Source organism: Sapajus apella, unplaced genomic scaffold, assembly GCF_009761245.1.
Source record: "Sapajus apella isolate SASKATOON/1434 unplaced genomic scaffold, GSC_monkey_1.0 scaffold22, whole genome shotgun sequence".
Taxonomy (NCBI): Eukaryota; Metazoa; Chordata; class Mammalia; order Primates; family Cebidae; genus Sapajus; species Sapajus apella.
Window position 1 is genome coordinate 27,283,558 of NW_022436962.1, and position 288,358 is coordinate 27,571,915.

Here is a 288,358-nt window from a genome sequence, read left to right on the forward strand (position 1 = left end):
TGGTGGCACATGTCTGTAATTCCAGTTCAGGAAGCTGAGGCATGAAAATCACTTGAGCCTGGGATGCAGAGGTTGCTGTGACCCGAGACTGCACCACTACCCTCCAGTCTAGGTGACAGAGCAAGACTGTCTCAAAAAAATGAAAAAAATTTTTTTTTTAATTGCAGTCTAGCTGGGTTCAGTGGCTCATGCTTATAATCCCAGCACTTTGGGAGGCCAAGGCAAGAGGATCACTTGAGGCCAGGAGTTCAAGACCAGCCTTGAAAACATAACAAGATCCTGTCTTTACAAAAAAAGTGTTTAAAAACTTAGCCAGACATGATGAGGCACCTGTAGTCCCAGCTACTCAGGAGTCTGAGACAGAAAGATGGCCTGAGCCCCGGAGGTTGAGGCTGCACTGAGCTATGATCGTGCCACTGCACTCCAGCCTGGGTGACAGAAAAAGACCCATCTCTGGGGGAAAAAAAAAGCAATATGGTTCTGACTTCACTAGACCTCTTTGCCTACTAAAAACCAAATCCTGAGAATTCAGTAAATTAAATGTTTCTGTAGGGAGAATTTTATTACTTACTAAAAATGGCTATCATGACTCAGCACCATGTTGAGCACTAATGATCCCTGAATCATCCTCAGGCCCCTCTACACCTCTATACTATGTGGACACATCAGCCAGATTTTATACATGAGGAAACCAGTGCTCAGAGATTGCCCAATCGCACACTGCTGAGAGCAGAGCTAGCTTTTGAAGCCACATCTGACTGTCACTTTATTGTGGCAATGGTCCATGGGCAGAAAGCATAACCCACGTGTACACAAATGACGATGCAACAGTCCCTTCTCTCTACAGTAAGGGGCGTAGAAAAGGTGGGACTTGTACCCAGCACTAAACTTTAACAGCCATGAATAAAACACGTTATTTGTGTCTAGGAAACTGTACCATCTATATGCAAGTAAACTGCACCTAGAAACATTCCACCTTGTATCTTTTGTTAAAATCCAATACTTCATCATTTGCTCCAAACAGTGCAAAACTAAAGACAAAAATATACATCATATACTTGGTATTGGTGCATCTTCTGACACATCTACCTTTTGCAATGTAATGTCCCAGCAGGACAAATTGAGAGGTGAAGCTGTCTGATCTCATCTCACAACTCAGGCTTAGAGTCAACTGGAAATCCAAATGAGCACTAAAGCATGGTCAGCAGGCACAGAAATGTCTCTCACACATGTGCTTTCTTTCAAATGCATAGATGCTTCTGTGATTCATACAAATTCATTTGAAAGTATGACTGAATCTACAATAGTTTTAGCATTTCTGTATTTTCTCAAACAGCAAACACTAAATACATGACCATTTTCTGGGAGTTAAGACTCCCAACTAACCTCTTTGAGCTCCAACATTCTGATAGTCTTGAAATAAACAGCAGTTGTCCAGGGGTCCCAAACAGATGATCCTAGGAAAAGAGGAGGCTAGGTGGGGGTGGGAATCTCAGGGCTCCTGTCTTGGTCCCAAAAATCCCAGAGTTTCAAGCAAAAAAGGGGGTAAAAGAAGCTCCAAAGTGATCAAAATGTTGCTACATTTTATTTCCAACTTAAAACTTCATTATAAAATTTGCCAAATAAACATGTCAAAAACAAAATTAAAAACAAATTGTAGCTGACATCCAGAAATTGCAGCACTGCATTGGTAATGGGCTCTTTTCATTACTGGGGAGAGAATTTAATGTCCTTCCTCCCTCCCCAAAAGCTTCCTTGGTGTAATCTAGTACAGAAAATGCTGGGAACCACTTTCTGATGCCAGGAGAAAAGCAAAATTTAAAAACTGCTTGCACACATCAGCACTGATAAAGCAATGACAATTTCACTAAAAGAATGTTTAAAGACTACAAGATGCTAGAGCAAACCAACTTCATGACTGCATTAACATAAGCTAAGTTACATACACTTCAAATGCAGTGTAGAATGAACACTGCATATCTAAATGGCTCATATATAAAATGTATCATTAAAACCCAAACATACACACTATATTTATCACATTCCTCTATATTTAAAGTACTGAGAACAATTTAACTTTGAACACAAACCTTTAGTGAATTTGCTACTGTTCTATTACAGGACAATTAAAAATGAAACTATATCAATTTCGCTAGAATGTAATTGCTAAAGCTACCTTATACTCGTCTAGTAAACTAAAAGAAACGACTTTAACCCCTTAAGTTGTTTTTAGATAGCACTCCTTTACAGGGAGTAAAGTTTTGTAAATATAAAGGATATATAAAAAATACAGTATAAACTGTGTGAGCTTAACAGTAACAAAAACACTGATGAACTTTTAAAAAGTCAAAAATATATAAAAATATTAGCCTGGAATGGCAAATTTTCAAACACCAATCTGTGTAAAAATGTTTAAATATTGATGTTACTCAAAAAATATATATTTATTCTATTTTTTTTCTATTTGCAACAGTTTATAAAGGCAAACAAACACCTGCAATTGAGGTAGCAAAGCCAAATTCACTAACTTTGGATCAAAAAATACCCTTCCTATGTTTTAACAGTATCTTCTATACGATAGTAAATGAATTCTAATTGTTTCAAAATTTTTAATTCACATCACTTTACAAAACTTTAAAATACTGAAAATGTTTTGTTAAAAAGACAGTTAGTCCTGACAATCATCTCACATTCAAAATACTATACAGAAAAATCTGATATATTACATAAAACTAAGCTATGTATTTACATTTTCAAATAGTTTTAGAAGTTGAGGTTAAGCCAACTGCTACAAATGGTCTCCCTTAAACAGTGTCTGCTAATAATCTCATCACTCTTCACTTTCAGCATTTAATATAGGCCCTTCTTTTTGCTTTCAAATGATATAACTAGTAAATGACTTAAAGAAAAAATTCTATTCTCTTACTGAATAAAACATAAATGTACTTTAAATGTAAGAGTGTTTTAAGAAAAACCAATGGGCAAAAAAAAAATCAAAATTTGAAAAGTAATCAAAAACCATAAACATCAATAGTATTCTTCATAGTATATTAAGACTTTTGTTTTCAGATTTTTAAGGGCTGAAAATTTCCCATAAAAATGCAAAATCTCACATCCTTACTTGTATTTTTCCTGTGTTAATTATAATTTAATAAGAGTAAACAGCTATAATAAAAGACTACTTGGCTCTATAGTCCTGACTCAAAAAGAAAAAAAAAATTTACAGATCCTGTCAGTGCAACAAAAGAAAGTTTTGGATATTTTTCCTTGTTTTCGCAAATGGCAGCCAGAATTGCAGGAGTATTTTGTAGATGTGCCAGAAGAGCATTAGTAGATATATGGAAATATACGGTAGGGCACACGCTGACAGTACTTTTCCCAAGCCACACCGTATTTCTTCTTACACTGGTACTCGTCACGAGCTTCTCGGTGGACAAGCAACATGGTGAAATAAACCACGTAGAAATAAGGCAGAATGTGATTAAAACCTGTGGATAATCCCAGTAACAGTATTAGATATTTTTATTATCACTACAACATATTTTTTCCTGCTTTCCTCCAAATTCTCTAAAAATGAACCACAAGGTTACTTCATTTTCTCTAATAAGGAAAACAAATCAGTCTGTAAAATCCCACTGGGAAGTGGCAGGTCTTATCTAAATTAGAAGCTACTCAAAAGTGATGAATCCATTCTAACAATCCATCACAATCAAAACATCTGTCCTCATAGTTAGTGTAAAGGGAGACATTATGCAAATGTCTCCATTTCTCACCCTTCTTCCCCCAGTGAAGAAGTAAAACTGCCAAGGGCCACCGGGCCACTGCACACAGGAGGTAGCAGGCACAAGCCAGTTCCCCCTACCCCCATAGCTCCCCCAGCTTTCCGGAATCCCTCTGCTTCCCCAGCTCCCACAGCTCCCTCAGGTCCCACAGCCCCCGCCGCCCCCCCCTCTCCCAGCTTCCCCTCCTCCCTCAGCTCCCCCAGCTCCCCAGCCCTCCACCCCCGCACCCTGCTCCCCCAGCTATCCCACCTCCCCTGGATTCCCCAGTGCCCCTGCTCCCCCAGCTCCCATAGTTCCCCATGCTCCCCCTACTCCCCTGCTCCCCCTGCTCCCCACGAGGCCAGACTCGCACAAAGAAAAACAGAATCTCTTTCCCTTCTTAAGAACCAAAGTTTTTCCCAATCTGTGTGCAATGAGTCATGAATTAAGAAGCTGAATTAATTTCTATATATTCTACTTAGAAAAAAGCTATCAGGCACAGTTTAAAACTTAAAATTTTGCTTTTAGGCTTCCTTCAGGCACCAATTACCCTCAAATGCAACAGGAGCTTCTACAGAGACCAACCTCACAGTAGAAAAGGGCAACCAAAGACTCACACCCACCTTGCCCACACTGTCTCAAACAAAGGACACACACACCTTTCAGGCGGCTGAAAGAGTCAAACTAACACTCTTCTGAAATGCTTACCACATGGGAGGGACCACGCCAGGGCCATGATGAGATCACCCAAGTAATTGGGGTGGCGAACAAAGCCCCACCATCCAGAAACTAGAAGATTTTTTCCTGTTGAAGTATGAATGGTTTTTAAATCTAAATAAAAATAATAAAAATATATTTTTAATGATGTCAAGATAAAAAGCAGCATAAAAATCTTCATGTAATATATATATGTAAATAGAAATCAATACTTACGTGAAAGTTTTGGATCACTGGGATTTTTCCGGAATGCATTTTTCTGAGAATTTGCACCTCGGAAGATTATATAACCACAAACTGCAATTTTAAAGTATTTTCCCATGTTAATAACTTAGTTATAATCTAATGCCTAATAGCATCTGTAATTTCATTTAAAAATAATTTCTATGCTCTGAGGAAATTTCCAAAGCAGACTCCTAGGCTCCAGAGATCCTCCTGCCTCAGCCTCCCAAAGTGCTGGGATTACAGGCATGAGCCACCACACCTGGCTTGATTCTTATGAACAACTCAGAAAACTCTAAATGCCACTATGTAAAACGATGGTAACCCTTCCAAAATCTATCACACTACTTCCATCATCCACCTAAGGAACACTCTGAAGGCAAAATATAGTTATAACCATCCATGAAAGAGATAAAATCTAAGACAACTTAGATAAAATCAAATGCTAGGTTAGAATCAGCACCAGAACATCCTGCACTTTAAATACATGCTGAATACCACTGTAAGTCCACAAGTTTCTATTATTCAAATTTCAAAATGTCAAAAATCAATGTATCACTGATATTTAACTATTATATAGTCGATTATCAATAAACTAGTAAAAAATAACTATGCCAGGCATGGTGGCTCACACCTGTAATCCCAGCACTTTGGGAGGCTGAGTCAGGCGGGGATCACCTGAGATCAGGAGTTTGAGACCAGCTTGACCAACATGGAGAAACCCTGTCTCTTCTAAAACCACAAAATTAGCTGGGCATGGTGGCACATGCCTGTAATCCCAGCTACTCAACAGGCTGAGGAATGAAAATCACTTGAACCCAGGAGACGGAGGTTGCAATAACCCAAGATTGCACCATTGCACTCCAGCCTGGGCAATAAGAGCGAAACTCCATCTCAAAAAAAAAAAAAGAGAGCGACAGACAGACATTATGCCGGACGTGGTGGTTCACACCTGTAATCCCAGCACTTTGGGAGACCAAGTCAGGCAGATCCCAAGGTCAGGAGTTTGAGACCAGCCTGGCCAACATGGTGAAATCCTGTCTCTACTAAAAATACAAAAAATATGCTGGGCGTGGTGGCGGGTGCCTATAATCTCAACTACTCGGAAGGCTGAGGTAGGAGAATCACTTGAACCCAGGAGGCAGAGGTGAGCGGAGATCACGCCATTGCACTCCACCCTGGGTGAGAGAGCAAGACTCCGTCTCAAAAAAAAAAAAAAAGAAAAAGAAATAACTTTACTTCCTGCTTTGATTTGAATGTGTCCTCCAAAGTTTATGTGTTACAAACTTAATCCTCAGTGCAACAGCATTGAGAGGTAGCACATTTAAGAGATAATTACGTCATGAGGGTTCTGCCCTCATGGACAGATTAATGTCACTAATACAGGAGTGGGCTCAGTATCTTGAATGGGTTTGTTATAAAAGCACGTTCAGCCCCTCTTGCCCTCCCTCCCTGTCTCTCATCCTTCCACCTTCCACCATGGGATGCTGCAACAGGAGGCCCTTGCCAGATTCCAGCACCATGCTCTTTGATTTCCTGGCCTCCGGAACCATGAGCCAAGTAAATTTCATGACAAATTACCCAGTCTCAGCTAGTCTGTTTGTGCAGCACAAAACAGATTAAGACACTCCCCATTTTTAGCTGAACTATAAAATATACTGTCTTGAATAATAAAATGGATGATATGGACAACCAAACCACTGGCGAAACTAAATCTTAATTTTAACCAATGGTTTGAATTTCTTTTTTTTTTTTTTTTTTTGAGACGGAGTTTCGCTCGTTACCTAGGCTGGAGTGCTATGGCGCGATCTCAGCTCACCGCAACCTCCGCCTCCTGGGTTCAGGCAATTCTCCTGCCTCAGCCTCCTGAGTAGTTGGAATTACAGGCATGTGCCACCATGCCCAGCTAATTTTTTGTAGTTTTAGTAGAGACGGGGTTTCACCGTGTTGACCAGGATGGTCTCGATCTTTTGACCTCGTGATCCACCCGCCTCGGCCTCCCAAAGTGCTGGGATTACAGGCGTGAGCCACCGCACCCGGCTTGAATTTCTTCTTCTACCACAGATACTAACTAGTGTAGCAAAACTATCTATATTTGAAGTTCACTGCCAATTTTCCCTGCCCAACCTCTAGTAAAGTGTTTAATGAACAGTGTTAAGAACAAAGAAATTTCAACCTGGAGTAAAATTTTGACTGACCCTGGTGGACCTCAGCTGCAGCCAAACTGGACTTCTCAGTCTTTCCCAATTTCATCCCATGCCTCCCCACCACACACCTTTGCTGAAGTGTTCCCAGTGCCTGACTTTTGAATCTTCCCGTCCCATTTTACCCTCTCAAACTCAGATCAAACACCATATCCTCCAATAAGTTCACATTGACATTCCCTAGAGAGAAGTTCTCTCTCTCTACCTTAAACACCCATCACCTAAGTCCCTCTTAGTGCTCACTCACACACTTTACAGCAAGGTAGGAATGTCTTATTTCTCCTGTTAGAATATGAGCTCTATGAAGGCAAGACGAATTTTCCTACTTTATAAGATGCCTACCAGAAAAAGCAGGCACTCAATGGAAAAGATGTATGATTACTCTAACAAATTCAATCAACTTAAATTTATTAAATTTAAAAACAAGATGGTTCGTTAAAATAATGTTTTGAGTACTACTGGGAACCCAAGTGTGAACCACCATTCTCTTTGCAAAATGCAGACCTTTTATTATTCATCATAAATTACTTCAAATTGAGCTAATGCTGACCACTCAAGATGGCATGTTACAAGTATGTAGACATCAAAGCATAAAAGAGTCAGTACATAATATTTAATTAAACTGAGACCGAAATTAATACTCACGTTTCAGAACAATCATTAGAGAAGCCATTGGCCAAGATACTTCATTTGGATGACTGACTAAGTAAAAGGCTTGGAAGCTGTAAATAAATGGGACCCACACTAAGTCTCCAAAAGCCAGCATGAATCCAAAGCCATCGTGGATGATGTCCATGGTCGTCAACACTGCTTCCTATAAGGATACAGAAAGTGAAAAGGAAGAAAGAGCTTCTATGTTTAAAGTATTCAAATAAAGTACTAGTTTAAAGGCAAATGTATGAAGTGCTATGGGTGGATCTGTACCAACATTTTTTTTTAAAGGGGAGAGAGATCTGGTTCCCCTGGCCTGCTAGGTCTTTCTGCCATCACATCCTCCTATCACATCAGCCTCTCACTTGTGCTCCTGAGATAACAGATCTCTAGTGTTTCCCATGCCCCCATGCCCAGACCCTTTCCTCTTCTGGTAACCCTTCCTCCAACCTCCACATAGGCCCTGAACCCTGTGTTGCCCTCCTGACCTGCCACTCAAACCTGGGCACTTCTCAGATGTCACCATCTACCAGTAAGCTATAGCAATTGGGTTACTGTACTTGTCATTCTCCAATACACTAAAAGCCTCTAAAAGACAGAGACCATCTGTTTTCACCTTTGCCACCCCAGTACCTAGCACAGTGCCCACCATGGAGAGAAGTGTTCAAAATATGTTTGCTGAAGGAATGGTCAGATCACCAACTCTTTTTGTTTCAATTCCACATGCACCAATCTCATTTCTGATCATAATCTGGCTTTTCATATAGATTTTCCACAGAAGAAATTAAGCTGCCTGGCAACATGGTGAACTGACAGCTTCACTTCTCATATAAATTAATAAAAGTGCGTTGCTCCCTGGTGATTTGGTTAGCATGAGCCAGACTACCTCTGGACGTGGATACTTTTAGGCCAGACTCCAGAATATGGAGACACTGCCAAGGTCAACACTCTGAAGGTCTGGCCTAAGGGAATCTCTAAACTACCTGGAACCTCAGTGCATACCACTAATGCAGAAAAATTAGCTAGTATAAGCTCTGTAGAATAATCAAAGTTCTAGGTTAAAGAAAAAGAGTAGTACCTACAAATAGCAATTTTTTTCTAGAGAGAAAGCAAATAGGCCATAGAACAGAAAAACAGATGTCACATGGAACAAAAACATCAATCTCACAAAATCTAGCTCTTTGGGCTTATACTCTTTAGAGTTCTTTACTCTCTTAAAAAAAAAAATACATGTAATAATTGTACATATTTACAGGTACACAGTGATGTTGCAATACATGTAACATATAGTGATTTAATCAAGGTAATTAGCATATCCATCATCTCAAATACATTATTTCTTTATGTTGGGAATATTCAATATCCCTCTAGCTATTTGAAACTATGTATCACTGTTAACTGTAATCTACCAGCAGTGGTATAGAATACTAGAAATTAGAACTTACTCCTATCTAGCTGTACTTCTGTATCCTTTAACAAACCTCTTCCTATCCCTCCCTTCCCACCCTTCCATATCCTCTGTTCTACTTTTTACTTCTATGACATCAACTTTTTTTTTTAGCTTTCACATATAAGTGAAAACAAGTGGTCAACTTTCTGTTCCCGAGAGTGTCTTACTCTTATATATAAACTCTCAAGGCCTGTGATCTGATTCCTAGTCCAAAAGAGGATAAAGGTGACAAAAAGGTGGGAGCAAATAAAAGCAGGTGCAATAAGTGGCAGTGAGAGGGGAAAGGGTAAACAACCAGTGCCAGGTCAGGGGAAGACCTTAGCCCCACCAGCTCCTGAGCCCCAAGGCTTTCGAAGGATGTGCTCAGAGGAGCACATATTTAAACTGGTAGTCTCAGTTTTCTTAAGGTAGAGCCCATTTTTTAATACGGAGGGATTTCTATCAAGTGACCTAACAAAAAAGTTATTAAGCATCTGCTGATTGCCCAGTGACATGCCAGAATGCTAAATAAATCATAAAATCCAATCCTTCCTCAAGAACTTTATTATAATCTGGCTGAGACACTGAGAATAGACGGAAAACAATTTCTTAACTCTAGTTCGCTACCCCTGGGGATATGTTAATATTGCCCTAAGAGTTTTGCCTTAGGATGCAAAAAGTTTTCATTTAACAGAAGTCAATGTTTGGCTAAATCTATACAAAATATGAACTTCTACGCCAATTAAAAAGTGATGAACACAACATGGCAGAAAGCTATTAATGGAAGAAACCAGAAGAAATGATCACTGCAATGGAAAGCTACTGGAAAGGAAGGTTTAAAGAGGCCACTGAGGTGATCAAAATGGTAAAATATCATTTGATTTGCAAACTGTAATCTATATGCTCTTTCAGTGATTCATTCTGTAACAGCAAACAAATCTACACTGGTAATAGTAAGTGCATTTATAAAAGAGTTGTTTTTTAATTTCAAAAACATATTTAATTTTGGGTCAAGCTGGAATTTTTAAAGAACTTCAGTGTGAAGTGCTATCACTACATTCATAGCTTCCCAAGCTCAGAGCCAGGGTCCATGAAGTGGCAGGAGCATAACAGGAACCTATAATTAGGGGAAAGCACTAATCCCAACACTTGCAATTGAGGTTTACCTCAAAGTGATCCTAATCTTCCTAAATAACAGGAAGATCACTGAAACACCAATATCAAACTTTCAAAGTTGTTCCGACTAAATATGCTCTGTGATTTTGCATAGAAGGCCAAAATTAAAGACTAGCTGGCAGAGGTAGGGGAGATATATAGTACTGATGGCCAAATAATACAATATTTTTAAATGTCCCAGACTCAAAGGAAAGAGGTCTTCTCTTGAAATGTCAGCAGATTGTCTCAACAGACTGTCATAAAAACTTGTTTATGATGTACAGCTGCCAAAACTTTTTTTTAACATGGAAAGAAATTGGAGATGATTACAAAGATAACAGTAAATATGACAAAATACTTGTAAAATAAGCCTGAGGAAGAAATAATTTTTAAAAGGAATATGCTGGTTGAGACAGAGAAAAGAAACATTTACCAGTCTTCAACTAGTAGAAAGACTAATCAATATATGAAAAAAGACAGGAGATGGAAATGCATCTTGATTTTCTGATTTTACATTCATCTGATTAGAGCTAGTCTTTGTATTTTAAAATACTAACAATAAAACATCTCCCCCATTATTTAAAAACTAGGTGACTCTCAACAATCCAAGAAACACCATTCTAATTTGGTAATAATCCATCCATTTTCATGTGATACCATAATTAACACCACCCACAAAAACAAAACCAAGATCCACCAATCTTAAACATTTAATATTAAACACAAGAGCATCTAATAAATACCAAAGCACTCCAAAATGCCTAGAAGCTTCCCACCTGTCAGCGCTCCCTCATCAGTTCAGCACTTTGCATGGCCGGCCTCATGTCTCTTTACAAGCAGCCTCGGAGGTAGGCTGTGCTCCCCTCACTTTGTGTGCAAGAAGCCGAGGCTCTGACAGGTCACTCACCCACTCAAAGCCATCTGACAACAAGGCTTTGGCTCTTAAAATTAATTACCTCGTTCCAGAGAGCATCCACCACATAGAGAAGCTGGAAACTGTTAACCAAAATCATGGCCAAGGATGGAACAGCGCGGCTCTGTATTTTCATTTCAGCCAAAAGCATCACCAAGTTAATAACCACCTGAAACAAAAGGGGAAAGTATATAGCCTCAAAGCACCTCCCCAGAGACCTTAGCACTACAAAGGCAAGAGTGAGCTTCACAACTGAGACACCTGGCAGACACCACCTTAACACCTACCCGCCACCAGTAATAAGACATCTCAGCACCACGGGTCCCTGGGCCCAATGCACTGAGAAGGACGCAGTTATCATTTCTGTGTTCTGTCACAGTGCATAACTTCACCCCAATCAAAGAGAACACTGGAATGACCCAAACTAAGAGACACTCTTACAAAATAACCAACCAGTACTTTCCCAAAAGTATCAAGGTCATGAGAGACAAGGAAAGCCTAAACAACTATTATAGACTAGAGAAGAAGAAGAAATAACAGCTAAATGCATCATGGAGTCCTGTCGAGGTTCCTGGAACAGAAAAAGGACAACAACAGAAAAACTGGTGAACTCTACTGAGGCCGGTGGACTTGGTGACTAATGCTGTAGCTATGTTAATCCCCTGTTCTTCATCATTACACTGATGGTTTCCTCTGAAGGTAACACTGTGACAACTAGGGTGAAGGTTAGAAGGGAACTCTTTGCTCTCTATCTGCAACTCCAAGCCTAAAACTAGGTAAAAATAAGGCTTTAAAAAGGAAGAAAATGCATTTTTTTTTACCTGAATTCATCCACACTATCACTTTCCTACACAAATATAAACTGATATAATAAAAATAAAGCAAAGAAACGTTATTTGTTATAAACTGTCACAGGGTATCTTAAACCTGGAAAATATTTACAATAAGAAAATATTTTGATAGATTTATGGAAAGCCATGATTATCCCTAAAAATATACCACCCAATGCTTATTTTTAAATGGTTTACATATCCTTCTAGCAATTAATTAGACCTATTGAATTGAAATTTATAAAGAAAAAAGGACATACCCATCCAATCAATCCGGGGCGCAATTCACAAAAGTATTTGAGATCAAAAGTACCAATTCGAGGGTTTAATTCACGGCCAATGAAGAAATCATAGACAGCATTTCCTGAAAAGGGAAAAGTGTTTACCCAAAGTGTTCCAAACCCAGTCATAAGGCTTTAAAACGGCACTGCTGCCCACTATCTAGGCTCACAGTTCAACTGCCTGCAAGAGCCTGGGCAGAGCTCTGGTTGTGAGGTAGACAGGACGGCACAGACTAAGGTAGCCAGGAGATGCCTGCCCAACTGAAAGGGCAGTTGCTACAGCCTTTGGGGAGCCGGGGCCCCAGATCTCCCAGGTTTTTTAAAAAAGTTAACCAAAATCAAGAGGGCCCCCCAAAGGACTTTACACTCAGAAATTTTTTTAGATAAGTGACATATTTTTACATTTAAATACTTTAGGTCAGAATCAACCAATTTGTAACCTCTCTTGTTTCTTTTGTTTTTTTTTTAAGAGGGAACCTCACTCTGTCACCCAGGCTGAACCTCCCAACCTCCACCTCCCGTATTCAAGCAATTCTCCCGCCTCAGCCTCCCAGGTAGCTGGGATTACAGGTTTGCCGCACCACGCCCAAGTTGATTTTTGTGTTTTTAGTAGAGTCGGGGTTTTGTCACATTGGCAGGCTGGTCTTGAACTCCTGACCTCAGGTGAGCCACCCGCCTCAGCCTCTCAAAATGATGGGATTACAGGCATGAACCACCTCACCTAGCCAGTAACCTGTTGTTTTATTTTTGTTTTTTAAAGAGTGTTTACTACTTTGGACAAAAAAATATTTGTCATAAGTCAAAATGCCTGTAAGTTTACTAAACGTCTTACTGTCATCAAGCAACTGCAAAAAAAGAAATGAATTAAAGTGTAAAAGAAAAACAAAAACATTTTCTTCCTTTAAATTCATTTCTCTTTAACTTTTTTCTTCATCCTTTCATTTTTTCTTATTTCTCATTTCCCATAAAATGAACTAAGAAAAAAAGCCATCTACTCAAATCTGGAAATGGTTGCTGGAGGGCTCTGGGGAGCATTCATCCAACACGCGATTTATCACTGCTCACCAGAGCTGGCAGGCGACAGGTCTTTCCGGGGCGCTTTCAAAGAGCGCATGTAGAGATACACACTCAAGACCACACAAAACACAGTGGCCGCAAGTGCAAATTGAAGAAAATGTCTGTACACATAATGAAACTCTACGCCCTGGAAGAGACATGTTCCGATGACCGCAAATGTCAGGATAAAAGCATAGAATCCTTTAAAAAAAAAAAAAAGGAAGGGGAAAATTAATGTTAACCCAAGGCTCACAGGACTTAACACCACTATGAAACAATGCAATGTTCATTTTTAAAGTCTTAATTTCATTATTCAGACTAAATACACACAAATATGCAAATAAGCCACGTACTAAGTTGTAATCGTCAATATATACACCATTATCTCTTGTAGAACTTTCCAACTAGTTTAATATATTGATTCTTTGTCAGTTCACATGGTCTTTATTTGCTTTTAATTAAGGGAAAACTGACAAGAAGTACAACCTGAAAATTCCCAATCCAAACTCTCAGGCACAAAGTCAAATGGCTATTAACAGAGCTAGGCCAAACACACATTACGTAAGGGGAGGGTATTATGTACCCACCAAGGGTCAGGCAGTGAGCTGGGTTGATAGTTACAATATTATAAATATTTATACTTGAACCAACTTGTTAATAATGATTTCAAAAGATTCTAGTAATACTCTATCATCCAGAACAGAGATCTTAAGATGCCACCCCCGCAGAGAAGAGGCCACAACACACATGCCAGAGGCCAGGCAGGGAACTTTGAGTTCCGTGGGGCAGGGACAGCAAGTGGGAATATTCACGTGCAATGCCAAGTTAAAAAGTGCCCACCCTGTCAGGCTCCACAGAACTCTCACTCCGGACTAGTCCTGCTGCCACACAGAGAGGCTCATTGGACAATCCAATTTTTTCTTTTGGCTAAAGAAACAGTTTTGCTTTCAAGGGAGCTGAGTGCCTAAAAGAGCTGTGCTCCTAAAAAGTCATCAAATCACATCTGGATAAGTGGTCAAACGCAAAAAAGAGGTAGCTGTTATTTATATAAGAATTCTAAAACCAAATCTTTTATAAAGTAAAATAGTTGTCTCAAATCTACTATCTGATCCACATGTTCCACAAATACTGCAAACAGTAACTGTCCATTTTAAATTTTGACTTTTAAAAATATTCATTTACTTTTCATAAAATGGATAATTAAAAAAAAAAAAAAGAATGCTTAGATAAACCAGTCTTTTCCTCTCTAGCCTATGTGGATTAAAAATAATCATCCAAAATGTCTTAGGAATCTCCTTGTTAATAATGGTAAAATCTCATGAAGCGAAATCTCAATACTTGAACCAGAGTAATTAGATGAGGAAATTTTTAAAAAGGATCAAGCAACTTGGCCAGCCACTCCCCCACTGGCTCCAAGAGCTCCACGTCCAAGTACTGTACTCAGTCTCTGAATGTACCACAACCCTCAGAGCGAAGTGCAACTATAACACAAGACTACTTAGAAAAGAATCAGTGTGGCAGGGCGAGGTGGCTCACAGCTTTAATCCCAGCCCTTTGGGAGGCTGAGGCAAGCGGTCAGAAGTTCAAGACCAGCCAGACCAACATGGAGAAACCCTGTCTCTACTAAAATACAAAAACTAGCCGGGTGTGGTGGCTCATGCCTGTAATCCCAGTAGGCTGAGGCACTCCAGCCGGCGCAACAAGAGCAACATTCTGCCTCAAAAAAAAAGAAAGAGAAAAGAAGGGAAAGGAAAAGCAAAAGGAAGGGAAAAGAATCGGTGCCTACGGAGAAACACACAAAACACTGAAATCAAAAGGGCAAGACGGCAAAGTCAACAACCCACCTCGCCCCAGACTCACCTTCACCAGTGTGGCAAAGTGAACCACCAGAGGGAGAGAGGGTGCCAAAGGTTTTCTAAAACTTGCTCCATCAGCAAAGAATTTGGTAAAAGCAACAAAAAGTCTGACAGTACCAATGACAAATATTAAGCACCCACCAGAGGTCAGGCACTGGAGCTAGGTGAGATGCCTCAACACACGACCAGCACTAAAAGGCAGAAGGTGTTTAAATTATCTTTGGCTTCCCTTTTGGAACCCAGCAGAGTGATTGCAGACAGAGTAGATGCTGGATAAGTCTCTAAACAAAGTATCCAAAGTTAGAAAATGAAAGACTGAAAGGATAAAAAGTTCAAGCATTAAAATATATAATGTAATTCTCAAGAAAAGTAAAACACTCTACTCCATCTCGTCAAATAGAAAATCATTCAAAGATGACTACAAAATAGATCTGTACTTTGCCAAAAATCTTCAGATGGCAAAACTGGACTGATGCACTCAGCACATACTCTTATAGTGAGAGGTGCTGGACCCAGAGGAGGCAAGGTCTACCCACTTCTTGAGCTGCCCAGCTAGCCCACAACTCATCTATCCAGCACTCACATGTGAATAAGCACCCACTCTATGCCCATTTTCCAGGCATGAAGGGCATCACAATGAACACAGCCAAGTCCAGCCCACGAAGTTACATTCTAGTGGAGAGACCCAAATGAAGAAACAAATACACTGATATTGGGAGGCACAAATATCAGACAGAAAAATAAAAAAAGAGCAGGGGAAAGGAAGGGACCTGAAGGCTTCTCTCAGCAGAGATGAGACAGAGGTGAAGATGCAACTGTCAGACATTTGAGGGTAAGTTTTCCAGGCAAAGGCCCAGGAAAAGTGTGTGACGAATACTCAAGGGACAGCCCCGAGGACATGAGCAAGGACAGGAGCAGCTCACACAGCAGAGTAGCCTGGATGCCTGCATCTGTGTAACACCTCAGGGTGATAAAATCCAAGACAAGTGCAATGATTTCTAACAGTGACGAATACTATTAAGAAAATAAAACTGGAGAGTGGACAAGAGTGACCAAGAGGCTATGTTACTTTACATGTCATAATTTATACATGTTATCTACAGGTAAAAACAGTTGCCCTTCCGACTACTAAGAGATAATTTACTACTTACTGCTCTGGTCTAATCAGCTTTAACAAAGAGTGCAACACTTAGAAGTTTAAGCTATCAAATCATCAATTTGAGTCTTAAAAAAAGAAAATCACCATTTAATCTATACTTGAGTCTTCTTCCATCAATAAGAGGCATTCCTTCTACAACCTTAAAAGAAAAAAAAAATTTACAAATTTACAAAGCACATCACAATCATATATAAACACACACACACACACACACACACACATATATATATATATATATATATATATCCTAATAGTACTTAATTTTCAACATGCCCAAGAAGGAAAGCATCTTGTAATAAGGAAATTTAGTAATGTTTCAAAAACCTTAATGGCAAGCCATTTGAGGAAGCAATTCCACCTTCAGGAATTTATCTTAAATACAAATCCAGTAATGACTTCCTAGGGTAGGACCAAGCAACTGCAACAGCCACTCTCCCCCCAACACTCCCATGTACCACCTCAAGACTATATGTGCTTAAATACCTTTATATCTAGTGGATCCCTAGCTCAAACATCTACCAATGGCTGCACACTGCTTACAAAAGACTTATCCAGCATCTACTCTGTCTGCAATCACTCTGCTGGGTTCCAAAAGGGAAGCCAAAGATAATTTAAACTATTCAGAAACGTAGCAATTCATTTCAAACTGCAAAACATAAACTAGTATCATTTGTTCTAGGCTAAACTACTTTATCCTATCATTAGCTACAGATTTCATTAGCTAGCATTCCTCTTCTCCCAGGAGAAGTGTAAAAGCTGTTTGAGATCACAGGATTAGTAAAATCCCACATGCTAATTTCAGATGATCCTTATCTGTTAAAGGTGTCTAGCAAATGCTGTGTTGGGCTTTAATCTGTGAATATATAGATACAAATATACAGTCAGCCCTCCGTATCTGTGGGATCTACATCCATGGATTCAACTAACCACAGATCCAAAATATTTGGGAAAAAAATGCATCTGTGCTGAACATGTCATTATTCCATAAGTAATATAGTTTAACATGTCTTATCATGTCATTATTCCCTAATTAACACAGTTTAACATGGCACTTACATTGTATTAGGTATTATAAGTAACCTAGAGGTAACAAAGTATACAAGGAGTATGTACACAGGTTATATGCAAATACTACACTATTTCATATCAGGGACTTGAGCATCCCCAGATTTTGGTACCTACAGGAGGTCCTGGAAACACTCCCCAAGTATATCAAGGGATGACTGTATAATATTAATATATATTTATATGTATATGCTTTTAGTCACTTTAGCCTGTGAGTATATACATATACCACTTTAAACATAAAAACTGCTTTCCTTAATACTCTGGAATCACCTTACCCTAAACGAATCTGAATTTAACTGTAGAGCCTTACCATAAAAATGACTGAAGGTCTTTATCACAAAAATCCTTGCTAGAGCCACTAGTTATGGTCTCACTCCACAGTATTAAGCCTGCAGCTCTAGGCTTCTATTACTGGCATTCACCACTCCTAGTAAAACTGATCCTTTGGTTTACAGACAGTTGGCAAACTTGCAAAGCCCTAAGAATAAGATCTTTAAATAAATTATTACTTAGGGAATCTCATGTTTCTTTAAATATATCCAAGTAAAGGATTCTACTGAAAGAAGAAAAAACTACACTTAGCTAGCAATGGAGGGCTTATCAAAATTTTTAAGATATTGCAAGAATCTGAAAACAACATTCAATGTTCTTGATAACTAGCTTCTGGAAGAGATGAAAATTAGAAACTTTTCATACTTTTTTAAAAGATATAAAGTCCACTGAGCCCAGTAGTCTATCAATTAATCATTTAAAATGCTGCATCTGAAATGACACATACTGAGGGTGAATTTTTTTTCCACAGCAATTACCACTGACAGGCTACTTTGCAAAACAGCCTATTCTTTTAACATTTGGTTTGAAAAGTTACACAAGAAATCTCAGATTTTTTAAAGGTTCCTCTTAATAAGCAAATGTTATACAGACAGCACAAGTATAATGGCTTCACGAAGTAAGTTTTGGGAATTACGACCAACAACGGTCTCTAATCTTTAAACTACTGTTAAGGCTGGGCAACATGGCACACGCCTGTGGTCCCAGCGACTCAGGAGACTGCAGCAAGAGGATCACTTGAGCCCAGAAGGTGGAGACCTGCCTGGGCAATACAGCGAAACCTCATCTGATTAAAACAAAACAGAACTACCATAAACATACCTTTCCAACTGGCAGTAGGTAGAACAGGGCTTGAATCAGAAACCACAGGAGGTAGACCCCAAATACTCTCGTTTCCCATAACTCATATAAAGCTGGCAAAGGAGGAGGGAAATTCAGAAGACTGGGATCTTTTTGTTTACACATCAACAGCAACAGGAAGAGGAACACAGGCAGGCCAAACATGATGAGAAACACACCTGCGAACGATTCATGAACAGTTGAGGCTCAAATTTCAATCTGGTATATTTATTTAGGAATCATGCTAGCTTTTTAAAGATCAGAACTCATATCTGGCTAGCTGTCTGAAACCAATTTCTAATGTACTGTCAAAAATTCCCATCTCTACCTGTCACCTCTGGTGGCCGGGCAACCATGGGCATTAAAGTAGTAAAAAAACAGAGGTCCAACACTGAATAGCTACACCCACCTCAGAAACCAAGCTCTAAAACATTTGACCTCCAACCACTGAGAAGCAAAAGTGTACAAACTCCAGCAAACTGAAGAGCAGAACAGCTAAAAATTATCAGCCTAATCTAAACAAAAAACTTTATATTCCTAAGTTTCTAACAATTAAAATAATGTCACACTCATGTAATATGCACAGATTTTCAGTGATGCTGGACAGCCTCTGTAACAGACCAGCTAGCCAAAGGTTAGAACTAACAAAATACAAAGCAATTAAGCCATGCAGGATTTTGAGCCATTTAGACAAGAAATATTTTCTTTTACTAGCTCATAAAATTTCATCAGTTCCACCCACTTAATAAAATAAATCTAAGGCTCTGCACACTTCAGATCTTTGACCCTCACAACCAGCCAGCCTGTCTAGCAGGTAGGGCAGACTCTGGGATCCTACTTTATGCATGCAGCTGACTCCCACTGCTAGGCCTGCCACCTCAAGCGTGATTATTAGCAGAGCCCCCTGGCCCTGACAGGTAACCATCCATGCTACGTACAACTCCCAGATCGACCTTCCTTTACCACTTCTTTGTACTTCTCTGCTCAAAACCTCTGAAGAGACTGCTAAAAGTTTTCAACACAGCAACAGTGGCAACCTTTCTACTCCATAATCCCCCAAAAAGCTCCCACCTCAGGCCTTTGTACCTACTGTTCCTTCTCTGGAAGGCTCTTCCACTGGTTCCCACCAGGCTCATTACCCTGCCTGCCTCAGGTATCTTCAAAGAGGCCTTTCCAATTCACCTTGTGGTGACCTCCACTAGCCCACCCCACCTGCTCTCTCCAGGCCCAGCTCTGAGGCCTACCAGGTACTCCTCCAAACTCCAAGTCCTTTGCTTGGATAGGGGTCACTTCAAAGGTTCTCACTGCCAGTTCTTTCGTAACAAATTTTTCTTCCTTAGAATCCATTTCTTTTAATCTGATCTCTTCTCTTCTTGGACGAAGCCTATACTGTGTAGATATGTAACTGCTTTCTTGTGACAAATTGAATTTTTCCTAAATGAAAAATTTTTAAATTAAATATCTATAGTAAGCAATTTACCACTAATGCTATTTCATTAACTATTTCAGCATCTCAATAGAGCTGTATATTAATAATAAATTTGTGAAATTACATTGTCTTAATTTAAGAACAGAATTTTAGAACAGGTTATAAAATACTGTAATTTTCAATGTGTTTCTTGAGGGAGAGTCACTTTAAAAAAAAAAAACCCACATGAAAGTGAACACTTTCCCACCTGTGTATTTTTACGAGGTACGTCATTCCTCTCAATGTGCTCGGGCTCCCCATTATATCTGCTGATGCTATTTCCAAATGGCTTCTAAATTGAATATGAACATTTAATCAAAAGAACTGTAACTTATTAAAAAGAAACATATGGTAAAAACTTACTATTCTGAAACCAAGTAATGAAACAGATTTTTCACAGCCTTAATTTCTAAGAATTTAAGCCTTGTTTTGTTAAAAATGAAAAAGAATAAAACTGACTAGAATTGCTCGGTCTCGGAAATATTGTATCTCATAATGTAGATTTCTACATAAAATCTTTCATCTGGCTAGGCATGGTGGCTCACGCCTATAATCCCAGCACCATGGGAGGCCGGGGGGTGCAGATCACCTGAGGTCAGGAATTCAAGACCAGCCTGGCCAACATGGTGAAACCCTCTCTCTACTAAAAATACAAAAAAAATTAGCTGGGCGTGGTGGCAGGTGCCTGTAATTCCAGCTACTTGGGTGGCTAAAGCAGGAGAATCGCTTGAACCTGGAGATGGTGTTTGCAGTGCACCAAGACCACACCATTGCACTCCAGCTTGGGCAACAAGAAACTCCACCTCAAAAACAAACAAAAAAAAACTTTCACCTTTCACGTAATTAGACTAAATGTTATAATTTCATTGATAAGACTATGGATATTTGCTATGAAAGGCATAGAAAGTAAAAATTGGTAAATTAGTTCATTAACTAGATAAAAAACAAAAGAAAAGACATCGCTGCCCCAAAATAGCCAATAATGGAAAATTAAGAAATAGTGGGTACTTATGCAATACACAGTGTGCCCAAGGCTCTGCTAGTAAGAAGCAAAGCCAGTCTGTGGTTCTTGTGACACCAGGACTATAAGATTACACTGTAAAAATATAGCAGTCTCTAAATATCAAAAATGAAAAAATAACTAAGTATCATACAGCATATGTTCCCTGAGTCCCTGGCTGGTAAAGAGAGCCACTAATAGTTAAAATGTTCAAACTCAAAGTGTAAGTTAGAACAGTAAGTTGAAAATGTCTGACAACCACATTGGCCAAAAAAAAAAAAAAAAAAAAAATTATAATACTCAGAATGAGAAACTAGGCATTCATACACCGATACTACTATAAACTTTCTTGATGCAATCTGGCATTATGTATTAAAAGCCTCAAATCTGCACCATATAGCAGACCTAGCAGTTCCACTTGTCAGAATCTAACCTGAGGAAATAATAAGATATTATATAAAAATACTTGTTTGTAATAGTGAAAATATAGAAGAAAAACATTAAATGTCTATCGATGAGTGAGCTGACTTTAATGATTAAGTTACATCTGTATAATTCATCATATATCCATACTATAGAATACAAAAAAATTATGTAGAAAAATATGCCCTGAAAGATTATCCAGAATATTTAAAATATCTTAAAGCTGACTACAGAACAGTATGTATATAATCTAGTTTTCAAAGATTATTAAAAGTCTGCGTACATTCTATCCAGAAAAGAGCTTAACATTAAGTGAATAAATAGCAGATGACTTTTATTCTAATTATTATTACTTAAAATACCTTTTCTTTAGAATACTATCTAAAATACTCTTTGTATAAGGTCTACAGGCTCCATGCATCCTGGTATTTCAAAGCTTACACCTTCAAAGTGTAAGATGATTCCATTAAAATCATCATCTTTGAATAGGTAAAGTGATCAAGTATAATGATGCTAAGAGTAAGAATGTTTCTATAATACAGGTTTCTCTTATTTCATACATGATATGAACTTTCATACACTGTAAAAACTTAGTTCAACCTACAAGCTACATCTATTTCACATGTGAACACTGCTTTTTTAAAAACTAAAATATTGCCAGGCACAGTGGCTCACGCCTGTAATCCCAGCACTTTGGGAGGCCAAGGTGGGTGGATCACCTGAGGTTGGGAGTTCAAGACCAGGCTGCCCAACATGGAGAAACCCCATCTCTACTAAAAATACAAAATTAGCTGGGTGTGGTGGCGCATGCCTGTAATCCCAGCTACTCAGGAGGCTGAGGCAGGAGAACTGCTTGAACCCAGGAGGCGGAGGTTGCGGTGAGCCGATTGCACCACTGCACTCCAACCTGGGCAAGAAGAGCGAAATTTCATCTGAAAAAATAAAATAAAATAATATTAAATAGCATTTCTGGTAACTGAAGGACATTCTTTTCCATTGATATTTAAAACTTTCTATTCCAAACATTTGTTTCTGATGAAATTTTCAGAAGTCCTCACCTTACATTTGATGTTTCACTGGTATTTTAATATTATTAACTGCAAGTAATTTGAGTAAATACATACATAAAGGGGAAGACAAAAGGTTGTACAAGGATAAACACAAGTACCAGAACCAGCGGAGTCAATTTAACTTCCACTTCCCTCCTTGCTTCCTTAATGTCAGCCTGGTGGGAAGCAGAAGCAGATCGGCGGGCACCTTTAGGTAGTCGACCAGGGGATCTGGAGCGTGACCTTGATCGACTCCCTCGGCGTCTGGAAGGGGAACTGGAAGTTGAGCCACCTTTCCTTTGCCTAAATGAAGTTAAAGGCTAGAAAGGGGGAAGAAAGCAAATAGCTTTACCACAAATCATAACACAAACAGACAGACCCAAACCAGAAGAGGATAACAAAGGCAGGAACTGCTACCGTTAACCCTAAAGTCATCACGGGAAATCTTAGGATCTGAGAATGGATCAGATGAAGCCAACAGAAAATGCATTCACAATGATCCATCTTGCATGAGACAGATACAGCCTTTCCATTCCTGTTCTTTGAAGGTATTTCCATGAAATGAATATGTCTAAACCAATTAGCTGTACTAATTAACACTGATTAAAACTGAGACAATAAGACAAAAATTAGCACACAGACCAAAAAAAAAATAGTACCAGTTTCACTGAACAAAACACATAAGCAGATCTTGAAAATAAAACATGAGCTTGGATGACTGGGAACTGTTTCACCGTGTCCACGCCTGCTCCAAATCTCCTTATGTTGCTTCTAAGGATGTAGACAAATTATGCCCCAGGCCAAGTCCCCCACCCCAATTTTTGTGTGGCCTTCCTGCTAAAAATGGCTTTTACATTCTTAAATGATTACAAATAAAAGAAAATATTTCCTGATGTGTGAAAACTATGCAAAATTCAAATTTCAGTGTCCATAAAGTTTTATTGGAATACTGCTATGTCTACTCCCTTCCATACTGCCTGGAGCTGCTCCCATAAAGCCTAAAATATTTACTACGGCTTTATTCCTGGTCTAGAGCACTCAAAATGTCATCCTAGGCTATGGGTCCTAGAAATGCTTGTTACTAATTTGCCCAAGTACCAAAATTGAGAAATAGGTGTACAGAAATGTTAACAGCATTTTGACAAAGTAATCGCATATCTATCAAATCTGATAGTAAAACTGTGAGACTTTTATTTTGTATGCCTTTATTTTTCTAACGATTCATTTTTATGGCATTTTACAAAAATGTTTGTATACTATGGATCAGATATCTTAAAACCCAGACCCTCACCAGACAGGTTGAAAAGCCCTGGGCTAGATGCAAATCTAATTAATGTCACTCTCCTGATTAAATCCTTGGTGTTCAGGATGAAGCCCAAACCCTTGGGCATGGAATATAAAAGCCCCTCCTGCTTAGCCCTCCCCCACCACCCGCTTCCAGCACTTGGCTGACTGAGTGCCCCAGCCCCAGACTTTGGCATACTGCCCTCTCTGCAGAAGCAGCCCCATCATCAACTGAGTTTTTCCTGTTTGTTCTCAGCACTTGGCTCAGGTGTCACTGCCTCTGAAAGCCTCCCCTGAAGCCCAGGGCTCTTCTCTACTCTTGATATACTCAATACCACCCACGGCAAACTCCAGGCACAGACTGTAGTAAACCCAGGGGACCAGCAGATGCAAATGTCTGTCTTTCCCAGTAAGTGTGAGCTTCTTGGGAACAAGGCACTATGCCTCATTCATACATTCCCAGAGCCAAAAACACTATGTAACCCAAAGCAAGAAAGAGCTCAACCCTCTGCCTCCAAACAGAGCTGAACTGACTATCCTGAGCTTAGAAACCATAGAGTTATTTTCCACTTATTATAAACATACTCTGATAAACCAAAGGAACTTACCTTAATATCATTCTCTTTCAATTCAAGTTCTGTTCCATCTTTATACTTCACAGTGTAAAGCTGGGAATTGCTGTCATGGCTCAGAATTTCTACTTCATAATATAGAGAACTCCCAGGCCATCGGCCTCTTACCACTTCACCATCGGCAAATTTCCTACTTGGCATTTTCTAAATTTAGCCTGAATAGTTTTAAAGAAAAAAATTTGAGTCAATACATACACATTTATGTATGCCTTTTTCCACAGTCTGATCACTAAAATACAACTTTCCAGAACTGAATGGTCAGGATTTTGGGGCCAGAAAGGCTACATCAGGTCTCATTTGGAATCAAGAGAGACTTTATAAAAGACCAGAAAAAATCAAAGATGTACAATTGACATGACTATAACCCACCAACAGATAGAAAAATAATTCCAAGTCTATAATGAACAGCAAATTTGGGGGTTATTTCACTAAGCTTTCAACTCTTACAGCTGAAGTACAAATGCATACCAAGTAACTCTGTCAACCACCCACCTAAGCCAGGGTATACCTTGCCTTCATCCAAGCTCACCTCTCTCAAGCCTACAGCAGACATCTACCCCCAATTATAACATTCTTTTCCTGATTCAAAACATGGCCCACACAGCCCCACAACCCTCCAAGAATCCACAAGCAATCCGAAAGAACTGCCATTTATGTGAGGCCTCTTTGCCACCCTTTTTGAAGTATCAATTGATAGCTGGGTGCTTTCAGCTGCCAGATAGTAATGCTGCTCCGTCCGCTCACCAGCAGATTCACATTTCCACACAACAAAACCAGAGCTGCCGACCTTCCCCAGTATCACATGAGCTAGCTGGGGCCAAGTCCAAGAGGCAGGCAGTAGGACAGATGTCAGCTCTCCCCCAAATCACCTTCATTTAACTAAGTACTTCCTGATGTATTGTCCACGCATATTTATGTACATCCCTCACTGGCTCCTGTTAAGAGCTGATGATATAATAAAAGCAACATTTGGCCGGGCGCGGTGGCTCAAGCCTGTAATCCCAGCACTGTGGGAGGCCGAGGCGGGTGGAACACGAGGTCAAGAGATCGAGACCATCCTGGTCAACATGGTGAAACCCCGTCTCTACTAAAAATACAAAAAAAAATTAGCTGGGCATGGTGGCGTGTGCCTGTAATCCCAGCGACTCAGGAGGCTGGGGCAGGAGAATTGCCTGAACCCGGGAGGCGGAGGTTGCGGTGAGCCGAGATCGCGCCATTGCACTCCAGCCTGGGTAACAAGAGCGAAGCTCCTTCCCAAAAAAAAAAAAAAAAAAAAGCAATATTTAGTAACCTTGAAGACTCTGGAATTAAGGAGAAAGTTGAATTATCTACCCCAGGGGAGTAGTGGGAGGGTGAGGGAGAGGCGAGGGGATGGGGGTGGGGGGGACCTTTCCTAAGCACTACATTTTTTCACTGCTAATCCCCTGAGGAAAAAACCTAACAAGCTCTACTAGTTTACATAGATGGCAGCTAGGTTGGTAGATAAAACACAAGTACTTATCTGGTGATTAGAGGATGTCAGTCAATTAACACAATAAGTAAGAGAGCCAGCTTTCTTCCCTACACCTACCTGAGATGGCATCACTGGGGTAATGAATGGGTTTGGGCTTGGAGTAGTGGGGAGGAGCCCACAAGTTTTCAGGATGAAGTCAGGCCTGGCTGAGTCACCTGAGGGGCATTCAGAAAGGGGGGAGGCAGTGGACACCTCCGAATGAGGAGGGGCACAAAAAGGGAAGGTGACAACATCCAACTTTGCCTATTTCAACATTTAGCTCAGAGCCTCCATGTAGAAAGAAAGAGGAAGGAAGTGTGTCCTCCTCCTCTCTTCTCTTGAACCACCTCCTCCTCCCTATACCCCCCCAAAATCAAACCACTCTTACTAGTACTAGCTCTCCTACACTGGTCAGCCAGGGTTTAAATAAGGCAATTATGTCTTCCTACGGGAAGATGCTCAAGTTGCAAATAATTCTTTATAAACTTTTGAAATACAAGCCCTTCAGGATGCAGGGGCTACCTGCGGTTTTAAAACACCCTTGAACAGTTTCTTCATGTTCTTTAAAAATTTATTTACTGGCATCTTACTAGTGCACTATTACACAGGACATACACAGTATCTGTAAAATATAAACACAAGCCAGTGCCAAAAAGATTATTGTTATCAATTAAATATCCTGAGTTAAACAAATTAACGCATATGATGGATATGTTAGGTCTCTAAAGCTTAATTTAAAAAAAAAAAAAAAAAAAAAAAAAAGATTTGCTTGAAAAACAAAATAAACCAGCATTCTTCTTAGAAGACCATTATCTTATACACAAATGTTCCAAAAGATGAAGCCCCAACATGATGTGCACCCCACTTTAAACAAATCCACACACAATTGTCAAACCTGAGGATACACAATCCTAACAATCACATCCTAACATACTCTCCCACGAGTGAAATAGCCAGGATAGCACACAAAAGCCCCACAACATCTGTGCCTGTCACTATGCCCTCACCTACAAGAGTCAAGATACACACAGGCTTTTCCTATAAGAGACGTTTTAACCAAGTGTGTTTGTAAAGAACAATGTTGTTCACTGAACACAATGTCCTCATTCCCCAGAAACAGGAAAAAACACAGAGACCCTGAGGCTTTTCTCTATGAAGCTAGATGCCTGCTAACTTCAGAGTCAACTGGCACTGCAATCCTCACATATTTCAGCTCCAGTAGGTTACTATTTATCAACATGACAATTCTCTGCTCATTAGCGTTACACTGGTCTCTAGCTATCTTTCCTTTACTTCTCCAAATTAATCTAAATGTGGCACTGAGCAAAACGCTCGAATTAAGCTGGACAGCTTCCTTTTCACACCTGAGCCCTCGGTAGGCCTACTAGGCAAAATGCAAACAGGAACCCCGGGCCTTGCTCCGCGCCCTTTGCTTGGTGAAGCAACAGAAAGGCCCCTTCCCGGCTATAAAGGCAGAAGGGCCTTCTTCCCTATACACACCCTTGGGCAGCTCATCACTCCCCTCCTGCTCGTTCTTCTCCTTCTTCCCAGACAGCCCTGAGAAACTAAACTTATACTGGACTTGTTGCCTAGTCTAAATTAGGATCCCTCTGCTCTTCTCCGTAGCTCCATCCTCTCCTAGAGAGCAGTTACTACACTGCGTAACTACAGATCTACACATGTTTCTGTGCAAGGTCCCCGGGGGCCTGGGTCTACCCTGGCTCTGCCCAGGCACCGCGCCTCGCGCTGCAGGTGTCCACGCGCGTGCCACGGCCTCTGCCACTCCGGCAGGGCCCGGTAATCACTCGGGGAAAGCGCCTGCAACAAAGCCCTCCGCAAACAAGCGCTCACCAGGCGCCCCGTAAAGCTGCTGGAAGTGCTAGGCTGGCTGTCATTAGGAGAACATTTTTCTGAATCCTCAAGAAGGTGAAAAAGCAGGACCGCGCTTTAGCAGGAGCACCCACACCCGCCTAAATACCAGTTGAGACTGTCTGGACGAGAGATTTCAAAGCATCGGAGCGAGCAGCCCTGCAGTACGCCTGGAGTCACCAAACTGCGCCGACCAACACCCTCAAAGCCAGGGACAAGCAGCGCGAATCTAAGCCCGCCTCGGCCGCGGCCCCGTCCCCGTCCCCGTCCCGCCAGGCCGCCACGCCCCGCCCGCCTCCAACTGCGGGGCCGCCCGCTCATCTGTCAGACTGGCGCTCTGAGGGGCCGGGAGCCGGGCCGCGGCGGGGCGGGACAAAGGCGCCCACGAACCCTCCCCACCGCCGCAGCGCCGCCAACATGGAGGGAAACGTCCGCAGTTTAAAACCCATAGCTTTATTTCCGCAGCGGGCCCGGCTCGGGCCGGCTCTAGCCTCGTCCACCGCCTCCCCGACCGCTCTACCGGACCAGGAGAGGCGAGGGAGCGAGGAGGGAAGGAGGGAAGGAGGGGAGGAGGAGAGGAGGCGAGGGGAAGGCCGCCGCGCCAGGCCCCGCGCCCAGGAACCCCGGCCCTTTCGCGGCGCCCGCTTTGGGCCTCCTTCCCCGGCTGCCCCTCTGAGGCCGCGGCGCGGGGAGCTCGGAGCCGGGCGGAGGTGGAAGCGCTCACCTGCTCCAGGCTCCGGCGGGAACACCGACGGCTCAGGGAAAACAGTCGGCTGCAGTTCCCGCGCGCGACGCTCCCTGGTCGCGCTCTCGCGTCCCCGCGGTCCCGCAAGCCGGGCGCGCGCCTGCTAGGCCCCGCCCCGCCCCGCCCCGCCGCGCCCCTCCTTCCCCTCCGACGAGGCTGCCCGGGGCTTCCATTGGCTCCTCGGCCTTTTGAATCGTCCCCGGCGCTGTCGATTGGTCGCGCTCCGTGGCGCGTCCGCCCCGCCCCGGCCCCCGGCGAGGCCTGCGAGCCAGGAAAACCCTACCTGACGGGTTCGCGCCGGGCGCGACCCTGAGGCTGACGTTTGCCAGCTGCGTTATCTCAGACCTCCAGGCGCCCTCGCAGCCCACGGAGCCCGTGCGCTCCCGCCCTTTCCCTCCCAGCGCTCGCTGCAGTGTTTGGGATGCCAGGTGGCTTGGCGAACGAGATTTTCTTAAGCTACAAAGAAAACTAATAAATTCTGAAAGTGTTCACCAAAGATCCGAGCTCGAAAGCGTTTCTTGGTAAAATACTGTGAGTGCCCTCAGCGTGTTAAAATTCTGCAGAAGCCCCTGGACCAAGCAGCGGCTTCGAAGGCGAGCAGGGGCGCTTTTGTCTCGGAGGCCGCTGAGCCTGCGTAGTAGCGGACCCGGACGGAGGCTGGGCCCGGCGGCGGGAGGGGGAGGGAAGGAGAGGGAGGAACGTTCCAGGGCTCCTACGACCCACGGTGTGAGGAGGGGCTCAGTTGTTACTCGAGATGCTGTCGAGATGCAGTAGAAAATCCCCAGCACCGCGGAGGGTGGAACAAGAAGTTCTATGCGTTACGCACTTAAACACCACTTTACCTACAACTGGCAAGCCTGATTTTAATCGAACCCCAAAATGCTGAATCATATCATTGTTGACTTCGAATCTGTTACAGATCCTGAACTTTTTTTTTCTTCTGCTAGTTTCCATTATCTGTTAGTTTATTTCCTTTCTTTGAGGTTGAGAGTTTAAAGCAGTCCATTGAAGTTCCCTATTTTGCAGTGTGGTTTTAAAGTATTTCTTAACACCCTAACTAGGTATATGTAAGTGAATTACTATTTTGGAAGCACTATCTGTTAAATTGTAGTCATGCATAGAACTCTTCATCTACAGCCTAGCTTCAGGTGCAGAGTGCTTTCATTTCCTCATAGTCACAACTACAAAACACCCAGGTTTACTTCTTAAAAAAAAAAAAAGATACATTGAGTTTTCTCAGTCATTCACGTGCAGTGAATGAATTCATCAGAGCCTTTCCTGAGAACAAGTTCTGGCATCAGATTGTTGTCCTTGTCTTCGAATTTGCCTTGGTGGAGATCTGTGCAACAGAAATGCACATTGCACTGCAAAGTCAGAAAATCTTTGATTTTTGACCAGCCCCAAAGCCTCAGTTTTCTTAAACCTTAACGTAAGATAATATTAGTCCTACCTCATACAGTTTTGCAGTAATGACAGAGAAATGAAAGCGCTTATGGGGACTTAAGACAGATCCCATCCCAAATAGCCAAGCAGTGCTACACTATTCTTTTCTCATATGTTCAACCCAGAATCAAGATTTCATTAGATTTCCCTTGAGGTACACATTTACTGGATGATTTTCACTTGTGAAATAAAAGAAGATTCATTTAAAAAACAAAAAAATACCTGGCCGGTCGCGGTGGCTCACACTTGTAATCCCAACACTTTGGGAGGCCAAGGCAGGTGGATCACCTGAGGTCAGGAGTTCAAGACCAGCCTGGCCAACATTGTGAAACCCCATCTCTACTAAAAATACAAAAATTAGCCTGGTTTGGTGGCAAGCACTTGTAGTCCCAGCTACTCAGGACTCTGAGGCAAGAGAATCACTTGAACCCGGGAGGTGAAGGTTGCAATGAGCTGAGATCGCACCACTGCAGTCCAGTCTGGGCAAGAAGAGCAAAACTCCGTCTCAAAAAAATAAATTAATTAAATTTTCAAAAATAAAAAAACCAACTGGGCACGGTGGCTCACACCTGTAATCCCAGCCCTTTGGGAGGCCGAGGCCAGCGAATCACGAGGTCAAGAGATCAAGACCATCCTGGCCAACATAGTGAAATCCCGTCTCTACTAAAATACAAAAATTAGCTGGGCGTGGTGGGGCATGTCTGTAGTCCCAGCTTCTTGGGAGGCTGAGGCAGGAGAATCACTTGAACCAGGGAGCCAGAGGTTGCAGTGAGCCGAGATCACGCCACTGCACTCCAGCCTTGCAACAGAATGAAACTGTCTCAAAAAAAATTTTTTTTTTTAATTTCAAAAACCTTAATTTAAAGATCAGGTTTTTAAAGTCTCATCATAACAAAATGAAGTCAAAACTTGGTAAATTAACTAGAGTCAGTTTGGTTAACATCTTACCTAATAAATTACTAAAGAAAAAAACTGATTCGACACCAGGGAAACTAAGCAATAATTTTTGTTCTTTTCTACTTCGTGGACTCAAACATAAGATGAAAAATAGATCTATATGTAGGCTGCTTTCTCAACAAAGGAACTGTTGGTGTTTTCTTTTTTAGGACTACTAAAGGCTGTGTAAACTTGGAAGTGGGGAATTTTCAGAAAGTTCTTGGTTCTCAGAAAGGTGCTTGTCAATCACAATTAGCAAGTTGTGGGTTTTCAGAATCTGTAAAGTAAAAGTCACTTAAAGGTCCACATCTTGGCACCATTGTTGTTAATGAAACTTTGAGTGTCAAAGTCCCTTTCCCCATTTACATGACAAAAGCAAAGCAAAACCCTTCAGTACTGCCACTAAAACCAACCAAAAACACACAAGGGGCCACAAAGCCTTTATATATGAAATACAGGAACCCCCAGTGGAATGCATTCCAATATGGCAATTATTTGGCTGTGGTCCCCAGAGGATCTTGGCTCTCAGGATTGAAACGTCTCTTTTAGGAAAGAGGTCTAGGTAAAATTTCACATGGCATGAGATCTGGTTGGATTCCTTTGGTACTGTTACATAAGGAACAAACTTCTGTATGCTGCAAACTACAGAAAACCTTTATTCGTAAAGTAGAGGTACCTCAAAAGCTGACAAAAACACATTTATACTGATGATGTTTGGTATGGTTTCTATTCACACAGAAATGGAGCTCACAATTAACATGATGCATTAATTATGTCCATCTCAATAGCGATTTTTAAATTTTCATTTCGAACCTCTACATACTATATGCATATTTGCAGCGCTTACTTATCCTCTCTCTTTTTTTTTATTTTCTTGGAGATGGTGTCTCACTCTGTTGCCCAGGCTGGAGTGCAATGGTGAGATCTTGGCCCACCGCAGCCTCTGCCTCCTGGCTTCAAGCAATTCTCTCACCTCAGCCTCCTGAGCAGCTGGGATTACAGGCACACGCCACCATACCTGGCTAATTTTTGTATTTTTAGTGAAGACAGGGTTTGGCCACGTTGGCCAGGCTGGTTTCCAACTCTGACCTCAAGTGATCTCCCACTTCAGCCCCCCAAAGTGCTGGGATTACAGGCATGAGCCACCACACCCAGCCTATTTAAGCATTTTCAATATTAAATATTTATTTTCAATATTAAATATTTATTTATTAATAAATAACCTTTATTTATTCAGTTTTTACCTCGCCCAGCTGCTGCTCAAAGTGCTCCGTTTTCTAACTGATTACACCTCACGAAAGCTGTCCCAGGTAGGGGACCTTATAGTTGAAGAAACCAAGGAGGTATGGGAAGGTTAATATTTCCCCAGACTTGCCCAAGGCAGTCTGGTTCCAGAGTTTACACCCAGCTACGATGCATTGCCTCCCAAACCGATTCCCAAAGTGCAGGGGTTCTCAAAGTGTGGTCCCTGCTCAGCAGAGGAGCTTTCCCTGAGAGCTTATTAGACATGCAGCTTCTGGCTGGGTGCAGTGGTTTAGGCCTGTAATCCCAACACTTTGGGAGGCTGAGGAGGGCAGATCACCTGAGGTGAGGAGTTCAAGACCAGCCTGGCCAACATGACAAAACCCCTTCTCTAATAAAAATACAAAAATTAGCCAGGCATGATAGTGCACACCTGTAATCCCAGCTACTCAGGAGGCTGAAGCAGAAGAATTACCTAAACCCAGGAGGGGGAGGTTGTAGTAAGCTGAGATTGTGCCACTGCACTCCAGCCTAGATGATAGAGCAAGACTCCATCAAGAAAGAGAAGGGAAGGGGAAGGAAGGGAAGCAGAGGGGAGGGAGGAGAGGGGAGCGGAGGGAAAGGGAAGGGAGGGGAGGGAGAGAGGGGGAGGGGGAAAGAGAAAGGGAGGGTGTAGGGGAGAGGGAGAGGGAAGGGAGGGGATGGGGAGGAGAGGGGAGGGGGAGAAGGAAGGGAGGAGAAAGGAGGGGAAGAGAGGGGTAGGGAGAGAGGGAAGGGAAGGGAGGGGGAGGGGGAGAAGGAAGGGGAGGGGAAGAGGGAGGGGGAGAGGAAGAGGGAAGGGAGGGTAGGGAAAGAGAGGGGGAGGGGAGGGGAAGAGGGAGGGGGAGGGGAAGAGGGTGGGGAGAGGAAGAGGGAAGGGAGAGGAAGAGAGGGGGAGGGGAAGAGAGGGGGAGGGGAGAGGAGGGAGGGGAGGGGAAGAGAGAGGGAGGGAGAGAGGGAAGGGAGGGGAGGAGGAGAGAGGAGGAAGAGAGGGAAGGGAGGGGAGGAGGAGAGAGGAGGAAGAGAGGGAAGGGAGGGGAGGAGGAGAGAGGGGGAGAGGGAAAGGAGGGGAGAGGAAGAGAGGGAGAGAGGGAGAGGGAAGGGAGAGGAGGGGAGGGGAATATAGCTTCTCAGGCCCACTCCAGACCTGCTGAACCTGACGCTTGGGGTGGACTCAGCCATGTGAGCTCTACCAAGCTATCCAAAGGATTCTGATAGAAGCAGGCTCCAGCTGGAGAACCTCTAGCAAAAAGATAGGTCATGGTGACCTTAATGATTTCCTTCACAGTTTCCTATCTGAGACTTTAAACCACTCACTTGATTTATAGAGAGAAACCCTAGAAAGCTGCTCTGAAGCTTGTGCGGCACCCCAGTGTCTTCCCAAAGGACTGACGATACGTTGAGCCTTAGATTAAGGGTCCAGACCTGCTGGCCAGGCTAAAGAGAATGGCCAAGAGGTAGGGAGGTAGGGAGAGGGGGCTGTCAGGGATGGGGGTGCTGTTACCATGCAGCCCTCTCCTCCAGTCTGGCCAGAGCATCGCCCGATGAACTGTTCTGGCAAAGTGCCCTTTCTTGTTTTGGAAAACTATTCTTTTACTGGCTGTAGAATTAATGTATTCTGAAAACTTCTAAGGAAATTTACTTTTTACATTATTTATTGCCAGGCTGGAAAGAGGAATAGAATTAAGTACCAGAATTTACTAGATTGTAATTCTAATGAAAGCAGGTCTATGTTACTTTTGTTGATAGTTCTTGGCACATAATAGGTGACTATTTGTTGAATTGATTGATTTGCTGATCGACTGATTGATTAGGTTGAGAGAAATGAGAGATAATTCTAAGATTGTTCCATCACTCAGTACAAGGAGAAATTAGTGACCAGATCAGCCTGGCTGGGGTGGAGTAACAGCTCATAGTAGGAAAAAACTATTAGAATGTTAATATCATTCAATGTAGCAGAAGATTTTCCTGCTTTAACTAAAGGGCACAGAATGACTGTGAAAATGACACTGGGCCAGAAATGCAGAGTCTGAAGCTCCAGTGCTGGCACTCGGCCCTTATCTAGAAAGTTCTCTAGATCCTGATTTCCTCAACTGTAAAATGGAGATTAAAAAGTACCCATTCTGGCCAGGCATGGTGGCTCATGCCTGTAATCCCAGCACTTTGGGAGGCCAAGGTGGGCAGATCACTTTAGGTCAGGAGTTTGGCTGACTGGCTAACATGGTGCAACCCCATCTCTACTAAAAATACAAAAATTACCCGGGCATGGTGGCATGAGCCTGTAATCCCAGCTACTCTGGAGACTGAGGCAAGAGAATTGCTTGAACCTGGGAGGCAGAGATTGCAGTGAGCCCAGATCCCGCCACTGCACTCCAGCCTGGATGACAAGAGTGAAACTCTCTCAAAAAAAAAAAAAAAAAGTGCGCCCATTCTGCACAAGGTACACTAGGTAATTGTGAGAATTAAACACAATATACATGTTAGAAGGTATATCAAGCAATCATAACACTTACTATAATCATTTTATTTCAAGTTCATTAAGTCACCATTTTTAGTCAATTATAAACAGATGAGTGTTTTCAATAGATGTATCAATAATTTTTAATGTATTTGTTGTTTTTTCTCTAATCACCTAAATCCTTTGAATTTAGTGTACATATAAAATAAAAGACATATCTTCAGTTTTTTCATCCATGCTATTCTACCTGAAAAATCAAACCTGCTGGATTAATCTTAAAACTTAAAGGTCCTTGGATTGTTCAGGAAGTGATTATTCACAGTTATTTTAATGTTTGCTAATTAATAACTTTTTTTTAAAAATAGCCTAAAATGTGTGGGGAGTCCTGAAACATGTATCTGCAGGAAAAAAATCAAACTTAGTAACATGACAGACAAGGCCTTCAAAAACTTGCCCTAATTGATTTCCGGCAGGCTCAGCACCCTGTTCTCTTTCCTACGCCTGCCTTCTCTTTCCCACCCCCTCCACCCTCAGTTCTACTAAATTCCTGATGGGTCCTCAGACAAGCTTTTTCCTCTCTTGTTGCTTGAAATGCCTCCCCCTTCTTTTGAGAGTGACCTGTTCTTGCTCATCCCCAGCAAAAGTTCTAGGGCAGTCCCCACATACATCTGCCACTGCGTTCCCATGTTCCCGGCAACCACACTCCTGGAAGGCAGAAAGTATATTTAATTTCTCCTTGTATCTCTCCTTATTACATAAATGAGTGTGTTAATCATGAAACTGTGTCATATGTTTTCTCCTAAAGGTCAGGAGGTAGTAAACTCTCTTGTTCTAGTTACCGAGCTGCCGAAAGGCCCAACTGAGGCAAGAAGCGAGAAAGCCTCTGCTGGCACTGACTGTTCCCACCAGCCGGAGGGGTGCAGAAGCCTGCCTTCAGTGTCTCTGTTGCTGTCTGCCGCAGGCTCACAGCCCCATGGTGGGGACTCTGCTGCGCTTGAATACCCTTCTCTCCACCTGGGTTACCACTATCTCTCTTAATTCAGAATATGTAACTCAATGTTTTTAAAAAAAAAAAAAACCTACAGGGAACACAGGTGCATGGCTTGTTTGGACATGGTTGCTAAAACTGCCAGTCCCGGGGGCAGCTTTCTTCCCCACCTCCCACCCAAAGTCTATGCTCAGAGGCAGACGGGGGCTCAGTTATGGAACAGAAAGTACCATCTAGGTAATATGTAATTGCCATATTGCTTCCCTTCTGGACGAGATAAGTCTGAGCCCATTAGTGTTAATGTTTATTTAGCAATTGCTCCCACTCTATCAACAAAACTACACCCTACCCTTTAGGAAAAGTGTGTAGCAGCCGCAATTGGCATCAGAGCGGTGGAGAAGGAGGATAGGGAAGGGGACTCATTTCTAATGAGGACCTGTTGTGTGTCACTTACCAGTCTTTACCTTATTTATGACTCAAATCAACTCGACGAAATAGGCATCACCCCCTCTTTCAGGATAAGGAAACCGAGACTCAGGTCAGCAAACTTGCACTAGGGCACACCCACCAAATAGGGGCTGGAGCAGAAATTCTAACCCAGGACTATGGATTCAAAAGCATATGTTATTTCCACCCTCCAAACCCATTAGGGTCCCCAAGCAGCCTCTTAGTTCCCTTAGCCATTGACTTCTGGTTGCCACACACAATTCATATTACATGATCCCACTGTCATTGTCAGCTGGAGACGTCCCAGACTAATGAGAAATACAGCTCGCGGACAATTTGTCTACATTTCGGGGGCAAAGAACACCCATCCCTGCTCTCCCTAATCACACCATGCCTGTGAACTTACCCTTGTCTCTCACCCTTTGATTCTTTCTTCCATGGCTGGTCTATTTTAATTCTGATACCTATTCTGGATTCTGTAGAACTGTCTGTATAGCTTCCTTTCCAGGAACTGTCTTAGAATATTCGCCAGTAGGCCAGGCACATTGGCTCATGCCTGTAATCCCAGCACTTTGGGAGGCTGAGGTCGATGGACCACGAGGTCAGGAGTTTAAGACCAGCCTGGCCAACACAGTGAAAACCTGTCTCTACTAAAAATACAAAAAATTAGCCAGGCATGGTGGTGGGCACCTGTAATCCCAGCTACTCAGGACACTGAGGCAGAGAATTGCTTGAACTAGGGAGGCAGAGGTTGCAGTGAGCTGAGATCGCACCACTGCACTCCAGGCTGGGCAACAAAGTGAGATTCCATCTCAAAAAAAAAAAAAAAGAATATTTGCTTGTAGGTGTTATATCAAGGGCAGGATTGCTGTAATCTTTGTAGTACACTTAATACACTACCCAATGCGATTAAGTCTGTTTAAAACACATTTAAGAAGATAAAATATAAAATATTTGAGATGAATATTTAAAAACAAATTTGCGTAACTGCTTTAAATTTTTCATTTTATTTGAGCAAGAGCATCCTAATTGATGGTACAACATAAAACCTGTTTGGAGCACAGTAGTTAGTATATTGAATCATTTTAGTCATAACACACACCTACATAAATGACTAAAAATATATATCAATATTATATCCTTTTAAAGAGATGACATGTAATTGCAATGTAGATTTATTTGAAAGTTGTACAGAGTTGGCTTGATAGTTATTCAACAACTCTAAGTATTAATTGGCAGGAGTATTTCAGCAGAAAAAAACTACATATTCATACTAAGTTGAGGAAGATATTTGCTTGCTTACTTTAGATACAAGAGGCTAGGATCCCAGAAATTTCACTGCTATAGCAAAGCAAGTCATGTTACTCTGAATTGGCAGTTCCCAGTCATTCTCCAGGGTTAGTCATATTGCCAAACACGATGTCATTTTTAGATCTACTTTAATCTTATTTGACTATACTGGTAAGGTTTTTATATGTTTAGTCTTATGGTTTGAATGCTTGTCTTTGCCAAAATTCATTTGAAATTTAGTTGGCATTGTAACAGTGTTCAGAGGTGGGATCTTTAAGAGGCGATTGGGCCATGAGGGCTCCACCCTGATGGGTGCCAGTACTGCCATTATAAAAGGGCAATTCGGCCCCCTTTTATCTCTTGGCCCTTCTACCTTCTGCCCTTGGAGTGACACAGCAAGAAGGCCCTCACCAGATAGAGGAACCTAGATACTGAATGTCCCAGTCTCCAGAACTGTGAGCCAGTATAATGCTGTTCATTATAGATTACCTGGTCAGTGTTATTCTGTTATTCAAAAATGTCATTTCTGCAAATATATAGTTTCTCCCCTTTTAAAAAAAGTTCTACTTATTTTTTCTATTTTACTTTTTCTAATGTTCTGTGTGTTCATCTTCCTGGTCCTATAGAGAACGCCTATTGCTCCATAAATCAAGGCCAGGTCTCCCATCCCGACCAGAATAAAGATGCCCAGTTCTCACATCTCCTTTGCTAGGCCTGCTAGAAAAGGGCTCCTCCCCCTGGCCAAGGCAACTACTCATATCCCCTTGTGTTCATTTTTAAAAAGTGGCATATCCTTAAACACACTTTGGCCGTCATTATGCCTCTGGATAATGCATGAGCTTGTGGAAAAATTCTGCAGCACTGCCCATGAATTTAACAGGATATCGCTCCCTTCTTAATGTTTTCAAATCATAAAGTCAGATTAGGGAGTCAGACCATTCATAATTAGTTTTCTTTATTACATTCAAAAGGACAACATAAATTCCTGTCAGTTTGAAAATACTTTGCTCATTAATACCTACTCAACCCAATGATAAATACTACTGACAAAAATTCTCTCCTTGACCAAACTCCAGCCAGGCTCCTCTTAGCCCTCTTCTCAACTAAGTGCTATCCCTGGTCTATAAAGACTTGAACAGGCTGGGGGTGGTGGCTCACGCTTGTAATCCCAGCACTTTGGGAAGCCAAGGCAGGCAGATCACCTGAGGTCAGGAGTTCGAGACCAGCCTGGCCAACATGGCAAAACCCTGTCTCTACTAAAAATACAAAAATTAGCTGGGCATGGTGGCACGCATCTGTAGTCCCAACTATTCAGGAGGCTGAGGCAGAAAATCTTTTGAACTTGGGAGGGGGAGGTTGCCTTGAGCAGAGATTGTGCTATTGCATTCCAGCCTGGGTGAAAAGATAGAAACTCTGTCTCAAAAAAAAAAGTCTAACTCTACTTTTGATCAAATTGTATCCTTGCAAACACTCTTCTGATTGTCTCATTTTGATGCCATGATTACATTTTGGGAAATGTTTCCAAATTGTTATAGTTTTACTAGCTGTCAGGACCTGGGTTCTTCCTGTGGCAAAGGGTGACTCTCCTCTTAGGGTGCCAACAGGAGGGCTCCATTCCGTTCTGAACTTTTACATATCAGCCTCCTGCAAGATAAGCTTCCTGGTTTTCATATTACAACACAAACCAAACCACAGAGGTTATGACTCCTCTGTTTCTTCTTTCATGAACCACCAGGCAGTGCAGCAAGCCTCGCCCACTTCCTGCTCACGTGCCCAGTCTGCAACAACCATTTACTTCAGGATGTGAAATCAAAAGCAAAGCCCAAACAATAGTGAAGCGGCTCCCTGAGCCAAGCTCGTCAGCCCTCCTCACCCACTCAGAATTGCCCCATCTGCAACACGAACAAGTGCTTCTGGAACACATGCCAGCCAATTTCAACACTCCAGGCCTTTGACGTTAAATATGGATCAACTCTACATTTATGCACAACAATGTTCATTTGTTATCTGTTGGAGTTATTGTCTTAGTTATTGTGTTTCTTTGGTGGTAGAGCTGAGGTTCCCAGGGAAGCTGTTAAGAAAAAACTTTTCTGGGCCAGGCACAGTGGCTCATGCCTGTAATTCCAGTACTTTGGGAGGCCAAGGTGGGCAGATCACCTGAGGTCAGGAGTTTGAGACCATCCTGGCCAACATGGTGAAACCCCATCTCTACTAAAAATACAAAAATTAGCTGGGCGTGGTGGCATGCGCCTGTAGTCCCAGCTACTTGGGAGGCTGAGGCAGGAGAATCACTTGAACCTGGGAAGCGGAGGTTGCAGTCAGCTGAGATTGTGCCACCGCACTCCAGCCTGGTGACAGAGCCAGACTCCTCAAAAGCAACCAGCCAACCAACCAAAGAAAAAGCAAACAAACAAACAAATAAACAAAGAAAAGCTTTTCTGGCTGGGTGTGGTGGCTCACGCCTATACTCTTAGCTACTTGGGAGGCTGAGGTAGGAGGATTGCTTGAGCTGGGGAGTTTGAGGCTACAGTGAGCTGAGATCACACCACTGCACTCCAGCATGGGTGACAGAGCAAGACCCTGTCTCAGAAAAATTAAAAAATGCAAATGCTTTTCTGATAGAACTAAGAGTTTGGAACTAGGTTTTTATAAAGTCAGCCCTGGAATGGGACTCTGTTATTACAAAGAGTACAAAAAGTTTCCTAAAAGAATAGCTGGCTGGCCAGGCGCAGTGGCTCACACCTGTAATCCCAGCACTTTAGGAGGCCGAGGCAGGTGGATCACCTGAGGTCAGGAGTTCGAGACCAGCCTGGTCAATATGGTAAAACCCTGTCTCTACTCAAAATACAAAATTAGCCTGGTATGGTGGTGCCTGCCTGTAATCCCAGCTACTTGGGAAGCTGAGGCAGAAGAATTGCCTGAACCTGGGAGGTGGAGGTTGCAGTGAGCCGAGATCGCATCGCTGCACTCCAGCCTGGGCAACAAGAGTGAAACTCTGTCTCAAAAAAAAAAAAAAAAGATAGCTGGCCAAACAGCAATAGGTTGATCATGTGTATTTAGCGCACCATGGGCATAGCCCATGGCACCAAGGGGAACATCAAGGTCACATATAACAAGACTCGCTCTCGTAGTACTTACAGTTTATGAGCCAACAGCCACGGTAAGCAACCACCATCACTGGGTATATAATTAGGGGTAGGGTAGACACTTTCCACACCAAAGACAACTCTCTGGGCTCCAGATGGGATTCTGGCTGGCTACTCCTGGCTGGTCTCTCTTAGTCCTTCATACATCACACACTGTGGCTCTGAGTTACATGCCCTTGGTATCTCTTCCCAGCTCAGCCACACACTCCCTGTGTCAACTGGAGCAGGTCATTCAACCATTCTTTCAGTTTCTTCACCTGCAGAATGGGGATAAATGGACCTACCTCACAGGGGCATTGGAAGGATTAATAGAGAGATTGCATACAAAATGCTGGCACCCAGTGGAGTTGTAACCAGTGTAGAAAGGCACTATCGTGCGTCTCTGTATTCCCAGATCCTGGCTGGCCTGCAGCGAGCCGCAGCGTTACCATGGGCAGGGGCAAGCATTAACCTAACTCCTTAACATTTCCTTATTTTGCTCTCCTCTCCGTTATATCCTTTCTAAATAGTCACTCCAGGATATACAACTCCCCGCCCCTGAACACATCTGTGGGGTGGCCTGGCTGAGGACCCAACTTCCCAGGGGAGCCCTGCGCTCAGCCAGCTCTCTGTCACCTCCCCCTCAGGAGAGGCTGGCGGGCAGACCCTGAAACCTGACAGTGCTGAAACATGCTGAGCACGTCCACGTTACCATAGCAGCCAGGTCACCTCTCCAGGGTGGCATCTCTTCTGCTTCCATTCTTCTCCTTCTTTCTTACCTTTTATTTTTGTCCCCCCATGTGTTTGTTTTATGCATCCAACACATCACAAGGACAAAAAGACCACTAAGGTGGGGAAATAGTGCCTGTCTTCAGTTAGCAGTGAGATGCCAGCAGGTAGGTCACACAGACATGTGGCACTAATTTTAAAGGGGGACCTGCCACACAGGTCTTTGTTAGCCAGGTTAAGTCCTTCTGCTGGCTGCGCCAGGCCTCACCTGCACTGGGAAGCCCTCACAGGGCTCTGGCATCCTGGCAGGGCACTTGTGTGGGTGTCCGGAGAGCATCTGGTGGAAGGCATGCCTCCTTCTCCAGAGGCGCCTCAGGATGAAGGTAGCATCTCCTGACCCTGTCGCGCCTGGAGTGATTCCCATGCAAATCAGTTTTTTGTTGTTCTTTCTGTTTAGAAACTTGAAACAAACAAACAAAAATGGCCCAGATATTGTTGTATTCTCTCAGAACTCCTTCAGGTGAAGAACAAACGGAGAGCGTTCCAGCCTCTTTGCTTTCGGTTTTATTTGCACACAGTGATGACATTCTAGAAGGGCTCCTGAGCTGTGCACCATCTGCCCAGGCCAAGAGCAGGACAGGCAACGCAGACTTCCACCTTGGAAGTATAAAGCCTGCCCGGGAGTGTCCACCAACTTCCAGCTGCTTAAAAAAAAAAAATCCTTTGTTCTTTAAGTCTTTGCCTCATCATCTCTGCTTGTGGATTATAAATTAGTCTTTTCTTGAAAGAAATACAAACAGAAATACTCCCTACGGTAGCCAGCTGAGGCACAGCCAGTAGAGGGAGCTCAGGGATGTCATCAATTATTAATTCATGGTATTCAGAGTTTCTAATGTTTGCAAACATTCAAAAATGACCCAGGTCTTACCAACAGGGAGCAAAATTGTCATGAAACATGCCTGAGCCCATGGCCTGACAAAACAAGTTGATTGCAACATGGGCGTGGGTGGCAATGGGACCTTCAGGAGCCATAAGTCCAATTCCTGAACGTGGATGCACCCATCCCCATCCCCTCGCTATATGAGGTGGGCACTTACTTCCTATAGCCTTAGACCCATCATCAGTTGATACCGACTTGTGGGTGAGGTCTTAAGGGCCCTGGTGTGAATTCGGCGGGTTCTTAGTGCAAGCTGTATTTAAAAGGTGGGACAGAGAGGAGGCCAGGGTGTGTATGGAAGGGTAAAGAGCATGTTTAAGTAGTCTGAGAGACTTCCTGCCAATCGGTCCCTTATATTTTACAATAACACGTGGTCAAGCACTACAAATAGATTTAGGGGAAATGGTAGTTTTGGTTCTGAGCTATTTCCAAACTCTAGGAAAGACATTTTTCCAATCTAGGGATGTCAAAGAACTCATCTAGCTATAAAGTACTTGGTCCATTGACCCTGGGATCAGGCATAGGGTGTCATTTTCCAGCCAAAGTATTAATTCCGAGAACTGGGAAATGGTCTCTTGCTGTGGGAGGCCGTGTTCTGAGCAACACGCCGAGCTGGCTTACTGGCATTTCCAGGCATTTAAATGTCCTACAGCCATTTGGATCCTCTTGGAAAAGCCTTTTAAATAATTCCTCAAAAACAGTGTACTTCATTTTTTCCTTCTCCCTCATTAACCTGAATGCCACTTGATAAACATAAAAATCTCAGCCACTCCTGGAATTTATTTTAAATTTTCACTATATGAGTTTGATACATATTTGCCGAATGAATGAATGGTTAAAGCAATGAATCAGAATGATTTATTGATTGCTTATCATTAAATTTAAGCCCCACAATAGCCCTGTGAAAGGCAGGTATTATTATTTTTCCCATTTTACAGATAAGGAAACAATCTGAAAATAAAATGTAAGTACCTTGCCTAAGATCTCAAGTGCAGGCGCAGAAGCCAGGATTCAAAGACAGGTGTTTCTGACTCCAAAGTCCATGTGCTTTCTATTACTCAGTTCTGCTAGTTAGGATTCCTCCACGTCTTTCAATCATGGGCTCTCCAAATTGGAAAACCACCATCCTCCACCTGAGTTATTTTCCTGCAGATGTAGCATTATATACTTTTTTTTTTTTGAGATGGAGTCTCGCTCTGTCACCAGGCTGGAGTGCAAGTGGCACGGTCTCTGCTCACTGCAACCTCCACCTCCTGGGTTCAAGTGATTTTCCTGCCTCAGCCTCCAGAGTAGCAGGGACTACAGGCTGTCAGAAACAATGCTAGCATTTGATCAAGTCTTTTTTTTTTTTTTTTTTTTTTGAGACAGTCTCTCTCTGGCAGTCAGCCTTAGGCTCCAAGTAGCTGGGAATACAGGCATGCACCACCACACCTGGCTAATTTTTGTATTTTTAGTAGAGACGGGGTTTCACCATGTTGGCCAGGCTGGTCTTGAACTCCTGACCTCAGGTAATCCAACAACCTCAGCCTCCCAAAGTGTTGGGATTACAGGTGTGAGTCACCACACCATCCTTTCTCTGGGCCTCAGGGCATTCCAGCAGGTAGAGAGCTTTGCCCTCCTACCTGCCTGTTAGTCTGCTTGATCTTGAAAGTCTGCTGCACAGAGTGGGTAGTGGCCATCTGAATCAGTGCTAACACAAAAGCTAGACAGTAATGCTTACAGGCTAGCCAGGAAAATGTTTTTACCAGAAAATTGCTTGAGAAGAGACCACAGTTTCAGTAGGGACACGGCGATTGAGGACAGAAATACTTGTGAAGCAGAACATTCTGATGTAGCCACGAGAAGACACAATCACCTTAAGACAATTACATCGAAGGCGTCCTGGGGGCCAGGCAGGGACAACTTCACTGCACTCAAGGCGTCTGGGGCCATCAAGTGGGAGAAAACTGAAGCCTAAAGTGCCTGCTACTACAGCTCTCCGAGCTCCCAGAGCCCTGCACCTGCCACCTGCCACCTGCCACACCTAGCTCAGCAGGTAACTAAGACTGGAAGAGCAAGATGAGGAGTGTCTCTGTCACACTGATTTGAGAAAATGTCTGACTAATGTCTGTCCAACCAGGTCCTCCGGAGTTTCTCATGGCTCTTAAAGATTAGACATCGTTAACTGAGTTTCCCAGCAGCACACCTGCCGGAGGTAGATGACAGTGTGGATTATTTCCTGTGAGAAGCTTCCTGCAGCCTAGCACCAGGAAGGGCTAACAAAGATTGTGTCTTTGCAAAACACCTTTTCAGACTGCAGCACCCCCAGGGTGAACTTCAGAGTCCCTTTGATCTCAATTAGCATTCTTGGATATTAAAAATAAACACCTACACTCCCAGAGCAGGGGAAATCAGTACCCCAGGAAAATCACAGGAGTTGGAGTTCTCAGGGATTTATCACAGGCTGGTCATCAAAAGCCACAGGGAGCTAACCAGGGTTACATCTCATCTCTGCCCAGCCGCCCAGGTGTTTCCTAGAAGCCCCCTACCCTGTCCCCGCTTTGGCCTGCCTGGCTCTTTTTGGCTTCTGAAAACAGAGAGAGGAGCTGTGTGCAGTCAGCCTGAGACACGTCGGAAGGTGGTCGCTGCCCCTTCGGGTCCTAAATCTCTGGGAAGACAATGCCATCATGCACATGGTGAGAGCACATTCTGATATGGGAGGAGGAGAAGGTGTCCGCAGACCCCCAGTTCCTAACTTTGGGTCAAGGTCAAGGGACTTCCTGGGGAAAACTGCCTGCTGGCGAGTAGTGAGCATATCCTAAGTCAGGCCCAAAGGGGAGTGGGCGGGTTTCTTCCTCCAGGGCCCCTGCTCTTCCCAAGAGGGGTCCCCCTTCCTTCCCTGAGCTCCCCCTTCCCAGGCTCCTGTTTTGACGGGATGCCGGGGTCTGATCGCAGCCACAGGCCAGTTTTGGGATGAGTTCCCCCTGGAGTGTATCCAGCTAAAGAATTCCCAGAGCATTTGGGAAAAGGCCCCTTCCCAGGGGCGGTATTCCTCCTGTAATTAAAAGGTTGCATTTCAAAGACACTTTTAATGACCCCAAAATTTGTTGCCAGAAAGAAAAGGCTGCAGGAGCTGTGACTGAGAGATCGCAGAGAGAGCTTTGAGCCCAAACGCTGGCGCAGATCCCCATGAGGACACAGGAACAGAGGTTTTGTCATCTTGAGGAGCCATGGCTGAGCGATGTTCATGCATTCAGGAGCATGTCTATCAGGCACCGGTCTAGTGGGAGAGTCAGAGGAGGTTGCAGCAGGCACAGAGTGGGCGTGCTGTGACGGAGGCCAAGGGCCTGCAGGGAGGATGTCCTTATCTGTGCGTCCTGGCAGGTAGACGGGAGGGAAAGGCACTCCCTAGGGAAGGGCCAGAACAGACCCGGAGGGATGTATACTCGTATTTACACAAGGGAGAAACCGCCTTTCCTCTCTCCCCTCTCTCTTTGTTCTTCCCTCCCCAAGGGCCCCTCCTAACCCACTCCGCTGTGCTGCCTTCAGCTTGGCCAGAGTCCCTTCTCTCCCAGGACTCACTGTCTCCCTGGGGCCTTGAACCCTATCCCCTCCAAATTAGGTGCTGGTCCAGAACTGAACACACACCACAGTGACCGGTTATGGTCAGTCTGTCTCTGTTTCTTCTCATCCAAGGATTGGGAACGCATTCACTGTCACCGGGCTGTGGTCCCAGAATAGCCGCTATTCAAAACATCTTTATAAGGTCTGATTCTGTCTCTGCCTCACCCCAGCCCAGCAGAATTCGACTTGGCTCTGAAAACATGATGAATTTTTATTCAGCGTTTTATTGGCCAAACACATATCTTCAGGACAAGGTCTTTGGAAACCCACAGGGTTTGATGGAAATGCTCAGCCTTCTTCCACACACGTCTCTGTGATCGCTGGCTTCTAGACGTTTGTTACTTTAGCCTGGGATAATGTTCTTCCTTCCCTTCATTTGACTGAGATGCAAGGAATGTTTATACCTCAAACTACGCAACAAGCAGGCGAGGCTAACTTTGAGGGATTTTTGTGAGGCTGTCCTGGTTAAGGGTCCTGTGAGTCTCTCTAAAGTTTGTCCCCACAGAGTAAATTCAACCTGGGGACTTCTCACAGCTCTGCGGCCTCAAAAGCCTCTCACGCCCAGGCACCCTGACGGAACACTGGGCTGTCATGTGACAGGGCTAGCTAGCATGTGGACAGCTCTCGCCTGGCATCAGACAGAAGTTTGCAGGCAGACCCAAGGTTTTAGAATCACAGAAATCTTCACGTCTCTTCCCTTCCCAGGACCCTCCATCCTGGCCCGTGGCTGAGATTTCAGGAGAAAGATGCTCAGTCCAGTTGGTTTTCCTGTTGTGTCGACTCCGGTGAGAAAACAAGAGTCAGGCTTCGTGGGGGCGAGCAAGGGTTAGCCCTCCTCTCAGGGTCTGAACTTTGGGGTGGCCTCTGGGGTCCAGCACCTCTCTCTAAGTGAGTCCTGGGCTGCCAACTCCCTTGTCTGGATGTCCTCATGGTGCCTGGGGTATCATGCCTTGCGTGCCCACTGTTTCTGCACCCCAAGGGCAAATTCTGTGTCTTATTCTCTCAGTGACCCAGGTGCCACCTTCAGAGTCTAAAAAACACTTTCCTGTAAAGCTGAATGAGGGAAGGATCCAGCAAAGGGTGGAAAGCTGAGATTGACGGGCTGTGCCTGGGGAAAACCCCATGCAACTTTGTTCTTTTCAGCCTCTCTATTTGCTTGGATCTCCGCTTAACTCAACACAATTTATTTTTTCTTTTTCATTGGCCTTTTTTTTGAGACAGAGTCTCACTCTGTTGCCCAGGCTGGAGTGCGCTGGCGTGATCTCAGCTCACTGAAACCTCCACCTCCTGGGTTCAAGCAGTTCTCTGCCTCAGCCTCCCGAGTAGCTGGGATTACAGGCACCCGCCACCATGCCCAGCTAATTTCTAGTAGAGATAGGTTTTCACCATCTTGGCAAGGCTGGTCTTGAACTCCTGACCTCATGATCCACCTGCCTTGGCCTCCCAAAGTGCTAGGATTACAGGCGTGAGCCACATGCCTGGCCTGTTTTTTTGTTTTTTTGAGATGGAGCCTTGCTCTGTGGCCCAGGCTGAAGTGCAGTGGCGCCATCTCAGCTCACTATAACCTCCGCCTTCTGAGTTCAAGCAATTCTCCTGCCTCAGCCTCCCAAGTAGCTGGGACTACAGACATGCACCACCACACCTGGCTAATTTTTTGTGTTTTTTTCCTGAGACAGGGTCTTGTTGTCGTAGGCCAAGCTGGAGTGCAGTGGTGCAATCTCGGCTCACTGCAACTTCCGCCTTCTGGCTTCAGGCAATTCTCCTGCCTCAGCTTCCTGAACAGGTGGGACTGCAGGCACCTGCCACATGCCCAGCTAATTTTTGTATTTTTAGTAGAGATGGGGTTTCACCATGTTGAACAGGCTGGTCTCAAACTCCTGACCTCAGTGATCCGCCTGCCTCAGCCTCTCAAAGCGCTGGGATTACAGGTGTGAGCCACTACGTCCGGCTGCAACCATTTCTTCTGATGAACGCAGCCGTGCCAGTTTCCAGGCAGCCTGTGCAAAGCTCTGCCAGCTCATGGTCCTGCCGTGGGAGCCCTGGGGCTTCCTGTCAAGGGGAAGGTCACAGTGGCCCATGTAAACCCTTACTCTGCTCATGCAGTTATGAGCAGGGGCACTCTCCCAACTGCAATGTATATAATGATAAGCAAACTGCAAAGAGAAGAGGGAAAAAGGAAATTGCTCTACTGGTGCATAACCAAAAAGTCTAGATCTGGTGCTTCCGGCTCAGCTTGACCCAGAGACTCATGCTGTCACCAGAGCCAGCGTCGCCCTGCCCTTGCCTCCACTGCTGTGGAAGATTGGTTTCAAGACGCTCTGCATCCTTCCTGCTGCCAGGCCCAGGAAATCCTCAGACCCAGCGAACCTTCAGAGTCTCATCTCACTGCGCTACTCTGGCTAGGACATTTGCCCCTTGTCCCAGCCAGGGACGAAGGACAAGAGTGAAGCCTGTGACTCATGTGCCCAACTGTTGCTGAGCTGGATTCGACCACCCCAGACGTTCAGGAGCTAGGAGCAGGGGGAGGGGTGCTTCCCCTCCAGGTAAAGTGGAAGGCTTCGCAGATGTGGGAGGGCCACAAACAGGCTTGTCCCACACCCAACTCAGGGTTGAACCCACTGTACCAAAGCTGGCTGTCACCTGGCTTGGGAAATGCGGGGGAGGGATGATGACCTTGGAAATGTGCAGCCCTCTTATTGTAGTCTGAGGCCAGTGGGGGTGGCCTGCGGCCAGAACCAGGTTACCAGGCCCACCTGCCAGCCTCTGAGCAAGCCAGGGGGTGGGCACAGACTACATGCCACCACCGAAGGAGAGTCAGGGGACAGGTGAAACCATAGGTGCCACCTGAGACCTGTGGGGTCAGGAGATGAGACACCAAAGGGTCAGGAAGGAGCTGGGCAACGCAGGAAGAAGGCAGGTATTCAGGACAAGGTGGAAGCCAGCTCTTGGCCCCCTCTGCCTCCTCCTGGGTGGAACCCAGTGTGACACCTCAGCCCAAAACACCTCTCCCTGAAGTGCTGCTGCTTCCAAAGGGGCTGGGGGAGGGGCACTCGGCTGCCCATTTCAGTGCCTTCTCTAGCATCAAATGGTCCTGGGGCCCCAGCTTTGCATTTCCCACTCACATCCTTCCAGGTTGAAAAGATCTCTCTAGAGACTGTTTTTCCCTGTTAAACTATGGCCAGGGGAAACACTCAAGGGAATGAGATGTGCTTGACACACCATTCCCCACCGACACCTCTCCTCCTCTTCCCAAATTGCTGGGGCTACCGAAGCCTCTGTATTCTGCAATTTAGGGGAAAAAAACAAAATCAAACAAAACCAAACCCTTCCTGGGGCAGAGGCAGCCCACACTGGGCACGAGGCCTGAAGCAGGGCACGTGGCTGAATTACAGCATCCCATGTCCTCTCACCCAGGCGCCCTTGCGAGCACACAGTCATTCCCAGTGCCTGTGGCAGGACTATGGGGAAGCAGGAGGGGAGTCCCCACCCCAGCACACCAGCACCCTGTAGGACAGGCAGAAAGAAAGGTGCCAATATTCCCGGCACCCATTCCCCAAGGTAAGAGACTCCACTGGTAGGTAAAAATACAGCTGTCACTGAACCAAAGCATCTGGATTTTTCTTTTCTTTTTTTTTAGATGGAGTCTCGCTCTATTGCTCAGGCTGGAGTGCAGTGGTACAGTCTCAGCTGACTGCAATCTCCACCTCCCAGGTTCAAGCACTTCTCCTGCCTCAGCCTCCTCAGTAGCCAGGATTATGGTGTCCACCACCACATCCAGCTAATTTTTGTATTTTTAGGGAAGACAGGGTTGCACCATGTTGGCCAGGCTGGTCTTGAACTCCTGATCTCAAGTGATCTGCCTGCCTTGACCTACCAGAGTGCTGGGATTACAAGCGTGAGCCACTGCGCCCAGCCTTATCTGGTTTCTTTATTTGATTGAAGCTCAGCTGTGAGTGAATGGATAATCCCTATTTTCATGGCACTCTGTGGCTTTCAATGAGCATTCCCCTGCAGGTTTTCCTTTGAGCCTCACAAATTACCTGTGGGGTAAAGGAGCAGATGTTTTCACCTCCTTTTTACAAATAAGGAAAGCAGGCTCTGAGAGGCTGATTTGCTTATTCGTGTCTCAGGGCTAGTAGGAGGCAGAGCCAGAGCCAGAGCTAGGCTTGCTGACACCTGATCCAGTTTTTATTCTTCCACACTCTGTGTTAGAAAACTATCAGGAAATTGTGTTGGCTGCACCTCCAAAATGCTGCAAATGCAGAATGCGACCACTTTTCAATCTCACGGCCACTATCCCTTGCCTGAATTATTGCAACAGTTCTCTACTGGTACCCTGGTCTGCCCTTGCCCTGCGAGGCAAAGCCCACCAAATGGGGTCTTGAACTCCTGGCTCCAAGCGATCCTCATGCCTGGCCCTCCCAAATTCCTGGGATTACAGGTGTGAGCCACCATGCCTGGCTGAGACTAATTTGTAAAGGAAAGTGGTTTAATTGATTCACAGTTTCACATGGCTGGGAAGGCCTCACAATCATGGCAGAAGACAAGGAGGAGCAAGTCACATCTTAGATGGCAGCAGGCAAGAGAGAGCTTGTGCCGGGGAACTCCCATTTATAAAACCTCACGAGACTTATTCACTACAACAAAAACAGTATGGGGGAAGCTGCCCCGTGATTCAATTATCTCCACCTGGCCCCACCCTTGACACATGGGGATTATTACAAGTCAAGGTGAGATTTGGGGGCGGGACACGGCCAAGCCACATCACCATCTTTTACCAAGGCCCACAAGGCCCTTCGGAATCCTCCTCCTCTTCACCAGCTTCCTCCTCTGACCCTCTCCCTTCTGCTCTCTCAGCTCCAGCCACAGTGGCCTCCATGCTGTTGGACTCCACCTCAGGGCCTTTGCACATGCTGCCCTCATGGCAGGAACACTTCCCCAACACTCCTGAGGCTCTCTCCCTCTCTTCTTCAGGTATTGCCTTTTCAGTGAGGCCTTTCCTGACCGCTCTGCTGAACATTACAACCCATTACCAGACCCAGTCCCTTTCCTTGCCCACAGAGCACTCCCCACCACACACAGTCTATCACTCCTTACACCCGTCAGAGGGTGTGAGCTGGAAGAACAGCTCCCCAGGGCAGGGCTTTGTGTCTGTTTTGTTCCCTGCTGCATTCCCAGTCCTCTGGGGCCCAGCAGGCGCTCCCTCGGTGCTCGTGGGCTGGCTGAAAGCTGAGTTGACTCCATAGGTTATGCCACAGGGTGGCCCTGGGCAGCTTGCCGTCCTTCCCCGACAGAGACGGCTGCGGCGCAGTAAGATACCCTCTGAACAGCAAATGTGGAAAAAGAAACGTCTCCCTGTGTAGTGGTAGCCACCTGCAGGCCCCTGTGGTTCAGCTCCCTGCTCTGGAGGGCTGAGCCACTGACCTGGTGGCCTTTTGGAGATACACTTTGAGAGATTCCTTTGTTAGGACAGAAGACTATCTTCTGGAAGATTTATTTAAATTAAAAAAAAAAAAAAGGTTTCTAAGAACCAGGCCTTCAGAAACCTTCAGAGTGCCCCTCACTTTGTCCCCACTTGTCAGAGATGGTTTGGGAAGAAGACAGAAAAAGACGCCAGGAAAGGAAACGGGCAGGCTGCAGGAGCAGAGGGGCCTACCTTGGTTCCTGTGTGTTCGCTCCGTAGCGCCGTCTGAGAGTGGCACCAGCTGGGTTATAAATGCTCAATCCAGCCATTCTGGCGTCCAAGAGCTGCAGCGGCCCCTACAGCAGCCTGGGAGCAGGTGCTTCCCAGGGCCACGCGGGCTGCAAGTGTCTGCGTGCTGCCCGCGCCCACCTCCGGGTCCCCGCTTCGGGTGCTCTCCCAAATCTTGGTGCTGCGTACCTGTGCCGGGCTCCGTTCCACGGTGGTGCCAAGGCCCCTCTCCTGGGGAACCTGTACACCGCAAGAACTGGAGCTTACAGGGGCCAGCGGCGGGGGCAGTGAAGCAGCAACAAATAAAACCCAGTCTCTGTCCTCGGGGCCTCGCTGTCTGGTGGGAAAGCAGCAATGTAGCTCTGGTTAAGGATGGTGGTGGGTGAGGAGGGCGTAGGACATGAAAATTATGGTGCCTTCTTCCCCCAACTCCAGGGTCACTGGCAGGCAGGTCACCCTCAAAACCCCAGCTGCCCTTTGAGCCCCAGGACACATCTTGAGTGAGGCCTTGATTTCCTTAATCAATACAGAGAAACATGCTTCTTACACCCACGTTCATAGCAAAATTATTTACAATAGCCGAAAGGTGAAAGCCAGCCACGTGTCCATCAGTGGATGAATGGATGAACAAAGCGTGGCATTTACATACAATAGAGTATCACTCAGCCATCAAAGGAAGACCGTCCTCCACCGGCCACAACACACATGAACTGTGAGCGCATAATTAAGTAAAAGAAACTAGACATAAAAGACAAATGCTGTAGAATTCCACTTACACGAGGTTCCTAGAATGGTCAAAATTATCAAGACAAAGTAAAATGGGGGTTGCCAGGGCCTGGGGGAAGGGAATGGGGCGTGACTGTTTAACAGATACAGAGTTCTATTTGTGAAGATGAAAACGTTCTGGAGAGGGTTGGTGGTGATGGTTACACAACAGTGTGAATGTACTTAATGCCACTGAACTGTACACTTAAAATTTATCAAAATGGGCTGGGCACAGTGGCCCACGCCTGTAATCCCAGCACTTTGGGAGGCCGAGGCGGGTGGGTTACCTGAGGTCGGGAGTTCAAGACCAGCCTGACCAACATGGAGAAACCCCATCTCTACTAAAAATACAAAATTAACTGGGCGTGGTGCTGCACACCTGTAATCCCAGCTACTCAGGAGGCAGGAGAATGACTTGAACCTGGGAGGCAGAGGTTACGGACTTCTTGCCATTGTACTCTAGCCTGGGCAACAAGAGTGAAACTCCATCTTAAAACAGAAAAAAATTGTTAAAATGATAAATTTTGTGTATATTTCCCACAATAAAAATGAAAAAAATTAATTTCAGGTGCTTAGGAGAATATGTGTTTGGGTGCATTTCTTTCTTTCTAAAAAAAGAATTTTTTAGTGGAGATGGGGTTTCATTATGTTGGCCAACCTGGTCTTGAACCCCTGACCTCAACTGATTCACCCGCCTCAGCCTCCCAAAGTGCTGGGATTATAGGCGTGAGCCACCCTGCCCGGCTTGGGTGCATTTCATCTGCAGAATAATCCACTGGGCTGGACACTTCTAGATATTCATTTGGAGGAAGGGACATAACATCATGGTCAAGAGCATCAGTTTCGGAGACTGTATTAATCTTTTCTCGTGCTACTAATAAAGACATACTCGAAACTGTCAGATCTCATGAGGCTTATTCACTATCACGAGAACAGTATGGGGGAAATTGCCCCCATGATTCAATTATCTCCACCTGGCCCTGCCCTTGACACGTGGGGATTGTTACAATCTAAGGTGAGATTTGGGTAGGGACGCAGCCAAACTGTATGTCAGAGACATATTTCCTGGATTGAGAATCCCAGATTTTCATCTGGCAGCACTGCGACCTTGGGCAAGTGAGTGCCTCTAGCTGCCACAGTTTCCTCATCCATAAAATGGGAATAATGATAGCACCTTCATGAACATGACTTGTTAGAGGTAAATAGGAATAATGCATTAAGCACTGGGCATGGCTTCTGACTTGTAGCAAATCTCACAACAAATGTTAATGCTCACTAACTATTACATATTATGCACAAAAGAACACAGCACTCTACGGGAAAAGCATTTACTAAAACCTACACCTTGCAAATGCACCTCACAGTCTAACATTTAGATTAAACAGAACACCCATCAGAAGTTGGCAACGCTCCATCACACACAATTGTGTTTATTTGTTATAACAGGTGCCAGGAATCAGTCAGTAGCTAAATTTGGTAGCAGTTGATGCTGTGCCATCAGTTGATTCAACGTATATTAACTGATAACCTGTGCTGGGCATGAGAACACAGATGGAGCAAGACAGAGCACCCCTGCCCTCTGCAAACGTGTGTCCTAGCACGAGAGAATAGAGAGATCAAACAAAAAGTGAACAACCTCTCACCCCCCTCCATTAGTGAGTCATAAGAAAACAAGGTTGTATCACAAAATATCCACAAGCAGGAGAGAACGCGACAAGAACACAACTGAAACATAAAGATGGTCATTCCTGGAAGAGAATGTGGCTCCAGTCAGCTTGGCACAGATACACGTAGCTGCAGGCCAACCTGAGGTTGGCTGGGCAGGGGACTCTCATGGCCACAAAAGCCTTCTCGGTGGAAGCTCCCTCTGGTCATTCAGATCTGAACTGAAATGTCATCTCCTAAGAGATGTTTCCTTGGCACCTGACCTGAATCAGCCCTCCCAATACTCTCTGGACATTACCGTTGTTTTCTGCTATTAATATTGGTATCTGATGCTTGCCTGTGTCTTACTGGCATTTTTCCCACCAGAGTGAAAACTCCGCAGAGAGCATCTCATAGGAGCTCAAGGTGCCTGAATGATGAGCTCCAGGAATCTGCATTTAATAAGTGCCCACAGAGATTCAGAAAGGCACTTGCATTTAGGCTCCATTGACTTCAAAGACCAGTCTGTCAACTACCTGACATTTCCCCACTTGTGATTCACACACTGGTGACTCAGCCTCACAGTCAGCCAGGGTGATGGAGAAGGCAAAGAAATGGCAGGACTGTTTTCAACACAGGCTGGCTTCTCCTGTCACCTCTCCCACACCACCCACCCCTTATGTCTAGTCTCAGAAAACCAGAACCAGGGTGAAAATTGCCCCCAGAGTCCACAGGGAATCAGAAGGGCTCTTTAAACAAAAGAATGACTCAGAATGATGGTTAATTTTAGAGTGTTGTTCTAAAACACAGTGGGAAGACGTGCGTTACCCCACTAAAGGTAATCAATCCATTTGTAGATATCCAACAGTGAAACGGAGGAGGAGTTAAAGTATCTTACAAGGGCCAGGAGCAGTGGCTCACACCTGTAATCCCAGCACTTTGGGAGGCTGAGACGGGACAATGGCTTGAGCCTAGGAGTTCAAGACCAGCCTGAGCATCATAGTGAGACCTCATACGTATGAAAATGTAAAAAAAGAAAAATTAGCACTTCTATAGTCCTAGCCACTTAGAAGGCTGAGGTGGGAGGGTCACTTGAGCCTGGGAGGTTGAGGCGACAGTGAGCCATGGTCACACCACTGCACTCCAGCCTAGGTGACAGAGCAAGACTCTATCTCAAAAATAAATAAATAAAGCATGTTAAAAGGAATTACCCATTTATGTAGATGTTCAAGGGGTGCAGGATAGCCAGAACAATCCTGAAAAAGAACAAAGTTGGAGAACTCACACTTTCTGATTTCAAAACTTACTACAAAGCTACAGTAATCAAGACTGTGGTACTAGCATTAGGATAGAGACATAGATGAATGGAATGCAACTGAGAGTTCAGAAGCACATTCTCATGTTTACAGCCAATTAATTTTTGAGAAGGATGCCAAGACAATTTTCAATAAGTGGCACTGGGACAACTTAGATCTCTATGTGCAAAAGAATGAAGTTGGAACACTGCCTCACTCCATACCCAAAAATTACCTTAAAATGGATCAAAGACTTAATGTAAGAGGTAAAATTGTATACTTCTGTGATGGTTAATACTGAGTGTCAACTTGATTGGATTGAAGAATGGAAAGTATTGATCCTGGGTGTGTCTGTGAGGGTACTGCCAAAGGAGATTAACATTTGAATCAGTGGGCTGGGAGAGGCAGTCCCACCCTCAATCTGGGTGGGCACCATCTAATCACCTGCCAGTGTGGCCAGAATATAAAGCAGGCAGAAAAACGTGTAAAGGTGAGACTGGCCTAGCCTCCTCACCTACATCTTCCTCCCATGCTGGATGCTTCCTGCCCTCCAACATCGGACTCCAAGTTCTTCAGTTTGGGGACTTGGACCAGCTCTCCTTGCTCCTCAGTTTGTAGACAGCCTATTGTGGGACCTTGTGATTGTATGAGTTAATACTTAAAAAACTCCGATATTGTACTTAATAAACTCCCATACATATGTGTGTGTATGTGTGTGTGTCTGTGTGTGTGTGTGTGTGTATATGCATATCCTATTAGTTCTGTCCCTCTGGAGAACCCCAACTAATACAACTTCTTTGAAAAAATAGCACAGCCACTTTGAAAAACAGTTTGCCGGTTCCTCCAAAAGTGACACAGAATTCCCATATGACTGATGTGACTGGTGGGTATATACAGCAGCAGAAACATATGTCGACACAGAACCCTGAGCAGGAGTTTCACAGCAGCATTTTGTACGGACTATGTAACAGTCAGGAGATGAAAACAATCCATGTGTTACTCAGTCGACCAGCTGGTGACTGGATACACAAAACGTGGTCTAGTACAGCCACACAATGGAATATTATCTGGCCACAAGTAGGAACGCTACTTGTTACAACAAGGAGGAGCCTTGAAACACGCTATGTGAAAGAAGCCAGTCACAAAAGACCAAATAGTGTAGGGCTCCCTTAATGGGAAATGTCCAGAACAGTCAGGTCTATAGAGACAGACAGATTAGTGGTTGCCCAGGGCTGGGAGGGGGTCAGGAGGAAGGAATAGGGAGAGAGCCCTCATGTGCACCGGGTTTCTTTCAGAGCGATGAAAATGTGCTATAAAATCGGTTGTGGAGGTGGCCACATAACTCAATGAATGTGCTAAAAGTCATTGGATTCTACATTTTAAATGAGTGAATTGTACGGTATGGGAATTACATCTCAATAAAGCTTTGTTGTTGTTGTTAAAAAGGAATTATTCTCCTAGATGGGAGTAGGGAGACCATGGAGGATGAAACACCAGTAAGGAGGTGACTGCAGCCGCTGAGGCTGGGAATGGGGAGGGTCCGAGCCACCACTGTGGCAGGGAATGGCGACCTGGATCTGGAGATGAGGCAGAACCCACAGGACTCAGTCACTGGCTGAGTGTGTGTCTGTGTGTGTGTGTGTGTGTGTGTGTGTGTGTGCACGTGTATGAGTAATAACAGCTCATTTTTACTGAGCACTATCAGTACGGCCACTTCTAATGGAGTATCTCATTGTTTCCTCACTAGAACTCTATAAGAGGATCACTGATGTTACCTGGGAAACTGAGGCATAAAGAGGCTCAGGAACTTGATAGGATCACACAGGAGGCAATAGATCCAGGATTTGAGTCTGGTGGTTGACTCCAAAACCTGCATTTCTCTGACCCCAGGGCTTCTGGGCTGGGTGTTGAGTAGGTGACATTACTCTCCTCCGAGTAGAGAACCCCAAAGGAGGGGCAAGGAAGTGGGGAAAGGGGACAAGTTCAGTTTGGGACATGATGGAGTCGAGATGCCTCTGGACGTCCAGTCACAATTCCTACAATGAATTAGATGAATCAGGAGCTTTACAGAGAGGAAGCTAGAAAGAACAGGTTTGTGAGGCCTGGGTACATGCCTGTTCTCAGGAGTGGACAAGCTCGTGTGCAAGGGTCTGCCTGGGAGAGAAGAGGCTGGAGGCGGAAGACCTGAAGTGAAGAGTGGAGCCGGAGGAGAGGACCCAGCCGCAGAGGCGGAGAGCATTCCCCGGGTAAAGACAAGGCACAAGGCAGGAGGGAGCCCCAGAGCTGAGCATGGCAAAGGGAAGGGTGCAGGACCTCGGCGATCTGATCGATCGTAGGATGACTGACAGGAGCCACTGGAAGCTACAGAGCCAAACAGGCATAGTCAGATAATCCCGGAGGGAGGAACGAATGAAGGTGAGAAAGAGGCAACAGGGAGGCAGACCTGGGTTTTCCCACAGTGGTGGTGAAAGGAGGAGCAGAGGAAGCGTCTCCAAAGTCCTGGGCAGCTGTTTCTGGTACCGTCCACCCACCCCCGACTCTGTGGGTGTCTGTGGTCTGGGGTTCCGGGGCCATCCTCCCTGTAGCCACCGCCTGCCACCCAGAGCAGCAGCCATGCCGAGGGCTTCTGTTGAACTAGTTTAGGAGCATAAAGTATATATAGTTGGCTGAGGTCTGGGGATTTTTTGAGCTGCAGAGTCTTTTTCGGGGTTTTGTCAAAGGTTGGATTCTGTTCAGAAACCTAGACTATCCCAGCCATTCTTTCTTGCCATGCTTCAGGAAATTCTCATCCACCATAAAAGCAGCAACTACAGCGATGAGAAGGTAGCCAGGTGCCAGCGGGGGTTAAGGTCCCTCAACTGCCTTAACCCCTGCGAGCTCCTCTCCTTTGCAGCCAACTCCCGATACCTCATATGGCACCGCCCACCCTGCAGGACTTTTGCCCATCATTTCCTCTAGATAAATAGCTGCTGAATGAATGAACCATCCACCAGCCAGCTCCCCCTGCCAAGAGCAAGGAAGAAGCAAGGCCCCTCCCCTCTGTCACCCACACCTCTCACAGTTGCCCCAACAAAGGCACCACCCACGGTTTCTAGTTCAAGAAACAAAACCTCCCAGACCCATGTTGCTAATCACACCTACTGAGCATAAGTAAAAGCAAGTGTGGCTCTTCCCCACCAGCGGCATGGAGGTGGGGGGGTTCTTTCCTGCACGGCTGGCAGACAGGCACCCCAGCTGCTGCCTTGCCCGGGCTGTGGCGGTGCTTTTACTTCTCCTGCAGCCTCTTCTCTCTGCATCCAGCTGTCCTTGCCTGTTTGATGCAGGACAGCACAGGCAGCTCGCTGCTCCTCCCTGGATCTAGCTGGAAGGATGAGGTTGCTTTGGGAGGACTTGGAGGACCTACTCTCCACTTCACCCTCATCCACGGTTCCTCTCCATCCAGGTTTGCTGATGTTTACTGGAGTCTGGAAGGCAGGCAAGGGGCAGAGCAGCAGCTGGCAAAGCCCAGAGGGGTTGCAAGATCACATAGAGGACCTTGGGCTTCAATGCACACTTCAAACATATTACAACTCTGAAGGCTCGAAGACATATGAAACAATCCCCTAGAAATGAAACTGCCCAGGGAAGCCGTCTTTGCAGCTCACCTGCTCCTGCCGCCTTTCTTGTATCTCGAGGCTGTGTGCTGCTCTCTGGGAACGGATGGCCTGTTGGAGGCTCTGGCAAACGCCCCGGCTCCTCTGGCAGACGATGCAGCAATCTCGGCTCCCTGCCCGCCCACGGCCAGGCCAGGTTGCAGTGTCTCGCCCCTGCTGGGCTCTCAGACCAGGCTGGAAGAGGCCACCAGGTAAATTGTCTTGTCCTGAAGCCAGAGATGTCAGGAGGAGTCTGTGCCCCCTCTGCCCTGCCCCATTGCCTAGAGGAGCAGCACAGCTTTGTTTCATAAAACCAGGATACAGAATGGCCTGGCCCCAAGCCACCCGGGACCCAGCAGACCAGTCCTGCCCCTCTGCCTTCCACCACTTTGTCAGGACTCAGGGGGCCCAGCAGGGGGGTGGCAGCTCTTCAGGAGTAGCCAAGGAGCACAGCTGCTGGGATGTAGGGGTCCAGCCACCCAAAGCATGACAGAACGTCTGGTGACTTGGAGACCCGCCTACTTGTCAGGAGCAGCAGCTCAAGGGCACGAGAGGGTATTGATGGAAGGAGGGTCACGGTGGTTGGGGCTGGAAAGCCCAGATGCCTGGACATGGGACCATGTCACTCATCTCCCAGGACCTCCTTCAACGGACGTCTGGACAACAGGAGCCTGCCCCTGCCCTGACACCCCACCGCCTGCCTCAGGGGGCCTGGAGCCAGGGCCCACCTCCCTCTTCTGACCCTGCCTGCACAGCTGACCTTTCCCGCTCTCTCCAACCCACAGCCGCTGCTGCCCCAGGCCCTGTGGTGGTGGGAACCGCCTCTCCCATATCCCCCTCATGCAATAAAAGCCCATTTACCTACAGACCAGCTCAATCCAGCTCCAGATTCCCAGGGAAGAGACTGAACAGTCCACCCTGGCGAGGCTCCTGCTCATCTGGGTGGAGGGTCTCATTGAACCTGGAGCAGTGGCTGAGACCCAGGAGGGAGGGCTCGCTGGGCGGTGGGGAGGACTGCCGTGGCTAAGGGGCTTGCTGTGGACTGGAAAGATGCTCCCAAAATGTGTTCACCTCAGATGCTGCAACCATCCCCACAAGCTCTATCAAATGAATCGGGGAAGTAGGGAGGGGGGAGGAACATAAACCCAGCGGGCAGCACATCCAGCGCTCAGCATGAGACCAGCCCCCTCCGGAGCCCTTCCTCAGAGGTGTTTGTCTATTGCCCTAGAATCATGTAGACCCTGTGACAAGATTAAAGTTCCTGGTCACTGTTCTGTAGATAACAACTTGAACATTATAAAATGGTAAGTTTTCCATTTAAGATATTCTTCTAGGTCCTTGCATACCAGTGACACTACTGATGTCAGCTGGTCTCAAGGACCCCACGGGAACAGATTCACAAAGGATGGGGTTTCCACCTCCTGGTGGTTTCATACCCCTCACTCCAACCGATCAAAGACCCAGTCTCCCAACCCCTCACCCTCCATGATCCTCTTAAAAATCCCAGCCCGGACCTCCCCGAGGAGAGGAACTCCAGGGCTTCCTCCCATCTCCTGACTTGGTGCCCTGCTATGATTTCTCGGCTGTCTCGATGTAATTGGCCTGTTTCTGTGCAGTGGGTGTGCAAGCCGGTGGGTCCCAGAGCAATGCCATCTTACAGAGAGGGCCTCCGGTAGGGAAGGCCTCCTCCTGCCAAGGTGACCAGATTGCCCAAGGGCGGTGGCACAGGCCCTGGAAGAGCCACAGACCTCCCCAGTCTCAAGAGCCCTGAGGGCATGGTCTGGCCACCCAGTCTGTCCCCAGTCTGTGGGGACATCTCTGAGGCCCCAGAGGTGGGGACACTGTTTAGGGAACAGAGGGGCTGCAGTGAGTGCCCACGACTATGCCCAGGCCTGCGCTGTGTTCCTGTCCCGCAAAAGCCTCGGGATTCCCACATGAGCCCATGTGTTACTGGAAAGGGGTCTGGATCCATACCCCAAAAGAGGGTTCTAGGATCTCACCCAAGAAAGAATTCAGGGCGAGTCCGTAAATGAAAGCAAGTTTACTAGGAAAGTGAAGGAAGAAAAGAATGGCTACTCCATAGACAGAGCAGCCCTGAGGGCGGCCAGTCGCCTATTTTTACAGTTATTTCTTGATGATATGCTAAATGAGGGGTGGATTATTCATGCCTCTCCTTTTTAGACCATGTAGAGTAACTTCCCAGAGTTGCCATGGCATTTGTAAACTGTCCTGGCGCTGGTGGGAGTGTAGCAGTGAGGATGACCAGAGGTCACTCTCGTGGCCATCTTGGTGTTGGTGGGTATTAGTGGCTTCTTTACTGCAACTGTTTTATCAGCAAGGTCTTTATGGCCTATACCTTGTGCCGACCTCCTGTCTCATCCTGTGACTGAGAATGCCTTAACCCTCTGGGAATGCAGCCCAGTAGGTCTCAGCCTCATTTCCCCAGCCCCTGTGCAAGGTGGAGCTGTTCTGGTTCACAAGCCTCTGACCCATCTAGTAAGGACCCCTCCCCGCCAGGAACCCAGTGGATGATTCCCCTCAGGAGGTTCAGCTGGGATTTAATTTAATTTAGGGAAAAATGTTTGTTTCATGTTGAAACGCTATGGAGCGGTTCTCCAGTGACAGAGACCCTCTGAACTTACACACACAAAAGGCAATTCATTAGCAAGAAGATGAGAAAGCAGAAAGAGCCTCAAGATAGGCAGCTCGCTGGTGTCACCCAAAGTTGTCTCCCCTTGACAAGTCACCTCCCAAGATCTGCGGTCACAGGGGAGGACAGGCAAGAAGCAGTGATGGGCTGTCAATACGCATCTGGGCATGTGACAGCTTACAGGCACCTTCGTAGGTTTCCTCTCTGCAACTTGATTGCCACCCCCTCAGAAACTGAGACCCATCATCGGCTGGTCTGAGGCCCCACAGCTGCAGAGAGCCGAGCACATCCAGGGACTTAGGTGTGTCTCTCCTCCACCGTGGTGGAGGCTCCCCTCCATTGTGCCAAGCCTGGGGTGGGGGGACTGGCAGGCCCTGGGGGTGTGGCACAGAAAGACTGGCAGTGTCTGTCCCAGACCTCAGGGCCACAGACACCAGATAAACACCCACTGCACTCAAGGCCTTTCTGATCAAGTCCTGTGCCCAGGCTGTCCATGTCCTGACACTGCAGAGTTGCTGGAACTCAGGAGGCAGAGGTGGCCGTAAGCCGAGATCACGCCATTACACTCCAGCCGGGGCCACAACAGCGAGACTCAGTCTCAAAAAAAACAGAGGAGGGTGGGGCCGGGAGCAAGGCCCTCTGCTCAGGGGACTCACCCAGCTGCAGAGGCAGGCGAGCCACCCTTTCTGTGGCCCGGGCAATTGAAGTCACTTCCTGTCTCGCTTCCTTCTCTTTCTGGGCCGATGTGTCCTTCAGAAAGGGGGTGGATGGCTGCAGGGCCACACCAGGCAAGGCTGCGGGGAAGCTGGCACTACCCGGGTCTAGGACGAAGAACAGAGCAGGAGGCTCCTTGGCAGTGCCCCTTCACCTCTCTTCCTGCTCCTCGATTCTCCCCACCCCCACCACTGGCCCAGGTGGAGGCTCTCCTGCGGGAATCCTCGTTTCCACAGCTCACGGGGCTCTCAGAGGCCACTGGGGGCTGGAGAGGGAGGAGGTCAGAGGCTTGCAATTGGTTGTCTTGCTTGGAGAAGGAACGGGTAAGGAGCTTTCTAGGGCTGCGGTTCCATAAATAGCTCACCGTCCCTTCTCTCTCTTTCATATTCTTTCAAACATGAAGAAAGAAACGAGCTCTTGCAAAGGGGTCAAGTTAGACCTACAAGTATTTGCCAAAGATTAAGGGGCCAGAAAGCCAGAAGGTGAACACAAGCTTGGGGACCCTGGCCCATGAGCTGTGAGAACTCTAGGATCAGCAGTCCCAGACAGGGCCAAACATGAAGTCCTGGCTGCAAAGCCACAGGCACCGGGGAGTGGGTGGGAGCCCCCCAAAACCACACACTGATCCCCAAACTCCTTTTAGGAGCATCCCGGAAGACTGGCACCTGGCTGTGCACAAAAGCACCATGCTCTCCGCTGACCAGCAACCTTGGACGAGGTCTTTAGAGACCCCCAGGAGCTCAGTTTCCTCATCAGTAACTGGAGATGTTTGCACCTGGTGATCCTGGAGGGGCTCCCCAGCTCTGAGCCCGCAATGATGCATTTCACCCCCTGGAATGTGTGCAGAAGACTTGAGAAGGAGTAGGGAATAGGACAGAAGCTAACTGAGCTTCTTGACGGGCTCCCACACCTGCCCCATCTCTACTGCACTAGAACCAGGGCCCGGAATCCACACTTCAACGAGCTCACACTAAAATGCAAGCCCGTACCACGCTGGCCTTTGTGGGAGTCCACAGACATGCTTTTGCACCTGCTGTTCTCTCTGTCTCTGTTATTTCCCCTAGATCTGCACTGCTGGGTCCCTGATTTCACTCAGGTCACTGCCCAATGTCCTCTTCAGAGAGGTCTTTCCTGACTGCCTCCTCTAACAGATAAACAAGTAATCTTTTAATGTAGGTAAGTCCCATGTAATGTTTGGAAAATGTTTACAATACTAAAAAACTATTAGTAATTGCTTTGAAATTGAAATGTAACTGGACATCCGATATTTTTATTTGCTAAATCCAGCAACTTTAAGCAACGAGGACTCTGTACACTGGCCCCCAGGCCGTAGGCCATTTGTGAGTTTGAGTCTCCAGGGGTGGCAGACAGGGCTGCAGCTTCTACCCCTGTCCAACCCTGCCCCTCTGCTCTCCTCCCAGAAAGATTACTTAAATGCCCAGGGTGGCCTAGGCAATTAAGGCAAATTGTCTTCTGGGCAGTCCCGCATACCTGCAGAGAAGTGCACCTTCAGAGGTGTGCACAGCAGTTTCTGGGCCAAAAACAAGACCTAAGGGCTTTCTCCTCCCATTCTCCTCTTCCCTCCCCACCTCCTACCCTACATGTTTAAGGTGTCTTGAGTCCCCAAATGATCACCCAGTCTAGTCAGCTGTACATAACTTTTTTTTTGATCCAGAGTCTTGAACTGTCGCCCTGGCTGGAGTGCAATGACTCCATCTCTGCTCGCTGCAACCTCTGCCTTCTGGGCTCACGCAATTCTCCTGCCTCAGCCTCCTGAGTAGCTGGGATTAAAGGTGCACACCACCACACTTGGCTAATTTTTTGTATTTTTAGTAGACACAGGGTTTCACTTTGTTGGCCAGACTGGTCTCAAACTCCTGACCTTGTGATCAGCCCACTTCAGCCTCGCAAAGTGCTAGGATTACAGGCATGAGCCACCGTGCCCAGCCAGCTGTACATATCAGTACGGATACACTACAATCAAGCAACCACTGCATTTGAGACATGGACCCTGCCATAGGTGACAGGCACCATGGGGCAGACAAAGAAATAGAAGGCGAGGTTCCTGCCAGTAAGCATGGCAACCTGGAATTGGGGTGTGTTATAGGTTAAATAGTATGTCCCCCAACATCCATATGCTGAAGTCTTAACCCCCACGACCTCAGAATGTAACCCTATTGGGAGATAGGGTCTTTACAAAGGTAAATCAAGAGGGCCTGAGGTCATTAGAGTGGGCCCTAATCCAATGACTGCTTATAAAAAAAGAAACTTGGGGCCGGGCGTGGTGGCTCACACCTATAATCCCAGCTCTTTGGGAGGCCAAGGTGAGCAGATCACCTAAGGTCAGGAGGTCAAGACCAGCCTAGTCAATATGGTGAAAACCTGTCTCCACTAAATACAAAAAATTCACTGAGCATTTTTTGCTGTGGCAGGTGCCTGTAATTTCAGCTACTTGGGAGGCTGAGGCAGGAGAATCAAGTGAACCTGAGAGGCAGAGGTTGCAGTGAGCTGAGATCGTGACATTGTACTCCAGCTTGGCAACAAGAGGGAAACTCCATCTCAAATAATAATAATAATAATAATAAAAAAGAAAGAAACTTGGAGACAAATGCATCCAGTGGGAAGACCGTCAGAAGGCAGAAGGTGGCCATCTCCAAGCCGGACGGGGCCTCAGAAGGAGGCAGCCCCGCCAACGCTTTGGTCTTGCACTCCAGCCTCCGGAGCTTCGAGATCATACATGCGGGCTGTTGAAGCTGCCCAGTCTGGGGAGCTTTGTGACAGCTAATCCACTCTACCTGGCCTCAGGGCTTGGGCAGGCTCTACCCTCTCTCCCGGCACCTCTGGTCAGGTGGGGCCTGAAGCCCATTCCCAGGTGAGGTCTCCACATGGACAGGTTTGTAATGAAGCCTCAGGTCACCTGCTTCCTGGATCTATGAACTCTCGTCTAGGCAACAGGCTTGGCTCAGGAAAGCCGCTCGCTGCCAACCAGCTTGAGAGCACAGCTCCTGGGGACAAGCCACCCTGCAGAGAACACGCACACTTTCGTAATAGCCTTGCTGGGGAAATTTGTCCACCGGCTGCCAAAAGCTCACTGGAAGCCAAGAATAAGATTGTCAGATCTTGTGGCTGAATGAAAGAAACCGGGACCAGCCAGGGTTAAGGAAGACAGACGTTCTGCTCTCCAGCCTGCCTGTGCTCTCAGGACTGGCCTTGGTGGGCAGCACGTGAGCCAGGGGCAGGCTGTTTTTCTTTCTTTCCACGTTTCCAGCACCTGGCACACAGTAGGTGCTCAGTAAGTGCTAAGGACTTCCTAAATTCAAACACATACATCCTAGCCCAAGCAGCAGGGAACGGAGGTCACTGGGCACTCGGGAGCCATCCACTTGATGGTGGGCGATTTGATCCACTGTCTTCGGGACTGACCTCGGACGGACCTCGTCCCGTGCTCTGCATCTCATGTCCTCTGTGAAATGGAAGAGCCCCCATCCCTAAGGGGGCAGAATCCTTCCCCGTTTCAGGTTCAGTGAATGGAGTCTGGTGCAAAGCAGGAAGCAAGCCCCTTGACTTCTACCTGCCAGCAGCTCCAGGCACTCCCCTGAGACCTTCTAGCTGTCTCCATTGCTCAGAGTCCCACAGTGGGAGGTCAGAGCTCTCAGAGGCTGCAGTGAAGAGTGGCAGGAATGACGCCCCACCAACCCCATCAGGGTTCCTGGGGGTGCGGATCACACGCGGGCTGCCGGGGCTTGTCTTTAGCGTTTCCAGGAGATGAATAGTTTGAGTGACTGCCTGGCTCGCTTCTGCCTCAGGACAGAGTAGTGAGGGGTAGGAGGAGGGTGTGGAGGGGAAGGAGGCTCCAGAGGTAACCTCTGACTGAACTGAGGGGACACAGGTGGACATCCCACACCCAGTCCTCTTGTTAACAACAGTAAGTGGCCGCCGTCCCGGGGCTGGGCAAGACCCCCGGGCCAGAGGAAGGTGAGAACAAGAGCAGGTGTCGGTGGGGAGGAGGGAGGTTAAACATCTCTGCAAGTGTCTGGGGGGGGGGGGGGGGGGGGGTGGTTGAACATCTCTGCAGGTGGCAGAGCCAGTGAGCCAGCGCCTCCGGTCCGCCCCTACTGCTGAGTGTAATGTATGAAGGAAGACGTGTGGACCAGCACCAGCAGGGAAGAGACCTTGGAACCCACAGGCGACCAGCACACTGGGCCCAGGCAGGGGCCAAGGACCGGGTCTGGAGGCGAGCAAGAAGCTCAGGTGTGACACTGTCAGTCGCCCTGAAAAATGGTTTGTTCCGGCCACTTCCACTCTGAGCGTTGCTGCCCATCACACCAAACTGCAGGTGGCAACCCTGGCTGTGTGCTGCCGCTACCTGAGCACCGTCTCCAAGCCATCCCTCATAGAGCTGAGCCTTGAGGGGCAGGACTCTCCTAAAAAATCCCCTGTCTTCATCAGGGGTCCAGGGGCCGAGACAGTTGGGGGACCACCCCTCATCACAGAGTAGCCAGGAGGGCCACCCAAGGAGAGCCACACAGGGGACCACCCTCCCAGCATGGGCAGACCTAGCAGGGCAGCCCCGGCCTTGGGGCATGAGATCCGGCTTCCTGCAACTCCACCCCTGGCTGGGGGCAGGCCAGACCACCATGGCGCTCCAAGGAAGGCACACTGCCCAGTGGCAGGAGGGCAGTTGGCCTCCAGCTGCTGGCTTCCTTAGGGTCGGCATCCTGTCCACCTCTCCAGGAGAATGAGCGAGGTGAGGATACAAGGGCCTGATTTTCCGCCCCACAGGGTCTCCTCTATGGGCAGCACTGGCTCTGTGTGCCCACAGGGCCGCCAGAGATGAGCGTGGCAGGTCCACGTGGCAGCCTCCCCACCCCCTGCACCTCCTGCAGTCTCTTTTTTTCATGGGTGTTTCTACCTCATAAATCTCTCTCTCTCTCTTTTTTTTTTTTTTTGAGGCAGGGTTTTGCTGTCACCCAGGCTGGAGTTCAGTGGTACAATCACAGCTCACTGCAGCCTCTACCTCCCAGGTTCAGGTGATCCTCCTGCTTTAGCCTCCCAAGTAACTGGACAATGGGCGCGTGCCACCACACCTGGCTACTTTTTGTATTTTTTGTAGAGACAAGGTCTGCTACATTGCCCAGGCTGGTCTCAAACTCCTGGGCTTAAGCCATCCACTCACCTTGGCCTCCCCAAGTGTTGGGATTACAGGCATGAGTCACCATGCCCGGCTCCTAATAAATCTTTTGCTCCCCTAACTCTGACTCAGGGTTGGCTTCCTGAGGAACCAGCCTGCCTGCGGCACCCTTTCTATGCTCCTAAGCCTCGGTTTCTACCTCACAGGTGGTATCCATGCCTCTGACCCAACACTGCAGCAGGACCGAGCCAGAACCCTGTGCCACGCCCCTCCCCGAAGCACTCTGACCTCGTGATTCCCATGCTGCCCCATGAGACAGCCTGGTGCCCACCCCACAGCCAGGCATCCGCCTGCGGCGTTCCTAATGAATTAGCACCTGTGTCTGCTAAAGAGGCTGTGAGCACCTTAGAGGGCTTCCCATATTTATTCTATTCTTCCAGACCAGTCAGTGAGTGGCCAGCCTGGCACTCTCTAGGCCCCTGTCGAGTAGGATGTCCACTTCATGAGGCTGCTCCTTCCCCTGGAGGACAGCCCTGCCCAGTGGAATGTTCTGGATTGCAGAAAATTGCTACCCCATTCTTTCCATTATCCCTCACACGCCTGGATTTGGAGTCCCCATCACTCTGCCCAAGCAGCCTGAACATGTTGTAGTTCGCTGATGAACTTTAAAAGTGGGGTACCCAGGGGTCCACACAGCTCCCTAAAACCAGCTGATCAGCTGAGCAGAGGAAAAATGGTCACCACATTTGTTGACATAACTAAAGGTCATATTCGTTACCTCGGACTTCATCCAGACTCTTCAGTCAGAATATCTGCATTCATATATTTTCTCAGTCAGCTTCGCCTCTGATGCATTACTTCACTTCTGTGTCTCGCCTCTCAGCTGTGAAACAGGATCTCATCAGCACCCTCCAACACCAAACAGGCGCTGGGGAAAGGCAAGGACGGCCATCGGACGGTAGAGGGCGCTGCGCACCCGTGTTGGACGGGGCGCGCAGCCAAGCATGACCGCCAGGGGCCGCCCGAACGCCGCCGCCCAGGCCCCGGGCCCCGGCAGAGCCGGGCCGGTCTTGGCGCCCAGCGGACCTGCACCCCTGGGGCCTTGGGATGTGCCGCCCTTCCCTGCTTCTCGCTCACCTCGCTCTCCTGGGAGGCTCTGAGTGGTGTTCTGCAAATCCCCACACCGGCGCAGCTGTGGTGGCCGAGGGCAGGCAGGCAAGCTGGGTGGGAGTGGCAGAATGGTGTAGGCAGTGATGCCAGCCTTGGAAAGGATGGAAATGACACCGTACAGAGCACAGCAGAGCAGTCCTCCAAGGACGCGATGAGGTGGAGGCCAGCTCCTCTCCCCAGCAGCTTCTTCTGGTCACCTGCTCCTGAGGCCTGTCCTGACCCCAGGTCTTCATGTGCTCCTCCCGGCCAGACGCGGGCACCCTCTTTCTGGCCATGGGAATTCAAGCGATCCTCCTGCCTCAGCCTCCCGAGTAGTTGGGATTACAGGTGCGTGCCATTATGCCCAGCTAATTTTTGTATTTTTAGTAGAGACGGGTTTCGCCATTTTGGCCAGGCTGGTCTCGAACTTCTGAAACCCTGTCTCCTCCAAAATACAAAAAATTAGCTGGCTGTGCTGGCACATGCCTGTTATCCCAGCTACTCTGGAGCTTGCTGACTCACACTGCAGCCTCCATCATCAAGTGAGTCAATTCCTTATCACGTGTGTGTGTGTGTGTGTGTGTGTGTGTGTGTGTGTGGTGTGTCTGAATATACATGTATGTGTTTGTCTGAATGTTTATGTGCCCCCAAAGTTCACATGTTGAAATCCTAAGTCTGAAAGTGATGGGAAGAGGAACTGGGGCCTGCAGGAGGTGGTTGGGTGGCAACGGTGAGCCCTCATGAATGGGATTAGCACTGTAATGAAGACATACAAATGTCACATCCTCTTGGCTCTGCTTCTCTGGAAAGCCCAGACTAAACATCCAAACCAAAAGAGGAACACGAGGGCCCAGGCTCGGTGGCTCACACCTGTAATCCCAACATTTTGGGAGGCCGAGGTGGATGGGTCACTTGAGCCTAGGAGTTCAAGACCAGCCTAGGAAACATAATGAAACCTGGTCTCTACCAAAATTAAAAAATTAGCTGGGCATGGTGGCACATGCCTATTATCCCAGCTACTCTGGAGGCTGAGGCAGGAGAATCACTTGAACCTGAGAGCCAGAGGTTGCCGTGAGCTGAGATTGCACCATTGCACTCCAGCCTGGGCAACGAAGTGACACCCTGTCCAGCAAAAAAAAAAAAAAGGAGGGGGCTACTTAAAATTGTCCCTGAGGTTGAAATAACCATGTCAGAGTGTTCATGGTGAAATGTCTTGTATTCCTCTCTATCCCTCCCATGTTCCAACTAAACAGAATTTTCCATTCCCATTCCCTAATTTCTGTGCTCCTACAGTACACTCTGCCAGGAGCACCCTTCACCGTTCACCCCCAAGGTTGCACTCAGATGCCACCTCCCGCATGAAGTCTTCCTCTGCACTCCCACACACCCTGCTTGTGTCTATCAGGAATCCTTTCGGCTGCAAGTAACAGATCCTCTGACCAGCAGTGACCTAAACAAAGCGTGGTTTGTTTTTCCTTAAATAAGCATGGGGGTAGGTGTTGCCGACATGAGTGTGGTGGCTCAGAGCTGCTGGGTCTGCTGTCTCTGAGGTTCTTGACCTTCCCCTCATGATTACAAGATGGCTGCAGCTGCTCAGAGCATCATACACTTGCATCAAGTTCAAGGAAGAGAAGTGAGTGGGGGAGCAGTGGAGCACTTTCTCATTTGCTTTCCTCTTATCTGGGAGAAAAAAACCTTCCCAGGAGCTTCCAACAGATGTGCCCAGATCTAGGCCACCAGGCCCCCCTCACAGACCAAGGATGGACCTATATTCCTGAGATCAAGGGAGCTCCACTGAGGCCGCAGCGAAATGGGGTTATGGCAGCAGGGAAGAAGGGTAGGGGAGGATTCTGAGGAGTAGCTTCTCCCACATTACCAGCTGTCCCCTTCCTACCTCCTGCTGTAGATCACAGGGCTGACCATGGAAGGCGCTTAAAAAATTCAGACTTCATTTTGATTACAGTCAGGGCGCCTGGAAAGGCTTTGAGCAGGAAGAGGTGCGTTCTGACATGCCGTTCATACGGCTCCCTCTGGCCACAGTGAGGAAGCGGAGGGAGGCTGTGTAGAGTCCAGTGGGAGTGCAGGGAGGGTGACAGGACTTGGCAGCAGGGCTGGAAACAAGTGGGGCTCTGGGAGGACCCCGCAGGAGGCAGATCCGCGGGGCTCACTGGCTTATAAGCAGGGAGCCCAGGAGAGAGTCAGCAACACCTGGGGACCCATGCGGGGGAGGAGTGCCAAGAGTTTGGTTTGGGTCCTCTTGGATTTGAGCTGCTGCAGGGCTGTCCTGGGGTCTCGTCCAGTGGGCGGGACAGTGGCTCTGGTGCTCAGGAGAGAGGACAGAGCTGAGACACCTCCTTGGAGACACTAGTGTGTTGATGGGGTAAAGGCAAAAGAAGACATGGGAGAGGATGAGCTCTCCCAGGGAAGCTGAGAGGTGGGTGAGGAACAAAGCCTTCAAAAGCACAAATAGTGGCTGGGTAGGGTGGCCCACACCTGTAATCCCCACACTTTGGGAGGCTGAGGAGGGCAGATCACTTGAGGTCAGGAGTTCGAGACCAGCCTGGCCAACACGGCAAAACCCCGGCTCTACAAATGCAAAAATTAGCTGAGCATGGTGGTGCACGCCTGTAATCCCAGCTACTCAGGAGGCCGAGGCAGAAGAATCACTTAAACCCAGGAGGTAGAGGTTGTAGTAAAGCCGAGATCACACCACAGCACTCCAACCGTGGTGACAGAGAGAGACTATGTCTCAAAAAAAAAAAAAAAAGTATAAATATGGCTATCACTGCCTACCCGACCATGGATCCAAGTTTTAGTGAAGAGGTGTGATACACATCCGTGTGGCTTTCCAGAACTCAACTTTCCTTAGCTTTGCTTTGGGCTGAAGATGAGGCCCTTGGGTGCCTGCCTCATAGCCACGTCCACTGCTCTTTGCTGGGCAACAGGGAGCTCAGGAAAGCAGGCTGGGTCCTGAGAGGTGCATGGTGATTCTCTGAACCAATTAAGGGAAGCTCTTTCCTCTCTGCAGATGAAGAACAGTGGGATGGGGCCAGCTCTGCCTGAGATCTGAAAGTCGGCAGGGACCACAGACATAGTTTCCTGCCTGAGAAAAATGAGAAAACCTCCTCCCGGGAGCCGAGGCAGTGACAGCCATCCTGAGGAGAGGCAGGAACCTAGCGGTGGCATCCAGAACGGTGGAATTAAGCAACCCCGGGCCCTCCTACCTCAGGGCTGATTGGCACGTGTGCTAATAAACCTGTAGGGTGAGACCTAAAATTGAGACCCAACATCATGTGCTGCCTGGTCTCTGCTCCCATCGGAGGGGCCGGGTGTGATGGAGCTGCAAGTTCCCTCCTCACTGTGTTCTCACAGAGAAGGCGCCCCAGCCAAACATCCCTCCTTACCCAGGGCACCAGGCAGGGCTCCTGCTCACCCATGAGCTGTGGGTTTCACTTCCTTTCCAGCCTGCGCAATTACTTAAGCCAATCTTTTCTCTGGTGGGAACCAGGGGTCACCACACCCTCTTGCTACTGCAAAGCCTGCCTCCTACAGCCGCTGCTGGTTCCCTTGGCTCCTGAGTGCAGTTCCCATGGGGCCCTGCGTGGGGCAGTGTCCTCCTCCCCGGGGCTGTGAGTTTAGGGTATAATAAACTGCTGTCAATGGCACCTGTCCAGTATCAGGTGCTGTGTGTTTGGCTATTGCTACAATCCCAGGGCAGGAATCCCTCCCTCATTAGCAGGTGAATAGGAGGAAATTAAAACTGCTACTTAAATAAGCTGCTTTAAAACTGGTGGTTGCAACCTGTCTTCGAAGCCCACGTGCTCCTATAATACCAACGGCCCCTAATCTGAATGTCTCCCACTTGCTCTCATTTGACACGGACACAGGAAGCACCAAGTCAATAGGTTTATTTCCTGTACCCGCAGCATGACAGATGACAACCTGATCACCGTGTGGCACATCCACAAATCCAGGTAGCACCAGCACGGCTGCTCTCAGCCACTGTCCAGAAAATGAGAGGCCGTTCTGTTTCCTAAAGGGGCCAATATATATATTTTAATTTTCCCTCTGAAATACTTAAAAACAATTTGTATCAGTGGTTTTTTAAAGGGTTCTATTTTCTACATACATTCTAAATGTGCAGAAGAATGTTAACCAGATACCACTGTGCTTTCTGGCAGATAGGGAGTATGTCACACATTTTTATACCTTCTGTGCCAGAACCTTAAAATCTTTCTTTTTAAAATCAGACTAAAACTCTCATTAGGACCCCTGAAGCTCCCTAGAAACCATGCTGTCTAATGTGGCACGTGCCGGGATTTCAGAGGACAGAGCAAAATGTTCCCAATTCTTTCCCAGCCTCTCCCGCCTGCCTCCCACCTTGCCTCCACCCCACGTTCATCGCCGACCTCGCCCATTTACGGGGTCTGTTGCAGAGCAGCCCATGTACTCTCACACCTGCAGGTGCTGCTGGTTGCTCTGCCAGAAACACCCCTGCCCCTTTGATGCCCAAGGACACCTACCTGCTCATTCTTGAAGCCCAGGTCTTCTGTCAGTTCCAGATGAATTCACTTCTCCATCACCACCAAGCAGTTGACATTCTTCCTGTATCATTCTGTATAATGTATCACATTCACATTGTAATTTTTGTTTTGTAAATTAATTTATGCCAAATCGTTCACTTATCTCCTACTTGTCCGCCTCCCCCTAAACACACATGGACTTAGGGACACCAGGGCTCTATTTTAGAAGCAAGTAACTGCTTCTCCCCCTCCCTTACCTTACAATTCTAGGGAAGGACTTGTATCATTCCATTCTTATCTGGGTGTTGAGGCCCTTGTATATTTGTGATGGGGGTTATTACGGGAAGAGAACGTTAAGCTGAGCTACCACCTTGGGTAAAATCATCTTTTCAAGCTCATTCACATAATTTACAAATTACTTGGAACTGGTTCCTGTCTGAATTCCAGTTACCCTCCATCCGCGCCACACTTAGAGCCTCCTCCGTCTGAGGCAGTGAGATCTGGCGGGGCGGGGGGAGGAGGCTCCAGCTCTGACGAGCTCCCTCTTCGAGCCGTCGCAGTCTGGCAGGGCTGGAGCTGATGATTTCCGTGGCCACCACAGATTCTGAACTCTGATCGTCCTCCAGTCCTTGCCCTTTGACATACCCCTTTTAAAATAAAGCTTTTCGAGTTTACAGTTCCAGCCCCATCCTTGCTGTTCAGTACACACTCCTGCCATGTTAATTCACAAGGATTCCTGAAAGCATCTCTGAAATGTGGAATTCCAACAGTGCCTGCCATTTGCTCATTTGGAGGCATTTCAAGCAGCTATTTTTATTCTTTGTTCACATCACCAGGTTTCAAGAAAGCACCCGAGACACTGTACCATTAAGTCCTGAGTGAGGACAGGAGAACAAACCCCACTTCCAGTTCCTCCCGCTGCGAACACTCACAGCTGCTGGAGCCGTGCTGACCAACACGTCTCAACGTTCACAAGAGAATCTCACTCTCACACATGGGATTTATATTATGTGGAAAAAGTCTTTTCCCTTTTTTTTTGGAAAACTTAGGAGAGCTAAAGGGCTTTGGGACTTGAACAGCTCCCAGTTAAAAAATAATAATAAATAATCTTTGGCTGGTCACAGTGGCTAATGGCTGTAATCCCAACACTTTGGGAAGCCAGAACAGGACAATTGCTTGAGATCAGCCTGGGCAACAGCAAATTCGTCTCTAATTAGATTTTTAAAAAGAAAAACACCTTTTTTTCTGAGATGGAGTCTCAGTCTGTTACCCAGGCTGGAGTGCAGTGGCACAATCTCAGCTCATTGCAACCTTCGCCTCCCAGGTTCAAGCAATTCTCTTGCCTCAACCTCCAGAGTAGCTGGGATTACAGGAACCCACCACTACGCCTGGCTACTTTTTTGTATTTTTAGCAGAGACGGGGTTTCACCATGTTGGTCAGGCTGGCCTTGAACTCCTGACATCAGGTGAGCTGCCCTCCTCGGCCTTCCGAAGTGCTGGGATTACAGGTGTGAGCCACCACGTCCGGCCACTTTTTTATACTACCAAAAATTATTGGCAGTTAACACTGGAGATTTGTATCTAACCATCCATCTCATGCTCTAGATTACTAGACAGAGAGTGGAATTGTCTCCTTAAATCCAGCAAATTCCATCTCATAATGGGGCTGTGGGAATTTTTCTAAAGGGCATCTTTTTTTTCTTTTCTTTTTTTTTTAATGAAATAGACCATGATAGACCAGGGAGGACATCTTTTATGGAAAAATTAAAAAGGCAGTGACTTCCTTGGCCTCTGGGTATGTGCTGTCACTGAGAGTGAGATCATTTTATAATCTGTAGGTCAGGAAGAAATGTCTGATCCATAAATCTGCAACCTGTTGGTAGCAATTTTAAATAACAACAAAAAATTAATTTCACTGAATATAAACTCACCTTATTGGCGGAAAATAGGCCTTATCGTCTAAGTAAATGCTTACAATGAATGTAGACATGAATAGTATTCTTAAGAGGGAAAGAAAGTTGTACTGGAAACTGAATTCCATGTTGCAGGGACACAGAATGAGACCGCAGTGATTTAGCGTCCAAGGCCGGTTTGGTTCTTTCATTGGATTCTTCCCTGTGCTGCCAGCGAGGCCATTCACAGAAGGGAGCTACGATGGAGGGAGGCTGGCAGCCCCGCAGCTGACATGCCCATAAATGGCTCCCAGCACTGCGAGGCGAGTGTTGAGAAGTGGGTCAGGATCCACTGAAGCTGAACGCAGGCATACGCTGTGACCCACCAACGCTATTCCTAGTCACACACCCAGAAGAAACACGTCCATATGTTCCCCAAAGACACACGCGAGAATATTCATAGCAGGACTACTCGTAATAGCCCTAAGCTGGGAACTACGATATCACGAGGATAGACAATCCACCACTACACACGCTAGGGATGATCTCACAGGCGATCCTGGGAGAAAGGAGCCGAGCACAAAACAGCACGATTCTGTTACATGAAGCACATACGCAGCGACCCGTGGGGTCAGAAGTCTGGAGAGGGGGGACGCTGGGAGGGAGTGGCTGGAAGGAAACACAAGGGGGCTTCTGGGGTCCTGACAATGTTGTTTCTCGCTTTGGGTGCTGGGCAATGGGTGGTTTGCCAAGACAGTGAGCTGTATGCATATGTACACTTTTCTGTCCATATGTTTTACTTCAATAAAGCTTTTTTTAAGGTATGAGCATGGTGGCTCATACCTGTAATCCCTGCATTTTGGGAGGCTGAGGTGGGAGGACTGAGCCCAGGAGTTTGAGACCAGCCTGGGCAACATGGCCAGATCCCATCTCTAAAATTTTAAAAAATGTTAAAAAGGGCTGGGCGCGGTGGCTCAAGCCTGTAATCCCAGCATTTTGGGAGGCCGAGCCGGGTGGATCACAAGGTCAAGAGATCTAGACCATCCTGGTCAACGTGGTGAAACCCCGTCTCTACTAAAAATACAAAAGTTAGCTGGGCATGGTGGTGCATGCCTGTAATCCCAGCTACTCAGGAGGCTGAGGCAGGAGAATTGCCTGAACCCAGGAGGCGGAGGTTGCGGTGAGCCAAGATCGCGCCATTGCACTCCAGCCTGGGTAACAAGAGCGAAACCTTGTTCCAAAAAAAAAAAAAAAAAAAGGCAGTATGTGGTGGGCAGTCCCAGCTGTGGAGACTCCCAACAGCAGCCCTTTCGTGGGGTTTGAGTGCCCTCAGCAGCGGGACCCCATCTGTCCCAGGAGGCCTGCTCACCTCGGCTTCCCAGCTGGCTGCGACAGGACCTGTGGGCAGGGTTCCAGCACTTCACCCAGCCGCAGGAGCCGTGGCAGGAAAGGCCCAACTCAACACAACACACTGAACAGCAGCTCTCGGCTTCTCAGACCCGTGTTTCTCTTGGGGGTCAGGAGGGATGACTTAGAGCTATAATCATCCAAGAAGAACAGACATCACTGTCATATCCCAGGCTACTTTTAAAAAGAATGTATCTTCAATTTTTGCAGTATTAAAATCGGTTTTGCAGTATTAAAATCGGTTTTGCAGTATTAAAATCTGTTCAACGCTGTGTTACTCCTCAGCCAGAGGCCTTTGCCATGAAAGCCTGTGGCCAAGGAAAAATGACAAATTAGTGGTTTTTAGCTTGTTCACAGAAAGAAGCCTTGAACTTTACCCACGTAACCCCTCCATACTAGTGTCTGCAGCTGTCAGTGCGGTGACAGAGTATCTCATGTTCTATGATACTGCTGCTGTCAGCCGGGCCACCTGTGGCACGGAGCCTCAGCAAGGTACCCCCAGCATACTGAAACCACAGAAGCTGGAGCTGGAATGACCTTTGAAGACCCAAACACCTCACTTTACAGCTGAGAGAAGGCGAATATACAACCCCCAGACTCAGTGCCCAGGCGCCGCAGTGTCCTTGCCCATGCTGCCCAGGCCTAGGGTAGCAATCTCGTGACAATAAGCTGCAAACATAACTGGGAACTGAGGGGCTTTACAGATCTTTTCAGCACATAGTCTCTTAGGGTCTGGCCTCTTTGCTGTAACATAATGGGATTCAGCCTGGAATGAAAACATCCAAGAATACAGACGGCTGGGTCAGCCCATGACCGCAGTGGCATGCATTCTCCCACAGCCCCGTTCCTCTGTATGTCAAGGGCTTCTCAGTTGAAAAGGAGAGGAGCAGTAATAGACATTCAGCCTGTTTAGAAACGAGGCTGGCAAAAAAGGAAGTGACAAGTTACTCTGGGTCAGTTGAGAAAGTGCCTGAGCGTTCTTTTCACCTCCCTGACATCAGAGAAGGAAACCAAAGACATTATACAGAAAAGCGTGGCCATTAAAAAAATCACACCCTTTACATGAATGTGGCAGCAAGCTCCTCACCAACCACAGACTCTCAGATGTTCTCAGTGGTACCAGTACTGGTTCCTGCCTCTAGGGAGCTCCAGTGAGGAGCAGGTAGGTCATAAAGTGAGAACAAGTCCTTTGTCTTCTTTTTGAGACAGAGTCTTGCTCTGTCACCCAGGCTGGAGTACAATGGCACTGTCTTGGCTAATGCAACCTCCACCTCTGGTTCAAGCAATTCTCCTGCCTCAGCCTCCTGAGTAGCTGAGATTACAGATATGCACCACCACACCCAGCTAATTTTGTATTTTTAGTAGAGACGGGGTTTCACTATGTTGGCCAGGCTGGTCTCGAACTCCTGACTTCACGATCTGCTCACCTTGGCCTCCCAAAGTGTTGGGATTACAAGGGTGAGCCACTGCACCTGGCCCTTTTTTTTTTTTTTTTTTAAAGAGATGGGATTTTACCATGTCACTCAGGCTGGTCTTGAACTCCTGGACTCTAGTAATCTGCTCACCTCAGCCTCCCAAATGCTGGGAGTACAGATGTGAGCCACCACGCCCAGCCTGAGAACACCAAGTCTTATGTGTGCCTTTAGCTCTTCAAAACTCCAAAGCACTCGCACCACTGTGTAACTTTGCAGGGGTACCAGTACTGGTTCCTGCAGTAAGTACACTTGATACTAAAATGCACAGGGCATTTGGTCCTGGAGGAAAATAGCACATGCATGCAGCTCGTTCGTTTACAAACAGGCTGTTCATTGGCCTTGGATGTCTCCAGTGAAGAGGTCACTAAGCTTTCCATCGTAGACAGAGGAGCAGCATTCAGGACAGCAGATTGTGTAACACTCCCCTTAGCGACAAACTGAAATGCAGAAGGACCAGTAGAGAATGCTCCTCAAGCTTTTAGAACTGAGAGTATTTTAAGGCCAGAATCACTTACTGCATTATGGAATGCAACTCTTTTCATGTCGTATACCTTCGGTAAATTAAGAGCAACTGGTAAAATAAATACAAGTCTCCTTTGAATGAAGTCTTTCATCTTTTTATTGCAAAAGAAAGGATACCAAGAAGCAGAAGAATGAAGCAGTTAAAACCAGCAAAGCTGCAAAGTAGGAATGAAAGCTGAGAGGGAGAGATGGATCCGATTTCAACGACATGGCCGCTTAATGCAACACAGGGGTCTGATGCTGCAAACCTAAGTTACATTAAGTCCAATGACGTCAGCAGGTCTACTGATCCGCCACAGTGACAGGGCCAGGCCCCTTCCTGCTGAGTCCTAACTTTACACATCTAGACACATGTCATGCACATACAGGTTACACTTTATGGTTACACGGAATTGCATGCATCTCACACAGAGGACCATTTTGAAGGCACTGTAATCTGCAGCAGGAGCTGCTACTTTCTGGCAAGCCTTTCCTAGGTTGGCTCACAAGCGGTGCTCGTTTTTATTTATTCCTATTTAAAACTTTGGTGCAAAAATCAGGTGCCGTCTGATCCTGACCTGCCAGCTATTTTGGTTTCATGTCTCGCCCTCTCTTCCACGTTCCCTTCTTAAACGTACATGTCAAGCTTTCCTGACAAGGAGATCCTGTTTTATTCAGATTTTCAAACAACTTGAGTCAAGCAAGCAAGAGCTCACAGTGTATTGATTTAAAACAAGTTACCAGGTACCCTTACTCTTGAATTCAGCAAGGCCCATAATTCACAAATTCCACGATGCGTGAGGTTCTGTATGCATATTAAATGATTTCTAGTTAAAATTAAAACACAGCCTTGTATATGCTTAAGTCAACCTTAATTTTTAAAACATGATTTCAGTATATGCCGCCTTAGGCTCACTTCCAGATGATAAAAGTTCCATTTGGGGGTGCAAATGTTTACATCTTTAGCAAAGAAAATAGCTCTGTATAATCTTTTGACATACAGGCACATGTCTAGCTCTAAAATTCAGAGCAAAGCAAGATAACAAGAGATTCCAATTCCAGTCTATACTATGAAAGGTTATGGACTGTGACTATCCATCCATTTGGACCATAAGAAATTCACCTTTACATTTTTTTTTACTGTGCTATTCTACTAATATGCTTTTGGTCTATCAACTAGGTAGGCCTGAAAAAGAAAATGTATTTAACCTTCTAAATCTCGTAATAGAAATTATGTACGTTGTTCTTTAACCAGAAAGGTTCACTGTTGACTCCCCCATCTCTCAAAAAACAAAACAAACCACCACCAGAACTTTTCCCTATTCATGCACATGCTTATTCTGACCCTACCCCACCCTACCCCACCCCTACAAAGGGGCAGCGGAAAGCACAGTGGTCAAGGAAAAGGTGTTGTTTTTAAGGAGACAGGCCTCGCTTTGTTGCCCAGGCTGGCCCCCAACTTTGGGCTCAAGTGATCCTCCCACCTCAGCTCCCGCCTGAGTAGCTGGGTCTAGGAGCACACACCACCACACCTGGCTAGAAGGTTCTGAAATCTCCCAGAGGCTGGACAACAGAAAGTTTCCAACGAGGAGGGTTCACTCCTCCTGAAGTTCTGCTCTGCTCACAGCACAGGTGTGGCTGTCCCTCTCCCTCTCCCCACCAGCTACATAATAGGGACTTTCAGGGTGTTCCTATACAGACTCCGGAGAGGCTTCCTCAAAAATGAAAAAAAAAAAAATTTTTATGCAAATATGTAAGTACTGTAACTGAGGATTACAGAAATACTTTGCATCAACTACAGATGTCTCAAAATAGAATTCTTTCTAGCTCATTCACTTGTTAGAAACACTTCATTTTCTCCAAGAAAGAAAAGCACCTAACGAAAAGCATGTCCTATTCATACTAACAAGAAATGAATCCCAAAACACACTCGCCAAGAACCAAAGCAAAAGAATGTCAGCAAAACAGGGCCCATCTTGTATCATCCCAAGCCTTCTATTTCCATCACTGACTTTCTGACACATTGTCTTCATCTTCCTAAGATGAAGCAAGGACTCAGAGCCCTCAAATGGCATGAGAGAGGCACCAGGTCTGCCAAGACATTGCTGTAACAGTCTTCTGGATTAAAAATAGGGAACTTACGAGGGCGTGGTGGCTCAAGCCTGTAATCCCAGCACTTTGGGAGGCCGAGGCGGGTGGATCACGAGGTCAAGAGATCGAGACCATCCTGGTCAACATGGTGAAACCCCGTCTCTACTAAAAATACAAAACATTAGCTGGGCATGGTGGCGCATCCTGTAATCTCAGCTACTCAGGAGGTTGAGGCAGGAGAATTGCCTGAACCCGGGAGCGGAGGTTGCGGTGAGCCGAGATCACGCCATTGCACTCCAGCCTGGGTAACAAGAGAGAAACTCCGTCTCAAAAAACAAACAAACAAACAAAAAAAAAACAAAAACAGGGAACTTGGAAGGAATGACTACAGGATATAGATGGATAAGTTCGAGGATGTAAGAAGGGCAGGAGGGTAAGATTATTCCCCCCTTTTCCCCTCAAGGATGACAGTGATAGAATAGACAACAGTGCAGTGGGTTCAGATGACATGAAAACCATTGAATTCTGCCCAGGAATTCAAAGAACGGCTCCTTCACTTCATCGAGCTCTGGAAAGTCTGTTTATTTAGAAACAGCTCTTGAACTAGAAGAGTCAAATAGACTTTGTTATTCATATAATTGGAGCATGGATCTCGTGTAGTCCCATTACATGAATGGAATCAGTCTTTCTGAATGCCAGAATGTGTTTCCAGGTTGAAGCACAGTGGAGAATGCATTGAAGCCACCACACAGATGCCCGTAATTCAAACTGAAAGCACATGAGTGACGCAGAGGAAACTGGTGCAGAACAGCACACCACTTATGCTTTATGCAACACCAATGACCTCAAAAGTGTGACTCCATCGATTGTCCGCATTGTTCACATCCAGGATGCATGCTGTCCAGCGCAACAGCATCTATGATCATAAAACAACTAAATGCCGCACTTAAGATGCGAGAGCCAAACTCACCTTGTTTCTTCTTCGCTTCAAAGATCAAAAGATGAATATACCAAAAAAAGATCAATAAATAATAACACAACCAGTAGCTGCAAGCCGGGCACAGTGGCTCATGCCTGTAATCCCAGCACTTTGGGAGGCTGAGACAGGTGGATCATGAGGTCAAGAGATCGAGAACATCCTGACCAACATGGTGAAACCCCATCTCTACTAAAAATACAAAAAAATTAGCTGGGCGTGGTGGCACGCGCCTGTGGTCCCAGGTACTCGGGAGGCTGAGGCGGAAGAATCACTTGAACCCAGGATGCAGAGGTTGCAGTGAGCTGAGACTGCACCACTGCACTCCAGCCTGGCGACAGAGCAAGACTCCATCTCAAAAAAAAAAAAAAAAAAAGAAAAAAGAAAGAAAGAAAGAAAAAAAAAGCAGTAGCTGCCGAGGATACACTGAAGGAATAAATTTAGCACTAAACTTTATTGGGACCAGGCACCGTTGCTCATGCCTGTAATCCCAGCACTTTGGGAGGCCAAGGTGGGCAGATCATCTGAGGTCAGGAGTTCGAGACCAGCCTGGCCAACATGGTGAAACCCCCATCTCTACTGAAAATTCAAATTAGCCGGGTGTGGTGGCACACGCCTTTAGTCCCAGGTACTCAGGAGACTGAGGCAGGAGAATCGCTTGAACCCAGGAGGCAGAGGTTGCAGTGAGCTGAGATCTCGCCACTGCATTCCAGCCTGGGCAACAGTGCGAGACTCCATCTCAAAACAATAATAATAATAAAAGCTTTATCCTCGCTTGTACAGTGGTGAGGAAAAAATAAAAACAAAAAGAATTTTTAAAAAGAACTAAATTTTAGAGGTAGAAGGCTCAGAGAGAATGACCAACTAGCCCTGCAGCCTGACAACTGGTGAAGTCAGCCAGTCCCAGTCCAATGACCTGCCCACAATTCCACACGCAAAAAAGAGACTGAGGGCAGGAGGAACACAGAGAAAGGGAAATCAAGCCCAAGAAAGTGGCAAAGACGTGGACTCAATGACAATCTTTTTACGTTTTCTTTCAGAAACAAGGACATTTTATGTGAGGATCAAATATTCTCCCTTCAAAAATTTCTGCAATTGAAGGCCAGGTGCTGTGGCTCACACCTGTAATCCCAGCACTTTGGGAGGCCGAGGTGGGTGGATCACTTGAGCTCGGAGTTCGAGACCAGCTTGGCCAACGTGGTGAAACCCTGTCTCTACTAAAAATACAAAAATTAGCCAAGTGTGGTGGCGGGTGCCTGTAATCCCAGCTACTCGGGAGGCTGAGGCAGGAGAATCGCTTGAACCTGAGGATGCGGTGAGCCGAGATTGCACCACTGCACTCCAACCTGAGTGAGAGCAAGACTCTGTCAAAAAATTTTTTTCTTTTTGCAATTGAAACTTAAAATGATGAGGCTTGGAGTACCTCTGGGAAGGACACCAAATTGTAAAGTCCCGCCTCAGGCCTGAACCTCTCATCTTTTTTAGTAATAAATAAGCAGAAAGGAAATGCTACCTACCCTAAAAGGGCTTTCTTCTCAGTTTCTAAGCCTTCCCATTACTTTCCTCAGATAAACTATAAGCTATTCTTCTTCCTGGAAATTTAAGTGGCAGTCAACATCTATTACCAACCATCCATGGCCTGCTGCTGAGGTGCAGAACTGCAGCTAACTCAAATTCATCACCCCAGACTCACTGTGATGCCCAACCACTGGTACTGGGGTGGCCTCATGACTTAGGACAGTCAAATGGCTTTGTGAATCCATGGTTAAGTTAGTCCACTACCAAGATGGACAAACCTCAGACTTGATAAAAAGGTGGAGGGAAAGTCTGTATATAAACATTTATATAAAATAAATAAATAAAACATTTATTTTTAAAATGCCGAGTGATATGGTCAGCAGAACCAGCCAAGTGACACCTGAGATCAACTGGTAGTAACAATGAAATCTGATATTTCTCACATAAAATAGCTGAAAAACATTCATTAATTCATTCATTTACAGAATCTCGTTCTGTCACCCAGGCTGGAGTACAGTGGTGCGATCTCAGCTCATCGCAACCTCCACCTCCCAGGTTCAAGCTATTCTTCTGCCTCAGCCTCCCGAATACCTAGAATTACAGGTGAGAGCACCACGCCTTGCCAATGTTTTTGTATTTTTAGTAAAGATGGTGTTTCACCGTGTTGGCCAGACTGGTCTCGAACTCCTGACCTCAGGTGATCCACCCATCTCAGCCTTCCAAAGTGCTGGGATTACAGGCATGAGCCACCATCCCTGGCCATAAAACATTTATTTTTAAAATGCCTTTACTCTAAAAAAAAAAAAAAAAAAAAAAAAAAGAGGTTCCACAGATGTGACTAAAGCATGGAATGTTAGGCACTTAAGAGATCAAATTTTAAAAAGCTTTCTATAATCTATTTCTTTTGTATGGTAACAACAATGCATATTTTAAGTGTAAGACAAGAAGCTTTTTTGTCAGTTTCTGTAGAGCTGAATGGAAACTTTTGGACTTGATGGGAGAATTAAATCTCAATCTAAACACCAATCAATGTAGACTTCTTTTCTTCTGAGTGCAATTTCCTGTGGAATTCAAAGTACCAACTGTGCAATCTTTTCTATTTTCTAAGCCTTCTTAGAATAACTATTTACTAAAATCTAAGCAAACAAACCTATAACATTATCCAGCTCCTTTATGAGTGATTTATGTTTTTAGAATTGTCACCTCCTGCTGAAGAAATCTTTCTTGGAATTGAGGGAACAGTTTAATCAGGCTGAACTATGAGGCTATCATTTTCATACAGATCTTTTATGGAATATATGTAGTCTGGGCTCTCTAATGAAGTATGTAAGCTTTCTAATCATTTCAATTAAAATAAAAAGCTGTATTCTCTTAGAATTTTTTTTTTTTTCAAGTGACAGGGTCTTGCTCTGTCACCCAGGCTGGAGTGCAGTGGCATGATCACAGCTCACTGCAGCCTCAGCCTCCCTGGGCTCAGGTGATCCTCCCACCTCAGTCTCCTGGGTAGCTGGGATTACAGGTGTGCACCACCATGCCTGGCCCAAATTTAAAAAAATTTTTGTAGAGATGAGGTCTCCCTATGTTGCCTGGGCTGATCTCAAACTTTTGGCCTCAAGCAATCCTCCTGCCTCGGCCTCTCAAAGTGCTGGGATTATAGGTACCAGCCACTGTGCCTGGCCAGAACTTATTTTTTGTTGAGAAGACTGAATTTAGGGACCAGTTCACTGAGTTATTTAGATGTCCTAATTTCTAGGAACTGTATGCCTTTAAAAAGTGAGGAAGAAGAATAGCACTACTCAAATGCTACATTCTTTTTGCTCTCAAGTCACCGACCAGGGCCCCAATTTTCTCCCTCTGTCTAGGAGTCCTGTGTCCTGCACCAGAAGCGTCTACAGGCCCTGCTCTCTGCTCTTTAGGAGTATTTAACATGCTTCACAGAACCAGGGTGCAGCTCAGTGACTGTGATTCTTTGGTTTAAACACTTGGGGCTTCATCTTTGATTTATTCGACATGTTAAACTAATGTCTGTGCTTTAAATAACATTTCTGTTTAGAAAGTAATGTGCATCACAGATTATGTGTAGCTGAAAGAAAGTCATTTTTTCCCTTTCTCAATCTTGACATGTTTTGATTCCTTCAGATTTCAACAGAAATAACCAATAACTGTGGCAGACATTCTTACAACATCCTAAGTCTTTATGATGGTCATTTATTTACCCTTTTACAATGTTTCTGTTACTTTATAAACTACTTAGACAAATTTACAGTTAATTCCTTAGCAGTTTTCAAATGTACCTCTCCACCAAAAGATTTAATTTTCCTCTTATGTGACTTGACCATTAGTATTCCACAGAGAATTTATCCTATAATTCCATTTATTTGATGCTGAGTATCTGTAACCATCCTAAATTTACTGCAATATTTTACTTTCCTTTCTAATCAATTTTAGTCTTTTTAAATTTAAAGGTTTCATCTTTCCAGTATTAAGATATTTTTAAAAATCTTGATGTCTCAAAAATATCCAGAGATAACACAAAGGGGAACAAATCTAATAATCCACAGCTTTTGGTGTTGGGAACAGAAAAAACCTGCATTACAGACCTCCAACAGTTCTTGACTCCTATAAATGGCCTTTCTTGAGGGGTTACTGACTTCAGCTGCTTAGTCAAATCTACACATCCTCAGAAAACTATTCTTATAAGTCAATGTCCTCTACTGTGTCTTTATGTAGCCAAAGACACCTAGATCAATTTTATTCCCTCAGAGTCATGGAGATTCCTTATAAATACCTGTATGTCAAGTTTTGACTTTAAAAGGCATCTAACGTACAAATATTAAATGGTTTTCAGTGAAAAGGCAGAGGTATTAAACATCAGCAATTTCAATATACTAGGATCCTTTTCTCATTCCTTAGAGCTTTGGAGAGATGTACAGATACGAACTCATCTTTCTATTAAAAACAAGAGTGGTGCTACCAGAAACAGGTTTGGAGTTTGGAAGTGTGAATGGTAGAGTAAATGTCTTCGGGAAAGTGATTTTTGTAACAGCTACATCAGGAATTAAGAGCTCCTAGAGCATTCCTTTGCAATGTCTGCTTTACTTTTATGCTGCTTATAATCGGTAGCATTTAAAGGGTGATGGTGTTATAAAGTTATAATGGCCACACAGCAATTAAAGAGACCCTGTGGCATACCTCTACACAATGTGCTTCACAGGGTAACACTACTTAGAATTTAAAGGCCAATTCTTCACAATGGCACTCAAAGTATATATAAATTTAAGAGACATAAACGTTGTAGCTAGGCAAATTTAAAAGGTTAGCATGTTACTTAATTCATTTTTGAATGAGAAGTGACTTTCAATTTGTAGATGAAAATTTTTACAGATGAATAGAAGCAAGAATATGAGACAGGATAGAGAAAAAAAAAATCAGCTGAAAATTTTAAAACTGTGAACTCTGTAATGGCTGCAGATGTTAATGAATGTCGGGAACACGTGGTCCATGAGAAGTGGAGAGGAGAATGGAGGGGGAAAGGGGGAAAATTTGGGTCTGATAAAAGAAAAAAAAATACAAGGATTGTATTTTTGTATTTCTAATGAAGACATCAGAATTATAAAATGGAACTCAAAATTAATACTTTACAATAGATAAAAAGTACTACTGCTTATATGTAGGTTTTAAGAAATCAGTGTCATGTAGAAACACTATACAGATTTTGCTACACTTAAAATTCATTACTTGATAATGCCCTTTACCACACAATGTCTTTTACCATGCAAACTATATAAAGGAAAATTCTAACTGCAGGAACGAGTTTTAGGTATCTGAACGTGTTATAGAAAAAAATGGAATAAAAATTAAACACTTATCATCATCTTGACTATAGAGTAAGTTACTGTATCAAGGTGGGCAGAGAGAAAATAACAAACAGGGAACACCCAACAGTTATTTCAAACAAAAAGTAGAGAATCATCACAGATTTCCTTTGCATACATTACTTAGTATTCATGACTTCTATGAAATCTTTAAAGAATAGTGACGTGACATGTAAACTTTTAAGCAGTGAAGTCTTGGACTTTAAAAGGTGTTTTTCACATCCAATATAACTAACAAATTATTTCAGAAGATTATCTAAGTGTCACAAACAAGCAATGTATATATACTGCAATTTTATTTCAATCGCACAAACGAAGTTAGCGTGTAGGAAATTTAAGTGAAACAAATTTAAATGAAATAGTTACGGTAAAAATAGCAGAAAACTGAAAATTCTAAAAAGGAAGTATACCTAAAAGCATGAGAATTCAACATTCATTAGTGTTTCATCTTCAGTTTTGATTGACACTTGATGCTTTCAAATTTATAAACAAACTTTTAAATCATAACTATTCTGAAGAGATTTCAGCACCAGCACTAAGATTTGTACATTCAGTTTGTTTGCAATTGACTTGTTAGCCATTTACATAGTGTATAGTACAGATTTGTCACAGGTCAGATCACAGTGTTGAGGAAAGCAGTACCTTCCTGTAATTAATTAGAAAGGATCCCCTAAACTGTACTTAGCTTAAGACATCCAATGTACAAGAGCACAAAAACCATCATACTAATGTGGTTCCAAGGAACATAGTTTTGATAAGGAAAATAACTTAAGCTTCTGTTTCCCATTTTAATCACTGAAATCTCTAACAATGACACAACTGTCATGTGTACATGACAGAAAATGTATATAATAATTCGTTCAGACTTCTTGGAAAGAACACATTTAGCAATCTGGGATGATGGAAAATATAGCGTGATTCAACACTGGTTCTTTTTGTCATTTTACACAGACGTCATGTTAATATTAGACCAAGGCACAAAACGTTTAGTGCATAAACCCAGTTTAAGATTTAGCATTTTATTTTAGTCTCTTATCTTAGTTTGGACCACTTGTACCCAGTACTCTACCTACTATAGACTAGTTAACGTACCCAACAAAATCAAAAGAGGTTTCTGACCAGATTTATAGGGGATATAACTTTCTATTATCAAAGTGTTTGCATAACCAAAAGTATAATAATAAAGATGAAAATGCCTCCTATTTCTTTTAGAAAACAGAACTTCATAAGCTTGCTGTGCCTCTGATGTTTTTACTGCTACTGCATGACAATGCCTATCTGATAGAAAAAAGAAATGTATACTTGAATTATGACAGCTCATCCATCACAGTTTAATCTAAAAATGAAATTTCTACAGAAACAGGAACTATTTTAACAAAGAAAAAAAAAACCCCTCATCCAAACGTCTTTGTAGCGGTAATGGCTGCAGATCTGCAGCATTTAGAAAACTACATTATCAACGACCTTTGCTTTATGAACTGAGATGTACAAAATCTGGAAAGCAGATGAAAGTGAATTATTTCTTCAAAATTTTAGTAAAACTTCTGATAATCAGAGTTCAAAGCAAATATGGCACATGACGACTCAGGCATAAATCAGGATGGAGAGCCTGGAGACTTTGATTTCTTAAATTTTCCAGAAAGCTATCATTGCAATATATAGGATTTCTCCCCTATTTTAACCTCATCAGTTTCAAAGGAAAGAAAAGGGAGTGGCTTACATATAGACAGCATGTGCGCGAGTGCACACACACGCAGGATGGCGGGTAGAGTGTCTAATTCCTTCTTCCCACCACCCAAGTCCCACTTTACTTATTAAAAGAAAACTGCAGAACTCCTCATTGGTTTTCCTTTACCTAACGATTTCTGTGACCTTAATTGCTGCCGTCATTGTTATTTCTTGTATTTCAACATAACAAAATTCAAAAGCAGCTTCATTCAGGAACATGTATGTAAACACCTGTGTTAACAGCAGGGGTACCTAGGTAATAATAACTGCCAAATTCAGTGATCAAACTTTTGAGTTCCACAGTAAGATATTATGTGAAGCTCAGGATCATGTTTCAGACCATTGAAATTACTGGTTAAAATACAAATAGCTGAAGACATGATGTAAAAGATTAAGTACTTGGTTTTGTAACATATTTACCAATTAAAGTCACAAAATATTCCTCATTATTATTATTCATGCAGGTAATTGAGAAAAAGATAGTGCAGAAATCAACTTTAAATAAAAAATTATTCCTCCCCTTCCTCCCACTCCCCTATACTCTACAAAACGTTTTCCCTGGGACTAGGCCTTGAAAAGGCCACTACATATTAGTGTGACATGCATTACTGTCTGCAATTAAAAAAGCTAACTTTGTGGTGATTGTAATTACATTATAAAAATGTCCACATGCATAAATCTAAAAAAGGTTGAAAACCTACAGTAAATCTACAATATATTGTTTACATTTGACCACTGGTTTGTGTTATGTAGAAGTCATAGATTTGGTAAAGCATTGTAACAATTTAGGAAGGCATCTAAATCTTTAAATCCTGGACAAATTTTATGTTTTAATCTACAAAATTGCATGAAGGCTAACTCGAGAGACTTCCTATCATTCTAAAATTCCTCAAACTGAAGAAATCATTTTTAGGACACTTTCTTATAAATATTAACCTTTGAAAGCACTTACAATTCCATTTGTTCTGCGTATTATGATCTTAACTTACATAGGGCTGATCTCAATTATTCATGGAATATCAAACATGATAGGAAGAACAAACCTGAGAGAAACATTACAATACAATAGCAAACGTGCTCAATTCTTCATCAGCACTCTCTGCAAAAAAACTTCCTAAGCCTTTCTCCTCTTTATTTTAGCAACGAATTGTGGAAAATGTGCGATTTTATCTTGACATGAAAATATTTCAATGCGCGATGATCTTGCCTGATGGGTTTTAGTATTTTCTGCATAACTGTTACAGGAACTCTTATATGATTCTCTTCCATTCTGTTGTAAAGGCCAGAAAAAAGCAGCAAACTGAGAGGGAAAGAGCTTATCGCCAGAGTCATAATGTCTGAAGGCTTTCAGAGTAGGTTGGTTTTCCCCTCCTCCTGTTTGTCTCCATTTTCTTCTTACAGCTCATAAAATGTAGGGGTTTGCTGTTGTGAACAGTTGTTGTTTGTAGGATTTTTTTTTTTTTCCTCCAAATTATAGTCCTATCTCTCCTTAGTCTGTTTCTTTATGCAGTATTTGACTTGCTCAGTTCCTGCCTGATTGCTGGATAGAAAAGAACAAGTGTTGAAAATAAATATAATGATAAATTAAATAAATGAGTGATTCATTCTTAAGAAACTTTAAGGATGGTGCTCAAACTCACAGTAATAAAAAGATAGATTAACTTTGCATCTTTCATTGCATACTTCTTTAATATTAGAAAGATGATTCTAATTTCTATATATTTATTCTCTCTTTTTGTATACAAAATGAAAACACTGATTATGTGGGCTCAAAAACAAGGTGGCACTGGGATAGGTGAGTAGAGGTAACCTAGAGGGAAGATCTGTTCATATGGTTTTCCATCTAAGAAAAGACAACACCTGATATGTAGGGATACTGTTTAATCCCTATTTATACAAGTAATTTCCATTATATGAAGGAGAGACCTCCTCCCCAAAACCCTAATCTTAAAAGGGCAGGACTATAGAAGTAGTAGTCAAATGGCTATTTCCTCATTTGTATTTTCTTAAAAATGGTGAATCTTAAACACTGTTTAACAGGGATAGTAAACTTGCCCAGACACTTACCATCAATGAGCTCTTCTTTTAGCTTTGCTAATTCCTTTCTCATTTCATCTAAAATGTCCTAAAATATTAGAGAAAAATATCAGAAATACAGAAAAAAATTACTGCTAAAAAGATTCTTATTCATATAAAATTTTAAGAATGTCATGATATATGATGTGTAGGGTTGTTTTCTATTTCCAGAGCCACAGTTCTATTTCTTGGAAGACTAGCCTTGGTAAATTTTTTTTTAATATTCTTTCCTTCCCAATCCTGGCTTGTTCTAGGCTACCAATATGTGAAATAGAATGCTTTCTAAAATTAAGATAACGACTCTGTCATCCAACAGAAGGTATTCAGATAGTTTCTAGAAATGGTAACGCTGTGCTTTTCATCTAGTCCTCTGGGAACAGTCAGAGAGGTGATGCAAAGGAAGTTTAGAGGAAGAGATTACAGTAAACTGGACAATCGGCTCTTGGCAAATCTGTCCTTTAGTTTGAAGTATAATTTCTTGGAAACCACCAAAACTGCCAAACCATATTTCAAGGAGTCTAGGATTTCCCTGAAGGGACCTCAGGGATTACCCTAATGGGCAGACAGGAAGGTGGATGAGGCCCCGACTGACTCATGCTGTCCAATACAGCAGGCACCAGCCACATGCAGCGGCTGAGCCCTTGAAATGGGGCTAATCTGAAATGAGGTGTGCTGTAATTATAAAACACACATCATATTTCAAAGATTTAGTATGATGAAAATAATGTAAAATAACTCAATAATTTATAAAAATTGACTACATATTAAAACATACTATAAATACATTGTTAGTAAAGTTTTAAAATTAATTTTGTCCTTTTCTTTGTTTTGTATTTTTAAAATGTGGCTACCAGGAAAATTTTAAAATATATGTAGCCCACATTATATTTCTATTTAACTGTGGTGCTCTGGGCCCTTTTTAAGAACTGCAGATTTGGCTGGGTGTCGTGGCTCATGCCTATAATCCCAGCAGTTTGGGAGGCCAAGGTGGGCAGATCACTTGAGGTCAGGAGTTTGAGACCACTCTGGCCAACATGGTGAAACCCCCTCTCTACTAAAATTACAAAAGTTAGCAGTGCGGTGGTGTATACCTGTAATTCCAACTACTCAGGAGGCTGAGGCAGGAGAACCACTTCAACCCGGGAGGCGGAGGCTACAGTGAGCCGAGATTGCACCACTGCACTCCAGCCTGGGGGGCAGAGTGAAACTCTGTCTCCAAAAAACAAAACAAAACAAAACAAAAATGCAGAGTGTGGTAGCTTAAGCCTGTAATCCCAGAACTTTGGGAGGCCTAAGCAGCGGATCACGAGGTCAGGAGTTTGGAGTTTGAGACCAGGCTGGCCAACATAGTGAAACCCTGTATCTACTAAAAATACAAAAAATTAGCCAGGTGTGGTGGAAGGCGCCTGTAATCCCAGCTACTCAGGAGGCTGAGGCCGGAGAATTGCTTGAATCCAAAAGGTGGAGGTTGCAGTGAGCTGAGATCACTCCACTGTACTCCAGCCTGGCGACAGAACAAAACACCATCTTAAAAAAAAAAAAAAAAAAAAAAAACTACAGATTCAAGGTTAGAGGTCCTATGACAAAGTGACACAATTTTAATGGGTGAAAAATAACAGCTGTACTTTGGAAGGATTAGTTTTTGAATTGTGTGGCTTTCTTTAATACTGAATACCCCAGGAAAAATTAAATTGCTCTGTTAGAGTTTATCTTTTGAAAAGCTTTTCACATTTAAAATAAAACTATGAATTAGTTTAATGTCTTCATTTTAGCAAAGGAAGAGACTGAGACCCAGAAGTTATTAAACAGACTCACAGACATCCTGATCCAAATTCATCTTTAAATCACCCCCCAAATTAAATCTATTCCTCTGTTCTCCACCAATACTTCAGATAACCAAGAACTGACCATGTTTTCAAGTGTGTGAAAGTGCTTTATTTTAAAACATTTTTGAGAAAGCCATATTCAATGTACAGCAAAACAAGGGCTTGATTTTCAATGACCACACGCTCCCCTTTAAAATTATATAACTCAATTTAACTTTTCAAATAGCTTTGCAGTATAAACATTTGGGGTATCTAAAAAATGTACTTCACCTCTTCTGTGAATAAAATATTTCAAATCACAATCTTATCACTTATTTCTTTTTCCTGAATACACAGGTATTAAATATAAATATAATGCATATGTATCCAAATGTGGACAGTATCTTTTTCTTTTTTGTAAAATCAAGATAACTGTACACATTTGTTTGTTACCTGTTACACCTAACACAGGCAAGTGTTCGCAATTTACTAGTAAGCATACTAAATTATGATCCCTTGAAGCCTACAGAGCCCCTACTCCACCCACTATCTATTCAGGTACTTTTACAATATATTCTTTGAATAAATTCCTGGAATTCAAATCACTGAGTTCAAGGTAAGACACTTATTTTTCAGGCTTTTGATTCTGTTTTCCCAAACTGCTTTTTAGAAAGCAGAAGTATACAAAAGAGTGCCTATTTCCTTGCAACCTTGCCAAAATCAGATTTGTTGGGTCCAATTTTGCCAATATAGTAAGTGAAAAGGAAGAAGCCCATTATTTTCTTCACAACTGCATACCATACACTTACATTTACACTTTATACTGTTAACACTGAACCACAGCCCCACCCTCCACTACCTCCGCAGCTTCATACAAACTCATGGAAGTGAAAAGTGTAGATTTGAAAAAATAATACAGTACCAACTAATACCACTGTTTTATATAATAATATTCTAGCTCTACGCTCTTTTCAAGTATATTCAGGATACATATTTTTCGTTTTTTGTTTTTGACACAGAGTCTCGCTCTGTTGCCCAGGCTGAAGTGCACTGGCGGGTCTCGGCTCACTGCAACCTCCGCCTCCCGGTTCAAGTGATCCCCCTGCTTCAGCCTCCCGAGTAGCTGGGACTAAAGGCGTGTGCCACCACGCCTGGCTAATTTTTTGTGTTTTTAGTAGAGACGGGGTTTCACCATGTTGGTCAGGCTGATCTCAAACTCCTGACCTTGTGATCTGTCCACCTTGGGCTCCCAAAGTGCTGGGATTACAGGCATGAGCTACCCTGCCTGGACAGGATTTTTTTTTTTTTTTTTTTTTGAGACGGAGTTTCGCTCTTGTTGCCCAGGCTGGAGTGCAATGGCGCAATCTCGGCTCACCACAACCTCCGCCTCCTGGGTTCAGGCAAGTCTCCTGCCTCAGCCTCCTGAGTAGCTGGGATTACAGGCATGCGCCACCATGCCCAGCTGATTTTTTGTATTTTTAGTAGAGACAGGGTTTCACTATGTTGACCAGGATGGTCTCGATCTCTTGACCTCGTGATCCACCCGCCTCGACCTCCCAAAGTGTTGGGATTACAGGCGTGAGCCACTGCGCCCGGCGTAGGATATTTTTTAAAAAGAAACAAATACAAATAAAAGAAAGCTGCCACTGCGCGCCCACCTGCTTCAGCCTGTCGTAGTCAAGTCCTTCCGTCTGGACTCCATTGGCACTGGGCTGTGATAAGGGTGTGGATTTTGGTCTGTATAAATGAAATTTCCAGGACAGGTAAACAACATTCTTAATACTTAATGGGTTCATAAATAATTGCAAATTTACCAACCCAACACCAGATTTAAATACATTTCTTTAAAAAAGCCATTTTGTTAAAAAATTACCAAAATTGTACGGTTGATTAGAACAGAAAACAAAATATTTGTCACTTTTCTCAGTATTTTCTTATTTATAAAGGAACTAGAAAAAGGTGACAAGATGGTGAGGCTTCTTCAGAAAAGAGTAGAAGACGGTATTCTTTGGGCATGAGGTAACCAGATATCGTGGCACGTTGACCAAGACAGTGATGAAGAAGCCAGCTGAAACATCTGAGGCTCAAATAACACAATCTTGTTTTGCCTTTCTTTTGAATTTTTACATTATCTATTTAAATACCTGGGCAAACTAGTGAAACGAGAAACATAAAGACTTGCATGTTTTACACTGACATAAATCAGCTTACAAAGTTGATGCCTTGGATTGCAGGAAGAAAACATTTTTAGTGAGCATGATTTGCTTTATACATTTATTCCATTTCAAGCATCAAAACAAAAAATTTTTTAAAAATGATTATTAGGGTAGACTATATGACTATTTCCTCGTGAAATTTTTATGGAGACGTCATTTGAATGGTGTTTCAGGCTAACTACTTCCATAAATTTATTTTATTAAATAAAAAAGAAATGCCAGACAGAAGTAGACTGTCAATTATCATTGCACTTTCAAAAGTTTAGTTTCTATTAAAAGTCTTAATAAGTCAATGATTGAGTATATTTTGAACAAAAGTTTCAATACCAAATAAACCAGTCATGGCGCCCTCTCCAATTCTGGCAATAAAAGAGAATCCTCAGTGGAAAACCTACAGTTTTAATTAGGCACTCCTTTGGGTTCTGGTTTAGTACAGTAAGTGCCCTCTCTTCTTTATGAGCCACAAATCAATGCAATTTAAAACCATCAGGCAAATCATATATTTCTAATTTTGCAGAGTATCAACATTAGAAATCTGAACCAAGATCCAAGAGACATAATAAATTTTTCAAAATCATAATTTCATAATTCTTGCAAGACACAAAATACTTCAAACCCATAAGCATGGTTCCTGAAGATTAAACTCTGAGTTAATCTGCTTTTTTTCCTGTTGTTGTTGTTGTTTCTGAGACGCAGTCTTGCTCTGTTGTCCAGGCTGGAGTGCAGTGGTGCAATCTTGGCTCACTGCAACCTCCACCTCCTGGGTTCAAGCAATTCTCCTGCCTCAGCCTCCGGAGTAGCTGTGATTGCAGGTTTGCTACCAAACCTGGCTAATTTTTTTTTGTATTTTTAGTAGAGACAGGGTTTCACCATGTTGGCCAGGCTGGTCTCGAACTCCTGACTTCATGATCTGCCCGCTTCAGCCTCCCAAACTGCTGGGATTACAGGTGTGAGCCACTGCGCCTTCACTGTTAATCTGCTTTACTATCAAAACATATTACTGCTTAAAAGACTGTTATGAAGCAAGCCATCCAATTTTACTTTATTAGGTTATCTGTTTATATGAATGGAGGAAATAATAACTTTCAGAAAATTTCATTCAATAAACACTGAGCTAGACACTGTAGGGAATAAGATTTACATGAAACATTTCCTTTCCTCTTGTGAGGATACACCTTCTTACTTTGCTAGGGAAGACTACTAAATTCCAAGGTCATTTACTGAGATCCATAAAACACAAGTCATGGTGCCCTATGCAGAATCATGTCTAGTAAATGTTGTTAAAGGTTCGGACACCATTATTTCATATACCCACTCATGCTGCCTATTCCTGTTCTCAAGAATTAAACTGTAATTCATAATTACTCTGCTTTTCTCTTACGATTTCCATTTAAGTGGCCCATTTAACTAATTATTTTCTCAAGTTATATAATGAATACCTCTGAAATTCACATGAACAACTACAGTCTGGTATTTAATTGGGCAAGTATGTTATTAATATATCCATATTTATTAGGCAATGCAAAAAATTGTTATATAATAAACAATTGTGGAAACATGCAATTTTTTAAAAATTTAATTCATGCTAACATGCAATCCATCACCACCACCACCATGATAATTAACTAAAGGGGGGAACTTTTCATACTGAAGGAAAGATGTAATCACCACTTTTTTTCTTAACTTTTACCAAAAACATTTATCAATAACACCCCAGTGGGCACTATGTGTGAAAGCAGTAAGATAACTGAGCAGATTTTACTACATTAAAAAAAATACATATATTTTTGGACACAGGGTCTCACTCTGTCACCCAGGTTGGAGTGTGGTGACATGATCTCAGCTCACTGCAGCCTTGACCTCCTGGGCTCAAGCCATCTTCCCACCTCAGCCTCCCACAGGCACATACAACTATGCCTGGCTAATTTTTGTATGTTTTGTAGAGACGGGTTTAACAACATTGCCTAGGCTAGTCTCAAACTCCTGGACTCGAGTGATCCTCCCTCTCTGGCCTCCCGAAGAGCTGGGATTACAATCATGAGCCATGGCACCCAGCCTTAAAAATCTCATTGTTAAATGCTATTTTTCTATGTATTAACAAATTTTCTAAAGAAATTTTTTAGCCAAAACAATTAAACCACCTCAAAGGAAAGAAAAAGCAGAAAAAGCTATTTCACCATTGAAATTTAAAAGTTTTGCAAAGATTTAACTGGCTGACAATATTAACTTGTCAAGTATTTTGATCATTGATGGCATAAAATAATTTTAGCAAGTAAGAATTTGGCCAAAGTCTGCTTACAGAACTCCCAACTCACTGTGATAGACATCCACTACGAACACCATTTAATTCATATTCACAGTGGATGTGATGTATAAAAAATAGATGCGTATAACAAAGACATATTTCAGTTATTTCTTATCTATGGATTTTCATCATAATTGATCACCAAATGAGGGTTTCTCAGGTTTTTATTATTTTCTTTTTAGAGAGAGTCTTGCTGTCACCCAGCCCAGGGTGCAGTGGTGTGATCATGGCTCACTGCAGCCTGTAACTCCCATGCACAAAATATCTTTCTGTCCTAGCCTCCTGACTAGGTGGGATTATAGACACAAGCCACCAGATCCAGCTTATTTTTAAATTTTTCGTAAAGACGGGGTCTCGCTATGTTTCCCAGGCTGGTCTTGAACTTCTGACCCCAAATGATCCTCTAGCCTTGGCCTCCCAAGGTGCCAAGATTATAGGTGTGAACCACCATGCTGGGCCGGTTTTTTTTATGATGAGTGTTGCCTTTAAACATCTGCCTATAAAACAACTGCACTACTGTATTTAAGTCCCTATTCTGCCAAATTAATTGTGTAAGTAACTGGAAAGCATGAAGATTTTTTTTTAGCTGTCAAATTTTTAATTAAGAAAAACCTAGTTCATATCTTAAGTCTTCTTAATTAAAAAATGGGGCTCATCCTAGAAAACAATCTACTCAGGATGCTGGGTATTAAATTGTCAAAGATAATTTACTACAAAGTATCTAGGAAACAGAGATTTTCCTCAAAGAATTAATTATCCACAACCGTGGCTATAATATCAGCCCGTGTTCCAGTAACAGATGGAAAAGGATCTTCTATTCCAGTTTTTTGAAGCCTTGTCTTATAATCATAAAGAGAACAGCTTTTAAAAGAAAATGCTTAAGCTACAAATGGCCTAGATAATATATGTGGCCTTAGAGTCCCAGTCTAGTATTTCTACTATGTTTATCATTTGTATTTATCCTAATCCATCTGTAAAGTGATGGCAGAATTTTTAAAAGGTATTCAAAATAAAGTTTAAAAAAAAAAAAAAAAAAAACAACTTTGTGGTGATTACCAATCCAGGTAGAAAAAGCTCAGCCCTATCCTGAACATGTTATTTAAAAGTCTCAAATCACAACGTCACAGCAGGATGATACCTGTGTAATGAATCATAGGACCTGTTGTCAAAAACAATCTGATTTTTCCTTGGAGAATCCCGTCTATGAAGGGGAAAACCATTGAAAGGGATACACAATAGAACTTTAAAAAATAATTCTCATCATGTTACTGTTTTATAGGTTGTTAATAGCAAACAAAACAAGAATTGAGTCTATTAACCTTAAGATAACCGATTTTCCCCAACAGAAAAGATATTTTGAGACTACTAGTTACAGAAAATTTTAAAAATCACTATACAATGGCTATTTTTTATAGGTTGTAGGCACAGTAAGTATACAAAAGTATATAAAATTAACTCTTCTCAGGAGGCATGTAAAGGACTATTTTTCCTCATCCTGAATATAAGATCTGTAAGGTCTTAAAACCACAGATGAATTCACAAATCTTCCAAATGTTATAATCCAGTCATAGTTTAAAGCATTTTTAACCACAACATTCTTGCTTTTACTCTGACATCATCAATTAACAAATACAGCATATGCAGTATCTCACATATGAGACATTAATCCATCTTACCACTAACATAATTTTGACAAAGATATTCCAAAGAGAAATGGGCATCTTCACTACAATGCAAGGATGAGGCATACTTAAAGCGGCTAATATACCTGTTTTCTGAAGTGACAGGGGAGATAAATTAGGAAGGAAAGTAGTATTGTTGTTATTCTTTTAAACATATTTTTAAAGTATTCTATGGTTTAAAACAGGTTTTGGTGAAATTTTAAAACCTATATATCAGTAGTTGGATGAAATCTATCAAAAATATATGAGTGGTCAGGAAATAATCAGGAGTTTCAGACTTTCTATTCTGGGAAAGGAAACCACCTAACAGAATTGGAACATGATTATAGTGCACTACTGAATATTAAGACTCAAGATTCAACTAATCTGTAAAAAAATTATTTTCAAAATGGTGACCTTTAGAGCACTTACTAAATTTCCTTTAGAAGTCTGGAAAAAAAAAAAAATCCCTACCTCCTGGAATTAGGAAAAATAAAAAAATCTTTCAAATAATGACTTTTCCTTTACTAAATGGACCAAATACATAGAAGAATGTATTCCACTTGGAGAACGTCTTCCATGTCCGTTTCTAAGACATGACTTCTGCCATCAACGCAGGCTTGGCTTTAGCTTACTGTGGAACACAGATCAATGAAGCAGGGATAGAGAGAAAGGACAAATGACACATGACAGGTCTGCAGACTGGAGTGCGACAGCGTGATTATTAGTTTACTGCAATCCTCATCTCTGAGGCACAAGTGATTCTCATGTCTCAGTCTCCCAAGCAGCTGGGACTATAGGTATGTGCCACCACGCTCAGCTAATTTTTGTATTTTTAGTAGAGATGGGGTTTCATCATGTTGGTCACGCTGGTCTTCAATTCCTGACCTCAAGTGATCTACCCACCTTGGCCTCCCAAAGTGCTGGGATTACAGGCATGAGCCACTACACCTGGCCAGCTCCTTGTTATGGGCTTGATAAATCAGCACTTCATAATGTGCCGCTAAAGAAAGTCCCTAACTTTTTTAGTAGAGATGTGTTAGAAGGCCATCTCAGTTAAGAGTCTGAGAAACATAAATGTGCAATTTTTCTACTCTACTGAAAACACATGTCCGCCAAAAGCAATTCCCCTCTTTCTTCTAAAGTCAAATATGATCATCTTTCAATCACTTAAAAACTAAAAGCTTTTATACATTCCAAAAGGCCTAGTTTCTTTGTGGAGCTTAAATAATTGTGTCGTCTTCTTTCCTATTAGCAGAAAGAACCACACAGAAAGCCAAATCCAAATTTAGACTTAGACTAACAGAGCAGGTCTGCGATAATATAAAGTCTATCCTTGTACTTTATTAGGTTTCTATAATTAGAGTCAAGTTGCTTTTTATATAGAGACAAAAACAAGGCAAATAGCTCAGAAAGAAAAGACAAAATACCTTTTCGTTTCTAAATACATACTTTTTTTTCCGGGAAAAATACAAGCCCTTTGTTTAAACTGTCTCTTAAACCAAGAAAAGGTTTCATTTATGTTCAAGAGCTGTGATATAAATTTAGTTATGAAAATAAAGTATGCTTAGCTAAAGGAAGAACAAATTTGCCTAAACTATGCCCACAAGCACTTGTAGAAACAAGTATTGAGTAGCTTCATTTCTGGATACTATCTTTTCTAACTTGATTACACTTACAAGTTTCAAATGAGATAGGGAAATAACATGTTTCTACTTTACAAATTCAAAATTTTAGGTTTCATTTTGCTCTCTTTTCTTTCCAGCTGATTTTCAGGTTTTAAGAAGGTTCCAAAAATTACATTTATGATAATACTATTGTTCAGTGTTAAATTTCTTTTTTTTTTTTTTTATTTTTTTATTTTTCAGCTGCATTGTTATCTTTTTTTTTTTTCCCATTTATTTATTTTATTGCATTTTAGGTTTTGGGGTACATGTGAAGAACATGCAAGATTGTTGCATAGGTACACACGTGGCCGTGTGATTTGCTGCCTTCCTCCCCATCACCTACACAGTGTTAAATTTCTTAAGAGTAATAATGGTATTCTGGTTACATAGCAGATGTCCTGGTTCTTCCAAAAAACACTGACGTATTTAGGGTGAAGCAGTCCTTATTTGAGAACCACTTTCAAACTAATCAGAGGGGAATGAAAGAGTAGATCTGTAGACAGTTAAGACAAGTGGGGCAAAATGTTGACAACTGTTTAACCTAGGAAACGAGTACACGTGTATTCGCTATACTATCCTTTTTTCTGTAGTTTCAAATTTTTCAGAATACAAATTGGGAAAGATAAAGCTATCTTAAAATCTCAGATAATATGGCTAATGTAGGCTAGAATTTATCAACCACTAGTAACATAGATGAGTAAGATATAATGAAGCTCAGTGGGCTGTCAAATAGAATCATGAGAGTTTTATGGGCTCCTCTGTATAATTTCTAACTTACCATTCAATCTTTTTCTACAATAAGAATGTATTAATTTCTTTTTTTATACAAATAAAATATAAAACTTAGAGAAAAAAATTGATACCTGGAGATAACAGGTGACTTGCTGCCATTCATTGTATTTGTTCTTTCCCAAGGTTTTCTTGTTGGTTCTTTAAAAATGAAGAACAAAAGTTATTAAATATATGCTTCCAGAGTTATTATAAAACAAATAACAAAATACTAAATATCATTATACCTGTTTACATAGTAGTAATATAAATAAAAATTTAAATTCTAAACTTTAATTGAAATCTGTAAGGATTCTAATTTGCACAATCCCAGACCTTAAAATGAGAAGAAATTATTAAGCTAGTATGGTAAGTTTCCTAGGAAAAACTTACATTGTTAAGTCTAAAATATTATAATTCTATAAACTGGATGGTAAGGAGTTTCCCTAAGAAAGAAAGAATAGTAAGAATAAAGTAGGATAATTTTAAAATTAGGACTGTTCGATTAAAATGGGAGAGTATTACTGACACTATTTTAAACTGTTTTTAGTACCAACGATAAAAACAGTAAGTGTAATTTATAATATGTTCATGTATTTCAACATTTAATCTAAATTCAAATAGTGCCTCTTGGGAAAAAAAAAAGAAACAACTCAAAATAAATTTCAGAATCCTGAAATTCTATTGCACTTCCTTGACAATCGATTCTTGGGACTTAGCAGATAATTCCAGTTAAATATAAACAAGTCTGCTCTAAGCTCTTATTACAAAAGACACTATGTAGTGAGTGACTCACTAGTTGACTGTCTATTGTGTTTGAATTGTTTTTCTAATCTGGGCTGACTCACTGATGCTGACACTGACCTCACTAATTGGGTAAAATCAGAAGCGGAATCTTGTCATGGAGGAAAGGATTTGGGCCACATGAGAATGAAGTCTATTTATGAGTTGTGGTCTCACTGTATAGTTTTAACTTAAACTGCTCTGAGTTCCAGTGCAGCTCCTCGAACTGGCTTTTGCACATTCTCACTTAGATAGTTTATGATCTCTTCAAAGTACACTTATGCAAAAATAAACTCACACTCTTCCATGAAGCCCTGCTTTTGATTCTGGATTTCTGTTGCATGCAGGCATTAGGTGTGATATCTTAAAGTTATTATTGATCTTGCTTTACTCCTTATCAACCAGTCAAATTCCTTCCTTTTTATATTCCTTCTTTTGTATTCTAACAGCTAACACAATCTCTCAATGACCGCCACAGTGGTGGCAAGTTCCACACTTGGCTGGGAAGATCAAATAATCGGATGGGATTTGGGACAGACGGAATCAGAAACATCCAACTGACACCAGCCCAAGCAGGTGAAAAGAGGAAAGTCCTGACTCAAACTGAGGGACACCTGGACAGGGAGGGGGAATGGTCATCAGGGCACTGTCACTAAAGAGGAAGCAGGTGGAAGGATAAGGGAGTAATTCCAAAGTGGAGAAGATGTAGCAAGTGCCACCTTTTAACAGCTGACTGAGGTGCTTTCTCAATCAGCAAACCAGAACTATCTTTTAGTCTTAAAAGCGCTCATCTGGTTGTGAGGAAGAGCTGTTCAGCTGGCTTTCTGGATGCTGAGAAGCATGGCCCTCTGCTCTCTAAGGAGCTCAGGTGTGTTTCAGGAAGGGCAGGGGCTGGGTTCCCTTCAGAGGATCTTTACTGGCACGTGTACAGAGCTTCCTAATGGTCTGCCTGTCTCAGTCCTCCCTAGTTTCAATGGGAAAATCACAAGTGCTATTTTAATGTGCCTCAAACAGTTTCAGTGAATCAAACGTCAACTCAATACTTGCAGGATAAAGTCTAAACACTTGATCATTTTATAAAAGGCTCTCAACATTTTTGTTTCTAACTTATATTTCCAACCTTTCCCCCCCCAATACTCCTGAAAAAGAATTCCCCATTCTAGTCTATTCACTATTTCCTAATGTCTTCTTGCTTATCTCTAACTCTATACCTTTGCTCATGCTATACTTACAATCTGAAATATCAAACCTTCCCTCACTTTCAGTCAAACTAAATACTCTTCAAGCCATACTAAGATGTCACTTTTCTCTACAAAGATGACTCAGGTGACTACTATGTGTCATCTCCTCCATCTTTGACAAACTACTGAGTATTCAACATGTGGCTGTAAAAGGTAAACTTTACACCTGTGTGTCTCATCTTCCCAGTCGGACGATGAGTTTTTTGCGTTCAGGACTTTACCTTTCACTTCAGGTATCTGACACGATGTCAATTTAAAAACAGAATGAAACAAGTGACAAAAGAGGCCTTGCCCTTTCAAATGAATACTTGATTTTATATATATAGCACACATAAAAATGCTGTGCTTTAGTTTTTCATATTTTATATAAGGGATTATATATTAGATAAGAAATTTTTAATTTGGAGTCCATGGATAACCTTTAAGAAATTCGTGAATATTCTGAAATTATGAGCAAACTTGTATAAAAATACAATTTTCCTCCCTGGAAAGAGATCTATAGTTTTTTCTAAACGTTCTGTAACCCTGAAGTACAGTTTGGATTTACAATATCTATGTGTTACTAATGACAGCATATATAACTAATTCTGGCTTATACAAAGGAGGATAGAGCTAAAATAAATGACTCACAAACCCCTGAACTTTTAATGAAAATAACATAAACTGAGTCCCTTCAGAAGGAAAACAAAGTCATGATGTTAATTATGATACAGTAATCAGACTACTGAAGAGTCACTGTTCAATAATGAGAATGACGAATTAAGGGGGTGGGAAGATAGATTACAATCACAAAAACAAAAACAGAAGTACAGCTACTTGGGGGCTGGTGAGGGTAAGGTGGGAGGATCACTTTAGCCTAGGAGGTGGAGGTTGCAGTGAGCCAAGATTGTGCCATGGTACTCCAGCCTGGGCAACATAGTGAGACTCCATCTCAAAAATAAATAAATAAAAATTAAAAAGGGAATTGTAGTTGCAGCTGGTTGTCTTTAAATCAAAACTATAGGAATATGAGCATTTCTCAATAATGGTTTCCTATGGACCATTCTAGATATAAATTTATCAAGTTTATTTGTCGCATCATTCCAGAACAGATAAGGAGCTGAATAGATAGTCCAGCCCTTAGTCTTTAATCAAATATGAAGAAATGACGTGACTGTGTAATGAGTTCGTATTCTCATCTTGGATACAGTACTCATCAAGTATCTCTAGTGAAATACACTTTGTTAATATTCTAGGTAATTTACCAGATGCTCAAGAATACTCAACGTCAGACATTTCAATGAATTCAAGAACACTTGCTAAAAAATTTAAGGAGATTCTTTTAAGCTTACAAATCAGAAATTTTATTCCCTTAATTATCAATATAACCCCAATGAATGGCTAGAATGACACCCTTCTCAATTTGAGAATGTTTGGAAAGAAACTGCAGTACTAGCTAAAACGTTCACTTAATTTTTACCTTTAGGAATCAATTATGAAAATTACTTCCCTGTAATCTAATAGTATATTAATATTTTCCTTGTTTTAATAAGTAACCTCAAGAAAGTAACAGCAGCTTCCAGGAGTAAAGAAGTTAATGCCTTTGGGTGTAAACAAAATACTCTGGTATTTTAGTGTCTAGTCATTTGGTTCAAATATGGACAAAGGGGGAATTTTTAACTGGGGAGTATTAATATTTAGAGAAACTTTATAAAGGTTAACATATTTATCTTGAACTTACCAGGCGTACTTGTTGAAGAGACTTTAGAAGTTACAGGCTCTGAATCTTCCTAAATATACAGATATATATTAATGTCACATCTACTGTTAACTTGCTCTATATACATCTACTGCGTTACACATCCACTTCTAACGTTCTTTCTGCCACTCCCCACTTTCTCTTTCATTGGTCTTCTCTCCCTTTCTTTTCATCGTAGACCTCTTTCTTCTCCTGCCTTCAACCACTTCCCCATCGGCCCTCCCCACAGCTCCTTTCCTCGTGTGTTCTCACTAAGAACTTGCAGTAGGCCAAGACTACAAGGCCAGACACAAGAGACAGATTTGAGGAATGGCAACAAAGGTGGCCAAATGGAGCAGGGGAAACATATTTGCTGCACACCAATATACAGCACAGACAAAGCAGAGTTTGCCCAGCTCAATCAGGGAGGAAGGCATGAAGGTCACACTCTTAAGGGGCACAGCCAATAACCACTGAACTCCTAAGGGAAACATACAAATTTAGGCTAATTCCTTCATTTTAAATTAATGCAAGGGAACTGAGATTCTAAGAGATTTTTTTTAAAAAGTAGTGAAATGTTATTCACTCATTTAAGGAACAGAATTAAACTCTACAGGTTTGAACTTCAGTGCTTTTCCCACAACTCCACATATTCAATTTATTTTACTAAAACTGCCATTAAAAATCTATAAATAACAGTCAAAACAAGCCACTTTACATGCATAAAGATTAGCAAATGTAAGTTCAAACTAATTAAGTCCAAATTAAATAAACACTGACACCATTTCCTGAATGAGCTGTGCTTGAATTCCACATTTTAAGGTATGGTAGACTGTATTAACTTACACCTTTGTCCTCTTTTTGTTCTGTTTCTATTGTTGATCCCTTTTCAGCAATTCTTCTCCTACAAAGAAGGCAAATCCAATTTTTAAAAATATCATCTGACGCAGTATAAAAATGACTTCACTACGAGGGAAGAACAGCATCTAGTCAGTTGTATTGGGAATAAAATTAAAATCCTCTCAATCCTGGGCATGTCCACTATAATGAAATTCCTTACCTCCTGGCCAGCAGGGCGCTCATTTCTTCCATTAAACCACTACCCCCTAAAGGAAGGGGTCCATTTCCACGGCCGGTATCTGTTTTAGATGAGGCTGAGTTCACACCAATAGCATTCCCTCCACTTGGGAAAGAGGCATCCTCCATCTTAATGAGAATATACAGACATAATCAACTCCTATGTTAGACCACCATATTTTTATTAATATATTACATTTAAAACAGAAGGAAACATCAGCATTAATTTTAAAGCCTAAATATTATTTTTTAAGCCTTAAGAATCAATAGATTCTTTATATATCATTGACTTTATATATTAACAAGAGTTTATCAAAACTAGTATCACCGAGAATTCGATTAAACAATATCATGTGTCTCTTCCTGTGTTGCCCTAAAAAGGGCAGAACTTTACTTTGATAATATTCCTGCTAAAACAATCCCTGCATAACTTGAATCTAATCTTGAAGAAAAATCAGACAAACCAACTGAAGAATAACAGGCAAAATAACTGTACTATAGTCTTCAAAAATGCCAGTATTACGGAAGATTGAGAAATTGTCATAAAGCATATCCAAGAGACATTATAACTAAATGCAATAAATGATCTTGCACTAGGAAAATATTTGTCACTAAAGACATCATTGGACTATAGGTGAAATTTGAATATGATATATTTGTAGATTACAGTATTTTACCAATGTTAATTCACACTGAAGTACTTAGAAAATAGAAGCCATGGCTCATGCCTTTAATCCCAGTACTTTGCGAGGCTGAGGTGAGCGGATCACAAGGTCAGGAGTTTGAGCGCAGCCTGGCCAATATGGTGAAACCCCATATCTACTAAAAAAAATACAAAAAATTAGCTGGGTGTGATGGTGTGCGCCTGCAGTCCCGGCTGCTTGGGAGGCTGAGGCAGGAGAATTGCTTGAACCCAGGAGGTGGAGGTTGCGCCACTGCACTACAGCCTGGGCGACAAAGCAAGACTCCATCTCAAAAAAAAAGAAAGAAAGAAAATAGAAGCCTGATGTCTCTGAGTTACTCTAAAATCATTCAGACAAAATTACATGTGTAGACAGGACGCAGTGGCTCACACCTGTAATCCCAGCACTTTGGGAGGCTGAGGCAGGAGGATCACCTGAGGTCAGGATTTCAAGACCAGCCTGGTCAACACTGTGGAAACCTGTCTCTACTAAAACTACAAAAATTAGCCGGGCATGGTAGTAGGTGCCTGTAATCCCAGCTATTAAGGGGGCTGAGGCAGAATCACTGGAACCTAGGAGGTAGAGGTTTCAGTGAGCTGAGATAGTGCCATTGCACTCCAGCCTGGGCAACAAGAGTGAAACTGCATCTCAAAAATAAACAAACAAAGAAACAAATAAAGTGCATGTATAATGAAGGAAGCATAGCCAAAGAAGGAATAATAAAGCAAATACTGGTAAAATGTTAACGGGTACATCTAGGTGATGAAATTATAGAAATTATTTATACTATTCTTGCAACTTTACTATAAATTTAAATTATTTCAGTTTTTAATTTATTTTTTGAGACGGTGTCTCATTCTGTTATCCAGACTGGAGTGCAATGGCAGGATCTCAGCTCACTGCAACCTCTACCTCCCGGGTTCAAGTGATTCTCCTGCCTCAGTCTCCAGAGCAAATGGGATTTATAGGTGTGCACCACCATACCTGGCTAATTTTTGTATTTTTAGTGAGACAGAGTTTCACCATGTTGGCCAGCCTGGTCTCGAACTCCTGACCTCAGGTGATCTGCTCACCTCAGCCTCCCAAAATTCAGGGATTATACAGCTGTGAGACACCGCACCCAGGTAAATTATTTCCATTTTTTAAATAAATGAAGTTCCTAACAGTTCACAAAATTAGAATACAATAAAGTCAATATTTTAGATATTTAGAAAGAATAAGACATTTAAAAAAAAAAAACAACCTCAGAAATGTATTTACCCGCGACACTTTCCTAAGTTTTGCTCCGGCAATTGCAGCTGCAAGTCCAGTTAATGGGCGATTGTCTTCTGACATGGATCCCGAAAAGAATCCAGATGCAGGGAGGGGAGGGGCAGGAGGCGGTGGAGGTGGAGGGGGTACTTGATTAGGGAGAGGAGGGGGAGGAGGAGGTGGTGGAGGCCCAGAGGATGGGAGTGGAGGAGGTGGAGGGGGTCCTGGGGGAGGAGGGAGTACTACTGAAGCCTGTGCAGGCCCTGGTGGGAGTGGTGGAGGAGGTGGAGGTGCAAGTGGTCCCAAGACAAGGCCTGAGAGAGAAAAATGCAAAGTCAGACCATCAAAAATAAAGCTGGGTAAAATTATTTTATGTGGGAAGGTACAGAGAGTCCCATGCTAAATTAAATTGACACATGTATTTACTTAATGAGTTCAATTTATCATAGTTGTAAAAGTCTAGATCAGTTTTTGAAAGATACTGAAATGTAAAGAAGGTCCAAGTGTACATAATTACTTTGATATTAGAGCTTTAGTAATAGAATGATGCAACAGATATCTAACTAAGATTTTTTTTTCATGGGGTTGTGGTATATAAACAAAATAAATAGTTATAAAATTTGGGAGAGAGGTAAGCAATCCTGAAAAAACAAACTAGTATATATGATGGCAGTTAGTACTACTTGAAACAACAGACCCAAAATAATCCGCATTAACCTTAAGTGTTGAGACAGTAAATTCAGTAATAGTGAAAACATATATTTAGTTGTTTACAGTTAAAGTGGCTGGATTAAAGACATGAAGGAGGAGTAAATCCCAGGCTGCAGTATTTTTTTTAAAACTTCACATTTAAATTTAATGCATAGGCGAGGTTGAGAAACACTGAAGTAAAGGAGTTTACTAGTACAAAGTAAAACCTCAAAATAATACTCAGAAATAATTAAATACCATAGAACTTGAAGTACAGAGTTGTTTTAACCCACAAGATGGGGAGCAAGAAGAGAAATGTTCAATTCTTATAAAATCACAGAGTGAACAAGAATTTATTTAAGAACAGAATACTGAAATAGTAGGTGCTCCTTTTGTTAAGGTCTAAAAAGGGTGTTTTCAGAACGAATAAAATGCTATTTTGCATACTGGGTGGTAAATGCTAACTTTTTCAGCTTGAGCCCTTACACAAGCAGAAAACATCAATTGTTCAAAGAAGCATCTAGAAATAGGATGTCCCTTCTGTAGGGGTTGTTAGAGTTCTGAGGGTACAGCAGATCACTTTGTCAGCTGGCTGTGCCCATTTTTTGTCACAGTGAAACCAAATTGGACATTTTAGAATTCTGACTCACCTTTTAAGCAAATTTGATAAGTCAACAACAACAACAAAAATATATATACAGCAATAACAAGACTTGCGATGTTTCTTTAAGTACAAATTTGTTTTCAGCTTTCTTTCTGCAATCCTCCTTAAATCATATTTTTAAAAACTAGGGTTGCCAAGCATCTTATTTACTTACAGAACCAGGTCCTTTTCTACTTACAAATAATCCACTTAGAGATTACATCCTCCCTTCCCTGTTACCATAACAACAGGTAGGGGTGGGGAGAATAATTGCAGAGGATGCTATTCTGTCCCCATTACCCCTCAGGCCGCTTCTTATTGTAATTTTGGACCTTGGAACCCTGTAGGACATACATGAAGCCTGCCATCCTCTCTGCTCCTCCTGCAAAGTCATAATGCTCCAAGGATTAGGGTGACACCTATCCTGAAAAAGTCCAACATGGGGAATCTAATATAGGAAAGGCAAGAATGAACTAGGGCCCAAGATCAGAACTGCTCCAAAGGAAACTCTGGGATGATGTATCTAATGACTACAGTTGGGCACTAAATATATCTAAGTCTCCCAGAAAATAAAAGAAGACAATTTAGATCATGTATGTATTATGTGGTAGATTACTGCATCAAGCAAAGTTTTCTCAGTGAAAGAAACATATTGGCTGGGTGCGGTGGCTCACACCTATAAACCCAGCACTTTGGGAGGCCAACTGGGGCAGATCACATGAGGTCAGGAGTTCAAGACCAGCCTAGCCAACATGGCAAAACCCCATCTGTACTAAAAATACAAAAATTAGCCGGGTGTGGTGGCATGTGCCTGTAATCCCAGCTACTTGGTTGGCTGAGGCAGGAGAATTGCTGGAAACCGGGAGGCGGAGGTTGCAGTAAGCTAAGATTAAGCCCCTGTACTCCAGCCTGGGCAACACAGCAAGACTCTGTCTCAAAATAAAGAAAGAAAGAAACGTATTATGAGGGCTCTTAAATACTAGAAAACATTTTTAACTGTAATACTACAAAAGATATCAAAACCTAGTTCAATATGAAAATTCCTCCAAATGCAATTACTGTAATCCAACAGGAAAAAAATTTTTCTACTTTAATTTTTTAAATTAAAAAAAAAAAAACAAAAACCCATGGCATTATGGCATATAAATGTTCAAGGATCAAAAACATCCTACTCATCCATTCAGGCAATTAAAGTTGCTGCTATATAACATTTTCAAGTGATTTGCTGTTAGTAGCAATAATGAAAGCCTTACCCTGTTGGGCTGGAGTCTCGGCCGGCTGAGAGGCTGCCTGCAAGCCTGGCTCAGAAGCAGAAGAGTCTCCCAGCACAGAGTTTAGAGGAGTCTCAACAGAGGCAGGGGCAGCTGCAGAGGGAGAAGGGAGAACACTAGGCTTGGATGAGGGAGTTGAGGCAATAGGGGTGCTTGGAGGAGGAGAAGCTTGAGATCCACAGTGTGACAGTGATGCGAGGGAAGGCAGTGGAGGCGGCGGCGGAGGAGCTGCTGGCCCTGAGGTAGGCGGTGGAGACACTGGATATGTTACAGAGTCAACCAGCCCATTGGGTGCTGTCGGTGATGGAGGCATTTGGGGCACAGGAGAAGAAACACAAACAGGGAGGACAGGCCTTGGACCAGTAGCTTTGCCTGGGGGGCTGCTAATCATTATTGGAGGAGATGGAGGGAGGGGCGAAAAATTGGAAGTAGACCAGGCACAGGGCTTCGTAGCTGGAGGCTGAGAAGAGGGTGTGTTCACAGGAGAAGAAGGTCGAGAGTTTTTGTTCAGAGGACGAGGAACTGTAGCGTAATGGGGAAGAACAGGGTGGAAGGCTGAACCTAAAGATGTTGCAAAACGTGTCGCTGAGTGTCGCAGTGGTGGTGTAGGGGGTGTGGAAGTAGGTGGCAAAGCAGTCACTACAGCATAATCAGGAGTGGCATCTGACACTGGAGCTGAGATGACTTTAGCGTATGATGGAGGAGGTGCTGAAGGAGGCTGGCAACTGGAATACTCAGGAAGTGGAGCATTATACAGGGAGCTGTCTGAAGATGGAGCTGGACAGAAGGTGGAAAGCAGCAGCAAAAGACAGGATAAAAAAGGAGAGAGAAAAAGGGAGCTAGTGAAGCCACAAAACCAGCATTCAGACACAATGTATAAATGTAGACTACAGTTAGTACCAGAGAATTAGGCACAAATGCAAATAACTATCTTCACCCAAGAATATTTTAACTTGTAAATACATTTTGAGATTCAGAAGAGTATAAGTTTCCTTTTTATCTAATAAGTGGATTAATAAATTTAACTGACTAATTTATCCTTTACAAGAAAAAGCTAGTATTAATCTTAATTTTTAATATTTAGTCCACAAGAAAAAGGACATTAAAATCACATGAATAGGACCATAAACAGAAGAATAAATTTAGTTGTTTTTTTAAAACAACAAATAGCAAAACTAGTAAAACTGGCAAAACATTTAATACAAAGTGTGAGAAACTTCCTATTTGATGCTTATTTGTGGGAAAGTTTTGTTTTGTTGGCCATAACTCCAGAAAATAATTAGGTAGCTAAAAATATATAAATTAACTTAAACAATAAACCAACCAACCACTATTTAATCAACCCACATTGAGACTTTTTATATAGGCCATAAGGAATATTCTTAAATCCTATAATGAATGTTAATTTTAATAAATGTTAAAATATCTCAAACTTTCAGCCATATCTTAAACCTTTTGTCTTTCAGTAACATCAGATTTCATAATTTTCACTAATTTTTCGTAATACTAGAAAGCATACTTAAATAACTGGTCAGTTTTAGCGAATATTTTTCACCTACTAATTCTTCCTTCAAAAACTTTCGAATGCAATCAAGCAAATTTCTTGCTGAATGGTACTATAGCCTATAGTATTTGAGACAATTTATGTGATCTCATGTGGGAAATATATTTGAAGTTCATCCAGTATAAAAAATTTCCCATAAAAACACACTTACACTTTATAGCCAATTTATAGGGAGTTAGAATTAGAATGGCAGAATAAAAATTTCCAAGAGCTTTAAGTCTCCAAGCAATAAAAGCAATATAGAAACAAAAAGAAATTGTTAAAGTAGTAATTGCTGCATATTTTTCATAATTTCAAATTGTATGGCTTCATCCCAAGCATCTCAAATGTGAAATATTTTAACACATGACTGCACAAGAGACATCATCCAAGCTCAGATACAAGAACACAGAAGGGTTTGTAAACTTCTTACCAGCATTTGATATTCTGCGCTCTCTCTCCCATTCCAGCTGTTCCCTTTCTAACTGTTCTTGTCGCTCCCTTTCTTGCCTCTCCCGTTCCAGTCTCTCCAGCCTCTCTCGTTCTTGTCTTTCTTGCCTCTCCCGATCCAGGCGTTCCTGCCGCTCCAGGCGTTCCTGCCGTTCCCGTTCTTGTCTCTCTCTCTCTAGCTGTTCTTGTTCCAGTCGCTCCCTCTCCAGCCTTTCCCTTTCTAACCTCTCTCTCTCCAACCTCTCCCTTTCCATTCTTTCTCTCTCCAGCCTTTCCCGCTCCAGCTCCTTTTGTCGTTGCTGTTCTTGTAGTTGTCTGAAAAAAAAAAAAAAAAAAGGTAAAAACATGCATCTATAGATAATCATCATGAAAAGTAATTCTTTTCAGCTATGTAAATTATTTTTGAGTCAAATAAAAGCAATGTAGAGCATCCAATCAACATCTCTCTTCCACATAACGGCCACCTTGGATAGAGATGACTTATGTTTCATACAAATAAAAAACATTTCTCCTATTGGCATCATAGGAGCTGAATGCTTCAGCATATTACACTAACATTTCATTTTATTCTGTACTTTTCGTGAGTACTGTTGCAAGTAAATGAATTTTCCAAATAACTCAACATACCACTTTAATGACCAAGTCATTATTTTAATCATTTAATGAAAAAAATTTGTAAAGTTGTAATATCCTTCCTAACATCAAATTTAATTGTACAAATAATAATTATCATTTCAGAAAAAACAATGGCTGGCTACAGCAATAGTTCAATAAATGTTTACTGAACAGGCCAGGTGTGGTGGCTCACACCTGTAATCCCAGTACTTTGGGAGGCTGAGGCGGGTGGATCTCTTGAGGTTAGGAGTTCAAGACCAGCCTGGCCAACATAGTGAAACCCCATCTGTACCAAAAATATAAAAAATTAGCCAGGTGTGGTAGCGTGCACCTGTAATCCCAGCTACTTGGGAGGCTGAGGCAGGAGAATCTCTTGAACCTAGGAGGCAGAGGCTGCAGTGAGCCGAGATCACGCCACTGCACTCCAGGCTGAGTGACACAGCAAGACTCCGTCTCAAAAGCAACAACAACAAAAATGTACTGAATGAAAAAGAGACAAGAAAGAAGAAATAAACTTTAAATGATTTGAAATCTCATACCCAGAGGCAACTACCACCAACATTTTGGGTGTGTATGTCTCTCTCTCTCTATATGTGTGTGTATACATACATATACATCTATATAACATATAGATGATATAAAAACATGTATGTATATATGTATATAATGTGTATACATAGGCATATACGTATACATAACATACATACGTGTTATGTATACATACACATAAATAACATACACATATATACATGTCATATAGGTATGTATACACATATATAGACACACATCTATACACATATACCTATATAGACACACACACACACCTATATACCTTTAGGCTTTCCCTCATGTAAAAATACACACATAAACTTTAAAAACCAAATAAAATATAATCATTTCCTGCTACTGTGAAATCCGCTTTTTTTCCTCCTACTTAATATATTGTGAAAGTTGGTCTGGGTGAGGTGGCTCAGGCCTGTTATCCTAGCACTTTGGGAGGCTGAGGTAGGAGGAGTGCTTGAAACCAAGAGGTCAAGATGGGCCTGGGCAATGAAGTAAGACCTATCTCTACAATAAATTTTAAAATCAGCCAGGCATGGTGGTATGCACCTATATTCCCAGTTACTTGGGAGGCTGAGGGAGAAGGATTCCTTAGGCCCAAGAGTCTGAGGCTACAGTAAGCTAAGATTACATCATCACACATCAGCCCAGGCAACAGAACGAGACTTTATCTCCAAAAACAGTGAGAGAAGAAAGGAGGAAGGGAAGAAGGAAGAAAAAGAAGGGAAGGAAGGGAGAAAGGAAGGAGACATAAGCTAGTGAAATTGAGGATATCTAGGATGAGAACCTGCCTGTGTGTACAACTCTGGCTGGCCACACACACACACACACACACACACACACACACACACACTCTTATCCTAAGGCGTTTAGTTCAGTATCTGTATTTTCCATGAATGCATAATAGTCAATTGTTTAGCTGTTCACAGTCTAAGCAGTCTCCTATAGTAGGATATTAAGTTATCCTAATACTGTTACGAATACTGTCATAACATTTATCTTCATCTTTGAATCTTTCTCTGTTTCTATAGGATCAATAAAGGCACAAATTTTGCTAGGTGAAAAGGTATGAATTTCTTAAGATTTTTGACACCTGGTTCCAAATTGTCATTAGGAAAAGTTGCATCAATTAACTTTCCCTAAAAAAAGTTATCTTTGCCAGGCACGGTGGCTCATGCCTGTTAACCCAGCATTTTGGGAGGCTGAGGCAGGTGGATCACCCGAGGTCAGGAGTTTGAGACTAGCCTGGCCAACATGGTAAAACCCTGTCTCTACTAAAAATACAAAAATTAGCCGGGCATGGTGGTAAGTGCCTGTAATCCCAGCTACTTGGGAGGCCGAGGTGGGAGAATCACTTAAACATGGGGGATGGAGATGGCACTGAGGTGAGATCCTGCCCCTGTACCCCAGCCTGGGTGACAAGAGTGAGACCCTGTCTCAAAAAAAAAAAGTTATCTTTATCTTGTACACATACATATTTACACGTATATATTTCATAGCACTGTGGGGAAGATTAAATGAAGTTATACCTAAAAAGCTCTTTAAGAAGTACTTGAAACATAAGAACACTCAGTGTGGGCTGTAACAATTATTATTATTTGGAAATTTCAAATTGGGACTTTTTCTGGACTGGCTAACTGGGCGAGTTCTGGTTAGAGACAAAGCTAAATGACAGCACATGCATGCCATCCTTTGTTCATTCCAGCGGTATCAACACACCAGTAAGATCTTTCCAAAAAGCTCTCTCCTTCATGTTTCCTAAGCTGGCTATACAACAAAGGAAAAGGCCCACTGACAAATACATCAACCCCACTCCTCTCACAAAACACACAGCCTCTCCTGGATATTATCACCACACTTAACAAGGACTGCAAGAGAAAAACGTAAGAAACTGAGTTTACTTATGAGTATTTACTTATGAGTAGTTGTTTGAGTACTGACTACTAATAAAATCAGATTTTCAGGATCTATAACTGACCTCATTATGTTATTTGGTAAATCACCAGCTGCCAAAGTTTTTGAGGGATAACGATATCCCTGCAGGGATGAGGGGAAGAAATTAGATGTTTTCAAAAGAATGTTTTTAATAATAAACAGAGAAAAGTCAGGGTTGGTGGTGGTGGTTGTTTTTCTAATAATCTGCAGCTAATAAACTCAGCTGGAGCTTGTATTAAATTTCAAATGTTCGACACATATCAAAAAATATGGGCCATTTTAAATATAATGCTCTAAGCAATCTGTTGGGACCAAACTGCAGAAGATACACCCATATTATTCTAATTAGAATATATTTAAATATAGAAGCTATATTTGAGTAAAATATTAAAAGTAAAATATTTAACTCAAAAGCACGGGAGCTGTCCCAAGAAATCTATGACGAAAAGATTCAAGTTTTTAGATCTTTGTACATTTCTGTGTTACTTCTTCTATTTTTATCAAAATAACATAAATAGTTTTTAAAGTTTATAACAAAACTAGTCATACACTGCCCCAACTCTCCCACCTGTTTCCTACTCTTGTAACTGGTTTCTTACATTTTAGCTTTCATTATTTACTTTCTAAGAGGAAGATGCCTTCCACCACTCCCTCACCACTCATGCTTCTCCCAATATAGAAAACAGTGATCTGGGGTTTAAATCAATATCCAGGATTTACATTATTAACATGATAATGTAAATACTGCTCACAGCCGAATCACATAGTATTCTTTGACCACATTTCATTTATCATTCAAGTTCTTAGTCGTGGGTTTTTTTTTAACCACCAAGTTAATGGTTGTTTCTCTAGGCAATACAATTATTTTGATGCATACAAAAAGCTTAAATCACAAGGAGAAGGCCAGGCATGGGTGAGGTAAATCTGAAATAATTACTGAATAACAGCATTTACAACTAGGGTGTACTGACTTAAGAAATTTGTTCCACATGTCATCATGTTCCAGGGTTTTCAGGCTATAAAATATAAGGAGTGTCTACTGACATAGGGAAAGAGCACAATGCTGGAGAATACTTCTAAGTTCACAGACAGATGATTCAAGCAGGCAATTCATATAGCTGTAGGAGATTCTATTTTCTTGTTCTGAAGGTACGAAAAGAAAGTGTTGAACACTTTAAGCTAATTTTTAGCCTGCCTGCTGAAAAGATGCCCATCTAAATGTATTTCCCAAAATAGTGATTCAAGCAGAAAATCTCTGGCTTCTGAATCTTGTATGGCATGAATAATTCCCACCTAAATTGGATGCTTTATAAATTTGACTCTCATGTTTTGACCTCTAAAGCAAGACATTTATGTAGCTTTCTAGGAGGAGTTTCCAAATTTATAAACTTTGCTTTGGCTCAAAATTATCACTGCCAATTCACATACTGGAAATGCGCGTGGCTCCTCTTCCTAGAGTTCTCTCTCCAACTGTTTTCTTCTGTCATTAATAGAATCATCTCAGGATGGTATCCAAGATCGGATACCAAAAGAACTAGTGCCTTAATTCTGAACCATGGTAAACAGACTTTAATTTTTCTTTTAAGCTAGGATACATTCTACAATCATCTGGAAGTTTCTGAGAATATAAATTGTTTTCAGAAACAATTATGGTGCAAATAACCAGTATTAATTTTTAAGCATTAAAAAAATACCAGACACAGTTCCTCCCACCCCTGAATATCTATTTCTCTCCCAAATATCTATCCTCAAATGTAAATAGATGCACAAAGCACCAGCCAGCATTGAGATTAATAGCTTCTTAAATATATATTCAAATATCTATTTCGTTTATGTTGACTCAAAGACTTATTACCTGAAGCAAGTAAAAAGCAAATAACAACATTTCAAAATACATTTCACCCAGCTTTACCTATAATGAATAGTGATAGGCAAATAAGAGTGGTTTCAATTTTAACAAAATGAAGTAGGAGCAGTCTAGGAAAAATATTCTGAGTTGATAACATTTAATAACACTGTTATTATTGACATTTATCAGAAAATAAATCTACACACATATCTGATTGTATAACATGGGCATTTCACTTCGCTATCAGTAAATAAATTAAAAATGGATAAAATGTAATAATATAGCCAAATTTTAATATTACAAAGCCCTGAGACAAGAGCAGAAACTCACAAGAGAAGGCGGTCAACTTTTGGTCCATCCTGCCTCTGAAGGCCAATCGGAGGGCTGTACACTCTCATTGCTCCAACTGCTCAGTTCTGTGCCGTGATTATCATTCCCCTTTTATAACTTTCAGGTGGTACTGGTGATTTGTGAATTATTTATAGATATTAACCATATTAAGGTTCTATGTGGAGACTAACATAGGACTGACTCATGTTTCTTAGAATATGTTTTCTCATCATGGCCAAGGAAGCCAAATATTAATTATATGAGTAGGAACCAAAAACTATTTAATAAATGATATAATAATAAAGGGTATTGGACTAATAAAATGAACACTCAAAGTAAACATTTGGTTTATTAACTCTACATTGATTAAAAATAAAAAATTAAACAATAGTAATATGTAACTTAAAAACCCAAATTATAAGGCTTATAACAAAACAGTAATCCTCTTACTAATCCTCACCACTTATGATTTTGCTCCCCAGAAGCAATTATTTTCAATACTCTGGTACTTATCACAGTAATTCATTTAGAACTATTACTTCTTGATTTTTCATATTAAAATTTAGATGTTATCTACTGACTTCCTGTTATATAAATAATTCCTACATCTCTAACTCCCCAAAACTTTTTCTTCTCCATTTTCCCAATAAACTCCTAACACCACTTTGGATACATCAAGATTCATGTATCATGTAATTTACTGCTGATCACATTTACTTTCTAGAACAATTACTTTCTTACTCTGGTGCTAAAAAGTAGTACTTTGTTTCATTTGATTCTTTTTCTATATACCTATCCCTACTTCACCCCACACTCTCCATTAGAACTGTACTCCCTATCCACATGGTCCACATAGCAGAAGACCCATGATCAGGTTTTTCTGTTCTTTTGTTTTGCTTTTCATCCGCTGGGAGTCTTAAGCCCCACTGGGAGCTGTAAGCCCTCCTGACACCAACCGGATGGGCTGCTCCCTAGGTCTTGCTTTCACCTTAGTTGTGCTGGGAATTGCTTATTTCTTTCCTAAGTTGGATTCCTTATCTCCTCGATGCTCTCGTGGGTTCATCATTCTTGCTTTACTCCCTCATCTTAACAGAACACATCTTCCAATAGCTTCTTAGGAAGCTGTGCAGAAGAGGAGGTTTTAGATGGGAAAGAAATTCTCTCAGGATTTTGAAGCTCCCCTATCTTGTCGCTCCCACCACCCCTTACCAAGCATTTGAAATCTTATTTATTCTAGGACAGCATTCTAAAATTCCATAGTGAGAAGCGTTGGTGGGAAGTCTTTTTGTTTTTCCCACTTGGTGGGCTGGACACTTGGCGAGATTTTCTGAACTAGACGAGAAGCTAGCAAACTGTATACAGCCCTAGGGCCAAATCTGGCTACATCCATTTATTTCCATTTTGTCTATGGCAAGCTATGAAGGAAGAGTCTAGCAAATGACACAGATGGGCCACAAAGGCTAAAATGTTTCCTATCTCACCCTTCACAGAAAAAGTCTGCAGGCCTTTGATCTAGATGATCAAGTCAATGAATTCCAGTAAATTTTCTGATTTATTTGCAGATTCAATTTCTTCATGTTTTTTTTCTCCTCCCCACTCCCCCAGAACTCCTCTATTATTTGGATGCTGGATCTTCTAATCTGAACTTCTTACTTTACTTTCTTTCTCATATGCCACCTCTTTGTTTTATAACTACTTTCAGAGAATAAATCCCTCAACCTTAGTTCTCAAAACTTCTACTTCTTTTCTTTTTTCCCCAGCTTCCACGAGTGAGTGTTCGTGGAAAGGGACCCAAACATGGAGTCTTCTATTTCTTTTTTTGAGATGGAATCTCGCTCTGTCACCCAGGCAGGACTGCAATGGCCTGATCTCAGATCACTGCAACCTCCGCCTCCCCAGTTCAAGCGATTCTTCTGCCTCAGCCTCTCAAGTAGCTGGAACTACAGGTGTATACCACCATGCCTGGCTAATTTTTGTATTTTTAGTAGAGACGGTTTCACCATGTTGGCCAGGCTGGTCTCGAACTCCAGGCCGACCGTATATGATCTGATTCCCTTGGCCTCCCAAAGTGCTGGGATTACAGGTATGAGCCACCGCACCCGGCCCTATTTCTTTAAAAAAAAAAAAAAAAAAAAAAAAAAAAAATTAAGGTGGTTTTAAAAAAAAAAGTTTCCAAGTTTACTTCCTTGTTCTCTGAATGATCCCTTTAAAATAACTTGCAATTTTTATTTCATCAATGAAATGTATTCTCTTAGCTCTCTAAAGCTATTGCAGTATATGTCATCCAATTTCAACTCTTTGTTTTGATCTTTCTTTTACAGAAGTTGTCCTCAAAGGTTTGATGACCCTTGGCTGTCTGTTCATATTTATAAGTAGTAGCACCAAAGTTGATCAGAGGCCCTTAAGTAAATGAGCTTCACTGGCAAGGACCTTGAGCGTCAACACCTCTGTCTTCTCTTGACCATGGCAATTTTCCCAAAGAGGAATCTGTTTCTTTCTGGGCTCTACCCGTCTGGCTGCCAGTGTCTAGGAGCTGAGCAAGGGAAAGAAACCAAGTTGGCCAACTTTCACCTAATCCCTCTTTTCATTTGGCACCTTACCCACATCCTCACAGCTGTGAATTTATAATGCAAATTGATAATGTTTCTCATTATATGTTCCAGTAACAGCATAGAAGAAGGCCAGTTAAACAGCCAAAGTTAACAGGACAATTTCACTCAGCTTATGAAATACAAAGTTGGCCTGAAGGTATTTTATTGTGCCTCTGAAGATTAAATCAAGTTTTAAAAAATGACTTTTATATAAATAATCACATGAAATAAATTTTAGAAATAAAATTTCTACTGGGAAGCAACCTTCACACTAGACTGTGCTATACATCCTTTCCCGCTGTTTGCTAGCCTACACAACCAGATCCAGCCATGCACTACTGTCAGCTGAGAGAAAGTGAAAACCAGTACTAAGTGTCTATATAAATATTCAGATATTTTAGAGTTTTGTAGTATCTTTTTCCAAGTATGGCTTAACCATAGGCAAAAACAGATTGTATGGGATATATGTCAAAGAAAAATGACAAGTATCTTTCTCATAATTTGAAATTTACTAAAGTGATAAAAAGCAAGATGCCTCTTTTTAGCATATGACAAATGCAGGAAAAGAGTTTTAAAAAGAAATTTCTTAGCATAGTATATATAAGGCTCTTACAAGGTAGATACAACCTCATCTAACCGTACCATCGGTCCTGGAGGGGAAAAGAAGCAGCGTACTCACACTGCACGCGTGTTTGCATCTCCTTGCCTTTATACGCCTACTCTTTCTTCCTGGAATGCTCTTCCCTTCTATGACTGGAAACTCCTACTTTATTACTTCTTCAGGCACAGCTCAAAGAGCACCTCCTCCATGAACCTCCCACCAACTCCCAAAAAACACAGAAAATCCTAGGCAGCAAAAGAAGAGTGTGTTATCTTAATCAACTCAACAATCTTCCTAGGTAATGCCTTCCCTAGCACCTGGGAAGTCTCTGAAAGGCCATTTACCAGCTGAACATCAATAATTCCTCCTACAAACCATGGGTTTAGAGTAGGGAAAAAAATTAGGCAAAAGTGAAGAAAATTACTACATTAAAGGTCAAACATATATTTCTGTCTTATACCCCAAAACCTGCAGACAAATTAATTCAGTACCAGAAACTTCTTGACTTTTTATTAGAAATTTTATTGAGGTTTCTAATCTCAAAACAGCCCACAATGTTCACTGTGGAGGTAATACTCAAATGTAAAATAAACATTCAGGAAGAAAATACAAAACACTGTGTGATTAAGTTACAGGAATTCAGAAAAGAAGAACATTAGTGTGCCTGGACAAGCATCTACAGAAAATGACAATGTAGAAAGGATATGAGAAGGACATGTCAGAAGAGGTGAATGCCACACACAACACAGAGGGAAAGATGAGTATGGTATACACAGAGACAGTCATGAGTGGCGAAACAGAAACACAGGTGAGTTCCTAAATGCCAGACCAAAGAAATAAACTGGACATGAGGAGAGGTGGCCATAGGAATGCTGAGCAGGGAGATGGCAAGACAGTAGTCTCTGAACTCTTATTCAGGTTGTTAGATTGAGCAGTCCTGTAATCTTCCTCAAAATTCTACTAAAATTCCAGAAACATCATTAAAATACATATAAATAAACCATGACCAAGTAGAAAAATGAAGGTGGTGGTCATTGGTAAGGGCAAATTTATCATCAGATTTCTGGTAGACAGATAGGATAGAAAAGAGTTGAATGTTTAGAATTCTTCCCTAGTCTCCTAGAGACTCTCCTAGAGACTAGTATTCAACATCTCTACTTAGATCTCCAGTAAAAATCCTAGCCTAACAGCCTCAAAATTCATCTCTGACATTCATCCCCTAACAAGACCTGCTCTACGCAGTCTTTCCCAACTGTTAATGGCAACTCTATCCCTCCCACTACCTTAGCCTAAAAACCTCAACCCCTCTTCTTCCCTCATACCCCAGCATACAATCCACCAAGACATATAAGGATCTGACTTCTCACCACCCACTTCTATGACCTGGTGGGAGCCACCATTATCACCTGCCTACTTCACTGCAATAGCCTCTTAACTGGGGTTCTTGCTGAGCTGCTGTCCAACCCTGCACCTGCCTCGAATCGTCTCTCAATAGTCTAGGCTCAACAGAGCAGCCTGATTGATTCTGTTAAAATTTTAAGTTAGATCGTGCCTATGTTTGATACTGTACAATGGTTCTCATTTCTCTCAGAAGAAATGTTAAATTCTTCACAGCAGCCTGTAAGGCCCTGCATGATCTGACCTCCATTACCTTTGACCTTATCTCCCAATACTCTCTTCTACTCCAGCCTCCACGGCCTCCTTGTTTGCCCTTGTACACAGAAGCACCATCTTTCCTTAAGACCTCTTAATAGAATGCACTTGCACAGATATCTGCTTGGTTAATTCCTTCTTTTTATCACAATGAGATCTAACCTGCCCAATCTATTTAAACTCACAAGTGGTGAGACTCATAAGTAATGGATGGAAAAATAAAATAAAATTACAACCAGCAATTCCCTCTGCCTCTCCAAAACATATAATCCTCTTTACTCTGTTTCATTTTTTTCCCCAAAGCACTTATCATCTTCTACTATATGTCATGTTTATTGTCTGATGGGTTTAAGGCTTTTTGTTCCCTCCGCTCCCCCCACCCATCTCAATATAACTTAAGCACTTAGAATAAACAATGCCTGTGACATAAACAAATGGAGCAGCAGAGGCATCTACAACCCAGAACACATCCTGAAGATGGTCAAAGCAGACATGGGAAGAGGAACCTGGGAAGGACCTAACTTGAGGTCAGCAGGTAGAGAGAATGGGAATGAGCAGTGCCACAGTAATCAAGCTGATTAATAAGTACATACACTATCTGAAGAACAGCTGTACCAGCTCCTCCCGCTGTCCTCCCCCAAACCAGCTCAACGGATGGAATCGCATTTACCACAGAAGACTGTTCTCTCAAGAAACTGAACAAGCTGCCTCAGATGAGCTGGGGCTTCCGGTGGAACTTTAAGTAGCTCAGCATTTGTGCGGTTCTGAGGCCTGCCCGCTCCCCATGCTGGTATTCCAAAGGTTAGCCTGTCAGCCTACTTTCTCTGCCCACTTTCAGAGAACTCCCAGTCATGGAGGAATGCTGCCCAATAGAGAATAACTTTGTATTCTACCACTAAACCCCACAGTAATATTTAAAGATCAAAGTGTTATAGAATCAGTCCACATTGTTTCAACGTTTTAGTTAAATTCGTCATGTAAAAACCATAGTAGTCACATAATACTTTATAATTACCAAAGTAAGACTTCTTGAACCATAAAAATATTTGAATTGTTAAGTGTATCTACAATATTTTAAACCTACCATAACTTTTACAGAAAAACAAAAAAAGCAGTTATGAAATTTTATAACATCTCACATCCAGCATAACAAGTATCTGGTAACTTATTAACGATAGTTCCAAAACTTACTAATGTAAGAATAAAAGCTGTGACTCTTAAACAGCTGACAAGACATAATCTACTTTAAACATTAGGATGCTCAGTTTGTCTTCTGCAGCATAAAGAAAAAGTAAAAGAAATAACTTGCAAATTTACCTTCTTTGAATTTCCATTTCTTCTTGAGATGGGCCATTCTGAACTTGGGCAGGTAGCTGTGAGTTTTGTCTAGGCAATGTTGGCCCTACAGAGGGAGAAAATATTACAGATTAACATTATCTTCACATCTAGCTGGATAGAGGAGATAAAATCATGAGAATAACATAAAACCATCACATATTTACAAACGTGTCTTCTTTTTGTCTAGCAAAATAAAATATAAGCTTTATATAACACAGAGCAAATGAAAGATTGCAACATAATACTCTTGTCATCTCCAGAAGGCTTACTTGAAACAAATGGAAAACATCAACAATAAGGAAAAATAAACATTTATATATGAAGAGCTTGAGTAAAACAAGTGTTTGATGAGCATCTGAATAGGCACCTAAGCTTGACATTTTCTAAGACAATGAGACATTCTCTTTGGGGTAATTATTCATGAAGTGGAGAGGGAGAACTTAAATGAGAAATCAGAATTCAAAAACTCACCTAAATAGAACACTGGAAATGAAAAACAGGAGAGAGAGAGAGCATGAGAACCTTATTACTAGACTGAAGTATGCTAAAGCATTTATCAAATTTGCCCAATTTAAGCTGCCATTTTTGTCTAATGGCCTAGCATTTCCATCACTGGTGAAAAAACATTTGCTAAACTTCCACATAGTAATGAACCTACTGAACTGAATTTTTAATGTAACAGGTAATTTTAAGTTTTCATTTAGGGTAAGAAGAAAAACTTGCATTCATACAACATGGTTCTGTCATGAGACACTAATGACCATCCATTCCCACATACCATGTACAATGCAGACCCATTTTTTGCATCTTACATAGAATGCCACTGACTTATGGGGTATCTTAATGTCATTGGATATAAAAATTAAATCTGTCACAAAATGAGATAAATACTGGACCTAATATATAATACCTAGGGTTAAAGTAGAACAATCTTAAAGTCTAATCCAGTAAACATGAAAGTAAAGAAACAGTAGTTATCTTCCACTCTTGGAGAATATATGAGTATTGACATACTATATATATTTGTGAGTTCTAGTGTACCAGCAAATGCTCCTAACAGATATTTTGAAAGATTTGTAGACAACTAGTATTTAAAAGTTACTAAATAAATGCTTCTATGTACTAAAGTAAATTATTGTAATCTATGGGCTAATCGTGCAAAGTATTTTATACTAGTGGAGTAGATTTCACAACTCAAAGTAAAAATTTATTAGGATGTAATTAATGCAGTACTGGTGTATCCCAAGTGTGGAAAAACAGAATTTGATCTGAACTTACCTACTAACTTTTTTCCTCACCTCTTTACAAATGTTTTTAGATTAATCATTTAATTTGTCCTCTAAAGACAAACTGATGACAAGTGCAGTAATATATTTCATTTGATTTCCTAAGAGTCTGCTATTTTGAGAACCAAATAAAGGAAATATAAAAAATATTAATCCCATGTAATTAATAACATAAAACCCAAAACTTTTGAAATTAAATACACACGTAATGTTTGTATAAATGAAAATACATGATTGCTGTCTAGTAAATAGAATTCTTTCCTTGAGAAATTAAAATAATGATGTAAAAACAGACTGTCCTATTAGGCTATACACTAATGTTTAATACTTTACAGGGAAAAGACCTCTCTTCTGGGGACATACAAAGTGGGGGGATAAATCTGAGGTAGCATGAAATATTTGGGGAATGTACTTTATATATCCAAAGTTATGTTTATCCAAAGTACTAAATGTGGGCATTTAGCATGGGCAACTCACAAGACCATTATGGTTTAACTATTTTTTTTAAACAATGTTTACTTGAATATATAGTTGAAAGCCTCAGGCTGCTTAAATAATAAAACAGCTGAATGTCAGTCAGCAGATTAGACTTGGCATCTACCTCAAAGATGAATGCAATTGTACTATTCACACCTAGGATAGGTGTTACATATCAAAGGTAATTTTAATGGATTAGAGGTTTTAATTCAAATATATAAATTCAAAAAAATGTCAAAATTTCAACTCAATCCTATTTAACAGTTTTTTTTTTTTTTTTTTTTTAAAAAAAAAACCTAACAAGTTTAATATAACTCACAAAAGCTGAGAAAAAAAATTTAGCAATTTATAGAACCTGCTTTGGAATTTTTTTTTTTAAAGCTTTTTAAAAGCTTACTAAGCAAATCTATTTAGAAAGGAGATTTTTTAAAATGTGGGTAATATTTTGTGGCTGTTATCATCATTACAAAAATAATTTCTACAGTTTATTCCTGCAGCTGAGAAGAAAAGCTTCAAGGAAGATCCTTTTAAAATGGGGAGAATTTTGATTCTAAAACAATTCTTAACAATTCGTTTCTACATGGTTCTTTGTGATGATAATGGGCTTTTGGTCTCTCCAGACATCCTTTAAATGGGAGGGGTTTGTGCATGTGCAGGGAATCACTCCCCTTGTTATTTTTTCACATCTATATTTAATCTGGTTGTTCTGTTTGTTTCTTCTTCAAATCGTCAGGTTGCAGTAACTAGCACATTGAAATTTATGTGCATTTAAAAATTAATACAAACCTACTACAAATATTAAAAGTTCCAGGTAAATAGAAACTTCAGGTACACAATTACATTTTTCCTTTTTGTCAAACATTCTAATGGGCTATAAAATTGGTAAGTAATACCAAAGGCACCCCACATGACACGAAGCAGGCAAGTTTGTCAGCTGCCACTGTATGTTCTGGAATATAAATATTACTTCACACAGGTCACATTCTCAAGTAAGTATTTGTATTCTCATAAAACGCAAAACAGGTACTTTCATAACCATTTCAGTGGGCAAATGACAATATTTTATGAGCATCATGTGGTGGTGAACAGCCCTTTGGGGAGGGAAAAAGAGGGAAGAACAACCAAGGTTAAGAAACTAGTGAACCTGCTTTGCTCCTTCTATGTTATCATTAAGAACAGCAGCTGTTTGAGAGTTTGTTTTTCCTCTCACAGCCAAAGATAACGGCTGATCTTAATTTGTCCTGACTACAAGAAGAAGGTATATAGCAAAGTTTGTGAGTTACTGTTTGGAACAGAGAAATGTGGCAGTGTCACTGATATAATATCCTATAAATGATGAAAATCGGATCAGGAGACTCTCTAAAATAGGAATTGCATTTCAATCTTGCCTTCAATATTAAGTTTGGTTAAAGCACATTTCACTTAATGTCACATTTTAATTTTCACAAATCTATTTTCACAATTAGCCACAGACTATTTAAAAATACAGGTCTTTTAGTCCTGTTAAAGACAAGTAAGTGTTATTATATACACAATACGATCAAATTTAAACTTAGCAACGTTGTAATTATATTGTTTGCACACAGTTAATTAAAGGTAATAGTTAATGGGGGGAATCTGCTTTTTAACATATTATTCTACAGCTTTAAACATTCACCTTCACTTAGGTCAAATCAACATTTTTCTCTGCAATTGGGTAAAGTATCCATTATTCTACGTATAAACCTCAACATATTAAGTAGAAAGGTATACAACATTGGGTGGGCTTTCAAAATGAGCTAAAGAGAGTCCTAATAACACAAATATCAATAATCACTCACGGCTAGTTCAAAGCTAGCCGGGAAGAACCCCCAGGAGGAGGCAGAAAAATGAGGTAAAAAAGTTATTGATTACACATTTAATCTGCAGTGTTTAATTGTGGGATCTGGGAGGGAGAGGAGGGATTTATGAATAGCCACACATTAGGCTCACTGCTGTAACTGTGTCACCTGAAACAATTCTAAATATAACTTTAAGTGACTAATAAAGACATTAGCCTTTTCTTTCCTTTTTTTAAAAAGAAGTTTACAACATGTACTTCTTTGCCTAAACCAGAAAATACATACATTTTAAAATAATTATCTTCATAGGTAAAGAAACAGTATCGTTAGTATTGAGGAGTAACATTAAAAATTCTGAGTCACATAAAGTACATACACAGAGCGTTAACACTTTATGTAAAATTGGAGCTATACTGTATGTCATTTAATAACTTTCATAAAATAATCTGGCTAGCAAGGTACACATGAGTCAAAAAGGCATATATGAGGTTTCTTTTCAAAGCTCAAATAATTAAAAGTCACTCTTTGAAACTTGGGTTTTTAAAACAGAAAATTTCAGAAACAAATGGAAATAAGAATTTAGACAAGGATATGTATCTATCTGTGTTTACAGACAGATATGTATCCTTAGGTATGTATCTGATTATCTCTAATTTGGAGTGGCTAAGTGACATACCTGGTTTGTCCATGCAAACAATACATACATGTGCACACGTGTGTATGAGAGTGAGAGTGAAAGAAAACACTCAATAAGCCTAAATTCACTCTTAAGCCACAGATATCTAACCTACTGAACAAAGGAGGCTATCAATCAGAAATCAACCTATTAAAGCAAGCATTGGTTTACATCGGCCTCACAACATGCACACCTAAAATTAATTCAAGTTAAGCAAAAGTTCCCTTTGAATAAGGCACATTTACATTCCTCAAATCATATTAAGATGAGCAAAAATTTTTTCCTTAAATCTCAATCAAAAATTTGCTCCCAAACAAAATAATTAAAAACAAAAAATGTACAAACAAACAAAAACCCCTCTCATCTGTGTTGGAAGAGGTGGACAAGAATAGTTTTAAGATCCTAATTCTAACTAAATCCTCACTAACAAGCCAACTCAAAGCTGACCAAATCACCTACATGAACCACAACAAATATCACAACATAAAAACAATAGCTTGCTATATATCCCAAATATCACAAACCAGACTATGGCCTAAGAAAACAAAAGTTATGGAAATGCGCAAGTAGCATGTACCACAGCTTGAAAAAGTAATGTAAACATAATGTTGCTTACCACAGAAAATACATCGCAAATTAGTGCTGTCCTGGGTAGCAGTAACTTTGCTCTGGGCTGCAACAGACACCTTGGTGTTAGAAGCTTTGAAGGACAACGGGGCCATCTGAAGAACTTCATATAAACTAAAAGGTGCTTTGAAATGTTCAAAATGTATTTATACATACGTCCTATCTAGATCCTCATCCTGGAAGCTCTGTAATTCAATAAAACGCATCCTCTTTAACACAGGCTCTTAAAAAAAATTATGCAATCTTTTTTTGTGGAAAAACCCTATAAGCAGCCATAGATCAAATGATGCACTTACAACTTAGTTATATCCTAATTATACGGTTCAAGAGTGCAACCAGCATTTTAGGGTTATATTTTTTTAAAGTCAATGAAGATAAGGTAGAGGAAGTCAAGATCTATGGCCATTAGCATTAATTTCACAAGATCTATCCTCTCATTTAGGAGAACTGAACCTGAAAAAAATTTAGGGGAAGTGCTTAAGATTAACTCATTCCTACTAGTTGAAAAAAGACCAAAGCCATTATAAATGGGCCACTGCAATAAAGAGTTTTATATTCATTGATACAAAATAAGAATATCTACGGTTTGCTAAAAATCAGCTATTTACTACCAATCCACATTTTACTATTTTTTTCAATATATGTGCATATTTGACAAAATGTCTTATTAAAACTGTGTGGTCAGATCAAACAGCCATTTCTTTAGGCTATTTACATTAAATTTTAGCTTAAGTATCAATAAAGTAATTTTTTTTAGGAGAAAAACTCAATGAGAAGGTGATGATCTAAGAAAAGGGGAAGGGCTTATCTGAAATCAAGGTGACAGTCAAAATTGGGATGAGAAAAACAAAAGTAAATTTTTTTTAACTATTACTTTAGTGACATCCAAAACTTTACATCAATAATTTTCTATAAAATCCTAAAGAAATTCTTTTCAGCATGGGAAAGATTTTCTTTTTCCATTGGTATTAACCAAGAAACAATTAGTGGTTAAAATGTACTGGGGCTTAAGAAAGACCACATAAAGGCAAACAAGACAGTGTTTTAGATCTCCCCTAAGACTATATTATTTAAAATATACAACTCATGCTAACTAAAAGTTTAAGAAAAATCAGAAACAAACCAATTTATATTTAAATAACACAAATCTAAAAATGGTAATGTCTTATATGAGAATTTTTCATTTCTAGAAATTAGATTTAACATAATCCAATTAAGTCTTGCTTTGAAAATATTACATCCAGTAGATATTTGCAAACAAAATAAGATTGATAAATGTCACCTTTGCTAAGTATTTCCAACCACCCAATCTATTATTATTATTAAAGCTGCATGCACAATATTTATTTACAGTAATGACATAGAAAGACCACAGGCAGACATATAAAATGTCTACCAAGCTAATGAGATCATTCCATAGGAGATTTAAACAATTTAAAAAATTTTCCATAATTTTAGGTTTAAACTGTTTTTTTAAAAATCTGTCTTACCGATGTTTGCAAATGGCTACTTCTATAATACCTTTATTAAAGAAACATGCCTAGTCTTCAGGTTTTACCCTTCAGTTTCTTTATTCCATATTTAAAAAGAAAAACCATAAGGACAATTTTTAAAACTTACAAGAAAAACCTGAGAAATTATCTCTTCTCTGACAGCAAAGAAACTGCCACATCCCATTACCAATCATGTTGGCAAAAAGTCATCTGACAATTGTCAGAACGCAGGTAAACCATTATTACTGCATAAGACAAAACATTTTCAACCCAAAATTCCCAGTCTTTCTCACAGTGTCAACTATTATAAACATTCTTGCACCTGGTATCTTTAAGCATCTTCTTTCCACTGGCTTTAACTTCATACCATCATGTAAAATATTGATCTAAATTCTGATAGGTTGCTTAAATTCTACTGCAGTTTGCATTTCCTGAAGATACTAAATTATTCATTCTGTCATATGCATAAGCCTAACAGAACTTCCTGCTTAATACTGATGCCATTAACTCTTTTCATTCAGTCAGGGGAGCAAAGCAGAGTGGAGAGAACACTTATTGTACAGGCTGAGTAAATTTGGTAATACGATGTTTTCAGCATAGTTTTTAACACTAGCACTGATGTTACACAAACCTTACATTTTACCTATGAAAGGACATGTCTCTTTAAGTTAGCCATATATATGTATTATTATTATTTTTTGCATAGCTGTCCCTTGATCGCTAATGCAGTTGTCAAACAGCCATCCTTCAGGCTTACCCCTGCCTTTAACATACTTTAACATCAGGTGTTTCGTATGAGCAGGGAAATGCAGAAACACTGGGTAAGTTAGAAGGAGTGGAAAATGACAGGCTGTTTAGATTTCATTGGTATTACTATATTTTATTACTATATATAATTACTATAGTAGACTCTGTATTCATGATTTTCACAACCAGTGGTTCCTCCTGTTAGCAGTTAGTCCCCAAGGCAATTGGTAATGGGGATATGACCCATCTCAGCATTGTTTCTTAGGATTAAATGAGATAATGTTTGCTTAAAGACTGGCTTGAATCTGATCTGCATTCTCTGGAAAGCTGGTCAGTTGAGTGGGTGAGTAACCACAACATCAGCATCTGAATTAGTGGTGTTCACACTTCGGACCATCAGTAATGCCCCCAGTTACTTCTCTCTTGATTGCAAAGTTCTATGCTATACATTTTAGAGACAGAGTGAAAGCAAATGTGTTTATGTTTGCTCAAAGGTATCCAGAATGGAAGGGAAGCAGATACTGCAGCGGTACAGTTGCTGCATTAAAAAGAAGTTACCACACTGCAGGGCACTGTGCTAGGAGGCATGAGGATTACAAACAGTAAATTTTACTCAAAGCAATGCATTTTTAAAGTGGCATTTTGAAACATTTTCAAAAATATTTCAAATTTTGTTTTAAAATTTGATTTAAAAAACTTTTATATATCTCAGGAAATGGAGCATTGTGCATATATAGCCATACATGAAAATGTACCGTCATAAGTATCTTCTCTCTCTCTTTTTTTTTTTTTAAACTCAACCTTAAGACAAAGCTATGTATGATTGGGTTTTTTCCCATCCTTTATGTCTTGTAATCCTCTCCCAACTGATGACTCGAATGCATTTTATTCCCTTCTAAGCCAATGTGAAAATGGCTGCTAACAGTTGATAACTTGCTGACAAATTAATCGGCTGCACTGGCAATAGTCTTAATAACTTCCTTAGTCCACCACGTTTCGTAAGCGGTTTATTTTTAGTTGTGAAATGAATGGCCCTGCCTCTAGCTAAATACACTCCAAAAGGCAACTAGAAGTTGAGGGGCCTATCATTTACCAATACTGTCATACCCTAATGCCTCCAAAGGCAAGAGTAACCTGTGTCCTCAGGTTCACTGCTCTGCTTCCTCCTCCTGAACACAGACCAAGACTTGCCCATTAAATGCCCTCCCACCATCTGTTACTAAGGGCATTATTAAGTATATGCTCAGAGAAATCGCCACATTCTGGTAGAATGTTACTTTAACTAAAACAATTAGCTTCTATTAGAGTGTCGACCCTTTAATCAGTGCTCTTAACCAGAAATCTACTACCTTTTCTTTTACTTCAATTTAAGCAATTTTGAAGTCCTGTTAACGCAACCTCCTAATTTCTCTCTCCAAACTATTTCCATTGCTTCTGTTCTTGTTCCATGATCTATTGTTTAGCAGTGCTCAGGATGGGCAACATGTATCCCAGAAGCTTAACATATATCAGTTGGGGCAGGGAAGAAAATAGTAGCACTTGCGACCATTAATTTTTCTCATCCTTTTTACTGTTTTTTAATGTCTTACAATGTATTCAACACGTCAGCACCAAAGTGTATATATATAAATGATGAACACACATGTATCGGGGATAAGCTCTAAAACTGAGAGACCACCAACCTAGACAATTACATTAGCATCATCTAATTAAGCTGCCCATTCCAAACTTGGTATCTGTCCCTTCCCCACAGTCGCCAGTGATACTTTAATGATTAACAGATCAAATCATTGCTCTTAGTAAAAGCTCTTCAATTGCTGCCCACTGCTTTTAAATACCAAATCCAGTGCTTGCCCCTCCACGATGTGATTGTTGTGTATCTCATCCAATTCCTCCTCTGTTGCTCTCTGTGCTCTAGGTACACTGGTCTCTCAATTTCTCAAATACGCTGTAACATCTTTCCTCTGCAGGGACTTTTTGACATATGCATGTGCCTTCTACTTCCATATTTTTCTCTTGGTCAACTGGCATGCCTCTGTTCAACCAACTACAGCTTTCTGGCAGTTAACAATTAGAGTTACTATTAGCCCTCAGAAAACTAAAATAATTTATTCTTCACTAGGAATCTCACGTCCTACTTTGAGTTTTATTGTATATGCTTTTTTGCTGATTAGTCACTTCAAAAGATTTGAAAGGAGAGAAACATAAATATAAAATTAGGTAATATCAAATTTCCTAGGAAATAGGAGGAGTCAGGCTAAAGACTCAGGAGAAAAGTTTTAGAAATATGAAAGAAAGAGAGTTTGTTTTGGTTTCTTTCACTCTGGATGGGAGTGAGCAACAGAGAGAAAAAAGACCTGGAATAGCCTAAAAGCTTGACGTTTTGGGGGAAAATGATAAAGGCACCCAATTCCATAGGTAAAGGTGGGGACATTCAAGATAAGAGGATATCTCACATCATTTTAGGGAAATACAATTTTACTCTCTTATTCACATGTAAAAAACTGAATCTCCTTTAACCAAGAAGGGGGTTTTTATTCTATGAAAGTACTTTAAAATGATTTTCAAAGACCATGACTGTTTTCTCCTACTTTTATAGGAGAAAAAAAGAATTAAGAGAACTACAAAGGTATGAAGTTTCTGATAACTGCAAACTAACATACTTAGGGGTGGGGAAAAAAATGAAGGCAGTGGAGGCAGGGCTATTCTGGGTAAGAAAACTGAGCCAGAGGACCAAGAGAATAAACCTCAGAGAGTTCCACAATTTGGTCAAGAATTCATCCCTGTTTACATTCAATTTGGCACTGAAAATTGCTACACAGTTCTCCTTTACATAATTTACCAAGTTTTAAAATGTTTATTTAAAACAAAAAAAAAACGAAAGCATCTCAGGAAGGCTTCTTGTTTTGATTTTAAATCTCTTTGCTTTAAAAACTTAAGATTTAGCCATTACTTTTCACTATACACCACACTCATACAACTTTAAAATAAGAGCCAATTACTAAAACTTAGAAACTATGCCTAGATACATGAATACATGCTTTTAAACTAAGATTTGCTTTTCAAAATGCCATGCATGATAAACGCTACAAGATGTACAAGTCTTGAAAATATTACACTAATTGAAAGCCAGTCACACACAAAAAAAACCCCACATATTTTATGATTCCATTTATATGAAATGTCTAGAACTGGCAAATCTTCAGTGATATTTTATATTAATAGTTGCCAGATGCTGAAAGTATAAAGGAATTGGAGGTAAAGAAACAATGACTTAAGGGTAGAGGGTTTCTTTCTTGTGTGATTAAAAACGTTCTAAAATTGTGGCAAAGGTTCCGCAACCCTGTGAATATACTAAAACCACTGAATCGTACCCTTTAAATGGATAAACCGTATGATCTGTGAAGTAAAGCTCAATAAAGCTGTTACGGAAAATAACAAGTGCCATGCTGTGCATATGGTCTTCATCTCACAATTGTTTATAACACAGAGTTTAAAAATATCCCAATGCCTACTGCTTTTTCCATTTTGAAAAGTATTAAAAGTGATTGGTGGAATTTTCAGTATTTTTATTTTCTTCTTCAAGCTTTTCTGTACTGCTAAAATTTTTATAAATAGTACATAACTTTATGATCAGAAAAAAATGAATTTATTTTCAGTTGAAAAACAAAATGCTATGGAAATTATAGTTCTGTTAACAAGAGTGGTTCTTGTTGGACAGAGCTCTAACTCTCCAGTTTGTTTTGTGACAGGGTCTCACTTCCATTGCCCAGGCTGGAGTGCAGTGGTGAGATAATAACTCACTGTAACCTCAAACTCCCAGGCTCAATGACCCTCCCGCCTATCTCTTGAGTAGCTGCAAGCCACCACATCCAGCTAATTTTTAAATTTTTTCGTAGAGACGAGGTTTCACTATGTTGCCCAAGCTGGTCTTAAACTCTTGGCCTCAAGTGATCCTTTCACCTTAGCTTCCTCAAGTGCTGAGATTACAGGAGTGAGCCACTGCGCCTGGCCTAGCTCTAGTTTCTAACAAGAGAATTGGACATAAAGAATGAAGTGACTATGAATAACGCCAACATGACCCCAAATGTTTGGAAGGACTGCAAAGCCAGGACCTGAATACCCTTTCCAAACACCAGAACTGGTTAAGAGAAGACATACAGTGGCTATTCTGCTATCACACTACTTTCCAGGAGAAATAAAACCCAAAGGCATTTTTTAGGTCATGACTGTCTCAATACATATTCACTCAGGATGGTTCATCAAAAACCAGGATTGTCCTAGTTAAACAAAGACAGCTGTCTCCTTTTCCATGGGAACCCTATTGCCCTTGCCCTTCTCTCTCTGCACAATATTTCCGGTATTTCAAGAAGCCGCTTACCAAGAAGCAACCTTTATCTAAAACAACGCAGGACAGCTAATATTTAAATGACAAAGCTCTCCATGTTTACTTTTTGAAATTCAAAAATATGTAAAATTCGATTAAAATAGTTTTGTTGAATACATAAAAATTAAATAAGCTGGGTTTGTCTCACATGGGATTTACTACATAGAATTAAAGATGGCCAGGAGTGGTGGCTCAAGCCTGTAATCCCAACACTATGGGAGACTGAGGCAAGGCAATGAGGCCAGGAGTTAAAGAGCAGCCTGAGCAATGCAGTGAGGACTCATCTCTAGAAAAAATTTAAAAATTAGTTGGGTGTGGTGGCATGCACCTATAGACACAGCTACTTAGGAGGTTGAGGCAGGAGGATCCTTTGAGCCCAGGAATTTGAGGTTACAGTGAGTTATGATCTGCACTCCAGATTAGGCAACAGAGCAAGATTCTCTTTTTTTTAAAAAAAAAAAAAAAAATCTGTAGTTTATTCTAACATCGACAAGAAGCCATTCAGGGTTATCCGGTACACACTAAAATAGTTACCCAAAAACCTAATCTACCATCTTTCTAGCAATATAAGGACAATTCCATAAGTTATCTGCAGAAGAGACTAGAGACCCATTTCCTCGGCATCCATATCACATATCATTCATCCGGTCTTCAAAGTGGGGGCACGTGATTTCAAGGCTTGAGGAAAATTTTAAATCAATGGGAAACCAGTGATTATTTCTGAATGAGAAAAAAGTAAAGTAATTCTCTTTGTTACGATATTACCACACCAAAGAGAAAAATAGTATTTGCAAAATATACTCCTTAATAAAAAAATGTATTTCTTCCTACATGAATGACAATGTCATAGCCAAATACTCTTGAAATTTTCCAGAAAACAGAAGTCATTTGTTTTCTCATGTGAATCATTTCAGAAATTACAAAAGCTCACAGAAATAGGGCTACCTTATAAGAATTATTTTTGGTATCTTTACATGAGTAGCATTCTATGCTTGCTTCCTAACTACCATTCTGCACTATTCATGGTACTTATGCCAGCTTGCGAATATCTTTGACCATGACTTACCCTCTCTATACAATTAACAGCCCCATTAAGACCAACAATTTTGAATTATTCATTTTTGTTTCTTTCCTATCATGTAATATAGTACCTTAACAGGAGTACAAATAATTTCAGTTAACTATAGCATTTCTTCTCTTAGATTATAACAGCATCTACCTCTTAGGAATTTTTATGTATTAATGAAATAATGTCACAATATTCTTATATAAAATACCAACTGACTTCAAAGATACTGCTATTTAATATCATCTTCAAAAGACTCCTTAGAATTTTTCTATCTTGCCTAGGTTATGAAACCAGGAATGCCCATTGTTAATTCGGAGGCAATGCCCCAAAAGATGCACACGGGCAACCTGACAGGACGCCATCACGCTTCCAGATGTATGAAAGCACAGCCAAGATTAAGCTGTAAAAATTGTGGAACAAGTTTGGCTGCTGCTATGTGTTGTGAATGGTCTCATCAGAGTGAAAGTGGCTCCTGCAATTCATCTTTTATTATAAATGGAAAACAAGACAGACTGTTAAAGCCTCGCTCTGTTCTTGTTTTAAGAGGAAAACGTTCCACACAGAGGTTATCAAAATTTTTGACTGTTTAACATCCTGCAAAATGCTTCTTCAATTTATGAGCAATAAAGGGTAAAAATTCATGAATAAAGATAAAGTAATTACATGCGAATTACTATCCTCATGTAGGAAAGCATGCAAATAATCACAGATGACATCCTCAGGTCATTGTAGCACTACTGAATAAAGTTCAAGGCTATTGTAAAATTAGCCTGGAAGAACTGAAGTAACTAGCTGGACATGCATCAGACAATAGATTATAAGGTGCCTAACTGCCAGAGAATCACGGACGCAGAGAAAAGGGAATGAAAGGTAGACACAATATAGTGTCTGTATGACAACAAACTCCAGGCTAAAATAACTTTCTATAAGACATGAAACCCCTATTTATCAAAAAACAGTATCTGCCTCTTTTTAGCCATTTAGGCATTCCCACCTTGGAGGAGGACAAGATAACTTAAGTTCCACAACATAAGTAAACGCTGTGCTCATGAAAAATGAGGTTTCAGGTATGATCAAGCTAAAGCGGCTTTCCCAGTTAGTGAACAAGAACTTAAAAGTCATAGAAGTTAATGCATTTATTGTAATTTAGTATAAACAATTTATAAATCTACACATATGAATATGTAATTCATATATAATTATGAAAAATCACAAATGTACTGAGTGAGACACAGCTAGAAACAGTAACAACAGTTACTGCTATTAAATAGATGGTGGTTACAAAGCTAATTGCTGGGCAATTTTAATATATTAAGCATCCAAAAAGGCTGTCAGACCTACATTTTCCCTTTTGTTGACAGATGATGACAGGAATTAGGAATAATTTTTGCTACTTCTGTGACTTGCAAAATCCTGCTTTTTGCCAGCCCTCCATGATGTCTTCATGGGGGAGGAAAGAAGATGAAATACAGAAAGGAAAAATACAGGAAGAAAGAGCTCTGTTACAGGTAAAGCTAGGCATGTCTACCTACACTGAAGGGACAGAAAATATGAAAATAATCAAGCCCATCTGATAGACAACCTTTAAGATTTCTTTGCTTTGTTAGGCTGTCTAGAAAAGATAAATACAGAAATTCCGTTCTCAGTCAATAGCTATCTCTGCTAAGTTATGACAGTAGTTTTAAAAGGTCTTATTCCTAGGATCCACTTATACTCCTAACAATTATTAAAGACCTTAAAGAGCTTTTCTTTATGTGCATTATATCTATCATTATTTACTGTATAAATAATAAAATTACATGTTTTAATTTTTAGAAATTCAGTTTAAAAATAATAATGAAAAAGCAGTTACATTTAAAATAAATAACATTTTAATGAAGAGTATTTCTCAGGACAAAAAATGTTGATTAGAATGCTGTGGATTTACATTTTTACTAATCTCTTTGGTATTTAATACTAAAGATTAAATAATAATCCAGACAGTAGGATTATTTCATTTGCCTTTGTACTCAGTATACCGTGGCATACTGTTCTGGTTGAAGAATACTGAAGAAGGTCCCTTGAAAGAGTCCGGAGGCGGATCTTCAAGAATTGTCATGGACCATACTTTTTGAATCCCTGAATTAGAGTTTTAAATTCAAGACTCCCAATTCTTCACTGGGTTTAGCCCAAGAGAAAATTAAAACATGGAGAACCACCAAGTACATAGTAAGGTAGGCCTTATTAGCTCTAATGATTAGGACATATGTAAACTTTTTTTTTTTTTTTTTTAAAGACATGGAGCCTCACTGTAGCCCAGGCTGGAGTGCAGTAGCACAATCATAGCTCACTGTAACCTCAAACTCCCAGGCTCAAGTGATCCTCCTGCCTCATCCTCCCAAGAAGCTAGGACTATAGGTGTACACCATCATGCCCACCTAATTTATAATACATATATTTAAAGACAGGATCTCACTATGTTGCCCAGGCTGGTCTGAAACTCCTGGCCTCAAGAGATCTTCCCAAAGCACTGAGATTACAGGCTTGACTCACCATGCCTGGCCCTAATGAGAAGAGAATTAGCCCCGTCTAAGGTCTATGAATTTTAAGAGGATTAACTGCTATCAAATATTCACTCAAACTTTCCTTTTAGTGACTATGAATTATTAGATATAATTTCAAGCACTAATCAATGCAAAGAAGATAAAGCTATAGTCATTTTCTGATCCCAATTCTAGCCCAGAACTTCAAGGTTGTTCTTGTATACGAATGGGGGATCAGAAAACAGAAGCATAAAGGGAAGGCAAGGAAAGAGAACAGAAGAGAAGCATCCTTTCAAGAGAACCTGGCCCTAACATATCCACAGTAGCTAAAGAATAGCTAAATACAGTCCTTGGGAGAATCGACGTTAGTTATTCAAATAATCTTCCTTAGAGCTTAACTGTCTCACAACCTTGGTTGAGAAAGGCTAAGGATGGGCTGAAAATTGGGGCTTTGAGGTATAAGAGGTATGCCACAGGATCTGGAGCCTAATTCAGTAGCTCCCAACCTTTTCAACAGCTAGAAACCCTTTTATACGGTAATTAGCCCCCTTGAACTTGACATTTAGAGTGAATCTGCCCAAATAAACTGTATTTATCATTAATCATAAGAAATTAATGGAGTTTCTTTTGCCACACTGTGAACTATTTAAAGCCAGAATTGTGTCTACATGCCTTTCTTTCTAAAACCTGGACTGAGGCTCGCAGTAAAACTCAAACTTATGCCGAACTACACTTTCATTTTTACCTGTTTCTTCCAAAGTACTGATTTTCTTCGTATAGTGGAAATAATTTTAGGTATCGTACACATTGCATTCCAACAAATATGATACTCTCCCAGAGACGTCTATTATTAACATGTGAGAATAGATAGTCAGAATTCTTCCTTAATGAAAAAGTTACCTAAGTGAAGTACAATCAGAACCATATTGGTTTTCTACACCTGATTCTATCATTGTTTGAATTTTCTTCTCTATTTCTGCCTCCCCTCAGGAACTCAGGATATTAAGTGCTTGACTTATATCCTCCAATAGCTCCCTTTTCAAACAACAGCCAGCTTTCCGGAGTACAGCTTTGCCCACATTATCACTCTTGCTTGAAAACTTACTAAATCTCTACCACCCATAAGTCTCAAAGGCCCTTCTTGATCACCTACCTTTCTGAATGTATTCCTACCAGGCCAAACAATTCCCTGCTCTACAAACACATCTCAATCTTTCCATTTTTGTACATGTATGCTATTCCTCAGGCCTGATATGCATTTGCTCCTCATCTTCCCATGCATACATTATGTCCAAATTTCAAAATTCAGCCATGAAAGTCAGCTTGTCACTAACGTGTTCCCCATTTGCTCCAGTGAGAAGAAAGGTTCATCCCCTCCACACACCCAATACAGTATGTTATCTGTCCTCAGACAAATTTCTTTTGTTGTGTTACGGTTGTGTCTTATCTCCCCTGCAAGAGTAGAAAGAAGATCTGTGAGGACAAGACTTGTGTCTAATTTCCACTGGCATACAGATACACTCAAATGATGGATGAATTAATTTTTCTATAAAAGAAAAAAAAAAAAACCACCCAAAAGATACGTCTTTACTAGGCAGTTAAAACAGATGTTGGAGAAAACTTGAAAGTCTTTCTAATATTTTTTTTATTTCTCTAAGTTAATTCATATAGAATAATTTTCAATTTTTTTGGACATTAGCATTCAAAATAACGTTTTATAGTTTAATACTATGCCTCTGCCTTGTTTAATTCCCATGATATCCTGACATAGATATTCTCATTATTCACATTTTATAAATCAGAAAATAGCTTTAGAGAAGGCAACCTGCCACCAGAAGAAGAGACAGAATCAGAGTTAGACTCTAAATTCAAGTTATTTCTACTAAATTACAATAAAGACCTAAACATTTCACTTAAAAACACAAAACCAAAAGTAAATGCAAGTTTTCTTTTTCCTAATTTCTCATTCTGAACCGACTTCCCTCAAAGGCTTTTTTAAAAATGCTCTGAATATCTTGAATTAAAGGCCAAACAGCGGTAGAAAGAAATGGCCTAAAGGCTGGAAAACCCAATCCCCTTTGTGCCTTCCTTTCTAGTATGGACAATCTGGGGAAGTCCCATCTCTCCACATCAATCTCCCTAATTGGAAATTGGGAGTGACAACAGACACATTAACCTCACATTACCGTGAAAGCTGTAGATTCACAAAAGGGGATGACTGTAAGTATGAGAATAAAGTAGAACAGGCAGACCTATGAAAAGATTGTCCCCACCTATCCAATCCCCAAACCTATTACTCATTTAATACCTGATGAACAGATAGGTTTACAGGTTTCAAAATGTTAATTCTCCAATAAGATTAGCTGTTTTGGAAAGTCAAAATTAAAAAACATTGCCCAAGATTATCTTTGGGATTCTTTCCAGGTCCAAATTTTTAAGATTTCATGAAAGTAATAATAAAGAACCCCAAATGCAGTATGTCCAGAACCAAATGTGTTACCTTCAGTACAGTATTTCCTCTTCCACTCTGTCTGTGGTTAACAGTACCATCTTTACCAGGGACCCAAAATGACATACCTGGTCATCATTTGAAAACACTATTCTCTCCTTCCCGGCCTGTCCATTACATCTTACTAACAAAGAGAAAAGTTCTAAGATCTAGGTACAAAAGCCTCTAATGCCACTGTGTAGCTGTGGGTCCTTGGTGACCTGTAAGCACCAATCTCATTTCTAAAACAAGGATAATACCACCAACATTGTAGAGTTGTTATAAAGATGACTGGTTATGTATAAGCCAGATTAAGACCGGGCACACAGGAAGGTGATCAATAAATAAATCATTATTCCTGCCTCAGAAATATTTAATTTCTATTTGAGGACAAAGGAAGAAAGTTAGAACACTGCAGTGGCAGGTAGAGCCAGCACTAAATGAAAGCTGGTCACCTCCTCTTCATTCTGTTCCTCTCCTCTCTCTGCTTTGTCAGTTCAGACTTCATCCTTCTCACCAGTATTATCATAACAGTATCCTGAATTGATATGCATGCTTGTAACTTGCATGCTTACCAATCTATCACACTTGTTCTAAAGCACCAACCTGATCATGTCAATCCTTTATTTAGCTTCCTTCAATGACTCTTCATCACCTACATGATAAAATGCATACTCAGCACCAGGCCCTTCCCAACCTTCTCTTGCGATGCCCTGCCCCTGACCCCCACCACATAAATTCTCATGTCCAAGCCACATCATGCCATGTTTGTTATTTCCCAATTGCTCCACGCTCTCATGCTTCCAAACCTATCTAGAACGTTCTACCACTGATGAGCCCTCCCCACTCTTCAAAACATAGCTGAAACATCATCTTCTCTTCAAAGCTTTCCCTGACCCTAGAATTTTCTTTGGGAATTATTCTGAAGGCCTTTCTTCACACTACATTCACAAGCTGTATCCTAATTTTACTGGCCTTGTTTCTAGCAGTTCTAGCCCAACTGTGAAATCAGGCAAGGGACAGGCTTTATTTATCATGTTTGTATTTTCCCAGTGCCTAACACGGTTTGTAAAAAATATGTTTATTTGAAAATATTTTTGTGATATAAGCTTAATATTGTTTGCATTAATATCAGCAATCTGGAAGACTAAAAAACAAAACTGTCACTATAAAGTATTTCTAGAAACTGAGATTTTTAAAATCCAATTCATTCCAAACATATCATAGATTTTTTAATGCTGTAATAAAACTCATACAAATGCTCATATTGGAAGGTATGCCAGGCCAAATTATAATAAAAAACGGAATCTCAGTACTTATTATAAAACCTGAAGAAAATTTCAACCCGAAGGAAGGAATGACTTTTGACTATGTTCTCATGTTAAATAGATTAAAAAATAAAATCCAGCAAAAGTAGTCTTTTAGATAATGGTAAAATATTTATTTTGGGGTGTTCTTTTTAAAAAGGCATGCTTCATCTTAAGTAGAACAAAAGCAGTGGGATAATCTTACTGGTTATTTTCTTATATTTTAATGGATTTAAACAATTATTTCCTATTTTTAAATGATTTAAACCTTTTACAAAATAAAACAGTTGAGCAATTTTGCCTCCACCAATCATTGCAAAAATTAACTTTGTAGTTTATATAATCCGTAACTATTACCTACAAAAATCTATTAATGTACTGGATAAATAATAGAGAAATCAAAAATATCACTTTAGGTAATACATGCATTTAAAACTGAATCCATTTCCATGGAGAAAGGAAAAAATACACTGTAGCATTTGGTATAAAAGGAAGAGCACTAATTCAGCTCTTTTTCAAAAATGTTAGAACATGTGATTTGTGTTTTTTTAACTTCCAAATATAACTCACTGTATTTAGCACCTTCTGTACTTTCCAGTATATTAGATAATTGCATACCAAGTTAAAAACAAAATAAAGGAAAACATTTCTGCCACCCACCATTTTCATTAAAGAAATGGAAATATTACATAAACACACAGAGCACCTTGTAAAGGTTGGTACGACTAGTCCCCCCGAAAACTTGTTTTTTGTAAATTTAAATATTTGAGGATTTAGGGGACATGGAAGAAGAAAGGAAAATTATATGATTATTGGTTTTGGCACAAAATGTGAGCTAGTAATTTTCGAATTCGGCTCTAGAGAACCATGGAGGTGTCTCAGTGGTTGTGCATCCTGAACCCCACATTAATCAGAGAAGCTCCATATTTTTTTGTCCATTTTATACACTGAACTAACCAAACATCTCATTTGCACAAAAATGTTCATAACTTTTAGAAGTCTGGAAGTCACTGAGAAAGATCAGCCAATTACAACAGTGGATAATATTGATATCAGCACCTAATAAATAAAAATACAAACAGAAATGTTTAATATGAAAAAATGTTTTAAAAAGCGGTAAAACATTAAGAAACAGGCAAGACTAATATTTGTAGTTGCTTTATCAATAAGTTTGTTCTGCTTCTCATCAGTTTTATCAGGCTATAGTTTGTAAAGGGAAAAAACACGCAAGTTAAGCTTTTTAACTTAGTTTTGGAAGAAAGACAGTAGATGATTTCAGCAGCAAACTGGCTGTGAACCCAAACCAAAGATTTTTGGCAGGGTATGATCAAGCTGAGAGGCAACACTATTGGGTATGTTTGTTTAGATAAAGGGGAGGTGGCCCATATAACGTTGAGGTAGAGTACATACTTTTTCTACACTGGGAAATCTACATAAGAAATTATAACTATTCCCAAGAACACTCCTGATTCTTAACATCTTACTCTCTCCCACACTCCTACTTCCATACTAATTAAGGTCATCAAAAATAAGAAATAGTACTTAACTACAATAATTTAAGAAAACAGTCATTTTCTAAACAAATCAGGCTATTTAGAACTTTGCCATTCTATACACTTTGTTTTCCATGATGAAAAAACTACAGAACTAAAAGCTTCCCTGCCAGTGACCTGATCCACAGTACCAGGAGGCAGCTGTGATGGACCCATTTCTTCCACCATTACCTCTCTTTCCTCAGCCCCTAGTATGAGTGGTTGAGATAGTGACTGAGAAGAGAAAAAATACCAAAATCATCTAACAAGAATCCTATTTTTTTCCCATACTAAAATGCTTGTGTAGCTTGTGAAATGATTTGCCTATTTACCAAACTTTCTATAATGTGGAGCATTGTTTCTTAATGCTTATTACTTTGTAATAGAGAATGTAATTGAGTCTCTCCACATTAAGACTCATTAATTTCAAAAGATGAAAGATCAGAAAAAAGGCTGGGCACAGTGGCTCACATCTGTAATCCCAGCACTTTGGAAGGCCAAGGTGGGCAGATCACTTGAGGTCAGAAGTTTGAGACCAGTCTGGCCAATATGGTGAAACACCATCTCCACTAAAAATACAAAATTTAGCCAAGCATGGTGGTGAGCACCTGCAATCCCAGCTACTTGGGAGGCTGAGGAGGGAGAATCACTTGAACTTGGGAGGTGGAGGTTGCAGTGAACAGAGGCTGCACCACTACACTCCAGCCTGGGCAACAGAGATAGACTTCTTCTCAAACAAAAGAAAAAAACAATTTATATATATATCAGAAAAAACATTAATTAGCATTTGCATTTTGAAATCAAACTATATAACTACTCATTGATAGAAGCAATCCTTTCCATTTGGCTAAAAATAAAAAGTCAATGACAAGATGAATAATTTTAACTACTTTTAGAAAAGGAACATTTAGCTCCTAAGTTCCTAATATCAGTAACATTTAGTTCCTAATATCAATGGATACTCTTTTGAAAGTTTAGAAATAAAAATAATACTAGTTTGTTCTAAAACAGATGTATGAAGCCAAATGTCATACACATACATCTACTCTCCAAACTTTGGTCCCTTAATTATTTATCATGTAACTGACCTATTCAACAAAATATTAAGAATCACAATTCTAGCTCCTTCCCTATGGTAAAACTATGGTAAATGACAGCAATTCTTTATCTACGATAGCATGCTAATAAAACACTGATACCTGCAAAAGAAGTATAGAGACTTAGAAAAATGACCTACAAACAAGACTGTACAGGCTTTTCCATGCTATTTTCTGGACTTAGAGATAAACCAAGACAAGTTCTTGTGGTTTATTTTCAACTAGATTAAATATGCAAATTCTGTGTAAGTTATGTATTGATATTAATTTCCTCAAAAGAAGATCTGACATAAAACATCTAAAGGCATAACAACTTAAAGTTTCTGCAAGATCCCAAAATGTCTTCTTGCTCTGAAATTAATATTTGGAACAGACTAACACATGAGCTAGATGCCTCAATCCTTTTTAGTATAAGGCAAAGCATATATTTTTAACAGGTTTTGATAGTCTATACTTTCAACAAAGTGTCAAACTTTCATCTGTCTGTAACTCCTTCCTCTTAAAATATATAAATTTTATTTATAGCACATTTATATCATTAAAATGATTACTAAATGTACAATATAGGCAAGAGTAAACATAGTTGTGTTTTTATACCTGTTATTTTCTGATTATAAAATATATCTCTTCAAAGAAATAACGACACACTGGTATATTTTTCTATTTTTCAAACCAAGACAAAACTGAGCTCATCCTTGATACATACGGTTTTTTAAAATTGGAGTCTTTTTAAAAGTGATTTCTACATTCTCTTTCTAACCAATATGCACTATCAGAGAAGATGCAATTCATGACTTGTACCACCTGAGGGCACTCCTAAAATCTTTAAAAAACCAAGAATCACATTTTCATCTACTAGGAAGGTGACCTAGTCCTACTTCAAATTCATGGGCTCAGTAATGGTTTCAAAAACATCTTTCAGAAAACGTGTGCTTCTTTACACTAAGATGATAAATAAGCATAATTCCTATCCACTGCATCTTCTCTGAGCAACAAAAGAGTTTCTAAAGCAGGATGAAACACACCTAAATACTTCAAATAAAAGGGTTACAGAATTAAAGAGAAGTAAACTCACAGGATTATCTTTCTAGATTATACATTTATCATCAATAAAAAGTTGACATTTCTATAGAAAGTAAAAGATCAAGAACTACTTCAAATATATACATGATCAAAAAGTTAACAAAAAGATTTGCTTTAACATATATGTGGCACTTCAGTTCAAGAATACAAGTAAACCTTCAGTTTTGCTTTGGCTCTGGAAAAAAAAGAAGAAAGAAAATACAAGTAAACCATGGGCACCTTACCTGTTTCCTGTGAATTTAACACTTCTAAGGCATGCATCATGGCACTTGCGAAGACATTGGCATCCTCTTTGCTGCCAAAGTTGAGACCATACACCTGTCTAGCATCTCGCCACTGGTGGAAGGTCTGTGTAGCTTGATTGTACTTCAACCCTTTAGGAATGGCACAATTTATCACGACCTAGAAGACAAAAATTCTTTATAAAGTCAAACCAATAACTGGTAAAATCAAGGATGTCAACAAATCCTGATTGTGTATATTAATTCAAATGTGTTCCTAACAGACCTTGGCAAACACATTGAACAATTATCTAGGGTACAATCTACAGATATATCAGTCTGATGGAAGTTAAGCTTTCTGCTGAAACAAAGGTCTGCCATAAAACAGTAAATCGGCAAAACAAAAGAAAATCTATTTCCCTCATTAAATATATTTTAACTTGTTTGCTGAAGTATCACAACTACAAAAAGTATACACAACTTAAGAGTGTATCTCAGTGAATGTTCACATGAAGTCAATACCCTGATTAAGAAATCAAAGAGTAACACCAGAAGCCCCTCTTCTTAATTTCTCCCACCTCCCAAAAGGTACTAGCCACACTTCTAACATCATAAACTACTTTTGTAGGTTTTTGGATTTTATATAAATGGAGTTACACAATATTATAATGTATCTGCTCTTTTTTTTTTTTTTTTTTTTTCTTTTTTGAGGCAGAGTCTCACTCTGTCGCCCAGGCTGAAGAACAGTGGTGCAATCTCAGCTCACTGCAACTTCTGCCACCTGGGTTCAAGCAATTCTCCTGCCTCAGCCTCCCAAGGAGCTGGGATTACAGATGCCTGCCACCGCACAAGGCTAATTTTTGTATTTTGAGTAGAGATGGGGTTTCACCATGTTGACCAGGCTGGTCTTGAACTCTTGATTTCGTGATCCATCCAGCTTGTCGTCTCAAAGTATTGGGATTACAGGCATGAGCCACCGTGCCCAGCCATAATGTATCTGCTCTCTTATTCTCAAAATTATGTTTATAAGAGCCATCCACTTGTTACATGCAGCTGTGGTTTGTTCATTTTCACTGCTCTATGGTATTCCTTTGTACACATCATGTTTATTTAACTATTCTCCCATTAATGAACATTTGGATTATTTGCAGTTTGGGTTATTACAAATAGTGATATTATGAACTTTCTACTGAAAGTCTTTTGGTATAAACAAGCATTCATTTTTGTTGGGCATATACCTAAGAGTGAAAATATCACAGGATGTATGTATATTCAGCTTTAGTAGAAAACTCCAAGTAGCTTTCCAAATTGGTTCTAGTAATTTATACTTCCACAAGAGTATACAAGATTCTGTGCTACTTCCACATACTATGCAACATTACATAACTGTCCATCTTTATTTTAGCAATTCTGGTGGGTATGAATGCTATGTCACTGCAGTTTTTGTCTGCATTTCCCTGATTTTTATTAGCTATCTAGATATCTCCTTTTGTGAATAACTGCTTGAAGTAAGTCTCTCGCCCATTTTTCTCCTGAGTTGTCAATCTTTTTCTTCGATTTCTAAGCCCTTTATATATTCTGGATTAGATATCATTGTTGGTTATCTGTATTGCAAATACCTTATGCTATTCTATGAATTGCCTTTTCATTCTTAATGGTGTCTTGATGGATATAAGTTCTTCCCTTTTATTCTGTTCAAATTAGCAATCTTTTCCTTTATAGTTACTTCTTTAGTACCCTGTTTAAGAAATGTTTCTCAATCACAAGGTCATTAAAATATTGCCTCATATTATCTTGTAGAAACCTTATTTTACCTGTCACATTTGCATCCCCAATCCAACTGGAATTGATTTATGCCTATGGTGTGAGGTAGGGATCAAGTTTATTATTTGTTTCAATATGGTTGTCCAAATGATCCAGCACTATCACTGTGCTGCAGGTTTGCCTGCAGTACACAAATCAAGTGTCTGTGTGGCTCTATTTTCTCCTACAGATCCATATGCTTATCTTTTTGCCAACTCTATAGTGTCTTAATTATTGTAACTTTACATGAAATCTAGAAGACCATTAGAGTGTCTTCCTGTTTGATTCTTCAAAACTGCTTTGGCTCTTATTAGTCCTTTGTATGTAGCAAGTTTTACATTCTGATTATCAGTTTCTACCAAAGAAATTTTGGGGACTTTGAGGCTGCACAAAAGCTAACGTATCAATCTGGGGAGGGTCTTGAGTATCGATATAGCGGTCTTCAGTATGTTTCATTAGATTTATTATTTTATATTATTAATAGAGTTTTAAGTATTAGAATCTTTTATTATTCCTAATAATTTACATTAAGGTTTTTACCTCTACATACACAACCATGTCATCTGCAACTGACAGCTTTATTTCTTCCTTTCCAATCTGTACACAATGTATTTCTTTTTATCTTCATACGCTGGCTAGAAAGCACAATACAACACTCAAAAGAAGTGTTCATAACAAGTATCTTTATTTCCTGATTTTAGAGGGAAAGCCTTCTCAATTAAACCATTAAAAATATAATCTTTCATGTGAAGCGAGGTGGCTCATGCCTATAATTCCAGCACTTTGGGAGGCTGAGGCAGGTGGATCACTTGAGGTCAGGAGTTCAAGACCAGCCTGACCAACATGGCAAAACCTTGTCTCTACTAAAAATACAAAAATTAGCTAGGTATGGTGGCATGTGCCTGTAATCCCAGCTACTTGGGAGGCTGAGGCAGGAGAATCACTTGAATCTAAGAAGCAGAGGGTTGCAGAGCTGAGATTGCGCCACTCCCCTCCAGCCTGGGCAACAAAGTGACACTGACTCAAAAAATAAACATATACATAAATAAATGATCTTTCATGCAATAATTTTATTGATACCTTTTATCTGGGGGAAACCCCTCCTATTACTTGACAGCTCAGAGTTTTCGTCATGATTGAATACTGCATTTTATCGAGTGCTTTCCAACATCTCTTGAGGTGACTGGCTTTTCTGTTTTTATGCAGTAAATTACACTGATGATTTTCTAGTATCAAACCAATCTTACATTCCTAGGATAAACAATCTTGGACCTCACATATCAATTTTTACACATCTCTAGCTTTTTGTTTGATATTGCTCTGTTTGAAATCTTTACATGTACTTTTACGAGTGAGATTGACCTGTAATTTCCTCTCTGCTGTATTCATGCCAGGTTTTGATACCAAAGGAATGCTGGACTCAAACTGATTTAGCACTGTAGAGTTGGCAAAAAATATAGGTACCCTCTTTTGTATTCTCTGGAAAAAAGTACGTAATACTGGTGTTCTCTAGCTGTTCTTCTGTGTTTTCCTAGGAATTTCTACATTTCATCTAAATATTCAAAATTACTAAAATAAAGTAACTCAAAATGTCCCCTTAATCACTTAAATGTCTGTAAGATTCATAGTGATATCCCTTCTTTCTTTAAAACAGTTACTTAAACCATTCTCTCTTTTTTTTAAGAGCTGTACCTCACAAGGACTTTAGAGACAAACCTCTCCTTAGTGTGTTTGCCTTCTCCTGCATTAATTTCTGCTCTTCATTGTTACCCTCTTTCTATTAATATTTTATATGGCTTTAACAGCTTATTCTTTAATTTCTTGAGATACAATCTGAGGCTGGCTGAAAAGTCAACAATACTTCTTTTCTAAAATAAACATTTTAGCCTCTAAATTTCACTTTAATCACAAGTTTAGTTGCATTCTATTGGCGTTAATATATAGCATGTTCATCATTATTCGGCTCAACTAATTTTTCTCACTTCATTGTGATTTCTTCTCTGACTCATAGGCTATTCAGAAAGGTATTTCTTAACACCTACATCTATGGGATTCTCTATTATCTTATTTCTAGATTAATTCTGCTATGACCGCACACTTTGTATGATTTTAATCCTTTGAAATTTGTTGACATTTTCTTTAGGACCAAGCATATATACAATTTTGAAATTGTGACATGTGTATTTGAAAAGTATGTGTGTATATATGCCAATTAGGCTAGGGAAGTAACTCTGTTGTTCAAACCATCTATATAGTCTTACAGACTTTTTTTTTTTCTGACTACCTGTTCCATCAGTTTTTTTTTTTTTTTGAGATGGAGTTTCGCTCTTGTTACCCAGGCTGGAGTGCAATGGCACGATCTCGGCTCACCACAACCTCCGCCTCCTGGGTTCAGGCAATTCTCCTGCCTCAGCCTCCTGAGTAGCTGGGATTACAGGCACGCGCCACCATGCCCAGCTAATTTTTTTTTTTTTTTGTATTTTTAGTAGAGACGGGGTTTCACCATGTTGACCAGGATGGTTTCGATCTCTTGACCTCGTGATCCACCCGCCTCGGCCTCCCAAAGTGCTGGGATTACAGGCATGAGCCACCGCGCCCGGCCTCATCAGATATTAAGAGAAGTAAATTAAAGATTCCTGCTGTGACTCGCAAATTTGTAACCAGAACAATAGGAACTTTGAGATCTCTGGTTCCAAAACTGCAGCACAGAAGCAGGCCATAGAGAAATCTGCAATTACTTTTGCACCAACCTAATAGTTCCCTACTCTCCCTGCACCCCCAACAAAACAAAATCAAGTATATAGCACCAAAATGATCACCAGCAACATCCCACAGCTCAAATATGAGTAGGAGACAGTTCCTGGAGACACAGAGAAATGAAAAAGATCTCACCAGACAGAAAGAAAATCAGACTTCCATATCTACAATGGCCCTCCCCACAGCCTGCTGGCACCAAGCACACGGAAAATCTCCCCCAAACTCATGGCTTCTACACTGGAAAAAGTGAGATCAAGGGAAACAATGAACTTCTCCACCATCTTGGGTTCAGGGCAAAAGACCCATCTCTCGTCTCAAACCATGGGAAGCATTGGGAGTGCCAGAAGGGAGAAATACCCCTGAGGACAGCCAGATACAAAGTGGAGAAGCAGGACTAGCCCACAAAGTCTGCTGTGTAACTTGGCCAAAAGAGACACAGAGTCAAAGTGGCTGTTCAGCAGCACCATGCTGTACCCTAGCCAGCCTTCCCACACTACCAGGACATTTCCATTGGGACCTCATCAATTTGGGATGGGTAGTACTCTGATTGTTTACTAGAACCTGGGCAAATCTAGACTTTTTTTTTTTTAAGACAGGGGCTTGCTATGTCTCCTGCTGGAGGTGGCTCATTCCTGTAATTCCAGCACTTTGGGAGGCCAAGGTGGGCAGATCACCTGAGGTCAGGAGTTTGAGACTAACATGGCGAAACCCTGTCTCTACTAAAACACAAAAATTAGCCGGCTATGTGTGCCTGTAATCCAGCTACTTGGGAGGCTGAGGCAGGAGAATCACTTGAACCTGGGAGGCAGAGGTTTCAGTGAGCCAAGATCATACCACTGCACTGCAGCCTATAGGCGACAAAGTGAGACTCCATCCCAAAAAAAAAAAAAAAAAAGTTAAAATGTTATGCACATTTTACCACAATATAAGACTGGAGTGCAGTGGCCATTCACAGGCACAATCATAGGACATAACAGTCTTGAACCTCTGGCCCTAGGCAGTTATCCTGCCTCAGCCTCCTGAATAGCTGGAACTACAGGCACAAGCCACTGCACCCATCCTCCTGATGTGGTTTATATAAATATTGGGGTGGGTGTGTCACAACTCCTTAGATACTAGAAACCCAAAGCTACTGAAATTAAATATTATCAGAAATTTAGAAGACCCATTTTAAGGCAAATCAATATCCCTGTTTGGCAAATAGCTTAAAATGGCAAACAAGAGAAAAGACGTGTTACATTTACTTGTTCAATTGTTCATGACAGAATATTAGAAAAAGTTGTGGAAAATATTACTAGAATCAAAATTATATAAACTACTGTTTCTTTTTTCCTTTTTAAATCTGAATTATTTCACTCATCTAACCATTGAGGATAGACAGTACTGCAAATAATCTTTAAAAGTTTTAAAATTAAGTATTTTCACTTAATAACTACTTATTGGATATCTACTGAGCATGTTGTGAGATTTGGAATATATCATAACCCTAAATTCTGTGCTTCAGATCCAGTGAGCTTGTGTCTAGACTGGTGGTGATGTTCCATCCTACACATGCCTATCTATTTTTGGCCTGACCATAACAGAGTAAACAGTGCAGTAAACACCCACACTTCCTTGCGACCTGACTCAATATCTTATCCTGTCTATGAGGTCATCCATGACCCTTTCTCCTATCTTCTCAACAAACTAAAAATGCTTTTATGCCCTCACTGTGCTCTATTTTACACTTGTCACAATTAAAACAGTTAACTGTTGTTATTTGCTTATGTGCTTAGCATCCCCATTCTTTACTGCATCTTTCATTCAAGATCAGGAATGATATTCTATATAAAACCCAAGCATAGGCCAGGCACAGTGGCTCACACCTGATATCCCAGCACTTTGAGGGGCCGAGGAGGGTGGATCACAAGGTCAGGAGTTTGGGACCATCCTGACCAACATGGTGAGACCCCATCTCTACTAAAAATACAAAAATTAGCTGAGTGTATTGGTGCACACCTGTAATCCAGCTACTCGGGAGGCTGAAGCAGAAAAATTGCTTGAACCTGGGAGGCAAGGCTGCAGTGAGATCGTGCTACTGCACTCTAGCCTGGCGACAGAGCGAGACTCCATTGACCGCCCCCCCCCCCAAAAAAAAGGGCAAAATACCCGTAAACACTTAACAAGTGTTAGGCTGGAAAAGTATCTTAATATATAACATATTTATATAATTTGTACATACTCAACTTTTAAAGTAAATATTGGGTGGTTTCCACAGCTCTTACTATAGAAAGTTTAGATGTTTAGTAAGTTATAATAACATGTGCCCACTTAGAACAGACTGACCACCATTAAGATATGTAAGAATGATGGCCAGCCACAATGGTTCATGCCCATAATCCCAGCTACTTGGGAGACTGAGGCAGAAGGATCACTTGAGCCCAGGAAGCCAAGGTTTCAGTGAGATATGTGGTCACACCACTGCACTCAGGGCCTGGGCAACAGAGCAAGAGGCTGTCTCGAAAAAATAAAAATAAAAAAGAAGAAGAAATGCAAGAATGAAAGAAAGAAAACCAATTATTTATTAGATTTATTCTTAGGTATGGTGTTTAAGTATCATTAGAATAAAATCATACTTTTCTAATTGTTTATTGCTTAGTTATACAAAATTGCAAGTGGTTTTTATATACTGATCATGTAACCAGCAACCTCGCTGAACAATCTTGTTAGTTCCCATGGTTTATCTGCAGTTACTCCTGGCAGATTTTTATGCAGACAATTATACATCATTGGTAAGGCCAGCTGTTTCTTTCTTATCAATTCTTATAGCTTCTATTTCTTAATCTTTGTATTGGTTATCTAGTACCTCCTCTGTAACACTTGATGAATGTGATTAGAGCTGAAATGCTCAACTTTTTCACAAGTTTAACAGAAATGCTCTCGACACTATACCATCCCATAAGATACCTGCTATATGCTATTTTCCACCCATATTGGCTGAAGAATATTAACTTTATGCCTAATGTGATGAGAACTGTTATGTATTGATTCAAGTTTTATCAAATGCTTTTCCTGAACATTTGCTTTTGTAGGTTTTTCTCCTGGTAAACAACATTAGTAAGTTTAATGTTAACCATTCTCATATTACTAAGGAACAGAGATAAGCCCTATTTGATCAAGAAGTGGTTTTGTTTTTACTAATTACCATATTTGGCCTGCTGATATCTTATTGAGGACTATTATATCTAAGTATATATTCATAACTGAAGACTGGCTTATTATTTTCCTGTCCCAAACTTGTTCTCCTATGTTTTGGATATCAAAATTATATAAGCCTTATAAAATACCATTTTCATACAATGGTTGCAGAAAATATCTTGAAATTTGTAAATGCTCTCGACTCTCCTGTAGCTTTTTAAAATTTGGGGGACAGATTATTAACCATTGATTTATTTCATGATTGTAGGTCTATCATGTTTTCCTGTTCTTCAGTTTTAGAAAAGTTATGTTTTTCTACAAAATGGCCCATTTATTGGCATAAAGTTTTTCATAATATCTTATTTCCTTCAGCAACTATAGTGGTATTCTGCTTTTCATTCCTAAAATTGGTTTTTTGCACTGTTTCTTTTTTTGTTTGATTATGCAAGTTTTTTTGTTGCTGTTGTATTTTTTTGACATGGTTTCGTTCTGTCTCCCAGGTTGAAGTGCAGTGGCACAATCATGGCTCACTACAGTCTCCACCTTCCAGACTTAAGTGATCCTTCCACCTCGGCCTCTCAAGTAGTTGGGACTACAGGCACACACATTTACCTGGCTAGTTGTTAGGGTTTTATTTTATTTTAGAGAGGGAGTTTACCTCTTATTGCCCAGGCTGGAGTGCAATGGCATGATCTCAGCTCACTGCAACCTTCACCTCCCAGGTACAAGTGATTCTCCCATCTTGCTTCCCAAGTAGCTCTGATTACAGGCATGTGCCACCACACCCAGCTAATTTTTCTTTTTTTTTTTTTTTTTTTTTTATTTAGTAGAGACGGGGTTTCACCATGTGGCATGTACCACCGTGCCCAGCCTGTTTGGGTTTTAAAAAATAGTTTTGTACAGCCAGAGTATCACTATGTTGAACAGGCTGGCCTTCAACTCCTGGGCTCAAGTGATCCTCCTGCCTTGGCATCCTAAGTGCTGGGATTACAGGTATGAGCCACTGTGCAGGCTAGTTTGTCTTTTCAATGAAGCAGCTTCCGTATTAACAAATATTATTTACTTTTATTTAATATCTTTGTAATATTTTCTTCTGCTTTCTTTGGGTTAAATTCATTATTTTTTAATTTCCCTTTTTTTCCTACTACATACAGTTAAGACTTGTCCCTCTAAGGAGAGCTTTCAGATGTAATATCACTCAGGTCTCAGTGTTTTCTTATTTTCTAATATTCATAATAATTTCCTCTTAAGGTCACAAATCATTTAGAAGCACAGTTTTAAATTTTTTAATGTTTTAAGAAATATTCTATTTGTCAAGAGTTAAGAGTCATAGGATAGTTTACTTCTCCTAGAAATAAAAATTTTAGTGTTTCATATGCAAATTTCCTAGCTTAAATTTCTGATTATCTTCAAACATTCTTTTTCATTTTTGTAAATATAGGATTGTTCATCAGTACTTTCAAATAACCAGTTCACTAAATTTACCAAAAATGTAGTTACTTTACAGCTATTAAAGTTTGTAATGTTGTATTAAGAAGGTTCAACAATTTCTACAAAATTTTAATTGTCCAGTTCCCCCCCTCACCCCCACCATAATAGCATCTTGGGGACTATTTGATTTGTCTCTGGCCTAACTCGCTGCTGGAACAAAGACAAAGATGAAAGAGCACTCGGCAGAAGGGACAGAAGGGGCTCTTGGTAAAGAGCCTGTGGAGACCAGAAAAAGGCCGTGCAACACAACAAGGAAACTGGAGCATAGAGGAAAAGGCTGGAAGATAAGGAGGGAAAAGAATAGAGTATGTAATCCCAGCACTTAGGGAGGCTGAGGTGGGCGGATCATGAGGTCGAGAGATGGAGACCATCCTGGCCAACATGGTGAAATCCCATCTTTATTACAAATACAAAAATTAGCTGGGCATGGTGGCATGCGCTTGTAGTCCCAGCTACTCGGGAGGCTGAGGCAGGAGAATTGCTTGAACCCGGGAGGCGGAGGTTGCAGTGAGCCAAGATTGCGCCACTGCACTGGCGCCTCAATAAAAAAAAAAAAAAGAAGAAGAAGAAGAGAGTAAGAGGGCAGGGAATAAGGGAGAGACAGAGAGAAAGCAGCTAGAGAGCAGAAAGAGTGGCAGGCCGAAACCCACTGTATAAATGGATAAATATGGTAAATTCAGTGAACTGCTCTTTCTACAGACTGACTCAGAGCTGTGAAAGTTCCTCTCCATGCGGGCAGTGCATTTGTTTTTACCACGTGCCCCAAGAATTTCACTGCTCTACAACCAGTGTATCCTAGTTTCTTGGCTGGAGTTACTTAAGTGAAGGAGTTTCTCATTTCTCGGGGGAGCTTCTAAGCCAGCTAAGAAAGAAATAAACTCCTTTGCTTGCCTATGCTTGTAGGAGGATTTCTCTTAGTTCTCTTTCTATGGGGTGTAACCCCTCTAAAATTCCTATGTTATTTTTTAACAAAAACCAGTTTCACAGCCCAACCTCTCATAGGCCCACAGTCCCTATATGCATGCATGACAAATCCATAATCACCATCCTAAAGCCCAGGAAGAATGCAGCATCTGTTTACACCACACTACCATGCAAGGTAGGGGAAACCTAGGAACCTACACTCTTTAAAAAAGCGCAGCTGGGCAATGAAGGAGAAAATGTGTTACATTCTTTCTGCATGTGTAGCAGGATGATTTTTAAAGTAAGTTGATTCCAATATCTTTGGTAAAAATTTTTTAATTTTTTCCCAAAGTATTTTGCAAATCTATCCTCTATAAAAGCTATTACTATTAGTATACAGTTAATGCTAGTAAGACCTTATCTGCTTTTTCCTCTGTCTCCTGCTCTTGATCTGTTAAGGCCCAAGAAATCAAGTAATCAGATAATCCAGCTACTTTCTAGGAAATCCAGAGCAAGGTATTAGTAAAAGCTTAGCTGTCGCCCCAGACATGAACTGCAAAAGTCGAACTATTCCAGCAACCTCAATACCTACTATTTTTCTATCATATATGAATTTAACAATATTTTCTGAAACTATCTACACTTTTAACTCCCTCCCCTAACCCCATACCCAAAACTTTGTCAGGAAATGAATCCCATAAACATGCAATCTGCCACTTGAGTAGAGTTTCATTTCTGCTGGTCCTTAATTTGCTTTACATTTCAAAAACTAATTGAAGGCCAGAAAAATCTAATGAAGGTTCATCATAGAAGAACTCATATTTCTATTTTTGTACAATTTGTTCTAAATCTTCATTTAAGTTGAGGCTTCATAAAAGGTAGAAAAGGTAGAGAGATAATTTTATTTTCAGTTTTTCCCAGAGAGACTATTTTGATTAGAGTTTTAAAACTATTTTATTTTACTGAATATACCAAGTTCCTTTGTAATACTAGATCATCTTTAAGAAGAATTGTAGTAGAGCCTTACCTGATGGTCCTGAATCTTCCTGCCCACCACTCTGAATGTGTTGTTGCCTGTATGGTGATAGATATGAACTCTGCTGAACCCAGTTGAGCCACCAGCTGGCACCCACTTCTTATTGGCATCATCATAAACCATCACAGCAGCTCTTGCCTGACAGATACTCTGTTCACTGTAAAAAATAAAAATAAATAAAATATTCAAACTTAAGATATTTAAAATATGCTAAGTGTTCCACAGAGCCACATAAACCTGGGAGTCAGTCAACAATCCGTGCTGCTACTGGGTCTGGAAACAACAATGGACAAGACAGGGGCTTCCTGCCTTTATGCGGAGAGTCCAATAGTGAAGACAAATCAAAAAAATACATTAGGAGACCAAAAGGAGAGCAGGATCCATGAAGAACACTTAGATAAGCAACAGAAGAAACGGTTTCTTCTAAATTTGAGTATCAAATACATGCACTAAACTGAATATAACTACTGTGTTGGTTCAAAAATAATTGCACGTTTTGCTGTTTTAATGGCAAAAACTGCCATAAAAAGTCAAAAAAGTAAAAAATTACTTTTGCACCAACCTAATACAAGTGTAAATTAATCATTATTTGTGTAATTGCATACATGTTTAGTATATTGGTGATCTGTGATAACACTTTTACTAAGAAAATTATTTTTATCCTCAGGCTTTCTTCAAGGTCTGTAACAAAGTGTGATAATCAACCATCTGCCCCTTGGGACATGGAGTAGCCGCTAACAACCAATGGATGGCAGTGTAACTAAATTCCTCATTCCTCTTGGGCAAGATAACATCCTATGCTTCAAATTTCTTCATTTTAAAATGAAAATGTAAAATGAGATAATTTTTAAAGATCCCCACTAGATTTTAAATTCTAACATCCACAGATAAATATTAAAGGGGAAAAGGCCAATTCTATCATAGAATCTTTAAATATTAGACTCATCTATCTCAATTATTTGTTACCAAGTGAGACTGAGATACACAAATAAATAAAATAGAAACACTGGGCACAATGACTCAATGCCTGTAATCCCAGCATTTTGGGAAGCCAAGGTGGGAGAATAATCTGAGGCCACAAGTTCAAGACCAGCCTGGGCAACATATTAAGACCCCATCTCTATATTTCAAATATAAAGATGATATCAATTTCATCTTAAGCAATGGGTTCATCTTTCAAATATTCTAGGATATTAGAATAAGCACATCAACTCTGTGCTATTAACCCAATTAAAATAACTCAACATCAATACAGACAAACCTTCTGATACTCCTGATGACTTAACAGTCATTAATGGAAATCCTCTGAAGTAGCTCCTGCAACCACATCCTTCACAAAAGTATCATTTTTTCTACCAATTTTATCTCAAAGATTTTAAACAATAAATCATGTAGGTTCATTCCCAAAAATCCTCAGAAACAAAAAGTCACCTTCATGCTCTCCCCCCTTGCTTGTCGCTGCCCCACCTCTTAACCCATTCAAGAGGGATAATGAATGCAACTTTGCAGGACATGGCATGTGTTTTATTCTTGTCCTTGATGACAGAAGATCACTGAGGGCCTCAAGAGGTCACAACACTGAGTAATAAAATTGTTTCAGAACAACAGATGATAATTATGTATAATTTTCCATTAGAAAAATGTTTACAAAAACTAACTTGTAACAGGATTTGCGCAGCAAATCCGACAATAATGTCTACATTTTTATGCTGCACAGACATTTTTGGTAAAATACTTCTGGAAATAAAAACAAGCTGATGAGTAAAACTTGAATTATTTTTAAAAGATAGATTAAAAGGCATTTGTCAGTACAGCAGCTGAAAGATCTCTCCATCATTCACAACAGAAATCTTTTTTATGTGATGACATTTACATAACCCTATGGAAAGATTACATGAAACAAGCTAAGGCAAAGTGCCTCTTATAGCTTACAATTCAAGCAACAAATTTACTGCTAAATGTAAAGAACAATTCAATAAACAAATCTAGAATAATACAGGACACTATTTTCCAGTTTTCAAGGTACATTGTTTCCAAGACTCAAGAAATAATGTCTCTTCAAGAAGTGTCAGTAAGATCACATAATCTAAAGCTATACCTAATTTTGTAAATAGGTCACTTCAAGCCTCAAAAAAATTTTTTTTTAAGTATAAGAAATCTAAAACAAGGGCCGGGCACCATGGCTCACACCTGTAATCCCGGCACTTTGGGAGGTCAAGGCGGGCATTCACCTGAGGTTGCAAGCTCAAGACCAGCCTGACCAATATGGAGAAACTCTGTCTCTACAAAATTAGCTGGGTGTGGTGGTGCACGCCGTAATCCCAGCTGCTCGAAAGGTTGAGGCAGGAAAACCACTTGAACCTGGGAGGCGGAGGTTGTGGTAAGCCAAGATCACACCATTGTACTCCAGCCTGGGCAACAAGAGCGAAACTCCGTCTCCAAAAAAAAATCTAAAACAAGAAAAGTTAGCTTTAATGACCCCAAAGTTTTCCTCTACTTTTTTTTCTCCAAATGAACATATCCAAGTAGCCAAGAAAGGCCAAAAATGCAAAAAATTAGTTGGTTAGTTTTCTGATGGAGAATGAAAAAAACCTTCAAAATGTGTTAAGGATACAAATCCAATTCTAAACAAAACTGAAAATAGAGGAAAAAATAAGATAAGGGTAAGAGCTGAGGCAGTAACAGCCATGTGGGTATGTGACACACATATGTGAAGGGACTGGCTAAACCCAAATAACTGTGTAGTCCTAGAAGACATTAGGCACTGGTGGGGCACAGTGGCTCACACCTATAATCCCAGTACTTTGGGAGGCTGAGGCAGGTGGATCACCTGAGATTAGGAATTCAAGAGCAGCCTGGCCAACATAGTGAAACCCTGCCTCTACTAAAAATACAAAAATTAGCTGGGTGTGGTGGCACGCACCCGTAATCCCAGCTACGAGAGGCTGAAGCACGAGTATCACAATTGTGCCCCTGCACTCCAGCCTGGGTGACAGAGCAAGGCTCCATCTAACAACAACAAAAAGACATTAGGCACTCAGAGAAGCCACATCAAGGCCAAGCAAGGAAGGGATGGCACTGCCTGCTGGGGTTTAGTGACAAATGCAACTGAATCCTCTCATTCCTTTCCACAGCATCTGAGGACCTCTTCTCACTAGAGATATCCTGTCATATAATAAAAAGTACAGCTGGCCAATGAACAACATGGGAACTGTGCAGATCCACTTGTATCCACACGTATTTTTCTTCTCAGTAGTTTTTCCAGTGTTACACCCAGTGGTGCCTGCCTCTCCTTCCACCTCCTTCACCTCTCCCACCTTCTCCTCTTTAAGACAGCAAGGCCAAGCCATCCCCTTCCTGCTCAACATGAAGACAAGGATGAAGATCTTTATGATGACCCATGTCCACTTAATGAATAGTAAATATATTTTCTCCTTCTTATGATTTTCTTAATATTTTCTTTTCTCTAGATTACTTTAAGAATATGGTATAAAATACATATAACAAAGTATGTGTTGATAGACTATTTATGGATATCTATAAAGCTTCCACTCAACAGCAAGCTATTAGTAGTTAAGTTTTTGGGGAGTCAAAAGTTGCACTTGGGCCAGGCATGGTGGCTCACGCATGTAATCCCAGCACTTTGGGAGGCTGAAGTGGGCATATCACTTGAAGTCAAGAGTTTGAGACTAGCCTGGCCAACATGATGAAACCCCATCTTTACTAAAAATACAAAAATTAGCCAGGCATGGTGGTATGCACCTGTGGTCCCAGCTACTCAGGTGACTGAAGCATGAGAATTGCTTGAACCTGGGAGACAGAGGTTGCAGTAAGCTGAAACCACACAGCTGTACTTCAGCCTGCGCAACAGAGTGAGACTCCATCTAAAAAAAAAAAAAAAAAAAGTTGCACTTGAGGATGAGAATCCCTAACCTCCTCCACCCCTATACTTGCCTTTTTTACTCTACTGTTCAAGGTTCAAATGTATTTGGTCTAGGGTCCTGGGTTCCTAGCACAGGGCTCCTCAAAGTGTCTTTGGTATACTAATGAGATGATTCTTGGCTGAGTGGCTCCTAGATGGCTTCAGATGGGGCCAAGTGGCCAGAAACATCAAGGCATGATTGGAAGGCTGGAACTCTGGCCCACACTTCCTACCCCACTACTCCCCCAACGACAACTGGGGAAGGGAGGCAGGCTAGAGATGGAGTTCAATCACAATGGCCAATGATTTCATCAGTCATGCCTATGTAATGAAACTGCCATAAAAACCCTGAATGAGGGTTTTTGGGGTTGATCAACATATGAAGGTGCTGGGAGAGTTGCACTTGGAAAGGGTAGAAAAGACCCCTATACCTGTCTTCCATTTGGCTATTCCTAAACTATATCCTTTATAACAGGTAATAGTGAAACGCTTTGCTGAGTTCTGGGAATCATTCTAGCAAATTATCAAATGTGTGTTGGGTGGTTTCAGGAACCTCAGAATTTGCAGTTGGCTAGGTAGATGTGGATAGCCTGGGCACTCCATTTGCAGTGAATCTGAAGTAGGGACAGCTTTGTGGGACTGAGCCTTTAACTTATGGGGTCTATGTTAACTCTGCATAGTGTCAGAGTGAATTGAATTGTCGGACACCTAGTTGGTGAAGAAGAGACTGCTGAAGTAAGGAAAAAAGCCATTCACATACTAAATCCTATTACAGGTGTGATGCACAAAATAAATTGGTGGTAAGCAGTTTCAGACTTCATGGAGCCATGAACTTCAAAAGCAGACAAGATAAATCAATACAGAATTGGCTGCCAATATTTTGGGCTACTTGCCAGGTATGCAATGGGGCGGCAGTGGGGACCAACGTAACTTATTTAAAATGGTATTTTTGAAATCTAAAAATAGGAATATTTCAAAACAAAGATAAATCATTAAATGCAATAACTTGGGCTTCCTAGACAATTCCCTGTATTATGTGTAGATCTTTTTCCCCCATTTCTCCCTGGTCCAGTGAAATGCTTAGCCAAGGGCCTACTTTAAAATATGGCTGGCCTTACTTAGCCACAAGAGACAGTATTGCTGCATGGACACTGGTGAACAAATAATAGAGCAGTGCATCATTTTACTGCCATCCCATCTGCATCATGACAAGCCTCAAAATGAATACCCAGTCAAAGTCTTCAAGATTCTGAGTCAGTGAAGCAACTACGCAAAAGATTAAATTAGTAAATTACCAAGCTGTAGTTTTGTGAAGATCAGGCACTAAATTAGTTATAAACAAAAATTTCATTTTTACGACCCAATGTAATTGGTATATATATAGTTAATTACAATCATCTCCTCATGTTAATTTTGGTATTTTAAAATAAAATATGACATTAAAAGGCTAGAGATGGCTGGTTTAAAGGGGGGGGGGAAGGTCTAAAAACCAAAATACCAAATTACAATCTTGTGGTTTTGTCAGGTAATTCATTTCTGACTATAGTCAAGTTGACTCAGCAGGTATATGTGATGACAACACTTGCCAAGTTCTATTCTCATAGGTACCAGTGAATGAAGCAGTTCCTGGTATTTAAGCAGACTAAGGATTGCTGGGCTAGTCTTGTATATACTATTTATTGAGACTGCAGTAAAACCAAGCTGCTAACAAATATCAACCTCTTTTCAAAGATGCCGCTTATTGGCCGGGCGCAGTGGCTCACGCCTGTAATCCCAGCACTTTGGGAGGCCGAGGGGTTGGATCATGAGGTCAAGGGATTGAGACCATCCTGGCCAACATGGTGAAACCGCGACTCTAGTAAAAATACAAAAATTAGCTGGACATGTTGGCGTGCACCTGTAGAACCAGCTACTTGGGAAGCTGGGACAGAACTGCTTGAACCCAGGAGGCAAAGGTTGCAGTGAGCCAAGATCATCTCACTGCACTCTAGCCTGAAAAAGATACCACTTATTCATCATTACTTGTCAAAGAAAGCATGAATATGACAGTGCACAGCACATAGTAGGCACTCTTTAAATGCTTTTTCAGCACATACTATAATCTAACAAAATCCTACTCATCAAGACCTGGATCAAACACTATTCCTCTTATTAATTCTTTCTGGGGATTCTCAAAGCCAGAACTAATTGCCCCTTTCTCTGAGTTCTCAGAGTATTGATTAATCTCTCAACAGCCAAGACTCTCTGAGGAAGCAATATTTAAGGAACGGGAAGGGACTTGAGTTTTACTCCAAGTGTAACCTGGGAAGCCAAGGAAGGGCTTTAAGCAGAACATGACTTACATTTTAAACATAATTGTAGCTACTATGTAGAGAAAAAATTCAAGGAGGTGGCAGAGAAATCAAGAACAGAAGCACAAATACCAGACTAGAAAAAAAGGAGGGACAGGAAAGCACTGGGGATGTATGATGGAAGTACAGCAGAAAGGATATGCAGATAGAGAAGATGCAAAGGAGGGGGCAATCAAAAGGAGGAAAAAAATTATGGATGCACCTAGCATTTTAATAATATTCCCACAGTTAATATGTGATATGCTGTAAAGTATTAGAATATATCAACACTGAAAGTCATGGTCCACCTCACTTATTTAGAAACATGTCTTCACTATCTTTGAAAATGGAAAATATGTCATTCCTTCTTGAATGCCCTATGTGCAGCATAGAGCCTATTCTGTGGTGAGTTATCAACCTATGCACAATAACCTCTACGATACTATTAACCACTTAAGAGAATATATCCTAAAGAAAGAGAATTAGCATCACGTCTGTTATGATAATGAGTCATTCTATGAACTAAGATGTCATTTATTCAGAAGATAAAATATAAAGAAATGACACTATAAAGTTTGAAATTTTAAAGACAGAATTTCTACCTTATTCTCTGATGTCAATTTATTGGGTTAAGTCTACACTTTTATGGCATTTCAAACATTAAAAAGGCTCGGAGTAAACAACTGAGTTAGGTTTCAACTCAAATCCACAAATATTGTTCACATTTATAACACAGGTCCTGGCATATAATAAAAGTGAGCGAGATCATCTCAGTTATAAAAGATTGTGGGCCGGGCATGCTGGTTCTCACCTGTATTCCCAGCACACTGGGAAACCAAGGTGGGCGGATGACCTGAGATCAGGAGTTCGAGATCAGCCCGGTCAACATGGCAAAACCCTGTCTCTACTAAAAATACAAAAAATTAGCTGGGCGTGGTGGCAGACACCTGTAGTCCCAGCTACTTGGGAGGCTGAGACGTGAGATTCGCCTGAATCCAGGAGGCAGAGGTTGCAGTGAACCAACATTGTGCCTACTGCACTCCAGGCTGGGTGACAGAGTGAGACTCTGTCTCCAAAAATAAAAATAAAAAATAAAAAAATAAAGATTGTACATTCAGATAGGAATAATAAACATATTTTTCTCAAATAGGAAAGTGAACAATAAATACCACATGCCATATATTGTGTTAAAAATCAAGAACTTTTTCCTAGTCCAAAGCACCAACACCACCCCTCTGAAATCATCCTACAAATGTAGGGGTCACTCCAGAATCCTCCCTTACCCTCACTGCTCCAAACACACAGTCACCAAGGCCTGTCAATTCTATTTCCAAAAGACTCTTACAATGCATCAGTACCCTTTGTTCACAATGCTCAAAAGCTTTAATTTGGGCCTTCCCTAGTTCCTCAACTGAACTATTTCAATAGTCTCCTTAACGGTATCTCTCACTGCAATCATATTCTCCCTTCCCAATGATTTGGGAGGGATATTTTTATAAATAAAATTTGATCATGTCACTCTTCTGGTTAAGATACCTCAAAGACTCATTTCAGGATAAACGCTGGCTTCACAGCATCACGTACAGGGTCCACTATGGTTTGGCCTCTGTCTTCCTCAACATTCATTCTTACTTTAAAATACTTACTAAGCATGTAATGTAACCCAGACATTATTCTACCATCCTAGTGCTGGGAGCACATTGGTGTTCAAAACAGTCCAAAGCTATAGCAAGAACAGTTATGCTGTACATGTTCTTGTAGTCACAATTTTGTACATGCCTTCCCCTCTTCCTGACCACATTATCTGCCCCATTTTCCTCTTCCCAGATACCTTCTAGCTCTGGCCTATACTTCAGAATTTAGAAAGTCATCTCTTCTTGAAAGTTTTTATACTCCCCTCAAAACAAGAACTTATTTTCTGTGCTCTCACAATATATTGTACATATCACCTCTACCAATATCAGGTGCTAAACTCATGAAGGATTGGCAATATATCTGTCCTAATTAAAGATCTGTGAGAGACGTGGCCTGAAAAGTGGTGCGTGATACTAAGGGTGAAAAGTAAAAATCTGTAAACTTGGTGTAAGAGCTCTGAAATACGACGGTGAAAGCTTCCTTTTCGGACCTCCAACACCCAAATGGACAATCTCTCCACTCCTACCCTTCCCATCCATAAACCATACCACTAGCACTCTGAATGCTCAGAGTTTCTCAACTACTCTAATTGCTCTGCACTGTTCTGCTCCCAGAGGTTAGATGGTGCTTGAGAATCAGCTATACAGCCTGGGCAACACAGCAAGACCCCCATCTCTACAGAAATGAAAAATTAAAAAATCAGCTGGGCACGGTGGCATGTGCCTGTAGTCTTAGCTACTTGGGAGGCTCAGGTGGGAAGATCACTTGAGCCAGGAGTTCAAGGCCACAGTGAGCCATGATCATGTCACTGTACTCTAGCCTGGGTAACACAGCACGACTCTGTCTCAAAACAAACAAAGAGAATCAGCTTTGTTTGTGACCAAATGTATTCACTATAAATGTACTTGTAAGTCTGCAACCTAAGTGTTATATAAATTGATATGATGTGAGTATACAGAAATCCTATAAAAATTAAGTTAAATGTTTTGAGAAATTTTTATCAAGGTAGGCACTAAAAGGATCATACAAGTCTAGCAGAGTTCTGTATTCAGAATGCTTTGCACATGTCTAAGTGCTCTCTCGACTTATGCTGGGGCATGCTTTAGGAAGAAAAAGAATATAGAGCTTTCATCACCAGACTAACACTAAAGAAAAAGCTTTACAGCAAAAGACTGGAGAATTAACACATATAACACAGACTAGAGTATTTAAAGAGTGAGAGGCACCACAGGAGCAAATGCACAGAGGAACGGCCATATGAAGAGCAAGCGGGCGGCCATCTGCAAGCCAACAAGAGAGGCCTTAGAGGAAACCAGCCCTGCCAGCACATTGAGCTCAGACTTCCAGCCTTCAGAAATATGAGAAAATAAATTTCTGGGCCAGACGCAGTGGCTCACGACTGTAATCCCAGTACTTTGGGAGGCTGAGGCAGGTGGATTGCTTGAGCCCAGGAATTCAAGACCAGCCTGGGCAACATAGCAACACCCTATCTCTACAAAAAATGCAAAACTTAGCTGGGCAGGGTGGCGGGCACCTGTGGTCCCAGCTACTCAGGAGGCTGAGATGGGAGGATCCCTGGTACCTTGAGCCAACATCGTGCCACCGCACTCCAACCTGGGTGACAGAGTTAAGACCCTATTTCAAAAAAGAAAAAAAGAAAATCAGTTAAAGCTTCCAAAAATAAATAAATAATAAGTATTTAAAGTTATATGTCATGTTTAAGGATACCAAACTTCATTTCAATTAACCAACCACTATCACCAGTAGACCAAATTAGAAACTTACCTCCTTTGCCATTCCATAAAAAAAAGAAAGAAATATTGCTAAGAATCAGGGAAAAAATTCCGCTTGCTAGTTACAATTAGGTTCTGCCACAATGGCTGAGAGATTGAGGAATACAACAAAAACACTGTGAATGCCACTGACAAACAGCAGATGCAAATAACGTCAGCCTACAAAGTTATTTTCTGCAAGGCAAGAAAACCATCTGGAATGCAGCAGCACCAAATATGCAGAAAAGCAAAACTTCCTCTAAAGACCACATAGTTCTGTTGCATTCATCTTACCAAGAAATAGCAATAATAAATAAAAGGTAAAAATATCAATATGGCACTATTAAACTCTTTATCCTACAACATCTGCATTCATGTGCAAAGTACAAACGCAGTCTAGGATAACTGATCTGATTCACCAAAGAAAATCGTCAGTCTAAATGATCATCAAAAGCAAGATGGCATGTTTTAAAAGAAAAGAAAACATTTCAGCAAATCTGTTGGGTCATTCTAGAGGATAAAAAAAATCTCTTAAAATAGGGAAAAGCGTTAAGTTAAATACAATGATATGTAGAAAAGTACTTTAGAGAAGGTACCTACTACATGTGTGTGCTTAGGAACAGTGGAAGTAATTTTTTTTCAATAATTCTTGTGGTACTATTTGACTTTAATCATGAATGCCTCTTACTTAAACAAGTATAGAATCTGCCAAATTCAATAAATGTGACTCAGGCGATAAAAAGAACCTGTCCCTCTCTGTAACACACCTGGAGACAGAAGAATGCTAAAGACGATGAGAACGCACAATTTCGTAGTCTTAGAACCACAAGGGAGACAGAGAAACTTGTAAAACTTATAAAAGCTTGTGGAGACAGAAGAAAATACAAAGAAACATTAACAGGCTGGGTACAGTGGCTCAGGCCTATAATCCTAGCACTTCAGCAAGGGCAGGAGGATCACTTGAGCCCAGGAGTCAGAGAACAGCCTGGACAAAACAAAGTGAGACTTTGTCTCCACAAGAAATAAAAAATAAAATAAATTAGCCAGGCATAACAGTGTGCACCCATAGTTCCAGCTACTTGGGAGACTGAAGTAGAAGGATCACTTCAGCCCAGGAGTTCAAAGTTATAGTGAGCTATTATTGAGCCACTGCATTCCAGCCTGGGCAATAGAGTGAGACACTATCTCTTAAAAAAAGAAGAAAAGAAAGATTAACAAACTAGTAAGATTGAGAGTATCTAGGATAGGAACCTGCTTTGTGTGTGCAACTCCAGCTGGCCACATACTGATGAAGACTTGGCCTGCTGCTAAGCAGCACAGAAAAAAATTCAAGCAATGCTCTCTTTCTTGTAATATGAAAGGCTAATTAACAAAGATAAAGCAAATGTTACTTGAAAAAATTAAAACCAACTGTTTCAGAAGAATGCACTCTACAACTGTCTATAAATATTTGAGACCCTATATTTCAGAGTATTGTTTAACAGTAGGCACAAAAAATCCTAACAAAATCAATGAGAAAAAATGTATCAGTGGATTACTATCCAACAGACACTAACAAGTCCCCAGTTAGTCATAAAAAATCCAAATCTCTTGATTTACATTATGAAAGACCTAAACCCAAGAGACAATTAAATGACATAAGTAATTACTAAGCCAGTATTGTGATACCAATACTACTACTAATAGTAAAAATTTAGTATATGTATATAGTACTTACTAAGTGTCATATACAGTTCTATGTGCTTTGCCTTTATTAATTCACTTATCTCTTCAATAAACTTATTTGGGAGGTACCATTAATGTCCCCATTTTACAGATAGGAAATTGAGACACAAGAAGTGAATTAATTTGACTAAGAACATACTATAGGGAGAGGCAGAAATGGGACTCAAAGCAGCCAGTCTGCTTCCAGGTCTGGACTTGCAACCACTCTACTCAAAAAAGAAAGTTAGATCCTGACTATCAATGATATTAGAGTTCCACAAAATTACCTCTTCACATATTTTCTATTATTTCCACATTATACTTTATATTTAATTTAAAGCTAAGAGGAAATAATTTATTTGCTGAAATTTATATTCTTTTTAGAAATAACCAAGGTTTATTTTAAAAGATTTCATTACTGAAAATATAATGTTAACTTATAACAAAAACATGTCTACAATATCAGATTTTAAGGCAGTAGGAAGAAACTTATTCATAAAATTAATACTGCAGGAATTGTTTTCTTCAAAAAGAATCTCAACTTTCTTCAAAGAATTACATGAAAGACAAAATCTGTGGGAAACATTTTAGACATCAAACTATAGATACAGACACACACAGACATGCACACACAAGGATGAAGAATAGAACAGCAGCTACTGTTCCATTATTTTAAACTACTCCAATTTTGTTACTACACAATGTATGAGTTTAGCACATTACAAGAAGCATATGAACTTTGAAATCTATTAGCCAATTAGAAGAATAAGTCTTCCCATCTTTCAAAAAGAATAGGTAAAAAGAAATAATATAATTTCAGCCATGAATATTTTCAACCAAGTCAGTGTACAAAAATACTGACTAGAAAATTAAGATAAAACTTCAACCTAAAAGTACAGAAAAATACCCTTTCAATGTTTAAAGTTTTGTTACATTCCATTAATTCAGATGCTTTGCTGTTCTTCTCTTTTAAGACATCATATAGCTTCCTAGTGGTAAACTTTGCTTTTGAAATTTCTCACCCTGCTGTGTGATTCTGGCTCCTACTCTTAAGTATACACTGTAAGAAATAAAAATTTATACCTTCTTTTTCTTCTTCCCCATACCCTCAACTCACCAACAAAAAAACACAGCTCTATTAATGATCTCCACACCTCCTAGTACTCATTACCAGAGCCTTGCCTCTACTGAACAGAATATGGCAAAAATAATAATAATAATAAATAAATACACACACACACAAAATGTCACTTCCAAGGTTAATTTACAAAATGACTCTGGCTTCCATATAGCTTGCCACCTTATGGGGAGGTCCACATGACAAAGACAATTATCAGGAAGAAATGGAGGCCCTCAGTCCAACAGCTGGCAGGCAACTAAATCCAACCAATTAATGTGAATGAGCTTAGAAGCAGATCCTCAACCCTGCCCCCCATGACTTCAGTTGAGACTGCAGCCTTGGCCAACATCTTGACAGCATTTGTCAAAGACCCTGAATCAGAGGATCTAGCTAAGCCAAACTCAGAATCCTGACCCTCAGCAACTGTGATAAAAAAGACGTGCCATTTTAAGCCACTAAAACTTTTGGTATAATTGATTGCGTGGCTATAAATAATGTATCATCCCTTCACTCCCTCTTGCCTGACCTCAAGATCTTAAACTTCTTACAAGCCAAGATTAAGCCAAGTGCAATGGCTCAATCCCAGCACTTTGGGAGGTCAAGTAATCCCAGCACTTTGGGGGGCCAAGGTGTGTAGACCATTCGAGGTCAGGAGTTTGAGACCAGCCTGGCCAACATGGTGAAACCCTGTCTCTACTAAAAATACAAAAATTAGGCAGGCGTGGAATCACGTGCCTGTAATCCCAGCTACCTGGGAAGCTGAAGCAGGAGAATCACTTAAGCCTGGGAGGTGAAAGTAGCAATAAGCCAAGATCGCATCACTGCACTCCAGTCTGGGCAACAGAGCAAGACTCCAACTCAAAAAAAAAAATAAGCCAAGATTACCTCAGATTTCATAAGCTCCATGGCTTTAGCACACATATAGGCACACAGGGCGCAGATTCTTCATCTGGCCATCCATCTTTTTTTAAGTGGACTTGTAATTTTCAAAGATCAATTCCCACTGCACCAGCGAACCTAAACCTTCATAGCATGAGAGTTCACAAAAAGTATAGACACCTAGAAATGTTCACAGACAAAAAAAAAAGTGAGGAAACTCTTCACTTGGCAACACATAGTTCCCTTAGTAAATTCTCCCATTAATAAGAAACTTTTCTTAGCAACTGAAAAGATTATTTCACCAGTTTCCTGTAGTTCTTTTCCTCACATTATTTTCATGAAGTTATATGGCAAAGCCTCTCAAAATACTTTCCAAGCACTGTAGAGTTAAAAATACGAAGTGTGGCTAATTTTAGCTATAAAGGCACCAGACAGAGCCAAGTTAGGACACACATGGAAATAAAAATGGGTGATGAGAGATGGGGTTGGGTTGAGGGTGAACCACATTGACTTTTTATATTATCACTCTGCAAGACTATTAATTTTAATGAATCAATGGTGTCAGCAAAAGACAAGTACAATATGAGCTCAAGAAAGAAAAACTGAAGCAGAATACTATAAAATCTCAATCTGTTTTTCTCAAAATCTAAGCAGGGAGGGTTCTGCTTCTGGCCAAGTAATGGCCACCTTTCCAAATGACCCTCCCATAGATAAAACTGAAAACTCTGGATTAAAATTGAAAATATTTTTTTCAAGACAGGTTTTCACTCTGTCACCCAGGTTGGAGTACAGTGGTACGATCACAGCCCACTTCAGTCTCTACCTCCCAGGCCCAAGTGATCTTCCCACCACAGCATCTCAAGTAGCTGGGACCACAGGCACACACCACTGTACCCAGTTAATGTTTTTTTTTTTTTTAATTTTTGGTAGAGATGGGATCTCCCTATCTTGCTCAGGCTGGTTTCAAACCCCTGAGCTCAAGCAATCCTCATCTCTGGATAAAATTTATAGAACAACTATATGAAGTGATATGGTTTGGATCTGTGTCCCTGCCCAAATGTCATGTCATTGTAATCCCCAATGTTGGAGGTGGGGCCTGGTGTGAGGTGACTGGATAACAAGGGTGGTTCTTCATGAATGGTTTAGCAACTTCCCCTTGGTGCTATTCCCATGATAGTAAATTCTCATGAGATCTGATTGTTTACAAGTGTATAGCACCTTCCCCTCCTCCCTCTTGCTCCAGCCACAGTAAATGCCAGCTCCCCCTTTGCCTTCCACCATGATTGTAAGTTTTCTGAGATCTCCCCAGAAGCCAGCGTCATGCTCCCTATAAAGCCTGTGGAACCGTAAGCCAATTAAACTCCTTTATAAGTTACCCAGGTTCAGGTATTTATTTATAGCAGTGAAAGAATGGACTAATACGCGAAGGCACTGGAGAATGACAAGAAGGAGCCAACTCTTATAAGAAAGGAATAATGTGGGGAGAGTTCTCTGATGTTTACAGCTTTTAGCCTGACAACTGGTCCTGGTCTGTGCTACATGGGAGAGCTAAAACTCCAACAGAAACCCTCACAGCCTTTCTAGCTTAAAGATAAAAAGATAGAGTTCAGGGCAATCCATAGCTGCTGCAAAATGAGGATATTCCTGGAAGGAAAATAATCAAGTGGCAGGAGGGAACCCCAAATTCTGTATATAAACTCTGCTTAAATCTCTGGATGATCCCTGATCTACTCATGTTAGGGTCGTTTCCAAGTAACTAAAAGAGCTGAACCAAAATATGACCCACTGTCTAAAAGACAAAATTTGCTGTTTGAGTCCAACCAAGTTATACAGATCCGTGGGACCGTATCATTAGATCTAACATATTGATACATGTAAGAGTAGGACAACTCCTCGCTCTGCAAAGAAAAGCAAAACACAGTCAATCTAAAAACAACCACAAGTAGATAAATCCCAGTCTAAGATAAAGATACTTGAAATGGTTAGGGAAAAATGAAACTTTACATACAGAAGAACAATAAATTGGATGACCACAGACATCTTCATACTGTACTGCAGAAACAAAAGAGAGCAGAGACAGTAAAATGACGTCTTTAAAGAGCTCAAATATAAAGCTGCCAATCCAAAACTCCACATCCAGGGAAAATATTCTTTATTTATGAAGGCAAATAAAGATATTTTAAGAAAAAAAGAGGTCAGGTGCAGTGGCTCATGTCTGTAATCTCAGCACTTTGGGAGGCTGAGGCAGGCGGATCACCTAAGGTCAGGAGTTCAAGACTAGCCTGGCCAACATGCTGAAACCCAGTCTCTACAAAAATAAGCCAAGTATGATGGCGGGTGCCTGTAATCCCAGCTACTCGGGCGGCTGAGGAGGGAGAATCACTTGAACCCAGGAGGCGGAGGTTGCAGTGAGTCAAGACCGTACCATCACACTCCAGCCTGGGCGACAGAGCAAGACTCTGTCTCGGAAAAAGAAAAGAGAATTATTCAAGGTGAAAGAAAATGGTACTAGACAGACACTCGAGTAGTCTGTAAGAAATGAAGAACATAAAAAATGGTAAATATAGGCCGGGCACAGTGGCTCACACCTGTAATCCCAGCAATTTGGGAGGCCAAGGCAGGTAGATTAGTTGGGGCCAGTGCTTCAAAGCCAGTCTGGCCAAGATGGTGAAACCCCACTTCTACTAAAAATACAAAAATTAGCCAGACGTGGTGGTGCACAACTGTAATCCCAGCTATTTGGGAGGCTGAAACACAAGCGTTGGTTGAACCCGGGAGGCAGAGATTGCAGTGAGACCAGGCTGAGCCACTGCACTCCAGCATAGGCGGCAGAGCAAGACTCTTGTTTCAAAAACAAAAAAAGTAAAATACAGGGTAAATATAAATTAGATGTGTTTATTTAGGGTAAAACTTGTAACGTTATCTTAAGAAGTTTCAAACTGTGCAGATAGGATTTATCAGAGAAGTACAGCAAAATAAACTGGAGGGAACAAACCTAGAGAGTTGCAACGTTTCTACATTTTATGCAAACTGCTACAACATTAATTCTAAGTAAATGGTAAAAAGTGAAAGCAACAGCTGAGGGGGGAGAGAAAATGCAAAGAGGTATAGCAAAAAAGTCAGCAGAAAAATAACAACAGAATTCTAAAGGTATTCAGTATACCCCACAAAAGGCAGGAAAGGACTAAAAAGGAGTGAGAATAGACACACAAAAAAGAAACAGAATACAAATATTAAAACGGTAGACCGAAGTTCAACCTCTCAATAATTACATCAAATGTTAATGACTAAACATTCTCATTAAAAGGCAGACATTAAATAATAAAGACTCAATTACATGCCACCCACAATTACATCTGCACTTTAAATATACAGAAGAGGAGAGAGATCCAAGATGGCTGATCACTAGCAGCTCGGGATTGTAGCTCCCAGTGAAAGCGCAGAGAACGAGAGGACGCCACACTTTCAGATGAATTTTTGTTGCTCACGCACCAGGAGATTCCCATCGGAGGAGCCCCACGGGTCGCCAGCGCGACTCTTGTGGCCAGCAAGGCAGTTCTGCCACTGTCTTGGTGCGGCGGTTCTTGGTGCAGAGTCAGAAATGCACCATAAATCACAACACCGCTGTTTTGGCCGGCACAGTGGGTTGCTCAGATTTTAGCACTGGGAATCAACAAGTTGGATGTCCACTCAGAAACCCAATTATAAAGACGGTAATTATAAAGACCACAGATGGATAAATCCATAACAAAGGGAAGAAACCAGCCTAAAAAGGCTGAGAATACCCAAAATCAGAATGCCTCTCCCTCTACAGGGGATCACAGTTCCTCATCAGCAACAGAACAAGGCCTGATGGAGAACAAGTGTGTTCCATTAACAGAAGCAGGCTTCAAAAGGTGGATAAGAAACTTCTGTGAATTAAAAGAACTTGTTCTAACCCAATGCAAAGAAACTAAGAACTTTGAAAAAAGGTTTGACAAAATGTTAACAAGAATACACAATTTAGAGAGGAATATAAGTGAATTAATGGAGCTGAAAAACACAACACGAGAACTTCACGAACTATGCACAAGTTTTAACAGCCGAATCGATCAAGCAGAAGAAAAGATATCAGAAGTTGAAGACCAACTTAATGAAATAAAACGAGAAGACAAGATTAGAGAAAAAAGAATAAAAAGGAACGAGCAAAGTCTCCAAGAAATATGGGACTATGTGAAAAGACCTAATCTACGTTTGATAGGTGTACCTGAATGTGATGAAGAGAATCAATCCAAGCTGGAAAATACACTTCAGGATATTATTCAGGAAAACTTTCCCAACCTAGCAAGGCAGGACAATATTCAATTCCAGGTAATGCAGAGAACACCACAAAGATATTCCTCAAGAAGACCAACCTCAAGGCACATAATCGCCAGATTCACCAGGGTTGAAATAAAGGAGAAAATACTGGGGCAGCCAGAGAGAAAGGTCAGGTTACCCATAAAGGGAAGCCTATCAGACTCACAGCAGATCTCTCAGCAGAAACCCTACATGCTAGAAGAGAGTGGGGGCCAATAGTCAACATCCTTAAAGAAAAGAACTTTCAACCCAGAATTTTACATCCAGCCAAACTAAGCTTCATAAGCGAAGGAAAAATAAAATCTTTTGTGAACAAGCAAGCACTCAGAGATTTCATCACCACCAGGCCTGCTTTACAAGAGCTTCTGAAAGAACCACTACACGTAGAAAGGAACAACCAGTATCAGCCTTTCTAAAAAATACCAAAAAGTAAAGAGCATCAACATAATCAAGAATTTACATCAACTAATAGGCAAAACAGACAGCTAACATTAAATGGCAGTATTAAACTCACATATATTATTATTAATTCTAAATTTAAATTGACTAAATCCCCCAATCCAAAGACACAGACAGGCAAAAAAAAGCCAAAACCCATCAGTATGCTGCATCCAGACCCATCTCACATGCAAGGATACACAAAGACTCAAAACAAAGGGATGGAGAAAGATTTACCAACCAAATGGAGAGCAAAAATAAATAAATAAATAAAAAGCAGGAGTTGCTTTAAAGCAACAAAGATCAAAAGAAGCAAAGAAGGATATTACATAATGACAAAAGGATCAATGCAACAAGAAGAGCTAAAGATCCTAAATATATATGCACCCAATACAGGAATACCCAGATATATAAGACTTATAAAGAGACTTAGACTCCCACACAATAATAGTGGGAGACTTCAACATCAATACTAGATAGATCAATGAGACAGAAAATTAACAATGATATCCAGGATTTGAACTCAGATCCGGAACAAGTAAACTTAATTAACATTTATAAAACTCTCCACTTTAAATACACAAAATATACACTCTTATCAGTACCACATCACATCTACTTACAGGTTTCAATGAAATATTGGTTGGCTGCTTGTTTGTTATTTTCTTCCCTCATTTTTTTTTCATGTCTCTATTATTAAGCACAATTATAGGCATACCCATTTTTAGACTGCATTCTAGCCCGGACAATAAAGCAACACCCCCGTTCTTTCTCCCTCTTCCTCTTTCTCTTTCTTCCTCTCTTTTTTTTTTTTTTTTGTTTTTTTTTTTTTTTTTTTAGAAAAAAAAAATCATTTAGACGCACAATGACTTCTACCTTCTTAGCTTAATAACTTTTTCATTTTACTATTTTAAAAAAATAAAAATAAATAAATATACAGAAAACAGGTAGGTTCAAAGTAAATAAACACCAGTAAACAACAAGATCTTCAACTAATATTAAAAAAAAAGAACAAAGTAAATAAATAATTATATGCCATGAAAACAGTATGCATATATTAATATCAGAACTGATACATTATATCAAATGAAGTAGACTTTTAAGCAGAGGAACTTTTCAAAATTATAAAATGGTCAACTCATAGAAACAAATAACAATCCTGAATGTGCAAGCACCTAACCACAGTCTCTAAATACATAAAGCAAAAACTGACAGAATTAAAGGGGAAAAGGGCCGGGAGCAGTGGCTCACACATGTAATCCCAGCACTTTGAGATGCTCCGGTGGGTGGATCATATGAGGTCAGGAGTTCAAGACCAGCCTGGCCAACATGGTGAAATCACATCTCTACTAAAAATACAAAAATTAGCCAGGTGGTCATGGCATGTGCCTGTAATCCCGGCTACTCAGCAGGCTAAGGTGGGAGAATAGCTTGACCCTGGGCAGCAGAGGTTGCAGTGAGCTGAGATCACACCACTGCACTCCAGCCTGGACAACAAAGTGAGAGACCCTTTGTAAAAAAAAAATTAATTAATTAACTAAAAATCATGAGATGCAGCTAAAGCAGTGCTTAATGGGAAATTTATAGTTGTAAATGCATATGTAAGAAAAGAAAGGCCTAAAAGCAGACTTGAGCTTTGTTCTTAAGTTAGAAAAGAATGGGCATGGTGGCTCACGCCTGTAATCTCAGAACTTTGGGAGGCCAAGGTGGAAGAATTGTTTTAGCCCAGGAGTTTGTGTGACCAGCCTGGGCAACAAGGTCACACTCTACCTCTATAAAAAAAAAAAAAATGTAAAAATTGGCCAGGCATCATTGTATGCACCTGTCGTCCCAGCTACTTGGGACGATGAGGCGGGAGGATCGCTTGAGCCCAGGAGCTCAAGACTGAGGCACAAGAATCACTTGAACCCAGAAGGTGGAGGCTGCAGTGACCTGAGATCATACCACAGCACTCCAGCCTGGGAGAGAGTGAGACCCTCTCAAAAAAAAAAAAAAAAAGTGGAGAGGAGAAGGGGAGGGAAGAAGAAGGGGAAGAGGAGGGGGAAGGAAAAGGGAAAAAGAAGAAATTGATATATAGACCTCCTCACAAATAAAATTCCAGGCACATGGTTTCACTAGTGAATTGTGTCAAATAGCTCAGGAAAAAACAGTCCTGATATTATATAAACTGTCAAAAAAAATAAAGAAAACATTTCCAGCTTGATTTATGAGACTAGGATGATCCCAACACCAAAGCCACATAAAGATATTACAAATAAAGAAAATTATATTATCCTTCAATAATATACATGCAAAATTTCTTAACAAAATAGTATTAGCCTCAGCACTTTGAGAGGCCAAGGCAGATCACTTGAGCTTGGGGGTTCAAGACCAGCCTGGGCATCACAGACGAGCCTGGGAATCAAGTATTATTATTAAAATTATTAAAATAATAATACATCATGACAAAGTAGGGTTTGTTCCAGTAATGCAAGATTGGTTTGACATCTGAAAATCAAGGTAATTCACCATGACAGAATAAAGGAGAAAAACAATGTAAGGCCAAAGATACAGAAGAAGGCCAGGCGCAGTGGCTCACCCCTGTTATCCCAGCACTTTGGGAAGCCAAGGCAGGTGGACCATTTGAGATCAGGAGTTTCAGACCAGCCTGGCCAACATGATGAAATCCCGCTTCTACTAAAAATACAAAAATTAGCTAGGTGTATTGGCACACACCTGTAGACCCAGCTATTCAGGAGGCTGAGGCAGGAGAACTGCTTCAACCCGGAAGAAGGAGGTTGCAGTGAGCCAAGATCATGTCACTGCACTCTAGCCTGGGCAGCAGAGTGAGACTCTGTCTCCAAAAAAAAAAAAAAAAAAAAAAAAAAAAGGCAGAAAAAGCAAGGATAAAATGCAACATATGTCTTGACAAAAACTCTCAAAAAAGTAAAAAGAGAAGTGATTTTTCCCTAACGTGATTAAGATCACATACAAAAATATCTAGAACATCATACTTAATTTTGAAATACTGAACTCCTTTCTCCCTAAGGTCTGGTAGAAGGCAAGGATGTTCTTTTTAACCACTTCTGTTCAACACTGTATTGGTGGTCCTAGCCTTTGCACTAAGGCAAAGAAAGAAAAGAAAAAAAAAAAAAAAGAAAGGACAGAAAGATAGAAAGGAAAAATAGCCTCTACTTGCAGATGACGAATTATTGGTTATAGAAAATCCTAAGGAATCTACAAAGCAGCAAACTAGTAAGTGAATTTAGCAAGGTCACAGGATTCAAGTTTAATTTTAAAAATCAGTTGCATTATTTTATATAGTAGCAACAACAAATTGAAAAAATAAAGTTTTAAAAATTCCATTTGCAGCCAGGCACAGTGGCTCATGCCTGTAATCCCAACACTTTGGGAGGCCAAGGTGGGTAGATCACAAGATCAAGAGATCAAGACTATCCTGGCTAACATGGTGAAACCCTGTCTCTACTAAAAATACAAAAAATTAGCAGGGCATGGTAGCACGTGCCTGTAGTCCCAGCTACTAGGGAGGCTGAGGCAGGAGAATAGTTTGAACCAGGGAGGCAGACATTGCAGTGAGCCAAGATCGCACCACTGCACTCCAGCCTGGGTGACAGAGCTGGACACCATCTCAAAAAACAAAAACAAAAAAAAAAACCCTTCCATTTGCAGTAGCACCCAAAAAAGAAAATCTTAATAATATTATGCATAAAATCTCTATGCTAAAAACTAAAAAATCCTGGTAAGAGAAGTTTTTAAAACTTAAATAAAATCATATACAATGTTCATGGATTGGAAGGTTCAATGTTGTTAAGAATCAAGTCTCTCCTAAATTAATCTATAGGTTGAATGCAATCACAATGAAAATTTCATCAAGCCATTTTTGTAGACATTGACAAACTAATTCTAAAATTCATATAGAAATACAAAGATCACAGAATATTCAAAACAACTTTAAAAAAAAGAATAATGATAGAAGGCTAACAGTATCTGATTTCAAGATTACAAAGGTACAGCAATTAAGAGGGTATGGTAGTGGCCTCAAAAATAGACAAATAGACCAATGAAACAGGACAGACTCTAGAAATCAACACAAAGACAACTAATTTTTAAAAAGACATCACAGTGCATAAATGATAGTCTTTCAATAAGTGGTGCTGGAACAATGGGATATGCATGCAGAAAAAAAACTCAATGCATACCTCATACCATACAAAAAAATTATTTAAGATATGTCGATTAAAACATAAAAGCCAAACTTACAAACTTGGAGAAGGAAACCTAGGAGAATATCATAATTGGGGGTATGCAAAAGTTTTTCTCAATAATCATAGGAAAAAACAGGCAAATTAAAATTTTCTCCCATAAAAATACACAGAATATGTAAATTTTCTCTCAATAAAGCTGTTATAGGAAGAAAGAGAGGGAGGAGGGAAAAAGGAAGAGAATGCATATATAGGCAAGGCACAGGGGAGGAAAAAACCTGCAAAACATAAATCTGACATGAATCCAAGATTTCTGAAACTCTTACAACTAAATAATTAAAAGACCAACAATCAATAAAATACGCAAATAAGTTGAACAGATGTCACAAAACATGATATATAAATGCTCAGTAAATTTGTGCTAAATGATTAATCATCAGTGAAAAGCCAGTTAAAACTCACAATAAGATGTCACTACATAACCATCAGAATGGCTAAAATGTGGTTTAACCTTAACTCCCACACACCAATGGTGAGAGTATAAAATGTTTCAACAAGCTTTGAAAGAAAAGTTGGCACTTTCTTACAGAATTAAACAAACACCTACCCTCTGAAGAGTCAATTTCAATGTTAGGTATTGCCAAAAACTGGAAACAGCCCAGGTATCCGTCAGCAAGGGGATGGATAAATTGTGGCGTATTCACACAAAGATTCATCAGAAAAAAGGAAAAGCAAACAACTGATATACATGACATCATAAATTGCAAAAACATTATGCTATGAAGAAAGCCTTACACAAAAGTCTATGTTTTATTATTCCTACATGAAATTCTAGAACAGGGAAAAAAATGCTCATCTATAGTGGAAATAAAACAGTATGGACAGCAGGGGAAGCAAAGCAAGGAGTGACATGGGAAGGGGCTTCAATGAATTCTGCCATCACCCCCAGAACATTCTGTAATCTTGAAAGGAGTTTGATTTATACATGTTTGCATCTGTCAAAACTTGCCCAATAATCTGTGCATTCATACACACACACACACACACACACACACACACACATTTATTTATTTATCACAAAAGGAAAAAAATAAGCATTACTGAACCCTAGGTAATGATATAAATACTGACATACTTAGGCAATAGTGTGCTGATGACTACAACTTACTTTTTACTTAGAAATGCATCTAAATAAATAAAAAGATTACAGTCAGCCCTCGGTATTCTGGGAGGAATTGGCTGCAGACTCTCACAGATACTAAAATCTGCAAATACTCAAGTCCCTTATAAAAAATGGCATAGTATTTTCATATAACCTATACATATCCTCTGGTATACTTTAAATCTCTAGACTACTTATAATACCTAATACAATGTAAACAACTGTTATACTGCATTGTATTTTTACGTGTATTATTGTGGCATTGTTACTTAATATTTTTGATCCATGAATATGAAACCCATAGAGAGCCAAATGTATATAGAGAAGGATGGAGAGACACATGTGTGATAAAGCAAATAATAGTAAAATGTTCATATTAATAGAAGGCTCTAGATTGTGAGTATACATATGTTAATGGAAAAATTCAACCATTCCGTATTCTTGAAATTTTTCATAATAAAATGTTAAGGGGAAAATTAACCATGTGTGCACTCCTCATGCAGCTTTATCTAATAAAAGAACTAATTATGCACACACTTCTTGATTGGGGAAAAGAGAGGCCTGTTTTATTTCTCCATATTCATTCAAGCCAGAACTCTATGAATTTCAAATCAAATGGGTTGAGAAACAACATATAGATGAAAATAAAATTTGGTAGATGCTGTGGTGACTAATCTCCTCTTACCGCTCAACACACACACACACAGCACTAAGGTTTAAACACAGAGTCCATAATCACCATTTCAACTAATACCTGTTAAAAAGTGCCTTGAAATAAAACATAAATAAATATAATATTCAGGTATATGAGATTAGTCAAACTAAATCAATTATGAACTGCTGCTTCTTATGCTTAAATATAACCACTTGAGGAAAGCCTGGTTTTACTATCATCCTAAGGAAACCCTTAATTTTCCAAGACTCTTTCTTGGACATTTGTGGTTGCAGACCAGATATTTATAGTTTGGCAAATACTTACAACATTTACCAGCTGCCAACTCCTGCCTACAACTACTTTATAAGTTATAAAATTCTGTCCTGAAAAACAGCCTGTCCACTACAGCTGGGGAAACGTATTTATTTCTCTTGCTCTTTCCACATCTAGTTCCTCGACACAGATCAGGAATTCAGCCCCTAAACATGACATACCAGATCACCCCTGGCATAAATTTGCTATATCAAATGAAATTCAAAATACTTTCGTTTCAAGGACTACACTAACTATAACTACCATATAACAAAAATGCCACAAAAATACTAGACTAGCTATAACTACCATATATTAAAAATACAATATAACAAAAAACCTTGTCATAAATTTGCTATACCAAACAAAGTTCAAAATACTTTAGTTCCAAGGATTAGACTAGCTATAACTATCATATAACAAAAATGCCATAAGAGATGGCACATAGGAAACCTTCCACACACACAGACTAAAGAAGTCTAGCTGCCCCAAAAAGCAAACAATTTCTTAGGAGTTTCACAGTTTACATTAAAATTGATGAGTATTTTATAATTCAGGCTGAGAGCGGTGGCTCACACCTGTAATTCCAGCACTCTGAGAGGCTGAGGTGGGCGAATCACGAGGTCAGGAGTTCTAAACCAGCCTGATCAACATGGTGAAATCCCATCTCTACTAAAAATACAAAAATTAGCCAGCCATGGTGGCGGGCACCTGTAATTCCAGCTATTCAGGAGGCTGAGGCAGGAGAATCACTTGAACCCGGGAGGCGGAGGTTGCAGTGAGCTGAGATCATGCCACCTGGGCAACAGAGCAACACTCCAACTAAAAAAATTTTTTTTAAATTAAAAAGAAAACTAAAATAATTCACCCCATTACACTGCCTATCTTAATATAATCTTCTCTCCAAAAATCTTTCAGTAGAACGACCTTCCAGGTAGATAGGCCACTTTTGTCATCTACAGTGTGCTCCATATGCTTGCACACAGCAGCCTGCGCCTGTGAGGGACTACGAGTACCCTACTATGAGAACCCAGAAGTACCAAAGTGTTTGTGACAAGTGGAAACCTGAATTTTAAGGTAAATACCAAAACTTCATGCATGCTTTGAGAAATGAAAGAATAAGTACAGAACGCAGTGTCACGCAGTTGACACTAGCAACAGAACAAATATGATGAAAGCTAAGAGTGATTTGGGAATCACTAGCATATGATGTTTTCTTCACACACTTTGGCAGTGTGTTCACAAAGTAATTTTAGCACAGGCATAATCAAAGAGAATTACTGGCCATAATCTGAAAAACAGCGGCCCACTTTTATTATTTGTCTTCGGCTAATTACGAACTACATGACATTCAAAAGATTCTGGAATTTCTTGTCCTGTGCTTTTACAAAAGGTTAAAAGAAGGTAGAATGGTAATTATTACATTTAAGCTGCTTGACTAGAAGAAGGTCTTAATGTTGTGCTCTTCTGATAATATCAATAAAGTGTAGTTATTAACAATCAACAGTTGCTTGCAAAGACAGCTGGAACCTGCTGAAGAAGTAACCAAACTAATGTGCCTTGAAAGTACACTTAGTATTCTTACATGGTTTTCAGCTATAAAAGTTCCCTTTTCAATCTGCCTTAGGAAGAAGGTGAAATGAGTGTGCCTGCCACAAACGTTGGCGTGAGGCTAGAAATTCAGAGATGATCTTGTCATCTTGAAAACCAATCACATTGCTTCTCTGGCACCCTGCTAGATTCAAAGGTAAGGACAAACTGTTCTTAAATGGTTGTGAAAGTGACAGGCACATACAATATATTTTAGTTCTAATTTGAGTGAGGATATCTTCAAACAGTGCACAAAGTCTCAGTTTTGGGGAAATTTCAATGAAATTACATCATTACAACAATCTATTAAATCCTATCATTCCCATTGGGGCAACAAACTCTCTTCTCTCCACTTGTTTAATCATGCTATTCCTGAATGTCAAGTAAGAAAATCTTTCCTTTCCTCTACCACCTTCTTAATTGTTACTGCTCAATTGTATCTCCCAGTTCACACCCAAGTAGTCTACTCAGACTTCCCTCTTCCAAAAACATCCCTCTAGGAGGGAGGTCTCCAAGCGCCACAGAACTGCAGGGATAATCCTATCACAGCAGGATCTTCACTCTATTACAATGATTTGTTTATCAGACAATACACTTCCCAGTGTTGAGAACTGTATCACCTCTACCTACAGTATTCATACTTGAAACATACTCAAGCATTTGATGAATGTCAAATTAGCAAATGTATCACAATACCCAGCAGGATCCATGGATAACCACCATTTTCATCTTTTTAAACTTTATTAGAGATCATTTTCAATGAAAATAATACACAATTCTGTACTTGAAGTTTCTCTTTATAGATATCTTAGCTATAAGCACAAAATACGTTATAGACACTTTGCTAAGAGCACAATCAATGAAGGTTAGAAACTACATATGCTGTAAACAAATACAGAATCAATATAATCGAGAAAAAAATAGGTATACAGAAAACACATACAGTATCAGAACTATTTAACTGTAGCTTGGGAGCAATTCAATCTTAAAACTACCAAATCAACCATGGCATGAAGAATCAAACTAAGTATTTAGATAAATTTTAATCAACTGAAATACGAAAGCTGAAGTTGATGTAATGCAATTTATCTGGGCAGAAATAACTAGTCACAGTTACTCCAATGCCTATCAAAATGAGGGGAGAATACTTTCAGCTGTCCACCAGAAAACCTAAGGCCAGTCTCCTAATCATGAAATGTGTTATGTCATGACAAATAGTTAAGTGCCCATAACAAGGGCAGGCACTACCCAGAACATTTTAAAATATGATGTTCGTACCCTTTAAGAATTTTTTATTCCCATGTGTTAAGATCTCTTCATTTGTAGCAGCTGACTATCAGCTGGCATAGGACCCAAATCATGATCCTACTGCTCCAAGTAACTCAAATACATCTCCAAGCAACAGCTGTGTAATCTTTATAGTATAGCTAAAAATATAAAGTTCAAAACATTAAATGAATTTCATCTAACATTTAGGAATATGACTGAAAAAGAATACAGTTAATTCATGCTAAAGGAGTAATTTAGCAGAAGGCAACATTCAAAATGATGAGTAATCCAATTCATAAAAAATAAAAATGTTATGGGCTGTATTTTAATTTTAGAAGTGTCCTCTTTTTTCCTCAGGATACGCAATGCCTGCAACTGTGCTTAAGCATTTTTTCTTATTATTATTTCCCTACTACTAAAGAGGACACCTTTTTGGTTAAAAATTTGTAAACTATAATTTTCTCAGCATCCTGACAAAATTCTACACTCTCCCACAACTTTTTGTTATTAAGAGAGACTCTTCTGAAGCTGGCTTATTTTTTTGTTCCTTGACTGAGCTCATAAGCCACTTAGCTGCAAAAAGCTCATGGTACGTTTTAATACTCTACCCTGGAAGTCCCATTACTAGTGAGAAACTCAACTATGTCTAACACAAAGTACTCTTCATTGAAAAACCCTATTTTCAGATATTTTCCCCCCTTAGTAATAACCAAGGACTTATATTTTACTTAGGGTAAGCCTGTCAGGCAAACCTCTTCTACCAGTCAGAACTAGCACTTAATCAGAAGAGTCAGGACCCGAGTTTAGCCCTCTCTGGTCGTCAATGTCCTGATCTCTAAAACAAAAGCGTTCCTGAAATTACACCGGTCTTATTACAAAACTAGGAGGACCACATATAACCACAGTGAAACTAAACAGCTTCGGATTAAGAAGGAGGAAGGGGGGAAAAAAACTGGCTTCCAAAGCACTCTGTTCAAAAAGTTTAACAATATTCCTCAAATAGCATCTTAAATTATGTAACGACAGTAAAAGACTAGAAATATTCTTCTCCAATTAAGCCTGAAAAGAGTGATTTAGCTGATATACATTGCTCTAAATCCACTGTAATAGTTTCTATGAAGTTTTAATTATTTATTCTAGAAATACACTTTGAAAACTTGACTTTACAGATAGCCACAAAATACAAACATCATAATCAGGTAATACAGGTACAACTTGAGCAGCGAAGGGTTAAAAATTACTGTTTATGTGCAGTTGGACAGGCTACTCCTTACGCACAGCTGCCATCTTAAGACTTCAACCTTTCTTTAAATGTTCAAATGAAAATTAAAACATCTGAGCAGCGGGATAAAAATGGCAAATAAATTGAACAAGTGGCCACAGCTGTTAGGTGTACTGTTTCTCTCATTCTGATGAGATCTAGGAGAGAAGACTTCTAAATCCCCTTCTCACCTCTCCCCTTCTTTTGCCCATACTTTTTTTTTTTTTTTTTTAATTTTTTTGAGACAGAGTCTCGCTTTGTCACCAGGCTGGAGTGCAGTGGCACAATCTCGGTTCACTGCAACCTCCGCCTCCTGGGTTCAAGCGATTCTCCTGCCTCAGCTTCCCGAGTAGTTGGGATTACAGGCGCGTGCTACCACGCCCAGATAATTTTTTTATTTTTAGTAGAGACAGGATTGCACCATGTTAGCCAGATCTCTTGAACTCATGATCCACCTGCCTCAGCCTCCCAAAGCGCTAGGATTGCAGGTGTGAGCCACCATGCCCAGCCTTGCCTATACTTTTTAAAAAGACAATATAAGTCTTTCAGTCAAATAATGAACATTAATCCTACATGTAGGACATATACCCAAAATAACCGATTATTTATGTTTTCATTCTGCCATGAACCAAGTATTCTACCCGTGGTAAAATATAATTTAAACATTAGCACCATATTAAATCATGAGGCTCAGTGTTTCATAATGGTAGTGCCTTGGAACAAGGTCAATACTGAAATAAAATATAACCCAAAGTGGGAGATGTTAGACAAAATAAACAGTCTACTCATCAAAAACATCTATGTTAAGAAGGACTGAGAAACTGTTCTATATCAAAATACACTAAAGAAGGCCGTTCGTGGTGGCTTACACCTGTAATCTCAACACCTGGAGAGGTCTAGGAGAGAGGATCTCTTGAGCCAGGAGTTCAAGACCAGCTTGGGTAACACAGAAAGACTCTGTTTCTACAAATTTAAAAATTAGCTGGGCATGGTGGTGCACACCTGTAGTCCAAGCTACTCAGAAGCTTCAGACAGGAGGGTCACTTGACCCCCAGGAGGTAGAGACTGCAGTGAGCCATGACTGTGCCACTGCACTACAGCCTGGGCAACAGAGCAAGAGTATCTCAAAAAAAGAAAAAAAGGACACTAAAGAAATGTGACAATGAAACCCAATGTGCCATCTGAATTGAATCTTGGACCAGAAAAAAAAGTTTTTTTTTTTCTTTTGCTACACTGAAACTGAACAAAATATTAATAGATAATCATAAGGCCTACTGAAGGTCCATTCTAAGATCATATTCTACTGATATAATCAGTATAAGTAGTATATCAACCTGTTTAACTTTTTATTTAAATCCTTACTTGCTAATCAATGACATTTTAAGAGTTTCTCTCTGCTTAACTTTTTTTTACAAATATTAATATTCTTTTCTAGTTCTATACTTCTATATTACCTCAATCCTCACAAAACCTCCATAAAGTCAGTATTCTTCACTTCTTTTTTAAGGTAAGGAGATAGTTAAGGTAAAGAACTGAATAAACCTACCTACCTAAGAGCACCCAGCTGGACCTAAAGCCACTTCTCAGTGTTTAACACACTAATGCCTCATGCATGTGGTAGAGTTCTTCCACTTACAAGAGGATTCCTATCCTTGCATACACAAATATCAAAAATTTATTTTAATTATTACCTTAATCATTTGGAAAGAGTATCAATTATACAATATCCTACTGTCTTCTACAAGAGAATCTACCCAAGAGTAAATAGTACAAGAAAGTGAGAAAGAAAGAATGAAGGGAAAGAGAGTAAATGGGGAGGCACAAATACAGAGAGAGTGAAAGAAAAGGGAAAAAGAAAAAGCACAGGCATTATTTAAAAAACGAAAAATCCTAGATAACATCAAGTTGACTGGATGAGGAGAGACCTTGCCCAAGAACACAGAGTGAAATAAAGTACTTGTCTTATTAAAGAGAAAATACTGACATTGCTAAGTTTTTTAAATCAAGAATGAACATGTCTATGTTTTAAGGGCAAATGGCTAAGAATACACGGGAAAAAAATGTGTAACTCTTAAACCAAAGAAAGAAAATTCTCTCCATCTATTGGAAAACCGGACAAAGAGGGAGGGACAAAGAATAAAAGAATGGGAAAAGGACAACGGAAAGTCTTAACACCCAGTAAAACATAAAGAAAGACAAAATTATAGAAGCATGGCAACTAACAAAAGAATAGAAATGGAAAAATCGCCATTATAAACTACTACAATAATATTTGATTCAGGCAAAAAAAAAAAAAAAAAAAAACCAATGGTTGCTAAAACACTGAGTTACAGAGTGTTAGCTATTCATTCAGTTTCAAAGCATCACTCTGTAGTCCACTTAGTACTTAGAGAAAAAGATGTCTTTAAAGTGGAGTGATCTGGTGGACACTACCTTAACAAAATAACCAAACTTAATATCCCGGTATTAGAAAAACTGCCATCAGGGGCCTCCAGATGATAGACTGAAAAGAACACATCACTAGGTAATAAAATAAATAGTCCTGACCAAAAAATGTTTAGCCTGAATCCATTCATGCAAAAACAATGAAATAAATCCAAAATGAAACATATTAAAGATAATAGATCTTTTACAAAACAGCTGGCCTGGCCTCCTAAAAATGGCAACACCTAGAATGAAAAAGCTAGAGACTGAAGAGACATGAAAATGAAACGTATTGGTGGAATCCTGAATATAAAGGAGTAAAAGGTACCCACAAATCAATGGCAAAAACAACATATTGTTTAGTTAATGGTTCTTGGCTGTCCAAAATAGGAAAACCCAACCTTCAAACAGTCATTCTCCCTAAGAGAATTATTTAAAAATAAATAATTAAGCAAATACTTAGATATGTAACTTCTTAAAAGCTCAAAAGTTTTTTTAACCCATACAGATTGCTCTTTATTATAGAGTTTGAGATACATATTTTAAAGCTCCTAAATTATTAAAAGAATAACCCCTGAAATAAATTGATATGGAAACTTGCAGCTTCTATAAAATTACTTTTATTAATAATTACACATTAACACTCAAAAATAGTCAGTGAAAGGTAGAAAAAAAGTGTACCTGCAAATACAACTGTGCTTTTCTCTTTCTTGAAAACTATAGCTCTGTTCATCTTTAAATTTAACACTAGTATCAAACTTCCATTTCAAAAAGGATAGGAACTGCTGTTTATTCTACCATAGCCTCAAAATGTACAGAAGCACTCATTACAGGAATGTGGCTACCCAAGCGCTATGAGGCATGTTTATTCTCAAAGACAACACTTTGAAATCAATCAGAAGGACTGTGAAAAAGTACATTAAGAGAAACACTGGGCCAGGCACGGTGGTTCACACCTGTCATCTCAGCACTTTAGGAGGCTACAGTGGGCGGATCATGAGGTCAGGAGTTTGAGACCAGTCTGACCAACATGGTGAAACCCTGTCTTTACTAAAAATACAAAAATTAGCTGGGCATGGTGGTATGGTCCTGTAATCCCAGCTACTCAGGATGCTGAGGCAGAAGAATCGTTTGAACCCGAGAGGCAGAGGTTGCAGTGAGCTGAGATTGAGCCACTGCACTCCAGCCTGGGCAACAGAGTGTGACTCCATCTCAAAAAAAAGAAAAGAAAAGAAAAATAAAAACACTGGTATTTACCAAATGTAAAGTTTTCAAAATTAGAGCATCAGGCAATATACAAACTTGTAAAACTGAAATCACTATAGAGAATTTCACAAATTTAAGTAGCTAATGGCTATGGGTTAAATGATCAAAATAAACATTGCTCATCACTTAGAATCAACCACAAGGAACAAAATAAGTATGGTGAAATCACAAATGTGTTACATAAAATTAATGAAATTATTACCCAGTAGCCTTTTGCATATCAGGTTTTAGGAGTCACTCATTCTACATCTTATTTATTCAAAACTTCTTGTGAGTGCTATAATTTCAACTAGAAACTTCTAATAAGCAAAAACTTGCATGTATGCCAAAGCATCTTTAATAACAGTACACACTATGAGTAATAACACTGTCATTCTGCTAATTAAACTAAAATTTACACAAGTTACTTTCAGTGGCAGATATAAAAACCAAAATTCTTTGCCATTTTGATTTTGAAAATAACACTCTTAGGAGGTATTCTGGGCATAATTAAAGTCCAGGCTCTCTCACCATTTTTATTCGGTGAAGTTATTACTGTTTCTCCTAACTTTGGAAAATGTCAATGACTTGCTGAGGGAGAACAGGCAGGCAGAGCTAGAGGAGGAAAATGAGGGCTTAGTATAAATGGAGATAAATAAATATGTGGGAAAATATGCCCAAGCCAGCTATTAAACAAAGGAGAACTACATATTGAGTGCCTTATCCACCAGAAAAAACAATATTTTAAAATTGTACAAGTATGGCCAGCGCTCATGCCTATAATCCCAGCACTTTGGAAGGTTGAGGGGGGCGGATCACTTGAAGTCAGAAGTTTGAGACCAGCCTAGCCAACATGGTGAAACCTTGTCTCTACTAAAAATACAAAATGAGCCAGGTGTGGTGGTGGGCGCCTATAATCCCAGCTACTCAGGAGGTTATGGCAAGAGAATCGCTTGAACCCAGGAGGCGGAGGTTGCAGTGAGCTAAAATAGTGCCATTGCACTCCAGCCTGGGCAACAAGAGTGAAACTCTGTCTCAAAATAAATAAATAGATAAATAGGTAAATAAATTGTACAAGTGTTAACATAAAACATTGGAATATATCAATAACAGTATATAAAAGACTAAACAGTAGAAATCCTCCTCTTTAATTCAGTTAAATAACACCAAAAAGCAACAAATATTTTTAAATGGGAAAAAGAGAGTATTTAAAAATATGCATAATTCAGATTAAGTAAGCGCCAGGAGAAAAGATTACAAGATGGAAGATACTTTGGTCAACATTAGACATCAAAGTATGATCTATAAAGGGTTAAACATTTTATACACGAAAGGGATGATGTCAGTCTATTGAGCTGATTTCCCACAGGGCTTAGGAAAGAAAATCTGCATGACAGAAAAACAAAAACATGAACCCAGAGCAATGGAGTTACTTGCTAATCTCTGAAATGTAAATATGAAACAACAAACTAAAATCTCAAAAAAAAAAAAAGTCCTAAATAGAAAAACCTACTACTTGAAAGGACAACAAGAATGTTCAAATTAAGCTTCAAACAGATAAAAAAACAAAAGTGTGCACCTGTCCTTTTAGACACTTAGTTGTGCTACATCACAAAAAGTACTACTGATGATGGCTAACCAAGCACTGAATGTATTATAATCTAATTTAGGCTGGGTGCCACGGCTCACATCTGTAATCCCAACACTGTGGGAAGCTGAGGCGAGAGAATGACTTCAGGCCAAGTGTTCCAGACTACCCTGGGCAAGATAGCAAGACTCTGTCTCTAAAAAAAGTTTAAAAATCAGCCAGGTGTGGTGGCACATACCTGTAACCCTAGATACTTGGGAAGCTGAGACAGAATGATGGCTGGAGCCCAGGAGTTCAAGGTTGCAGTGAACTATGATCACACCACTGCACCCCAGCCTAGGTGACAGAGCAAGACCCTGTCTCTTTAAAACACACACACACACACACACACACACACACACACACACACGTGTGAGCACGCACGTCCAAAACTAACGTAAAAATAGATGGGATACACAAATCTAGCTTTTAAATTTTACTGCAGAAGGAAAAAGTCAACAATTTTCTTAGGATTTATCCAAGCAATATCTAACAGTTAAAACTAGCCTTTGGGGACTGATGCAGTGGCTCACACCGGTAATCCGAACGCTTTGGGAGACCAGGGTGGGAGGATCACTTGAGGCCAGGAGTCCAAGAGCAGCCTGGGGAACATAGTGAGATCTGGTCTCTACAAAAAAAAATTTTTTTAATTAGCCTTGCATGGTGACAGTGACACAGGCACATTCCTGTAGTCCTAGCTACTCAGAAGGGTGAGACAGAAGAATCCCTTGAGTCCAGGAGGCTGTAGTGACCTATGATCATGCCACTGCACTCCAGTCTAGGCAACAGAAAGAGATCCTATTAAAAAACGGAGGGGAAAAAAAATCCACCAAAAGTAAGTAGCCTTTTAATCCAGGTGCAGAAGCTCATGCCTGTTATCCCAGCACCTTGGAAGGCCAAGGCAGGTGGATAACATTATTCCAAAGCATGATTTTTAAAAATTAGAGCATGATTTTAAAATTTTCATATTTATCAAAGTAGTACACATGTACATAGTTTATAAAGTCAAGTAGTTCTACAAGGCTTATAGTAACAAAAGTAGGCCAGGCACAGTGGCTCACACCTGTAATCCCAGCACTTTGGGAGGCCAAGGTGGGCAGGAGGCCAGGAGTTCAAGACCAGCCTGGCCAACATACCAAAACCCATCTCTACTAAAAATACAAAAAATTAGCTAAAGCATAGTGGTACACACCTGTAATCACAGCTGCTTGGGAGGATGAGGCAAGAAAATAGTTTGAACCTGGGAGGTGGAGGCTGCAGTGAACCAAGGGCACACCATTGTCCTCCAGCCTGGGTGACAGAGAGATTCTGTCTCAAAAGAAAAAAAAAAAAAAACAAGAAGAAACTAGTCTTTTGGTCAAACAGCACTTGTAATGTACATGCTTTAATCTCCAAAAAAAATCAAGATACACTGACGAAGAGAGCAAGAGACAGAACGAGAGCAAGAGAGAAAGAGTCAGTGTGTATGTATAAGTGATTATAACATAACCAAGTACAAAACAAAACTCAAGCAATGTCATAAGCATGGGTCAGTTACTGATCTCAACTGAAAACCAACACTGATTTACAATAGAAGTTCTTCTTAAATATGGTTTATTGTATCTTGTACCATGTTTAAACTTAACACATAACTAGAAAATCAAAACCAACTACATAGGTGTATTCAAGAAATCATCTTAAGATAATTATAATTTGCTGCAAACATATACTTTATCTTGAAACAAAAATGATAATACCATTTAAATTATATTAAGTCCTGATGAAGTTTCTAGTGAAAAGGTTAGGAACGCCAAGAAACAAAGGACCCTAAATGAAGAGTTCTATTCCCACAGCCATTAACTAGTCTCATGGCTGATAGCTAACCTTCAATGTGTACTTATTAAGTGCTATGCACTGGGCTTTACAACCACTGCCTCACTTAATTCTTACAATAATCATATGAAAAGTACTATCAGCTGGGCATGGTGGCTCACGCCTACAATCCTAGCATTTTGGGAGGCCAAAGTGGGGGAACTACTTAAGGTCAGGAGTTCAAGATCAGCCTGGCAAACATGGTGAAAGTTCGTCTCTACTAAAATATAAAAATTAGCCAGGCGTGGTGGTACACGCCTGAAACCCCAGCTAGTCGGGAGGCTGAGTCAGGAAAATCGCTTAAATCCAGGAGGCAGAGGTTGCGGTGAACCGAGATTGCACGACAGCACTCCAACCTGGGCGACAGAGTGAGGCTCCGTCTCAAAAAAAAAAAAAAAAAAAAGAAAAGAAAAGAAAGAAATACTATCATTAGTTTCACTGTATAGATGAAGAAATTGAGGCTTACAGGTTAAAGAGCTTGCCTCGGGTTTTAAAGGTACTAAGCCATAAAACAAAGATTCAAATTTGAACAATCTGAGTCAAGAATCCTTTCGGTAACTACCAAGTGTGAATCCACTTCGTCTTTGTGGTTTTAACTTCTTTATGAAATGGAAGGCTCTAACCCCACTAGTTTAACTACTGGGAAAACAGCAACAGTTTTCAACTTCTAAACAGGACAGATCTAAAAGCAATGGGTAAGAGACCTTTCAAATTAATAAGAAAAACACAAACACCCCAATTTAAAAACGGACAGTTCAGGCTGGATATGGTGGATCACGCCTGTAATCCTAGCACTTTGGGAGGCCGAGGCGGGTGGATCATTTGATCTCAGGGGTTCAAGACCAGCCTGGTCAACATGGTGAAACTCCATCTCTACTAAAAATACCAAAAAAAAAATTAGCCAGGCATGGTGGTGGGCGCCTGTAGTCCCAGCTACTTGCGAGGCTGAGGCAGGAGAATCACTAAGTCCAGGCGGCAGGAGTTGCAGTGAGCCGAGATGGTGCCACTGCACTCCAGCCTGGGTGATACAGAAAGACTGTGTCTCAAAAAAAAAGGCAATTCATAAAAGATTTTAAGAGGGCTGATAAAGAAAAATATTAAAGCTAGCTAGAAAAGAAATGCAAGTTAAATAAAACAAGATATCCTTTTAGACTTTGATAATTAGGAGAAAATAGTAATGTTAGAGTAGAAAAAGGGCATCCTCATATCTTATTGATAAAAAAGAAAAGGCTCTCCTCCTTATACATCAATAGCCTTTGAAATGTATCCACTGACTCTGCGGGTTACAGTTCTGTAGGTTTCACTTAAAGTATGTTATGTAAAATGTTCAACTAAACTATTTATGATGATCAGAAATTCTGACAAGAGACTAGGTAAATACATTTGTAGATTGAATCTTTTTTTCTTCTTTATAGATTGAATCTTAAGAAAACTGCTGATAGTCAATCACTTGTGAACAGAAAGACTAAGCAATTTTAAAATGATACGTATAAATTTGAAATTGACACTTTCTGATATTAAATAAGGGGGAAAGATGCAAAGCACTACTTTGGGGGAATCGGGGAGAGAAAAGACCAATAAGAATGTAATATTTAAAAGTCAACTTGATGTCAGGCACTTTTACATTGTCTTTAATTTCTTGCCATCACCCTGTAATGTACAGTTACTCCCAGTTTACAGATTTGGAAGAAAGTCTCAGAGAAGCTACAAAAATTTAAGGAACTATTAAGAGGCAAGGCTAGAGTTCAAACCAGGCCTACGTATCTAACTACAATGTCCGAGCTATTTCCACTTCATCACCCTAATACATTCCTTTCTGAAGTGTATCAGATATGATACTCCTTTCAATGCATAAGTAAAGTATTTGTTATGGGCTGAACTGTGTCCCTCCAACACCCACCAAATTCACACGTTAAAATCCTAGCCTCCGTTACCTCAGAATGTGACTGTATTTGAAGATAGGGCCTTAAAGAGGTACCCAAGGTAAACTGAGTATACAGGTGAGCCCTAATCCAATATGAATGGTGCCCTTATAAGAAGACAAGATGGCCGGGCATGGTGGCTCATGCCTGTAATCCCAGCACTTTGGGAGACCAAGGCAGGCGGATCAACTGAGGTCAGGAGTTCAAGCCTGGCCAACATGGCAAAACCCCATCTCTACTAAAAATACAAAAATTAGCTGGGCATGGTGGCATGCACCTGTAATCCCAGCTACTCAGAAGGCTGAGGCAGGAGAATCGCTGGAACCGGGAGGCAAAGACTGCAATGAGCCGAGATTGTGCCACTGCATTCCAGCCTGGGAGACAGAGCAAGACTTCCTCTCAAAAAAAAAAAAAAAAAAAAAGACAAGATTAAGACAGACACATACAGAAGGAAGATCACTGTGGACACAGAGAAGACAGCCATCTACAAGCCAAGAAAGAGGCCTCAGGAGAAATCAATCCTGCCAACACCTTGACCTTGGATTTCTAGACTCCAGAATTATGAGGAAAGTATTGTTTAAGCCACCTAGTCCGTGGTATTTTGTAATGGCAGCCCTAGCAAACTACTACAACACTCTTAACTAAAAATACTGAACATCTTAAAAACCTAAACCTCACATTCCCCTTTTATTATGATTTTTTAATGTTGCTTTTGGATGGATTATGGTTAAAATACCAAAATGGAATTTTTCACAAATGCTTTTAATGTTATATTAGACCATTTAAAAAATACACCTGAATGTGACCTATTAGAATTACCATATTTTGGCCGGCTGCAGTGCTTCACGCCTGTAATCCTAGCACTTTGGGAGACCAACGCAGGTGGATCATCTGAGGTCAGGAGTTGGAGACCAGACTGGTCAATATGGTGAAACCCCCTCTCTACTAAAAATACAAAAACTAGCCGGACATGGTGGTGCACACCTGTAGTCCTAGCTGCTCAGGAGGCTGAGGCAGGAGCACTGATTGAACCCAGGAGGCAGAGGTGGCAGTGAGCCAACAAAGGAACACTGCACTCTATCTTGGGCGACAGAGCAAGACTCTGTCTCAAAAAAAAAAAAAAATTAAAAAGGCAATTTTCAATAACCGTAACCAATCACAAAACTAGCCCTTCTCACACTAATCCAATAAAATAACCACACCATGGCCAGACTTGATGGCTCATGCCTGTAATTCCAGCACTTTGGGAGGCCGAGGCAGGTGGACCACGAGGTCAGCAGATTGAGACCAACCTGGCCAACATGGTGAAACCCCGTCTCTACTAAAATACAAAAATTAGCTGGCCATGGTGGCGGGCACCTATAGTCCCAGCTACTAAGGAGGCTGAGTCAGGAGAACTGCTTGAAGCCGGGAGGCGGAGGTTATAGTGAGCCGAGATCGTGCCACTGCACTCCAGCCTGGCGCCTGGCAAAAGAGTGACACTCTGTCTCAAAAAAACAAACAAAAACCACACCACAAGGTCCTGAATAACACATCTGAGAGTGCCAAGCACACCAACCTGGGAAGGCCTTACCACAACAGCTTACCCTTTCCTCGGCAGACTAGAGCAGAGTGTTTCTTACAAGTCCAACACTAAATAATAAATAATTTATAAATGCAGAGACCACAAACAAACAAAGAGGATACTATAGTAGACTCTAGATCAGGAGTGTGCACTCTTTTAGCTTCCCTGGACCAGCAGTGTCTTGGGCCACACATAAAATACACTAATACTATAACAACAGCTGATAAGCTTTAAAAAAAAAAAAAAATCGCAAAACAAAAATCCAATGTTTCAAGCAAGTTTACGAATTTATGTTGGGCCACATTCAAAGCCATCCTGGGCCATATATGGCCCACGGGCCGTGGGTTGGACAAGCTTGCTCTAGATGTAAACACAATTTTGAAGGCTGGAAAGCAGATGGATTAGAGGTAACTGACTTAGCAGACTGAAGAAAACAGAAACCGTCTAGAGAATTACTGAAGGAGTATACCAAGAATAAAGGGGGACGAGGCGGGAGGTGGCTTTAAAAAAAAAAAAAACAAAAAACTGGTTGAAACGCTAGATAAGGAGCCATTCATCAAAATCCCAGATACCATAACCCAAACAATGCCATGAGACACTCAGCCCTTTACTCTGGGAAGTTTACACAGGAGGGACTGTAAACAAAGGCACTCTGAGGGAGGTATGACGGGAATTAAATGCAAGTCTGAATAATGAAAGGTAACTAACCACCCACCCACCACCCTCCCTTTCCCCTACTCACCACAGCATCCTGGCAGTCAAGCCTTAGACAGGAAAAGAAAACAGCCTAAAATAGAGAGACCTGGAGACACTGACAGCTGAGGGTCCCCACAGAAAGTCAGACTGACCAGTTCATCCCTCAGAGAGGAAGACCATGTCACAGGCCCATACCATGAAAAGACTTCCCAACTTGCTTTAAAAATGAAAATTTTTTTAAAAGCCTCATGCCTAAACAGACAGGAAAGGAATATTGAACATTTAAGAAAACCTTTAATTTGAAAGGTAGGAACCAAAACAGAGCAAGGGAAAAAAAGGAAGGGAACAGAATCATAATATCCTCAAAGGGACCAAAAAAAAAAAGATACATGTCCGTGAAATAAGAATATGATTAAAAGAAACATGCATAAAACAAAAGAAAATCTTTTGAAATTAAAGACAGTAGAAACTTTAAATCCAATAAAGGAGTTAAAATATAAAAAAACAGCAAAAAAAAAAAAAAAAAAGACAAAATTGGACAGCAAAGAGAAAATAATAAAAGAATTGATTCAGAAGACCCAAAACCCCCTATCAGGAGTTTTCCCTTTTCAGAGTCCATTACCAAAAAAAACAACTTTCTAAGCCTTGAAGGGCATATGTTTCTTGAATAAAAAGATCCATCAAGGGCACAGCACAATGGACTTTTTTTTTTTTTAACTCACATTAAGAAATATCATCATAAAATTTCAGAACACCAGGAATAAGAGAAGATCCTAAAGGTTTCCATAAAGAAAACAGGTTTCTTATAAAGGTCTTGGAAGCTGGGCATGGTGGCTCACATCTGTAATCCCAGCACTTTGGAAGGCCGAGGCGGGCGAATCACTTGAGGTCAGGAGCTCAAGATCAACTTGACCAACATGGTGAAACCCCATCTCTACTAAAAATACAAAAATTAGCCGGGCTTGGTGATGGGCACCTGTGATCCCAACTACACGGAATGCTGAGGCAGGAAAATCACTTGAACCCAGGAGGCGGAGGTTACAGTAAGCCAAGATCATGCCACTGCACTCCAACCTGGGAGACAGAGAGACTCCATATCAAAAAAAAAAAAAAAAAAGTCTTGGAATCAGAATGACATCAGATTTTTCACAGCAACTCTAGAAACATGGCACTCGAGTAATGCCTTCTTCAAATTTTGAAGAAAAATAATTTCCAACCTTGACTTGTAAATACAGCCAAGTCATCTATCAAGAGTAGGCTCTAATATATAGATATTCTTAAATATTCTAGGTCTCAAAGAATTTGCTTTCCCATGCTTCACTTCTAAGGGAACTACAATGAAAAGCAACAGAATAAGGGTGAAAGAATTCCCATGATGATGGTAAAAATCCCACTACAAGAAGCAAACCAAGAAGGCAATCAGTTCAACTGGAACAGAAAGTTAAGAGGTATCCAAAATAAAAAGAAACTGAAAGATTACCTGATGTGTTTATTACATTAAAAGGAGAGTTAAACTTTAGTAGGATACTCTGAGCTGGATGCATGGAAAACAAATGAACACAAAGATTCATTAAATCCAGCTAAAACAAAAAGCTGTTTCAAAAAAACTACAGCATATTAAATTTCAAAATATCAAAAGAGTACACAGCATGGCTCCAATGTCAATAGTTATGAAACTTTAACCAAAATTGGTTATATAACCACATATAGAAGATGGAAAGTATGCATCTTGAGGAGACAATGTAAAACAACTAAACCACTATCTTCTATCATGGCAAGTCAAGAGACAAATCTAAAATTGGAAAAGTCAATAATGATTAAGCATGTTATTTGGAAATTAAAAACTGCCAAAGAAATACGTCAATGTTGATAGTGGTTCCTCTTGAGAGCTTGATTCTAGCAGGAAAGGGAATGGATTTTTTTTTTTCCTGGAGACTGAGTCTTGCTCTGTTGCCCAGGTTGAATGCACTCTGCTCACTGCAACCTCCACCTCCCAGGTTCAAGTGGTTCTCATGCCTCAGCCTCCCAAGTATCTGAGATTATAGGCATGCGCCACTACACACAGCTAATTTTTTGTATTTTTAGTAGAGACAGGGTTTTGCTATGTTGGTCAGGCTGGTCTTAAACTCCTGGGCTCAAACGATCCCCCTTCCTTAGCCTCCCAAAGTGCTGGGATTACAGGCGTGAGCCACCGCACCTGGTCTACTTTTATTATGATTGCCCTGTAAAACTACTTGACTTTATAAACTAATAAAAAAAAAAAAAACTAAATCTTAAAATCATGCTCTAATTTTTAAAAATCATGTGAGGTGGCTCACACTTGTAATCCCAGCACCTTGGGAGGCCAAGGCAGGCGGATCACAAGGCCAGGAGTTCGAGACTAGCCTGGCCAAGACGTTCCCCATCTCTACTAAAAATACAAAAATTAGCTGGGCGTGGTGGCATGTGCCTGTATTCTGAGCTACTCGGGAGACTGAGGCAGGAGAATTGCTTGAACCCAGGAGGCAGAGGTTGCAGTGAGCTGAGATCACGCCTCTGCCCTCACCTTTTCGACAAAGATAGACTCTTTTTTAAAAAAAAAAAAAAATCATGCTTTATGATAAAATTTAATTACAGAGAAAAGTATTCATGGTATATTTAGGGGAAATCACATTATAAAACATTACGTTCAATTAAAAAAACTAGTATTGCATAAAAACAAACAGGAAGTATACATACTAAAAGTGATTTTCTCTCAAGTAGTGGCATTATTTTCATTTTCTTAAGTAATTTTCAAATTTCTATAACACGTATGAATTATTTTGTAATTTTAAAAGTAAGAAAAAATACAGAAGGTTACTGGAGCTCAAAGACAAAAGAATTAAAACAATATTGCTTTCGGTCCCAATTAGTCTCTAAAACCTACTGTGGGGTTGTAATAAATTTGTGATTTTATAATTAGTATAAAAATATTGGGAGAATACTCTTAAAATTTGGTAAGAAAAGAATGATAGGTCTCCAGTAAGAGAACATTCTCCTTCTTTTAAGTATGCTTACATTTCATTCATCTTAAACTTCTTACCAAGATTATGTGACTCAGAGAGCTGACTTCCAATTTTAAAACTCTGAATAAAGAGGTCACAATCCAAACTTAAAACTAGCCAAATAAATGAACAAAAGATGCCACTGCAAGCTCTAAGGAAAAAATAAATAAATAAATAAACAAACAAACAAACAAACAAAAGAAAACCACTTACAACTTCTCCAAGTCTAAACAGAACTAAAATTAAAAGAAAAAAAAAAGAAAACAGCCAACAAAGTAGAGGAATTATTTTACCAATGGCAACATTGTAATGCTAGTACAACCACTCCAAAAGCTGTATTTGGCCCACACACACACTCAAGAAAAAAACAAATAGCAGAATATTCATGACATTATAAGATCCAAAAACTGCAACCAATCCAAATGTCTATCAGCCTTAGAATGAATAAACTAGTATTTCACACAATTAAATAAAATGAATGATACAGGTGAACAGCACAGATCTAACGTTAGGCCAAAGAAGCCAGACACAGAATACGTACTATGTGATTCTACTGACATGAGTACAAAAACAGGCAAAACTAATCTGCACTGTTCCAGGTCAGATGGGGTTACTCTTTGGTGAAAGACTGTGACTGGAAGAGGGCATAAAGGGCTCTATTTCTTGATCTGAGTGATGGTTACATTGGTGTACTGAATTGGTGCTATGTGCACTTTTCTGTATATCCTATACACTTCAATAAAAATTTCAAATTGAGGCCAGGCGGGGTGGCTCATGCCTGTAATCCTAGCACTTTGGGAGGCCAAGGCAGGCAAACTGCCTGAACTCAGGAGTTCGAGACCAGCATAGGCAACACAGTAAAATCCCATCTCTACTAAAATACAAAACATTAGATGGGCCCATGCATCTGTAGTCCCAGCTACTTGGGAGGCTGAGGCAGGAGAATTGCTTGAACCCAGGAGGCGGAAGTTGCAATGAGCCAAGATCACGCCACTGCACTCCAGCCTGGGCAGCAAGAGCAAAACTCTGTGTCCAAAAAAAAAAAAAAATTCAAGTTGAAAAAAGACAGTAGTCCCTGTAATTCCAGCACTTTGGGAGGCAATGGTGAAAGGACTGCATGAGCCTGCGAGTTCTAGAGTAGCCTGGGCAACCCCATCTCTACAAAAAAACATTTTTTAAATTTATTTATTTTTGAGACAGAGTCTTGCTCTGTCACCCAGTCTGAGGTGCAGTGGTACGATCTCAGGTCACCGTAACCTCTGCCTCCCAGATTCAAGCTATTCTCCTGCCTCAGCCTCCCACCACACCCAGCTAATTTTTATGGATTTTGTAGAGACTGGGATTCACTATGTTGGCCAGGCTGGTCTCAAACTCCTGACCTTGGGTGATCCACCTGCCTCCAACCTCCCAAAGTGCTGGGATTACAGGCGAGAGCGACGGTGCCCCGCCAAATTTTTTTTTCTTTTCCTTTTTTTGAGACAGAGTTTCACTCTTGTTGCCTAGGCTGGAGTGCAATGGCACACGATCTCGACTCACTGCAACCCCTGCCTCCCAGGTTCAAGCGATTCTCCCGCCTCAGCCTCCCAAGTAGCTGAGATAACAGGCATGTGCTACCATGCCCAGCTAATTTTGTATTATTAGGAGAGTCAGGGTTTTACCATGTTAGTCAGGCTGGTCTCAAACCCCTGACCTCAGGTGATCCACCCGCCTCTGCCTCCCAAAGTGTCAGGATTACAGTTACGAGCCACAAAAAAAAAAGCCTGGCAAAAAAAAATTTTTTTAATTAGCCAGGTGTGGTGGCACACACCTGTGGTCCTACCTACTCGGGAGGCTGAGGTGGGAGGATCAGTTGAGCCCAGTGGTTGAGGCTGCAGTGAGCCTGCCACACCACTGCACTCCAGCATGGGCGACAGAGTGACAAAAAGGTAATACTCAATGGCCAACAAGCACATGAAGAGATGCTAAACATTTTTAGTTATTAGGGAAATGAAAATCAAAGACCACAATGAGGTACTACTTCACACTCACTAGGATGGCCATGATAAAAAACAAAACACATGAAAAATTAAAAATAACATATATTCGTGAGGATATGGAGAAATCAGAACCCTCACACACTGCTGGTGAGAATGTAAAATCATGCAGCCAAGGGGGAAACCAGTTTGGTCAGTCCTCAACGGGCTCAATGGAAAATTACCTATCATGTGACCCAGCAATTCCACTCCTAGGTATATGCCCAAAAAATCTGAAAACAGGTATTCAAATAAATACTTGTACATAAATGTTCATAATAGCTCTATTGTCCACAGACAATATTATCCATAGCAGCTCTATTGTCTACTCTAATGTCCATAGTCAAGTTGTGGAAATGACCCAATGTCCATCAAGAGATGAATAATCAAAATGTGGTATATCCAAACAATGGAATAATAGTCAGCCATAAATAGCCATAAAGACATACTGACACTGCTTGACATGGATGAACCCTGAAAACTTTATGCTTAGTCACAGAAGCCAGACACAAAAAGCCTTGTAGTGTATAATTCCATTTACATGGAATGTCCAGAATAGACAAATCCACGGAAACAGAAAGTAGATTCATGGCTGCCAGGGGTTAGTGGGGAACAGGGATTGGGAAATGACTGCTTGGTGGGTACAGGGTTTCTCACTTCGGGTGATGAAAAAGTTCTGGGAGTCAATAGTGGCACTGATTGCACAACACTGTGAATTTATTTAATGCCACAGAATTGTACACTTTTAAATGGTTACCATGGTAAATTTTATGTTATCGGCATTCTCCCACAGCAAAAAAAAAAAAAAGTTTTTTTTTTGTTTTTTTTTTCCAAAACAAAAATAATACTTAATGCTGGCCAAGATACAGTAAACACTCTCTATACTTTGGTCATTGGAACATAAACTAAACCCTTTGCCAAATATTCTGGCAAGAAATACTAAATAATTCATATCTTTGCCCCAGTTTATATTTTGCCTCCTAAAGACCAACCATAAGAAACAAAAAAGTTTTATACCCAAAAGTGCTCACTGTAATACTTATAATAGCAAAAAAAAAAAACACAAAACACCACCACCACCACCACCACCACCACAAAAACGCAGGGGGAAGGATCTAAATGCCAAACTATTGGGGAATAGATAAGTCAACCATAATACAGCTACAAAATTAATTGTGTCGACACTAAAAATATTTACTAAGGTATGAAATGAACAATGTTTATAATTGAAGCAATATTAAATAACAGAATACAAATTATATAAATACAAGCCAAACTATGCATCTACAAAGACTCAAAGTATGTTTCCTATGGTTTTGCTATGGACGCTATTTTCTTCTTACTTTCTATCCCTTGAACAAAGCAAGCTCATTTTCACTGCAAGGCCTTTGGACCTCTTCTGCCTGGGGTACTCAACTCCTCCTTCCAGTGACTGCCTCCTTACCTTTCAGATCAACTCAAATGTCCCTCCCTTCTGTGACCACCTCAACTAAGTCAGGCCTTGCCTTCACCACCCACCTTTTCTCACCATACATTTTATCTGCTTCGCACTTACTGAGAATAACTGACCTGTCGGTAAATCTTTCTCCTCCATTCAGCTCCAGAATGTAAGCCCCTGCGTATATGAACACTTGCTTAACGCTATTTCCCCAGGGCAGAGAACAGTGCCTGGCGGGAATAATAAATATTTGCAAAGATAATAAATATTTGTTAACTTGTTCCTTCTACTTTTTCATAGTTTATCAATTTTATGTAATAAGCATATATTATTTTGTTCTTTAATCCTATTTTTAAATATATAACTAGGTCAACGGACAAACACTTATTGAACCAAAGAAAATGTGTAACTTTGCTAGATTATTTTCTAAGAACAAAGTAAGGGTCTGGTTTAGCCATAACAACAAAAATAACTAATTATAAACCCTCCTAATAAGGAATAATGCTCTAGTATACCTTATAGCATATTTCATTATTAAAGATAGGGAAAAAGCTATTTTTTCTACTCTCACACAACATACTTATGACACGAGATTCTCTGACAGACACCAAGTATCTTATGATTTAATTCAATTCTGACACTGTGGAAATAGCATCACATCCCACAGGTTAAGGAATCAGTCCCAGAAAACCACCCCCACTTCCAATGTCAATCTCAAGCCCCAGGTCATGACCTGTGCTTCTGACCCAGTAGCTCTAAGTTGGAGTTCCCATAACCTCTCCTGAGTTTAATTTGCTAGAGCAGCTCGAAGAACTCAGGAAATAACTTATGTTTACCCATTTATTACAAAGATATTAATTTTTTTTTTGAGACACAGTCTCGTTCTGTCCCCTAGGCTGGAGAGCAATGATGTTATCTCTGTTCACTGTAACCTCTGCCTCCTGAGTTCAAGCAATTCTCCTGCCTCAGCCTCCAGAGTACCTGGGATTACAGGCACCAATCACCACACCCAGCTAATTTTTATATTTTTAGTAGAGGCAGGGTTTCACCATGTTGGCCAGGCTGGTCTCAAACTCCTGACCTCAGGTGATCCACCAGCCGTGGCCTCCCAAAGTGCTGGGATTACAGGCCTAAGCCACGGTGCCCAGCTGATACAAATGAATAGCCAGACGAAGAGATACATAGGGTAAGGTCTGGAAGAGTCTCAAGAGCAAGAGCTTCTGTCCTCCTGGAGCTGGGATGTACCCCAATCCCTGCATTTGGATGTGTTCTTGCTCATCTACCTGGAAGCTCTCCATACTTTATCCTCTGGATTTTTATAGAGGCTTCCTTGTGTAGACATGACTGATTAAATCACTGACCATAAGTTATCAAGTCAACCTTCAGGACCCTCTCCTTTCCCCTCCCAGGAGATGGGTTGGTGGTTCCCCTAGCAACTGCTTCTCCCACCCTGAAGCTATCCAGGAGCCCCAGCCACCAGTCATCTCATTAGCGTACGAAAAGACATTTATTACTGTACTTTGGTCAGTCCACAGGTTTTAAGAGCTATGTGTCAAGAACCAAAAATAGAGACCAAATATGTATTTCTTATTATGTCACAATACCACATTTACCTATTTCCAGACACTTCAGAAACCTGTCTCAAATTCCCAATTCCATAAGGTACTTAGTAATCCTTCCCTCCAACACCAATCCTACCTCTATTCCATCACCCCAATACCCTTCCCCATAAACAAACAAATCCTTAGAGTAATACTTTAAAATAGTCACATTTAAAGCATAAGAATTATTTCAGACTCACTGGTGACAATATGCCAATATTAAATAACGTTGAGGAAAAAACTTTTAATGAATTTAAGTTTATTCATACATGTAAATTTCAAATTAAAATACACTTAAAAAGGAGCCTAACTACAACTACCCTTCTATGTTGATATATGGTTGAAATGCAGATTCACAAGCACATGTTATATATAGTATTTATAATTATATATTGCATCTATATATAAAAATTGAAGAGAAAATATTCTTCTATGAAAAGGTAAGCTAGTTAAGATGTTGAAAAATCAAAAATGATACCACCAATCAGAACTACAGTCAATCTACATATTTCTGGAGGTGGTAATTCCAGATTCCAATAAAACACAAGTACTCAAAATTCATGGTCTTTGAGTTTCTACTAGTGATTGAAAAACTGACTCCACCCATTACATTAAGATTTGAAGCTAGGCGCAGAGACTCACGCCTGTAATTCCAACACTTTGGGAGGCTGAGGTGGGCAAATCACTTGAGGTCAGGAGTATGAGACCAGCCTGACCAACATGGTGAAACCACATCTCTACTAAAAATACAAAAATTAGCCAGGCCTGGTGGTGGGCACCTGTAATCCCAGCTACTCGGGAGGCTGAAGCAGGAGAATCGCTTGAACCCAGGAGGCAGAGGTTGCAGTGAGCCAAGATCATGCCACTGCTCTCCAGCCTGGGCGATGAGCAAGGCTCCATCTCAATTAAAAAAAAAAAAAAAAAAAGATTTGAAGATGTTCAACTTAAGTGCTGACCTCAGTCCAACAAATGCAAATGCATTCTCAGACATGAGAAAGAAAAGGCCATTTCCATCTGTCATTCTTATAGTTAGTTGAAATATACATGTCCATTGACGACTGTGACATCATTTCTAAAAGTGAATTTAAATTCTCCTCACAAAGGAACAACCAAACCAAAAAAGCAAGTATGTAAATGTACTTCCAGGCCCTGTACATTATCCTTCCATACCACAAAAGACCTCTAGTATTGAGTGACAGCTTTTAGGCTATGCTTAGATCGGGGTTATTAGGATCCTGGCTCAGGATTTAGACACATTATCTGATACATAAAGGTCAGTGTATACCCAAATTAAAAGCACCCATTGCAGGTTCTTGTATCTGTGGTATTAAATAAGTTTCACTTAAATAACCAAAAGGATCTTAACTGTATGGTGCTAAGTAGGTAGTGGTCACAGGCTGGCAATTAATTTAGTCTCTTCCTTAAACTCAACTTAATTTGTATCATAACAACTGGTCAGAGGTATGATTCATGCATGCAGCTCCAACCCACTAGTGAGCTTAGGAATAGCCAGCTAAGTAAAATTTACTACTAATGCTTCCAAAGGTTATTAGAATTTACATTCCAACACATAATATGAATAAATTTTGTGTGATACTGCCACCTAAACAATCAGAAAGCACCTTAAGTCTCTCCCATTACCGAAATGGTAGATAATTATACAGTTAATTTTGAACTGAAACGTTCTGTTACCACCAACCTATGATTAAATCCTGAGCAAAATCTTAAGGGAAGGGGTAACATTTTCAATTGCTCATCATAGCTATCAATTATTCTTTCAAGGAAGCTCTCTTAAAGAGAAAGGTTATCAGTTAGAAACATTACCAGTCAGAACTAAGTGAATGTAACTGGAATTAGCAGGAAAACATTTATCCTTGAGGCAAAGGAACATAATTTCAGGAACCAGGAGGCAGATTTCAACTACATACCAACCTGCACCTAATCCCAAACAGATCGTTCGGCAGCTGTTGCCCTTGCCAAAGCAGTCTCCATTCTCAACTAAACATTCCCCTGGAGGAAAATGACAATTCCCTGAAAGCAGTCAGCCTTACTAGCAATCAACTTTTCCAATAACTGCAGAGAAAGAAAAAGTGAACCATGGGCCAATATCCCTAAAACTTAATAAAACAATATCTCACCAGCAGCTCTTTCTATGAAAGGCTTACCCATCTCTCTTAAAAAAGAATGGTCATTCAGATACAAAATTGGCCACAGGAACTTCTTTCAATCACCCAGCAGCCAATTTTGAATCTTTTTTTCCTCGCCTCTTCTTCCAAGAGTATAACACAGAAAAAAAGGGGAAGATAATCACCTCTTTGTTCCTACTATCACCTTTGCTTCATCATTCATATTCACTGATTCTAAGCAGGTGCTCAGGACTGTATCTACCCATTCCACAAATCTATCAAATGCCTTTCCAGGGATTAGTCTTTCTTGTTTGCGTCTGAAATACAGGTGAATTCTCAGTCTCTCTACAAAATCTCAACTTAGAAAGTTTCATGTTCTACTTAGAACACCAAAATGAGAATGCCATCTCTGTGCTTTATGTTTTCTGTTTTTAACCACCTTTATACTAGCAACTACCAGGAATCACCTTTAAAAAAATTTCAAAGGCTTCTACTCTTATACTAAACTACATTGCATTACATGCAGGTAAAGGAAAGACATGAGCCAGAGTTCAGAGTTTGATAGCACCAATGGAGAGAGAGAAGGCCTACTTTCTGGCCCACAATAGGAAGGTAGTAGGTGAAAGAAGGTTAAAGGGACTTCTTTCACCTTCTGCCTTCTATTGTGGGCCAGAAAATAGACCCACAGGATCTGTTACAGGTCCTGTGAACCCCTACAATGGCTTACTTTCAATCCCCAAGATGCCCAAACCACATCAATTCATCTCCCAAATCAGCATTACTCAAATTTTTAAGGCCAGTGATAAATACACTGTACAAACAACACACACACACGCGTGCGCGCGCGCGCACACACACACACACACACACACACACACACACACAGAGGGAGACTGAACGTTTCATGAAATAACACTTGCCATTACCATGTACAATGTTTCTTTGATATTTTCTATTCTCTTTTATGAAAATTGCTGTTAATAACCTACAGTTAGAAAAACGCCACCCTTGCCAGCACTTTGGGAGGTCAAGACAGGCAGATCACTTGAGGTCAGGAATTTGAGACCAGCCTGGCCAACATGGCGAAACCCTGTCTCTACTAAAAAATACAAAAATTAGCTGGATGTGGTGGTAAGCACCTGTAGTTCCAGCTACTCAGGAGACTGAGGCAGGAAAATCACCTGAACCCAAGAGGCAGAGGTTGCAGTGAGCCAAGATCCTGCTGCTGCACTCCTGCCTTGGCAACAGAGTGAGACTCCATCTCAAAAAAAAAAAAAAAAAAAAATTAAAAGGAAAAAGAAGAAAGAAAAACACCCCCCTAAAATACTTCTACCTCCCTAGTCTTATTTTGGGGATGGGGGAAAGAAGGATGACTACAGAAAGAAAACCCATCAGAACCTTGGGACTAAGGAGAATCCCTGGGGAGGAGGAGCCTTCAATCTCAGTTTAAAACCGTGAATGAATGATCTCAGAGAAATGCTTTTAAAACACAGCTATCAGGTCAATGCTGCAGTCTCAGTGTTTTGTCAAATAAACAAATTATAGACATCAAATGTCTGGTGATACCAAAAACTACTTGTAGCCCAGAAGTATTGAAATTAAAACTATATAAATGATAATACATTTTAAAGATTCACTAAGCTAAAAAAAAAAAAAAAAAAAAAAAAGTCTGGTGATAAATGTACTGGGTACTGGGTTGAACCATAATATCGTAACACAGACTTCAAGAATACAATGCATTAAACGGCCTTGTGTGTACGCTTGAGAACCTACCAGCTCTAACACAGTTACCACAGAAAGATATGTGCCAAGCTCCTACCAAAAATCTGATTTGATTCATCCTTGTTTTCACACAATTACCAAATCTGGAGCCCCAATCCCAGCCTACTACCTTCTATCAGCTCTATCTTATTTTCTGAAGGTATGTTCACTTCAATCAGATCCTAAGCTCCTTAATAGTAGAGACAGTCCTTGTTACTCTTTGAAAGCCTCCTTCCTTACAATGATATACTATCATTTGATAAAATATGTCCTGAATTAAAACAAATCTGCTTGGGAAAATCCTTGCTCGTGTCCACTTGCCTAAAATCATCTTTTTTGAGTGACAATGCTATCATCCGATTATTAAATTCCAGAACCTTGTGTGCCCTTTCACACTAACCATTCTCATTATACTTATCATTCTTCTGATTCAGAATGGTCATGGGAATTACTTCTTTAAACTTATCTCTTAATGAACCACTAAGATTATTTTACATATATACCCTAAGGGCCCTGTCAATCTCCCAAATTCTTCATTGGCTTGTCTTTAATTGCATACATCAAATACAAACATTTCCCACTGGCCTCTATGCCACCATGGGCCTCTAACTGAATAAATTCCAAGCGGTCACTCTTAAATTTACCATTTACTTCAGCACACAGCTTCAGTTTCACCTAATCAGAACTTAGTTGTTCTCTGTGACATACCTATCCTCCCTCTCAAAGCTCTACTCAGTCCTTGAAGACAGAGGTATTTGCCTTGGAAGCGTGGAGACCACTCAGAACTACCTGTGCTCTCTTTGATTCTCTCCTAGCCTCCCTCTTCATATCTCTAACTTTAAAAGAAGCTGAAAATGTTTCTATTTCCAGCATGAAACAATCTATGTACTATCATCTTAGATGTGTAAAGAACATGTTTTTAACATGACATCGCTCAACTCTTTAAAAAGTATACTATGATCAAGACCATTTAACAACATGAAAAAGTGTTCACGGTTATGTTCATTGAAAAAGGACACCAAGTCTGTAATCCCAGCACTTTGAGAGGCTGAGGCAGGAGGATCACAAAGTCAGAAGATCAAGATCATCCTGGCTAATACGGTGAAATCTCGTCTCTACTGAAAATACAAAAACTTATCTGGGCATGGAGGCACGGGAGGCTGAGACATAAGAAGCACTTGAACCTGGCAGGCAGAGGTTGCAGTGAGCAGAGATTGTGCCACTGCACTCCAGCCTGGGTAAAAGAGCGAGACTCTGTCTCAAAAAAAAGAAAAAGGACACCAAAGGTTATTATACATATTGAGTGTCAGGGCTTATGGGGTGATGTCCCTCCAAATTTTTGTTCATATGCTTATATATTCGGAGAGATGGATGTGTTTGCTGCCTCGATTGTACACCTTACATATGTAACATTTATCGTATGTCAATTATACCTCAATAAAGCTGTTGGCCAGGCACAGTCACTCAAGCCTATAATCTACACTTTGGGAGGCTGAGGCAGGAGGATCACTTGAGCCCAGGAGTTCAAGACCACTCTGGGCAACATGGCAAGACCCCACCTCTATTTTTTTTAAGTTGTTAAAATGTTATAAATTGTATTAGATATTTGATAAGCCATGTACCTTAGTTGTTCCTGCTGTGACAACAAAATATCTTAGACTGAGCAATTTATAAATAACATCAAAGTATTGCTCACAGCTCTGGAGGCTGAAGAAGTCCAAGACCAAACTGCCAGCAAATATGGCGTTTGGTGAGGGCACATTCTTCATGGATGGCACCTTCTATTCATCCTCACATGGCGGAAGGGCAAAAGGGGCAGGCTCCCCCTGACCTAATCACCTCCCAAAGTCCCCACCCTCTTGATACCGTCACCTTGGGGGTTAGGTTTCAACCTAAGAATCTTGGAAGGACACATATATTCAGAGCATAGCACTATGGCAGAATGACATAACCACAAGCCTTAAGCATGTAAGGGCAGCTTATAAAAGCTAGGGGGTAAGGGATCACAGAGAGTACTTAGCTCCAGAAAGTAACTTAAGTATGGATTTCAAAAGGAAAAAAACTAGAAACAATGAGGGTGCAGGGATAAGAAATAAAGACAAATCCTCCACCCCACCACCCCCACCACGGCCCAGTTTACAGAACCTTCTCTACTTGAAGCAGAAAAACTTGCAAGTTAAAACTTTAAAAGTAGGATGACTTCTTTATTACAGAAAAGGTTCTGGATTATGCTAAAATGAAAGAGAAAGGCACCTAGAATTTTTCAAGACACTAGAGTTCTTACCATGGATTCTTAACGAGATCTCTGAAAAAACAAGCTTAGAGAAATATAAAACAAAGGTGGTTTTAATTTTGTCTATAATTAGCAAAGTAAATTCGTTCCTTTGTTTTTCTGAATTAATTTCCCAATTTTTCCGTTTGGCTTAATACTGGTAAAAATACTTCCCCCAAGGCTGTTAGATTACAGGTTATCTCATTTATGTTGTTGAGCTCACCAGTATTAACCGATGACTGAGAAAAGAAAAAAGGAAATAAGTCTTCATCAGCAAAGACTCATACTTTCATTTGTATATTCAAAGCACGATACTTCCATTAACAAATTTTTTTTTTTTTAGATTCAGGGGGTATGCAGGTTTGTTACATAGGTACACTACATGATGCTGAGGTTTAGGCTTCCTGTCCCCCAACTTGTGAACATAGTGCCCAATAGGTAGTTTTTCACTCTTGACTTCCTCCCCTGCTTTTGGAATCCCCAGTGTTTATTGTTCCCATCTTTATGTCTGTGTGTACCCAACGTTTAGCTCCCACTCATAAGTGAGAACATGCGGTTATTTGGTTTTTGTTTCTGTATTAATTTGCTTAGGATAATGGCCTCCAGCTGCAAAGAACATGATTTTGTTCTTTTTTATGGCTGCAACAAATCTCTTGAAAAACATAAAACCTTTAAATACTAAAAGCTTTACAGGCTTGGGCACAGTGGCTCATGCCTATATATAATTCCAGCACTTTGGGAGGCCAAAGCAGGAGGATCACTTAAGGCCAGGAGTAGAACACCAGCCTGGGCAACACAGCAAAACCCTGTCTTTAGAAAAGAAAAAAAGTTAAGATTAGCTGGTAAAGAATAAAAACAATTTTAAAACTAAATAATAATCATGGCCCAGTGTGGTGGCTCACGCCTGTAATCCCAGTACTTTGAGAGGCTGAGGGGGACAGATCACTTGAGGTCAGGAGTTTGAGATGAGCCTGGCCAACATGGTGAAACCTGTCTCTACTAAAAACACAAAAATTAGCTGGGTGAGGTGGCGGGCGCCTGTAATCCCAGCTACTTGGGAGGTTGAGGAAAGAGAATCACTTGAACCTGGGAGGCAGAAGTTGCAGTGAGCCGAGATCACAACACTGCACTCCAACCTGGGCAACAGAGTGAGACCCTGCCACTATATCAATCAATAAATATTTTTAAAATAAATAAAAAGAAAAATTCCCCAGATGTGGTGGTGCAGGTCTGTAATCTTAGCTACTCCAGAGGCAGACGCAGGAGCATCCCAGGAGCAAAGGAGTTTGAAGTTATAGTGGCCTATGACCACACCACTGCGCTCCACACCTGGGCTTGCAAGATCCTGTCTCCAAGAAAATAAAAAATAAAAAGCTTCTTAATTTAGTAGAGGCTCAACAACCTGTCCTAGACAATGAAAGAATGCTCTGATCTCAACATTGGACTCTATCTACTGGAGATGAAGAAGCCGAGATTAAGGTCAATTAAGGTCCCCTAAAAGGAAAATTCCCCAGGATTCTGCTTGTGTTATCTGTCACAAGGTTGATTCTTCCCAGGTCACAATCTTACATGGTCTCTACATCACCAAATAAATGGGAAACTAAGGACTAAGTGCCCACCTAACCTGGTGGGATGTGAAATGGCCCACCCCTTAACGTGACCGATAACTGTCAGCGGAGGACTGTGGTGAACGATGGGGATGTCGGATGTTCGCAATTCCAGTGTCTCTACTCTCACACAACCCATTCCTGAAAAGCATGTGAAAGCAGAAGAGCGTAAAAGCTGAGCGACAGGCTTAATTTCAAAGCGGGTTTTCATTCCAAGAGTCAAAAGATATGAAAAATCCTTGGTTATGGTATGAATGTTTAGTTTTAAAGACTAGGGGTACAAGCAATCACTTAAGATAAAGTAAATATGAAATGCAGATAAAATTAATTTTCTTAAATCCTTAGCTCGAATTCTAGTCTTCTTGGCACACCTAAAGCAATTATTTAGTAGACAAAAATAATTTTCGAAAAATACTGCTCAGAGACTTAGCAACAAATGAGATGTTGTCCTGCCAATTTTCTTTAAAATGTATATATAGTTGAACTCCTGCCTTTTTTTCTCTAAAACAAACAAACAAAAAAAAGTCTGGCTACATTCCTCCACAAATTCTATGGTCCTGTCAATCTAAAAGATTACTAAAACAGTCAACACATTTCCTGTATTTTCGTTTATTTTTTGAGACAAGGGTTTCACTCTTGTTGCCCAGGCTGTAGTGTAATGGTGCCACCTCGGCTCACAGCAACCTCCGCCTCCTGGGTTCAAGCAATTCTCAGCCACCCAACCAGTTGAGATTACAGGCATGTGCCAACACCACCGGCTAATTTTTTTTTTCCTGGTCCACAGAAGATGCTTATTTGATGTAACAGAACAATACAGTTAGTGTTAGATCCAACCACAAAGAGCAAAAGGAATGAAAAATTTGTACAATGTACACAGCAAAAACAAGGTATTTACGGTGACAACTATGTATTCCTAAAATAATGCTCCGAAAATTACTCAATTATTGAAATCTACATGAAAAAAGAAGGATGTTAATAGCGACAAAGTGCATAAAATCAAACGTATTTTGGGCAAATTAACATACTAGGCAATTTTGCTAAGAATGCATGATTTTTTTTCTTGTTTACAGTCTGCTCAAAATATCTTTATACCAACAGGGTAGGCAGAACATTTAGGTTTAATATCAGTTACGCAATATTAGCATACACTTCCACAATTACATAGGGTATTGTTTTCTTTTGAGCTGGCAAAGTGACTATAGAAACATCAGATGATTTCTCTGAATTGAGAATTTTACCCAAATAAATGCCACATACCTTCTACATATATGCGTATCTTTCTATATCATGTAAATGGCTTTACCCATTTAAATAATAAACCATACAGCATTTAAGAATCATTACTATATGATTAACAACATCATGTTAAATTTTTTTTTTTTTTTTGAGACGGAGTTTCGCTCTTGTTACCCAGGCTGGAGTGCAATGGTGCAATCTCGGCTCACTGCAACCTCCGCCTCCTGGGTTCAGGCAATTCTCCTGCCTCAGCCTCCTGAGTAGCTGGGATTACAGGCACGCGCCACCATGCCCAGCTAATTTTTTTGTATTTTTAGTAGAAACGGGGTTTCACCATGTTGACCAGGATGGTCCCGATCTCTTGACCTCGTGATCCATCCGCCTCGGCCTCCCAAAGTGCTGGGATTACAGGCGTGAGCCACCGCGCCCGGCCATCATGTTAATTTTTTGTATTTTTAGTAGAGACGGGGTTTTACCATGTTGTTCAGGCTGGTCTCGAACTCTTGACCCCAGGTGATCCACCCATCTCAGCCTCTGAAAGTGCTGGGATTACAGGCATGAGCCACCATGCCTGGCCTCCTGTATTTTTTAAATGTAACTTAATTTTGCTGTTGTCCTCTTTACCTTAACATCATAGTAGATATCCGTTGTCAGCATTCCTTCTCCCATTCTAGAACTCTGTTCCTTCTACCCACTGGTGCCCACACCACAGTACCTCATCCCCCATTAGAGAAGAAGGGACAATGTCTAAGTCAGACTTAACCAGTCTTTTTCAAGATTTTTCTCCCTGAAGATTACAGGAAGCATCCTTTGACACTCCTTTTATGAAAGCTGGAAGAACGGGAATCTGGAAAAACCATGAAGAAAGACTGCATGGAAAAAAAAATAAAGCCAAGCAAAGATAAGAGAGTAACTCCTATTTAACCAAAATGGTCAGCTCTGTTCTCATCTTTGGGGTCCTCAAGGTGCTCCAGCTCTAGCAGCTCTCACTTTGATCCTACCAGGAGAGCTAACTCGAGTTTCTATCAGTGCCAACAAAAAAAATCTTCTCTGATACAGAGACAACCAGCTTAAATACAAACTGGGTATAGTTCCACTGAAGTTAAATGCTATGATTTGAATGTATGTGTCCCTCCAAAATCCCTATGTTGAAACTAATCACAAAGGTGATGATATTACAAGGTGGGGCCTTCAGAAGGTGAATGGGTCACGAGGCCTCCAACCTCCTGAATGGCATTTATGCCCTTAAGAAAGAGCTAGGGCTTCCTCCTGCCTTCTCACGTTCTACCATGTAAGGATGCAGCAACAAAGCACCATCTATGAAGCAGAGAGCAGAGTTCAACCAAATGCTGAATCTCCTGGCACCTTAATCTTGGGCTTCCTGACTCCAAAACTGAGAGAAATCAATTTGTGTTGATAAATTACCTAGTCTAAGATGTTTTGTTATAGACACAAGAACAGACTAAAACACCAAAGAATTACCACTTTTGAAAAACCAAGTAACTTCCATCTTCATCTCTATTGTTAGCATTAACATTTCCTCTCTTCTATTATCCACTCATTTTTATAAAGACAAAACTACAATGGCATTCAAATAAATACACTACAAAGGCATTGCTACTAGCGAAAATGAGCTGAGTGGGCAAGTTGTATCACCATGCAATACAGTTCAAATCACTGTCAGCTGACATATGAAACACTAAACTAGGAAGAATGGTATTTCATGACATAAGTATGTATCATATGAAAAACCACACAGGTAAAATCCTTTAGTGAGAATTTTTGTACTCAGTCATTGGGAAGGAAATAGGTAAACTTTCTTCTAGCCTATCAGAAGAAAAATTATGGGCTCTTAAGTTTACAAAATGAGAAAGACATTAATTTTAATACAATATGTCTTACATTGATATTATTTCTAATTTAGCGCCCTATGTTATTTTTATAGTTGAAACTGTGGGGAAATGTTATTGAAACACCTATCTGTAAGTATAAACTTGTATGAAAATATCACAACACTCTGATTTGGACACAAATCTCTTAGTTATACAAAGAGAATTAAGGTGCCAGCTTACTATCTGGCACTCAGGAGCAAGAGCTAGATAAAAAATAAATCTGGGAATCAGCAGCACACACAGGTTGTGAAGCCCAGGGAGTAGCATTGTGGAGGAGGGGAAGTCTGATGGGGAGAAGAAAATGAAAAGGGTGGAAAGGAACAAGAGATACAGCCAGTGAGATAAGGAGAGAACCAAGGGAGCTTAAAATCACTGCAAATGGCTCCAGGCCAGAATGGTCAACTGTGCTGAATGCTGTTATGAGGCCAGAGGAGACCAGATAAGACCTCCCTGTTATCAGCTTTCAGTAGGAATGCTGTCCCCTTACCCTCCCCTTCTATTCAGGGAGAAAATTTTCCAGCCATACTTAACACTAAATTATCTAACAAGTTTTTACAGAAAACCTACTTTATCTCCAGAGTTGTTAATGATTTTCTAGCTAAAGAAGTAGCAGTGACTCAGGCTACATCTAAGCAGCACTCCTGGACACCGTGGCTACTGAACATGACTTTCACATGCCTCCAGACACACCAAGCCCAGTGGTGGAATGAAGAGAGTCAAACCTACCCCAGCTCTCAAGGGAAATATCATGTGAAACATACACTGTTTTGTCCCCTATCAACTTATCAAAGTAATTAAGGGGGCCGAAAAGCAGAAAAAGGCAGTTATGTTTCTGAAAGGATGCACCTTCACTGAGGAAAATAGAAAATAAGCAGCTGAAGGTGCAGACACAGGTAAACCAGGCTTTCCTTCTTTCTAATCCAATCTCAACCACGATTATAATTCTGGGTGTAATGCAGGATAGAAGCCCAGCAGAGCTGTAAATCAATTCTTAGATTTAAAGGTCAGCATCAAAACATTACCTCCCTTTGCTGGTTGAGGTGAAATGGACACTCCATATATTTGCTGGCTGGCATGAAAACTGGTACAACACTTTTGGAAAGCATTTTGGCAATAGGATTTAAGAGCTCTTAAAACCATTTCTATTCCTTTAGAGATCTAATACTATTTCTGGAAATCCATCTTAAGGAATTAGTCTGCAATTAGGAGGGGAAAAAAACCCTTTAGGTTCATGAAAGCATTATTCATTATACAAAATCACAGTAAACCACATAAATAGCCATTTTAAAGTAAACAGGTAAATTACAGTGAAATATGCAGCTAATAAAATTCTAATTTTTGTAAAAACATAGAAAATGCAAAACAAATCAAATGAACAAGACAAAAAATGTATCAAGTACAATCGCACATATATAAATGCCCAAAAATAAAAGAAGAAAAATCTTTTAAAAGATGGTGCAACTGTCAACAGACATGAAAAGCAAACTGACTTTACAATAAGGCTGGTTGAGCAAGACAGAAATATGGGCCAGGCGGTGGCTCACGCCTGTAATCCCAGCACTTTAGGAAGCCGAGATGGGTGGATCACAAGCTCAGGAGTTCAAGACCAGCCTGGCCAACATGGTGAAACCCTGTCTCTACTAAAAATACAAAAATTAGCCGGGCACAGTGGTGGGCACCTGTAATCCCAGCTACTCAGGAGACTGAGGCCAGACAATCACTTGAACCCAGGAGGTGGAGGTTGCAGTGAGCCAAGATCTCGGCACTGCACTCCAGCCTGGGCAACAGAGTGAGACCCTGTGCCAAAAAAATAAAGAAGGTGGAGGAAAAAAAAACCAAAGAAGGAAAGGTAAGCTCCTTTGTTAAAGAATGGTAGCAGAGATACTACACAGCAGAACAAAAGCAGAGTCTGCAAAAACCCATCCCTAAGTTCATCAACTGGAAGTTCGGATGACTCCTTGCAATGTTTTTCTGCCTTTTTAATTCCTCCCTATTGCTCTTTATTCTAAACTGCCAATACTACAATTAACTCCAGATTATTTATGTAAAAGAAGATCATAAATTTAGAGCATACTAAGTAGATGATCCAATGCCAACTGGCTTTAGTCTTTGGATGGCATCATATTAAAATTCTCTAACAACAGTGTACCTTCCTACTTATATTAAACTATCAGAAAATACTTTGCATTCTCTATTGGAAGGAATGGCATGGAAAATGGCCCAGAAACAAACTGAAAAAGGAAAGTAAATCCTTTTTTATATAAGTAACCATAATATGTATAATTTCATATACAAATAACACAATATAAAATAATATAAACTGCATTCTTTTAAAGTATTTAGAAAGTCTGGAAGATTGCAGGAATTTATAGACAAACTAAATTCATTAACAGTCCAAAATGCTGTTGAAGTATATTAACTTTACTTGAAAAAGCCAGACAAAGTAATTTTTTTAAAAAATCAATGCTCTTACCACTAAACAAAAAAGAAAGTAATTCCAAAAGAGGGTAGCAGAGCATAACTGTTGAGAGTGCAGAAGAATGTTTGAATTCTGGCTCCACTAATTACTAGTTTGTGTTCATTTCTGTGCCTCACTCTTCTCATTTGGAACAAAAGTATTTACCATACATATAGGGTTCTTATGAAGATTAAATGAATTAAAGGATTTAGCAGACAGCCTGGACTAAGTTACTAAATGGGATACAAAAGTTTATTAACCAGTCCCAGAGATGAACAGAGGTGATGTTTGTACAACTATGTGAAACACCCAAAATGGTTAAAATGGTAAATTTTGTGTTATATAAATTTTAAAATAATTTTTAAAAGGCTAGTAGCCATCTCCCATTTGCTATAAAAGTACGTTAATTTTTCCTGGCAGAAAACAAATTATCATACATGAGACTCCACATAAGTTTAGGGTTTCTACTTTAAAAATCTTTATCAATATAAGGGTTTTTAGGATGCTGGTATCAACTTCTGGGTTCATGTTTTGCAAAAATAAATTTAAAAATAATGTGGTGGTACTTATGATAAACTTTTGATGTTTAAATTATACAACTTCAATTCTCAAGCTAAAATTTACTCTTTGAAAGTTGGCAATATTACCCCCCTTATAGTAACAAAACAAAAATACACTGCTCTAACCTGAAACTACTTGGAAACAGATCTATAAACCCTTTCTTTGAACACTAGCATTTTACTGTATCTTCTACATAAGTACACAAAGACTTCACAGACCTTAAATATAACCAATTACAAATAGCAACAAAAATCTTTAAATGCTTGTTTTAAAATAAAACCTTGCAAACTAGCCCCAAGCCACTTCTCTCAGATTACAAAATGAGCATGTGGTGAAAAGGGACAGAGAATACCAATTTACTATACCCTATACTGACTGACAATTTTTGTTGCATAGCAACAAGATTCTGCAGTCTGAAAACAGCACAGAACTCCTTTTCTTGATCTGCCAAGCCACAATTAACCCCATCAAGGCCAAGGCTAAGAAGCATGCAAAACAAATGTGTATAAGGGCCAAGAGCTGTGGTTCATGCCGCCTGTAATCCCTTTGGGTGAAGCGCAGATCATCTGAGGTCAGGAGTTTGAGACCAGCCTGACCAACATATACTGAAACTCCAACTCTACTTAAAAAAAAAAAAAAAAAAAATTAGCTGGGTGTGGTGGTGCACACCTATAGTCCCAACTACTTGGGAAGCTGAGGCAGGAGAATCACTTGAACCCAGGAGGCAGAGGTTGCAGTGAGCAGAGATCACACCACTGCACTACAGCCTGCACAAGACTCTGCCTCTCAAAAAAAAAAAAAAAAAATTTTTTTTTTTGCATAAACTACTACCAATATTAAAAGTCTAGTGATATAAATTCTAAAGCTCAAACCACAAGCCCAAATTCCAGCCTATTTACAACTTGGAAGTATTAATATGACTTCACTCTCAAAGTTTCTCCATGTACCAAACTGCCAATGTTCATTTTTGGACTACATTTCTTTTGAAAGCATCATCTGTAAGAGTTAGTTTTTTTTGTTTTTTTTTTTTAATCCTAGGTAATAGCACCCCCACAGATTTTGTTTCATAATTTTAAAGATGTCATTTGATCCTTTTAGTTTATTTTCTAAAAATTATAAGAAAGGGCTATAATGTTCTAATAGTTTTTCCCCTACTCAAAATTTGTACTGTTTTTATGGATTACCTATGTAGATAACTAGTAACAATTCACAAAATATTTTGGTTTTGTTTTTTAAAAATTCCACTTCATCTACTTCATTGTTTAGGGGTTTCCTCCTTTATTTTGAGAATGTTAAATGGCTGCCAATCTCTGCCTAAGAAGCAGATTAAATACAGGAAAAAAAAAACCTGTGTAAAACAGTGGTTCTCAGCTGGGTGTGGTGGTTCTCAGCTGGGTGCGGTGGCTCATACCTGTAATCCCAGGACTTTGGGAGGCCGAGGCACGCAGACCACCTCAGGTCAGGAGTTCAAGACCAGCCAGGCTACGTGGAGAAACTTCATCTCTACTAAATACAAAAATTAGTTGGACATGGTGGCAGGCACCTGTAATCCCAGCTACTCGGGAAGCTGAAGCAGGAGAATCACCTTGAATCCAGGAGGTGGAGGCTGCAGGGGGCCAAGATCATGCCACCGCACTCCAGCCTGGGTAACAGAGTGAGACTTCGTCTCAAACAAACCAACCAACCAGTGGTTCTCAACATTTCCAAAGATGAAAAGATCCTTTAACTTCATGAATAGTTGTTCTACTTTTAGTACTGTATATGTTGACTGAGAAAATGTGATTTTAAAGCACATTAAATTTGCGAGCTTTTAAATCAATCTATACATTATCAGAAAGGCATTCACATATACTTGAAATATAATGCATGTGAAGGCTGGCATCTTTGGATTACAGACAAATCGTGCTATACCTAGGGGTTCAACTGTTCTTCACAGGAATGGCACAGACGCCCCCCAGGTCTCACAAACTAGAAGTCATTAATCCACTGGAAAAGTTCAAATTATTTTGAATAAAACACTCAGGGTAAGGTACATATAGGCTTGGAAATGAGACAAAGCTGGGTTCAGGTCTAGGTGCCACCACTTACTAACCACACAGGCTTCGGCAAGAGCATTAATGAAGATATATTCCCTGCATGGTGGCTTAAGGACTGGAAGACATAATGTAAAGGAAGTATGTGGCATGTTAGTTTTGATCCTTAAACTGTCACTCAAAGTCTTAAACAATCCAGCCCAAGTGCCATATTTCCTCCTGCTTCCAATATAAATGTCAACATGAGACTTGAGACAGCAATGGACGTGATCTTAAGGATGAAAAATGAAATTTGAGAAGTAAACAGCATTGAAGGTAAAATAGTAAGAGGCTATATAAAGTATTAAGATCAAGGACTCTGGAGCTATGCAGGACTCAGATCTGAATTTTGGCTGTCATTTGTCTACTCTATGACTTCAGCCAAGTCACTTAACTATCCTAAGCCTTAGTTTCCTACACTGTAAAACAGCAATGACAACATGGATCTCATGGCTTATTCGAATCCATTAAATGAAATGATTCATGTGAAGTTGCCTGGCCTGTCTTTAAATATTCAACAAATAATACCTATTAATATTACTTATCAAAGTTATCATATGTAATTGGTTAGACTTCATTTGTACCAGATGTGAACAAATGTTACCCAAAGGTTTGCCTCAAAGATGCTCTGGTCTGTGCTGAAGGACTCACATCCTGTGGCAGGCATGTTTTGGATATTCAGCTATCAGGTCTCTGGATCAGTAAGGACATTTTATATCAGGTCTTTGGAACCCAAAAGCTAATCTTTAAAAATAAGTTTAAGTACTTGCAATTAATTAACAATGGAGTACCTCAACTTCTTTGAAAGTGTTTTATTTTTTCCATTTCACTTATGTTAAAATTCAAAAGCTGATTTTCTTCAGGTAGTTCCAATTTATACGTCAGCTTATGATTTTTATGATACAAACTGATTTTCTTTCTTGAAACTGCTTATAAATTGTGGTTAGGGTACTAAGCTAGCCTACTGAAGTCTAAGCAATAAAATAGATATGTGCATTTTGTAATAAAAGTAGGAAACATCATAAATGCCACCTCATTTCACTTAAACATAAAGCATTTGGGAGTTTAAACTACGTTGGCCGGGGACAGTGGCTCATGCCTGTAATCCCAGCAGTCTGGGAGGCCGAGGTGGGCGGATCACAAGGTTAAGAGATTGAGACCATCCTGGCAAAACCCCATCTCTACTAAAAATATAAAAAATTAGCTGGGCATAGTGGCACACGCCTGTAGTCCCAGCTACTCGGGACACTGAGGCAGGAGGATCGCTTGAACCCAGGAGGCGGAAGTTGCAGTGAGCCAAGATCACGCCACTGCACTCCAGCCTGGAGACAGAGTGAGACTGTCTCAAAAAACAAGTTTAAAGTATGTTGAACATATTTTTAAAATGTGTAAGTTTTATAGTAGTTGCTGACATTTTACAGAATTTAAAGAGGTTCTCGAGTGGAGTGATTTTAGCCCTCATAAACATCTGGCAAGTGTGTAGAGACATTCTGGTTGTCTCTTCTAGGGGAGAAAGGTTAAGGCGTATGCTACTGGTATTTGGTGGGTAGAAACTAGAGATACTGCTAAACAACCCACAATTCACAGTACAAACCTGCAACTGGGAATTACCTGGCCCCAAACATCAATAGTGCTGAGGTTGAGAAACTCTGAAAGTAGGGACTGATGTTGTAAGAAAAAAAAACACTAAATTCTGTTTGAAAAGACCTAGAAATATCATTTCCCTATCCATTTGAAAAGATTATCCATTCTCCCTGGAGAAAGGTCTTGTTACCATCATCAAAACTCTACTGAATGTGAGGGTTTATTGGGCTCTCTATTCTATTCACTGGTCTATAGGTTGGTCCTTATTATGCCTTTACCTCACTGTTTTGATTACTGTAACTGCAAAGTTTTGAAATCGAGAAGTGTCTCCTCTAACTTTATTCTTTCTCAAGATTGTTTTGGCTCTTTCGGGTCCCTTGAAATTCCGTATGAATTATTTTTGTAAAAAACGTCATTGGAGGCCAGGCGCGGTGGCTCAAGCCTGTAATCCCAGCACTTTGGGAGGCCGAGGCGGGTGGATCACGAGGTCAAGAGATCGAGACCATCCTGGTCAACATGGTGAAACCCCGTCTCTACTAAAAATACAAAAAATTAGCTGGGCATGGTGGCGCGTGCCTGTAATCCCAGCTACTCAGGAGGCTGAGGCAGGAGAATTGCCTGAACCCAGGAGGCGGAGGTTGCGGTGAGCCGAGATCGCGCCATTGCACTCCAGCCTGGGTAACATGAGTGAAACTCCGTCTCAAAAAAAAAAAAAAAAACAAAAAAAACGCCATTGGGATTTTGATAGGGATTGCACTGTGGCTATATATCAATTTGGGCAGTACCGTCATCTTAACAATATCAAGTCTTTAAAGTCATGAAAACAAAGTCTTTTCATTTATTAAGGTCTTTTCTTTCAGCAGTATTTTACAGTTTCAGTGGATAAGTCTTTCATTTTCTTGGTTAAATTTATTCCTAGGTGTTTATTTCTTTAGACGGTACTGTAAATGAAATTGTTTTTATATAAAATTTATTTTTAAAGAGATGAGTCTATGTTGCCCAGGCTGGTCTCAAATTTCTGGCCTCAAGTGATCATAGTCTCCCAAAGTGCTGGGGATTACAGGCATAAGCCACCACACCTAGCCTGAAAATTGCTTCCTTAATTTTTTTCAATTTTCCATTGCAGGTATATAGAAACAACTGATTTCTGTGTGACAATCTTGTGCACTGCAACTTTGCTGAATTTGTTCACTAGGTCTAGCAGCTTTACTGTGGAATCTTTGCATATATTTATTTTTAACGTGTGTGCATTCATGTGTCTCTCTGTATCTGTCATCTGAGACAATTAGCTCATCTGAGTAATGAGAGAGATGAATGAGATCAAACTTGTGGTACATACTTAAAGAGGAAACTCAGGCAAGAGGTTGATGTCGAAGTCCTAACCCTCAGTACATCAGAATGTGACCTCATTTACAAGCAGGGTCTTTGCAGATATAATTAGTTAAGATGAGATCATATACTAGAGCAGAGTGGGCCCCTTAATACAATATGGTTGGTATCTTTATAAGAGAAGGAAAACACCAACTGAAGACAGACATGGAAAAGACAGCCATGTGACTGCAGAAGCATGAGACTGAAGTGATGTACCTACTAGCCAAGGAATGCCAAAGATTGCCAGCAAACCCAAACCAAGAAAGCAAACCTGCCTCAAAAAACTGTAACACAGAAATCCTCCTGTTTGAGCTTCCAGCTTACTGACCTGCCCTTGCAAGTTTCAGACTCAAGATGCAACACCAATTCTTGCCCGAGTTTCCAGCCTGCCAATTGGCCTTACAAATTTCAGACTTACCAGCTCCCATAATCATGTAAGACAATTCCTTTAAATAAACAAATACTGGTTCTGTTTTTCTGGAGAACTCTGGCTGGTAATGATGAGAGCATTTATGAAAACAGGGGAAGAGTAGATGTGAAGGTCACAAAAAATAAATTGTCTACCTCAGAAGTATACCCGAGATCTGCATAAATTTATGTACTTAAGTTTTTGTAAAGCCCTTATTGTATTAGTTTTTAATTTTAGTACTTTTTACAGACTCAGAAAAAAACAGTCAATATGTTAAAGAGAAACAATTGCTAATTGGGTAACAAGATTCTTACTTTGTATAACATTTCCAGCCAGGAAAAATAAAACCAAATATATTTGATGTCTTGGCTTTGCATTTTCAAGTGCATTTTGGAAATTTTTGTCAAAATGTTATATAGCATGACATCTTTACTTTGTTACTTACCAAAACATACTACTTACAATATAAAATTGTTTAAAGTACTGTCCCAATACCTTTATTAAAAATCAGATGACTTAGCTAAAGAATAAAATGAGGGTGCACTGGCTCATGGTTATAATCCCAGAACTTTGGAAGACTGAGGTGGGAGGATCACTAGAAGCCAGGAATTTGAAACCAACTTGGACAACACGGCAAGCTTCTCATCTCTACAAGAAATAAAGAATAAAATGAGAAGGCCTAAAACAATCAATAGTCAAGAGTCTAGTTTTTTTTATTTATTCAAAAAAGTTATTAAAAGTGTCTCATTGTACCCAGCATGATACAAAGTGCTTAGAGAAATGTGTCATGAGCTTATACTTCTTTTTTTTTTTTTAAGGGAAAAACGTATGTAAGATATACCAAAAGAGCTAGTCAACAGACACTATGAAAAGAGACTCATCCTGGAACGGTCACTGAAGACAAACCAGAGAGGAAACTAAAGCAAGAATGGGACTGAGGTGAGCACAGAGAAGGGACCTTTCCAGAAGGCAGAGAGAATAAAAGTAATGAAACCAAAACTTCATTGGTACCTTTGGAAAACTATAAACGACCATTCTGAAGTGAATTCACATGGGGAGTATTGAAAGGCACTGCTGAGCTGCTTTTCCGAGGGCCCTGAATGCCAAGTTAAGACATGTCTTCTGTGTGCCCCAGGGTGCAGGGGAAGGTTTTTTTCAGTAGGAAGTTATTTTTTATTTTTATTGTTGTTTTGAGACAGGGTCTCACTCTTTTGCCCAGGCTGGAGTGCAGTGGTGCAATCTCTGCTCACTGCAACCTCTGTCTCGCAGGTTCTAACTATTCTCATGCCTCAGCCTCCTGAGTAGCTGGGATTATAGGCAGGCACCATCACACCCAGCTAATTTTTGTATTTTTAATAGAGACAGGATTTCACCATGTTAGCCAGGCTGGTCTAGAACGCCTGACCTTGAATGATCCACCCGCCTCAGCCTCCCAAAGTGCTGGGATTTCTTCAAGAGAAAAGTTTAGATAGGATGGCTGACCACATGGGGACCACACATTATGAAGGGAAGGTAGGGTGACAGATCTAGGGGGAGAACTTGTTCTAAGTAATACAAATAACCATTCTATGTCGGCGGGGCTGATTTTTAATTTAAATACGCATCTTAAATTATACACATCATTTTAAAATACAAGTACTCTATTTAACCGGCTATTTGCTTTCAGAGTGCCTAAAAAACAGAAATTTTTATATGAAAAGTTAGAGAAAAAAGGCATGCAGGGTGTGCTGGCAGGTGCCTATAGTCCCAGCTACTCAGGAAGCTGAGGTGCAAGAATGGCTTCAGCCCAGGAGTTCCAGGTTGCAGTGAGCTATGATCGCACCACTGCATTCCAGCCTGTGTAACAGAGCGAAACCTTGTCTCAAAACAAGAAAAAGAAAGAAACAAATAAAAAACGCAATACAACATTCAGGAGCTTGAACTTTATTTTTTGTTTTAATCTTATGGTACAACACAAAGAAAATAATAAATATACTCAATCCATAAATCCTCTAACCACATTATGGCAAATCTCAAAACAAGACAATGAATTATTAATCCCATTTTGCAGAAAAAGAAATTAAGATTTGGGAAAGTCAAGGTCTCACAGGCAGTAAACAGCAGAATGGCTATGAAGTCAATGCTGATTCTATTAAACTTGATTACTCCCCCCACCTTGAAAAACTCCCATATGAAGAGGAATATAAAATAAAAAGATGCCATTCAGATGTAGATCCCTTAAAGTAGAACAAAATGACACTTTACTAAAACAATACAAAATAACCCTGGCAACCACTGTAATTAAAAGGCAAAAATTTAAAATATTTGAAAAAGACTCTATTTAGAAAGAACCAACCAAAAATACATGAAATGGTCCCTACCCTCATGGTACCATATCTGATCTTCACAGCACCAAAAAAAAAAAAAAAAAAAAAAAAAGGGGTTTTTTTTTTGTTTTTTTTTTTTTTTGAGACACGGTCTCGTGTGGGATGATCATGGCTCGAAGCAGCTTCAACCTTCTGGGCTCAAGTGATCCTCCTACCTCAACCTCCCAAGTAGCGGGGACTACAGACATGTGCTACCACACCCAGCTAATACTAATTTTTGTATTTTTTGTAGAGATAGAGTTTCACCATGTTGCCTAAGCTGGTCTTGAACTCCTGGGCTCAACTGATCCACCCACTTCGGCCTCCCAAACTGCTGGGATTACAGGCATGAGTCACTGTGCCTTGCCAGCCCTTAAAAGTAATGCCTCCTCCCCCATTAAACTGTAAGCGTAAGGCAATGGGTCATAACTATGCACATTTTTACCTTTTTGTAAGTTATTGTTAAGGATTTTACTTATTGGGTCATTTTACTGACTTAGGAATCATTGAGAAAGGAAAATCATGCAGGAGTTGGGCCATGATGAGGAGGAGCTTGGTCTTAATGCCACGAGCAATGGGAAGGCACTGAAGTAGTTCACACTCAAACTTGAGTTGATCAAATCCAAATTTCATAAATATCTAACTGCTCACAGATAACAGTTTGGATAGGAGTTAACAGACCAATGCAATAAATTAGAGAATCTAGAACGACATATATGTAAAAATGTAATACAAGACAAAATAGGTACAAGGATCTTAAAATGAAAGTTCACTAACAGATTCACAGAAGTTGCCAGGGAAGCAAAAGTAATCTTAACCCAAAAATATCCACTAATGAACTAAACATTTATAATATCAGTCAGTCCCCATTAAACATCCCTCCCAAGGTAGCATTAGCCTCTATGTCAGGCCATTTCACCTTTGCCATGTCAGTCTCTCAATGACTGGCAGGTGTTTCAGTTACAAAGCAACACAATGCATATGATCTACAAAGTGAAAGTGCAAATCTTCCAAGAAATGCAGGCCTTTATAAAGTTATTGAAAATGATGAAAACTCTTTCCAAAGCAACTGAAAAAAATAAGTATTTGGAAAGATACTGACTGGGAAGGCGCATGAGGGAAATTAATCACCTAAGTGTGTTCTGTATCCAGACCTGGTTGGTGGCTACACAGGTATGTACACATAGTAAAAATTTACCAAGCTACATGTGCACACGATTTATGCATTTAGCTGTATGTAAATGATAACTTAGGAGAGTTGCTATAGTTTGAATCTTGAAACTCATGTTGAAATTAAACTGTAACAGTACTAAGAATTGATTAGGCCATGGGCATTCCATCCCCATGAATGGATTAATAATACCATTATGATGGGAGCGGGTTAGTTACCACAGGAATTCAGCCCCCTTTTTTCTGTTTTGAGTATACACCTTCTGGCTGTGTGATTCCTTCTACCAGGTTATAAGATAGCAAGAAGGTCCTCACCAGATCCAGTTCCTTGATCTTAGACTTCTCAGCCTCCAGAACTGTGAATCACATAAATCTCTTTTCTTTATAAATTACCCAGTCTGTCTGTGGTTTCTGTAATAGCAGCATAAAATGGGCTAAGACAGGATTTAAACACACACACACACACACACGAGCACGCGCGCGAGATGGTCCTACTTCCTTCAAGAATTACTGGGTCTGAATGTGAAGCCTCAAAGTGCTATGGTCTACTTGTTACCAACATAAACATGAAGTGAACACCAAAGATGGCAAAACGTACCTGCATTCTCAGAGACATCAGTGACCCACTGACTGCAGTATAGAAAATATAGTTTTATGTAGGCTGGAGCCTACCCTATCTCTGGACCTCCAATTACATGAGATAAAATTTTCTCAATATTTAAGCACTTTAAGTCAAACAGTCATTTGCAGCTGAAAGCATTTTAACAGATTATAATAAGTTAATAACTGGAGAACTAACAAAGAAGAGATACTAGGAGGTCAAAAGAAAATCTGGCCAGGCGCAGTGGCTCACGCCTGTAATCCCAGCACTTTGGGAGGCCAAGGCGGGTGGATCACGAGGTCAAGACATCGAGACCATCCTGGTCAACATGGTGAAACCCCGTCTCTACTAAAACTACAAAAAATTAGCTGGGCATGGTGGCGCGTGCCTGTAATCCCAGCAACTCAGGAGGCTGAGGCAGGAGAACTGCCTGAACCCAGGAGGCGGAGGTTGCGGTGAGCCGAGATCACGCCATTGCACTCCAGCCTGGGTAACAAGAGCGAAACTCTGTCTCAAAAAAAGAAAAAAAGAAAATCTGAAAATCAAAGTAAAGCCCTTAGGAAAACTAATGAAGCCCTTGAATATTATGGCAAAAAGGACTATCTCTATGATCATACTGCAAAAATCCATAACTTTTCTCAGGAAAATTATGTAAAAAAAATTTTTTTGGCTGGGTGCAGTGGCTCATGCCTGTAATCCCAGCACTTTGGGAGGCTGAGGCAGGTGGATCACAAAGTCAGGATATCAAGACCAAGACCATCCTGGACAACAGGGTGAAACCCTGTCTCTACTAAAATACAAAAAACTAGCCAGGTGTGGTGGCATGCACCTGTAACCCCAGCTACTTGGGAGGCTGAGGCAGGGGAGTAGCTTGAACCCGGGAAGTGGAGGTTGCAGTGAGCCAAGATCACGCCACTGCACTCCAGCCTGGAGAAAAAGCGAGACTCCTTCTCAAAAAAAAAAAAAAAAATTTCTCAGAAGAAGTATGTAAAAAAAAATTTAAGCAACCAACACTTGATGCATTCTTCTTTCATCCTAAGAATTTAACACATAGTTGCAACCATAACATCCATGTTTTCATAATTTTGTTTCATTTTTCAAGATTAAACCCAAATAAAGCCTTTTCTCCCCATCCCAACTATGTACTATTATCTCTGAAATGTTCTAGGTCATTTCATCCTACAAGACCTTGTTCTTATGCCAACTATTTTCAGAAAATAAAGACCCCTTAAACAATGAAATCACAAGGAAAAATAAATTACTCGCTTACACATCAACAACTGGAAAATTCAAATATAGGCCTCAGTTCAAAAGTTTACCACAAAAATAGTTATGTATAAGAGCTTACTGGTTAAAACCCATGAGCTCTGGAACCAGACTGCCTGAGATGGAATCCCAGTTCCACTGTCTACTAGCTGGGTGACCCTGGGCAAGTCACCTATCTCTCTGTGGCTCAATTTCCACATCTATAAAATGGAGATAACAGTTCTATCAGTGTAAATGAGTTACTATGTAAAGGTTTCAAACAGAAAGTAGTCTATAACAGTTAGCTATTACACTGTTTTAAACTCTAAGAAAACTAAAGAATATAAATGCCAACACTGAAATTAGTTAATTAGCAAAGGAAAAACATTTTTAAAAACACAAGCTTTATGCTTTAAATAAAAGTACATACATTTTAAATAAAATTAAGACAAAGAAAAATGAGAAATGTACTTATGATAAAAATAAGCTAAAAGTATATATGCTTTTATATGATGTAAAAAATTACACATTTTACTTCTGAACACGTAAGAATTTTTTTTAAAGGTACCATGTCAAACCTAGGCCAAACACTGTGGTTCACGTCTGTAATCCCCGAGCTTTGGGAGGTCAAGGCAAGCAGATCACTCGAGGCCAAGAGCTGAAGACTAGTCTGAGCAACACAGCAAGACACCATCTCTTCAAAAAAAAAAAAAAATTTATTTAAAAAAAAAAAAAAAAACCAATGTGTGGCTGCACACTTCACTAAAGATAAAATTTTAAATCTTAACATAGGAGAAAAAAACAAATGGAATACTTGATATTATAGAAGATATAAGGCCAAGTGTGGTGGCTCACATTTGTAATGTGAGGAGGGGCAGGCAGGAGTTCAAGACCAACCTGGTCAACATGGTGAAATCCGTCTCTACTAAAAACACAAAAAGAGCTGGGCACCATGGCTCACACCTATAATCCCAGCACTTTGGGAGGCCAAGGAGGGCAGATCACTTGAGTCAGAAGTACAAGACCAGCCTGGTCAACATGGCGAAACCTCACCTCTACTAAAAATACAAAAATACAAAAATTAGCCAGGCATGGCGGTGTGCCTGTAATCCTAGCTACTTGGAAGGCTGAGGCAGAAGACTCACTTGAACCTGGGAGACAGAGGTTGCAGTAAGCCAAGATCGTGCCACTGCACTCCAGCCTGGGCAACAGAGTAAGACTCCATCTAAAAAAAAAAAAAAACAATTAGCTAGGCGTAGTCTCAGGCAGGAGAATCACTTGAACCCGGGAGGCAGAGGTTGCAGTGAGACAAGACTGAGCCATTGCACTCCAGCCTGGGCAACAGAGCAAGACGACATCTCAAAAATAAAAATAAATTAAAAATAAAAATATAAAAAAATTAGCCAGGCATGGTGGTGCACGCCTATAATCCTAGCTACTCAGGAGGTTGAGGTGGGAGGACTGCTTGAACTCAGGAAACAGAAGTTGCAGTGAGCTGAGATCACACCACTGCACACACTCCGGTCTGGTAACAGAGACTCCATCTCAAAAAAAAAAAAAGATACATATAGTAAATTTCACATTATGACCCCAATGAATCGCACCTCTTGATCTGTCCTTGTGTAATCGCCTCCCACACTGACTCTGGGCTTGACCATATGACTTGTTTTAGCCAAAGAAACATAAGCAAACAGGATGCAAGCTGAGGTTTGATAAGAGCTTTCACACTAGGGCATGCTCTCATGAGAAGGCTGCCACTGTTAAGTTAGAGATAAGGCAGGGGGATGGGATAGACACAACAGATGAACCTAAGTGAATGAAAACACACGAATGAGTCCAGGTAAGAAGAGTGGCCCAGCCAATCCATACGTGTTTTACTAGGCTTTGAGATGGTTTGTTAAACAAGCAGTGGATACTGGATCCAATATATGTAATGCACTATGAAGGATTAATATCCTCATTATTATAAATCATTAGAAGAAAAACTATATCTCATTGGGAAAATAGGAAAAGCACATGAACAGACATCCACACAAAAATAAAGATGTCAATAAACACCTACAAGTAATCAAAGAAATACAAATTAAAACAATGAGATAACACCTTTTGCCTATCAGATTGGCAAAGATTAAGAGACCAATAATGGCCTGAGCAGGCCAGAATGTGGGGTAACTAGAACCCACACTACTCTTGCTTATTTTGTAATGTGTATCAAAAACTGATACAATTCCCTTTAGTCATTTTATTTGATTTATTATTCACTCAATTACTTGCTGCATACTCACAGAGGCCTGTGCTGGAACTTGGAATACAGAACCAGGTCATGCAAGACCTTAAAAATTTGGGTTTATTATTAATTTGGGTTTTATTCTAAGGTGTCACTGAAGGCTTTGGGGGGAAATAACAAGAGTATTCTGAGTGATGCATGAAGAATAGGGGACAAGAATGGAAAGGAGGAACACTAATAGTTCAGGTAAGAGATAACAGTGGCCTGGACTTGAGTCAGTGAGAGGGACAGAGCAAATGAAGGTGACTTGACAGGACAATGACAGACTGGATACAGAAAAGTAGAGAAATAAAAAACTAAATAAATAAATAAAACAGCACTACTTCTCCATTTTACTTCTAGGAATGTATTCTAAAACAGAATCAGATATGTTCACAAAGACACATAACCAAAGATGTTCATAGCAGTGTTTTTTATAATAACAAAAATAATGGAACAAATCTAAAACTCCATCCATAAGATTTAAGTAGATAAACTCATCTATCCAAAGTAACGGAATATTATGCAGTCATTTAAAATCATGTAGCTACATAGTTTGTAACAAGAATTACTGACAGGGCACAGCAGCTCATTTCTGTAGTCCTAGTGCTTTGGGAGGCTGAAGTGGGAGGATGACTTGAGGCCAGGAGTTCAAGACCAGCCTGAGCAACATGGCAAGACCTTTTCTCTACAAAACAATCTAAAAATTAGCCAGGCATGGGGGCACACATCTGTAGTATCAGCTACTCAGGAGGCTGAGGTGAGAGGATCACTTGAACCCAGGAGTTCAAGGTTGCAGTAAGCTATGATTGCACCACTGCACTCCAGCCTGGGTGACAGTTCAAGACCCTATTTAAAAAATAAAAATAATAAAATTTAAAAAGTATATTTATTGTATATATGGAAAAGGACCAGCTACAAAATACACAACACAAATACAGTAAAATTCCATTTTAAATAGCATAATCTTTTATATATAAACATACACATACACACATTGATGGCTACAAATGCATTACAAAAAATTTAGAAAGCTACAGACCAAAATATTAAAATTCTATGTGGCTTGGATTTAACATTTTATTTCATAAATATTTTATACTTCCCATACCTTCTAAAATCTGTGCAAAATCAGCTAGGCACAGTGGCTCACACCTGTAATCCCAGCACTTTGGGAGGCTAAGGCGGGCAAATCACAAGGTCGGGAGTTCAAAACCAGCCTGGTCAACATGGTGAAACCCCGTCCCTACTAAAGATACAAAAAAAAGTTAGCTAGGAATCGTGGCACACGCCTGTAATCCCAGCTACTCAGGAGGCTGAAGCAGAATTGCCTGAACCCAAAAATCGAAGGTTGTGGGGAGCCAAGATTGCACCACTGCACTCCAGCCTAGGTGACAGGGAGAGACTATGTCTCTAAATAAATAAATAAATAAATAATAAAAAATAAAAATCTGTGCAAAATCTGTACTATTTTACAATGGAAGAAAAAAAGTAATTTAAAAAAATACCAGACATTTGGACAACAGTAATTGATTTATTTTTCTAAAAATACTGCAAAGGCAACAAGTAGACTGTTAAGTAAAAGTTTTAAATGAAAACTTAAGATACATAATCTTAAATGGTTAAAAACTGAACAGTCACAATTTTGCCTGCAATACCAGTCTAACAGGAGAATTTGGGGGAGGAGGAGAAAGACTGCAGAACAAAGCAGATATTCAAATAACTAATATTCAATAATTATTAAACCTGCATAGAAAGATCCCCTCACTGAACTGTAAAAGGAGCAATTTGGACTCCCTTGAGATTTGACCTAAAGAGCTATTCATTTTATCTTATTTATGTTCTTGGTTCTTTATAAAGTTCCCCCCTGCCAAGTTGCAAATATAACACAGATATCAAAAAGGACAGTTAAAGGTAGTCATTTTGATTTCACATCATCAGATGGATTATTACCAAGACCAGATGTTCTATAAGGCCTTTACCACTGGAAAAGGGCTCAGTTTATTTAAAAATGTCATGACTATCTCATTCCCCAAAGACAAACTCTTTTGGTATTTGCGACTACTGTAAACCCCAGAAAATCACCACTCAGATTTAAGTTTTCTAAAAATTCTGATGGATTTGCTTCATCAAATTTTACCGGTGACCTTAGTCATCAGTACTTACAAAATGGCTACTAAAGAGATGCCTGTCTCCTTAGCACGAAGATACAGCTCCAAAATTTGTTCAGGCCTTTCAGAGGCACCACTATGCTACCTAAGCTCTCCCACCTGCTTGTTTCCCCACAGAGAAATGTCCAGTGGTTGTGTCTTTAACCTTTCTTCTTTAAATAGCATGAAGATGTCAATTTAAAATATTAATCCAAAGTAATAAAAATGTCAGAAACAATCCATGTAAAAGCAAATGAGATCTTCTTTTGGTATTATTAATATTTACCCTAATGAATAAGTGAAAGCAATAATCCAAGTATGGAATGCTGTGATAAAATTTGCATACCATAAAATTTACAATTTTAAAGTGTAAAATTCAGTGGTTTTTAGTATATTCCCAAGGTTGTGCAACCATCACCACTGTCTAATTCAAGAACATTTTCCTCACCCCAGAAAGCCCTTACATATTCAAAAAGCAGTCACAGCCCATTCTTCCCTAGTTACCAACCACTAATCTACTTTCTGTCTGTATAGATCTGCCTGTTCTGGGCATTTCATATAAATGGAATCACAGCATATGTTGCCTTTTGTGTCTGGTTTCTTTCACTTAGCATAATGCTTCCATCCATGGTGTGGCATGTATAAGTGCTCCATTCCTTTTGATGGCCAAATATTATTCCGTCGTATGGACATACCACATTTTGATGATCTATTCATGAACTGAGACACATCTGGGTTATTTCCGCCTTTGGGCTATTATGAATAATGATACTATGAACACTTGTATACAAGTTTTTCTGTGGACAAATGTTTTCATTTTTAGGAATGGAATTGCTGGGTCATATGATAACTCCATGTTTAACTTTTTGAGGGACTGCCAAACTGTTTTCTAAAGCAGCTGCACCATTTTACATGGTTTTTCACATTCTTAACATAAACTTCAGAGATGTCAGACTTTCATAGAAGTAGGGGTTTACTCTTATCAAGCTCATTTTGTGTGCCAACTGTTATGCCAGAATTTTATTTAATTTTCCCAACAACCCTATAATTCACAAAGCATCTCTATTTTACATAAGAAATTCAATCCCAAAAAATGTTTGTAACCCACTCAAAAATAAATTATTTAGTAAATGTCAAACTAGATTCAAACCCAGAGTTGACTTCGAAGCCTATCCTCTTTACCCTATACCATTCAATCTCTACACTTAGATATGCATACGCTGCCTCATATCCAAAGTGGTCTTTGGAAACGTTGCCTGTTAATAAAAATTATTTAAGTCACTGTAAAATAGACAGTTCCCAATGTGAAGATACTTCTAGAAAATTTAAGGTATCTTGTATAAATCAATCAACCTCCCTAATTCATCTTCTTTAGTAAATCATTTCTACATACTTAAAACTTTTCTAAAATTCACCTAAGCATTATACAAATTATTTTCTCCCAAAGTTGTATGCACTGACAAAAAAAAAAAAAAAGTAGGTATCTTCTACTATAAATTGTGTTCCCCTAAAATGTTTATGTTAATGCTCTCTCAATGTGAATATATTTGGAAAAAGGGCTTTTAGAAGGTAACTAAGGTTAAATAAGTTATAAGGGTAGGGCCTTAATTCAACAGGATTAGTGGTCTTATGAAATGATGAGAAGAAAGAAATTCCCCCCATCTTCCTCACCCCAGCACTCCCATACCCACCCTACCATGTGAGGACACAGAAAGAAGGATATCTTCTGCAAGCCAGGAAGAGAACCTTCACCAAAAACCATCCATACTGGCAACCTAATCTCTGACTTCTAGCCTCAGAACCATTAAATAAATAAATTTCTGTTGTTTAAGCCACCCAGTCTATGGTATGCTGTTACGGCAGCCCACACTAACACTTCAAGAGTATCAAATACTCAATGATTGGTATTTGAAGCACTGATGATAATCAAAACAAAGCAAGCACTAAATGGAGAAGAAATAAATTAAACCAAAAGATATGCATATGCTTGTTACTCAAAAATATTTATGAGTTCTTTGATCAAAGAGACTTAAAACAGATTGGGCCAGACACAGTGACTCACGCCTGTAATCCCAGCTACTTGGGAGGCTAAGGCAGGAGAATTGCTTGAAGTTGGGAGGCGGAGGCTGCAGTGAGCCGAGATCGCGCCACTGCACTCCAGCCTGGCGACAGAGCAAGAATCTGTCTCAAAAAAAAGCCCTTTTATTAACTCAGAACTTAATCATAAAGTCAAGGAAACACGGTATCCTCCAAAGGGCTTAGGATTTAGACAATCCTAAATCTGACTCTTGTAGCCACTTCCAAGCTTTGTGTTAGAATAAGAAACACATTCTGGGGGGTGAGGTGGCTCACATCTGTAATACCAACACTTTGGGAGGCCAAGAAGGAAGGATCACTTCACGCTAGGAGTTCAAAACCAGCACGGCCAACAGAGCAAGACCTCATCTCTACAAAATAAAAATTAAATTAAAATTTAAAAAAGAAAGAAAACCAAATTCTACACCTATTCCTATAATCAGGATGTGAGTTTTTGCTTGCCTACCTAAATTATGTTATTAACATTTAGTATCCACCAAATACCACACTACACCCTACAATACCCAATACAGCTTCTAGAACACTACAGGTACCCCAAAAATGGAATTGCTATTGTTAGTGAATAGATTCTACAAAAGAACAGGGCAGTCAAAGTCAAACATTTATATAGACCACCCACTATTTGCCAAGTATTTTGCTAGTACCATGAATATAAAAATGCAAGGAACTTACAATGAAGAGGGACAAAAAGAACCACATAATTATAAAACAACAGAATATATGCAATAGCAAAAAAATATGTAAAGTGCACTGGAGCACACAGGGATTGTGGCGGTGGGGGGCTGGGAGAGCATGTCAAGGACTATAACCCAGGTCTGACAAGGAATCCCCTTCTTGTTTCCAGTTAGGAGAAATTCATAAACCATTATCTGAAAAAGCATCCACTAAAGTATAGCCTCAACTCAAATTCTCTAACTTTTACTTCCACTCAATTCCATCCATCAATTTCAAAGAAGGGAGAGTAAAAAAGAGGAAAAGACAACTTCAAGTTGGCACAGGAAGGGTTTAAGTATCCTTTTACTGTCCTACAACCACATAAAAACTGAAATCACATTTTTCCAAATCTTTCTTACACTCATGATAAAGACTAGATGTTTTACAAGTTTACAAATCACCCGTTTTAAGCCTTGTGTAAGATAAATCACCAAAACCTATTCAGTATGTACGTTCTTCTACACCAGCCAAATAGTGCCTCTGCAGTTATTTTGCTTAATCCAACTAGGCCAACAAGGTATCCAAAACCTTAAATACTGAATAAACTTTAGCAAATTTTCTCTATCAATCCACACTCTTATTCAAGACATATTCACTTAGTAAATTTTTACAATACAATACTGACATTCAAAAAATGAATATTTGGTTCTTCCTCCTAAAATAAACCTCTGTGGGAAAGTGACACATCCAACAGCTACCAGTATAAATGAAGACCCATGGGAACAAAGAGACTACTATTTGTATCCTTTCATGGATATCTCACTTGACACTTCACAAAACAATCCTGTGTAATATAAGATTATCTCCATTTTTTTTTTTTAACTAGTTTGCTCAATTAACAGGTCAGCATATAAAACCTGGATCTTCTGACCCTGATTGTACTACATTCCAAAATGTATACAAAATTTATCACTACCACAAATGAAGATACTTCAAAGAGCCTAAACATACACATAGGAAGGAAACAGCTTCCTCACCTATAAAATGAGCAAAATGTGGCCTATTTGACATCCTTGAGCTAAACAAGGTCCCAAGGTGGGGCCTACTGCCCAGAAGTTTTACCCAACTAGTCTAACATAGAACTAGGCCTGGAAACAAGGGGAGTAGCATATATTTAAGGCTTACAAGTGTATAAAGAACCTTCTATTACCATCTGATCCTCACTACTCAGTTAAGGATTATCTTTATTTTTACATATTTTTTTTAAAAAAATACATCAGTGAAATAATGTGATTAGTTCAAGGTCCCCCAGCTAGTAAACAGCTTAGACAAATCTTCATAACCCTATTACACCTTTTTATATGAGAAAGTCAGAGTAGCTAGTGGAAGCCTGGACTATGCAAAAATGATCCAAGAATGTAAACACAAAATCTTCTGAGCTCTTCTTAGCCACTAGGCTACATGCAACTATTTTAGATCAGACAAGCGCCTCTTTCAGTAAAAAGAAAAAAAGTCTTAAGAAACAAACCAACTATTTTTAAAAATGCACTTAAAAGGCACACTGTACATGCCTATACACGCATTCACATACATATAAACACACACTTCAATCACAAAGTATCTTACACTTTTGAAACATTACATAAATGAAACGTAAGAATAGAACTAAATAGACAGGACACAAAGAGTACCAGCTTTTTGGTCTCAACCTTTCCACTGTCCTGTATAAGTAATGTGCTTTTTCATTTTTTAAATATTCACCTTTAAGCAAAATATTAACAAGTAAATCTATACATACATTTTACTCATGTAAAATGCCTATGGCTGTTTCAGGAATATAAACTATATTCAGTTATCTTGTGTGTAAGATTACATTATACACAGTGAGAATGCTATTCCTAAAATTAAAGTCATCTGAAAGATATCACTAATACTTCTACCATAATATATTCACCATATCCTCTATTCAGAATTCTGACCAACTTAGTTGGAAATATTCTTTGAAACATCAGAAGTACATCTTAATATAACCAAAAAGGGCTCAACTTAAAAGGCTAACATTTACGTCCCGCAGTACTTGAAAGCATGATGAAGACTAAGCATATATTAATATAAACTGAAAAGCCCTTTCTTAAGACCAAAATATATCAAAGATTTTGCAACCAGCACAAGATCTTATCCCTTACCAATCTCACTTCTACAGATAACTAAGCAAATCTGCGTACTACCTGAGTTGCACAAACCACCCACCAAATAATACAGTTCCTTCCAAAGTGAAAAGCTGATCCTCTTTCCTGCTCTTAAATTATGCAAAATTAGCCTACAAAGAATTACTGTAGACTGCTTAAATAAACTTCAGACCTGTGTACCAAGTTCTATATTTATGTTGCTGAAAAACATCAGTGTGGTGCCTCTCTCCCTACACTTCATCAGGAACAGACCCAAGAAAAAAGCTTAAAAAAGAGAAGTTACTTTTTATTAGAAAACGAACTTTTCAGTGAAGACGTAATTTACCTGTGACAGACAACATCTATACATGACAGTGATTAAACTTTACTGAATACCCAAAACGGTAACTTTTTTTTAGTTCACAATCTTTGAATTAGACAATTATGACGGTTTTTATTTAAAAATAACCCACTTTTGGCCAGGCGCCTGTGGCTCATGCCTGTAATTCCAGCACTTTGGGAGGCCTAAGCAGGCAGATCAGAAGGTCAAGAAATCAAGACCATCCCGGCTAACACGCTGAAACCCCATCTCGACTAAAAATACAAAAAATTAGCCGGTCATGGTGGCATACACCCGTAATCCCAGCTACTCAGGAAGCTGAGGCAGAAGAATCGCTTGAACCAGGGAGGCAGAGGTTGCAGTGAGCCAAGATCGCATCACGACAGTCTCTTTAAAAAAAAAAAAACAAAAAAAAAAACAACCCACTTTCACTGTTTTACATTTCTCAATGTTAAGATAACTTTACCCAAAGTTTGAAACAACTGATAACTTCTGGTCTGCAAGATCCCTACGGCATTAAATCTCTAAAACAGAAACCAACAACATAAAACATTACAAGATATAACAGTATGTATATTACAGTTCCTGAGTTTTCAAGGACATCAGTAACTCGATTTTTAAAAAAAAGTCATGCTCGAACATATGACTAAAAGTTTTCAAGCCATATTTTACAAAGATTGTGTTTTTTGGTTTGTATAATTACTTTTTAAACTGATCGCTTATATTTCAAAATAACTTGTGAGAAATCAAGGGAAAAGGGGTTAGTCACCTAGAGACACAACATTAAACTCACTCTTTAAGGCCATCATAAAGGTAACTTGGAATCAGAGAAAAAAATTCAAATTCACAGTAAGCCTAAGTGAAAATACAGATACATCACAAAATATATACATATAAAAGCAAATTGAAACATGTTCGACCTTGATAGAAAAAAAATGAAAAGCAAAGTTTAAAATGGAAACTACTGAAATTGAGAAAGAATTCCAATGACATGACATTTTCTTGCCAAAGCGAAGGAATTTGTAGATATCATTCAAATCTCATTGTATTACATTATAAAGGTCTTGGCAACGGTTGGCCATTAATCTTTAACACAAAGGAGATTCAAATCCAAATGAACTGTAAGACTATCTCTTTCAAGAGAGAGAAATGGAGTAATGTACTTTGTCCACAATTGTTTAACCCAAAAGGAAGGCCTTTAAGGATGATAACGCAGAATGGATCAGCCTTCAGTCTACCAAGTCCCATTTCTCACGAAGTCTTGCACCAATCCGAAAAGAGAAGGTTATGGACACAAAACAGGCTTAGGAAAGGCTGGAAAAAAATCTCCAATGAATGACACACCACATCATGGTTTATTCTCCTACACAATTTGAGAAACAAAAAAGAAAAATATCACACCATATGTTCCATCGTATCAATTTAAAAAAAATGTTACGACAGTACATTCAATTCTCTTCTTCGGGGCCGCAAAAATAATTTAGCTCCTGTTTTATTGATTACAGAGCAAAGGGAAAAAGCAGCTGCTGCAATGCAACACAGGCTGCTACAGAGAAAGGGGAGAAAGGGGAGAAAGGGCTTTTCCAAACAGAGCCCTTCCCCACCCCCGCTTACACACCCCTAACGACTTACTTATCCCAGCCTTTTACTGCCCCCACCACGTGAACCTAAGCCGTTCTTTCCCTTCCCCCACCACCGTGAAATTTCACCTTTCACAGCGCCTTCACCTACCCCTACCAGAGGCACTTCATTCCCCGCAGAGACTTCAGACCTTTCAAACTTTTCTTCCTTTTTTAATTAAACACGAGAGTTAAGAGGCAAAAGTGCATGAAATTTTTACATATATACGGAAAAATACCTGTTTCCCAGCAACATACACGCTTCGATTCTCGAACCCCTCCCCATCTCCCGGGTTTCGCTAGCAAAGGCTGGGGGGAGGGAGCCAGGCGCAAATTAAATTTAGGAAGGGAAATCCTGGGTGAAAGAAGAGCATTTGAGGAAAAACGAGAGAAAGGTGAAGCGAGACCCCCGAAACCACAGGGGTTGGGGAGGTTTCCAAGAAAGAAAGAGAAATTGGAAGGGACAAAAGGGGGAGGGGGGAGGAACAGCCAGGAGACCCGGGGAGACGCGCCCGGCCGGGAGAGGGAAGGCGGGGTCCGAGGAGAGCGGGGGGTCGCGGCTCCCGCGGCACAATGGCCCGCCCGGCCCCCGCCCCGCGCGCCCCTCACCTCATGGTGCCGGCGGCGCAGAGGCTTCCCCAGCAGCCGGGAGACGCGGGAGGCGCCGAGCCGAAGGGGGTCTCTCCTCCAGGGGCGGGGAGCAGCTCGGAGACGGGAGACAAGTGTCCGGCTCCTTCGACGGCCAAGGGCTACAACATCTCCTCGCACAAAGCCGAGGCGCCGGCCGGGAGTGTGAGAGAAGGGGGCGAGAGAAAGGCTGGGGAGGGGGCGGAGAGGCCGAGGCACGGAGCGGGTCCCCAGGCGGCCGCCGCCTCCCACCTCCTCGTGGTCCTGCTCCTCCTCCCGGAGCTTCCTCGGCCGCCCTCGGAGGGGTGCCCGCCGGGGCCGCGCGCCCGGCCGCCGCTCCACAGGCCCGCGCCCGCCGCGCCGCCGCCGAGGCCGTGTGCAACCGGCAGCTGCTGCAGCCGCGGGAGGAGAGTCGGGATCGCCGCGAGGAGCCCGGGAGGAGGCGGGGCGCACGGCGGAGGAACACGCAGGCGCCGCCCTCCTCCCCTCCTTCCCCCGGGGGCGAGGGGGCGGCGCGGGGGGAGGGGAGGCGGGGGGCCGGGCGCGCTCCCCCGCGCCGGCGGCTGGGCCCCCGCCGGACTGCGGAGAGCGGGTCTGGGCGGGAGCGAGCGCGGCGGCGGCGGCGGCAGCGGCGGCAGAGTGAGGCTCTTTGTTACCTCCCTACCCCGCCCCCTGCAGCCCCCTGGGATTCGGGCCGGCCATCCCCCCGACACCTCCCGCCCGCAGTCGGCCGGGGTTCCTCGCCCAGGGTTGTCCTTGACCGTCGGCCCCCTCCCAGTCGCCTCCCGCTCCCCAGAGGCTGGGGGAGTTCCAGGGCCTTCCCCGCGGCCGCGGTGCGGAGACCGAGGCGCCTAGACCTCCCGGGCGCCGGACCCGCAGGCACCGGCGTGGGGAGCCGGGACGCGTGACTGGGCACAGGGCCGGACTGGGGGACTCCGGTCGGCTAGCGGCCGGCTGCCCTAGCGCGGGGCGAGTGCTTAGCCCGCCCTCTTGCGGTCTCGGGAAGGGGACGAGGGAATCGGGGGGGTATCCCGGTTAGCCCCACCACCCGCCCCCGTCGCGGCTGCGCCCAGCGATTCCTGCGGAGTTGAGGGGGGCATATAAATGGAAAATATGGTCATCATTGTTCCTTTCGCTCCTTGTCTTCCCAAGGAATCCCAGCGTGCTGCGCCGATGGAAGGAGCTGTGCACACTAGGTATAGGGATGACTTCATCCCCTAACGAACGCAGCCGACTCTCGGGGAAACGCAGTCGCCGGGAGACGCGTGCGGAACCGTGTGTTGCCACAAGAGTGGGAGAAGAGAAACGCCGCCAGTGGAGCGGCTTTCCAGCGTCATTAGCAAAGAGGGAACCCCGGGCGGGGGGCGGGGAGGGAGAGGAACTAATGATAGTTCTAAATTTTCCATCATTCCCAATGGTCTTGAAATCACCTCCCTTAATAAGTAGATAGAAAATACTGGCGAGGCAAATCTCATTTCAAGTCAAGTCAGGGAGGAGGGATTCTAGAAAGCCAGAATTGGTCGTTATGGGAGGGTTTGGGGGGTTTTTTTCTATCTGAAAATAAATACAGTAATAAAATTTTTAACGTACGAATTGCAGCCCCTTTTCAGTCCCGAAACAGGGATGTACTTTCTGTATAAAAGTTGAAGAGGATGGAAAAGGGTTATTGCTACAGGGATGCTGTTACTGAAGGAGCTCATCCAAAATGGAGGACCTACCATGACTCCAGGAATCCATTCAAAAGTTTTATTTTAAGATGCAGGTACCATTCAAAAGATAGTTATGAAGGTTGGGAAAACGGACACTTCCAAATGAAAAGACAAGTTATAGTGATCCGTGGTCAATGCCTGACTTGTCTGTAAAAGAACTGTGAAGCCTGCTTTTAAACATAAAAAAGCTTCCTGGTTTCAGCCAGGCGAGGTGGCTCACGCCTATAACCCCAGCACTTTGGGAGGCTGAGTCGGGTTGATCACCTGAGGTCATGAGTTTGAGAACAGCCTGGCCAATATGGTGAAACACTGTCTCTACTATTGGGGAGGCTGAAGCAAGAGAATCACTTGAACCCGGGAAGAGGAGGTTGTAATGAGCCGAGATCACGCCATTGCATTGCAGCCTGGGTGACAGATCGAGACTCCATCTCAAAAAAAAAAAAAGAAAAAAACTCCCTGGTTTTAGAGCTCAGTGCCGAGTTATTTTATTTTTGGAACCGGCAGCCTTAGACCAACAGCCCTATAGAACCAGTGACCTGGAGGTATGGCACAGGATCAAGGAGGCCTCAGGTAGTAGATAGCATGATGCCTCTGCCTTAAACATGGTGTACTTGAAGAACGCTAATTTCCACCCACATATCTAATTACAGCTTACCATTACAGAGAGCATTTTATTCAAGGATCTCCAAAACACACTTGCCAGTCAAATGTCCTAGTTGCCATATTGCAAGTAGAGATAGGGAAACAGAGCTCAAGTAACTGGATCAATTAGTGCAACAGGCATGATTAAAAATCATAGCTAGCAACTATGAGGGTCATTGTCTTACGTACGTTTCTCCCTGTAGTTTGAAACACATACCTCAACTATTATTCTTTAAATTAACCGAAGAATACGTGCTGTGGAGGCTTTTTTCTTGGAAAAATTATTAAGACATATTGAACCATCTTGGAAAAGTATTAATAAAACACATTCGACCACAAAGAAGTCTCACCAATTTGCCTTAGTCCATTCATAGCAATACAGTAAATCTGACAGAGCTTATGTTTCAGGGAAAACTCTTACAAAGGGCCAAAAGGGGTGGAGAGAGTGCTGTAATGACTCAAGCTATCTCCTGCCAGACACAAGAAACAAGGATAAAAATTCCTTACAGATGACTCCATAACCTACTTCTCATTTGTGAAAGTTAATCCATCCTGCGCTAAATAAGTGATATATCACATCATCTTTATTCTAACAGCAAATGTTCCAATGGTATGGGCACCAAATTAAGCAATCCAAGTGGAAAATGCTGTTCTTATTGTCTATGTTTATTAAAAATGTACCAGCCAAGAATTTTGGCTGCCTACAACCATTTCCATCCTTTTGGATGGCAGCCTGCCAGCTCACAAGTTGGTCATAGCATTGCCTTTTGGATTCAGATATTGCAATGGGTGGCCTGACCTCCCAAGGTCATTCTGTGGAAGGGCAATTTGTTGGCTGTGACAAAATGTTATTGCTTCTTGTTCATATTTGGTTTAACATTCAAAGAGGGCAAAAGGGATACTTGAGGTAGGAAGTCACAGACTAATTCTGGTCACAAAGGAAATGCTGTGGAATGTGTTACCATATAGAATAAAAGAATTTTAGAGATGGAAGGAATCTTTAGTCTAGCCCACTCATCTTTCAGAAAAGAACTGTGAGACCCACAGAGGTTAAGTAACTTGCCCACAACTTATACTCAGGATTTCCAATTATTGGTTCATTGTCCCTTCTACCGTATCAAACTACCTTCCTACAGGATAAGAGTGCATTAAGGCAATAACAAGTAAAGCTGATTCTCTTCTCATAAACTCTGCTTAAAAATTAGGCCTGGGCCTGGCATGGTGGCTCATGCTTGTAAACCCAGCACTTTGGGAGGCTGAGGCAGGCAGATTGTTTGAGCCCAGGAGTTCGAGACCCAGCCCGGGCAACATGGTGAGATCCCGTTTCTATAAAATGTTTTAAAAATTAGTCAGGTGACCAGGCACGGTGGCTCAATGCCTGTAATCCCAGCAGTTTCGTAGGCCAAGGTGGATGGATCACAAGGTCAGGAGTTCAAGGCCAACCTGGCCAACATAGTGAAACCCTGTCTCTTTTAAAAATACAAAAAATTAGCCAGGCATGGTGCCTGTAATCCCAGCTACTCAGGAGGCTGAGGCAGGAGAATCACTTGAACCCAGGAGGCAGAGGTTGCAGTAAGCCAAGATCGCACCACTCTACTCCAGCCCGGGTGACAGAGCAAGACCAGGTCTCAAAAAAAAAAAAGAAGAAACATACTGAGTTCTTAACATCAAGTATATAGACCTCAACTTTCCCTCAGAGAAAATTTTCACCCCTGCTTTTTTTTTTTTTGAGACGGAATCTCGCCCTGTTACCCAGCCTGGAGTGCAATGATGATCTCGCCTCACTGCAACCTCTGCCCCCCAGGTTCAGGTGGTTCTCCTGCCTCAGCCTCCTGAGTAGCAGAAATTACAGGTGCATGCCACCACTCCTGGCTAATTTTTTGTATCTTTAGTAGAGATGGGGTTTCACCATGTTGGCCAGGCTGGTCTCAAACTCCTGACCTCGTGATCCACCTACCTTGGCCTCCCAAAGTGCTGGGATTATAGACGTGAGCCACCATGCCCAACCTTTTTTTGTTTGTTTGTTTGTTTGTTTGTTTTTTTTTGAGACGGAGTTTCGCTCTTGTTACCCAAGCTGGAGTGCAATGGCGCGATCTCGGCTCACCGCAACCTCCGCCTCCTGGGTTCAGGCAATTCTCCTGCCTTAGCCTCCTGAGTAGCTGGGACTACAGGCACGCGCCACCATGCCCAGCTAATTTTTTGTAGTTTTAGTAGAGACGGGGTTTCACCGTGTTGACCAGGATGGTCTCGATCTCTTGACCTCATGATCCACCCGCCTCGGCCTCCCAAAGTGCTGGGATTACAGGTGTGAGCCACCACGCCCGGCCTGTTTGTTTGTTTTTTTAAGATGGAGTCTCGCTGTGTTGCCCAGGCTGGAGGGCAGTGGTGAGAGCTCTGCTCACTGAAACCTCCGCCTCCAGTATTCAAGCAATTCTCTTGCCTCAGCCTCCCCAGTAACTGGGATTATAGGCACTCACCACCACGCCCAGCTGATTTTCATGTTTTTAGTAGAGACAGGTTTTACCATGTTGGTCAGGCGGATCTTGAACTCCTGACCTCAGGTGATCTACCTGCCTTGGCCTCCCAAAGTGCTGGCATTACAGGCATGAGCCCCTGCGCCCAGTCACCCCTGCTTAATATCACAGTAGGAGGCCTGCTCCAAGCCCCCGGTGTACAGTACACAGACATCACATTGGCCTATACATTTGTTAGCAGTGTGTACTCAGAAAATGAAACAAAACTGGCTTCTGTTGAAGATGAGTTTGCTGCAGGAGTGTTGTCAGTCTGGCTCTGAGGGTTCACTTGGAACAGGCCTTGTTTAAATTCATCCGATAGCATCAGTGTAGGCTCGTCCTCCATTTATGGGCATGAGGAGGATGCATGACTAATGCTACTCAGCAGTCAGGAAATCAGTGCTAAGGATTGTAGGCACAGTCTCCCCCATCACCCAAAAAAAGGCTCTCTCTCGAAAAATTAAGAGTTACTTTACGGATGGGTGAGGAAGAGAAGGTAGTTTGGAGTGAACTTGATTGTACACTTTCTACTTACATGTAACAGTATTTTCTTTTGTGGCAGTTAGTTCACAGTATAATTTTTGTTTGTCTCCCCAAGAATGGAAAAAAAAATAATGTGGAACATGATATTCCAGTAGGATTCAAGATATTTTTATTTCTCATCTTTTGGCTTTAGCTGTCCATATATAATCTTGGCTCTAAAATATTATCAGGAGACATAGACATTAGAGGAAACTATTTGCCTCTCTGCCTTTTGCATTTTTCTTCTATTTGTCATTTTTCTCCCTTCCAAATTAGGATTTATTCAGCTAATTTCATTTCTTCTTCCCCAGAGTCTCTTTCTTTTCTTAGCTCTACAGTGTTTAGATTTGGCAGAAGATTCCCATAGCCTGAATGGTTTTGGAGTAACATTACTCTGTAGAGGCCATATTCTATAAAATGCAATGTGTTTTTTTCCCACAAAATTCAGCCATGGATGCCATTTAAAGAATATGGCAGGTGGGCTCCATTTCTAGATAACAATCAAATCATAGACCTCTAGAAAGTAGATTGAAAATAAGTATCAAGCCTGGTGCAATGGCTCATTCTTATAATCACAGCACTTTGGAAGGCTGAGACAGGAGGATCACTTGAGCCCAGGAGTTCAAGAACAGGCTGAGCAATATAGTGAGACTCCATCTCTACAAAAATTAAAATACTAGCTAGGCATGGTGGCGTGCACCCGTAGTCCCAACTACATAGGAGGCTGAGGGTGGAGGATGGCTTGAGCCAGGAGGTTGAGGCTGCAGTGAGCCATAATCACACCATTGCACTCCAGCCTGGGCGACAGAGCAAGACCCTGTACCAAAAAAGAAAAGAAATAAAAAAGAACTATCATCATAATCTAATTCTGAACTCTTAGCTCCTATTTTTAAAAATCTAGCTTGTAGCTAGGGGAGAAAAGAAAAGATTGGTACCTTCGTTCTTGCATTGAAGTGATTTACTGTAATAAAACTTGAGAATACCAATTTTCACAGACAACACAATCAGGTGACAACTGACCATATAGCATTTCCTCAAAGGAGATCAGGAAAAAATTATTAAAGAAAAGATTATTTTCTGGCTAATTACAGTACAGAAGAAAGATATTACCACTAGGATATATCCTAAACAAACGGTCTAAAATCAATTCACACTGCTTAACACCACACTTTTATCCCACCTTTCAGGTAAGTTTCAAAGCTCATTAAAAACCTCAATTATCTTTCTCTTTGAAACTGTTGCTAAGTATGGTGACCTGGCCAAATTCTACTTTGAGAAATTATCTTCAAATGTTCATTTTCTTGGGTTTAATGTCCAAATTCAACCTCTAGTCAAGTCTTTCTAAAGTTGAAAGGCAGGAAATAATCAGAAAAATAATGTTATTACATATCATTAGTTATAATACTTTCATTTGGCCTCCAAACATTCTAATACCCTTAACTCGTTTATCATGAGTACCAACTTATAATGAAGTAAAATGTTGATATTGTATTCATTTTGTATATGAAGCAGTTGAGTCCTTTGATCAAAGTAGCCAGTGATTGAATACTCTTTTTGGTAGTAAATGAATTGAACTGCAAATAAAAAATTAAAGCCATTGAAGGAAGAATTTAGCCTCTTATTTCAGGCCCCTCTCTGTGGGAATACCTACCTTTGATGGAACTTGACATGAACAAGCTTTATATTTGAGAAAAATAATGTTATTTGGGCCGGGCGCCGTGGCTCACGCCTGTAATCCCAGCACTTTGGGAGACCGAGGCAGATCACAAGGTCAAAAGATCGAGACCATCCTGGCCAGCATGGTGAAACCCCGTGTCTACTAAAAAAAATACAAAAATTAGCTGGGTGTGGTGGCGTGCACCTGTAGTCCCAGCTACTCAGGAGGCTGAGGCAGGAGAATTGCTTGAACCCGGGAGGCGGAGGTTGCAGTGAGCCTGGCGCCTGGTGACAGAGTGAGAGTCTGTCTCAAAAAAAAGAAAAAAGAAAAGAAAAATAATGTTATCTGAGTGGCAAGAATGTAAGGGATGAACGTAGCTAAGTGATTGGTTGACCAATAGTAATATTTATGATTAACATAAGTAACTGCTAGGCACTTACTTATATTAACTTCGTTAATCCTCACAACATTCCTATGAAGTAGGTATCATTATAGTCATGTCTGCTATACAACTCATGAAAGTGAGGCACAGATAGGTTAAGAGACTTGCCCAAAGTCACACAGCTAGTAAATGAGAAAGCCAGAAAGGCCAGTTTCATAGCCCACACTCTTAACCTCTACGCCACAGGATCTCTTCTACTTTGCTTTACTTCCTCTGATTTAAAAAAAAAAAAAGAAGACGAAGAAGAAAGAAGAAAAAAAAAAAGCCTCAAGTTCCACTTAGGAAATGGAAGTAACACAGGTAAAAATAAAACAAACAAAATACTCTCAATTCCTTAACTCTCTCATTCTGCCACTAGAAACTACAGAGATATCCTATCTGGTAAATCATGACACTTCTATCTCCCAAGCAATAAATAAGGCTTTCCATTAGGCACGGATTTGATTTCTAGTGCCTAGGCTTGTGGCTTTGTACACTGCAGGGGCTGAATAAATGAGTTAAAATGAGCCTCCAAATTATGAACTCCAAATTAATGTTAGCACTTCATTTCCAAAATAGTAATACTACTGAGAAGTAAACAGCCATTGACTCATTTACCACTCCTTCAGCTTAGATATCTCAGGCATACAACTAGTGGAGGTTTTATAGAGCTAACAGGGGTAGAGTTACTTAAACTAACTCTGTTAACCAAAAACTCATAGAAATGCTAACATTTTTGGCTGAACACAGGGTTTTAAAATAAAGCCAAGCCTGAGCACGTGCACACATGTGTGTGTTGTCTCTTGTGTTTTTGTTGCTGTTTTTTTTTTTTAAACAAATAACTGCCTATATTTAATGTATACAATTTGCTGAGTTTGGATATATGCATATACCTGTGAGCCAGTGTTTGTTTGTTTGTTTGTTTGTTTGTTTTGTTTTGTTTGAGACAGAGTTTCGCTCTGTTGCCCAGGCTGGAGTGCAGTGGCACAATCTCAGCTCAACACAATCTCTACCTCCTGGGTTCAAGCGATTCTCCTTGCCTCAGCCTCCAAGTAGCTGGGACTACAGGCATGCGCCATCATGCCTGGCTGATTTTTGTATTTTTAGTAGAGACAGGGTTTCACTATGTTGGCCAGGCTGGTCTCAAACTTCTGACCTTGTGATCCACCAGCCTCAGCCTCTCAAAGTGTTGAGGTTACAGGTATGAGCCACCACGCCCAGTCAATGTGTTTTCAAAGGTGTTCTGAGAATGTCTAACATTCTCTTTATTAATGTTCTAATTAGTATCAGAGAGTAGCTAAGGGATACTGTACCCCCAAAGTAACCTCTTGCTATATTTAGCTTTGGTTGTCTGCAAACCAATTTGGCATAAAAGTCTTACTCTAGGACGTGATGTACCAAAGTCTTTGACAATAACTCATGTATTTCTTCATTTATATTCTTGTGAAAAACTTTTTTTTAGGACTTGCTCATTTAAAATTTATCACCAGTGAGTGTGGTTATATTTCAGGGAAAGGCCCTGAATAGAAACCTACTATCCTAGCTTCCCATTCAGGTTTTCTTGTCTAACTCAGGTGGCATTTTGTATCTGTCAACATCTCATAATTAGTTTGTCTTTAAATAGCTCCTGTTTTGTGTGTTTTTTTGTAATGTTCACTGAGCATCTCATTGTACTTGATTTTATTCAGTGTCTCTCACTTGCAAATAATATTTCCCTTCAAAAGTTCACAGTCTGGTCTTTTCCTTCTTATTTTTCACTTTATTTTCTCTCCTCCTACTAGTGAGATGGTGATTCTTGATTTGCTTTATTTGAGTTATTTATATCTTCCGGCCTCTGTTTAATATCAAGTCTGGCTTGGCATTTTTTTCCTACTGAATGATGCCCAAATTAAGTTAAGAAGCAATTCCTAAGAAATCTGGCCTGTGATTCTTCATGGTCTTCTGGTATCCCAAGCACTGGACAGTCTGTTTAATTTTGAAAGTTGATGTAACTAGTTAATAGTTTATGTCAGATTTGATTCAAGAGTTGCTTTCCAGAGTAACTGTTCCAAAAGTAGATGAGGAGATAGAGTAGGGAAGGAAAAATTAAAGCAGTCTAGGTAGAGGTGGCTCACACCGTAATCCCAGCATTTTGGGAGGCCAAGGCAGGTGATTACTTGAATCCAAGAGTTCAAGACCAGCCTGGGCAACAAGGCGAAATCTCGCCTCTACCAAAAGTACAAAAATTAGCCGGGCTTGGTGGCACATGCCTGTAGTCCCAGCTACTTGGGAGGCTGAGGTGGGAGGATGGCTTGAGTCCAGGAGGCAGAGGTTTCAGTGAGCTGAGATCATGCCACTGCACTCCAACCTGGGCTACAGAGCTAGACCCTGCCTCAGTCAATCAATCAATCAATCAATCAAGTTAGTGAGGCAATTTGCTCTCTTGGTTAAGTCCTATTCATTTGGCATCAACCAGTAGAATATAAGGCCCTTAACTGGCTCGCAATGATCGGGCTCCTAGAGAGAACAGTCAGTAGAGTATAATAACAAGGGGTCCTGATGCCAACTTAACTATTCCCATCATCCTCATCAAAGAAAAGGAGCTTTTCTGCTTTGACTTTCCATCTGGTCTTTTTGTTAGGATTCTGGTTGCCAGTGATAGAAACCCAATTCAAAGTAGCTTAATGTTACTATATATTTTCAATGCTCTTCCTGCTAGCTAGATCCAGGAGCTCAAACAATGGTAACCTCTCCGTCTCTTAGCTCTGCCTATCTTTGCCTTTCTTTGTGTTCTGACCTATTTTCGCCTCCTATATATAGTTCCAACTTCACTTTCTACCAGTACTGTGATCCCAAAGGCGGACAATCTGTGCAAGTAGCAAGGTCTCTCTGATTGGACCAGCATGAGTCACATGGCCATCCTGAACCACTGGCTGCAGCCAGAGTGAAGAGGTTTTCTTATTGGCCAGGACCAAATCGTGGGCGCACCCTTGGTCAGTAAGATAGCTCTCTTACTGGAAGGGGAGGGACATAAAATAACATACTGGGCAACCAAATCCAAAACTACTTAAGGAGCCTCCAGCTAGGGAGAGTGGGTTTAACTAAATAAGAACAACATTCTTGAGTGAGGTAGGAGGGATGGGTATGGGAATGATTTTTCTTTGGTGGTAGGAGTCAATTTACAAAGAACAGATACCTGGCCAGGCCAGGTGGCTCACGCCTGTAAAATCCCAACATTTTGGGAGGCCAAGGCGGGTAAATCTCTTGAGGTCACGAGTTCAAGACCACCCTGGACAACATGGTGAAATCCTGTCTCTACTAAAAATACTAAAATTAGCCAGGTGTGGTGGCATGTGCCTATAGTCCCAGCTACTCGGGAGGCTGAGGCAGGAGAATTGCTTGAACCCAGGAGGTGAAAGTTGCAGTGAGCCAAGATCACAACACTGCACTCCAGCTTGGGAGACAGAGAGACTATCTCAAAAAACAAACAAACAAACCCAGGAAGCAGAAACCTGTGAGGGTAATTTTTCCACAGGCTCAAACACAGCCATAGGTGCTTCCACAGATGCTCTGGGCTCCTTCAAAGTTAAGCTTGTGCCAACAGCCTGCTCACCTCAACAGAATAATAGACCAGAGTAATAGAGGCTGCAGCACCATAAAGTCCCTGGATATCCCTCCTTTTCTTCCTTCCTTGATCCCTCCCTCCTTCCTAACTGTGGCAGATTTTTTATACAAATTGTCATAATCATTACACTGTCAATATCCATGCCTTTGCTTGGCCTCTCCCACACTAACTGAGCTTGGCCCTGTGGCTTGCTTTGGCCAGTGGTACAATAGCAAATGTGACACAGCAGAGTCTTATAAAGGGCTTGTGCATCAGGACCCACCCTTTCTTGCTGCTCTCTGGAAACTTGTGATGGCCATGTGAAGAAGCCTGGACTGGTTTCCTGAAGAATGAGTGACTTCATGGAGTAGAATTGAGTTGTTCAAGCTGAGGCTCTGGACCAATAGCCGGCCAACTGAAAGATTGTGCATGAGACCATTATAGACCATCCAGTCCCAGGTGAGCTGATCTAGACCAAAATAACTGCCTAGTCAACCCACAGAATTATGAGAAATACTGGTGATTGTTTTAAGGCCACTAAAGTTGTGGATTAGTTTGTTATACAATCAAAGCTAACTGAGAGACCAATTCTCTTCTTCGACAACTTCCCATACATTTTTGAATAGAGCAATGGCCACTGCACTGAGGGGAGTATTTGTGGTTGAAGCTCTTGCTCCAGGTGAAAGATGTTCACTTTTGCCCAAGATCTTATATCCAGGCATGTTCTTAAGACTTCACAGAGTCCATGAGCCTTGATGTACCGCAACTACTCACTACTGGTTCGTGGATTGATATTCTTTGGAGTTCTTTCTCCAGAAGGGGGCAGGAAATCCAAGATGGAAAGGATAAGAATGATTAAAAGGTGGGCAGGGCGCAGAGGCCCACGCCTGTAATCCCAGCACTTTGGGAGGCCGAGGTGGGCAGATCACAAGATCATCCTGGCCAACATAGTAAAACCCCTTCTCTACTAAAAATACAAAAATTAGCCAGGTGTGGTGGCACATGCCTATGGTCCCAGCTACTCAGGAGGCTGAGGCAGAAGAATCGCTTGAACCCAGGAGGCAGAGTTTGCAGTGAGCAAAAAGATTGCACTACTCCACTCCAGCCTGGCAACAGAGCAAGACTCCGTCTCAAAAAAAAAAAAGACAAAAAGGCAGAATCTCTGAGGGCACCAGATTACACGCGGTTAATGTAGGGTTTATTATTTATTCCTTCATTTTGAGACAGAATCTCACTCTGTCACCCAGGAATCATGCAGTGGCACAATCTCGGCTCACTGTAACCTCCATCTGCTGGGTTCAAGCGATTCTCCTGCCTCAGTCTCCTGAGTAACTGGGACTACAAGCACACACCACCATGGCCAGCTAATTTTTGCATTTTTAGTAGAGACAGGGTTTTACCATGTTGGCCAGGATAGTCTCAAACTCCTGACCTCAGGTGATTTTACCCCCTCCCCAGCCTCCCAAAGTGCTGGGATTACCGGTGTGAGCCACCATGCCCAGCCCTATTTATTTATTTATTTATTATTTTATTTTTGTCGAGACAGAGTCCTAGTCAGTCACTCAGGCTGGAGTGCAGTGGCACAATCTCAGTTCACCACAACCTTCACCTCCCAGGTTCAAGTGATTCTCATGTCTTAGCCTCCCAAGTAGCTGGAATTACAGGTATGTGCTACAGGCCCAGCAAATTTTTATATTTTTAGTAGAGACAGGGTTTCACCATGTTGGTCAGGCTGGTCTTGAATTCCTGACCTCACGATCTGCCTGCCTCAGCACCCCCAAAATGCTGGGACTACAGGCATAAGCCACTGCGCTGACCCTATTTATTTATTTTTGAGACAGGGTCTCACTCTGTCGCCCAGGTTGAAGGAGGAGTTCTTCAGGCCATTTGCAAGAGCTGTAACTTGATATCAGATGATCTAGATTCTTATTTCCCTCTCTGCTTGTTTTCCTTTTGTTATTCAGAAATCTCTGGTAAAGTCTTGTTTGAATGTTCCAAATTGCTCCCAGCTGGTCCACAAGGTAGTAAAGGAAGTTTTTGTCCATGCTCAAGTTCAAGTTTCTAGAGAGAACAGCATCCCTTGCCGGGCATGGTGGCTCACGCCTGTAATCCTAGCACTTTGGGAGGCCGAGGTGGGTGGATCACCTGAGATCAGGAGTTCAAGACTAGCCTGGCCATCATGGTGAAACCTCATCTTTAAAAAATTAAATAAATAAGTAAATAAATAATAAATTTTTAAAAAGTGAACAGCATCCCTCTCATGCTATCAGGTTGATGGCAGAGGAAAATACTCTCTCTAATCCGCCTAATAAATTCCTTAGGAGTAAACACTTAGGAATCAGCTCCTATTCAGGTACACTTGGCAGAATTCTCAGTGAGAGGCCATTGTCTGTATGTCATGGATAAGGAGGCAGGCATGAGTTGGGATAAAACTCATCTTTCTTTCCAATTTGAAAAAGACACTGAGGTCATCCCTCAGAAGAGTTCAACGAGGCCATTTCTCTCGAACAGGGGAAAAGGGAAGGAAGCTGATATTCCTGGAGGTCTCAGAACAATATTTTAGATCTTGGCCTCCAGACGTACTAGGCAGCAGTCCAGTGGAGTAACTACAGTGAAGTTAGATTATATGAGATCCAAGAAGGCTGTAATAAGGGAATGCAGAGCTCAAGACAGTCAGATCTCAATAGAAGCTGACATCTGGGTCAGGAAGAGGAAAGAATCAAGGCTAATAGGAGGGGGAGGGAAATTCTTTACAAATACCTGGGGTGCAGCAGTCCGGAAGGGGTTCTGGGAACCAACTATATTGCATATCAATATAAACCTGGCCTTGCCAGAGGACCCCTCAGTTTTTTTCACTAGGGACCTAAGCCATGCTCTGCTGCTTTGGAAAGATTGATTATCTTGTGATCTATGCCAGACGACAAGATATTTATTTATTTATTTATTTATTTATTTATTTTAGAGACAGAATCTCGCTCTGTCGTCCAGCCTGGAGTGCAGTGGCGCTATCTTGGCGCTATCTCAGCTCACTGCAACCTCTGCCTTCCGGGTTTAAGCAATTCTCCCTGCCTCAGCCTCCTGAGTAGCTGGGATTATAGGCACCTGCCACCACACTCAGCTAATTTTTGGATTTTTTAGTAGAGATGGGGTTTCACCATGTTGGCCAGGCTGGTCTTGAACTCCTGACCTCAGGTGATCCACCTGCCTCGGTCTCCTAAAGAGCTGGGATTACAGGCATGAGCCACCGTGCCCAGCCCAAGAGGCCTATATCAATCACTCCTTTTAAAAAAGCTTTCAATGAAAGCCAGCTTGGAGTAAGAGAATTCTTTCTTGTGTAATGAAATCTCAGGAAAGACAGGGCTGAACAGCATCTCAAAAACGTCAGAACTCTGTCTTCTATTTTTTACTTCTCTATATTAGCTTCTTTCTTTCAGATTGGCTTCTTCACAAAGCTGTAACCACAGTGGCCAGCAGCTCCTGGCTCTTCTTTGGCCGCCAGAGAAGGACAGGCTCTTCCCCAACAAACTGTAGGCGGGGGGAAACTGGGGAAAGGCTCTGATTGATTTACTTGGGTCTTGTGCCTATATCCCACCCAAACACTGGTCAGGAGGTGAAGTACTTTTATTGATTCTTCTAGGGTCATATGCCCAGCTTCAGAGCCCCCCTAAAATCATACCCCTGGAGGGAGGGAAGAGAGACTCTCCTTCAAAGAAAGGAGGGATTACTCCCTGACGATAGAAATAAAATAGTGCTAAATTCTTCTCATTTTCTTACCAAGTTCTGCCTCTTTCCAATGAATCACACATTTAAGAAGTAAGATGGAAAAGAATAGAGAAAAACCTAAAATAATGGCATAATAACAAATTCTGAGCAATGTCATTCTCTTTTTTCCCTTTATTATCCTCCATATTTTACTTTTTCCCTAGATGTGTAATAAAAATCATGAAAAGAAGAATGCAAATAATAAGGAATAAAGAATTTTTGAAACAAGCAGTATTAAAGATAACCCAGTCATTGTATTAAGCCTAAATACATAAATAAAGCAGCAGAGATGCATTTGAATGTAGAAAGAATGACATTATCAACATTGAGGGAAAAAAATAAATGGAGAAAAATATTTTTTAAAAACTTTTCTAGGCTGGGCATGGTGCCTCACACCTGTAATCCCAGCACTTTGAGAGGCCAAGGTGGGTGGATCACCTGAGGTCAGGAGTTCAAGACCAGCCTGGCCAACATAGTGAAACCTCGTCTCTACTAAAAATACAAAATTATCTGGATGTGGTGGTGCATACTTGTAGTCCCAGCTACTCAGGAGGCTGAGGTAGGAGAATCACTTGCACCTGGGAGGTGGAGGTTGCAGTGAGCTGAGATTGTGCCACTGCACCCCAGCCTGGGCAACAGAGCAAGACTCCATTTAAAAAAAAAAAAAAAGAAAAAGAAATCTGCCTTTAAGCAAGTTGTTTACCTTCTCTAGACCTCCATTTCCTTATCTGTAAATTGGGAGAGTTAGAATCATTGATTTATAATACTTTCCAGTTATTTTCTTTTTCTTTTTTTTTTTTTTTTTTGAGACAGGATCTTGCTCTGTCACCCAGGCTTCGATCATAGCTGTGCAGACTCCAGCTCCTGGCTCAAGTGATCCTCCCCCCTCAGCCTCAGCTGGGACTACAAGTATGCACCACCATGTCCAGATGCTTATTTATTTATTTAGTAGAGACAGGGTCTCTGCTTTGTTGCCCACCCTGGACTTGAACTCAGCCTCACGTGATCTTCCTGCTCCAGCCATTCAAAGCGCTGGGATTATAAGTGTGAGCCACTATACCCAGCCTCTTTCCGCTTCTAATATATTTGATTTATTTTGTTTCTAATATATTTTAAATTCTATGTTTATATTATGAAATCCAGTAAAATAGTATATTTGAATGTATCACAAAACTGGATGATGGATCAAATGTGCTAATTAGATAATGCTGAATTATCAGTGACACTTTGAGGGATCGCATCTTTTTTTTTTCTTTTGAGATGGAGTTCACTCTGTCACCAGGCTGGGGGGCAGTGTCAAAATTTCAGCTCACTGCAACCTGCACCTCCCAGGTCCAAGCGATTCTCCTGCCTCAGCCTCCCGAGTAGCTGGGATTACAGGCATGTGCCACCATGCCCAGCTAATTTTTGTATTCTTAGTAGAGACGGGGTTTCACCATGTTGGCCAAGCTGGTCTCAAACTCTTGACCTCGTGATCTACCTGCCTCATCCTCCCAAAGTGCTGGGATTACAAACATAAGCCACCGCGCCCGGCCCAAGGGGCTTCATCTTATTCCCGATGAAGTATAAGATGAAAATACCGGGACTCTCTTCAGTTAACTTTGCTAGCAGATGTGATCATGAAGAATTATGATTTGTCACTATTTGTAGTCTGAATCTACAATGCAGCAGCAACAGCACATTCTCACACTTTCCTATAAGTTTATGCCTTTATATATGTCTATATATTGTGGGGTTTTTTCTTCTTTTATGGTCTGAGGGAAGACAAAAGGAAGAAGAAAGCTAATACTTAGAAAACTATAATCTGGCCAGGTGCGGTGGCTCATGCCTGTAATCCTAGCACTTTGGGAGGCTGAGGTGGGTGGATCACCTGAGGTCAGGAGGTCAAGACCAGCCTGGCCATCATGGGGAAACCCCATCTTAAAAAAAAAAAAAAAAACTGTAATCTATCATTTAATTTTATTAGGAATTATTACTTAAATTTTAATTTATAGTATTTATAATATAAAAAAATTGTTTACTCAAGTATATCAAGTTTAAAATATATGATGAAGCCCGGGCATGGTGGCTCATGCCTGTAATCATGCCCAGCACTTTGGGAGGCTGAGGTGGGCAGCTCACATAAGGGCAGAAGTTCAAGACCAGCCTGGCCAATATAATGAAACCCTGTCTCTATTAAAAATATAAAAATTAGCTGAGTGTGGTGTTGGGCTCCTCTAGTCCCAGCTACTTGGGAGGATGAGGCGGGAGAATCGCTTGAACACGAGAGGCAGAGGTGGTGGTGAGCCGAGATCTCACCACTGTACTCCAGCCTGAGCAACAGAGCAAGACTCCATCTAAAAATAAATAAATAAAAATAAAAAATAAAAATCTGATGAAGACTTCTTTTCATATGGAATATAACAAATACTCTATTTTATTTTTAAATAATGCAAACATTCTTTTTTTTTTTTTTTTTGAGACAGAGTTTCACCATGTTGGTCAGACTAGTCTCAAACTCCTGACCTCAGGTGATCCACCCGCCTCGGCCTCCCAAAGTGCTGAGATTACAGGTGTGAGCCACCGTGCCTGGCCATAATGCAAACATTCTATCACAGTTTTTGATCTATAAATCCAGGAGTTTTTTTTCTATGTGATTATCCTAGATAAAGTTAGACAATGAGGCAGTCTATGATAGCTTCTTAACTTTTTTCCAGTATTATAGCTTCTGTTAGCTGGCAACAAGCAGAGCCAAATCCACAATTTGGATTTCAGATTTAGTAAGTGGTAAATCATTTGTAAGACCCAAGACACACAAAGCTGCAGCAGTGACAATATCCTCCCCAAGCATTTCAGAAGGATCTCAAGCACACTGCCATTTATCAATTGCCCTATAAAAAGACACACATGAAGGCATGAGTACAAGAAGGTCTGATAATATCAAAACATCATTGGGATTACTGTTAACTGTCATTTAATTCTGAAGCAAAAGCTGCTCATGGAATTATAGAACAATGAATAAACCTCCAGGTCTCCTTCATATATTTAAAGAGTTTTTGCCCAAATTATGGATTTTCTTCCTCCTCTGAGTTTGAATGCCGCATTGAATTAGCCTATTCTACATGTCTCTTTCCCATACGAATATTGTTGCCCATCATCCTGCCATTTAGAATCCAGGATCTAGAGATCCTCTGTGGGTGTCTTTCACATCTGTGAAATGGCGGTAACACTCTTGGAAAGGAGTCTACCTAGCAATGCTCCTATAAAAACTAATTTATTTAGTTTATTTATTTACTTTTATTTATTTACTTTTTTTTTTTTTTTTTGAGCCAGGTGGTCTTATAATACTGCCTAAGCTGGTCTCAAATTCTTGGCCCCAAGTGATCCTCCCATTTCAGCCTGGTCAATTTAGCAGGAGCCATTATAGCAGTAGCATCTGTCTTAATTTTTTTTAAACTCTGTAGTATCCCCAAGAAAATCAAGTACATGAAAACCTCCCAAAGAGATAATGAGTGATTATATTTTTATGGATTCTTACTACAAAGCTACTAGATATTATGTATCGGAAGATTATGTAAAGCTTTGATGACATGGGAAAATGCTCTTAACAAATTATGAAATGAGAAAACCAGGTTACTAAACTGTAAGAATGGAATGATGACAATTTTTAGAAACCACAGTGTGTGGATACATAGATAGATATGTATGTGTGAATATATGTGTATATATGCATATATGGAATGGAGGGGATGCACCAACATGTTCATTAAAATGATCTCTGGACAGGGGCATTATTGATGACTCTTATTTACTTTTCTACAATTTCCGAATTTTCTACAGTGAACACCTATTATTTTGTAATGTCAATTTTGAAAAGATATTTTAAAGGAATCCATTACAGGTTTCTTTTAAATAGCTATTTTTTACATTTAAAATGTGATTTTTGGCTGGACATGGTGTCTCGCGCCTGGAATCCCAGCACTTTGGGAGGCCGAGGCAGGCAGATCATCTGAGGCCAGGAGTTCAAGGCCAGCATGGTGAAACCCTGTCTCTACAAAACAAACAAAAATTAGCTGGGCATGATGGCGGGTCCCTGTAATCCCTCTGAGGGAGCCTCTGAGGCAGGAGAATTGCTTAAACCGGGAGGCGAGTATTGCAACGAGCCTAGATTGGGCCACTGCACTCCAGCCTGGGTGACAGAGCGAGACTCCATCTCAAAATATATACATATGTACAATTTGTATTATCCAGCTACTATCCGAAGTGAAACATATCTACTTAGCTTATTGATTCATGCTGGAAATACCCCCACCAATCCAGAGATCTGAAAGCCAGTAATTTTCACTATCTGAAAGACAACTGAGAATGAATAAATTAGCAAAAAAGGCATCTGACAGAAAAATATAAAAAGTGTGGGCGAGGATTTGGAGAAATTGGAGACCTTGCGCACTGTTGGTGGGAATATAAAACAGTACAGCCACTATAGAAAACAGTATGGCAGCTCCTCAAAAAATTATGAATAGAATTACCATGTGATTCCGCAATTCCACTTCTGAGTGTATACCCAAAAGAACTGAAAGCAGGGTCTGAAAGAGATATCTGCACAATCATTTTTATAGCAACATTAGTCACAAAAGCCAAAACCCAATTGTCCCTCGATGGATGAATGGACAAAGAAAATGTGGTCTATACATATAATGGAATATTCTTCAGTTTTAAAACAGAAGGAATTTCTGACACTTGTTACAATATGCATGAACTTTTGAGAACAGTGTGTTAAATAAGCCAGTCACAAAAACTCAAAAACTGTATGATTCTACTTACATGAAGTACATACTGTTGTCAAATTCATGGAGACATAAAGTAGCATGGTGGTTTCCAGGAACTGGAGGGAGAAGAGAATAGAAAGGTGTTTAATGGGCATGGGGTTTCAGTTTTGCAAGATGAGGGTTCCAGAGATGAATGGTGGTGACGATTGCACAACAATGTGAACTGTCTTAATGCCACTCAACTGTATACTTTAAAATGGTCAAGACTGGCCAGGCATGGTGGCTCACATCTGTAATCCCAGCACTTTGGGAGGCCAAGGCAGGCGAATCGCCTGAGGTCGGGAGTTTGAGATCAGCCTGACCAACATGGAGAAACCCCATCTTTACTAAAAATACAAAATCAGCTGGTCGTGGTGGCACATGCCTGTAATCCCAGCTACTCAAGAGGCTGAGGCAGGAGAATTGCTTGAAGCTGGAAGGCGGCAGTTTTGGTGAGCTGAGATCATGCCATTGCACTCCAGCCTGGGCATCAAAAGTTAAACTGTCTCAAAAAAAAAAAGGTCAAGATTGACCAGATTGGCCAGGTGAGGTGGCTCATGCCTGTAATCCCAATACTTTGGGAGGCCAAGGCGGGCGTACCACTTGTGGTCAAGAGTTCGAGACCAGCCTGGACAACATGGTGAAACCCCATCTCCACTAAAAAAATTAAAAATTAGTTGGGCATGGTGGCATGCACCTGTAGTCCCAATTACTCGGGAGGCTGAGGCAGGAGAATCGCTTGAACTTGGAAGGTGGAGGTTGCAGTGAGCCGAGATTGCAGAGATGGTGCCACTGTACTTCAGCCTGGGAGACAGAGTGAGACTCTGTCTCAAAAAAAAAAAAAAAACAAAACCTAAAGGCATTTGAGTGGTTTTAAAATTCAATGTACAAGAGCTCAGCCACTTCTTAATTCATATGAGGACTTCTTGGGCTATTTATTAGTGTTATTTATTAACCAATTCTGAGAAGTTTGACACTGGCTCCCTGACCCTATACAAACTAAAGACAGCAAAATAGAGAAAAGGGACTCAAGAGGTAGCATGGGTGCAATAGCAGGGCATGCTGACGCCTACGAACAGGTGGTAGGGTGTGGGGATGGGGGCAGCAGAGGAGCCCACATACCTTAGAGGTCCTGAGCTGGAACAGTGAAAGAGCCTCAGCAGCGAGGACCCAGAGCCAGCCACATCAGGGTAAATGAAAGGGAATACATGTTTCAAAAACAAAAATGTTTTTAAAAATTTGCAGCTTGGGTTCTTAAAGAAAGAAGTTGCAGTTACCCGGAAGATTTATCAGAATTCACCAATACCAAGAAGTTTTTCTCCTCCCGTAGTGCTAGACAAAAGGAGATGTGATCTGTCCATCGCTCGCAGCCGTTTGAGCCACCCCACATGGAGGCGAGCCTCGCTAGCTCCTTGGTTGCGGCCTGTCAGGTACGGCTTCATTCATTCTAGCCAGCCGCAGGTGCGCTGCCTTCTCGGGTGGGCAGGTGCCTCCGCCCTCCAGACTCGGCGCGGGACTGACTCCCACAGCAGCCCAGCCTCTCCGGAGGGTTGGAGGAGGCAGGCGCAGCCACAGCCAGGCTCTGAGGGTTGGTTCCTCGGACGCTGGGGCCTTCCCGGGAGCCGCCGCCGGCCCTGGCTTACGGAGAGAATTGATGGACACGTTGGGATCACAAGCTGCACACCTTACCACTCCACCTGCTCGTCACCTGTTTTTCCTTTCTCTCCCTCTGGGTCACAGACCATTAGCTATGTGTAGCGCATAGTATTTTAAGCGCTCAACAATCACTTTAGGCTGGTCCCAGGGCAATCACCAGAAAGAGAGAGTACAACCCCGTGTGGAGTTGGGTAACTTGCTTAGAGAAAGCAGTTTTGAAGGATTCGCGGGGGTCGTGGAGCGGGAAGGCGGGAAATAGCCAGCTTTGCCGCACGAAAGGTAAATGCCACACTGATGGCTTAAGGGGAGACAGGACGCCGAGGTGAGCTTCCATAAGGCTTATAAAGGCTTGGGAAGTTCTGGTCAAACTAAAAAGCAGTTGATTGCACCTAGGCTCCCTTAGGTCAACTTGTGGACAGCACCCCCCTGGGGTCCACAAGTTCGGGAGTCCTTAGCTCCTTGGATCAGAGCAGCTTTGCCTTTATTAGTTTAAATTCAGAATACACTTGTCTTTGAAAAACCATAAACAAAACTTAAAAAACAAAAATATGTTTCTGCTTCTAGAATGCAGGTAAAGGTTGAGAACACTTCATTTGGAAGTTTGGGTTACATTCTATGCTCACTAGTCCCTGGGCAAGTCAACTACTTGAGTTTCCAAGGATGAGAGGTGCAAACCATGTTATTTGCCTCACATGAGATGACTTGTGAAAACAGTTTGCAAGTTATTAATACTTCACCCAGCCCACAGCGCTTTTCGGCCTACCTCTGTCACTTCTCCCAGGATTAAAAACATCCAGCCTGGCTGGTCTCAAACTCCCGACCTCAAGTGATCCACCTGCCTCGGCCTCCCAAAGTTCTGGGATTACAGGCGTGAGCCACTGCACTGGGTCCCAATGCTGCCATATCTTAGGTACATAATCTTAGATATGTTATCCAGCTTCCAGCTCCTTTTCTTTTCTATTTTTGAGATGATGAAGTCTCACTCTGTCACCCAGGCTGGAGTGCAGTGTCGAGATCTCAGTTCACTGCAACCTCCGCCTCCCAGGTTCAAGTGATTCTCCTGCCTCAGTCTCCTGAGTGGTGGGACTACAGGTGTGCCCCATCACGCCTGGCTAATTTTTGTACTTTTAGTAGAGATGAGGTTTCATCATATTGGTCAGGCTGATCTTGAACTCCTGATCTCGTGATCAACCCACCTTGGCCTCCCAAAGTTTTGGGATTACAGGCGTGAGCCACTGTGCCCAGCCAGCTATATCTTCTTAAATGTAGTTTCCTCACATGTAAAATGTTTACTAATACCTGCCTTATCCTCCCCATAGGGATATTGTGAAAACCAAATTAAGCAACACTTACAGATTTTGTGTTTAAATTGATGTAGAAATACTCATGTTGAATGTGTTAATGTACTGAAATTGTTAACATTTCTACTTACAGAACCTCTTACAGACTAATTTGCCTAAGGCCTGATGTTATGAATTGCCTCCTCTTTTTTTTTTTTTTTTTTAAATTCATGAAGAACTTGTAACATAATCCCATTTCAGTCAAATTGAAAACTCAGGTTTAAAACATTGCTGTTCAGAGGTAATGAGGGATTCGAATTTGCTTCCCTAATTGCTCATCTGGACAAGATTAAAATGATCACACTGGCTTTATTAGTTCTGTTAAAGGTTTTTCTGGTAGGCTTCAGTGGAATTTTATTAGTTAGAAATAGTAATGTAATTCTTTTTTTTTTTTTCTTGTCCATTTGAGACGGAGTTTCACTCTTGTTGCCCAGGCTGGAGTGCAGTGGTGTGATCTTGGCTCACTGCAACCTCTGCCTCCCAGGTTCAAGCAATTCTCCTGCCTCAGCCTCTCAAATAGGTGGGATTACAGGCATGTGCCACCACACCCAGCTAATTCTGTATTTTTGGTAGAGATGGGGTTTCTCCATGTTGGTCAGGCTGGTCTCAAACTCCTGTCCTCAGGTGATCCGCCCTCCTCGGCCTCCCAAAGTGTTGGGATTATAGGTGTGAGCCACCACACTCAGCCAGAAATATTAATGTAATTCTAAAGGTACCTAAATCTCTCTCTCTTTTTTTTTTTTTTTTTTTTTTTTTTGAAAAGACATTGTCTCACTCTGTTGCTCAGGCTGGAGTGCAGTGGTGCAATCATCACCCATGGCAGCCTCAAGCAGCCCTTCCATTTCAGCCTTTCAAGTAGCTGGGACTACAGGTATGCGCCACCATGCTCAGCTATTTTTTTTTTTTTTTAAGAGATGGGGTCTCATTACATTGCTCAGGCTAATCTTGAACTCCTGGTCTCAATTGACCCTCTCGCTTCAGCCTCCCAAAGTGCTGGGATTATAGAAGCGAGCCACTGTACCTGGTCCTGGATCTCTTTAAACCAAGGGTTCTGAACATGGGGGTAAAAGAATACTATGATAAGCCGGGCGTGGTGGCTCAAGCCTGTAATCCCAGCACTTTGGGAGGCCGAGGCGGGTGGATCACGAGGTCAAGAGATCGAGACCATCCTGGTCAACATGGTGAAACCCCGTCTCTACTACAAATACAAAAAATTAGCTGGGCATGGTGGTGTGTGCCTGTAATCCCAGCTACTCAGGAGGCTGAGGCGGGAGAATTGCCTGAACCCAGGAGGCGGAGGTTGCGGTGAGCCTAGATCGCGCCATTGCACTCCAGCCTGGGTAACAAGAGTGAAACTCCGTCCCAAAAAAAAAAAAAAAAAAAAAAAGAATACTATGATAAACTGCTGCTGGTAGAACTTTTCTGGCAGCTCTTGTCTCACATGAGATAACTTGTGTAAACAGTTGCCTACCTGGCCTCTCAAGAGAGCGGAGCCTGAATTGAGCATGGTCCTCTCTGCCTCACTCTGCACAGACACGTTGCTCCCTACCCTGCCTCCTCTTTCTCTCCTCGCCTACCTCACCTCCAACCCACCCCCTACTCCAACTCCCCAGCTGTGTCCAGCTCTGTCTAGTTACCTGGAGATGGGAGACATCAGAAAATGAAAATAACATCTTAGGTGGAAATAACCTGTGTCTATTAATGGATTAATGGACAAACAAAATGTGGTCTATACATACAATTGAATATTGTTCAGCTTTAAAAAGAAATGAAATTCTGGTGCAAGTTACAACACAGATGAACTGTGAAGACGCTATGCTAAGTGAAATCAGCCAGACACAAAAGAACAAATATTGTATGATCCGCTTTCCACTTATGTGAGGTACCTAGAATCGGCAAATTCATAGAGACAGAAAGTAGAGTGACTTTTGCTAGGATTTGGGGGAGAGGGGAATGAAAAGTTATTGTCTATGGAGTACAGTTGCAATTTTTGCAAGGTGAAAAAGTTCTAGAGATGAATGGTAGTGATGGATGCATGACAACGTGAATATACTTAATGCCACTGAATTGTACATTTAAATGGTTAATCTGGTAAATTTTACGTTAGGCATATTTTACTATGGTTTATTTTGTTTGTGGTGGTGGTGGTGTTGTTTGAGACGGAGTTTCATTCTTGTTGCACAGGCTGGAGTGCAATGGTATGATCTTGGCTCACCCCAACCTCCGTCTCACAGGTTCAAGTGATTCTCCTGCCTCAGCCTCTCAAGTAGCTGGGATTACAGGCATGCACCACCATGCCTCACTAATTTTGTATTTTTAGTAGAGATGGGGTTTCTCCATGTTGGTCAGGCTGGTCTCGAACCCCTGACCTCAGGTGATCTGCCCCCTTGGCCTCCTGAAGTGCTGGGATTACAGGCATAAGCCACTGCACCCGGCCCTACCATAGTTTTTCTTTAAAGTAACATCTCCTAGCAGAAAGTTTAAGGACCCCTAGTGATGTGCTTTTTTTCTCCCACCGAAAGATTAAACTTAGGACCAACTCAAGTTCCCTGACCACAGCGTTAGAAATCAAAGGCAATTACTTATTGTTTCTCTAGAATATCTTGTTTTGTTCCACTTATTTAGGACTGTCTTAGCCAGTAAATTATATCTGTATTTCTCACTCACCAGTCAGTAGGAATGATAAGTGGATAAATAGGATTTAGGTATGTGCTGAAGGCATAATTGCACTGGTAACCTAAACTCTAGCAAATACTCTTAGCAATGCAGGAAGCTGCTAGCTACTTTTCCCTGTAAAATGTCTCAGTTCTCAAAAATCTCAGGTGTCTTTGTACCCTTTCAAAAAATTAAGGTAGTTTTGCGATACTTTACTACCTCCTCATTTATAAATTCATTGTATTAAAGGCAAATAATGTTGATGGGACCCCAAAAATTTAGTAATTTGAAAGACCTGAATACACCACTGGGCTACATAACAAGGAATGCAGATGAATACTTGACTTAATTATAATGTTTGGTCCAATACCCCTAGCCTGGTTTAAAGGAGAGATTGCCTTGTTCAGTGGAATGACTTCTTTAACAATGAGCCATTCATTCACTTTTGGTAGCACCAGAAGGAGAGAATTACTGGTTCTTCAAAATCACTTTTTAAATCGAGAATTTAACCTTTTGGGGTGAGGAGGGCTAGAAACAGGTAGGGCTCAGGGAACCGGATCTAGAATAACTGGACCTAGGCCACCTGGGACTTGGAAGTCTGTTCCAAAACTCAAATTATCTCGATTCTAAACTAGGGACCCTATTCCTGTGTTTCATTGTTGTTGTTTTCTCACCCTGTCACCCAGACTGGCATGATCATGGCTCACTGCAGCCTTGGCCTCCTGGGCTCAAGCAATCCTCCCACCTCAGCCTCCAAAAGTGCTGGAATTATAGGCATATACCATTAACGTAATGTTCCTGTTTTTAATGTAAATAAACTTTTATCACACTGAACACAGCTGATGCTCATGGACACTTTAGCTGGTCTCCCCAGCAGAAGCAGCAAAAGCTAAGGGGGCCAAGTGACCTTCTGCCCCTCTGTCTCAAAGCCATGATGGGGACAGGCATGGAGGTGAAGAAAGAGGGAGAACACCTTCTCGCCCTCTTCAGAGGGCAGTTGTTCCTCTAGAATTGTCTACATAGCAGCCTTCATCTGAAGTGAAGACTCCTCAAAATAAAACAGTTCTATTTGGGGGCATGAGGAATCTGTAATGAGAAGGAAAAATGAGGTTTTGGATGAGGACAAGAAACAGTTCTGGCACAGAGAGCCAGTTAGAATGAGGAGAGGACTGGCCAGGCACAATGGCTCATGCCTGTAATCCCAGCACTTTGGGAGGCCAAGGCAGGTGGATCACTTGAGGTCAGGAGTTTGAGACCAGTCTGGCCAGCATGGCAAAGACCTGTTTCTACTAAAAATACCAAAAATTAGCCTGGCATAGTGGCGGGCGCCTGTAATCCCAGCTACTTGGGAGACTGAGGCAGGAAAATTGCTTGAACCGGGAGGTGGAGGTTGCAGTGAGCTGAGATTACACCATTGCACTCCAGCCCAGGCAACAAGAGCAAAACTCTGTCTCGAAAAATATATATATATGTGTATATATGTATATATGTGTGTATATATGTGTGTATACATGTATATATACATATACAGATATATATATATATCTCCCTAGGCTTTATCTTCAGGGAGGCAGATTTGAGAACTGTTCTTCTAGCTTGGTGGCCTCACAAATCTTTTTTCTTTTGGAAAACCCATGTCACAGTGATTGATTTACTGTGCACAGGCAGAATAGACCTGGACCTGACCGGTGACATTAGAACAACCTAATTTGTTGTCTCACAGTTCTGGAAACCAGAAGTCAAAGATGCGGGTGTTGGCGGGGTTGGCTCCTTCCGAGGGTTGAGAAGGAGAATGTGTCCCAGGCCTCTCTTCTCACTCCTGGTGGTGTACTGGTTTGCTGGTAATCTTTGGTGCTCCTTGGCTTCTGTCGCATCACCCAGTCTCTGCCTCCATTGTCACATGGTATCCTGCTTGTGCATGTGTCTGTGTTCCCCCAACTTTTTTTTTGAGATTAGGTCTCCCTCTTCTACCCAGGCTGAAGCGCAGTGGCACAGAAATAGCTTTCTGCTGCCTTGACCTCCTAGACTCAAGCAATCCTCCTGTGTCAGCCTCTTGAATAGCTGGGACTACAGCTGTGCATCACTATACCTGGCTAATTTCTTATCTTTTCTATGAGTAGGGTCTTACCTTGTTGCCCAGGGTGGTCTCAAACTCTTAGGCTGAAGTGATCCTCCTGCCTCCACCTCCCAAAGTGCTGGGATAATAGGCATGAGCCACTGCACTCAGCTAAATTTCCCCTTTTCATAAAGGCACCAATTATATTGGATCCAGGGCCCACCCTCCTCTAGTATGACCTCATCACACTTTAACTAATTACATCTGCAATGACCCTACTTTCAAGTAGGTACTGGGCTTAGGACTTCGACATGTGAACTGGTGGTGGGTGAGGGGAGCACACAGTTCAACCCACAGCACAGAGATAATGAAGGCTTGTTCTACCTTTGCAAGCCCAACAGTTCATAATTGATCCTTGTATTCCAGTAAATCCTTGGAACTAGGGATGGTTTTTAAGACAGGCAAGTTTGCTTTAATGTAGTAATGCTTATTACCTTAGGCAGATAGAGTTCCCAGGCTGCTAGGTGGCTAGTTTTATTTTATTCTAACTAATAAGTAATCATGAATACCCCATGATTTATTGAGCAAAATTCATGCCTGAAAGCCACTGCTTATATTCAGTTTAAAGAATACATCCATTTCAACTGAATTTTGAGTGATAGCAGTAAATAAATTGTGTCCACTGGCTGGACCTGGTGGCTTACACCTGTAATCCCAGTGCTTTGGGAGGCTGAGGCAGGAGGATCACTTGAGTCCAGGAGTTCTATACTAGCCTGGGTAATATAGCGAGACCCCATCTCTACAAAAAATTTAAAAATTAAGCCGGGCGCAGTGGCTCAAGCCTGTAATCCCAGCACTTTGGGAGGCCGAGGCAGGTGGATCACGAGGTCAAGAGATCAATACCATCCTGGTCAACATGGTGAAACCCCGTCTCTACTAAAACTACAAAAAAAATTAGCTGGGCATGGTGGCGCGTGCCTGTAGTCCCAGCTACTCAGGAGGCTGAGGCAGGAGAATTGCCTGAACCCAGGAGGCGGAGGTTGCGGTGAGCCGAGATCGGGCCATTGCACTCCAGCCTGGGTAACAAGAGCGAAACTCCGTCTCAAAAAAAACACAAAACAAAACAAACAAACAAAAAAAACAAAAACAAAAAAAAACAAAAACAAACAAACAAAAAAATTTAAAAATTAGCTGGGTATGGCAGCACACACCTGTATTCCCAGCTACTCAGGAGGCTGAGGTGGGAGGATCACTTAAGCTCAAAAGGTCAAGGCTGCAGCCAGCTGAGATCGCACCACTGCACGCCAGCCTGGGAAACAGAATAAGACCCTGTCTCAAAAAAAAAATTGTGTTCACAAAAGAACCTGGTCCAGTGTGGTGCATGCTACACTCCTACTGGTAAAGATGGATTTGTGTAAAAATATAGTTTGAAGAAAACAATCTGTTTTAGTCTACAAAAGTAGACAGGGAACGTGGTCTGTTACTAACTCGGGTGAATTTATTCTGGAACCTTTTTTTGCTTTAACATTCAAAGGTTGATCCTAGGAGAAAACAGTCTACGCCTCAACATGGGTCTTGCCTGATTCATTTACCAACTATGACAATAAATACTGATCCATGTAGTCAATTCTTTAAAAAAAATCAGTGACGACAGCCTAGACAGGCTGTTCTTTTTCTTCCTCTCCTTTTTAGTCCGTTTTTGTTGACTTTGATGGAAATCTCTATTTTGAGGGAAAGAAATATCTTTTGCTTAAGATGTTTTTTGAGCCAGTGCATTAGATGTTTTTATCGTTATGTCGATTTTAGTTTTATGTAATATTGAACAGATTTAAGTATTACATACATGTATACATACATATGAAATTATCTGTAAGTTATAAACTAATAATAGAATAAACATATGAAAACCACCTCCCACAACTTAAGAATCAGAACATTACCAGTAACTCTCTTCTTTCCTCCAGGGTTAATCACTCTCTTAAATTTGTGATTTCTTGCCTTTAAAAAAGTTTTCTTTTGGCCAGGCGCGGTGGTTCACACCTGTAATCCCAGCACTTAAGGAGGCTGAGGTGGGTGGATCACCTGAGGAGGGAGTTTGAGACCAGCCTAGCCAACATGGTGAAACCCCGTCTCTACTAAAAATATAAAAATTAGCCAGCTGTGGTGGCGCATGCCTGTAAATCCCAGCTACTCAGGAGGCTGAGGCAGGAGAATCGCTTGAACCTGGGGGGTGGAGGTTGCAGTGAGCCAAGATGTCGCTGCTTTACTCCAGCCTGGACGAAAGAGTGAGACTCCCCCTCAAAAAAAAAAAAAAAAAAAAAAAGCTGGTGGAGGCCAGAAGCAGTAGTTCACATCTATAATCCTAGTGCTTTGGGAGGCCAAGGCAGGAGGATCACTTGAGGCCAGAAGTTCAAGACCAGCCTGGGCAACATAGTGAGACCCATTTGCCCATCTGGCATTGGGATTATGGGCTCCTGAATGCTGCAGTGGCACGATCTCAGCTCATTGCAACCACTGTTCTGCAGGTTTCCAATTCAAGCAATTCTGCAGCCTCAGCCTCCCAAGTGACTGGGATTACAGACTTGCGCCACCACACCCTGCTAATTTTTGTATTTTTGACAGCTTGGTTTTTTTTGTTTTTTGTTTTTTGAGACAAAGTCTTGCCCAGGCTGAAGTGCAGTGGCACGATCTCAGCTCACTGCAACATCCGCCTCCTGGGTTCAAGCGATTCTCCTGCCTCAGCCTCTCGAATAGCTGGGACTACAGGTACATGCCGCCATGCCCAGCTAATTTTTTGTATTTTTAGTAGAGACGGGGTTTTAATTTGAGCCAGGATGGTCTCGATCTCCTGGCCTCATCATCTGCCCACCTTGGCCTCCCAGAGTGCTGGGATTACAGGTGTGAGCCACCACGTCCAGCCCAGAGCTCCTTTTAATGTCATTCATAATTTAATCTTGAGCTGCAGTTCTGGGTCTTTTGGTTCACACACCTCACTCTTCCTTCATATTTCACTAGAAGTAGAGAGAAAATTGCTGGTCACTGGGTGCTATTGGTAGCCGTGCTGTGACCAGGGAGCCCCTGTTCATGCCTTTTGTCCAGGTCCCTGCAGTGCTGTTCTGTGGCTGTGTCTGGGCCAGGGTGGGCCTTTTCCCACCAGTGCTTTTGGTAGCAATGCATTCCTTGCAACCGCTTCGTAAAGCAGATGATGTTTTTCCAGGGTAACCATGTTGTAATTGGGATTTGTGTTATTAACTCCATCGATCATAATATACAGCCAGTCAAATAACATAAAAATAAAAATCAGGTGACACACAAGCCTCTGTAATAATTACAGCCCAGTTTAGGAGCACAGCTCATATCTGACACTGGTGTGACCTGGAGCATGATTTCATCATTGTAGTGTTCATAGTGGCCCTAGTTTTGCTTTGACGATATCATCATTGGGCCCTACTTCCCGTATCTCAAATTGGGTTCCTTGGAACCCAGCTCTTCTGGAGGAAATCTTTTGAGTTGACATCAAGCCCCTCAGTGTCATTTCCTAAGATACTAAGACAACGAAAGCAAGGAGGATGCATGGGTGGCCAGAACGCTGGGCCATTTCTGTTTCAATCAGAGCAGTCTTTAAAAATACACACACACACACACACACACACACACACACACACGCAGAATCTCATGTAATCATTCGTTTTTATAAATGCACCTTCAGTTTAGAAAGTGCATCTCTGGAGCAGCTCACCTTGAGTCCAAGGTCCTAACAATAGCTGGGGCTGTAGCTAAAGAGGAAAGGCAGGCTGATGTTTGCTGATGGTTTGTTTTCCTTCAACTAGACATACAGTTTCTGACAATTAGACCATATTTTCTGTTCCACTCCTATGACATTTTTGATGCCTGGTCAAGGGTTGATGCATGGTTCCCCTCGTCCCAGAATTTTAGAACGGAGAGAAGTCTCAGGGTCATTGAAATGAGTTCTAGAATTTGCATCCTTTTTGGGTTGAGAAGTTACTTTTGGATTTCTGAGGTCTTGAGATCACTGAGATTTGGGGTTTGAAGTGGAAATATGTTTTACCCGAGCCTGGGAAGGCAGAAGGCTTTTAAGAGTACCTCCCTCCCTGCCCGGATGTGTAGCTGACTGTGCAGGGTGTAGGAAGGGAGCAGGAGGGCCCAGGCCAGGCTTGGCTTGCAACACACCACCAGCTTTGGTCCTCTGGCAAGTATTTGGGACTTTGGAGACTCCTATCTTGGTCCAAACTTCTCTGTTTATAGAGAAAAAAATTGAGCCCAAGTGTCTTGTCAAAGGCCACATAGTGATTTAATGGCAAAACTGGGACTAGAACCCAGGTATCCTGACTATCTGATGCTATGATAGCATGCTACTTCTGCAGTTGTCCTGATTTGCCCAGATATTCCCCATTGCTTTCAAGACAGCTAGGCTGATGTTTTTGGACCCCAGCCCTGAAGTGTAATCTATATCAACAAGCCACCACAAAATGTTTGAGCACATTTTACAATCCTTCTAGAGGTTCTTCCCTGGAGCACTGCCGTTAGCTGGGTGTTCCCCTTCTCCATCTTTTGGCACTCTCTGCATTCCCTCCCTTGACTTAGCAACCCAGCTTTCTGGTTGATCCTGCTCCCTGGCCTCTTGTTTTTTTTGTATTTTTTTTCTTTTGAGAGAGGGTCTCACTCTGTCATCCAGGCTGCAGTATAGTGATGCGATCACAGCTCACTGCAGCCTCAACCTGCCAGGCTCAAGCCATTCTCCCCACTCAGCCTCCTGAGTAGCTGGGACTACAGGTGCACACCACCATGCCTGGCTAATGCTTAAAATTTTTTGTAGAGACGGCATCTTACTATGTTGCCCAGGCTGGTCTTGCACTCCTGTGCTCAAACAATCCTCCTGCCTTGGCCTCCCAAAGTTCCACGTCTTCTTTTCTCTCTTTGTCCTATCTCAGTACAGCATGAAAATGGGGAGTCAGCAGGGATCCTTTAGACATTGGCTCATAAGACACCACAACAAACAGGGACAGATTACTGAAAAGTAAAATCTAAAGAAGTCCAGGAGGGGTGCGGTGGCTCATGCCGGTAATCCCAGCACTTTGGGAGGCTGAGGCCAACGGATCACTTGAGGTCAGGAGTTTGAGACCAGCCTGGCCAACATGGTGAAACCCTGTCTCTACTAAAATACAAAAATTAGCTGGGTACGGTGGCAGGCGCCTGTAATCCCAGCTATTCGGGAGGCTGAGGCAGAATTGCTTGAACCCAGAAAGCGGAGGTTTCAGTGAGCTGAGATTGCACCACTGCACTCCAGCCTGGACGACAGAGTGAACCTCCATTTCAAAAAATAAAATAAAGTGAAAAAGAAGCCCAGGGACAAATGGGCCCACATCCACTGTAGACACTGGGAGCCACATTCTCAAAATGAGTAACTGCAGGGAAGGAACGGAATTCTCCCAAGAGGGCATATCCGCCACTCTTCATACATTTCCCCTGTAACGTCTTTCAAGTTGAAAAGAAATAAGAAAGCTGTACTTGACTTTCGCTCTGGTGCTTTTTAAGATCAAACAGGAATCTTATACTCTTTCATTGCCGTCTACATTTCTTTTTTTTCTCCTGTCCTCTTTCTTTTTAAATTCAGATCATTTAACGGAAGAGGTTCATAGCTAAAAATAAATCTTCATTGTACTGAGCTGCCTATGATGTCATTTACTGTATTCTTAGGTCTCCAGAGTCAACACTCCAGGCATGTAGACACACACAGGAGAATAAAACCTCAGTTCCCAGGCAGCTTCCAGAAGCTGTGGCATTGCTGTGGCCTGAGGCCTGGACTTCCCCAGGGGATAAGTATCCAGATCGTTTGTGCCCTTTCATATCACCTTTCATTCAGCGGTCTTACCTGGATTAGTAGCCAAGCACCTACCCAAAGAGGTAAGTTTTTGAAGGAAACTGAGGCCCAACAAAATGAGGCGGCTAGACTGAGTGACTGGGGAAGTTTCCAGCCAAGTCAGATATAAAATTTGTACTGTGAAAAGCTTTTGGTAAGTACCAAAAAACAGAGAGCTATGATCACTCCATACAGTAGGTTAAACTTTCAGGGGAAATAAATTCTGTAGTGTTGGCTCAGAACGGAACATATTGGGAATGCAAGGAGAAGAACAGTACTCTCACTCAGCTTCATAACTCCAGCAAGTTTGTGGGTTGGGGTTAACCAAGTCTGGAATTCCAGAACTCAAGTTACCCAAGTGTGGCAGGCCAGGGAAATTTCTGCTGGCTGGATGGGAAATTTCAATGTCAGCATTTATTTTCATCTGCACTCAATATTGTGGCCCTATATGTAAGTAACTTGCTTCCATTCTTATGCTGATAAGGATCCTTAAATCCTGGAACAGAGGAGGGAAAAGTTTGTCTCCACTTGGGTCTAAATGTGGCCATTGGTCATGGAAAATGCTGACTGCAACCATTCTCAATCAGCTCTCAATCAGTCTGGCACTAAGAGACATTAGACACCATGGGCTGCAATGACTGCATCGTGCGTTTGTCACTTTAACGTAAGCTGCATGAGTCCCCAGCTGGCTGTGTTAAAATGCTCCATCTTCCCAATAGCCATGTGCCCCTTGAAGGCAGGAACTCTCTTATATTTCTTCTGTAGCTCTCATGGTGCACCATGTTGCTTATTCTATTTTTCCCTCCCTTTTAAAATTATTTATTTTTAGAGACGGGGTCCTGCTATGTTTCCCAGGCTAGTCTCGAACTCCTGCCCTCATGATATCCTCACACATTGGCTTCCCAAAGTGTCGGGATCACAGGCATGAGCCACCATGCCCAGCCCATGTTGGTATTCTCTCTGTCAGGACCCAACCAGGGGAGTGGAATCATGCGTAAGTATTGAAAGACACATTAGGCAATGGTGGGAGAAGCTGGGGAAGTAAGGGTGCATGACAGGGAGTTAAAGGATCAGTCACAAACCAGTCTTCCTGAACCACTGATGTGGACGGACCAATGTTTGCCAAGGAATATGGGCAGCTAGGCATGTCTAGTTGCTGAAGTGGGACTGTGAAAGTAGACTCGGTAGAAAAGCCTATGTATCTGGCCAGGCGCAGTGGCTCAAGCCTGTAATCTCGGCACTTTGGAAGGCCAAGGTGGGAGGATCATGGGGTCAGGAGTTGGAGACCAGCCTGGCCAACATGGTGAAATCCCATCTCTACTAAAAATACAAAATATTAGCCGGGCATGGTGGAGCATGCCTGTAGTCTCAGCTACTTGGGAGGCTGACACGGGAGAATTGCTTGAACCCAGGGAGTGGAGGTTGCAGTGAGCCGAGATGGTGCCATTGCACTCCAGCCTGGGTGAAAGAGCAAGATTCCTTCTCAAGAAAAAAAAAAAAATAGAAAAGTCTGTGTCTAATGGAGAGCCCGGCCACACTGATGATCTTAGGAAGAGTTGCTGGATGTGGAATGGGAAACTGAACAAGCTGGAACCCACCAGCACCCCTGCACCTGCCAACCATGCCAACCATAGTGTCAAACCACAGTGACCTTCAGAGAGTAGTGGCTGTTGCTTCACTTCCACCTTCCTAATCTTGCACAAATTTCTCTTTTGGCCAACACTCACCCAGAGGCATACAAAGAAGGGGACTTGAGAAAACCATTCTAGCTAAAGCAAGTCGGCCCAGCACAGTTTAAAATCCGTGCAGGTATGTAATAGTTGCTCAGAACTCACACAGTCAGTTTCTAGCATTGTGAGAAAAGCCCTGATCTAAAGTCAGGATATCTAGGACTTCTGGTCATAGTTCTACCTCTAAAAATGTGTCCTGGGCTAAATTCTTAACCTCTCTGCCCCTTACGTCCTTAGGGAAAGAAAATGACTCATCACCTCTTAGAGGGTGCATACAGAAGTGGGGGAGTTAAAATGTTAGCAGTGAAGCTGTCAAACAGTACACAGGGGGAATAAAAAAAGAAACTTCCATCCAAAGGTTCTAAAAGATGCTAGATTCTGTAATGTTATTTTCTCTGATTTTCCTACTGTGCATTTAAAGCATGTTTATTTACAGCTGAGTCTCCCTGCTAAAGCATGGGTTTGAAATTCTAGGCTGGGAGAAAATCTAGGCTGGGAGCGGTGGCTCCTCCTGCCTGTAATCCCAGCACTTTGGGAGGCCGAGGTGGGCGGATCACCTGAGGTCAGGAGTTAGAGCCAACATGGTGAAACCCTGTCTCTGCTAAAAAAAAAAAAAAAAAAAAAAAAAAAAAAAAAATTAGCCAGGCATGATGGCAGGTGCCTGTAATCCCAGCTACTAGGGAGGCTGAGGCGGGAGAATCATTTGAACCCAGGACGCAGAGGTTGCAGTGAGCTGAGATTGTGCCATTGCACTCTGACTCAAAAAAAAAAAAAAAAAGAAAAGACAATGAGAAATTCTAGTATTTTTTTCTGTAACTATAATCTTGGTGTGCTATGAAATTTGGAGCAAGTCATTAAACCATTTTCTGTCAACATTTGCTTATATACAGAATGGGAATAATAATACTCTAACAATAGTAATTGACCATTAGCTAAGTCCTTTAAAGAAATGAAGTCTCCAGCATTTGTCGTGTCAAGGCCCTGCAGAGCTGTATGAGCTTCGCAGCGCCGTGTTCTACCAGACCCCAGGGCCTGCCTCTGTTATCTCCAGCAGATAAGATCATGCCAGAGCACAGAAAGTCAGCACTCTGCCCATTTAACCTTAAGTCAACACTACAGGGTTTGCTTCCTTTTACCAAGTACCATCAAACAGAAAAACAACCAGTTTCCGGGTTCCAGTCTGATCTGCTGCAAAGAATAAAGAAGGGCCCACCTTACTTTATCCACTGGATAAAGGTAACGGAGAGCCGAAAAATGATGTAGGAGATGGCGCCAGGCCAGGGTTGAGGAAGTAGGACGCAACCCAGGAATTTGCTTTCTCCCTGGACCTACTGCTTTCTACAGAGGGTCAGAGAGTTCAGCCAGAAACTTCCTCCAAGACCAAAGTTATGTGTGTGCCTCCTTAAGCAGAAAAAGAGGCCAAAAATGGCAACTCACACCTATAATTCCAGTACTTTGGGAGGCCAAGGTAGGAGGATCACTTGAGGCCAGAAATTCAAGACCTGCCTGGGCAACATAGTGAGACTTTATAACTACAAAAAAATTTAAAAGAAAAATTAGCCAGATGTCTTAGTTCATTTTCATGCTGCTGATAAAGACATATCCAAGACTGGTCAATTTACAAAAAAAAAAAGAGGTTCAATTGGACTTACAGTTCCACATGGCTGGGGAAGCCTCACAATCATGGCAGAAGGCAAGGAGGAGCCAGTCACATCTTAGATGGATGGCAGCAGGCAAACAGAGAACTTGTGCAGGAAAACTCTCCCTTATAATAACCATCAGATCTCGTGAGACTTACTCACTATCATGAGAACAGCACAGGAAAGACCTGCCCCCATTATTCAATTACCTCCCACTGGGTCCCTCCCATAACACGTGGGAATTTAAGATGAGATTTGGGTGTGGACACAGCCAAACCATATCGCCAGGTGTTGTGGCATGTACCTGTAGTCTCAGCTACTCAGGAGGCTTAGGTGGGAGGATTACTTGAACCCAGGAGTTTGAGGCTGCAGGGAGCCATGATTGTGTCACTGCACTCCAGCCTGGGTAACAAAGCGAGATCCTGTCTTAAAAAAAGAAAAAAAGAGAAATGACAACCCTAACAGCTCTGAAGGACATGAACTTCACACACACACACACACACACACACACACACACACACACACACACTTCCTGAATTTCAATTTCACCCCTTAGATCTGGAGGGCTAACTTCATGGCAAACATAGGGGTTATGAAAATAACGCACTATAATATTTCCCCCCAAGATTTTCATTAACAACATGAGCCTTCCTAAGTCTCAGTACTTTAGCGTCTATCCTTAATAATTAATATCTGTGCATTAAAAGTCTCAGCTCTTTCCACCTAGCATCCATAAGCGTCAACCAGAACTTACTAACAAATATGCACATACAACATTTGAACATAAAATAATATCTCCGGCCTTCGAAGGTGACAAAGCTCAGAGTAGCAATTCTCATCCTAAGTTTCCAGCTGTTGGCCTGAGCATATTCACAAAGGTGAAGCATTGTACTGCACCATCCACGTTCTCTCCCATGTCTCTGCAGGCCGGGAGCATGCTTAAGCAAGCTGGCTGATGGTCTGAAGAGTCACACAGAGTCGAGGATAAACATATTTTGGTCTTTTTAAAACCCAGCATAAAAAATAGCAGTAAAAATATTTCACAATTAAAAATAACCATTTCTGAAGCCCTTTATTAGTTTGCCCCTTTCTTAACTGGAAGACTTTTATGTGACTTACAGCATTTAGGTCCAATGTCATGTTTGTTATGTTTATATAGTAACCAAAAGCTCTGGATAAATATTTATGTAGTTACAAAACTTTTAACGGGCCCCAAACTTGGAATAATCCAAAAGAAAACACAATGCTCCATTTGGGGCAGTTGTAAATCCCCTGTTGTCAACATAACTCGGACATTGGAAAGGAGGCAGTTAGCCTGAATGGCTCCCATATGTTTGCCGTGAGCAGGCTTTGAGGGATGGGGGTGGAAGGGAGAATGGAGGAAGGGGCTGCCATGGCTGGCCCAAATCGAGTGTCCTGACAGTCGGGTAATGTGCAGAGCGTTGTTTTGCACTTGTCAGCTGTTGCCCAGGGATGCCTGTGTGATAAATGAATAATGGGCTCCATAGGGCTCTCGTTACACTAAACAATTCAGCGCATATGGTTCTGGCCGGTTTTTTTTTTTATCCCATCCTATCTTTTGGTCACTCTGGAAGCACATTTGTTCCCCAGGCCATAAAAAAGAATATTACAACTTTTAGGAGAAAACTGAGGCCAACAATTCAGAGCATCAGTCTTTAGGGACATGACATAAAGAAATCATGTTTGGAACCTGGATGCAAGATCATCTAGAAAAGTAACCAGGATCAGTGGGGTGGAAGAGTGGGAGTAAATGGAAATGATTTGACAAAGTTTGCTCCCTTGAATACGTAAAGATCCCAAATTACTCTTTTTATTTTATTTTCTTAAGACAGAGTCTCACTGTTGCCGAGGTTAGAGTGCAGTGGCAGGATAATGGCAGCCTCAAACTCTTGGGCCCAAGAAATCTTCCTGCCTCAGCCTCTAGAATAGCTGGAACACAAGTTGATGCCACCATGCCCAGCTAATTAAAAAAATTGTTTTAGACACAGGGTCACATTAGGTTGCTGGGCCGCTGTCGAACTCCTGAGCTCAAGTGATCCTCCCATCTTGGCCTCCCAAAGCGCTGGGATTATACGTATGAACCACTGCACTTGACTGGCTCAAACCTGCTCATTTTTAACTGGTAGTCATTTAATAAATTTTATGAGAGAGAAAGAGAATGCAGAGGATGCTCCTAGGCCTGTATATTCGACAAGGTGGCTGTGGAGTCACAGCAATTTGGGGCCAGTACTCGATAAAATAGTAATAATAACTGTATCTACCTCATGAGGTTGTTGTGAGACATATACATAGCAATATAGAAGTTGCTTAGCTCAACGTCAGACACAGAGTAAGTGTAATCAATGCTAGCTAGTATTATTCTTCCTCAACTCTTCAGACACTGATTCACCACCCTCACTGCAGGGAAAGAGTTATTACTAGACATATTTAGCTGGAACGACTAGAAAAATTGAGTAGAAAATCTTTCCAAAAGGTTTTGACTTGGAGAAAGGAAGTTTATGGTGCTGTTCCCTGAAAGCCATGGCCTAGTGGAAGACAGTCTCTGCCCAGCAGGAGAGAAACCCTATCCTCATTGAGGCTAAGTTAGCAGAAGGCTGGTCTCTTAAGAGTGGAGGCTGGGCTGGGCGCGGTGCCTCAAGCCTGTAATCCCAGCACTTTGGGAGGCCGAGGCGGGTGGATCACAAGGTCAAGAGATTGAGACCATCCTGGTCAACATGGTGAAACCCCGTCTCTACTAAAAATACAAAAAATTAGCTGGGCATGGTGGTGCGTGCCTGTAATCCCAGCTACTCAGGAGGCTGAGGCAGGAGAATTGCCTGAACCCAGGAGGCGGAGGTTGCGGTGAGCCGAGATCGCGCCATTGCACTCCAGCCTGGGTAACATGAGTGAAACTCCGTCTCAAAAAAAAAAAAAAAAAGAGTGGAGGCTGGGAGGGCCTTTTGGTCTTTGGATAGTTCAAAGCATTTCTCAGAGCTTTGCTAGTGGGACAAGAAATACTCAGTAAAACCTAAAATAGCCCCTGCCAGGGCTGATGGCCAACAGCTGTGGCAATGGCAGCTGCTATGACCCACATCACTGCACCTGACCCAGGCATGGGGATCCCTGACAAGTGGTCATGAGAGTCTCGCATTTTTAATCTGTCTAGAAGCCAATGGGAGGTGAAAGGAAGCCAGATTCTGATCCCAGACAGTGGCATCCAATCAATTTGTGTACATTTCTCATCATGTTGCCTTCCTCCTTACCATGGAGTTGGAGAGAAAGGAAGAATTTCCACACTTTGGCAATATAAAAGGACTATCCTGTAATCCTGTTTTCAGGAAAGTTTCCTTCCTTTTAAAAATTCAGGTAAAGGCTGGGCATGATGGCTCACACCTGCAATCCCAGCACTTTGGGAGGCTGAGGCGGGTGGATCACAAGGGCAAGAGTCTAAGACCAGCCTGGCCAAGATGGTGAAACCCCATCTCTACTAAAAATACAAAAAAATTAACGGGGCACGATGGTGGGTGCCTATAATTCCAGCTACTCAGGAGGCTGAAGCAGAGAATTGCTTAAGCCCAGGAGGTGGAAGTTGCAGTGAGCTGGGATTGTGCCACTGCACTCCAGCCTGGGCAACAGAGCAAGATTCCCTCTCAAAAAAAAAAAAAAAAAAAAAAAATCAGATAAATTTCCCATCAGAATAGAATTCTACATCTGGGGCACTCCGAATACTGTTTTGAACGTTGAACATCATTGAGGTGGAATAATGGCGGTAATTCACATATATTAAGCATTTACAATATGCCTTGCATCCCTGCAGGTACTTTATTTAATTTAATCTTATAAAGCTTATCTCTAATACCAAGGTTACATTCGAGTGAGTGGCAAAGGTGGAATCCAACTCACCTTTTTCTTTTCTTTTCTTTTCTTTTTTTTCTTTGAGGAGGAGTCTCGCTCGGTCACCCAGGCTGGAGTGTAGTGGTGTGAGTTCGGCTCACTGCAACCTCTGCCTCCCGGGTTCAAGCGATTCTCCTGTCTCAGCCTCACGAGTAGCTGGGATTACAGGTGTGTGCCACCACGCCCAGCTAATTTTTGTATTTTTAGTGGAGATGAGGTTTCACTATGTTGGCCAGGCTGGTCTTAAACTCCTGACCTCAAGTGATCCGCCTGCCTCAGCCTCTCAGAGCACTGGGATTACAGGCGTAAGCCAGCGTGCCGGGGTTAACTCACCTTTTTCTTTATAGAAGGCTGCCTGGTTTTTGAAGGAGTCTTGAAACATTTTTTTTTTCTTCTGAAAAGTATTTTATAAAGTTTTTTATTACAAAAATAATGTATGCTTGTAATAGAAATTTTGGAAAATGCAAAATGTGTAAAGAAGTAGTAATTCTACTACTCCACATATAACTGCTGTTAATATTTTGAATTTTCCTAAGGTATTTTTCTTCACATATATTGATAATATTTCTTTTTCTCCAAATTATGATCTTGAAACTTTTAGACTTTCCAAAGATTTTCTAAACTTCTTTGAAATACCAGGAAGCCCATCTAACCCAGTGAAGTTCAAACATAGTTGGGAAAATTGACCACATGGTTTCCAAGAGGAAACTAAAATTGGCAGAATGCCCTTTTCTACCCTGAGAGGGGCTTTAAATGCCTGACCATTTGTTTTGCTGGCAGCGGAACCACTTTTCAGTGGCAACCAATGACTATTAGTGCCAACAGAAGTTCTTAAACCCCTTAGGGCATTAATCACGCTCCAGATGTTACAAAAGTTGAGTGACTAAAAATGTACATACATTGAAGTCTTCAGCTGCTGCCTCAAGGTCAGGGGGATTTCAGCTTCATTCTGTTAATTCAGAGTTAAACCAGACCCCATCAGTGAGACTTCAGCCTCCTTATAAACCACAGAGGCTTCATTTTGCGTGTATTTTAGCATTTTCTATTTTTCTTTGGCCATTCTCATAGAGTATGTGTTCCTTTAAAACATCTCCTCTTTGATGAATAGTCCTTCCTGGGGCCCTTTTATAGGCATGAGAGATTATACTCTGTTTTGATTCTATCTTTGCCCCCGAGATACCAACCAGTAGCATTCTTCCCACTTTGTCTGATCAAATGGAATTATTTTTAGAAGAAGCTGCTGTGTTTGAAAGACAGCTTCTAATCTTAAAAAAGCCCTTTACAGTGCAGACATATGGGCTTCTTGACAGTGTGTGTTTCGAATTGCAATGTTTTCTCTGCCTGGTGGACTACCTTTGAATTCACCCTTTCTGCTTGTGTGTGTCTGTAAAGATAAATGAATTGCTCTGGCACTGAATACAGTAACTGTAGCGTGCATCATTTCTGACAACTACTCCCTAAACTCCTTCCCTGGATGTTGTATGAACTGTTTTCATTGTTTCTCCACAGAGCTCGTGGTGCAGAGGGAGATGGACCTCAGGTAGCGGCAGCAGGCCGGGGACCGTGGCTTTTACACACTGCTTCACACACCCCTGTCCAGGAGTTTTACACACTCACTTAACAAACGGAAGTCACCAGCCAATTCACTGGAGCCCCGCTGGATAAATATGGAAAAAATGTGGGAGCTATGTCATGAACCACAGTGGTTTTGCGTTCTGTGTAATTTGAAGACGAGATTCTTTTGCTATGTGTCACCTCCCATATTACCACTGTCACCCAATATTTCGTAACCATCAACTCTTTGCCAGTGCCCACATGCAAAGATGGGTTTGTATTAAAAAATAAATGAGAACAGCACATTCTGATGTGGTGTAGTATATCACCATTTTCCACAAGAAGCCTCGTCGCCGGCCTTCCTCTTTGAGGAAACAAAGGGCGCATGACAGAGCCTGCTTATCCCGTTACAGCTCCTGGTGAGAAGGGTGAAGCGGTGTCAGAAATAAAAGAAAACCCTTTTTCCTTTGAAATATCTAAATGTTCAAAGACGGGAACAGCCACAGCGGGGAGAATACAGCGCTATGCAAGTTGATCTGATTTTGTGGACCATTCATTTCCAATTGAGAAGCTCACTTACTTTCAACTTGAAGCGTCAGAAAACCAGACTTACAGCAGCTTCAGCCTATAGGGGTTTATTTTTCTCATGTAACATGAACATAAGCGGACAGTCCAGGATGAGTCCTCAAAGATTCAGTTTCTTTCTGTCCCACCAACCTTACCACGTTGGATTTTCATCTTCATGCTTGCTGCCTCATGGTGGCAACATGGCTGCACCACCTCCTCTGGGATCACCACTGATTTTTAAGGTGGGAAGAAGGGGACAGGACTGAGCAGCCAGACGGCCTCCTTTCATCTGGAAAGCAAAGGTTTCCCTGAATGCTCAGCAGATTTCTGCTGTCTTCCCATTGGCCAGAACTGTGTCACATGGTCACCTTTAGTAGGCTTAGAAATGAGTTTTTCCTGGGAATATTGCTGGCCTGAACTGAATTGTGGTTCTGTTAGAAGAGGACTGGGTGCAGTTTGGTCACATATCTCACACCGCCGCTCGTCTTAAGATGCTGCTTAGAGGATGGCAGGGACTGAGCGGAGGAGGCAGAAGGAGAAGAGCGACCTCTTTGGAGACATGAGTGGCTGTCTGCAGGCTGTGTTTGTAGAGCCACGGGAATCACAAATAACTCTTGCAATAGAATAGCAGTCCCAAACTTTTTGTTCATATGTGAAAATCTCTGTAATGAATTGTTAGTTCCCTGTTACCATTATTATGAAAATCTGTTGTGTTTAATTTATTGGGAAAGTAAAAGTATGACTTTTAAAAGGGAAATCTGACCATTTTGCCCACCCACGGCTTAAAACACTTCAGGAGATGTCCGTAGCTCTTGAGATAAAATGCACCGTCCTTGGCATGGGCTTCAGAGACCTGCAGGACAGGATTTCCAGCCTCCTGGGTGTCTCTGTGCTCCAGGGCTCTCCCCATGTCCCTCCTTGTCCCCTTGCAGCCCCTGCTCATTCTTCAGCTCTAAGATGAAGGGTTCCTTAGAGAAGCATTCCCTTACCCATCAGTCTAGCTTTGGGCACCTCAGTAGGAACTCTGAGTATTCTGATCTTCTCCTTAGCATTTATTTTTAATTTTTTTTATTTTATTTTATTTTTTGAGACAGAGTTTTGCTTTTGTTGCCCAGGCTGGAGTGCAATGGTGCAATCTTGGCTGACAGGCACGCACCACCACACCTGGATAAGTTTTGTATTTTTAGTAGAGACGGGGTTTCACTGTATTGGGCAGGCTGATCTTGAACTCCTGACATCAGGTGAGCCACCCACCTTAGCCTCCATAAGTACTGGGATTACAGGTGTGGGCCATGACACCCAGTGGTATTTATTTTTATAATTAATTATAAAAATTAATTAGTTTTCAGTGACTTGTTTCAAGACTGCTTTCTCTGCTAGAATGTTAACTTTACCAAGACCCTGATGTTCTTTTTTCCTACTTAATTTGTATCACCTACTTGGGTGCCTGCTATGTAGTAAGTACTTAAAAAATATGTATTGAACAAATGAAATGAAATTTTAAAAGCGTGAAGCTGCTTTGTTGATACCAGGTATTGGTGCCCATCAAAATACCATCCTTGAACTAGTGTCGGCCTGCAAAGTGTTCACTATTCATCTGCACAAGGTAACTACAGAAATTGAGAGGAATTAGAAACTCTTATAGCAATTATCAAATTGTTTGTATGCAATGATTAGGACACTTTTTTTCTTTTTTGAGAGAGGGTCCTGCTCTGTCACCTAGGCTGGGGTGCAGTGCCACGATCAAAGCTCACTGTAACCTTAAACTCCTGAGCTCAAGTGATCCTTTTGCCTCAGCCTTCTGAATAGCAGCCGGGACTATAGGTGTGAGCCACTAAACCGAGCTAATTTTTTTTTTTTTTAAGAGATGGTCTCATGTTGCCCAGGCTGGTCTCGAACTCCTGGGCTCAAGGGATCCTCCCACCTCGGCCTCCCAAAATGCTGGCTTTACAAGCGTAAGCCATTGGGCCTGGCCAGAAATTTTTAAAAATAAAATCAAATTAGTACTTCCTACGGTTTGAGAAGCACTGCTATGGGTTAGATACCGAAAACTATCATTACACTAATAAAATGTAAACATTTCTGAAGCTTCAGGAGCTCAGAAGCCACTGTCATCAGGATTGGAAACTGGCAGGTCAATAGGAACCTCCGGCAAGAGGGAAGCCATGTACCCCCACCCCCACCTCCCGAGTGGATCCTAACTCCTTAACTTCCCAGCAACTTATTTAACCCAGCTGCCTCAGTTTCCTCATGTGTAAATGGGGATTATAAAAGAAATTTCTTCATAGTGTTCTTTTGAAAGATTATGTGGGGGCAACTATATGCAAAGCGTTTAGTACAGAATCTGTCTCCAGTATACACTAGCTAAGCGTCTGCTGTTATTATTACTTGCGAACCATTTTGCAAAAAATAAGGTTGTTTCTTTTTTTTTTAAAAAAAACATAGTTTTGATTAAAATAACACCTCAAATATAACAGCACACTGAACAGAGATGGATATCAAGCCTACACTGAGAGTACATGGCCTGCTGGCAGGATGTGCAGTGATCATGTATGCCTGAGGCCTGGCTCTGACCTCAGATCAAGGAAAATATTTGCACAGCAGAGCTGGTATATTCATGCATGATTCTTTTTTTTTTTTTCTTTTTTGAGATGGAGTGTTGCTTTTGTTGCCCAGGCTGGTGTGCCATGGTACGACCTTGGCTGACTGCAACCTCTGCCTCCTGGGTTCAAGTGAGTCTCCTGCCTCAGTCTCCAGAGCACCTGGGATTACAGGCGCATGCCACAATGCCCAGCTAACTTTTTGTATTTTCAGTAGAGACAGGGTTTCACCATGCTGGCCAAGCTAATCTCAAACTCCTGACCTCAGGTGTACCCACCTCAGCCTCCCAAAGTGCTGGGATTACAGGCATGAGCCACTGAGCCCAGCCTCATGCATGATTCTTACATGAGAAAACTTGAAAACTGAACAGAGAGTGAGAGGGATGAGTCAGTTTTATTTGTTTTCTCATTACCATTATATTTTTTTCTAACTCAGGAAATGCCTGAAATTCTATCATTAAGACTGCAGTCTGGGCACAGTGACTCACGCCTATAATCCCAGCACTTTGAGAGGCCGAGGCAGGCAGATCATCTGAGGTCAGAAGTTTGAAACTAGCCTGTCCAACATGGTGAAACCCTGTTTCTACTGGAAATATAAAATTAGCCAGGTGTGGTGGCGCATGCCTGTAATCCCAGCTACTCAGGAGGCTGAGGCAGGAGAATCGCTGGAACCCAGGAGGCAGAGGTTGCAGTGAGCCAGGTCACACCACTGCATTCCAGCCTGGAAGACAACAGCAAAACTCCATCTCAGTTAAAAAAAAAAAGAAGAAGAAAGAAAAATGGTGCATCTTCTTAGTTGAAGGCTTTAATGTAAAATGCAAGCACAATTTAAATAGGTTACATATTTAGTCCTTCTCAGTCATTTACACTTTAGTGTAAAGAAAACCTCTGAAGGAATCTTGGATGGTAGAGGCCTTG

At 41.1% G+C, this 288,358-nt stretch overlaps 2 protein-coding genes and 3 long non-coding RNA genes across 24 annotated transcripts in view; 1 reads left to right on the forward strand and 4 right to left on the reverse strand.

Moving 5' to 3' along the window:
- Positions 1-28,568, reverse strand: part of LBR (lamin B receptor) — a 30,463-nt gene extending 1,895 nt beyond the window's left edge. For 2 of the 9 annotated variants that reach the window (XR_004272271.1, XR_004272270.1), the window contains exons 1-15: positions 28,414-28,568; positions 24,305-24,483; positions 22,532-22,732; positions 20,149-20,232; positions 19,717-19,906; positions 18,455-18,651; positions 16,319-16,373; positions 13,229-13,420; positions 12,143-12,246; positions 11,096-11,221; positions 7,550-7,718; positions 4,695-4,775; positions 4,470-4,592; positions 3,405-3,488; positions 1,387-1,457 (exon numbers count right to left, since the gene is read on the reverse strand). Coding sequence is in view for 7 of the 9 variants with exons in the window: in XM_032289393.1 (XP_032145284.1) it covers positions 3,328-3,488; positions 4,470-4,592; positions 4,695-4,775; positions 7,550-7,718; positions 11,096-11,221; positions 12,143-12,246; positions 13,229-13,420; positions 16,319-16,373; positions 18,455-18,651; positions 19,717-19,906; positions 20,149-20,232; positions 22,532-22,732; positions 24,305-24,469 (1,848 nt within the window). In the remaining 2 variants the exon portion in view is untranslated. Of the gene's footprint in view, positions 1-1,304; positions 1,458-1,561; positions 3,489-4,469; positions 4,593-4,694; positions 4,776-7,549; positions 7,719-11,095; positions 11,222-12,142; positions 12,247-13,228; positions 13,421-16,318; positions 16,374-18,454; positions 18,652-19,716; positions 19,907-20,148; positions 20,233-22,531; positions 22,733-24,304; positions 24,492-27,798; positions 27,927-28,413 lie in introns of those variants that run through there. The other 7 variants (XM_032289396.1, XM_032289393.1, XM_032289394.1 and 4 more) reach the window with 7 other exon arrangements.
- A 58,314-nt stretch (positions 28,569-86,882) lies between these two features.
- Positions 86,883-242,703, reverse strand: ENAH (ENAH actin regulator). Of its 12 annotated transcripts, none has more exons than XM_032289402.1 (17): positions 242,254-242,703; positions 157,640-157,805; positions 146,485-146,662; positions 128,525-128,581; positions 124,121-124,132; positions 123,629-123,713; positions 112,160-112,491; positions 110,166-110,276; positions 107,589-107,893; positions 105,629-105,774; positions 105,415-105,472; positions 104,572-104,620; positions 100,923-100,989; positions 97,870-97,932; positions 93,869-93,947; positions 90,397-90,454; positions 86,883-89,869 (listed from the first exon to the last, which is right to left on the reverse strand). In XM_032289402.1, exons 1-17 carry the CDS (start codon positions 242,256-242,258, stop codon positions 89,832-89,834), a joined length of 1,809 nt encoding a protein of 602 aa, XP_032145293.1. In that variant the 5' UTR covers positions 242,259-242,703; the 3' UTR covers positions 86,883-89,831. The 12 variants fall into 12 exon arrangements, with proteins under 12 accessions (XP_032145293.1, XP_032145296.1, XP_032145297.1 ...); XM_032289405.1 differs by having other exon boundaries at positions 242,524-242,546; XM_032289406.1 differs by lacking the exon at positions 242,254-242,703 and adding an exon at positions 170,883-170,902.
- LOC116559021 lies at positions 160,606-182,772 on the reverse strand. Its single transcript, XR_004272273.1, has 4 exons — positions 182,757-182,772; positions 166,056-166,062; positions 163,334-163,335; positions 160,606-161,008 (listed from the first exon to the last, which is right to left on the reverse strand). It is a non-coding gene; the product is annotated as an uncharacterized LOC116559021 (long non-coding RNA).
- A 19,296-nt stretch (positions 242,704-261,999) lies between the features above and the next one.
- Positions 262,000-266,979, reverse strand: LOC116558621. Its single transcript, XR_004272097.1, has 3 exons — positions 266,917-266,979; positions 265,880-265,884; positions 262,000-262,051 (listed from the first exon to the last, which is right to left on the reverse strand). It is a non-coding gene; the product is annotated as an uncharacterized LOC116558621 (long non-coding RNA).
- An 8,105-nt stretch (positions 266,980-275,084) lies between these two features.
- Positions 275,085-284,581, forward strand: LOC116559022. Its single transcript, XR_004272274.1, has 2 exons — positions 275,085-275,499; positions 284,229-284,581. It is a non-coding gene; the product is annotated as an uncharacterized LOC116559022 (long non-coding RNA).
- The last annotated feature ends 3,777 nt before the right edge of the window (positions 284,582-288,358 follow it).

What these genes read in the sequence shown, in the direction of transcription:
- ENAH (XM_032289402.1), bottom strand. An exon ending in AACTTAGGAAAGTGTCGCGG is followed by an intron (nt 105,775 to 107,588) that starts GTAAATACATTT and finishes ATTCTCATTAAG; the next exon opens with ATGGAGGATGCCTCTTTCCC. An exon ending in AGCGCCCTGCTGGCCAGGAG is followed by an intron (nt 105,473 to 105,628) that starts GTAAGGAATTTC and finishes CCTTCTTTGTAG; the next exon opens with GAGAAGAATTGCTGAAAAGG.